Source organism: Microcaecilia unicolor, chromosome 7, assembly GCF_901765095.1.
Source record: "Microcaecilia unicolor chromosome 7, aMicUni1.1, whole genome shotgun sequence".
NCBI lineage: Eukaryota > Metazoa > Chordata > Amphibia > Gymnophiona > Siphonopidae > Microcaecilia > Microcaecilia unicolor.
Window position 1 is genome coordinate 74,421,291 of NC_044037.1, and position 288,358 is coordinate 74,709,648.

Below are 288,358 nucleotides of genomic sequence, written 5' to 3' on the forward strand. Positions count from 1 at the left end.
TCAACTAGTTGAATAGTAGCTTCATATTCCAAAACTGCCTTCATTGTCCTTATTGGTTTTGTTTACTTTTAGAGACTACACAGTCTCATGTTAGGATTGTAGTAGGTCTGGCTCCCACTCTTTATATTCAAGTCCTGCCATGTCTCTTCCTTAGTGGCTATACAGATTTCTGTCCAAGTCATTCTGGTTCATTCAACTGCTATTTCCTAGTATGCCAACTTCCTAGCTAGGCTGGAGCGAGTTCTTTTAAAATCTCTTCCTCAGTTTATTATGTGAGAGACAACCCCTTCCTTATTTTCTAATTGTAGCATGAATGCAATGTGGTGGACTTCCTCATGAGCAGGTTTTTGTCGATAGCACCAGACTTTGGATATCTCTTGAGGAAGTGGTTCTGGTTCACTGCTGTTCCAAATTACTCTATTTTCAGTTTTAGATTTTTCTCCATGTTTGATGAGGGAACTTGCCTTCAAGGGTACAGTAATATGGTTTGAGGAGCATTCATCCTTCCTCTCTCCCTTTGTGTTTCCTCTTCTTATGCATCCACGTTCTTGTCTTGATTTGCCCAGTTTTAGTTGGATCGCCAAATTATGCTGCTGCTACTGTTCTTGAGGAAGATAGCATAAACTCTGGACATAGAACGTCTGTGGGGTCCTGAAGCCAATAGTCTTCTTCTTGAAAAACAACTACATCAGGCTATGCAGCCAAGGTTCTCCTCGCTTACTGGCCTCTGAACCATAACTTACGTTCTTTAATAAGTAGACACCTACCTTTTTCTTAAGTCCCTCTGGTAGAGTGTCCAAAATGTAAGTAATGGAAGACAGGGAAATGAAAGAGCTCTTTCTAAACTCCAAATCTTTTTTTTTTTTTTTTAAACCAAAGCTCTCCAGCTCTTCTCATATGCCACAGAGGTGGAATGTTTCTTAGTGGGTAGCAGATGTGAGATTCCTTCTTCAAGTAACCCTGACATCTTGTCCTCAGCTGCCTTTAAATGATGCAATATGACAGAAGGAAAAACAATTTTTCATGAGAATGGGTACTAGGAATTTTATGTCCTTCTGTGGACCAAAGTGAAATGACTGAACAGCTAAACAAACTGGTACCACACCAGGCTTGCATTCTGAGGCCTTCTGGGGCTCTAAAACAACCTGGGATTCTACACCCTAGAGGCGGGAGTGGGCAACCTGTGACCCACCATTAAATTTTATGTAGCCCATAAGATCATGAGAAGTATATTTATTTAAATAATTTATACTCTGCTCTATCTAAAATTATAAGCCGATTGTACTATGTGTATATATATATATATATATATATATGTATATATATATATATATAATATACAATAATTTAAATAACAAAATATTAATACAATAAAACAAACAGATACAATAAAATTCAGCAGAAACAATAAAATAGGTCCATAAGTTACCAGGTAGTAAGTCTAATTCAAAGTATCAGGTTAAATCACCAAGAGGCATATTTTCAAAGCACTTAGACTTACAAAGTTCAATCTTAACTAAAGAGAAGAGGAGCCTCCTGCTCGAGTGTCTCCGACTACCTCCCTATCTGTGAATATGCTCTACTGCTGGGCCATGGTCAAGAGAATCGCCTTCCCTGCAGAAGTTCAGTAAGGGTATAAGAAGGTGATAAATACACCTCCTTGACAATGATTATACTCTTCTGTTTCATTATCAGCTTTAGGTAGGAGCGCCGTTGTTCACAGAGTATGGTGAATAGGCCTCAGCTCCAAATGATTCATTGAACATTAATCATCGGTCGGCATTCTCTTGCCTTAAGTCATGAGGGATTAGCTTTGCGCACTCCATTCAGATAATATGGCACCTGTGGTGTGCTCATCCTCCACAGTTGTTCTACTTTCTGCTACTCCTTATCACCTTTGGATAGCAGTTGCCCACAAGTGAGCTGCACTTCACATTGAGCCCAAAGTTGGCACTAGAGTTTCAAGAACTGCTGGGCAGCTTTTGCTTCACTTTGTTCCCAGTTGTAATTTCCTTCTCACTTCAGTGGGGGTTCAGTTCTGTTATGGGAGTTAGTTTCCTTTTGTGCAGGAGTTTCTTTTTCAAATAAAATATTTGACCTTTGAAGGTCAGGCAAAACTTCTTCCTAGTTGGAACTGTTGGCATACAATAAGTTTTTCAATGTTCAGCTTGAAGAAGTTATTTGATTATCCTTTTTGAGAAGACTCTTCTGCAAGAGATGGGTTGGCTTCTAGAGCATCTTAAATTCTGTAACTCCGCTTGCAGTTCTAACTGACGTCATGGTTCTTGCTAACTACTTATATGGTAAGTCTTTATGAACTGGATGTTTGAACGAGAGTTCTTGGGCTAGAAATGAGAAGACCCACCCACATTATAGACTGCTTTGTTCCATCCCACAGGTTCTGGACTGGTCTGATGAGGACACTAAGCAATGAGAAATTAGGTCTTATCTGCTAATTTTCTTTCCTGTAGTCCCATCCGACCAGTCCAGATCCCCTCCCTGATATGTCAGATGTTGCACTCTACAGGTATTGCACTGGGCTCCTAAGTCATAGGACACTAGCCGACCTTCCCCTTTCCCTTATAAAGTTAAAGGCTACAATAGTGAGTGACATGTTGGAGTATTTGGCGGACTCCAAGTCCCTTCCCTCTTATTCCTCTTTTTCCCCTATGGAGGTTTTCATTGGGTTGTGATGTTTACTTTACTATGCTAAAGAAAGAAGGCATGTAATCTATTGCTTTGTCATTCAAAAAACTGATGAGCTCACACTGCACTGTGCCTTTATAAAGCAAATCACACAGGACTTCTCACCTGTTGGCCAACAGGCACAACCCACAGGTTCTGGACTAGTCTAGTGGGACGAAAGGAAAGAAAATTAGCAGGTAAGACAAGTTAAAATTAGGTCTTTCATCTGGTTGAGCAGTAGTTTCAAATCCCAAAACAACTTCCGTTATCCCTATTGGTTTTGTTTACTTATAAAGACTACATAGTCTGGTGTTAGGATTGTAGGAGTTCGCTGGTCCTGTTCTCTGCCATGATATTCTTATCCTCAGTGCTTGGACAGACTGACAGCTCAGTAGTAGCTGCACGGGGAAGAATGCAATGAAAATCAGAATCAGGAGGTGATGCAATAGCACTGTTAGAGGAAAGTGCAGTGTGTGCTATACTCACCTCCTCCCTTTACTTACACTATAAAAATATTTTATAGGCCCCAAGGGAAGGGAGAAGAAATAGGGAGTGTTCTGTAAATTCTCCTTTGCACCTCCCACCCTCTCTGCAGACCCACTCCAGACTCCCCCTCCATTATACACCCATCCTTCCAGGCAAATCCACCCTAGATACCTTCCCAGGTTCGCTCCATTGCATCCCCACCCTTCCCAGCAGAACCACTCCAGACACCTCCTTGGGCTCCTTTCCATTGCATTCCACACTCTCATTACAGACCCACCTTGGACATTTTCCCAGGCTCCATTCCACTGCATTCCCTACTCTCCCTGCAGACTCACCTCAGACAATTTCCCTCCCCTGTACTCCTGACACTTTCCTTGCAGAATTAGATCCACCTCAAACACTGCCCCCCTTCCTTTCACATCTACACCTCAGAAGCCTCTGAAACCAGATGCTCTCCACTGTGCACCCAACACCCCTCTCTTTTGTTCCTTACACATACAGAACAGCCCCAGTAAAGGACTGCCCCAGCCACCCTGCATTGACCGTACCTCTCTTACACACACACCCATACCTCTGTGCCTTAGATATACAGAAACCCCTACTCTCCCAACTCGGATATTTCATCCACAGCAGACACACTACACACAGCTCTGCTGTCTTAGGTACTCCTCTTACATACCTTGCATGCCCAGCACACCAAAGCCATGGTCACCCACACACTCCTCCCCCTGTTCCCTTGATATCCATCCACCCACACTCTTCCCCAGACATCCTTCAATTTGTACACATATCCCCCCCCCCCCCCCCCCCCCCCCCCCACACACACACACGCGACTCCCCACTAGAAATAGATGATGTTATAGGGGCCTCTCTTAATTTTTCCACCTGGATTCAATTCAATTCTGGATATGCCACTATATTTTTTTTGTTACATTTGTACCCCGCGCTTTCCCACTCATGGCAGGCTCAATGCGGCTTACATATTGTATACAGGTACTTATTTGTACCTGGGGCAATGGAGGGTTAAGTGACTTGCCCAGAGTCACAAAGAGCTGCCTGTGCCTGAAGTGGGAATCGAACTCAGTTCCTCAGTTCTCCAGGACCAAAGTCCACCACCCTAACCACTAGGCCAATATTAAAGACTAGCATGCCTACTTTTATATTAAATTTTTCCCGATATTTCCAATTGCAAATTTTCTGCATCTATTGGTATCAATTTCTGCCATTTTCTACATTCATTTTCTGCCATACTAATATTTTGCTGTTTTAATATTCGTATAGTTTCCCTTTTTAGTTTTAAGAGTAAGGCGTAGACGGGCTATATTACCGGTGGGGGGGAAGGGATCCAATCAGCTCCACCACTTGAAATATCTGGAGGGGGTGTCTTGCCCCGATACCCCACCAAACTACACCTATGTATTCTGACCACAGATCTGGCCTGTGAAAACAAATGTTAACTGCTGATTGAGGAATCTCAAGAGTCATTTTTTTAAACCATTATCATTTTGTTTATTAACTAAGTATGAATGAGAATAAGTTTTGTTTTTTTTCTTCTTTCTATTCTGTTTTCATGGAAAATCAGGAGCCTTACTGTAGAATCTGAATCGCACGTGTCTCTGGGAAATCAGACTGCAGTTAGTTAATCATGCTAGGATAAAGGGGAATAGAGACTGACACTGCCTCTAGGCTTCTATCTCACTGTACTTTACCAGTTCAGGTTTTTATTAATAATTACAAGCAGAAATAGCCAAAATGCACAGAATTAAATTAGCTGTTTCCAACCAGCAGATATGGAGGCATATTTTCAAAGCACTTAGCCTTCCAAAGTTCCATAGAGAGTCTCATTCCCATCAACCAGGATCCCATGTCTAGTAGGGGTATGATAAACCTTTGTTTTGTTTTTTAATTCTTGGCAGGAGTTAAGGAACTGACTGAATCCAGAAACAAATATTATGTTTAGCTTAGGCAGCTACTGTTGACTAAGTATGCTTCCCGTGCATAACAGCACACCCAGCAGTAAGCTTCACACAGTAGTTATACGTTAACACCCATTCTTTTGTTCCTCATTCAAAAGATTTGTCAGATATTGATCTGTTTGGGATTATTCCTTCCCCCTACCTTAGGTGCCTCCCTCTGCTTAAACTTAAATTAAAACCTCTTAGATACAAAACTGTTATAATTGTGTAAATCATGTTATACAAGTAATGCACAGAAACAGTAAACATTAGAATTCAGAGATAGCCTTTCGAGCACTCCATAATAGAGAAGTGCATTCACAGAATACCTTTGCCTTTACCTTTGAGCACTGTAATCTCCCTCCCCCACAATCCGTGGGCATTGTCATGTGACTAGGATATTAATGTACCAACTTGAAGTAATGTACCAACTCGATCTGTCTGGCAGTCTGGTGGTAGTCTGATATCATCTGTAGTTTATGGTGGCAGTATAGGATCCAGCTCCAAAAAAAATTTTCCAATAGAGAAAACCTCTGCAGAACATAACATTTATTAAGGACCATAATTGCCCAAGGAACAGAACTAAAACTCTACTACACAATCCCTAAAACTACAGTCTTCCAGGGTGGGTCTCAACTGGTCTAGTTGGACTCAAGGAAAGGAAATTAACGTGTGAATACAATTTCCTTTCCTTATTCTCCCACTAGACCAGTCTGCACCAAAGGGATGTGCAAGAGCAATCCCATAAAAGTACTGGGAAGACAAGGCCTCCCGAATGACTGCTCTGCCAAAGGCTGCATCCTGTTTGGCCAGGACACCTATCTAGTAATGCTTTACGAAGGAAAACAGCAACAACCATGTCTTCTGATGGAATGTCCCGAGCCTTTATCTAGTATGCTGCCTGGCCTGGGTCAAGTGGGCTTGCAGCCCCACAGGAACAGACTTACACCTCACTATAGGGTCCTTTTACAAAGTGGCGGTAAACCAAATGCGGGCTTACTACTCGCTAAAAGGGAAGTACCGCTGGGCTACCACAGCAGCCTGGCGGTAGTTCCCAACCCCAGTGTATGCCATTTCAGGCAGTACAAATTTTGGAGGGAGCACCAGTGTGTACCCAGCGGTAATCTGGTTACTGCCTGGGTAGTACAGGAGCCCTTACCGCCATCTCAATGAAAGCAATGGAAGTAAAGCCCAGACTGGTTCAATATGTTCTAATTTTTCTGAAGCCATATGGTAACCCTTAGGTCTTCTTCCTATTTCCCAGCAGTGTGTTTCTAAGTCCCTTTCTGAGGAGTATCTGCCCAGATCTCTTAAGCAGGCAGTAGTACAACCAATCTTGAAAAATTCATCTCTGGATCCTCCCATTCCTCCCCATTACCATTCCATTTTTAACCTTGTCTACGATAATTGAAAATCAGTCACATCTCAAATAATCGCTTTTCTTACTCCCCCACCAGTCCAGTTTCCAGATTGGATTCAGTACGAAAACTTTTCTGACTTCCTTGTTAAGCGAGGTATACCAGAAATTGGATGAGGGATTTATTGCCCTGGCTATATCCTTAGACTTGTCAGCAGCATTTGATGCCATTGACCATACTTTAATTTTGCAGCATCTCTCTTTGATTGGACTCTGTGGTACAGTGTTGCAGTGGTTTGCTTCCTTTCTTCAGAATCTCACATTTCAAGTTCATACATCACACATCCATTCACATTCTTTTGTGCAGTCCTATGGGGTACCTCAAGGTTCGATCCTCTCTCCTATTACTACTATTTAACATTACTACTATTTAACATTTCTAAAGCGCTACTAGGGTTACGCAGCGCTGTACAGTTTAACAAAGAAGGACAGTCCCTGCTCAAAGGAGCTTACAATCTAAAGGACAAAAAACGCAGTCAATCAAATTGGGGCAATCTGGATTTCCTGGTTAGAGGTCCAATGGTTAGGTGCCGAAAGCGACATTGAAGAGGTGGGCTTTAAGCAAGGATTTGAAAATGGGCAGGGAGGGGGCTTGGCGTATGGGCTCAGGGAGTTTATTCCAAGCATAGGGTGAGGTGAGGCAGAAAGGGTGGAGCCTGGAGTTGGCGGTAATGGAGAAGGGTACTGAGAGGAGGGATTTGTCCTGAGAGCGGAGGTTACGGGTAGGGGCATAGGGGGAGATGAGGGAAGAGAGGTAATGGGGGGCTGCAGATTGAGTGCATTTGTATTCTCTTTAATATTTACTTTAGTCCACTAGCGGTCCTTATTCAGGCCTCTGGTCTTAGTACTTACTTTTATGCTGATGACATTTTGCTTATATATTATACTACTAGTTCTAATCCTGATTTTTTTCTTCTTCAAGATTGTTCCAACAAAGAATCAAACTGGCAAGCAAAATATTTTCTTGTTCTCAATCCTCAAAATACCACAACTTGCTGGCTTACTGGTAACGCAATATCCCTATGATTGTTTCTGTCTTATTTGGCATGCCAATTAAGCCGGTCATGCAATTCAAGTATCTGGGAATCATCCTGGATTCCAATTTAAAGTTTACCGCTCAAATATCCTCAGTTTTGAAATCTGGGTTTTTTTGCTCTTTGCAGATTCTGACCATGAAGTGTATTCTTGATTTTGATGCCTTGCACACAATATGTCATGCTTTGTTGGTTCAGGATTAGACTATTGTTGTTGTTTTTTTTTAACTTTTTATTTATGCATTTTCCATAACCTTGTACAACTAGGATAAGATCACAATTCCAACACATGGTAGGCTAGTTATATAAGTAATACATATTGTTAGAAAGAACCAGTGTCTGCTGCTAAAGCTTCCCCACCTCCCCCCCTCCCTCCCTACCCTCTTCCCCCTTCTTCTCACCCCCCCCCCCACCCCTGAACAGTTCGTGTGGTTTTATAAGTTCACAGATGCTGTAGACTAAGTATCATATAAGTCCCATATTTTCTGATGTTGAGCTAAACGCCCTTTATTCAGTGCTGTAAGCTTGGACATTAGCTTAATGTAGTCCAGTTTTTCCAATACCACTGCAATGTCCGACAGCCGGGGTTTTTTTCCAGGAGGCTGCCAATACCAGCTTACCCGCCACAAACATCTGTGTGGCAAATTGATGTATATGTTGCTTGACTGCCTGTGGCTTGAAATGTAGTAAACAATATTCCATTTTCATCTGATATTTAACAGTAGTCACTGAGCATATAAAATCTACAATATGTTCCCAATACCTGTATGCATATTCACATGACCACCATATGTGGCACATATCACCTTCATTTCCACATTCCCTCCAGCATTGGGCAGAGCCCGTTCCAAACATCTTAGCTAAACGACTGGGGGTGTAGTACCAGCTATATAAAATTTTATGCCCATTTTCTATTAATGCACTAGATACTGACACCCACAGCAATGATTTAAAGGCTCTTGCCCAAATTGTAGGATCATAGGCATTCCCCATCGCCAGCTCCCATTTATGCGTGTAATGTTCCACTGGTGAATGCCGGGACAGGAGAGCCCTGTATATTCGGGAAATACTCCCTCTACCTCCTCCACCCGTCATCCTTTTTCCAGTTGTGTCTCAGTAAGTTCCAATTCCTCTCTTGCTTTGCGTTTGATAAAATCTTGTACCTGATAATATTGGAAGGTCTGCAATGGAGAAAGCCCATACACCCGGCTAAGCTCTGAATATGAGGGGAGTACACCCTCCTCGCACATTTGTCCCAGTTCGCACAATCCCATATTTTCCCTTTCCACATATGTGGTGTCCAATCCACCTGATCCAAAGCGAGGGGCAAATCTGAGGTATGTATGTTTAAAATAGGTGCGCTCTGGGAAAAATTGGTCTCTGATCTTATACCAAATTGCCAGTGAGCTCTGGATAAGGAGTGGGCTTCTCCCCAACAATTCCCTGATTGTTCGTTTGGGCAGCCATGGTATTGCTCTAAGTGGGTATGGTTCAAGCCAGCTCTGATCTATACCAACCCAGGTTTTGTCCGGGTTCTGGAGCCAAATTGCTAGGATCCTTAAGTGTGCCGCGCAATAATAATCATAAAATGAGGGGACCCCCATACCCCCCCCTTTCTCAAAATTGATACATCATTTCCCGTCTCACCCGGGGCGGCCTTTTCTTCCAGATAAATGAAAACACTCTGCCCTGCAGGCCCCGGAAGAAAGCATCTGGTATTTCGATAGGCAGAGCCATGAATAGATATAACAGCCTCGGGAGTACTATCATCTTAATGGCATTAATTCTGCCCATCCAAGACAATGTCAGGCCCTCCCAACGCTCTAATTCCCTGAAAAGATCTTGTGATTTATTAGGGAAATTGTGCTCAAATAAATCTGCTACCTGGCGTGTGATATTAACCCCCAGATATTGGATATATTTATTAGCCCACCTGTAGGGAAATTGTGTTTTCAAAGTTTCTAAAGTTGTCTTAGGTAAATTTATGTCAAGTGCTTCAGACTTGTCGAAATTGATTTTAAAGCCCGACAATGCCCCATATAGTTGTATTTCATCTCCCAGAGCTGAAAAGGCTGACAGGGGATCCTTCAAGGTGAGCAAAATATCATCTGCAAAAAGAAGTATCTTAGTCTCAATGCCTCCCCCTCTTAGGCCTCTGATTTGTGGGTTTGCTCTAATCCTGGCTGCCAATGGTTCCATCACCAGAGCAAACAGTAGAGGCGATAATGCACAGCCTTGTCGGGTTCCCCTGTGTAGAGAGAACGGGCGGGTCAATGCTTCGTTAACTCATACTGCTGCTGTTGGGGTCTTGTATATGAGATGTAACCATTCTGCTCCTCCTATACCCGCCCTCTCCAGTACCGCAAAGAGAAATGGCCAGTGAACCCGGTCAAAGGCCTTCTCCGCGTCTAAAGACAGTATACACAAGGGAGACTGGATTACATGAGCCCCTTGAATTACTTGTAGTGTTCTGCGTATATTGTCAAACGTCTGGTGATTGTGGACAAAGCCTGTCTGGTCTTCGTGTATAAGTTGTGGGAGGTGCTTCTGCAATCTGGTGGCCATAATTTTCGAAAATATCTTATAATCTACTCCTAGCAAGGATATAGGTCTGTATGAGCTGCATAATTGAGGGTCTCTACCCGGCTTGGACAAGACTGTAATCGTGGCCAAGTTCCAAGTGGGTGGCAAACCAGTGGTCTTATCCAATGAGTTAAAGACCCTCAGTAACAAAGGGGCCAACAACTGTCTAAAAAGTTTATAGAATTTATTTGTATATCCATCTGGCCCTGGGGCCTTATTCAGCGCTAGGCTCTTTATCGTCTGCTCTACTTCTTCTAGTGTGATAGGTTCCCCCAGTGATTGAGCGGCCGTATCAGAAAGTCTCGGGAGGTCTATGTCTGCTAAAAGGGTCGTTATTTGTTCATCGCTACAGCTCTCCTCGGCCTCATAGAGGTGTTTGTAGTAGCATCTAAAAGCTGATTCAAGGAAGTCAGAGTCAGAGTGCACTACGCCCCCTTCGTCCCTTAGTCCACCTATCATGTTTCTACTAGTCTGTTGCGCTAACTTATGGGCCAGAAGTCTGCTAGGTTTATTACCAAATTCAAAATGCAATTGGCGAGCCTTCTGTAGTTTTTCAGCTAAATCTGCCAACTCAAGGTCGTGCAGTTGAATACGAAGCGCATGAGCTTGTCCCCTAAGTGCCAACGGATTCTGATCTTTCCCCTCCTGTAATACCTTTTCTGTTTGTGTTAATTTTTGGCGTAGGGTAGTTTCTTTGGCGTTTCTATCCTTCCAGCTCCTTGATCGTAAAGCTATTAGTTGACCGCGTATTACTGCTTTGAGACCCTCCCACAGCACTGTTGGGGAGACCTCCTCATTGTCATTAAATTGGATATATTCCTTAATATACTGTTCTATTTGAACTATTTTGGCAGGGTCTGTTAACAAGGCGTCGTCTAACCGCCACTGTCGTCGCCCTTTGGTGGGGTTAAGTCCTCTGAGTTGTACCAGCACCGGGGAATGGTCCGACCATGTGCGAGGAAGGATAGAATGTTCTCCCATTGCCCCCAGTAAAGAGGTATCCCCTAGCCACATATCTATGCGGGAAGATGATTGATGTACTGTGGAAAAGTATGTGTAGGCCCGCTGAGTGGGGTTATCCCTGCGCCAATAATCTATAAGTTGCCAGCGTGTTACAAACTCATGGAATTGTTTCCTATCTTGCTTAGCATATTTTGTGTTGTGGATTGTGTTATCCAATTGTGGATTTAGCGTAAGATTAAAGTCCACTCCCATTATCAATGATCCCTCTATGTGTCTGGTGAGTAACTGGTCTAGTTCTTTGAAGAACTCTCCCTGTCCTGTATTCGGGCCATATACATTTACCATTGTGTATGTCCGCCCCGCTAATGCAAACACTATGAGCAAATATCTGCCACCTTTGTCTTTTATTATTTTTTTCATCTCCCAGGGCTTATCGCCTCTAAATGCCATCAGGACACCTTTACTTTTTGAGTTATCATGACTAGAGGCAAAATGAATGATGGGGAACCTTTTATGATTACAAAGATATTCATACCCTGGTTTCAAATGAGTTTCCTGTATCAGCCCAATATCCACCCCCAGCCGCTGTAACTCTCGGAATAGCAATTGTCGCTTCCTGGGTACATTTAATCCCCTAACATTCAACAACAAGCATTTAATATCTCCCATCTCTCCTCTTGGAGTGCGGGGCTGCTTGTGTCTCTCTCCTAATATCCTGGTCAGAGCTCTGTTTCTCAGCCATCATTTGTATCATATAATCCTCGATCACTTCCCCCCCCCCTCCTTTCCTGAAAACCCTTCCCCCCTCCCATTCCACCCCTTTATGATTTAGGCACCACTAAAACATTCCCGTAGTTGCCTAATCAAAGAGGAAGGAGCAGAGAACCCGCTTCCGTGTGCCCCATAACAACAACATAGCTTAAACTACCTCTTATCCATGACTGGAGAGTAGCTCCATTTCTATAACTTTACAGTCAACTGTAACAGATAAATTGGTGACAGTTCCCCCTTTTGGATCACAACTCTTCAAGTGACTCGTGAAGCAGATTGTTGCCGCTGTAGTCTCTTTGGGCCTTTTCCCACTCGTTGCCACTTCGGGGGGAGAGGCTGGGCGATGGACCCGCTTCCAGCGCCGGTCTCAGGCCGATCCTCTGATTCTGCTGTTTCCGGGCATATTAATCTTGCTTCTGCAACTGATTGAATTTGATGCATTTTCCCATCTTTGTAGAACACTAAGGCAAAGGGGTGTCGCCATCGATACTGGATTTTTAATTCTCTCAGGTGCGTCGTGAAAGGCTTCAGCTCTCCTCTCCTTCTTAGGGTTGCAGCCGCTAGGTCTTGATATATTTCGATAGCATATGAGTCCCACTTGAAGTCTGGGGTCTGTCGCGCCATTTTCAACACTTGCTCTTTAAGTTTATAGCTTGAAAAACACGCTATAATATCTTTTGGCTTGTTGTTGCGTTTTGGCCCCAGCGCTTGGTGTGCTCTCTCCAGTGATATTTGTCCAGGCTCTACTGTCTCACCATTCAGTGCTAGAAGCTCACATATGATTTTTTGGACTGTCTGCTCACTGTCCTGGTAAGTGGGTACCTCAGGCAAACCTCTGAATCTTAAATTGCTTCGTCTGCCCCTATTCTCCAGATCTTCTATTTTATCAAGCAGCTGTTGTTGCTCACTTCGCAGGTCTGTGATCTGATGATCCAAGGTACCCAAGGCTTCGCTATGAGCCTCTATTTGTACCTCTGTGCTTTCTATGCGTGCGCCCAGCTCTCTGATTTCGCCCCGCAGTTCTGCTCCCATCGTCGCCACCTCTGCTCGCAGCGCCTTGAGATCTGCGCTTATGCCTTGGAGCCAGGTCTGCAGGTTGGGATGATCTTCCTCTTCAAAGTCTGCCCCCATTCGCTGTTCCAGCGAGGTTTCCTGGGGCTTAGCGTGCTAGGATTAGACTATTGTAATGTTATCTATACAGAACTACATAATTCTGAAGTTAAACACATACAGACCTCCAGAACTCTGTGGTGTGATTACGCTATTCGGCTAGTTAGGGGGATCACATCACTTCTTTAATTCAAAGACTTCATTGACTCCCAATTCGCTCTAGAATTCAGTATAAAATTCTCACTTTGGCTTTTAAGGTCATTCATACAGATTTACCAGACTGTTTAGCATCTCTCACTATTCCGTATATTTCTGTATACACTTTGCACTGATTGAATGATTAGATTGGTTCTTCCCAAACCTTGACAGGCCTATTGGGAGGTCAAAAAACAAGGTGCTTTTTATTTCATGGCCCCATTCTTGTGGAATAGTTTGCCTTTTTATATTACAATGGAACAATCTTTTAAAGAAATATAAGAATATTTTAAACACGTATTTCTCTTCTAGTGCATACTCTTTCATTTATGAAAGGTGCCTTGAAGGCAGGTTACTACCTTGCAGTCAGATGTTTCATAGCATGCTGAATTTATTCTTGATATGAGTGTGATCTTTCCTGTCAGATACTAGTGTTCTTTTCTTATCAACTATTTTATTTTTATAGTACAACACTTTGACGTATGCGTTAAAAAAGCGATTCATAAAATTTTTAATAAACATAAACATTACAGATTCCAAGACAGTAAAATGCGTGAGTATACAGTGCATGTGCAAGTCTATGCTTGTGTATGTAACCTTGAGTGCAATTCTAGGAGTCTAGGAGACTTTTTTCAGGCTTGTGATGTACATAAGTATTGCCATACTTGGAAAGACCAAAGGTCCATTGAGCCCAGCATCCTGTTTCCAACAGTGGCCAATCAAGGTCACAAATACCCGGCAAGATCCCAAAAATGTACAAAACATTTTATACTGCTTAACCCAGAAATAGTGGATTTTTCCCAAGTCCATTTAATAACGGTCTATGGACTTTTCCTTTAGGAAGTCGCCCAAACCTTTTTTAAACTCCGCTAAGCTAACCGCCTTTACCACATTCTCTGGCAACGAATTCCAGAGTTTAATTACACGTTGAGTGAAGAAAATTTTTCTCCGATTCGTTTTAAATTTACTACATTGTAGCTTCCTAGCATGCCCCCTAGTCCTAGTATTTTTGGAAAGCATGAACAGACGCTTCACATCTACCCATTCAACTCCACTCATTATTTTATAGACCTCTATCATATCTCCCCTCAGTCGCCTTTTCTCCAAGCTGAAGAGCCCTAGCCGCTTTAGCCTTTCCTCATAGGGAAGTCGTCCATCCCCTTTATCATTTTCGTCGCCCTTCTCTGCACCTTTTCTAATTCCACTATATCTTTTTTGAGATGCGGCGACCAGAATTGAACACAATATTCGAGGTGCGGTCGCATCATGGAGCGTTACAAAGGCATTATAACATCCTCATTTTTGTTTTCCATATACCTAACATTCTATTTGCTTTCTTAGCCGCAGCAGCACACTGAACAGAAGGTTTCAACGTATCATCAATGACGACACCTAGATCCCTTTCTTGGTCCGTGACTCCTAACGTGGAACCTAGCATGACATAGCTATAATTCAGGTTCCTCTTTCCCACATGCATCACTTTGCACTTGTTCACATTAAACGTCATCTGCCATTTAGACGCCCAGTCTCGTAAGGTCCTCTTGTAATTTTTCACAATCCTCCCGTGATTTAACGACTTTGAATAACTTTGTGTCATCAGCAAATTTAATTACCTCACTAGTTACTCCCATCTCTAGGTCATTTATAAATATGTTAAAAAGCAGCGGTCCCAGCACAGAGCCCTGGGGAACCCCACTAACTACCCTTCTCCATTGAGAATACTGACCATTTAAACCTACTCTATGTTTTTTTTCTTTTAACCAGTTTTTAATCCACAATAGAACACTACCTCCTATCCCATGACTCTCCAATTTCCTCTGGAGTCTTTCATGAGGTACTTTGTCAAACGCCTTCTGAAAATCCAGATACACAATATCAACCGGCTTCCCTTTATCCACATGTTTGTTCACCCCTTCAAAGAAATGTAGTAGATTGGTGAGGCAAGAGTTCCCTTCACTAAATCCATGTTGACTTTGTCTCATTAATCCATGCTTTTGAATATGCTCTGTAATTTTGTTCTTAATAATAGTCTCTACCATTTTGCCTGGCACCGACGTCAGACTCACCGGTCTATAATTTCCCAGATCTCCTCTGGAACCTTTTTTAAAAATCGGCGTTACATTGGCCACCCTCCAATCTTCCGGTACCACGCTCAATTTTAAGGATAAATTACATATTTCTAACAATAGCTCCTCAAGCTCATTTTTCAGTTCTATCAGTACTCTGGGATGAATACCATCCGGTCCAGGAGATTTGCTACTCTTCAGTTTATAGAACTGCCCCATTACATCCTCCAGGTTTACAGAGAATTCATTTTGTTTCTCCGACTCGTCAACTTCGAATACCATTTCTGGCACCGGTATCCCACCCAAATCTTCCTCGGTGAAGACCGAAGCAAAGAATTCATGTCTTTTATTGGACACAGGTGAGGTCTATGGCATACTGCGGCTCAGGACAGGAAATCTCTGCTTAGGACAGTGTTCTTCAATGCAAAGCCCAGGGGCTAATTGTGACCCCCATTGTCTTTCTTTGTTTTTTCTGTTACTCTGCCTCTCTACCCAGTCTCAAGACAGAAAGGGGAAAGCAGATTGGGGGAAGAGCTGCATGTTTGAAGGACAAGGCATTTCTCAATAGACAAAATAGAATGCATTTGGAAATGCTTATAACCTTTAGGATACCCCCAATGAAGTTTGAAGGTGAGTTGGTGGGAATGGATGTCATTGACACACACTGATCAGCAGTGTTGTGGCCCTGCATGTGAAGATATTTGACTGCTCTCTTTCAACTCATTAGAATCCAAAGTGGCCCCAGCTTAAAAATTAATGAAGACCATTGCCTTAAGGAATTCCAAGGATGGGTCTTGCACCCTTCCTCCAGGCAGCTCCTGGACAACTCCAACACAGGGACATCAACGAAATCAAAGCCATTCTGATGTATCAATGTATCCATGTGCAGTGAGAGGCAACCCAGAGGAAGCAACTGCTCAATAACCAACATCCCACCACCACCACCACTCATATGTATCTGTCTCTCTCAAACCCAACCTCCCCTCTCCCCAACTGGTAACTCTCCATTTTTCTCATACCCGTTCAAACTCAACCCAAATCACCACATCCCTGCTTTGGCATCTCTCCCTGTCTCTCAAATCCAACTCAACCTTCCCTGTCCCCAGTTTGGCACAATTCCCTCTCTTAAGCAAAACAAAACCAAACCCAACCCACCCTCCTGATTCTGTCATCTCTCCCTATCTCTCAAACCCAACCCTCCCCAGTTTGACATCTCTCTCACAAATCCAACCCTCCCCCTACTGCTATCTCTCTATCTTTCTCAAGTCCAACCCAACCCAACCCCACCCCCAGTCTGGCATCTCTCCCTCTCTCTCCAACCCAACTTCTCTCCCCCAGTTTGACATCTCTCCCTCTTTCTCCAACCCCAACCCAACCCCATTCCCTGGTCTAGTATCTTTCCCTCTCTTTCAAACCCAAACCAACCCTCTCCCAGTATGGCATCTCTCTCTCTCTCTCTCTCAAACCTCCCTCCTAGTCTGGCATCTTTCTTTCTCTCTTAAATACACCCCTCACCAACAGCGTACATCTTTCCCTCTCTTTCAAACCCAACTTAACCCAACTACCACCTGTCCTGGCTTCTTGGCATCTCTCCATGTCTCTCAAACCCAACCCTCCCCCCCCCTGCCAGTATCTGTCACTGTCAAACCAAATCCAACTCAACCCCCAACTGGTATCTCTCTGTCTTTCTTAAACCCAATTCAACTCAAACCCACCCCCCTTGATCTGGTATCTCTTTTCTCTCATACCCAACCCCCCCACCCTGATCTGGCATCTCTCGTTCTCTCTGAAACCCACCCCTGTTGTTGGCATCTTTCCCTCTCTCTCTCAAACCCAACCTGACCCCCTCCCCCTGTCTGACATCTTTCACACTCTCTGTCAAACCCAACCTGACCCCCCATCCCCCTGGTCTGACATCTTTCACACTCTCTGTCAAACCCAACCCGCCTCACGGTCCCAAACCCCTCTCCCCCATTTGGCATCTCTCTCTCTCTCTCTCTCTCTCTCTGTCAAACCCAAATTCCCCTCCCACCCCAAGTTCTGGTATATCCCACTTTCTCAAACCAAAACCCAAATTCAAATCCCCCCCCCCCCCCTGGATCTGGCATCTCTCCCTTTCTGTCAAAAACAAGCCCCCCCTCCCAGTCTGGCATTTCCTCTCCTCTCTGAACCCAACCCCCCAACCTTGCTTCTCTCCCTCTATCTGTCAAAACCTCCCCCCTGGTCTGGCATCTCCACTCTCATCTCAAATTTACCCCCCCCCCCCCCCCCCAAAATCTGGCATCTCGCCCTCTCTTTGTCAAACTCAACCTTCACCGATCTTTGTTTCTCCCCTTTCTCTAGTCTGGCACCTCTTTCCTTTTCTGTCAATATCAACCAACCCCCCCCCCCCCCCCCCCAATCTGGCATCTTCTCCCTCTCAAACCTGAATCCAACCCTCCCCCCATCTGGTATCTCTTCCTAAAGGAAAAGTCCATAGACCATTATTAAAATGGATTTAGGGAAAATCCAATGCTTATTTCTAGGATAAGCATCATAAAATTTATTGTACTTTTTTGGGATCTTGCCAGGTACTTGTGACCTGGATTGACCACTGTTGGAAACAGGATGCTGGGCTTGATGGACCTTTGGTCTGTCCCAGTATGGCAATACTTATGTACTTCCTCTCTCTCTCCCCCCCCCCCTCCCCACCTTAACACTGTCTATGAGGTCACTGGCAGCAATTCACATAGGTTGCCTGGCACCAACCTTGAAGCTTTGCTTCTCCATGGACATTCAGATATCACAGCTGCCCTTACTGTACTGCCGTTTTCCTGCTCTCTCCCATGCGTTGCCATCGGGAGATCAGGTTTAAAATAGTTGCTTACCTGTAATGGTAGTTTTCTTTGGACAACAGATCATCTAGCCACACAGCTGAAGTGACATCACGACGTTACTGACCCTGCCTTTTCAAAGCACAGAAGTCTCGAGAAGAGCTTTCTGCACATGTTCCCTTATTCTCACCCCTGACCAGATACTATACCTACTGAATACACCCCATCCCGCCTCACTTAATCCTGAAGCTAGTGGCAACCCTGGGTGGGACGGTGGGTCATTGTGTCTAGTTGATCTACTGTCCAAGGAGAACTACCGTCACAGGTAAGCAACTATTTTTTCTCTGTGGACAGTGAGATCTGGCCATACAGCTGAAAACTCCCAAGCTAGAAAAGGGAACAGTCCGAATAAGAATTGCTAATGTAATAATAGGAGGACTATTTCCTGAAACTGGAGGAGATGGTGAATTGATGCCTCAAAGCAATGAAAACAGCTATTGTAAAAACAGTCTGTTGAAGAGGCAGCATCAATGAAGTAGTGTCCTGTAAGGAAATGCAAAGATGCCCATATAGCTCCTTTAGAAATGTTAATTAGATCAGTTCTTTGGAAGAGAGCTTTTATACTAGACATAGGTCCTAGTTGATGCACCTTGACATGGGATTTGCAAAAAGGACATGATGTCCTGCTTGCTCATAACAGAAAAAGATGCAAGCCACAACCTAATGAGGTAAAGTACACTTCGTGGCTGGTTGTATGGCACAAAGTAAAAGAATTAATTGAAACAGGTGGTCAGAAGAGTTAGTACGAGCCAAATATATACGACATGATCTGAGACAGTAACTAACCTTGGATGCTTGCGAAGAAGCACGTTATCTTCAAAAATATGTGTAAATGATTCATATTGCAGTAGCACTTGAACTGCATAAATACAGCATGCTGATGCCATTGCCACTATAAATCGCTTTTTCTGAGTTACATATGTTAGATCAGGTGAATGCATGGGTTCAAAAGGAGCATCCAGAAGAGCATTCACCAGAATGAGGTCTCAAGCTATGACTAGAGGTTAAACTGGGGCCTGGAGATGTAATAGATCTCACTGAAACCACGTTGGAACCAGTTGACAAACTCTAGGAATATGAGCAGTGGAAGCATGGAACAATGAAAATGCAGTTAAATGTAGTTTTACAGATAAGAAAGGGAATCCACTAGTTGAAGACATGCAAAGAAAGAATCCAATATTTGAGGAACGTGCAAGTGGATGGGGTTAGGTGACATGCCACACACCAGAAGGAGAAGCAGTGCCATTTTGAAGTAGATAACCGCTTTGTCAAGTATGTATTTGCTACCAGAAGAAAACGACATACTTCCAGAGAAAAGACATGATTGACTGATGAGCCCTATTGTTAGGTTGATTTTTAAAAGACTCCAGTGGAGAACAGCCTATTGGGTCTGAGGAATGAGATCCAGTACTTTTGGCAAGAAAAGCAACACTGGGAACCACACTTTCTGCAGTAATGAGGTCGGCCTAGGCATCTGTGTAATAATGCACTGCAGCTCCTCAAACTGTAGTGTTGTAGCTATCAGTGGCTGACCAAATCAGATGATTCAACAACCATCACAGCTGTTGAGAAAAGATGGAAAGAAGGTGTGGACATGTCTGGCAGTTCTTCAATGGCTTGATGTAGATTATCTATGAAGGTGAAAAAATTGATTCTGAACCACCATTATGGACTACAATACAAGCATCAAATATAGAGGAGTGACATATGCGCTTATTAAAAACCATATATTTGAGGTGCTCAATAAGAGGTAAACTGCCCACTCTTTAGGAATTTATTCTGGTTAAATGCTGAATTCAAAAGCAGCACAGTATGGGATAATTACTGATTATTATGTTGCAAGATATCTAGAACACCATATGTAGTATGTACGCAGCTATTATTTATTTGGTGAACTGTCAGTATGCCATAAGCTGGCTGTGCCATAGAATTGTATCTAGATCTAGAAACTACAACACTATAAGTTGAGGATCCGCTATGTTTGATTAAGAGGCTGTAGGAAGTAATAGAGTCATTGCCTGGGAGCTAAATCGCTTGAATTGTCGACTGAATTGATATAACTAGCTTCTAAATGAGAAGAGCTTCTCGACACAGATGTTGGGATCCTAAACCCCCTTGTTTGTTTACGTAATACATAGCCACCTGATTGTCTATTTGGACTTGAATTATCTGGTTGTGGAGTAGATGTTTGAAGGGCCAACCTGACCTCCCTGAGTTCCATAAGATTGATAAAAACAGCAGCAATAAGGAGTTTTCCCGATGATAGAAACTTCACATTAGGCATCTTATTGGTGCTGGTGTAAACCTAGGATTTTTAAAATCTATATGAGCCCCCCCCCCCCCCCCCCCCAGCCAATCTTTGAAGCGTCTGTTGTCATAATTTTCATTGGACTGGGATTGTGGAACGGTACCCCCTGGGATAGGTTGTCCGGATGAGACCACCACTTTAACAAAGTCCGAATGTGATGCATGAGACAAATTCTGTTACTTAAAGGCTGAAGTGATCGTCTCGCCATAGCATCCATCCATTTGAGATCCTTCGGCAGAGGGTGATTAGTAATGTCTTTTTGAGTTTTATGTCTCCCCATTGCTGATTTCACTACAATGGACGTATGAGGTAATTGTGTCTTGTATCCATCTTTGTTTCAAGTACCACTGAAGGGATTGCATATGAAGTCTCGCAAGTGAGACAATGTGCATTGTTGATGCTATATGTCCTAGTTATATTAAGAGAGTTCTGGCTGTTGTTATTTGTAACGTCTGGACATACCGAACTAAGAGAACTATTACTGTAATCCTGGAGAGTGGTAAGTGTGCTACTGGAATCATAGTAAATATTTCTGTCCTAATTCCAAGTGTTGAGTTGGGGTCATATGTGATTTTTTTGGGAGTTTATCATGAAACCTAACTCTTTGAGAAGATTTTTTTGTGAGATTTAATGCTGCTTGATTTCCTGCGGTGAAGGAGCTGCTATCAACCAATCGTTCAGGTAAGGGAAAAGCAGTACTCCCCTGCAGTGGAGATGAGCCGCTGCCACCACTACACATTTGATGAATACTCTGGGAGCCGAGGTGAGTATTGGTAATGTTGAGAATTTACTACAAAATGGAGATATTGATGTGATGCTAGATAAACTGGGATATGTAAATAAGCATCCTGAAGGCCTAAAGAGGAGAACCACACTTGATCCCGTAGATATGGAAGAATAGTAGCTATGGTTATCATACAGTATTTCTCCTTTTGAATGAACTTGTTGAGGTATCTGAGATCTAAAATCGTCTCATACCCTACGTCTTTTTTTGGTATGAGAAAATATTTTGAATAGAACCCTCTGTTTCTCTCTTAAGGCGGTACTGGTACGATGGCATGAAGCAGAAGGAGTCTGTGTACTTCCCTTTATAACAATAAAGTGTGGACTTCTGGAATTCTTTGAACTTGTGGCAGCTATATAGTTGGATGTTCAGTGGATAGCCCCTGTGGATTATTTCTAAAATCCACCTGTCTGTGGTTATTTTTGACCAAGCAGAATCGCTGTAGCCTGGCTCCTAGTGGAGTGCATTGGTTGTGCAGAGTGTCAAAAAGTAGGCAGAGGTTTAGTCTGGGGCTGCGATGGAAGCTTATCAGTTCTTTTGTCTCCGAAATTTCAGGTTGGAAATTGAGAACGTTGATGCCCTTATTTTGGAGGATATGAAGATGTGGAGGTGCATAATCAAACGGGGCGCCCAAGTTTTCCTGAGGGCATCCCCACAGGATGGTCCCATGAAGGGGCAGGGAAACCGCTATTATCAAAACAAGATGGGCGTCTATCTTTCGTTTCGATAATACGGTTGGGGACGCCCAAATCTCAACATTTAGGTTGACCTTAGAGATGGTCAACCTTAGAGATGGTCGTCCCCGGTTTTCGATGATAATGAAAACCGAGGACGCCCATCTCAAGAACGACCAAATCCAAGGCATTTGGTCGTGGGAGGAGCCAGCATTTGTAGTGCACTGGTCCTCCTCAAATGCCAGGACACCAACCAGGCACCCTAGGGGGCACTGCAGTGGACTTCACAAATTGCTCCCAGGTGCATATCTCCCTTACCTTTGGTGCTGAGCCCCCCAACCCCCCCCCCCCAAAAACACACTCCCCACAACTGTACAACATTACCATAGCCCTAAGGGGTGAAGGGGGCACCTACATGTGGGTACAGTGGGTTTCAGGTGGGTTTTGAAGGGCTTACATTTACCAGCACAAGTGTAACAGGTAGGGGGGGATGGGCCTGGGTTCTGCACGCACTAAAACTGCTCCAGGGACCTGCATACTGCTGTCATAGTAACATAACATAGTAGATGACAGCAGAAAAAGACCTGCACGGTCCATCCAGTCTGCCCAACAAGACAAAACTCATATGTGCTACTTTTTGTGTATACCCTACCTTGATTTGTACCTGTTTTCTTCAGGGCACAGACCGTATAAGATGGGTGCCCTTCTCTTTCGAAAATGCCCCTGATAGTGTTGTTAAACTGCTTACTGGTAAAAACGAGATTTTGATGAATAATATGGCAATCTTTTATAATTGGATTGAGGTATTGGAATTTTATCTTGCTTCAATGTGTCCAACATAGTATAATCTTCACAAAGACCGTCAATAAGTTCCTTTAATTTTTCTCCAAATAAGGAATCTCCTAGACAAGGGGCGTCAGCTACTCTTCAAATACCTCCTCTCCAAAAGCTGATGCCCTTAACCAAGCTAGTCTTCTAGAAACTACTGCAGTAGCTGCTCCTTGTATGGATGTATCAAAATTGTCATGTGCTGCTCTTATCATTTGTTTGGAGCATTCTTCTAGATCTAACATAGTCTGTTGAAATAGACACATCTGATCTGCTGGTAGTACTGATTCTATCTTTGCTAAGTTGTCTATAATAGTATATAAATATTCTATATGATGTAAATTATGGAGAGAGTTGCGTGCTGATAACATAGCAGACTGAAATGGTTGTCTCACCATAATATACATCCATTTGAGATCCTTCGGCAAAGGGTGATTAGTAATGTCTTTTTGAGTTTTATGTCTCCTCATTGCTGATTTCATTACAATGGATGTGTGAGGTAATTGTCTCTTGCCAAATCCATAAAGATCTTTCACTTTGTATTTGGCTTCCAAGGTTCTTTGAGTTGGTCTTACTGAATATGGTGTCTGCCAAATTTTCTTGTGGTGGTCAAATAACACTTGTGAAACTGGTAGAATTATATGATCTTTGGATATGTTTAATACTTAGTGACAGTTCTTTTGTCAGAAGATTGTGAAGGAACATTTAGTAAGAAATTTCCTCTAATGTAGGCTATGCCTCCTTTTCAGAAGGCTGGTGAGTAAAGTTTATTTTATTATTTTATTTATTGCATTTGTATCCCACATTTTCCCACCTCTTTGCAGGCTCAATGTGGCTTACAATACATCATGAATGGTGGAAATATATAAGAAAATATACATTTAGTACTACAGAAGGATCTTGGGTAACATGATAATGATAAAACATGATAGTAGTTCAAGTTAGAGTCCTGAACATGCTGTGGAGAAGGAGATTGAGGACAGGAAACTGGTTGCAAATCTAAAGATGAAACTGCTGAATGAGGAGGTAATGGTTGCCTCTGAGGTGAAGAAGACACTGACCGAGAATGTTGTCTCTGTGAGACTTTCTGACTGCAGAAGCCTGAAGTTGAAGGTGTGGCCACCTGAGTGACATATTGTTGTTCTACTGAAATTGCCAGTGCTACATTAGAATTGACCTCTTGATTCTGTAAAAAAAAACATGCTAGCAATTGTAACAAATTTGGTGGTGCCCGAGGAGTGCGCTGAGTCAATGCGGATTCCTTATTGTAAGAATATGAATGAGAAGCACATGTTGAGCAAGATCGAGAGGAAAACATCAACTCTGAACAAATAGTAGATGAATGTCAGTGCCAATGAGATTTTCCACTTGTGCCAGAATGCTCTGATAGATGGTGTCTGTCAGCATGACAGCGTCATTTCCTTGATGGGGAAAATGAAGAAGATAATGAACTCGACTGATGCCGACTCCTTTTGTTGGAGCCCGATAACTGATCAGCTTGTCGATTCTGTGTATGGAGCAATGCAGGTGAATGGTACTGACTCTGAGATCTTGGCACCAACGGAGGAGCAACTTGTTGATTCCTGCTGGAAGAAAACACTGTACGGCACTGAAGTCAGTATCATGCGTCTTGGCGCCGTACATGGTGATGGCATCCATCAAATCCTGAGCTACTGAAAATGCAGAGTCCTGATCCCTGGGCTGAATAACGAGGGGGAGAGCAGGCAATGGCATGACCTGACCCCCAGGCTGACAAGCAAGGAGGAGAACAGGCAATTCCTCAGTAAGTTTCAATGATCGTGAAGTCTTTAATGATTTATTTTGATGAGAACTACTTGATGAGGTACTTGATAAAGATGAACGGGCATACTCTTTAATTTTTAAAGCTCTAATTTCCAGTGTCTTGTGAGACATACTTTTACAATTAGAACAATTTGTAATGTCATGTCAAATGCCAAGACACTGCAAACAAAGTTGATGTGGATCAGTAACAGATAATTTGCAATTACATTTAGAGCAATGCTTAAAGCCAGATTTAAGCGACATATTAAACAAAGTAGAAGCAAAATCGAACTCCGTTCTTGAAAATAAAAGGTAATTAAAAATGAAATAAAAATTAACTGACTAGATATGAAGGGACAAATGTCAATCCGGGTCATTCCTCAACCACGGACAAAAATAAACTGTCAGGGAGGTGGGGTTACATACATTATATAGAAGTACAGTTAGCGGGAAAGGCGTAGTAGATGTGTTAAACATTTTATTACCTTGTAGAATGATTGGATCAGTTGTGTCACTGTGATGTCACTTCAACTGTGTGGCTACCAGTTCTCCCTGGACAGAGTATCTTGCAGCCACACAAATGAAGTGACTCTCCCGCGACTTCACTGACCCGGACCAATGCCAAAGCGTTAAGCTTCTAAAGCTATCACAATACGCGTGCATGCAGATTCCCGCTCTAGTCCACACTATATACTATTGGGTAAGAACTGTCCCTTTTCAGTCTATTTCTTTCTGCGCTGACGATCAGACCCACTGACTCAATACTCCTCACAGTGCAGTTTTCTCGCAATTATTTTATTTTTAATATTTATTTAGTTTTTTCTTCTTTGCAATTTCCTCCTTCTTCAAGGAATTCAGTTTAGCAGCTGTTCTCTTCCCTGTCATGTTGGCAAAGAAACAGGGTTTCAAACGCTGCAAAGAATGTAATGGTAAAATGTCTAACTCAGACCCTCACGATCAGTGTGTTCTCTGTTTGGGAAAGGCACACTTAGATTCCAACTGTGACAAGTGTGCTAGCATGCTCCCTCCCACACGAAAAATCAGAGATCTTAAAATGAGAACCGTCATCGATGAGTTACCTCATCAGACGCCTTCTAAACAGCTTGGTAAGAAAGCTACAAGCAAAAGAAAGCACTCCGATGAACACCTGTCTGGTAAAAATTCGGAAGGTGTAGTTTCTCTCATGAATCAGCAGCCTGTTCAACAGCTGTTGATCTCTCCTCAGTCTCTGCCACCACAACTTACTACTTCAGTTGTCGGTGCTGAGATTTCACTTCAGGACACGCCCCTCATATCTCCTGCATCGGGGCTGACACAATCTCCTGCTAAACGAGCTAGAATGCTCACTGATCTTCAGCACGGCACTGAATCTCCTCACCGATCTGACTCTTCACTGCCTCATCGACACAGAGCTCATTCTCGTCAGCACCATCATTCTCAGCACCGAAGTAGCTCTTCTCCTGCTCCTCGGCACCGAGATAGCTCCTCCCACTCTCATCACTATTGAGTTAGCTCCTCCCCTTCTCATTGGAACCAACCTAGCGCCTCCCCTTCTCACCAGCACAATGCTTCCTCTCAGCAGTTTTATGGCTCCTCTTCTCCTTCTCATACTCAAACTTCTCCAAATCAGATACCATCTCTCTCTCCAGAATGCAGGCAGGACATAATCAAGCTGTGTCTCCTATGCATAAACCAGGGTTTTTAGGCACGATGCCTACCAACAATGTCTCCTCTTCTTTTCAAGTGTCACAATCTAATCAAGACATTCTCTATCTCCTTCGTGAATTTTTATTAAAAAATCAGAACCAGCAGTGTCACCAACAGCACTCTACTTCTCAGGTACCTTCGGACTCGGCAGCTGCCTTCTCACATTCTGGTCCATCTCATAGGAAATGTTCATGGTCAGTGTCTACATCAGAATCCATGGCAGCAGAAGTTTTTCGGACTATGACTCTTCTCCTATACATTCTCAGTATCACTTTACGTGTTCTCTTGATAACCCTTCTGATCACAATGCGGGCATTCCGGGTTTACCTTCAGACCCCTCTCCTCCGCAACCATCTAAATCATCTCAACCTGAGGATACATCTTATCCAAAATTTCTCCTAAAATTGGCATCAGCTTTGGAAATTCATTCAACTTCTCAACCTGATCCACATTCAAAGAAGCTACAAGCTCTTCGCTACAAGGAAGCACCAAAAGAAATAATAGCATTGCCATTACACGATGTTCTCGCATAAGTACATAAGTAGTGCCATATTGGGAAAGACCAAAGGTCCATCTAGCCCAGCATCCTGTCACCGACAGTGGCCAATCCAGGTCAAGGGCACCTGGCACGCTCCCCAAACGTAAAAACATTCCAGACAAGTTATACCTAAAAATGCGGAATTTTTCCAAGTCCATTTAATAGCGGTCTATGGACTTGTCCTTTAGGAATCTATCTAACCCCTTTTTAAACTCCGTCAAGCTAACCGCCCGTACCACGTTCTCCGGCAACGAATTCCAGAGTCTAATTGGGTGAGGAAAAATTTTCTCCGATTCGTTTTAAATTTACCACACTGTAGCTTCAACTCATGCCCTCTAGTCCTAGTATTTTTGGATAGCGTGAACAGTCGCTTCACATCCACCCGATCCATTCCACTCATTATTTTATACACTTCTATCATATCTCCCCTCAGCCGTCTCTTCTCCAAGCTGAAAAGCCCTAGCCTTCTCAGCCTCTCTTCATAGGAAAGTCGTCCCATCCCCACTATCATTTTCGTCGCCCTTCGCTGTACCTTTTCCAATTCTACTATATCTTTTTTGAGATACGGAGACCAGTACTGAACACAATACTCCAGGTGCGGTCGCACCATGGAGCGATACAACGGCATTATAACATCCGCACACCTGGACTCCATACCCTTCCTAATAACACCCAACATTCTATTCGCTTTCCTAGCCGCAGCAGCACACTGAGCAGAAGGTTTCAGCGTATCATCGACGACGACACCCAGATCCCTTTCTTGATCCGTAACTCCTAACGCGGAACCTTGCAAGACGTAGCTATAATTCGGGTTCCTCTTACCCACATGCATCACTTTGCACTTGTCAACATAAACAGATCAACATAAACTCGTTTGGTTTACACCTTTCAAGTCTACGCCAACAAAGAAAAGTCTAGATACAAAATACAAAGTTCAGGACACTTTGGGATTTGGTAAGCCTCAGTTGTCTCATCAATCCATAGTGGTTAATTCGGCCATGCGCAAGCATAAGCGCTCACAGGACCACTCTAATTTTCCATCAACTAAGGAAATGAAGCTCATGGACTTATTAGGCAAGAAAATGTATCAAAGTGCCATGCTCAATGCCCGAATAGGGCTCCATATTTTTCACTATACCAATTATCAATTCACCATATTGGTCAATTTATCTAAAGCAGTTGATTTCTCTCCCAGCTACAATGCAACCTCAACTGCGACCATTACTCCAAAACCTGGAGGAATGTGCAACTAATTTAATCAGAGCTGCCCACGACTCTTATGACACTTCAGTTAGAGGTGCTGCAGTGGGCATTTCCACAAGACGTTTGGCTTGGTTAAAAGCATCAGGTCTACGCGAAGATGTTTACAATCATGTAGCTGATGCTCCTTCTACAGGAGACAATCTCTTTGGCGACAGGGTTAAAGACATTATCGATAACATCAAACAGGATTGCACAACCCTAGATACTTTAGAAGATGACAATTTCAACCAGCCTAGATCTTCTTTTAAACGTTCATCATATTTCACTTCTAAAAAGAGATACAATTCTCATAAACCATTCCCTTTCAATAGGTACAACTCAAACTACAAGTACAACAATAAGCCAAATAGGCCTCAGCAGTCAAAGAAGTCATATAGAGAAAGGAGAACACCTAAGCCAGCACCCACTATAGTGCCTAAACCCCTATCTTCTTTTTGACCCTGCGGTCACACTAGAGCTACCAGTTGGGGGCCGTCTTCAATTTTTCACTCCTCAGTGGTCCCTCATAACATCAGACAAATAGGTCCTTTCAATTGTGCAACAGGGATACCGTCTTCACTTTGTGAATCCTCCACCTCACATGCACAATGTCACCTCATAGGTTGCTCCCTGTCACCTTCAGGAAGAAATCAACTATCTCCTGTAAATCAATACAATCGAACTGGTCCAGGAATCTCACCGGAACACAGGATTTTATTCCAGGTTCTTTCTTATCCCAAAAAGCCTATGTTCTATTCTAGATTTACGATCCCTAAACAAATTTATCAAAAAAGAAAAATTCAGAATGACAACTCTCCAAATGATTCTCCCACTTATAGATCAAAATGCCTGGCTAGTGTCTCTTGACCTTCAAGATGCATATTTACACATTCCAATTCACCATTCATCCAGAAGGTATTTTCGTTTTCAATTGGAATCTCACTATTACCAATTTCGTGTTCTCCCATTTGGCCTCTCTTCAGCGCCGAGGGTGTTCATGAAATGTGTTGTCATGATCATAGCCCATCTTCGCCAACAGGGAATAATGATCTTCCATTATCTAGATGATTGGCTCATCTCGTCACCAGCTGCTCAAGATGCTCTACAAACACTGCAGAAGATCATCTCTCTCCTCAAGATTCTCGGTTTTCTCATCAACTCAGAGAAATCTCAACTCCTTCCAGTTCAAAGACTCAAATTCATAGGAACAGTTATTCATACACCTCAGATGCTAGCGTACTTGCCTCTCAGCAGAACCACACAAATTCACATTCTCATGTCTCACCTGACACAAGTATCGTTCACCATGGCTTGACCATTATTGGTCCTTCTGGGTCATATGGCAGCTACTATACCAGTAGTACCTTTAGCAAGACTACATATGAGGCCTTTACAGTGGCACCTGAGGGACCGATGGATCCAAGCCCTTCACCCTATGTCAGCAAAAATAGGGCTTACTCACAGTCTAAAAACTTCTCTACAATGGTGGACTCACACCCCACATCTCTTTCAAGGTATGCCGTTTCATCCTGCTCTACCTTCCATTTACCTAACCACCGATGCATCCAAACAGGGTTGAGGAGCACTCATGAACTCTTACAAGACACAAGGTCTTTGGTCTCCCAAAGAAACAACATACAGTATCAATCTCCTGGAGCTGCAGGCAATCAAGTTGGCTCTTTAGGCATTTCACACTCACCTCTCTCATCAGCAGATTCACATTCAAACCAACAACCAAGTTGCGATGTACTATATTAACAAACACGGGGGTACTGGTTCCCGAAATCTGTGCATGGAAGCTCTACATATCTGGCATATGGTCTTAAGTCTCCAGTCCACAATCTCAGCATCCTACCTGCCCGGGGTGCAAAATGCCCTAGTGGATTCACTCAGCAGGAAGTTACAACCACACGAATGGTCACTCAAGACCACTGTTACGCACACTCTCTTCAGTAACCGGGGCCAGCCTTTCATCGTCCTGTTTGTGTCCCCTCTCAGTGCCAAATGTCACAAATTTTGCTCAAAGTTTCCCAGTCCAAACAGAATAGCAGAAGATGCTTTCTAGGTCCCATGGAAAGGAGGCCTTCTCTATGCCTTTCCTCCAATTCCACTCATTTCCAAAATGCGCTAGAAGGTGAAATCAGAAAGAGCGTCTCTTTTATTGATAGCTCCTTACTGGCCAAGACAAGCAGGGTTCATGTTTCTCCTAAACCTTACTTTGTGGCCCCCGCTGGAACCGGATCTTATAATACAACAACAAGTACTACTACTACTACTACTATTAAACATTTCTATAGTGCTACTAGACTTACGCAGCGCTGTACAAATTACCATGAAAAGACAGTCCCTGCTCAACAGAGCTTACAATCTAAATTGGACAGACGAACAGACAGCTAGGGGTGCGGAAATTGCAGTGGTAGGGGTGATAAGTGAGGGTGTTGAGTAAGAGAGTCATGGTTAGGAGTCGACAGTCTTCTCCACCCAGACATAGCATCTCTCTGCCTCACAGCTTGGCTGATCAGACCCAATTGAACATGATATTCTCACAGGGTGTTCTCAAAGTTCTCCTCGCCTCCAGGAAGGACTCCACTCTGAAATCTTACAAACCAAAATGGAAGCATTTCTCCAGCTGGTGTTCACATTATCATCTCCACCCTGACACTGCTCCAGTATCTCATCTCTTAGATTATCTTCTCCATCTTTCGGAATCAGGGTTATCATACTTCTCTATAAGACTTCATTTGTCAGCTCTCTCAGTGTTCCATGACCCGGTGGACGATTTGACCCTCATGCAACATCCTATTTCAAAAAGATTCCTTAAAGGACTCATGTACCTCTACCCTCCCATTCGTTCACCAACACCAGCATGGGACCTTAATTTAGTGCTCAATGCGCTTATGGCTTCTCTTTTTGAGCCACTTCACAGCACAGAACTCAAATACCTTACTTGGAAAACACTGTTTTTGGTAACTTTGACTTCAGCACGCCGTATTGGTGAGATACAGGCTCTGCTCCACTACCCGCCATATACTCAATTACTTTATGATAAGGCCATGCTTCCCACTCACTCAAAGTTCTTACCTAAGGTATTCTCAACTTCTTATTTAAATCAGATAATAGTACTTCCAACTTTTTATCCTCCTTCACATTATTCTGAGGATCATAAGAGGTTTCACACTCTAGACTGTCTGAGGGCCCTTACCATTTACCTGGATAGGACCAAATCCAAAAATAGACCTTCTCAATTATTTCTGTCACTTCGGTCTACTCTCCAACCGCAACTGGTGATGAAAGGAACTCTGTCTCAGTGGACTGCAAATTGTATCACCTTATGCTATCAATTTACAGAGCCATCTAATCCCTCGAACATTCCTCGTGTCACAGCTCATAATCTCAGGGCCATGGTGGCCACAAGGGCTCACTTGCAAAGAACTTCTTTACAGGACATTTGCAGAGCAGCTACGTGGTCAACTGTGCACACCTTTGTGAAACATTATTGCATCGATACAGCTTCATCTGCTGATGCAGCCTTTGGTCATGCTGTCCTTTTCTTCTGTAATCTGAGGCATCAACTACCACCTCCTCCTCACACAGGTATCAATTACTTTTTTCTTCTATGTTTATCTCAATAGACATAAGTATGTTTCTTAATCTGTTACCTGTGCAACTTGGGAGTCTTCATTTGTGTGGCTGCAAGGTACTCTGTCCAGAGAGAAATAAAAGTTGCTTACCTGTAACTGTAGTTTTCCTTGGACAGATGATCTTGCAGCCACACAATCCCTTCCAACCCTCCCTTAAGTTGCCGCTAGCTATTACATCAAACTGAAAAGGGACGGTTCTTACCTGATGGTATATAGTGGGTATTGTGATAGCTTTACAAGCTTAATGCTTTGGTATTGGTCCGGGTCAGTGACGTTGTGGGAGAGTCACTTCATTTGTGTGGCTGCAAGATCATCTGTCCAAGGAGAACTACCATTGCAGGTAAGCAACTTTTATGTCTTCTGATCCATGGAGAACTTGCACTAATGGGCCATGGGATCGGCATCAAGATTTCCTTCTAGACACCGATGATGCATTACTGATGTCTATGCATGTGCATGGTGCAGTCATGGTTATCGATGTGAACAATTGGTCTGGCACTGACTGTGTCCCAAATGCCACTTTGAACTTGATCCTGATCTCCCAGCAGCACAGCATGGGGGACAGCAGAAACAAATATTAAGGCACCATGGGCTTTAGCAGTGAGGTTTCCCTCTCGATTCTGTTGACTTCCTCCTGATGTCTATTCACGTCCATGTCAGAATTGTGTGTATCGACATCAACCGACCGTGCCCTGAATGCCACTGTGAACTTGAATCTGATCTCTGAGCACCAACACATAGGAGAAAAACAGAAACAAGAGCTGGCCTAGCACCAACCATGCCCCGATTGTCACCGTGAACTTGGATCTGTGAACTACTTAGATTTCAGCAAAGCTTTTGACACGGTTCCCCACAGGAGGCTCTTAAATAAACTGGATGGGCTGAAGATAGGACCTGAAGTGGTGAACTGGATTAGGAACTGGTTGACGGACAGACGCCAGAGGGTGGTGGTGAATGGAATTCGCTCGGAAGAGCGAAAGGTAAGTAGTGGAGTGCCTGAAGGATCGGTGCTGGGGCCGATTCTGTTCAATATATTTGTGAGTGACATTGCCGAAGGGTTAGAAGGTAAAGTTTGCCTATTTGCGGATGATACTAAGATCTGTAACAGAGTATGGACACCCCGGAGGGAGTGGAAAACATGAAAAAGGACCTACGGAAGCTAGAAGAATGGTCTAAGGTTTGGCAATTAAAATTCAATGCGAAGAAATGCAAAGTGATGCACTTAGGGAATAGAAATCCACGGGAGACGTATGTGTTAGGCGGGGAGAGTCTGATAGGTACGGGTGGAGAGAGGGATCTTGGGGTGATAGTATCTGAGGATTTGAAGGCGACGAAACAGTGTGACAAGGCGGTGGCCGTAGCTAGAAGGTTGTTAGGCTGTATAAAGAGAGGTGTGACCAGCAGAAGAAAGGGGGTGTTGATGCCCCTGTATAAGTCGTTGGTGAGGCCCCACCTGGAGTATTGTGTTCAGTTTTGGAAGCCGTATCTTGTTAAGGATGTAAAAAGAATTGAAGCGGTGCAAAGAAAAGCTACGAAAATGATATGGGATTTGTGTTACAAGACGTATGAGGAGAGACTTGCTGAACTAAACATGTATACTCTGGAGGAAAGGAGAAACAGGGGTGATATGATACAGACGTTCAAATATTTGAAAGGTATTAATCCGCAAATGAACTTTTTCTGGAGGTGCAAAGGCAGTAGAACGAGAGGACATGAAATGAGATTGAAGGGGGGCAGACTCAAGAAAAATGTCAGGAAGTATTTTTTCACAGAGAGAGTAGTGGATGCTTGGAATGCCCTCCCGCGGGAGGTGGTGGAAATGAAAACAGTAACAGAATTCAAACACGCGTGGGATAAACATAAAGGAATCCTGTTCAGAAGGAATGGATCCTAAGGAGCTTAGCCGAGATTGGGTGGCAGAGCCAGCTGGTGGTGGGAGGCGAGGATAGTGCTGGGCAGACTTATACGGTCTGTGCCAGAGCCAGTGGTGGGAGGCGGGGCTGGTGGTTGGGAGGCGGGGATAGTGCTGGGCAGACTTATATGGTCTGTGCCCTGAAGAGGACAGGTACAAATCAAAGTAGGGTATACACAAAAAGTAGCACATATGAGTTTGTCTTGTTGGGCAGACTGAATGGACCAAGCAGGTCTTTTTCTGCCGTCATTTACTATGTTACTATGTTACTATAACTTGAATCTGATCTCTGAGCACCAATGCATAGGAGAAAACAGAAACAAGAATTGGTTTGGCACCGGCCCTGCCCCAAATGCCACTGTGAACTTAAATCTGATCTCTGAGTGCCAACATATAGGAGAACAGAAACCGTACCTACTGTACACACCCCGTGTCCCCCGGCCCTCCTGGTTCCGTTTTCTTTAGTCCTCGGTTGTGACAAGACCTGTGTTGCCTTTAGTTACTTTAAAAAAAATCCATTACTAGATTAGTCTAGTAATAATTCCTTCTTTTTTTTCAAGCTTTTATTTCCTTATAATATTTTATTATTTTTAATTTTTGAATTCCATTTAGAGGTGGTTTTTTGTTCCCCAGTTCTGGGTCTTAAGCCTGCCCACAGAATATGGCTAGTTTAGAGCTCTCGGTCAGTGAGCTGTCTTTTGAGATAACGTCCCTACATTTAAATGATTACTCTCAACATTTTAATAACATCATGGTCTACTGAGCAATGGTGACAATCGAGGCACAGTCGGTGCTGGTCCAACTCTTGTATGGGGTCAGAGGGGGGAAATAGGGGAACCATGGGACATGCCCTTTCTGTGCTTTGAAAAGGCCGGGCCAGTAACGTCACTGTGATGTCACCAGCTGTGTGGCCAGATGAGCTCACTGTCCATGGAGAACGGTTCCAAATGGCGTGCATAGCGTGTTCGGTGCCATGACAATTCATGACGTCACCACGCAGGACTCCGGAATGGACGTTAGGAGGAAGTTCTTGAAGTCCAGTGGGAGATCTCGATTCTGAAGCCCACGGCGCAATCACTGGACAAGCGAGGTGGTAAGTCAAGTGTCTCTGCGTTTCTGCTCCTTAATTAGTTCTAGGAGCTGATCCTGATCACAGATGGAAAGAAGTTGTGGTAGAGGGAGCGTGACGTTGGAGAAGTCAAGCTCCGTGTGTTGTTGGAAACTTAGAGAAATGTTTATAGGCAGGATGTGGGAACGAGGAGTTTGAGAATGAGAGAGAGAGATATATATGTTGGACAGGGAGAGTGGAAGGAAGAGGGAGAGATGCCAGACGGCGGGAGGGGAGTTGCTGGGCTGGTATCTCTGGACTACTGTTCTTCAAGGCTTGTCTAGCTGGCAGGCAGTTAGACAGGCAAGGCTTTGGTTAATATCTGTTTGAACGTCCGTGAATTTACTTGTATCTTCCTGCTGAGGGTTTGAAACAATTAATTGAAAGTTATTGTTTTTAAAATTGGGAGTCTTTGGGATTATAACTTTAAAAATCAATTCAATTGCCTGTGCACTATATTTAGATAAATTACATCAACCACTGATTCTTCAATGGGTGCAATTAGATATGTTTCTTAATTAAGATGATCTTTTCTCGCATGGAACCAAGTAACATAACATAGTAGATGGCAGATATAAAGATAGTAAACCTTGTAAATATTAGGACAAGCTGCTTTTGCATAATTTCAAACGTTTTCCCCATTGAGTTAATGTTTTTTTCTTGTGGTTCTTTCTTTGTAATTTACTTGATTTTGATATTATTCATTGTGTTTTGTTAATGTTTATGTGACATGAAATTAAATGATGTTGGTTATATTTGTAGTTATGGGTCTAATTTTTTGTTTATGATGAGCTGTCTTCTGGATTAGCTGCTATACTTTTATTTATTCAGGCTACAGCAAATGCTCTTTCAGAAAACAGCACTTTTTTGCCCTTAGCTCTCTCTATATAATCCAGTGTAATAGACCTGGATTATTTTATTTATTTATGGTTCATTTGTACCCCACATTTTCCCACACATGCATTAGGAAGTGACTACTGTCCTTTTATGCTGATACTAGTAAAAGAGGCCCGTTTCCAACAGAAATGAAACGGGCGCTAGCAAGGTTCCATGCCCCCCTCCCTACCTCCCTCTGTCTCTCTCCTCCGAGTTCCAGCCCTCCCCCCTCCTGGAACTCGGAGGGAGGGGGATGATTCTCTACTCACTCCAAAGTTCTGTGGCTGGCTGGTGCTGGCTTCCCTTCCCTCTCACTGATCCACCCTCTGACGTCATCGCCAGGGCGGACCAATGGGAAGTGTGCGAACCCAGGCATCCAGATGGAGGTGCAAATTATTATATAGGATTTGAAATGATGGCTGCTATTAATAGCAATTACTTGCCAGCTGGTTCTCTCTCTAAATCGGGTTTATTAAATCTTAAAATTAAGTGTAAGATCTTGGAAACAGAAAGTAGTTAGCCTGCAGTTATGTAGTTGTCTACACAACCCACATATACATAATTAACTGCCTGAAGACAAGGCTCACTAATTTTCCTTTGTATTTCTGTAATTTTTAAATGATGTGGGCGTTCTGGTTGAGAGGGTAAGACATATGTGGTTCTGTTTTTCCTTCCTTCACTTTTCCTGTTTAGTAGACCAGTAACGGGGATCTTAAGCTTCTTTGTAATACAGTAGCTTTTAAAATGAATGAATTAATGCAGAATATAAATGGATGTAGAATATTATGAGGCTCATTTTCAAAGCACTTAGACTTACACACTTCCATAGGTTACTATGCAACTTTGTAAGTCTAAGTGCATTGAAAATATGCCTCTATGTAATGTAATGTGTGTGTGTGAGAGAGAGCGCGCGCTAAACCTCCATGCTATTTTGACTGCATTACATCTGCCCGCTCCCCTGCAAACTAAACAGGCAAACTATGCTTATGGGCCTGGGATAACCCCAACCCTTGGAGGAGGATAGCTTATTTCTTTGGTCTGTCTACAGACCCAGTTCCATATTGCAGTCCTCTTCCAATTCGTCAGCAGGAAAAGCATTGAATTAGATGTTATGTCCTGCAGCAGTAAGAGATGACATTTGATTCAGCACTTCTGCTGCTGGCCTGTTGGGTGCAAGGTAAGGAGTTGGTTACCTAGAGTTACATGAGACCCACTCGGTGGAAGAAGGGAAGAACTGAGGAAAGGAAAGAAGGGTAAGAAGGCGCCTGAGAGGAATAATGTGATAAGTGGAGGGAGGAAGGGGATGCCAAGAAGGGAAGAGCAGTGAGTGGGAAAACGGAGTTGTCATGCTTGGAGTGAGCGTGAAGGGAAGGTAAAGAGTACTTGGAAGGAGGGATGAACCATCTGGAGAAGCTAGGAGGAGGTAGAAAGGGAGTGGCAAGAGGCAAAGGGCCATTTAGTGGAACTGAAGAAGAATTGAAAGAAGGTGAATAGGAAGCTGTTTAGCTACTAAAGGTGAGTCCAGTTTCCTTGGGGTTTCCATTTCAAATTTATGGTCCCATACTCTGTATTAGGTGAAGGTCTGCATATATGAAGGATTTTGCTAATGTGTATTTCCTACGTTGGGATCAGTAACAGTCTAGCTTGTTCTACATTCCCAATAGCAGGTAATTATTAATTTAGGACTGGCTGTAACCTTTTATAGTGCTGTGTTTTCCTAGTTATTTGTAGTTTGAGCCTTGGGAAATAGGGCTGTTTTAGTTCGGTAAGTTTCCTATACAGGTTCTCATTATCTTTTTGCAGGGTTTTGTGTTATTTCATAAACTATCTGGCAGTGGAAGGAGATCTGTTCCTGAGATACCACAATCTAATATTTTTTTTTTTTGTATGATGAGTTGTAAGGAGAAAGGTCCTAGCTCCATTGTTGGTGAATGTGGAACGTATGCTATAGAACTGAAGGCTCAGGGTTTATAAATGAGATTATTTCCAGTCCTGTTTAGAACTGAGATTTTACTCCCATATAGTGATTTACAATGGTAGTTTACTGGGTGGTTGACAGTAGCTGTGGGTCTTCTTTATGCATAGAAGACCCTTGTGATTTTCTTGTATTGTCTGTTAGAGTTTCTTTAAAGGCAGGGGGTAGGGCTATGATGTGATGTGGGCAGAAATGTAGCTTAGCTTTCCCCGACCCCTTTTCGACCCCCAAGTATTTCTGTCTAGAGATAATACTGGACCTGGACTGGACTTTGGTCTGACTAGCCATGGCAGTTCTTATGTTCTTATAATAAATGTTCAACTTCAGAGCATGCAGTAAAGAGTGTTTTTTTTTTTTTTTTTGGGGGGGGGGGGGGGGGGTCCTTTCGACTGTCTCTTGAAGGAAAGGTTGGGATCAGAGAATGACACAATGGAGGCAGAGCCTGTGGGGACAGGGACAAACTTTGTCCCTCTAAAAGCTTGAGACTAACCTTAAACAGGCTGTTCCAACTAGATGGAACAGCATCTATAAAATGCTAATATCAAAATGTAAAAACTGAACACATCTTAGGCAACTGAAGTAAATCACCAGGACCTGATGGCATACATCCAAGGGTACTCAAATCAAGCATGAAATTGTTGATCTGCTGTTTAATAATGTAACCTGTCATTAAAATCATCTGGAGTGGAGTGGAGGAGTGGCCTAGTGGTTGGCGTGGTGGACTTTGGTCCTGGGGAACTGGGTTCGATTCCCACTGCAGGCACGGGCAACTCCTTGTGACTCTGGGCAAGTCACTTAACCCTCCATTGCCCCAGGTACAAATAAGTATCTGTATATAATATGTAAGCCGCATTGAACCTGCTATGAGTGGGAAAGCGCGGGGTACAAATGTAGCAAAAAAAAAATTGGAGGGTGGCCAATGCGACTCCGATTTTTAGTGTTCTGGGGTGATCCAGGAAATTACAGACAGGTAAGTCTGATATTGGTGCTGGGCAAAATAGTGGAAACTATTATCCTATATAATAATTCTCACCTCCAACGTTCTATGCATCTTGCTGCCTGTGTCCGTGGCTTTCTTCGGAGTTGGTCTGCTAGGCTCCGTAGATCAGGCTGACGTCACACGCAGCACTGACCAACTGCACGAAAGCAGCATGAGGCCCTGCTCCTGCCGCCGTCACCGCCACACCCCCCCCCAAGGTCAGTGCCGCTCACCCCCCAAGGTCACTGCTGCTCACCCCTCCAAAGCCCCCCCCCCCCCCCGAGGTCGCCGCCACTTCCCCCCCTCCGTCTGCCCACGTGCCAGAATGTTCTGGAGAGATTTTTGTTTTGCTTGCAAAGTTTTGCCGGTTTCCTGGGCCGCCGCGGACGTCAACCCAATCGTGAGAACAATCAACCTGCTGGCATATTTTCAAAGCACTTAGCCTTCCAAAGTTCCATAGAAACCTCTGGAACTTTGGAAGGCTAAGTGCTTTGAAAATATGCCTCATGGTGTCCTCGGAGAATACCTGCTACAGATATGTATCTTCACTTTTTCCCAAGGCTATCGGGAAAATTACCTAAGGTCAGTTGCAGCTTGATCCAAGACAACAGTTTAGCCTGAAACTCTGGATGTGCTGATTGCATAAAATAAGATGGACGAATATTTAACATGCAATAGGAAGCAACATATTTCTTGAACAGTTTGGAAGTGTCTTTTCAGCAAATAGACCCAAAATCATTCCATGTTTGATTGACTGGTATCCCCTCCCTTAAGAAACATTTAATGGATAGCTCAGGGCTTTTGCCATTAAACATGGTTCTATGGTTAATTTTCTTTTGAAAATGTTCAGCTAGTTGATTGGCTGAAAGGGAAGGCTTCAAGTCCTGGCTTTGAACAACTGAGAGTTTGATAAGTGAATTGACAATTGAAAATAATTGTTTCGAATTGGAACAATCCTTGCTAAACAATCTAATATAATTATGGACTGCCTCTCGCCAAAGAGTTCTAGAAAAATCAGTTTTTCTTTATACCATTTACATTGTAGTTTTCTACATATTAGTTTTAACATTAATAAATCTGGAGTAAACCTTTTGTTGCTCTTTTTAATAAGTTTACATTTTGAGCGGAGAAGAGCTATAGCGTCCAAAACATTAAGACTAACTTCAGGCCATTCATCTACCAAATCCAGATCACTATTTTCTCACCAGTGCCGAGAGACAGCATTAGAGAATGACATGGGGACAAAGTTTGACCCCATTCCCATGAGTTCTGTCTCTGCCCTGTCCCCACAGATTCTGTCCACATTCCCACAGACATTGTCCTCATCTGAAGAAGCCTCGAACACTTATGATTTTATATTTAAATCTTTCTATTAAAGTATAAAAAGGAACAATATGCTGTGCAACTGTTGTTTATAAATCACAAATAGAAAGCAATAATAATAATGAGCAACTATAATACCTCCCACCCCCACCACCCTCTAATCTTCCAACCTCAACGATAGCTGACTACTACTACCCCAAGGAACCCAAATCCACCCTGTTAAAATGTCCAGGGGTACAAAATACAACCCATTCTGTATGCTCTAGTGGTAGAGAAATATGCCCTATGAAGTACTGTAATGAGTTTTTTAATCTGTGGATGAGTAATAAGTCATCAACAGTATCAGAATTCAGTCTAGCTCTCTTGTCTTCCACAGTCCTTCCTGTGATAGAAAATGTCTTTTCAGAGGATGTGCTGATAGCAGGAACGTACAGGATCTCCCATGCAAATTTTTCCAGTTTTGGCCAACATTTTTGCTTGTTTTTCTAAAAAATGAAAACATCGCCTGCATCACTTGAACATAACTGTCCATTAACAGCCTTCAAAGTAGAGAATAACACGGGGGCAAAGTTTGTCCCCATCCCCGTGCCGTTCTCTACACAACATCCCATAAATCTTTAGGTTCAATTCTGCCTCTCGAAGTATAAAAACAAGCCTTTGCTTTAGAAGAGCCTTCAACATGCCTCCAATCCTACTATATAAATGAAGAAGAGTGACTGACGTGCCGCGCATGCGCAGAACAGCCCAGCTGTTCTGCGCATGCGCGGCACGTCACAAATCTCTTCCGAATTCCAACGTTGACCGGCGAGTACCGGGCAGGCGGGGATCTCCGACAGCAGCTCCGAGCGCACTCCATCTCCGACAGGTACGATGAGCTGCTGCCGCCGCTGTGACCTGGGCACTTTCCTCTGCCACCATCCCCTGGGGCGGCTTTCCTGGGCGGGGGCTCGGCTGCACCCGGCGTTGCTCCGACCGCTTTTTTGCCTGTTTTGATGGGCTCAACAGCTTAAATATAAATGAACAACGAAAATGATCAGACCATAACGTTTGTTCCCATATTATATCTTTCATGTTAATTTTAGGAGTAGTGGATCCATTATCACTAAAAGAAAGTAGATCAAGTTGGTGTCCTTTATCATGGGTTGGAGAAGAAGGTATAGGTTTGTTTCACAGTGAAGTCAGCCAAGTAAAGTAGTATTTGAGTTTGCTTATTTAAAATATAGCCCGCTCTATCCTTCCAATTTGGCAGGTTACAAAAGTAAAACATGCATAAAATAGATGACAAAAATCATCAAAAGTGACAAAACATCAAAATTAAGATAAAAATGCCTGAGTAAAATAAGTGAGCCTGAAGTTTGTTTCCTAAATTGTACTATCAAGCTAATAACATTGTACTTCAAGACTTTCCATAATCTAGCATCTTTTACATTAATAAAAATTTCAGAATGGTAATATCAAGTATAATTTGTCTAAACAATGGAATATCAAGTAACGTCCTGTGGACAGAGCATAGGCAGTGAGTGATGATAAATTGTAAGAGATATGGCAAGCACTAGAGGAAATTCATTGTTAAGTGCTTTTATTTATTAAGCTCTGTACTTTGAATTGTACATGCCATTGTAGGGGTAACCAGTGGAGACCTTTGAGTATGGGAGTAATATGGTAATTTTGAGATAAACATGTAATCAAACAGCTGGCTGCATTTTGTGCTACCTGCAAGGCATGAAACATGTAATTGGGAAGATCCAAATACCCCTCCTGGATTATTGTAATGCACTGTGTTAACAATGCTTGTACTGTTCGAAACACCAGTGTTGGTGCCTTCTATATTTACAGCAAACGTTTTGAATGTATTATAGACTGTTTGAAAGTTACAATCTGAAAGCAAACTTTTAAGATATCTAATTAGCTTCATTATGAGAAAGGTCTTCTGAATAGTACTGTTAACTTGTAACGTTAGGGACAATGAAGAGTCCACCATGATGATCAGATATTTGCATTCTGGGACAATTACAGTGTCAATGTCGTCAGTTCAAACAGCCGAAAACATCAGATGTTTTGATATATCTGATAAAGAAAGGAAAGTCAATAGAAGTGATAGCACGCTTCAGTCATACTACCCCATTATATTGGGAAGGTCAAGCTGAGCTCTTTGTAGAACAGAATCCATTGAAGGTGTTGCCTTTAGGCCTAGTTTTCCTGTATCTCTGTTGTATTGAAATTACTTTTTCTTTAGAAGAAAGTAAACAGCAGCAGCATTACAGCCACTCTGGCACTTCTTGGAAAGCAAATGAAGGGCTTCTTTTACAAAGCCATGATAGTATGCGGCAAATGAGAGGAAGCCTATAGGAATTGAATGGGCTTCCTCTCATTTGCTGCACCGGAATCACTAGTGCGGCTTTGTAAAAGAAACCCTAAATGCTAGTTGCTGTGGAAGAAACAGAACACATAATTGGAGGATATTGAATCAAGTCTTGAATTACAATTCATTCAGTACGTTTTATCATGTACTTTGGATAGATTGTGACCTTTCTTAGGCACCTGAAATGGGAGCACTCTGAAAGAATATAAATGAAGATCAAATCCTGACACAGAGCAGATTGCACACGCAGTATGAAATTGCAAACCTAAAGGTCACAAGACATGGAGGGGGGCCTTGATTGACTTATGGGAGCTGCTAAGTCTCCACTTTATCATATTACTGTTTACTTGTATAAAGTAAAGTTAGTATGCAGTAATGAAACAACTCTCGGGTAACTGAGATGTCTTCAAAAATCTACCAGTTTAGTATCTTAAAATGCTGAGGTTGGTGCGGTGTTACTTGTTATGAAGCCATGGAAAGTGGCAGACATTATATTTGTCCATAGTTTCTGAAAAATCAGGGAACGAAAGATTGCAGTTGAACAGTGTTAATTCATGAGCAAAGGCAAAGCAACTGGGAAAATTAGAGCAATCAACTTACAAATATTAATTAAAAACTAAAATCATACATAACAAACCACATAAGTAGGTACTTACAAGTCCATAAGTGTTGTAAAGAGTGAAAACAAGGAGATAAATAAGGAAAGCTTTTAATTAAAAACAGTGGTGTGTAGCAGAAACCCCATTTAGTGTGGAAATGACCTGGTCTTTTACTTTATCACCACTATTCAGAAGTAGCATACGTCATTTGCTGCATGTGGCATCCAAGCAGATAGAAATAGGTAAAAAAAAAAATTCTGAGAACAAATATATGGAAAAGATATGGAAAAACATGAAAGCCAAAGTAGGGAGTGGGGAATAAAACAGGAGAAGGGTGGAAAGAGGAAAGGGAGGGAGAAGAAGGTGGGGAAAGGGGAGAAAAATACAAAGGGTCATTTTCTAAGCTTTGCTAAAACGTGGCCTTAGTGCGCCTTTACGCAGATTTTTCCCCTGTGCTGAGGCCATTCTTACCGCAACTGGAAAATGGCTAAGTAATAATTTGTATCGATCTTTTTGAAGTATTATATACTCTTGTTGTTGAGCTTTGTGTATTTGGTGAACTGATGTTAGACAGTGGTGCATACCATCACGTCATCTGTGACGTATTCTTTTTTTTTTTTTTTTTTTTAGGGCTCATTGTACATGTGCTGTGTTTTTTTATTGTTGTTGTTTGTGTGTTTTTGTTTTTTTGCTTTGGTGGTTCTTTCAGATGTCGTTTTTGCTTCTGCAGGACTAAGGCTAATACTTTTATCTGGCGGTAAGTTTGTCATACTGGGCTTGATATAGTGACTTATCCTCGTTAGATATGCGATTTCTGATTTGGTTTATTTATCACAGTATTTCTGAGTGGACATATTGAAAATTAAAGCAGGATAACACTGTTTTCGTAAACCAATGTTGAGCACTATATTGGTCTTCTGTATTTGTATATAATATTCAGTTTATCACATTCACGCTTCCTTTTGTCACAAGATATGGTGCATTAGTATTTGTTTTCTTCATATTTAATAGCTTTCCAGTATTATATTTGTTTTTGATCACTGTGATGATTGCGAAGTATTTAGAGGTTTAATTGTAACACTGCTATTCTTTTGAATTATAGTGATGCCATTTTAAAACCATAGTTTATGATGGATTTATGTTTATTTATCTTCTTAGCACTTCTTTGTAGCATTTTGTTTTGTATTTGTGTTTTGATTTGTATGTTTGACATGGCACTCTTCTCCAGCTAAACTGAAGGTACTGATTTCATGGTGATGTTTATTTTAGATTTTATGGATTGCAGTTTTGGTAGGTTTATTAATACTATAATTTTATCCCCTTTTTAATCTAGCTCTGTTAGTGGCAGATCTGCATTGTTTTGCAAATCATTCTTGTGGTAAGCTGGGCAACTGTTTATCTTGGTAGCATGTTTGTGTTCAGTAATGTTCTGCTGTTTTAAATATGTTCTTGTTGTTTTAGATGAGGGATTTCTTTTTTTGCTTTTATTATTATTATTATTATATATTTTTATTATAAAGCATTGTTTGGCTTTAATGAATTATTTCTAACAAGCAACAAAGCCCGTTTCGTGAAAAATGAAACGGGCCCTAGGAAGGCTCTTGTGTAAGTGAGTTCTCCTCTCTCCCCTGCCCTCCCCTCCATGTCCAGCAATTCTGCCCTCCTCTCCCATCCATGTCCAGCGATTCTCCTCTGCCCTGCCCTCCTCTCCCATCCATGTCTAGCGATTCTCCCCTCCTCCCCCCTGCCCTCTTCTTCTTCCTGCCATCTTGCTTTTAAGCCATTTATGTTACCTCAGGTCGCAGCGGCGACAGGCTCAGCTCGCGTCGCCTCCAGCCTTCCCTTGCCTTCCCTCTCAGTGTCCCGCCCTCCTCTGACATCATTTCGTCTTTCTGCGAGGGCAGGACACTTGAGAGGGAAGAGAACGCTGGAGGTGAGCTGATGTCAGCTCATTTGCATGCTGTTATGAACCCAGTCAGCCATCCAGGGAAGCACAGTGACCAATTATTACATAGATTCTGTTTATTATTGACTATTACTTTTTCATACTTTTATGGTAATTGAATGTGTTTTATACTATGTGAACTTCTAGGTATGTTAAGCAGTAATGAATAGATGTTAGGAATGCATCTATATGTATTATATACGGGAATGTATTTACATGAATGAATCTGTATGTATTATGTATCTGTGTTTGGGTGGATTGTCATGTTTATTTACACTTTACACATGTTCTTAAATTAACGCTTTTGTATTTTGCTAGACCCCTGATACAGGCGAATTGTCACCGAAACACGGCCTATGTTGGGTCTTTCTAATAAAGAATTTCTCATTGTCCTGCTCCTGAAGGTCCCTTTGTGCTTTTTTTGCTTTTGTTTTTATTGGTGTACTTTGGACCCTCTCTTTTCTTCTTCTCCCAACAAGGGGCATGGCCGTGGGAGGTTGTGGGTGTGCGGGGGTGTTCCAGAAAGTTGCATGTGTAGTTATACTGGGTAAGCAGGCATAAGTTAGGCGCTGGAATCGGTGCTATGCGCTCTTTTATAAAGGGTGTGCACACCTTATAGAATAGCACTTAGTACGGATTTTTTTCAGCAGCCATTTCTGTGCGCTATTTATAGAATTCCCTCATAGCCTGTATTCTCTCAAGTTTTCTTTTTTGCTTCGTTTTTTAAAAAGTTTTAAATTTTTATTTATTTATTTATTTATTTTGCTTCGGGGTATTATAGTGAGCTGGTGTTATGTGGCTATAATCAGGTTTATTTTCCTCTCCCTTTGTTTCTACTTTTTAGTGACCATGAATTATATGCATATGTAATCTTGCTTGAGTAAGTCTTTGCTTGCATTTTCTTTCCCATTTTCCTCTTCCTCTCTCTTGCCCCTCTCCCTCCTTGCCTCCTTCCTTACCTTACTCCGCCTTTGGTTTTGGATTTCCATAGTGTGTTTTTTTGTCTAGCTGCTATTGTTTTATTTGTTCTTAGGGGCCCTTTTTACTATAGCTTAGCACACACTAACAGAATTAGCGCTTGCTAAATGCTAAGAAGCCCATTGTATACCTATGGGCTTCTTAGTAGTTATCCCTATCTTGTTAGCGTGCACTACGCCTTAGTAAAAGGGCTTAGTTTGTTACCGATCCCCTGTTTGTTTGGATGATGCATGCAGCGAATGGTTTGTGGGCCCTCTATATAGTAGTAGTAAAGTTGATTGGTTTTAATATTTAAAGGGCCAGGGGGCCTCCAACTCTAAATTGCTGTTCTTTATAAGTTTTTTTTTGTTTGTTTTGTTTTCCAATATACTGCCCTTATTGGCCTGTAGACTCTCCTATAGTTCCTGAAGATTTCTTTGCAACACTTATGGACTTGTAGCAACTCACTCATGTGATTTTGTTATGTATGGTTTTATTAACCCATTGTTCCCATAATAAGCCATATTATGGGAACATTGGGCACTATTGGGTTAATGCTTATATTTTGAATGCTCTGCTTGCCTGTTGACTGCCTAATTTTCTCATTTGCTTTATCTTTGCTCTTTTATTCTGTTTTTGGTGTACAGGTAGGCATCTCTTTTTAGTATTAATTCATGAGATCATTCTACTGAATATGTCCTTCTCCTCCTCTTCCCTGTTGTTTGGAGGCAAAACTAATTACACTCTTAATTCTCAAACATAATTCCACACCACTAGTATTACCCACACTCCAACCCCTTCCTCACATCTCTTACTATTGTCTTACTCTATATAATTATGTCATCTCTACGACACTTTGTTCCATACTTTGTTCTATACTTTGTATCATCCATGTGATACTCTGTACCATACTTTGTAAGTGGCACTGAACCTACATTGTTCCCAAACCTGTATTACCTCCGTGATACGTTGTACCACACTTTGTAAGCCGCACTGAACCTGCTATTGAGCGGGAAAGAGCGGGGTATAAATGCCACAAATAAATAAATAAAGCTGGGCAACAACCTGAAAAACAGTGGTCGCAATATTTGGTTCTGTGCACAACCCAAAACTGATGTTGAGATTTATCTTGGCGCAGCTTTTGCACTTCAGTACAAGCTTCAGTAGTGGTCCATGATGTGGGAAGGTCATATGCAGAAGATTTGATGCCATACAATAGCACAGCTATTAGCGTTTGAGTAATTTTTATGCATGTAGATTGAAGATCCATATAATAACTTTTGCAGAACTTTGAATAATGGTTTTATGCTGGGATATACCTTTGAGGTTCCTCGACTTCTGTCAGAAAATTATGTAAGTAGGTGACATTGCTTTTTGCTGTGCAAAATGATCTAAGTAGTATCGGAAAGGTCAGTCACTCGTGAGGTGAAAAGATTTGGGAGAATACACCAGAAGAAGGCAGACTTCGTAACATAAGAGCACAGTTGCTGTTTTAACATTTGAATAGTAGACTATCAAATTAAGAACTTGTAGTTACCTTCTGTAGTGGCTGCAAAAAGAAGGGCAAAGTTCTCTAAATATTTAGTCACTTGACTTACTTATTGCTAGGTTCCCATAACTTGTTGTGTCAGTATAAAGAGGTTATTGTCTGGTGGATAGAAGTTTCATGTTCTAATTGAGCAGGCATTGTGGTGGTTTGCATTTCAAACAGAAGATAGAAACCAGTGACTTTAAACCATTCCTTTTTGTGTGTGTGAGAGAGAGTTGTAATATAGGCAGCTGTGACACCCTGACTTCTAACCCTAAGGATCCCACACCACATAATAACACTCCACGCACAGGATTTTTTTCATGGTAACAACTTGGCTGCAGCTTTTATTAAAGTGCACAGGAGATTGATATCCCATATCAAAACATTAGGGTACCCGAGCCAACTTAGTGCCACCAGAGAATCAGCATTCCTAGCCTACCCCATTCCAGCAAGATGTTCAGTATGCAAGCACTGCTCACAGGATACCCTGCCGCATAGTATGGGATCCATCCCAGGCACAACTATTCCTGCTTTGCCATTGTGACAGGGTGTACGTCCCATTATGGAGGGAGGGGGAGCTCCGGAGCCAGGCAAGAGCAAAGCAGTATAAAGATGCTATATGGATCTGAGTTATTTCCACATCAACCCCTTGCATTTAAGATGAGGACTTGGGACCCCTGTGTGGGAGGAATTAGCTGGCAGGGAAGCTACAAGGAAGGTGATGGGGGAGGGGGCTATCCCTTCTTTGAGATACTGACATAATTCCCTGATAGCTGGGTACCAGCGACAGGTGCACAGGGACTGAGTAAAATAACTCTCATTTGCATGTGATCTCTGCATAGGTGGATGGACTTGGGGATTATGGGGGGGAAATTAGAAACTCACCCTAACCTCAAGAGGGGGGAGGACCAAGCTAGAACCTTGTAGTCAGCAGGGTGTCAGAATTGGGAGTTCATTCTCTCTTGTTGGTGGATTACTGGCTGACAGATTCCAGAGGACTACTTGGTTGTGGATTTTTTTTGTTTGTTACATTTGTACCCCACGCTTTCCCACTCATGGCAGGCTCAATGCGGCTTACATGGGGCAATGGAGGGTTAAGTGACTTGCCCAGTGTCACAAGGAGCTGCCTGTGCCTGAAGTGGGAATCAAACTCAGTTCCTCAGTTCCCCAGGACCAAAGTCCACCACCCTAACCACTAGGCCACTCCTCCACTCCTGACAGTTCCAGAGGACTACTCGTGGATGGACCTTTTCTGAGATCCACCTTGTTTTTTGGACCCAGGAGTGGCGGACCTACATTTACTCTGGATTACCAGGTTGCTAGAGATTTGGATGCTCGGTCCATGCCTTTGGGTGGACGGTGCAGAGATTTGGACACTCGGCCCATGCCTTCTGGTGGGCAGTGTGTGACGGCCATATAGCCAGTTTATGAAATCGGTGTTGGCTCAGTACCTTTGGTGCATGTACTCCTTCCACACCTACAGCATTTGCATCTGAAATATAGCAAATATTAGGTGGGAGAGAGGAAAGGTCTCTTGTGCTTCTGCTGCCCTAGCTCAGAAAGGGCATCCCCTAGGTGCGGCAATGGCTTTAAACTTCTGCCCCAATCACCTCCTTCACAGGAAGGTACCCAGCTTCCAGCCCAGCATTCTGCCTAAGGCCTGGGTGTGGGCTGGCCCAGGTACATGGTTCAAAACTTCACTCCTATTCTACTCTCTGTAGGTTCGTGCAGAATTGGGGACTTCAACAGTTAGTTTATATATATATAAAGTAGCCTCAATAGCCCAGGGAACCTTTAATTAGGACTCCACTGAATTGGCCAACATCATGATGTTGGCCAATTCAGTGGAGTCCTAATTAAAGGTTCCCTGGGCTATTGAGGCTACTTTATATATATATATAAACTAACTGTTGAAGTCCCCAATTCTGCACGAACCTACAGAGAGTAGAATAGGAGTGAAGTTTTGAATTTTGTTATACATTATTGCACTCCAGACAATTTAAGATTTATCTGATTATCCAGGTACATGGTGCCATGTTGCTGGGTGTTCCGTAGACCATTAGGCACTTCACCTTGTAATGTTTTGGTTTACATAAGTACAGAATAGAGACAAGTTTTATAGTACATTGAGGGCCTCTTCTGTCTCCCATAGGGTTTGGTATGCCAGTTAAAGATTATGGTTTATTAGATACTTGATATACCGCCTTTCAAAAATAAAATTGAAGCAGTTTACAATAAAAAGCCACACATATAAAAAAAGGAGCTAGAAAAGTCAAGAATGCCAAAAAAATTAAAATCTCACCCTGAACTCAGAAACTTCCTCAGCTATAAGTCGTGAACTCTGGCAAATCATTCCAAAACTGGATGTCATATGGGAAAGAATTTGTATTTCTTTGTGTGACTTTTTTCATGAGGAAGCATATTTTCTAATTACCTTTCTTAAAAGAATTAACAGTTCACCAATTCTTTCATCAGTCCGCAAAACAAATTCAATCTCAACCCATATTTTCTCCTCTTCTCCCCCCCCCCCCCCTTCAGTTTGTCAGTGTTGGCTGGTGGGGAATGTTAAGTACATTGGTTCCTGGTTAAGACCATGAACCAACCATTTGTTGGCCCTGTGAAAGAGGAATGCACGGAAACTCCAGAGGAAAGAGCTCAGAATTTAGAGAAGGGGAATGGAAGGCATGGTGTGTATATGATGGTTGGGGGGGGAGGGGTGCAGACAGGGTCCTCTCTGCTGTACATCTCCAGCAGAACTTCTGTGCAAGTCTGGCATATGTATGGAAGACCACTGCGTGAGGCCAGAACTTGTGCAAAAGCTTCCTGACTGGTTCAGCTTCATTCTTAGTGTTTATTATTTTCCCCTCCTGTGAAGTATTACAGGTGTTGTCAGGGTGTGGGTGTGAACAGACTTGAAAAGAACAAACTATTTGGCATGTTGCCCTGACAGTATTGTCCTGCTCCCTGGAATCTGGTGTTTTTTTTTTTTTTTCTCTCTTCTTTGGCGGTTTATTTGTTCACTGTGGTGCATTTGACTAAGAGAGGCCGTATGTGGTTTTCACTGCTCACATAACCAAATGTGATTTCTAACTGCTCTGAATATTGTGCTTTTCAAGGGTTCCCATTGGTATTGACACCTGTTGCAGGCGTATAGACGCTGAAACACAGCCTATGTTGGGTCCAGGTAACAAAGAACCCTTGTTTGTTCCAATCCTGAGGGCCCTTTTGTGCTTTGCTTTTTCTGCTGTTTTGTATGCTTTTGATTCTTCTATTGCACACCCTGGAATTTGGTGCTATAAGTTGTTGTTTGCAGCTACCTGGGGATTTTCTTTCCCCCGTTTCTGCTTTGTCTTGACATTTGCAGCAATTTTAGTCCTTGGCCATGTCATGTACAGGGCTTTTTCTAGAACTTTGCAATCATGGGTGCAGAATCCTAGCCACTGGATGTCAGCATGCCGTGATGTCTGTACCTATGCAGCAACCCCAGCCCTGACTAACCTGGAGCTAGAAGACTTGAACTGGGAATCAAAGACAAATCTTTATGCAGGGCAGTACACAGTACTGCTACAGAGCCTGTCCAAAGAGCAGACTTACGGTGCTAGCAGTGCATGTTCTGAATGTGCCAAGAGCTAGCATAGTAGATGACAACAGAAACTGATCAGTCTACCCAATTATTCTGCCCACTCATCCCAGAGCATGATCACCTGCAAGGTCCCCTTATGCATGATAGGGTTGTTGTCTTTTCCTTGGTACACTACTATCTTGGGTAAATGAGCATGCAAGATGCCCTTTTAGTTCCCTCTACAAAGCACCATAATCCAAAATAGCTGACAGTATGAGCATGATCATTGCCAAGACATCTGGCCTCTTAAATCTCAAGATCTTACTCTTGAGTGGAGGAGTGGCATAATGGTTAGAACAGTGGGCTGATAATCGGGAAAGCCCAACTGAAATCCCACTGTGGCTATTTGTGACCTAGGGCAAGTCACTTAATTCTCCAGTGCCTCTGGTACAAACTTGAGGGCCCTTTTACTAAAGCTTAGTGCGCACTAACAGATATTACTGCATTCTAAATGTTGCATGTCCTATTTTATACCCTTGGGCCATGTGGCACTTAAGGCTCCATGCTCAAAGCAAACCGGGCTTGCAATGTTTAACTTAGACTAGTTTTAGCCAGTCTAAATGAAATGTCTTGCTGCTCATGCACAGAGGCTTTTGGCCACTGCTTTACCATGCTCAGAACAATAGCACATGAAAACTCCCTGCCCTAATTACTAGAAACTACCAACAGCTCTTGAGCTGTCAATTAGTGTCTGGAGCTAACTTTCCTCAGGCACTGACAGGAAAGTCAGGCCACGGTCCCTTCCCCCCAAACCCTTCCCTAAGCCCATCCAACCCCTAACCAAAAAAAAGTTCCCAATGGTTCAGTGGACCGCCCTGACCCCCTCCAACCAAAAAATAGTTTCCATGGTGGTGTAGTGAAATCCAGACCCCCCCCCCCTTCACATACCTTTGTCAGAGGCAGGAGGAACACCTATACCTATTCCTTTCTGCCTTTGGGCCCACCCTCATCAAAATGGTGGCACCTGGACCCTGCCTGGTGTATTCCTTTATAAGGGGAAATCCTCCTCTGTGCATTCCAGGTGCTGCCATTTTGATGAGATGATTTCAGCTGCAGTGACTCCAAGTTCCCATGCGCCAAGCAACGAGTTGACTCTCTTGCAGGCCTCTTTCTCTGTTTCTGATCCCGTGTTATCCGAGGCCCCAGCAGACATTTCCCTCAGGGGCATGGAATCACATGCACCATTCAGCTGTGGCTTCTGTTTCTTTCAGTTCTGTATCTGAGTCTAATGTTCCCTTTTCCTTGTAGTTCATTTTATTGATGTACAGGCCTTTTTGCTTAAAAGGGGTGGCTCTGGGTTAACTCTTCCAGGGATCTTCCTGCTCCCCAGGAGAGTCTTCCTAAAAGGAGGTGCTTGGATTTTGTTTCATAGGTGCTCCCTACTTCTCCTTTCTCTGAGGGTGGCATTTCCTTGGCTTCTGTGCAGTCTGGACTGCTGGAGGGGCCGGAGGAAGGGGAAGCTGTTAGTGGATGAGGTGGATGATCTTACGGCTGTTAGAATATTTCATAGGGAAGAGCTCTCATCCTTCACACTTCTTCTCCGATTTCTGCTCTTTCCTCCTCTGCTAATCCTATGATGGCCAGCACCTAGAAACCACAAAGGTCCTTTCTGGTGCATGAGACCAAGCAGGAACTTATTTCTGCTCAGTTGGCTACTCCGGGTGCCATCCTGAGAGTGGCTAAGGCTATGAATTGCTTGCATCCGGAATCCTAGGAGGGAGAGATTGTATCCCTAAAGATGATGCCTTGGTGGAGGCAGTGACCAAGCAAACAACCCTGTCAGTGTAAGGGGGAATAGTGCTCAAGGATCCTCAGGCTAGCAAGCTGGAGTCAGTTCTGAAGCTTTCTTTTGAGGTCTTCCTTATCCCTTCAAGCCTCGGTATGCAGTTCCTATGCTGCTAGGGCTTGTTTATCATGGGTGCAAAGAGGGGTGGACTCCTTTTCATCCTCTCCTGATGCGTCTTCTCAAGAGTTTCTATCTATGGAAACTGACTTAGCATATCTGGCAGATTCTTTGTATGATCTCTTCAGGCAAATGGCTTTGGCAGTCACCGCCAGGTGTTTGCTTTGGTTCTGCCATTGGTCAGCGGATGCAGCTTCCAAGCAGTGGCTGACCAAGCTTCTATTTCACGGGATGAATCGGAGAAGCTAGGCAAGGATTTAGCAGACTAAAACACAGTGGTTGTCAGAGGATAAGCCTAGGGGTTCCTTTCCATCCTTCCAATCTCATCCTTTTCTTTGGGACACTATCAAGTATAGGTCTGTAAAGGCTCCCTCTTATCAAAGGCCGAGTTATCAGCAAAAACAGTCCTTTCGCTTGGCGAGTAGGTCTCTTCTCCACAATATTCCAGGTCCTCCCCGGCTGCAGTGATGGGGTTGAGATATACTCCTCACAGGGCATCAGCAGCAGCTGGCTATCCCGTTTTTTCAAAGAGTGGACCAGGGTTACATCAGACCAATGGGTCTTGTACGTTATTAAAGACGATTACAGATCAGCGTTCTGCTTTCTAATCATTTTTTTTCTTGCAGTACTCGTGCAAGGCCATGCAGAAGCAGCAAGCGCTTTCCATTCTGCACAAACTGCAAGCTTAGGACCATGCTTCCGGTTCCCTTGCATGAGAGGGACCAGGGCAGTTCCATTTATTTTGTAGTGCCAAAGAAAGGGGCGCTTTTTAGCCAGTTCTCAACCTCAAGCGAGTAAAGAAGTCTTTATGAGTCAGGCATTTCTACATGGAAACCTTGCGATTTGTGATAGCAGCAGTAAGTCTGGGGAAATTTCTGATGTCCCTGTTTGTCAGAGGCCTATTTTCATATTCCCATTTGGCTATCCCATCATTGTTACTTGAGGCTTTGCGGTGCTCGGTTAGCACTTTCAGTTTCAAGCCATGCCTTTCGGTCTTTTTACAGCTCCCAGGACTTTTTTCCAAGGTTATGGTAGTCATGTCAGCATTTCTACAGAAGGGAGGACATTGGGATTCATCTATATGACTGGCTAATTAGGACCTCTTCATTTCTGGGAAATATCCTTCAATCCATAGGTTGGGTGATCAGTTTTTCCAAGAGCCAGATGCATCCCTCCCACAGGTTGGAATATCTCAGACTTCTTTTTGATACTCAGCAAGGAAAAGTGTTCTTTCCGGACCACAGAAGACTCAAGCTTCAGCAGCAGAGTCTCTTGTTGCTGCTACCCAGTCCTTGTAGGTGGGATTACATGCAAGTCCTGGACTTTATGCCGGTGAAGTGATCCCTTGGACCAGGGTCATATGTGACACCACCCCAGCAGTCTCTACTGTCTCACTGGTCTCCTGTGACACAGGACTACACAGTGTGTTTTTCTCTGGACACCGCAGGTGAAGATCAGCATGTCCCGGTGGCTTCAATCCTACAATCTTCTGAGGGGCCTTCTTTGACATCTCCATGATGGATTTGGTGGTCACAGATGCAAGCCTGATAGGATAGGGGGCACATTGCCTTCATCACAATGTGCAGGACTTCTGGAGCGAGACGGAGGCTCACTGACCCATCAATCGCTCAGAGCCCAGGGCATTCGGGAAGGCTTTGGTGGCATTTCAGTCCATTTTCTGGGAACATCCAGTCCAGATTCTGTCGGACAGTGTCGCAGCGGTGGCGTACATCAACAGGTAGGGTGGCACTCGGAGCGCTGTTATTTCAGTGGGCAGAGAGGCATATTCCTCTGATAGCAGCTCACATAATAGGATCTCTGAATGTTCAAGCAGACTTTCTTAGTCGTTAGCTCCCTCGACTCAGGGAAGCGGGTGCTGGCTCCCGAAGTCTTTCAGTTGATTACGCAGATATGGGGAACCTGGTGGCATTCCACGGCAATAGGAAGGTGCTGTGCTTTTTTTCCAGATGAAAGTAGAGTTCCGAGGGGATCAACACCTTGCTACACCCCTGGCCACAGTCAGTTGCTGTACATCTTTCTTCCCTGACCAATGATAGGCTGAGTCTTGCACAGGATCTTGGACTATCTGGGCAAGGTGATTCTGGTGGCCCCAGATTGGCCCAGTCATCCCTGGTGTGCGGATCTTATCCAGCTTCTGTTGGACGAGCTGTTTCAGCTCCCAGTACTAGGCTTTCTCTCTCAGGGGCCTGTAACAATGGAAGATCCATCCTAATTTGGTCTTACGGCTGTGAAAGGTCAAGGTTAAAGGGGTATTCTGAAGACGTCATTACCACTCTTCTGCAGGCTAAGAAATGTTCAACTTCAACTGCTTTTCAAGAGCTTGGAGGGTTTTTGTAGCATGATGCTTGGAGTGATCAATTTCTCCTTTTTGGGCTTTATTGCCTCAGATTTTGGCTTTTTTTGCAAGATGGATTTAATAAAGGCTTGGCTTTGGCTTGTTTCGGGGGTGCCTGTTGAATTCTTCGATTGTGGCTCATCCTGATGTAGTTCATTTCTTGAGAGGGGTCAACCACCTTCAGCCTCCGCTCCATATGCCTTGTCCCGATTGGAGTCTCAATTTGGTCCTGTGGGCTCTTCAGAAGTTTTCATTGGAGCTGCTTAAGAAAGTGACCTTTTAAAAGGTCTTTGAAATTGATGTTTTTGGTTGCCATTTCTTTGGCTAGGCTCGTCTCTGAGCTGCAGGCACTGTTAGTAGGGATCCATTTCTGTGTTTCTCTGATGCTGGGGTCACCGTTTGTATGGTCCCATCCTTTCTGCCGAAGGTTGTTTCAACTTTCCATCTTAACCAGCATTGTTTCTTCCTTCCTTCAGTAGGGAGGAATATACTGAGGAGTTTCAGTCGCTGCGCCTTCTGAGTGTCCGTAGTGTGCTCCTTCATTATCTGGAAGTCTGTTTGTTTTGTTTGGGAGGCCCAATAAGGGCTGCCAGGCTTCCATAACTACAATTGTTTGCTGAATTAAAGAAACCATTTTGGTGGCATATTTACTTTCGGGAGAGAGAAGACACCTGTTTCAGAGTGGGCTCACTTTACTAGTCAGCTTCCTTTGCTGAATCCCACACTTGTTCTCTTGAAGAAGTTTGTAAGTCAGCTACGTGGTCCTTGTTGCACTCCTTTTCCAAGCATTATCATTTGGATGTGGAAGCCATGTCAGATGCATCCTGTGGGGCATTGTTCATATTCATGGGTGTGTCTGGTTCCTGCCCTACTTGAGGATTGCTTTGCTGCATCCCATAGGTTTTCTGAATTCATCTGTTCTGATGCTAAGGAAGGAAAAATTTTGCCTTACTAGATAATTTTATTTCCTTTAGTTATTTGTAGATGAATCCAGAATCTCACTCTCTGTGTATATATCCTTGCTGCTGTGACAGTTTCTATGTTTTGCATTGTCTTCTTCAGATGTTTGGTTTGTTGGGTTTTATATGCATTGTTCTTAGTGTGTGTTCTTCTGTGGGGAAGGAGAAGTTCTGTTTGTTATGAGACATACTGGATCACCAGGAGTCTTACTGTCCTATATAGCTGAGTTCAGTTTTGCACACTGTCTCCACCATAACTCCATAAGTTTCTGGATTCATCTGCAATGACTAAAGGAAAGAAAATTAGCAGGTAAGACACAATTTTTCCTTAGACCACTGTTTCCCAAGTCCAGTCCTGAAGTACCCCTTGCCAGTCAGATTTTCAGGATATCCATAATGAATATGCATGAAAATGCCTACTATATCTGAATGTAACTCACTTTGAGCTTCAACTGTGGAGAAAAAGGCATGAGCTAAATCCTTTCCTTTCCTTTCCATTCGGGTTTTAAAAATGTATTTTGTTCTATACCACCAAGTCCAAAAGCTCAAAGCAGTGTACATTTAGATACAGTAAACATATTCTTAATTCTCAGAAGTCACCCTTTCCCAACATGAATGCAGAGCAAATTAGGCTATAATCAATCCCAAAAGAACTGGGCAATGGAAACTTAGGTGACTTGCTTGGAGTCACAAGGAGCTGCAGTGAGAATCAAACCCGGTTCCCCTGGTTCCGGCTGCTCCTCCTCCTATATGTTCACAGTTTGACCCCTGAGCATAAACATTGGACCATCATGGTATAATTTTGTAGCCTAAGACTCTAAATAGTTTTAATTACTATGATTTTGCTGAGTATAGCCAGCAGTTGCAAAGTTTTCATTTCTTTATTGTATAGTCTGAGAACATATCTTGCATTCCTTTTTATTTTTTTTTCCCTTGAGTTAACTGCCTGGCCGGTTTACTGAGCTTAACCAGCGCACTGAGAGGGATATCCTATCCCTTGTATCAGGAAGCAGATTACCTTTAGCAGTCTGAGAGGGAGAAGGAGGGAAAGGGTGCATATAGTTGAGTTCACTTAGGTTGTTAAGATTTCCTTTGGGAAGGCTGGTCCCCATTACTTACTTCTCCCTTTTTATTCTGGACGTTTGTAAAGAAGCCCCTGAATCTATGGTTCTGCCATACTCCTTCTGTCCATCGGATACCACAGGAAACGCTCTTCATACAGTGATTCATCAGGAGTTTGTCAATTCCACATGCTTACAGAAAGATGTTAGCAGAAGCAGAGATTCAAAAATACACAAACTGCTTCCTATTCTGTGCTCCATATTATATGCAGAAACAAATCACAAATTATACAATTCTCCATATGGTAACAAGCTAGCAGAGTAGTTATGCCCATCTCTTGATTTTTATTTTTTAAATCTGTTATATTCGTTGGGAATTTTGGTAAAAGTTCGAGATTTAGAGGCGTATTTTCAAAGCACTTGTTACATAGTAACCTATGGAACTTTGCAAGTCTAAGTGCTTTGAAAATGAGCCACTTAGTTTGAGGTACCATCCAGTGGATGCAAACAAGTAATTTTTATTGGATTTTGAGCAGCCAATTACTTTGAGATCATTACTTTTTATTACACTTTGTATGTATAGGTGTGGTTGTGTGTGTATGGTTTGTCCCCTTGCTGATGTAATGAAAAAAAACGTAGGGAGGATATCCTTATCTTTAGATGCTCCCCTAGTCTTGTTTCCAGCCATTAAGGTTAGAACAGTTTTCTTTGGCACATTTACAATCCTTTGCTAACCATGCACTCTCAGCTCTGTACTTGGAAAGAGAGGCAGATTTGCTCTGAAAATAGTATGTCAGCAGTTGGAAAACCCCCAGTTATTGTTCATTACATAACCCCAGTGCTTTTAAATCAGTTGAATTTTAAACACTTAAAAATGTACCAATAGATTTGCACTTTCTCCTAGCTCTTCACTTTTTTTTTTCATTTCATTTAAGTATTTATATACCAAGCGGTTTACAATTTAATTTTACAGGTACTGAGTCTGTCTCTAGCGGGCTCAGAGTCTAAGTAGTACATTGTACTACAGTTGTACCTGGGGCAATGGAGGGTTAAGCGACTTGCCCAGGGTCACGCAGAGCTGCAGATGGAATTGAACCTGGTTCCCCAGGATCTCAACCCACTGCCGACCATCAGGAAGTAGCGGGAATCAAACCCAATTCCCCAGATTTGCAACCTGCTACTTTAACCATTAGGCCAGTCCTCCACTCCACTTTTCTTCAACCAGTGAACTTCTGTGCCTATCTCATCCCCTCAGTTTCATAATTTTATCCTCTATCCTTTCCTGAAACTGCTCCTCAGCCTTACATTTTAGATGTCCCATATGTCCCTACACTCTGGGATTTCCTTTCCCTTGAAACAGGTTTGCTTCTTGTGGCTGGTCTGTAAGCAGGTGATCATGCATTCTTGCAATAGTTGGGTGATTATAGGAAGGATTTTATTTTATTTATTTAGAACATTTGAAATATTGCTTTTCATAAATAAATCAAAGCAATTTACAAAACAGCAGGAAAAAGCAGAACATTACCACAAAGTCTAAAAGGCTGGACCAAACATAAGGACTTGCATACAAACAAAAAAAAGGTGTGTGTGTGTGTGTGTGGGGGGGGGGGGTGTGGACAGCACAACAGAGGTAACCAAAGACCTATTGAACATCAAATCAGGATACAGGAGGAATGTGGTAGAGGGGAAGGGGAAAGAACCAGGCAGCATTTTGGTAAGTTGGCCATGGGACAGACTGAGGCACATTCTCTCTATATTGTATAAATGTTAAATAGAGCTCCTTTTTAAATTTCCATTCCAGTTTTACCATCCAGATTCCTTATACACCTGCTGCCCATACTTTTCATTCCCTGGACTCAAACCAATTAGTATTTCCCCATCCTCAGCAAGCTCATTATGAATCCACAAGACTGTGCATTTTATTTTTTATCCCCCAGGCAATGGAATGATCTTCTAGTCATATTCACTATGAACAATCTTTTGCCAGGTTTAAGTCGATACTGAAGTCTCACTTCCTCTAATTAACCTTTCCTACATAAGTTTGGGGCTGAGTCTGTTGTTGAAACTGCTCCGTCTATGGGGGAAGTTGGCATTGCTATGGCTGAATGTTGTTCTTTGGTATGAATGTTTGTGCTGTTCTATCTTACAATGGCATTCTTTTGTTTTTTTTTCTGTATTTTTATAATTTTATTTAGTTATTTGTACACAACTTTGATTTGTTTGATATATATGGTCTAAAGTTTTAATAAACATAAATTGTCCAAATACAATAACTTTGTGCATGCATGCACAAGCTTTTATCAGCCTGCAGTGGACAAGCTATATTGAAGTTAATTTTTTGCTGTGATTCTTTGTACCTTGAGTATGGCTTCACCTTTGTAACAGGTCTAACATCCTGTGGGATCACATTACTACGGCCCAGTGAAGTGTCTTACCTCTTTGCACGGTTATCTGTGGGAGAATTAGGTCATTCTCGGAGCTTGCAGTGCAGGAACTGCTTTTCTGGGATTTCACAAGTAGGAAATACAGACTCCCGAGCAGCACTGCATATTTTACCACTTCTGACTTCGTTGTGGAGAGTCTTATAATGTGTGCTAGATCTAATGCCTGCTACATATTGATCGGAGCATCATAAAAAGATATCATGTATCTTCTTCGTTCCTTAATAATGCTGAAGTTTCAGATATTAACTTCAATTTCTAATCTTAGTGGACCATCATTGAAGAACATCAAATTCTCTTTTCTGCTTCTATAATTATAAGCATCGGTCTTTTTTTGTCAATCAGTCCGTTTTTTATTTACATATTCATTTTTCTTCAGATTTAGCAGCAAGTTCTTCATACCATCCTTCACATTGTGTACGCTAATTTTCCAGCATTAAAAATAAAATGATGAAAATAGCTTTTTTTTTTTTAGCTCATGTGCTTCAAATAACCTTGCTCTGTTTATCTAACATATATTTAGAATCAATTCTGCCTCGTGGATGAATAGTTTATGCAGTCCACTTAATCTTTACTTGTATTATATCCCATCAACCCTTTGTAGAAGAAAGGACAGCTGCCGCAGTTACTTCTCTTTAGTGTCTTTCATAATGCCTCCATTTTATCAATATAATAACTTAGTAATGTTGCAGGAATTAACACATGAATTTGTGATGCTTCAGGAGTCAGACAGCACACACCAGAATGAGAGAAAAATCTTCTTTATTTGCCAGCAAACAAAGCAAGACATCAGTTCTAGCTCTCTTCTCTTTCTCTCAGCTCTCTGGGTCTTTCTCTCAGCTCTCTGTGTCTTTGTCTCAGCTGCTTCTCTTCTTATGCTGTCTTCTCCTTCTTCTGTCTGTTCCTTCTGTCCTTCTCTTTCTTCTGAGCTCCTTCTGACGTAAACTGCTTCTGCTCCTACTTAAATAGGGTCCTAAGCCCTCCTCCTAGCCTAGCCCCCTTTACTCCCAATTGGTTAAGAAACTGATTGGCTACCTTACCTCAACCAATCATTACTTTTGAAATATCAGTTACATAGGTTCCAGACATCCTAAACTGACCTCTGACCTGGGGCCCCTCAAGCCAGACATTTGGTCTCCAGTCTCTTACATGTTATTATGATTGATTTCTCATATTCCTGGTACTAACTACTAACTAAACTCTGGCATTCATTAAAGAGGTCAAAAGCCAGTCTTACTTAATGGCATACATATCAGGTTATTACTTCCAGGAGGCCAGTCCTACACTTAGCTATAATTAATCAAGGAGAAGAGAGCTGACTAGTTCTGACCTTTTTCACCTATCAGCTTATACATTGAACCAGCCAGAACTATGGCTAAGTCAAACCACATGTTGATCTCCTCAACTGCAGTCTTAAACAGCAGACAAAGAGTAATACAGAATTTAACAGATATTCTACACAGACACAAACCTTATTAATTTACACAGAATCAGTATTTCTTATAAGACATATTCTAAATATCAAAAACTTGTAAATACTAATCTATTGCCTCTCTCTCTCTAAATAGTATTTTCTATCTAAGCATTTTAAACTACAATTAATCATATGTCTGGCTCATTCCTTTATTCATTCATAATAGTTTACAGCTGTGCCAGCTAGCATTGGCAATTCACAAGGGACAGAGTTTCATTTCTCACTGACCTTTCCTAACCTTAGCTCGGCCAAGCTAGACATTGAAATAATATGAAACATCTGGCATACCTTCACTTCAGTTGCAAAGTAAAAAGTTAGAATTCTAACTTCAAGCTTTTAACAGAATTAACCCTTCATATGATTTCTTATATATATAATTATGCCATGGCTGCCTCATTTCCCCCTTTGAGACTAAAATCAGCTTATGCAGAGATAAGTCTCACAACTCAAACTCTGGAGATTATAGTGATCCTAATTAGGAATAGACTTGTGAATCACCATTACCCTACTTGTTAAGGTCCGACGGCATACTGCCGAAGCACATGAGGCCAGGAAACAAAACAACAACCCTGCTAAAACTAAGACTATTAGGGAAATGAACAAGGGACGTATCCAGGAGGTCAATGACCACCACCAGGAGGTAAGATCTAATCCTCCTCGGTAATCCTCCACATTAAGGCTGGCCAACTGTAGGACTTTATCCATAGCATGCCTAACTACATGCGTCCTATTTATGACAATAGTACAGCACTCTGAAGAATTTAACACTGTGCAGAGGCCACCCTGAGCTGCAAAGAGATAATCAAGACCCATACGATTATATCTAGAAACTATACTTAATTCATTAATTTGATCCTGCAATGCATTGACTACCACGTTCAGCTCATGAACTAAAACATGGAGTAGGGACTGAAGTCTCCGAGTAGCCATACCTAGTTCAGTAATACCCGCTACCGGGCCTCCAATTGGAATCCAGGCCGTGGCAGAAAGGGCTACAAGTCTCTTTTTAGTCAGAGGATAAGTAGAATTAATATACTGGAGGGCTAATTCAATCGCCTCATCCTCTGTGGCAACGGAGGAGGGTAAGGACAAAGCCTCTCGCTTAGAGCGGTGCGGGGATAGTGGCTTAAGAGGAATAACTTTAGGAAAATAATTCAAGGTTACCAATACACAAAAATCATATGTGGGGGGGAAGAATCATGTGGAGGACATTATCACAGAGCCAGTAATGACCAAGGAGAGGGCGACGAAAGTTCCCAATAAATGTAGGCACAGGATGGAGATTAGGATGCCCATAATGCGAGCCCCTATCCCAGGGGGAACGAAGAAGAAATGGAGACTTTGTACACCATAGGTGCCAATCCCCAATTGTAACAGACCGCTCATATGATGCAACCCCTTCATACCCCGGGGACTTATGAAAGTAGAAAATGGGATGGGACACTATAGTTTTCTCAGTAGTATAGTTAGGAGCCAGGTAATCACCCTGGTCATAATCTACAGGTATGGTAATAGGGCACATAGGAGTACCTGGAGAAACTACCCACACAGGTTCCTCCTTCTCTGGGAGAACATTAGTATAGTTACAGGGAATGGGAAGAACAGTTGAGATGTCTCTTGTTAAACAAAACACTCCAGAAGCTGGATAGGGAGAGTAAAGACTGGCCTTAGAGAAGAGTCAGAGGGGGAAGTAGCATTATAAAAGGACCACCAAGTATAATCCTGGCTCCAAGGGCCTGAACTCGAAAAGTAGGGAGGTATAAGAGCTGGGAGTTGCACAGGGACAGGTACAGCTGGGACATCTGTGGTATAAGGAGAAAATCGGGAACACACAATACAAGGGGAAGTAATCTTTGCCTGGCTAATTAGTTCCTGGACTGAGTGTAACCAAAGGTTGGAGCGAGTTGGGGTATTAGGAACAAGGAGGCAAGGAGTAGAAAACAACAAAGCATCCAAACTACTAACATTTCTTTCTTCCTAATCTAAAACAAATACAGCAAACTAATTAAGCAATAATATTTCAACAGTCTGTGCTAATCACAGATTACTCTCATATAGTGTTCTCAGTCTTTGAGTTCTTATACCAGTTGGGATAGACCCTCAACTGACAAGGATCAAGCTCTCAAATTCCAAGAAAGCCAGAATCATGGCAAGAAAGAGTCTCAGTGTGAAGCCGAAGTTCAGCCGCTCCTGCAGTATGCAGTTGACCCTTCTTTTCAGCTAGTAGATTCTTTGGTTCGGGTCAAGCGCAACTTCAATGGCTCCGCTGGATCTCTTTCTGCTCTCCACTGTCTAGGCTCCGTCTGATCCGTGCTGGGCTCAGTCTGGTCAGCAGACTTAATTCGAGACCAATGGACCCATGGAGTAATCCCTGCGACCTTCACAGCTGCAGGGGTAGAAAGCAAAACAGTAAAAGGTCCTTTCCATCGGGGCCCCAAAGGCTGGAGCTTCCAGTCTTTCACCCAAACTCTATCCCCTGGCAGGAAGGAATGTACCTGAGCCTGGAAGGGGACAGGGTTTATTTCTCTCACATAAGACTGAAGCTCAGAAATTATCTTACCCAGGAGGGCTACCTGCTCCTGCACCTGGGCAGACCCTAAAATCCCTATGTCTCCCTTAATTCCCTGTAAAATGGCTGGGGGCTTCCCATACACAATTTCAAAGGGAGAAAGGGCTGTTCCTTTAGTTGGAGTGCATCGGAGGCGGAAGAGGGCTAGTGGCAATGCCTGTGGCCATTTCAATTGGGTTTCCTGACAAATCTTTGCTAGGCTATTTTTCAAGGTTCTGTTTGCCCGCTCAACCTGCCCTGAACTCTGGGGACGATAGGCACAATGCAATTTCCAGGTAATGCGCAATGCGCGGGACAGGGCCTGAAGTGTAGCTTCAACAAAGGCGGGACCATTATCTGAACCTATGGCAAGGGGCAGTCCATACCTGGGGATGACATCCCTAAGGAGGGCTCGAGCTACTTCTGTGGCTTTCTCAGTGACTGTAGGATATGCTTCCACCCACCCAGAAAAGGTACAAACCATAACTAAGAGGTATCGGAACCTACCACTCCTGGGCATTTCTGTGAAGTCTATAACTAGGGACTCAAAGGGTGTTAGTCCTCTAGACTGAACTCCTGGTGGAATACGGGGTCCCTGACGAGCATTATTCTGGGCACAGAGAGTACATCGGGCAGAGGCAGTGGCAACCAGACTATCCAATCCTTCCAGCACCACTACTCGATTGAGTAGGCGGGCTAGTGCTGTTTTCCCTAAGTGTGATAGGTCATGAGCTTGAGACACTACAGGCCAAGCTAGGTGGCGTGGCACCAGAACTCTGGTATCAGGGAGATGTAACCAGCCATCAGGTCTCCTTACTGCACCTTCTTCTTGAGCCCATTTCTCTTCCACTTGGGTATACATAGGCGTCCATTCTTGCAATCGAATTTGGAACAGAGGAGTCACAGTACTTGCTGGGGGTCCTCGAGCAGCTTCCTTGGCCACCCGATCAGCATGGCGGTTCCCTCGGGCCACTGGAGTATCTATTCTTTGGTGTCCCCTGCAGTGAATAACAGCTACCTTCTTAGGGGCCCACACAGCCTCTAGCAGCTGAAGTATTTCAGGTCCATACTTAACAGGTTGGCCTGCAGCATTTATGAGTCCCTTTTCCTTATACAAAGCTCCATGAGCATGTAGGGTTGTGAAGGCATACTTGGAATCAGTATAAATGTTGGTTACCAGTCCTGCTGCTAACTCCAGAGCTCGTATGAGGGCCACAAGTTCTGCTTTCTGGGCTGAAGTTCCTTGGGGCAGGGCTCTTGCTTCTATCACCTTGTCTTCTGTCACCACAGCATAGCCTGCCAGTCGCTTGGAGTTCTCCACATAACTGCTTCCATCTGTAAAATAAATTACATCTGGGTCCCTCCACGGAACATCTTTAAGATCTGGTCGACTGGAGTACACTTCATCCATAGTTTGGATACAGTCATGATCCGGTGGTCCCTCAGATGCTGGCAAAAGAGTAGCAGGATTGAATGTAGCCACTGTTTCCAGGTGTATCCGTGGATTCTCACACAAACTGGCTTGGTACTTAACCATACGGTTATTTGTAAACCAGTGGTTGCCCTTATACTCCATGAGGGTGAGAACTGCATGGGGGACTTTAACAACCAGTTCTTGCCCCAAGGTCAACTTATCAGCTTCCTGGACCAGTAAGGCTGTTGCTGCAATGGCCCTCATGCAGGCTGGCCATCCTTTAGCCACTCCATCCAGCTGTTTAGATAGGTATGCAACAGGCCTCTGCCAGGATCCCATCATCTGGGTCAGCACACCCAGAGCAACCCCCTGTCGCATTCTTTATGGCAATGAAGGATTGTTGAGCAGTAGGTCCCCATTCAAATGGTTCCTTTTCACCCCCCTTTGTGGCTTGGTAAAGGGGTTTCGCCATCAATGCAAAATTTGGAATCCAAATTCTGCAGAATCCAGCTGCTCCCAGAAATTCCCTAACTTCTCTTCTGGACTTGGGTTGGGGAATTGCAGCTACCGCTTGCTTCCTACTAGCATCCAGTCTCCTACTTCCCTGGGAAATGCAAAAGCCCAGATACTTCACTTCTGACTGACAAAGTTGGGCCTTTGAGCGTGAGACCTTATAGCCTGCATCCAAGAGTAGCTCCAGCAATTCTCTAGTAGCCTCAAAACACTCTTCCTGAGTCACTGCTGCAATCAGGAGGTCATCTACATACTGGAGTAAAACTCGCCTGGAAGGCTCAGATTTAAAAGTCTTAAGGTCTTGCCCTAGGGCTGTCCCAAAAATAGTGGGGGAGTTCTTGAACCCCTGTGGCAGGCGGGTCCATGTATACTGAAGCTTCCTTCCTGTTACTGGGTTTTCCCATTGAAAGGCAAAAAGCAATTGACTGGCTGGGGCCACCCGAATACAAAAGAAGGCATCTTTTAGGTCTAGTGTTGTGAAATGGGTAGCTCCAGAAGGTATCAATCCTAACAGGACATATGGATTAGGCACTACAGGGTGTAATGAAATAGTGGATTTGTTGACCACTCGTAAGTCTTGGACTGGCCGGTAGTCCTCAGTCCCTGGCTTCTGAACTGGCAATAGTGGCGTATTCCATGGAGACTGGCAAGGACGAATAATTCCATGGGATAACAGACGATTCAAATGTGCTTGAATCCCTTCCAGAGCCTTTCTGGGAATTGGGTATTGGCGAAGATGGATTGGCCGGGCACTTGGAAGTAAATCTACATGTACAGGAGGAATATTTCGGGCCAACCCTGGGGGATTATCTTCTGCCCATACCCCACTGACCTGAAAGCTGTCTGCCAGGGGTAGGTCAACTTGGCTATGTGACTGATGCAGCCGCCATTCTTCTTCAAGAGGGCAGCAGAAACTCAATATACCCTTAGGGCTGGATATCGGGGGCCGAAAGGAGACTGAAGTCTGGCCATCAGAGTCAAAGGAAATTTGGGCCCTAAGCTTGGACAGCAGGTCTCGACCTAACAAAGGGATTGGACAGTCTGGCATATACAGGAATTCATGAGTGACTATGTGTGAGCCTAATTGGCATCTACGGGTTGTCAGGAAAGGCCTCCGGTTCTGCACCCCCGTGGCTCCCACCACTCGGACAGTTTTTCCAGACACAGGCGCTAATCACTCCGTCACAACAGAATGTTCAGCTCCTGTATCAATCATGAATGGAATTGAGCGGCTCCCTATAGTTAGCGACCATAGGTTCCTGGGAGCCCAGTTTGTAGGAACCCGGTCTGTCCTATTCGTCCCATTCTGCCATCTCGGCTATCCCGATGATGTCAGATTCAGGAGGCTCATATCTTCCCTCTCGAACTCGGCCTCGGCTTCCTCGATCTCCTGGTCCCCTTCTCAGTCCCTGGCGCCTCTGGGGGCATTCATCTTTCCAGTGCCCTCTTTCCTTACAATAGGCACACTGATCCCTCTCCAATCTTGGTCTGGGATTCTCCCCCCTTGGCCGGGATTGATTGAAGGAATCTCGGGGCCTGGCTGGTGGTCCGGGGTCCCACTTTGGCTTCCCATTAGCTAGAGGTCGACCTCGGTTAAGGGTGGAATTAGTAATGGCTGCCGCTAAAAGGTCGGCCTTCTTCTGCATCTTCCGGTCAGCCTCTCGGCGCACCTCCTGATCTCTATTAATGAAAACCTTGGTTGCGATCTCAATTAGCTGGGTGGTATTCATCCCTGCGAATCCCTCCTGACGCTGCAACTTCTTCCGGATATCTGGCATACTCTGGGCCACCAATGCGCTATTCACCATTCTCTGATTTTCTTGGGCTTCAGGGTCAAATGGGGTGTATGTTCTGTAGGCTTCAATTAGTCGCTCTAGAAAGGCCCCAGGGGATTCAGTTGCCCCTTGGAGAATTTCAGAGACCTTTGCCAGATTAATGGGCCTCTTTATGCCTTTCCTCATACCTTCCAGTAAGTCCCGGCAATAGCCAGACAACAGTTCATAGTGCTGCCCATCATTTGGATCCCAATCTGGAGCTGCGCGAGGAAACCGAGCTCTAACCCATCCCTCTGGGTCCTGTGTTCCCCCGGGGACACGCTCTCGCGTGATGGCCTCAGCATTTGCAAAATCTTCCGCCTCTCCTCAGTTGTGAAGAGGGTCAGGAGAAGTTGTTGACAATCAGTCCAGGTTGGGTTATGGGTGGCCATAATGCTAGCCACTAGGTCCACCACTGCCTGAGGCTTTTCAGTATAAGAGGGGTAATGCGTCTTCCAATTCAGGAGATCGGTGGTTGTGAAGGGTACATACTGATAGGCCTGTGCCTGTATAACCTGACCCTGATTATTAGGATCTGGTCGAGTGGTAGTTACCTGACGAAGGGGCAGAACTCTCGAGGAGGTGGGAATGGAATCTGAGGTAGAGCTAGGAGCTACCCTCCTATCATGCTCAAAAGTAATTGCAGCGGGTCTAACCCATTCAGTGGAGGTATGTTGAACCCCTGAGGGATGGGGAGGGGTACTCATAGACTGAGAGGTGGTCACAGGTGATTCAGTCCATTGAAAGGGATGCCGGGCCCCTGATGAGTGGGTAGGGGTATTAGAGGGAGAGGCTGGGCTGTCAGGAGTTGAGGAGTCAGGGAGTGGAACCCAAAACGGGTCTTCAGAGGTTAACAGGAGAGGATTTGGCACAGAAGGGTAGAGGCCAGGTGAAAAGTCCAACCTAGGATGTGGTGGGGTTCGCACAGAAGAGGAACTATCCGGAGAAGCCTGTACTGGAGAGGCTTGAGCTGGGCGGCGTGGATCTCTGGGGGTAGCACGGAACCCCAACAATGGGCCATAAGGTGGTGGCTCAAGATCTGAGGGGTCATCAGAGAGTATGGGTTTCTCAGACAGGGTAGGGGCGGAAGCCACCGATTGGGTGGTAAGCTTCCTAGGGCTCTTTCCCTCTTCTAGTTTAGATTTTCTAATCTTTCTTTGAACACGGCCTAACATGAATTTTACTGGGGATCCCATATAAGTTTTCAACCACGAGGGAGGGTCAGTCACAAGGCTGTCCCAGGAATCTATATAAGGGAGTTGTTCAGAATATTCTGGTTCTCTTACAACTATGCTGTAGACCTTCCGGATTACTTCAATATCTAAGCTGCCACTAGGGGGCCACCCCACTCCCATAGATGGCCACTCAACTTCACACAAGGTTCTTAAAGTACTTGAGCTTAAAGTCTGTCCATAGTCATTAATTAAAAATCCTTTCTTGAAGTTCTTAAGCATACAATCTAGGGGGGTATCAATTTGTCTAGATGATGTCCCACCCATAATGCTTACAGTTACAACACACAAAAAGGGAGGGAATTTTTGAAAGTGCAGTAAGGGGTCCGCACTCTCGAAACACTAGGTAGACAGACAGCAATCGCTTCCTTCCGTTGCTGACCAATTGAACTCGCGTTAATTGGAAATGCAGCTATAAGAAGTCCGCACTCATTTAGCATTCAGGCATCACACATTCAGTCAGTACAGAAAATCCCACCCAACAATTTCAGATTTCTCAGATACAGATAAGCTCAAGCGTTTTCGCTTCTAATCTCCTCTAGATTAGAAGGTACTAGGGCCTTCGCTGAGAGTTGATCAGGCTCTCCTTCCTCAATTTGTTTGAGGGGCTGATTTACAATTTTCTAGCTAGAATTACAATACAAAATACAGAATACATACCCGGCGAATGTTCTCCAGTCAGTTGGGTGCTGGGATTAATGCAGGATTCATCCCACCGCTGCCACCAAGAATTGTTGCAGGAATTAACACATGAATTTGTGATGCTTCAGGAGTCAGACAGCACACACCAGAATGAGAGAAAAATCTTCTTTATTTGCCAGCAAACAAAGCAAGACATCAGTTCTAGCTCTCTTCTCTTTCTCTCAGCTCTCTGGGTCTTTCTCTCAGCTCTCTGTGTCTTTGTCTCAGCTGCTTCTCTTCTTATGCTGTCTTCTCCTTCTTCTGTCTGTTCCTTCTGTCCTTCTCTTTCTTCTGAGCTCCTTCTGACGTAAACTGCTTCTGCTCCTACTTAAATAGGGTCCTAAGCCCTCCTCCTAGCCTAGCCCCCTTTACTCCCAATTGGTTAAGAAACTGATTGGCTACCTTACCTCAACCAATCATTACTTTTGAAATATCAGTTACATAGGTTCCAGACATCCTAAACTGACCTCTGACCTGGGGCCCCTCAAGCCAGACATTTGGTCTCCAGTCTCTTACATGTTATTATGATTGATTTCTCATATTCCTGGTACTAACTACTAACTAAACTCTGGCATTCATTAAAGAGGTCAAAAGCCAGTCTTACTTAATGGCATACATATCAGGTTATTACTTCCAGGAGGCCAGTCCTACACTTAGCTATAATTAATCAAGGAGAAGAGAGCTGACTAGTTCTGACCTTTTTCACCTATCAGCTTATACATTGAACCAGCCAGAACTATGGCTAAGTCAAACCACATGTTGATCTCCTCAACTGCAGTCTTAAACAGCAGACAAAGAGTAATACAGAATTTAACAGATATTCTACACAGACACAAACCTTATTAATTTACACAGAATCAGTATTTCTTATAAGACATATTCTAAATATCAAAAACTTGTAAATACTAATCTATTGCCTCTCTCTCTCTAAATAGTATTTTCTATCTAAGCATTTTAAACTACAATTAATCATATGTCTGGCTCATTCCTTTATTCATTCATAATAGTTTACAGCTGTGCCAGCTAGCATTGGCAATTCACAAGGGACAGAGTTTCATTTCTCACTGACCTTTCCTAACCTTAGCTCGGCCAAGCTAGACATTGAAATAATATGAAACATCTGGCATACCTTCACTTCAGTTGCAAAGTAAAAAGTTAGAATTCTAACTTCAAGCTTTTAACAGAATTAACCCTTCATATGATTTCTTATATATATAATTATGCCATGGCTGCCTCAGTAAGTGATGGCAGATAAAGACCTGTATGGTTCATCCAGTCTACCCAACAAGATAAACTCATTTTACTTGATACGCGATACTTTATATGTACACCCGAGTTTGATTTGTCCTTGCCATTCTCAGGGCACAGACCGTAGAAGTCTGCCCAGCACTATTCTTATACTAAAAGGTCTGAAGCTAACGTCCAAGCCCCTTAAAATTTACACTCAAGCCCATCCGTATCTATTCAGTCACGATCAGGGCATAGACTTTAGAAGTCTGCCCAGCACCAGTTTCGCTTTCCAATTACCAGCGTTGCCACTCAATCTCCGTTAAGATTCTGTGTCACATGGCTCATTAAACCAATCACATTCCTCAGGCAGTTGGTGATTATATAAAATCGGTCATCCTCTCAGTCTCCACATTAAATCCATGGGGTGAAACATTTTAGTTTGGGGTTTCTTCCAATCACCTCCACATCAGTCCTGTTTTACATTCTGTTCTTTTTAGTCATACAGAGGAACACACACTATCACAAATCCCCCAAAATCTTCGTTTTTTAGTACGGTGCTCTACAAAGGGTGCAGATATGTTATTTAATTGGTCCAATGTTCATTTATCCACAGTGTAATAGATACTTTGTGCTTCATACATAAAGAAGTTGATATGGACAAATTAAAATGTAAATCACAAATTGAGACTCACAAGTCATAGTATTTGGCCACAAATTCCTGATCATCGTGTGTATGTGCTTCCAAGTCTTCCCTTCTACTCTCAAAGCACACCAGTTATAATGGTCACAAGCATAATGTCCCTTTTGTTCAGTTTGTTGTCCTTGAACCTTACTTAAAGATCCAAATCTGTTACATAGTCTCCAGTATCATCCCTCTCCTATGCTTACAGAGGTTGCTGAAACCTGTCATTCAAAGAACATATGCCAAGGTCTTTGTATCATGTGGCATGACACAAATTAATTTGTCCTGTGCATGATTTTTATGACTTTTTAAAAAATATATATCAGCTCATGCTGTGGTATTCTTTGTTCTCCAGTCTCTCTTCTGCCTTTTTTTTTTTTTGTTTAACACAAAGTAATGAGATGTGCAGGAAAGTACCAGATTCCTAGGGATTCAACAGGATCTGTGAGTGTGACCACACCTGTCTTGGTTCCCGGATCAAAAACTCTCCTCGTAGGCCGATGATGAAAACAAGTTATCAGCTTAAATCGTAGCCGGTTGCAACCAAGGATTGTTATCCAGTTGGTTTCTGAGGTCTCTTTCTCCTTCAAATAAATTATAGCTTTGCTTCAAGCTTGGCACTAACCTAGTGTACTTCATTGCTAGTATTGATTTACTGTAACTTTACACTAGTATTTACTGCAAGTGTGCAACATTAGTATTTTTCTCCAATGTTCAGCGGGCAGCTGGCATTAGGGTTTACAGAGCATTGGGGAGGAATGGGGAGCCCTGTCCAGCATTCATCTGCATGCTAGCAGGACCCCCCCACCCCCAACAGAAGAGGGCTTGGAGGTTCAGTGGACCTCCAGCCCCCATATTGCCCGCCCAACCTGGTGGTCTGAACCAGGCCCTGAATCCCCCCCACCCCCCCATACCTTTAGACGACACAGGAGGGAGTAGTGCTCCCTTCTCCTTTCAATGCTGTCTCCAAAATGTCAGCGCCCTGGCCAGGGCATCCTGGGATGTGCTGGGTGGGGCTTCACTATTATTTATTTATTTACAGCATTTATATCTCACAATTTCCCACCCACGGGCAGGCCCAATGTGGCTTACAACAGTCTATATAAACACACAACAAGTCAGTGAACAAACAATCAATGTCTTAGAAGTATAAGAAAGAGGGTAAAAGCAAGGAAGGGAAAAAGAGAAAGAGCAGTGGTGATCAATATGACACTGGGACAGAGACAGTTCAGAAGTTAGAGATGCTAGGCGGGAGTGGAGCGTAAGCTTTGCCAAATAAAAAGGTCTTGAGGCGCTGTTTGAAGGAGTGGAGTGGAGGAGTGGCCTAGTGGTTAGGGTGGTGGACTTTGGTCCTGGGGAACTGAGGAACTGAGTTCAATTCCCACTTCAGGCACAGGCAGCTCCTTGTGACTCTGGGCAAGTCACTTAACCCTCCATTGCCCCATGTAAGCCACATTGAGCCTGCCATGAGTGGGAAAGCGCGGGGTACAAATGTAACAAAAAAAAAAAGGTAGGGTGATCAGGAGTAAGTTTCACCAATTTAGGTAGACCATTTCACAAATGAGCACTAGTGTAGTAGACGGTGGATGCGTAGGTGGTTTTGTACTTAAGGCCATTATATACTGGGTACTTGCCGAAACTCTCTTATATGGTAGTAAAGCCTCACCCAACACATTCCAAAGATACACTGGGTAGGGCAAGGTGCTGCCATTTTGGAGGCAGCGCTGGAAGTAGGAGGGAGTACTACTCCCTCCTGTTTTGTAAAGGTTCAGGGGGGATTTGGGGCCTCTAGACCACCAGGTGGTGGGGGCTGGAGGTCCACCAGACCTACAGCCCTCTCTTCTGTCGGGGTGGGGGGAGTTGGGTCTCTTGTGGGGGTTCAGGGGGCATTAGATCACAGGGTCTCTGTCTTGGGGGGGGGGGGGGGGTGCTGGTTGGGAGGGCTACAGGTCCATCAGAACTCCATCTGCATTGGTGTTTGACTGATCCGTGTTTTGTTTTTTTTTAAGCCCAGACCTGTCAAACTTCTGCTGGAGGATTGTGCCTTGGACACATGCCTAGGTACAATCCTTCCACAGAAGTACCCTCTGATCAGAGCTAGTAGCATGCCTAAATTTGCATGCTATTAGCTCTGATCATATGGGTGCTAATTTTAGAGCGCTGTTTTGGAACAGCGTGGGGGGGGGGGGGGATTGATCATCAGGCTGTAGGAAAGCTATTGTTACACTCTGAGGGGCATAATCGAATGGGACAATCATCTCTAAGGGCGCCCATCTCTAAGGACGTCCCGGCGAAGGGGCGGGGAACCCGTATTATCGAAACAAGATGGGCGCCCATCTTTCGTTTCGATAATACGATCGGGGATGCCCAAATCTCAACATTTAGGTCGACCTTAGAGATGGTCGTCCCCTGTTTTTGGCCATAATGGAAACCGAGGACGCCCATCTCAAAAACGACCAAATCCAAGCCCTTTGGTCGTGGGAGGAGCCAGAATTCGTAGTGCACTGGTCCCCCTGACATGCCAGGACACCAACCGGGCAAGCTAGGGGGCACTGCAGTGGACTTCACAAATAGCTCCCAGGTGCATAGCTCCCTTACCTTGTGTGCTGAGCCCCCCCCCCAAAAAAAACCCCAAAACCCATTCCCCACAACTGTACACCACTACCATAGCCCTAAGAGGTGAAGGGGGCACCTACATGTGGGTACAGTGGGTTTCTGGTGGATTTTGAAGGGCTCACATTTTCCACTACAAGTGTAACAGGTGGGGGGAGGATGGGCCTGGGTCCGTCTGGCTGAAGTGCACTGCACGCACTAAAACTGCTCTAGGGACCTGCATACTGCTGTCACGGAGCTGGGTATGACATTTCAGGCTGGCAAAAAAAATTTTTTTTGTTAGGGTGGGAGGGGGTTGGTGACCACTGGGGGAGTAAGGGGAGGTCATCTCCGATTCTCTCCAGTGGTCATCTGGTCAGTTCGAGCACCTTTTTACGGCTTGGTCGCAAGAAAATTTGGACCAAGTAAAGTCTGTCAAGTGCTTGTCAGGGACGCCCTTCTTTTTTCCATTATCGGCTGAGGACGCCCATCTCCTAATCACGCCCCAGTCCCGCCTTCGCTATGGTGCCAACACGCCCCCGTGAACTTTGGTCGTCCCCGCGACGGGAAGCAGTTGAGGATGCCCAAAATTGGCTTTCGATTATGCTGATTTGGGCGACCCTGAGAGAAGGACGCCCATCTTCCGATTTGTGTCAGAAGATGGGCGCCCTTCTCTTTCGAAAATAAGCCTGAATGTGTTTCCAGCTCCACCCAATCTCTGCTGCAGAAGGGAGCTGTTTTGTGCAGCCCAAGGTGGAGCTGTGCTTCATTATGTTATCTAATGATTACAGCTGGTTCCTCCTGGCTCTGTCTTTCACATTCATCTTACCTGCAGATTAAACTCAGCAGTCAGCCAGCCTCTTTCCTTCTTTTCTAGCATCCAATTCTTCAGAATTACTGCAGGAGCAGATAAAAGGTTTGCTTGGTTCAGAAGGGGATATCTAGAGAAGAATACTCTCCCTGACCACCTAATCTGAATAGAATAAGAATAGTTTCATTTAATTTTGAATAATTTGTTTAAAATAGGTTTTTAAATGAAACTCAAATTTAACACCATCCTGGTGAGCTTGGCTTTGAGCAAGCCAGATCATGTCTTTCTGCTTCTGAGAGTTTACTGTACTTAGCTTGATGGATTTTATTTATTTTATGTATTTAGGCCATTGTAAACAGTATGCTGGACGTGATGGAACTTTGGTCTGTCCCAGTATGGCAATACTTATGTACCTTTTTGAGTAGCAGCTGGATGTGAGTTATATTCAGGTATACTAGGTATTGCCCTGCTGTGAATTGGGAACTGGTTAAAAGTAAAGAGTAGGAATATATGGCCAAACCTTTCAAAGGAGGAAGGTGATCCATATGAATCTGTACTGGGACTATGCTTCTTAACATTTATATATGATCTGAAAATGGGAACAATGAATGAGGTGATCGATGACACAATTTGTTGCCAGAGAATGTGGTAAAGGTGATTAGTTTAGCGGGGTTTAAAAAAGGTCTGGCTGGCTTCCTAAAGGAAAAGGACATAGACCATTATTAAATTGACGGGGGAAATCCAATTATTTCTGGGATAAGCAGCATAAAATGTATTGAACTTTTTTGGGATCTTGCCAGGTATCTGTGACCTGGATTGGCCACTGTTGGAAACAGGATGCTGGGTTTGATGGACCTTCTGTCTGTCCCAGTGTGGCAATACTTATGTACTTATTAAAGCACATTCGGACTGAAATTGCAGGAGGACCTTAAGAGGCTGGAAGACTGGGCAAACAAATGGCAGATGAAATTTAATGTGGACACATGCAAAGTGATGCACGTTGGGAAGAATAAACCAAATTATAGTACATGATACTAGGTTCCGCATTAGGAATCACCCCTGTGGAAAAGGATCTGGGTTACAATTTTATGAAATCTCTGCAGCGGAGACCAAAAAAACAAACAATGTTAAGAATTATTAGGAAAGGAATAAAACAAAGAATATTATAATGCATCTGTATTTGCTGTGTGGTGAGACTGCACTTTTGAGTACTGTGTGCATTTCTGGTCACCACATCTCAAAGACATAGCAGCATTGGAAACTGTACAAAGAAGGGTGACTAAAATGATTAATGGGATGAAATGATTTTCACATGAGGAAGGGCTAAAGAAGTTTGAGGTCTATAACTTAGAAAAGAGACTTCAAGCTCTGGAAGTTGTTGATGGAGGATGTGCTAAAAGCCATTGTAGCTGGATTTAAAAAGTTTGGACAAATTCCTGGAAGAAAAGGGGTATCTGGGGGGAAGCCACTGCTTATCTCTGGGGGTAAGTAACCTCAGATCTTCCTACTTTCTTGAACACTGACAGGTGCTTGTAACCTGGATTGGCCAGTGCTGGAGACGATGCTGAGCTATATGGACCTATGGTCTGACCCAGTATAGCAGTTCTTATGTTCTTAACTGGATAAGACAGAAATCTTTGACAGTATCTCAAGACTCAAGCTCAGGGCAGTGTGGGAGAGGAAGGAAAATCAGTGGTGCAAGAGTAAGCCACTGGGATCAGGTACACAGTACCAGGAAGGCTTATTGCCAGTATGGGACTCCAGCAACAACTAAGAGGCTGTAAAGCAGAGACTTCCTGTACTGTTGCTGAGGCAGGTGCATAATGAGTACAACAAGTTGGGGAGCTATCCCAGTTGCAGAGAATCTGCTTCCTGTTCATTTCTGCCATTTTTTTCTTTCTTTCTTTTTCTTGTTGGCTCTAGCCAGCTGCTGCTGCTTTCGTATTTTGCAGCTGGCTGCGCAGTAAGCACAGGGAAAGCAAATGGCAGGAGGACTGAGGGCATTTAGATAGCCAGACAACTCCCCCCCCCCCCCCTCTGTTTACAGGCACTGCTGTAGGGTATCTGCAGTCCGACCAAATCCTACCTCTCTAGGTTCAAACTCCTACCCAGGATATCAACTTTCCTTGCTAGTCTAGATGTGGCAAAATCTGTGGATGTGGATCTACTGTGAATAGGGCAAAACTGCTGCTTTCTGGGCTGGCTTCTATGAGGGGAAGAGGCTGTCAGTCCACCTGAATTTGTACTGCTACTGCAGAATGTCTTGTGTAGGACTAAAAATGGCTCCAAGCTGGCATGGGAAGGGGAAAGATGCAGAAGCTGTGGGCCAGCCTGTGTAGGTACAAATAGTCTGGTAGGGAGGGATGGGAGGTGAGAAGATTTATTTATTTTAGTTACATTTGTACCCCGCGCTTTCCCACTCATGGCAGGCTCAATGCGGCTTACATGGAGCAATGGAGGGTTAAGTGACTTGCCCAGAGTCACAAGGAGCTGCCTGTGCCTGAAGTGGGAATTGAACTCAGTTCCTCAGTTCCCCAGGACCAAAGTCCACCACCCTAAGATGCTGCTACCCTTTGAGTTTGTGTGCAATAGTGGAGAATCTAGAGAACAGCTGATGCTATTCTTCTTCCTCCAGGTCAATCTCGGAGGGGAGAACCAGTTGCTCTGAGGTGGTTTCTTCTTCCACCATGGGTTACATAGCATCAAGCCTCAACTATTACTGCTTCTCTTCTTTCTCCAAATACAAAACTCTCCCCCCCCCCCCACCACCAAAGAAATAAGAGCAGCTCTAGTCATGGGGAAAACTCATCTTGGTTATCCCAAACTGGGCATTGTGTTTAACAAAAAGGGCCAAAGCAGGCTGTGTGCCAAAACCAGGCAATTGTTTCCCTCTAGTTTGTTTGGCACTAGCCTTATGAAGACTCTTGTGCTCCCTCCCAACTCCCTGCAGGCTTAAAACATTTAGGTCAACTTAAATAGGCATGCATGGGAGGAATGGTCCCTGGTGTTTTTTTAGATGTCCTCATAACTAGGGCAAAACCAGAACTGGATGAGGCAACAATATTGAGAGGAGTGGAGAGGGGGGGGGGGGGGGGGGAGGCAGATATTTCTTAGACTTGTTTATCACTGTCTTTTTAAATTGCCTGGCTACTGTGGCCTAAAGGGCAGGGTTACCACAGGACTACCATGTCAGTTCTATGACTGTTCTTCAAGTGGCCTATATAGCTGTGTTTCAGTGGAGCTGCTTTGCTGCTGCCAGTTAAGCATTCGAACGAGGTCAGTAGGGTAGGGCTGGGGGATGACAGTGCTGGAGAATGGTGGTAATTTTCATTTTTCCAGCGCTCAGCTTCTTGAGGCATCCGTATCAGGTTTTGCATTTTTTATTTCTAATTTTATCCTATGTTGTGGGCCTTTTTTTGTGTGACCACAGTGAGATCCCTCTAAAGCAGGCATCTTTTTTTTCCTGAGACCACATTTTATGGCCCTTGCCTCTTCCAGGGGCTGGGAGAGTTGAGGTCCCTCAAGAAAATAGTGAAGGGGGAAAGGGTAAAAGAATCCACATTTTCAAGTTTATTTCGCACTTTTTACCCTGCTCTACGGCATTGCCATCTAGGCAGTTTACATTGTAAATGAATATAAAAAACAGAGGGCAAGTGTCTGAATTACACATCACACTGAAGGAAAGGTGAGTAGAACTACAGTATTTAATAGAAAAACAAGGGGAGAAATACACACAAGGGAACTTGTCCCTGCAGGACTTGCGTAGCTAATGCTGGCCTAGTGGTTAGGGTGGTGGACTTTGGTCCTGGAGAACTGAGGAACTGAGTTTGATTCCCACTTCAGGCACAGGCAGCTCCTTGTGACTCTGGGCAAGTCACTTAACCAGTGGCGTAGCCAAGGGTGGGCCCAGGCCCACCCAGTAGCAGCACACCTATGATGTGGCTGGCAGGGATCCCTAAGCCTCACCAACCGAAAACTCCCGACTATCCCTCCTGAATACCTTGTAAATAGCAGATCTTCACCTGCAGTGAGCAGAAACTGATACATACTGCTCACACCAGCCCCACAGCCTTCCTTCTGATGTATTCCCACCTATGCGGAAACAGGAAGTTGTATCAGAGGGAAGGCTGTGGGGCCAACATGAGCAGTGTGTATTAGTTGCTGCTCGCTGCCGGTGAAAGTCTGCTATTTTAAAGGTTATGGGGATGTCTGAGAGACCATATGGTATAAAGGCGAGAGAGGGAAAGACCAAAGCACTTGTGGGATAGGGCAGAGTACTTCTGCCCACCCATCTTGGGCCCAGGCCCACCCAAAATTGGGTGTCTGGCTACGCCCCTGCACTTAACCCTCCATTGCCCCATGTAAGCCGCATTGAGCCTGCCATGAGTGAGAAAGCACGGGGTACAAATGTAACTAAAATAAAAAATAAATAATGCCTTATATATATGCGTCTAAAAAAAATTACATATGGGTTCTTAAGTCTATTTTGAATTGAGTTAAAGATGTCCTGAGACGGAAGTTGGCTGAAAAAATACATTCTCTGATATGTTCATGAAGTATTTATGACTGGGTTGTATATAAATAGTTTTGATTTGATCAAAGAGTGCAGGTGGGGACATAAATTAAATGGTGATAGAATCCTTCCTTGAGAAGAGAGAGCTTATGGTATGTAGGTTATGCCGTGTTCTTTCTGTTTCTCAACAGTCCTAATCACATGAGCAAACAAGATTGCATTCATAGGTCCATCCCTCCCCCACTATATCACTACACTTATGTAATCCAAATAGCTGCCAAAGGCTATTGCTCTGTCTGACATTCTAGGATCCCCTGGACTTATTGGACAGTACTGAGGGCATGGCAAGGCAACAGGAGAAAGCCACCTATGCACCATTATGGAAATGTTTTTCATTTTAGTAAGTTTGCTTTCATACATTTTTTAAAACTACTTTATTGAATTGACTGACAGCTATTTGGAATGGTTCTGAATTGATAGTTGTTAATGTAGTCAGGTAGCTACTAAGACCGAGGATTTTGTTTAAATGTTATGGCACATTTTGTGAAGATGCAGGGTTGGGGTAAGAGGCGTTGCCGTACCAGTAAGAATTAAAATATACTTGCACCCTTGGATTGGGGCTGGGTTGTGGTTGGGTGCTGTTTTAGGATGACACTTTTGTTCTTACAGATACTGCAACCTGAATCTGCAAAGAATTGGCTCTATCCAGGATCAGTGTGGCTACTAGACTTCTGCAGAATAAATCTGAATACAAGATGGTAACCGCACGAATAGGACTGCATAAAAAGTCAGTCTTTTCTTTATGCGGTTCTCCATATCCGGTTAAGTACTGAATATCACACTTAGCCAGCTTTGGTTTTGCCAGCTCCATAAACCTGGAAATTCAGTGCTAGAGCCCAGACATGGCCTGGCATTGGGTGTGTGGGTATAACGCTGGCAGCAAACAGCAAAATGCTAAGCTCCACCGGTTGAACATCAGCCCTTTAATTTTCATATTCTGTGGCTTTGAGCAAGGCTGGCTCTCTCTAAAGACTATTCCTCTCTATTTGTAATATTTCTGGATCACAAGTTAGCCCTTGCTTTACCTATGAAAACTAAGCTTAAATTTATATTTACAATACCCTCCTCTTAACCAAAGATTTTTTTTTTTTTTAAAGAATCCACATGGTCAAAGTTGTCTGAGTGAGAGTGTAATGACATATGACATCTTGTTCTTACACACATACCATTCTTTAGTGAACATTGTTACATTTGTTTCCCATTTTGTCAAGAGCTTGCTGCTACTAAGGTAGCAAATATATACACTTCCGTTTCCAAAAGCTCCGGGAGTTTAGATGGCCATGATAGAACCTGTCATGCTTTCAAGTTCATGGTTCTACCCCCATTCCAGAAACGTCAGTCTCTGGGTGAGGAAAGTGATTAGGTTTTATTCATGAGGCAGTATCTGTTGCATTAGCTGTAACTCCCATCCCAGATCAGCAGATGGTATCTTCTTTTCTTCATTGCATTCTTGCTAGATCTCACTTTTTAAATGGACAGGATGGAGAGCAAGGTAAAAGTCTCTCTTGAAGTGAGTAAAAGTACAGTACAGATATAAGGTTCAAGGCAGGATGGATATAGTATTTCTTTAAAATTCTACATTTATTAAAACATTTCTTGCAACTGTCACATTAAGGGGGGGGGAGGGAGGAGCAGATCCTTACCTCTGTGTGGGGCTGGGTAGCTGCGGAGGCCTTAGGCGCAGGGACTAGTTGCCCAGGCTGGTGTAAAAGACAAGTTGAGGGGGGGAGGCACACAAGCCGCGACAAGGAGAATGCCACTCATTGGAGGCGTCATTCAAAAAATGTGACGCAAAGAATTACCCAATGGAAATTCTTCTTTTGACCCTGGGGAAGGGGGTAAGACCAAGGGCTTAAAGGGAGGATGGCCTCCTCGGAGCTGATCCTTGCTGCTCCTCAGAGGTGTTCCATTTGTCCACCCTTTTGTAGGTGGGTTCTATTGTTGCAGCTTCAGAGGAGGAGTAACCGAGCTAGGAGCACCTTCAAAGGAGGCCCTTTGAAGTAGGCCTTAACATTCACCAGGTGGTCAGTGTTAGGCCTTTGCTTGCAAGTGTGGACCTGTCTTGCTGTTGTGGCAGAGCAAGGTACTAGGATACTTGGATTATTTATTGGTTTCCTCTTGCTGGGGTGGCAGGGCAAGGTATTTGCCCTTGCTGTTGTGATGGGGCAATGAATGTTGACTAATTCTTGTTTATTGTCTTATGGCTTGGGTAACAGGTTATAACCACTAGAAAATGAAGCTGTGGCCTTGTATTTTACCAATAAATGTTTTGTTAAACTTAAGAATATGGTATGGTCAAATTACTGTGTGAATTATTCTCAGGTACAGGAGATGTCTCTCATCCCCTGTTAATCTCACACTGTTTCAACTTTTAACTTTTACAGACTTGGGGCAGTAATTCAAACAATTCATGTAAGACAATACTTAAGAGTTTATCACTTCCCTTAGTGTTTATTAACATAACAATGAAAAAAACAAACTAGAAAAATTTTAGTTTCAAGAAAGGTGAAACTGTGATGCTTCATTGTTCAGTCTATAAAGCTGTTTTGTAGTTGTAGACTGGTGACCATTTCCAGCAATGATGTCCTCAGAATTGTCACTCTTAAATCTACTTTCGTGGTAAGGTGAATGAGGGAGGGCCCGAATCCTGGATAAAACAGAGCCACACAGCAGGTTAAGGTGAATGAAAATAATATTTATCAAAGGTGTTAGGTGGGGGGCGGGGGGAGTCCTGTTTGGTTAGGTGGGGGAGAAAGTAAACTCAAAGCTTGTGCTTAGATGTGCACCGTCTCTCAGCTTAACCCTGGTCTGGTTCCCCAATCCCCAGAGTTAGCAGTACAATCTTTAGCAATTAATATACGCTGGCCTGTGTCCAGCCATGTTAGAGATACAAGTCTGCAAAGTTCTAAGCTGAACAAGGCCTACCTAACTGTCCTGGTTGCAGCACACACATACATGGTGGAGGTATTTGCAGTTGGGCATCGCTGTTTCCCTCTGGGTATTCTTAATTTAGCTGTGCTCCTAGCTTTTATATATCCTGGATCACACCCTTCTGGCTCTGCCCCTCCCATGTCAGCTACCCCCCCCCCCCCCCCCCCCCCCCCCGGGGCAGGGCTGTGGGTTTTTTTAAGATGGTTCTTGCACTGTGAGGGGGTGTCATTAAGGGGAAGCAGTAGTGTCCTGTAGACTCCGTCACAGAAGTACATGGGTGCAAATTTAACAGTCAGTCTGATTCAAATGTTTGGCATATTGATATAAGGTTCTAATTAGCTGTAGTTGCTCTCTTGTAGTGTACCCCCTACAAAGGAACATTTTAACTGAACTTCCTCATTTCCAAAAGTACATAATATCATAATTCAATGCAGTTCAGTGTAGAAAGATACTTAAGTGAGAAAAGGAGTCCTGGATTAAGTAAGCTGTTGCTTAGCTTGCCAGAGAGCTATCATCCCTTTTAGTGACGTCCTGGTAGACATCAGGAGTTCAGATGTGCTTAACCTCCATTGTCTCAGGTACAAAATAAGTACCTGTATATAATATGTAAACCACTTTGATTGTAACCCACAGAAAGGCGGTATATCAAGCCCCATCCCCTTTCCTTAACCTATAATGAAAACCCCAAATTTGTTCATGTTGGAATGCATAACATAAGGTGGATAAAGTGCTTTTCTGAAATGAGGCTTAGCTAAGAAAGGGAAGAAGAACTCCATTGTGGAGGTATGTTGTGCTTAAGTGCTTTTTCATCTCTTGAGTTCTGCTCATGGTGCATGGAGTCATCAGCTCTTGGGTAACATAACATTGTGATTTGCCAACTTGGCTGTTGCCAAGAGCCTGCTTTAAAGAGAACATCTGACTGGTTAAGTGTACGGAGCTATACAACCCAGACTGAGACACTGTTAGTATGTTTGTGGTATGTGGGTATTTTTCTCAGTAACTTTGAGGTCCTGTTATTTTTTCCCCTTAGATGCTATCTTATCCTCTACAGATGCTATTGGAAGAGCACATGGACCTTTAAGGAGCACTGACAAGGAGGAAGCTTGATCTCTGGAGCACACCCAGCTCAGAATCGTTGCAGAAGAGGTAATGCTTTATTTCGCTTTACATTTCTGTAACTATTTAGCACAAGGTAAATATACGTGGGGACAGGGTTGGCTTAACCATTAGGCAGACAAGACAGCCACCTAGACCAGCTTTGGGGAGAGACAGCAAAGAGCAATTGCAGTCGAAGCAAAACTGTAGCTCTGATAGTCTTACTGACTTGAAGACTTATCAGCATGTACTCTTACCTGCAGAGAGGTTGTACAGTTCTCAAATAGTACTTCTACCATGGCAAATGGCTTTTGGAAAAATTGCCCCAAGTAAAAGTATGGTGTCCAATTATGAATTTTTTATAGGATCATTTTGTGATTGATTGTGTTGAACAATCATGGCTTTGGCTCTCACTGTTAATAGGCTTTGATGATTAAAATTCAAAGTCTTGCAATAAGAGCCATGATCTCGCAGCTCATATTGTGAGACTTTGGCTCTGTGGCTGCCCAAGATGAAGCACTCAAGTTCCTTAATGGTTGCCCCATCTCATGGGGGAGGGAGGGGAAATGGGAGACCAAGATTGGGATCAAGAGGCACACAACAGCAGCACTGCTAGAGGTAAGGGCAGTGTGTGCCAGTGCACATCTTTTTCACATTTCCAAGATGTGTTGTGTTATAGGCCCTGAGGGTAGGAGGGAGAGGCAGGGATGCTTTCCCAAACACTTCATTGCATCCCAATCTTCCCCTGCAGACCCAGCTCAGACTGTTCAGGCCTCTCATAAACTGTCCTCTAAGTTTAGATATCCTGATGTTTGACCTTGGCACCCCAATTCACACCTGAAGACTCTATATTTCTGAAGTTCCTTTATTGAATTACACAAAGATTACTCACAGTCAGATGTAATTCAGAAGCACTGCCCCATGGCTTAGAGACTCCGTAATTCTGAGAAGACAGTAGCTCAGAGCTGGGTGACTGGAGTGCAATATCTCTTCAGTAAGATATACACAAGGTAAAAAACCAAGTACATTAACAAGGGATATGGCAGGAAAAGGTGCTATTTAACAAGATGGAGACTACCTCATGGTGAGAGGGACAAAGAAGCGCACACTCTGACCCAGGGAGCAGGGGGAAACCCACCAATAGGAACAGAGCCTGCCATCTAGCAACAGCACAACCAATAATAACCGTTTTATGCAGACAGGCAAGTGAAGCTGCATTGCCTGAGAACCACACCACCCACAATGCATCGTTCATGTGACTCTGAAGTGAGAATGACAGCAAAGGTATCAAACTCATCCCAGAGCCACATTATAAATCAGGGCAAGACTGTCAGAGGACAGAACATGGACACCTTGCCACCACCTTGGAAGTCATCCGCAGACCAGGCCCACTTCATGTCCTCACTGTGCATCCAACATCCCTCTCCATGGTTCCTTACAAAGGCATACACATTACCCCCACTGCCTACCCCCCCCCCCTTCAAATTGACAACACCTCACCTGTACATGCTTCCACACATCACACCACTGACATACACAAGCTCCTACTCCACATCTTGGACATTTCACTCACAGCAGATGCACACCAAAACCCCATCCCTGCACACAAACTCCTATCCTCACTATCCACCTGTACGCATGCTACCTCAGATTGAGGCAGCCTGGACAAGATAACCCTCAATTTGTACACATATCACCTCCTACCCCATTCTGCTTCCTGACTGGATCTCTGAAAGGAATTCTGCCTCCCTATTCCCAGTACCTTGGGAGAAGATGGTGTATTAGGGTCCCATCTTAATCTGCTTGGGGCCCCATTCCTTCCTAGCTATGCCACTGTAGAGGGTAGAAATGGGAGGGGTGTGGGCTAGAATGTTGATGAAAGATGTGGTTGGGGGATAGGAGGCTGGGGAAGGAAAAAGAGGACTACAGAAGAGTAGGAAGTGGAAAGCTGGTAAGTAGGTTAAAGATGAAAAGGGGGAGAAAGAATGAAATCTAGCTAAAGGCAGACAAGAAAGGTGAAACAGAGGGATAAACATCTGATAGATGGAGGAAGGCAAAAAGAAAGGGAAAGTGAAACAGAAAATGGAAATGAGATTCTGGAAAGCACTTTAAAGCAAATCAACAAGAGGAAGTGGTAAAGAGAGACTGGGACCAACCCAACTGGAAAAACAAAATAATCAGACTAAAGTACAACCCCCCCCCCTCCCCCCAGTTTTCTTAGGGTCAGCTCCACTGTTCTGAGCCAATGGGTTCTCTCCCTTCCTACCAGCAGGTGGAGGTAGAGAAACCTGAATCTTGCCAGTGACATTACCAGCATAAGCTATGGTGCTCCCTGGAACAATCCAGTATTTTTCTCTACCTTCAGCAGGTGGTAGTTTGTGCTGACTGTGTTCCTGTCCTTTGCCTACGTTCTCGCTCTGCTGGCCACAGCCATACAGTATGGTCGAGCTAACGCCCACTCTCAGGTCATAGTGTCAGATCGTACCTGGTTGAGCTCGGGACTTGGCTCCAAAGCCCACAGTTACACTTCTTAGTGCCACTGTGTGAATCTTTGGTTTGTTGCTGCGGAGCCTCTTGCCCAAGAGGTGTGGGTCCCCATTCCTCCACCCCTCTTGCTCATTCACCCTGTTTTGTTGTAGTCCCCCCCCCCCAATGAGCTCCCCCTGCAGCTCCAATGCGTTTCAAAAGTGCTTTGTTTGGCAGCACATATACCCCCCCCCCCCCCAAAAAAAAAAAAAAAAAAAAAAAAATTCCTGGCTAGCTTTATGACCTTTGTCAGGGGCAAATGCTATGGTAGAGATCTAAGTAGTTTATTTCCCTTTAGGCGCATCCTGAGAGAGCCCGGGACAGTAGAGATGGTAGACCCCTGGGCTGAGGTAGGCCAGGACAGTCAAACAGGCCTACGTGCATCTGCTGTACGATAGAGCATGCTGGCGGCACACACTGCGTAGCCTTCGGAGCCAGTAGCTGAGCAGGGATAATAGATTATTTTTATAGTCTGTAAACATGGACTCATTCAATATGTTTGTCTTTTCTCTCAGTGAGCATTTTACATGTGCTGTTCCCTTCCCCACCCTTCAGCTCAAATGGATACATTTCTCTCTCACAGTGTGCCTGCCAAGGCACATTGGCAGTTAGAATCCTCTTCTCTTTCAATTTACTCAGACTGGGAGGCTAAATCCCTGGTCAGGTGACTGTTATTTTTCATTCGTATTCACCCTGGGTCCCTCGTAGCCTGATACTTCCAAGACATAGGAAGTATCTTCGGTTTTGGCTGGGGACTTCCAGTATCGTATATTGTCTTTTGGCCTTGCATTGGCTCTCAGGGTCTTTACCCAATGTCTTGCTGGGTCGCCATGCAGACTGGGAGTCCATGTTCCCCTATCTTGACAATTGGCTGAAGAGCAAGTCAAGGTACGGTGCTCAGGAGTCCATGAGGAAAACCGGGTGTTAGAGCTACTAGGGTCCATTTTAAACTACCCTAAATCCCATTTGCTCCCTGTCCAGCAATTGGAGTTCATTGGAGCCCTGCTAGATAGGCAGCAGGCATGAGCTTTCCTTCCTATGCCGAGGGCGGGCACTCTTGTTGCTCTTGCCACTCAAGTTCAAGCCTGTCAGCAGGTCTCAGCTCGGCAGATGTTGAGATTGCTAAGCCACATGGCCTCCACCATCCATGTAACTCTACTGTCCATGTGACGCCTATGGCACGTCTTCACATGAGAATTGCCCAGTGGACCCTAGCTTCCCATGGTGCCAAGCCTTGGGGAACTAGCAGATGTCATCTGAGTAACACCAGAGTTGATTTAGTCTCTCCTTTGGTGGACAATTCGGTCCAATTTGACTGTGGGACTTCCATTCCATCAGCCCCAAAAGGTGTTGATGATAGATGCATCCCGCCTGGGGTGGAGGGCTCATGTGGATGGGCTTCATACCTGGGGTGCTTGTTCTGCTCAGGAATCAGATCTTCAGATCAACCTCCTGAAGCTCCGGGCAATCTGGAATGTTTTAAAAGCTTTCAGAGATTGGCTGATCAACCAAATTGTACTCATTCAAACAGATAATCAGGTTGCAATGCACTACACCAACAAGCAGGGGGGGCACCAGATCACTCCCTCTGTGTCAAAAGGCCGTTCAGATGTGGCATTGAGCAACCCAGCATGGGATGCTCCTCAAAGCCATTTATCTGATCGGCCAATTTAACAGCCTGGCCAACAGACTGAGCAGGGTTATGCAACCGCATGAGTGGTCTTTGAACATAGGTGTTGCCCGTGAGATCTTCCGAGTGTGAGGCACCGTCTCGGTGGACCTCTTTGCCACTCAGTTCAATCAAAAAGTCCCCCAGTGCTGTTCTAGGCCTACGACAGACTAGCGTCGGATGCATGCCTCCTTTATTGGGGGAACGGTCTCTTGTATGCGTATCCTCCCATTCCTTTTGTGGGGAAGACTTTACTGACACACAAGCAAGACCGCAGCACCATGATCTTGATTGCCCTGCACTGGTCCAGGCAGGTCTGGTTCGCTCTTCTTTTGGAGTTGTCCTCCAAAGAACCTTGGAGATTGATGAGGGATGGAAAACACTTCAAACAGAATGAGGGATCTTTTCTACATCCCAACCTCCAGTCTCTAGCCCTCACAACTTAGATTTTGAGAGCTTAGAATTTACTTCCTTGCGTCATCTTAAGGGTGTCTCCAAGGTCTTGCTGGCTTCCAAGAAAGATTCCACAAAGAGGTGTTACTCTTTCAAATGGAGGAGGTTTGCTGTCTGCTGTGAAGGCAAGGCCCTAGATCCCTTTTCATGCCCTGTTTGAATACCTTATGCACCTCTCTTTGAATCTGGTGTCAAGGTCAACTGTAAGGGTTCACCTCGGTGCAATTAGTGCTTATCGTGTACAGAGTAAGCCCATCTCTGGACAGCCTCTAATTGTTTGATTCATGAGAGGTTTGCTGTTGACAAAGCCACCTGTCAAACCTGTGTCATTGGACCTCAGTGTTATCCTCATCCAGCTGATGAAAGCTCCTTTTGAGCTACTTGATTCCTGTCATCTGAAGTACTTGACCTGGAAGGTCATATTTTTGGTGGCTGTTACTTCAGCTTGCAGGTTCAGTGTGTTTCAGGCCTTAGTAGTGGATGCACCTTATACTAAGTTTCTTCACAACAAAGTACTTCTCTGCATGCACCCTAAGTTCCTGCCTAAGGTTGTGTCAGAGTTCCATCTGAACCAGTCAATTGTCTTGCCAACATTCCTTCCCAGACATCATGGTCATCTGCGTGGGAGTACACTGCACATCTTGGTCTGCAAGCGAGCATTGGCCTTTTACTTGGAGCGCACTAGTTCCTACAGTCCACCCAATTTTTTGTTTCATTTCACCCAAATGGGGGGGGGGGGGGGGGTCACCATCGGGAAACGCACCATTTCCAGTTGGCTGGCAGATTGCATTTCCTTCACTTATGGCTGGGCTGACCCTTGAGGATCGTGTCAAGGCTCACAATGTCAGAACAATGGCTGCATCGGAAGCCCACTTGAGGTCAACTTTCATTGAAGAAACTTGCAAAGCTGCAATGTGGTCTTTGGTCAACGCATTCACATCTCATTACTGCCTTGAGCAGGATACCCGACGTGATAATTGGTTTGGACAGATAGTGCTGCAGAATTTGTTTGGGGTCTAGAATCCATCTCCACCCCCCTCCCCCCCCCCAGGCCCATTTTGTTCTGTTCAGGTTGCACTCTCACACAGTTTGTACATAGTGTTCAGGTTAATCTGTGTTTTGACCTCGCCATTGCAAGGTTCCATTGACCAATGGTGGCTGGTTTTGGTGAGCCTGGTAGCTAGGGATTCCCACATGTGAGAATTATTGGCCTGCTTGTCCTCGGAGAAAGCAAAAATACTTACCTTTAGCAGGAATTCTCCAACGACAGCAGGCCATATATTCTCACATACCCTCTCTCCTCCCCTTGGAGTTGTTTCTCTTTGCTTTATTATTGTACTGGAGGTCTCGTGCTCTTGTGACGGGCGAGAAGGCACTCGCACATGCGCAGTGGGAGCACTGCATGCGCGCTTAGTTATACAAAACTTTTTCAAGCTCTGGACCAGGCAACGCAGGATGCATTACCCACATATGAGAATATATAGCCTGCTGTCCTCGGTAAATTTCTTCACTTTTTTACTGCTTCCACCTTTTGGTAGGAAGGGAATAACACCCATTAGTTCAGAACAGTGTCACTGACTAAAGAAAATAAAATTATCAGATAAGACATAATGAGGCGTATTTTCAAAGCACTTAACCTTACAAGGTTCCATAGGCTACTAAGGAACTTTGTAAGGCTAAGTGTTTTGAAAATGAGCCCCAATGTCTCCTTGTCAATTGTCAGATTTTAGAGATTTCTTTATATTTTGGTTCAGTACAGGAGGAAATGGATTTATTTTTCTTCAGTGCCTTTAGTTGCCTTATTTGGCAGATTGACACGGTACGGTATGCCCTGGGATGCACCCCTTGGGATCAGGTACCACCATTTTCTAATATGGTGGTGCAAAGGCAGGAGCAACTGGGCATCACTCCTGCCTCCCAATGTTAAAGGTGTATGAGGTGGTTCTGGGGAAGAGGGGCACTTAGGGTCACCTAGCATACTTGAAGGGGGAAGAGGGTGTATAGGGTCACCAGAGAAATCTTTGGGATAGGGGATGAATGGTCAGGGGATAAGGGGCCAAGCGCCACAAGGAACATTTTTTAAACCTTTTTTTTTTTTTTTTAAATTATTTCTTTTTCAGTTTTATCCAGTACTTCACAATCAACAGGTTTTATTTTTTTATACAATTTATTGTTAATTGTCACAGTGCATTTTCAATTCCACAGCTATTTCTTCATTTTGTCCCTCCTGACTGCCCTATCTTCCACATCTCTTTGCCATGCTAGATAATCTTCATACCTTTCCCATTCTTCTGCTTTCTTACAATACTTTTTAATTCCGTATGCCTATAAGCTTTTCCAGCAGCCCAATTAGATTAAAATAAATTTTCCATCACTCCATTGTTGGATCCTCCATCCCTTTTCAAGTTATCTGCTATTTCACATCTCGCTGCTACTATCCCTGTTTTCATTGATCTCCAACATTCTTTCCCTATGATTTCAGGTATCTTTTGCAATAATGAAACTTTGTGTTTAGCCTCAGATCTGTTCCTGCTAGTAACTTCATATCTGTTACTACAACCTTTCAGTATTTGATTACCCTGCAGAAGGGTTCCCTGCTCCATAAACCAGGCTCAATTTTTGAGGTGGGGAGAGAGGGATTAAGGGCCCTGTTTACTACGCAGCGTTATAGGCACATTAATGTTTGTAACAAGTGTTAACCATGTACGCACGTTAACCACATATGTGACTACAGTATCCCTATAGGCGCCTACATGGTTAGAGCATGCGCTAAAAACACTAACGCACCTTTGTAAACAGGGCCCTGAGTGTGCAAGACATTCTTCTGTTGCTGCTGCTAGTGGAGACCTTGATGTGCATGCATCCAATTTGCTGTCCCATGTTAAGCATAAGTTTTTTGCATTCAGCATACGTGTATGCTATTTGGTTACTCCTTCATGAAGCAACACTTTTGCATTAGGAAACTGTGCTGAGCTTTAGCACACAGTTCTAATGTAAGGTTATTGCACCGGCCCCTCAATAACTAGTACACCTTCAAAACCACTTGTATGATCAATGCTAACCAAGAAGATTGTTGTATTTCTGACCAGACAGCCACACCTTTTATTCTATTTTTATTATTCCCTGTCCTATATGGATTTGTTTATTTGTTTTTGTAGCTGTTGGATTTTGCATTAATACCTGACGAGCCTTGTGCATTTCAGCATATACTTGAAATGATTGGACTTACGTGCTCATATTTACAATTTAAATTTGCAAACACACCACCCAAGTCTTCCTGCTTGGAAGCTAGCCAAATGTGTATTCCGTCACTAACTAGCCATTCTACTTCCTGCAATCTGTATTTTGCATGGAATTTCACAGAGGTAGCCATGGCGACAGTGTATGTTGTATAAATAAGGGAGGTGGCAGGGCCAAGGAGGAAGGTCCTGTTTGCTCATGTTTAAGATACTGCAGAGATGATGTGCATTTTGTTGCATAATATGCTATGTGTCAGTCCTTTTTCTGTCCTTTTGTGTGAAAGGAAAATTGATAACCTGGAGCACAACGTTTCATATGTTTAGTAAGTCTGGAGATGTGAGACGAGCTGCTAATAATATTTACTATTAGAACATTTTCAGTTTCTCAAAGGTAAAGATTTGGGGGTGGGGTGGTGGGGGGCTCTTTCTTTCCTTTTTTTTTTTTAATTTTTACTTTTAGAAGTATACTCTGGAACCTCACCCTGAAACATTATACTTAACTAATTTATGCTAATTATGATCTGTTGAGCACATGATGCTTCTGAGCTGAGGCTGGAGTTTTTGCGTCGGATAAGAATATCTCTGACTCCATTATCTTTTCATTGCATTGTGTCATTCTTTCATGCTTTTGATATCTGGGTGTCTTCTCAGTTCTTGCATAGGGAATAGGCCAGTAGCTGAAGATGTCTCAAGGGTCAGAGCTTGTGAATTTGAGCTTCCTGTCGGAAACAGAAAGAGATCTGATCCTGCAGGTCTTGCAACGAGATGAAGAGCTCCGAAAAGCAGAGGAGAAAAGAGTTCGGTAAGATGGTGCTGGGTAGCAAGGAAGAGCTTAGGCAGACTGGTTTCCCAACATTTTCTTACAGGGATGCATCTGTAGTCGCCCTAACAGATCTTTTCCATTGTATTAGGGCAGGGGTGTCGGACATGGCCTGTGGGCTGCTTAAGCTCAACAAGCCCTTTCATCCAACCTAATGTGGTCAGAGCCCAGGGTTGAAGGCTGGAGGAACTGCAGAAGTAGCAGAAGTGGCAGTGGTCCTTTCTATCACTTGTCAATGCCACTGGTGATGAGAGATTAGCAGCAGTGCGGTTCCCAGGGCTGTAGCCTTTGCTGCAAGACTCGGTTGTACTTTGAACTACGCAAAACTTTGGTGTCCTGCACAGGTCAAAGTTAATGCCAGCCCCTGGGCAGTAGCGAAGGAGGATGCAGCTGGAAGTACCACATAGCCAGTGTTGTCATCCTCTTACCAAGTAGGATGGCCATGGGAGCATGTCTGAGAGAGATGGAGGGTGGGAGAGAGGGAGCCTGAGCTGGTCAGAGAGGATAGAGGAGGGTATGGAGAGAGTGAGGGATTAGAGTGGGTATGAATGAATCCCTCCTCCCAATTTTAGGACCAGAGGAAAAGAAGAGATCCCGATTTTCCCCCTCTCCTGCCTTGACGTATCTTCCCCTACACTGCATTCTCCTGATCCTTCCCGCCCCTAAAAATTAACCAGATATAACTGAACACACAAGTAATATCAGACTTTAAAACAAGAATTCAAACTTATGATTTAATATGCAAATATATGAACCCCTCCCTGTTCAACCTGTTTTAAAATATACAGGGTGACACAAAAAAAGTAACCCCCTAGAGTTTTTTGCTGTTTTCTCAGCAACCGCTTTGAATTTCAACGAGAAATTTTATGGACTTATTTAGTCATCATATTTGTGTTACTATTAAACAATATTTAATTATCCTAAACTATGTTGATGTTACATTTTAGCATTACTACCTAGCGATTTTTGTGCGTTAAAAAACCCCACAGTAAATTACATCTTTCAAACGATAAAATTAAGTGTGTCAGATTTTCGTGGTCACTGTGAATGCTCAAAGTGTTCACCCCCAGCTTTAACACAGGCCTTCAGTCACTTTGAGAACTTCTTAACAGCCTTGTCGATTGGTCCCTGTGGCAGGTTGCCCCAGATCATCTGCAGTGCTTCCTTGAGTTAGCGATTGTTTGCATCTTTGGGTGGAGCTTGTGATAGGCCTCCAACATTGCTCCCCAGACAAAAGTTGGTCACTGTGAAGTCAGTTACAGTACGTTGATACCCTGGGGTTTTTTTTTTCCAAATAATGGTAGTTTTAGAGTGTAGACATTTTTGAGCGTGTGAAAATCACTGGGTTGTCATATTAAAAAGACTGTAACTTTGCTGTATTTCAAGATAATCTCATTCCACTCAGCACATAAAAATAGATAGAAACAACAAATAAAGCTGTAAAATTTCATGTTGTTTTCTCAGTAACTGCTTGGAATTTCAACCTCTCCGGAGTTCCTTTTTCTTTTTCTTTTTTTTTGCTTCACCCTACATATTTCATTTTTCAGTCAGCATAGTATTAACATGGTATGGGAGCACCTGTATTCTTGCAGATCTCCTTTGACCAACCTCCTGCTCCACAACTCATGGCAGTAGAGTTTGTTACTTTTATTTTGAAGATGACTGCAGATGGCATCTTAATGTTTTTATTTTGTTCCTTGGGATAGGCGTTTGAAAAATGAGCTCCTGGAGATCCGAAGGAAAGGGGCAAAGAGGGGCAGCCAACGTTATGGTGAGCGGACCTGTGCACGTTGCCAGCAGAGCCTAGGCAGACTTGGCCCAAGAGCTAACACCTGCCGGAGTTGCAATCACCTGGTGTGCAAAGACTGCCGCCTGGTGAGCACCAGTGGCAGCTGGAAATGCAACGTCTGCATAAAGGAAGCGTAAGTCTAACCTTTATGAGTGTTTGATGCTAGCTAATTGGCCAGAAGGAGGGTTGATATAGTATGGTGGGCTCTTTAGCTATTTTCTTTTCCATGTTTTATTTTGTTTGATTTATATTGATAACCTTAGCTAGTGCTGAAAGAGGGTGAAGATAATGTTGAGGGACATCTGAAGGTGTGGAACAAAACCTATATTCTCAGTCTTTCAAAGCATTTTTTGAGCCATTTTTTGCTTGCAGAGATTTAAAGAAGACCACTGGTGACTGGTTCTATGACCAAAGAGTGAATCGTTTTGCCAACAAACTTGGGAGTGATTTGGTCAGAATGTCCCTTCGACGTAGGCCTTTAGGTAGGTGTAAGCTGGAAGTCTTATAAATTCAAAAGCAGTTTCAAGGAATTGGGGCCTTCTGAGCTATTAATTGTGCTTTCAGTTCATGATCAAGGTGTGCATGGGGATGGGGACTGGGAATCTGCGCAGTCCCCCTTTTTCTGCAGCTTAGTAAAAGGACCCCTGAATGCAGTATTGCTGGTGAGAGCGTTTTGATGAGAACTGGTAACAGATCACTGACAGTGCTCTGCCTTTCATGAGCTAGATTGTAAGCCCTCTCAGAGCAGGGAAATAACTACTCACCTTGAGCTTCCACTGAAAAGACATGAACTAAATCAAAAATTTAAAAATTACATATGTTTACTAATAGGAAATGCAAGTTCCTTTCTGAGTCTGAAAGTGGTATTGGTAGGGTCAGTATCTGACCCTGTACCTCAGAAGTAGAGTTGCACAGGGACAGAAATTTCACCCATCCCCACTCAGATCTAACCCATACCTACTAACATACGTTCCATCCCCACAGCTGCAGTCCCCGTCCATGTTCTCTCCACGTAGCCAGATTTAAACTGCCTACCATATATCCCAGTAAGGCCACTCCTGTCCCAGGTCTTCCTGTAGGAGCCAACGCCGTTACTTAACCTGACACTGTTACCTGTTGGCTCACAGTCCAGTTTCCTCCCAACCACTGAGTGTTCTAAGCCTCAATCTGGTGTTCTGGCTGCCTCTTTGGGCATTCCCAGCCTCAGTCTGGTATTCCAATAGGCGCTCTCTCAGTGCACTCCAAGCTTCCCCTGAGATTTCAACTGTACCTTCTGCCATCCTTATGGGAATTCTGCATACCCGGAAGTCATGCCTGCAGGATTTCTGTAATCCTCATTCGTGTGCAGTTCTCTACTCAGATTCTTGTCTGTTGTAACTCTTGAGGCAGTACCTCTAACTTCAGAACTTTATTATTTATTATTTATTTTTACATTTATATCCCACATTTTCCCACCTAATGGTAGATTCAATGTGGCTTACAGTCGTCCAGGATGCATTGGTTGTAAATTGCGTAGAACAGTGATTGTAAATTATATAGAACAATGAAGTTTACATCTGTTTTTGGGTATGACAGCTGCATGTTTCTTGCAAATGGTTTACCATATAGAAGTCAAGGTTAAGGCGTGTAGGGCCTTTTGGAGTACCAGAAGTTTAGTTCTGTCCATTGTCAAATATAAGTATTGATTTCCGGTGGTCTGCTTTGGTTACGTTGGATCGGTGGGAAGGAATTTTCTGAGTAGATAGGCTTTTAGATGTTTTCAGAAAGTTAGGTAAGCGTCTAGAAAAATTTAGGTAAGCGTTTATAAATTTTAGGTCTTTTGGTAGTGTGATCCAGAGTTTGGTGCAGATGTATGGGAAACCTGTAGCGTATGCTGATTTGTATTTGAGGCCTTGCCGTCTAGGGAAATGGAAGGTAAGGTAGGAGCTTGCAAACCTAGTTGCATTACGGATTGGTAGGTCTATTAAGCTGGTCATGTAGCCCAGTGAGAGGCTGAAGATTTTTCTGTAGGCTATAGAACAGATCTTGAAGGATATGCATGCTTTGAGAGCTGGTGTGGTTTTTGGAGTAGGGGTCGAGCACTTTCGAATCAAGTTGTTCTAACTACATGCTCTTACATTTGCTGTGAGCTTTGTAGTTTGTGATGAACCAAAGGTTTGAGACCAGACATGAGCGTAAACAGTTTGGAACTAGTATACAAATATTCACACTCCTGTCTCCAAAATATCTATGTGGCTCCATTCTTAACAAGCAGCTTTGGAAACTGACAGCCAGATGCACTAATTCCACGGAAAGACCCCTTCCCTTACTGAATCGGTAAAAAACGGGCATGTATGAAGGAAATCGCATGCAAATGAGGTGCTTTCTGTTACCTCATTTGCACGCAATTTCCTTCCTAAGGAGGGCAAGCCAGTCGGCCAGCTGAGCATGCGCAGAGCAGCCAATCGTTATGCTGGCTGCTCTGCACATGCCAAAGACAGCTTCATACACGTCACAAAAAAAAGGACGTCCCTGACGAGCACTGGACGGTTTTTTTCTTTAGATTTTGTGATGGGCGTCCTTTTTGGACGTGTTTTTCTTAACTTGCCCAAAATGACCACCGCCGGAGAGAATCGGGGATCGGGACGTACGAGGACGTCCAAATCAAAACTATTTGGACGTCCCTTTCGATTATGCCCCTCCAGGTCTCTCTCAGCCAATCACAGCGCATTTAGCTGACACCAGTGGGATATAAATGTCATAAGAAAGTAAATAGATGTTGAGCACCTGATTCTCATAACATGGTGTCTGTTTTAGTAACCCTTTACCAAGAGAAAAAAAAATCTCTGCACGAATATAACAGTGCTAGGGTGTTCTATAACCAGCCCTTCCAAATGACAAACTGATTACGATTTATAACAAATTACTACTCTATCTATGAAAAGGTATTCCATTATTATACTTTCTCTGTGTACACCCGTATGCTGCACAAGCTAGCATGTTTGAAAATATAAGTGAGATTAAATAAAAATGCCACCAACAATAAAGAACGACAGCGTAGATGCAGCAGCTGATAGGTTTGCTTGCTTTGTTTTGAGTGTACGGTGATGATGGCTGCGCGAGGAAGGGGAAACAGAGGTACACCCAGATGGCTTCAACTTTTTATCATTCCGACTGCATCCATCCACCTCCGCTCCGGCCCTGGGTGCCCTCCTGGAACATACCTCAAGGCAAAGTCTAGTGGCTTCTGCGGTGCAGGAAAGATCCCCACTGTTTCCTGCCCATTGCCACTGACCCTCTCGCTGTCTCTGCTTTTTTAAAATGACTGCCGAGACTTCCAGCGGTGGCCTCGCAAGACTTCCGTGGAAGTCTTGGCAGCCATTTTTAAAAATGGAGAGGATCGGTGCTGCAGCAGAAGGCAGGAAAGGTTGTAATTAAACTCTGGAATTCGTTGCCAGAGAACGTAGTAAAAGCAGTTAGCTTAGAGGGGTTTAAACAAGGTTTGGATAGTTTCCTAAAAGAAATGTCTATAAGCCATTATTAAAATGGACTTGGGGGAAAATCCACTGCTTATTTCTAGAATAAGTAGCATAAATTGTATCGTACTGTTTTGGGATCTTGCCAGGTACTTGTGACCTGGATTGGCCACTGTTGGAAACAGGATACTGGGCTTGATGGACCTTTGGTCTGTCCCAGTGTGGCAATACTTGTGTACTGAAGAAGCACTAGACCACCAGGGTACCTTGAGGTATGTGCTGAGAGGGCACCCTGCACTCAGGGGATGGAAGGCACTTCTGCGGGGGTCCCAAAGGACCTGGGTCCATCCCCATGGGATTTCCCGCATACCTGGAAGGGATCCCCATGGGAATCTCGCTAGCCTTCTCCCGTGCAGCTCTCTTCTCTGAATGCTTAGCTTATCCTTGCCAGTCTCTTCTCAGTCACTCTCAATAAACCAGTTCCCATTCAGTCAGCTGGCCAGCCATCTAGTTAGTTAGTTCCAAGCAGATAAGTGCTTAGTGCTTGTACTAACACAAAGTGCTCATTCTCACTCACAAGAATAGCACAAGAGTTCAAACTGGAATGATGTGTAAGCAGATCTGTGGTGCTCTGAATGGAAAATGACGCATGGACAAAGTTCGTCTCTGCAAGCTCTGACCATAGTGGCCAAACTTATTAAATATATATATAGATACGAGAGTCTGTGTGTGTGTATAGAGAGAGATATAAAATCAGGGGTGGACTGACCATAGAGGCAACTGGGCAGTGCCTGAGGGGCCCAGTGCTGCCTAACCACATATCTGATATCTCTCACCCCCTTCTCCAAACATATCCAATGTCTCTCACCCCTCTCCCATTTATCCCCAAATTCCCTTTCTCTTTACAGGGCCCTGGCTGTCTGCTGTGGCCTGCCATTTCTGATGTAACTTCCTGCTTACGCAAGGGGGGCCATAGCAGAGAGGTTGTAGTCAGCAGCAGACAGTCGGGGCCCTGTATGGAGAAAGGGACTTTTGAGATAAATGCAAGGGGGAGAGAGCCAGATCCAGGGACAGAGAGGGGGAAATATGTTGGACCTGGGGAATGGTGGGAGAGGGCAGAGATGGTGCATCGAGGGGAGGGAGAAAGAATGAAATGGAGAGATGTTGGATCTGGGGAGGTGGGAGAGACATGGGACCCGGGGGGGGGGGAGGGATATTTCCTGGGGGCCCAGATCCCTGTCAGTCCACCTCGATAGAGAAAGTGTGTGTGTGGCCGGCTGAGATCAGGCTGGGAAAGAGAGAATGAGGGATCAGACTGAGGAGGAGGGAGGAGAGTATGCTGAGAGTGGGCTGGCAAATAGGGGATAAGGGTGTGCTGGGCTGGGGTTAAGCTGAAGAAGACTTAACATTGAAGGCCTCCACCACCCCACTGGCAATCCAGCATCTCTTTTTCCCTCGACCTCCCCCACCCATTATACGTTTTAAAAGTTGTATTTCCTTGCACTGCTCTTGCCAACCTCACATTCTTCTATCTGCTTCCCACCTGAGCAATGAGCAGAAATAGGAAGTTGTGTCGGACAGAAGGCTCTTGTGTCAGCAAGACAGCGCAAGTGAATTGCTGCTGGCTGCCGGGGACCTTTGCAAGGAAATGCAACTTTAAAAGGTACACAGATGGGGGGGGGGGGGGTAAGTTGAGAGGCAAAAGGAGATGTTGGATCTTTGACTGAGAAGGGGAGGACATGGAACAGGAGGAATTAGGGATGCACAGTATTCGGCAGTAAACACTTTTGCTTACTGCTGGAAAAATGCTTTTTACCATTCCCGCAGGGGGGTAAGCAGTTTTTCTTCTGCATCAGTGGTAATCCCTTCAAAATGTTCACAGTTACCCTGCCTCCTCATCCCCATGTCATTCTGTGACTGCAAGGAAGACTGTAGCCATAGAGCAAAATAGAAGAGCCCTGCAGCTTTTGCTTTCTTCAATCCAGGTGTCCAGCCAATTTCTGTGGGGAAGGAGAATTTGGCATAAATTCTACATATGAAGTCACACAGTTCCTCCCCTTCCCCCCAGGAGTAAAGTTGAGAGCCAGTTGGAAAGGGGCAACGTGACTTGAACAGTCATTCTTCCTCTGAATATATGCAGTTTTTATGCTGGGGCTGAAAATGACCTACCAGTCAGCATAAAGTAATACCACAGCATTAGAAAAGCAGGTGCATCTGTCTGTTTAAGCTTTAATTGTTTTAAAATGTATGTGCATGGTGCTCTGGGTTTGAAGTTATACCAACTTGCTTCCCTGATCTCACTATACCCTTAAAGTGTAAATATTTTATTTTTTCACAAGGCCACAAACGAGAGACCATTGGACATGCTCTTCTCCAGCAAGGACAGCTGAATGAGCCTAAAACCACAGCCAGATTGGGGCAGCGGGGCTCTCAGGAGCAGCAAAAAGGTGTCAGGTAATTAGGAATTAATGCAATGAAGAACAAAGGATCATTGAAGTGGAGGAGTGACCTGGTGGTTATAGCAGCTGAGAACCAGAGAAGATATGTTCAAATCCCACTGCTGCTGTTTGTGATCTTGGGCAAGCCTCTTAACCCTCCATTGCCTCAAGTACAAACTTAGGGCCCTGTTTACTAAGCTGTGTTATAGGCGTATTAGCATTTTGAACGCGCATTAACTGTGTACGTGCCTATAATATCCCTATAGGCGCCTACACGCTTAGCGTGCGTGCTGATTGTAGGCACGTTAAAAATACTAACACGCCTTAGTAAACAGGGCCCTTAGATTGTGAGTTATTTGGGGACAGGAAAATACCTGAATATAACCTGCCATTAGTTACAACTGAAAAAGGCATGGTCTAAATCTATAAATCTCTTCCCCTTTCCTTTTGGCAGCCATATGATTTATTTACTTGGGATGAAATGTGAAAGAGAGGAATTATTTATGAGAGCTGTCCTAAGTTTGGAGTCCTCTGCTGTACCCAAAATGGGTTGTGCAAGGAGTATGCATCGATGTGTTCTCTCCTTCTCTGAGGATGGATGGGGAAGCAGAAAAATGTTTGGGTTTTTTTTTTTAATATCTGGTGCTGGAAACGGGTGATCTTTTTCTTGCTACAAAATCTGTCACTGATCATAATGGTACTTAAGGTTTCCATCTCTGACCAGTGTAAACCATTTTAGCTTTTACTAATTAGCCCCACTTGGGCAGGGAAATACCTGTATCTCCTTGAATAAATGGTTAATGCTGGAATGGCTCAACTTACTGTGAACTATTAAACCTTGCTTAATCCATTAGTCAGTGAATGCTGTAAGACTAAGGGAAAAAAGTTACTGTGTGTAACACTAGACAGTGGATGGTTTGTTAGAACTACAAAGCATACTACCAGTGCAGATCATAAGAATTACTTGAGTTCAGTTGCAAACACTATCCCCCTTCTCCTCCACTTGGAAATCTCAGAAGTGAACACCGATTAATGAAATCTCAGATGAAACTGTCTCCTTTAATGTTTTTGTCTGTACCCTTACTTCTCTGTTGCACCTTATCACTGTATGCAATTTTAAACTGAACAATATTTAATCAACTATTCCCCGTTACAGTAGTGGAACCATAGAACCCAAGGACCAGAGGAGTGACACTGAATCCATGGAACAAATGAGTCTGAGCAGTTACAAATCTGATTCCAAAAGAAGCACGCCAGTCAATTCAAGGTGATAAACTTGCTTTCCTTTGTACCTGGCTAAATCTGATCTGTCAATGTGTCCATTAACTTGATCAAAGAATTATGGGCAGAATTCATCCCCCTTTTTTAAGTTTAGGACCTCCCCTTTCTCAACAGACTGAGTCCAGATTAAGATCTCCTGCATAAGGGGAAAGGGAATGGAACTTGATATACTGCCTTTCTGTGGTTTTTACAACTAAATTAAAAGTGGTTTACATAGTATATGTAGGTACTTATTTTTACCTGGGGCAATGGAAAGGGAATGGGGCTTGATATACCGCCTTTCTGTAGTTTTTGCAACTACACTCAAAGCGGTTTATATAGTATATACAGGTACTTATTTGTATCTGGAGAAGTGGAGGGTTAAGTGACTTGCCCAGAGTCACAAGGAGCTGCAGTGGGAATCAAACCCAGTTTTCCAGGATCAAAGTCCGCTGCACTAACCACTAGGCTACTCCCATGTAGGGAGTTTCTGGATAAGTGAACTTGGAGGTTTCTGTATAAACAGACTGAATTGAGAGCCTTGGGCATGCCTGTCTGTTTTCCAGAACATCTGTTGAACATGTCTGGACAGTGTTCCAGCATTGAAGTGATACATGAATACTGTTCATTTTGGTTTTTTTTTTTTTTACAAAATCTTTTTTAGATCACAAGCTTATCGTACAACAATACCAAAACTTCTCAGTATAACCATATACATAAAATAATCCCTAAACAATTCAGTATTGTTCATTTTGTGATGCAAAATTTAATCTTCACAGCACGCTGAAGTGAATATAATGGGCTGATATTGGAAAAAACACTTTGGGTTCAGTGCTTTTTTAATAACTAGCATTATACATACAAGGCCTACCATTTTGTCAGTGGCTAGTGGAGGCAGGAGTGATCCCACTCACTCCTGCCCATGCTGGCTCCAATCTGTAAATGGCTGCCATGACCTCCAGGGGTAGTCTGATGAGACTGCTGCTGGAAGTCCCAGAAGCCATTCTGAAAGTTATGGGCTGGAGTGAATAGGGATTGCTCCTGCCCCCACCAGCCACCAATTACATGGTAGGCCCAGGAGAGGGGTCTGCCACCAGGGGAGGTGCCGGTTCGCAAGGGGGCCTGCTGCCGGTAGGTGGATCTGGAAGGGGGCACATTTTGATCTGGGGGGGAGGGGGCAAGGCCAGTTTCGTTTTCAGCTTCAGCTGAAACCAATCATCCAGTTTTGGTCTCAGACTCTGTTTTGGCAGAAACCGAAGATCCTGGTTTTTGTCGGGCTCTAACTAGCACACTTCTAAAATCTTTCTAGATGACGCATGAGATCTGCCACTGTCGTACCAGGCAGGCAAGTTACCAAGTGATCCTCATGTTCACCAGGCACCTTGATATTTAGATTCCTAATAATCAAATTGCCAACCACAATGGTGATGCTAATACTTGGGCACATAACCTTGGAGAGGCATCCTTCGTTCAAGAGGGTAACATAATTGCCTGGAGGGCAGGTTCTGGCTATAGGATTGCTTTAATTTTTAGAGCTCTTTTTATTAGACGCTCAGGGCAATATGCATCAAACATAAGAAGTAAAATATACACTATGTAAAACAAATTGTTTCTCAAACATAAAGGCCCAAACAGGAACCTCCTAATTTTTAGAGAGATTATATAGATAAACCCTCCCTACACTTGTTCCTTAACATCCATCCCCTCCCTCCTCCACCAGACTATGCAACAAAACAAATGAGCAGTGAATGTCCATAAACAAATTCTATGAGCAGTGGGTAAGAAAGAGTTCCCAATTGCTTCTAGCCCCCTCCTCTCCCATGGTAATGCTTTCCTTTTCAGCACCCTTGCTTGCAGCACCAGTACAGCCAGATTAGAGGTAGGACTGCTGTCTTATGTCCTCAAAGACCTTGGCCATAGATGTCCCTCTTAAGACTTTCAAAAGAGCCATACACAGAATTAAACTTTTTTTTTTTCTCCTACTTTTAAAGCACAATTTAAATGCTCCTTGCCCACCAGCAGTGGCAGCTTCTATCAGCTCTCCCTTAGGAATGTTTCTGCACGCTTGCCTCTTTTCTATATTTGTTTTTCAAAGTAATTGTTTCCAGCAAAGGCCATTCAATTCACACTGGAAATAGAATGGGGAAAAAGATGAGGGTCACTGTCAATCTCTACTAATACTTTGATTTGATAAGGTGTTAGCTGAACAGGGCCACCGAGAGACTGAACGGGCCCGGGGCAGGGCTGCCTCCCCCCCCAATGATCGTTGCTGCTGTGCCCCCCCTCCACAATTTTCATCCACGATCGTCGCTGCTGCTGCCCCCCCCCCCCCAAGATTGCTGCCACTAACTGCCCCGCCAGCAGAAGAGGTCTTCCTCCAGTGCTGACTCTTCAATCTGCTGATTGGCAGCCCCTGCAGCTGCTTTTTCTCTCAGGCCATGCTCGGTTTCAAAACCGAGCATGCGTGCCTGAGAGGAAAAGTGGCCGCTTAGCAATCAATGGGCAGAGTGAATAGCAGCACTGGAGTGTCTGTTCCTCCAGGTCCTCCCCAACCTCCAAGGGGGGCGCAGCACTAGAGTTTTTTTCCTCTCTCCCGCTCCTGTCGGGATGCGATCACTTGGGTCCCGTCAGGAGCAGGAGAGAGAGAGAGACCTTGGTACCAGGCCCTCCTTGGAGGCCCAGGGAATTTTGTCCCCCTGCCCCCACCTCTTGGTGGCCCTGTAGCTGAATACCACAGCACTCTAACTCATCTTGAGTTACCACTGAAATGGCATGAGAAATGTAACTTCTAAACTACAAACAATGCAGCCCTGAACAAAATACATTTTAATGCTTTATTATGAGAAAGCTTATAAGAACTAGAATTTAAGCTGGCCTGGTGACAACTGCTGTGCCCGGTCATGTTCCTAGCTGGATCCCAGAGTCAGCTCTGTTTTCTTAATAGGTGGGGGAGGGATGTCTGATCCTAAGTCAAGGGTGATGACTGGTGCCTAGATCCGGAGCCCATGATTGCATGGCTCTGGAAGGAGTCCTGGTACATGGCCTACAGGTGGGGGGGGGGGGGGGGGAGGATATACATTGAGAGAAAAATCCCTGGGTACTTATGAATGAAAGCTTGTAGTGACAGATGCCAACAGAGTTGGAAGTTTAAAGGAGCAAGAAGAAATTTCCACACCAAAACAAAAATAAACAGAATAGAGGTTGTCCCATGTTTAAAATAAAAGCATTCTGTTCTTATAGAACATTTCTAAACAAATGGGGCACTGTTTTTTTAAGAGTATAAGCAGAGACAGTCTTTTATGCTCCTGTAAAGCATTGTATGCAGCTTAGTGGTTAGCTTAATACAATGGTTCTCAACCCAGTCCTCGGAACACACCTAGCCAGTCAGGTTTTCAGAATGTCCACGATATGCAGGAGATAAATTTGTATGCACTACCTCCATTCCGTGTAAATCTGTCACATGCATATTCATTGTGGGTATCCTGAAAATCTGAGTGTCTAGGAGTGTCCCTGGCTTAACGGTTAGTGTAGCAGCCTGAGACCCTGGAGAATCAGGTTTGATTCCCATTTCTGCTCCCTGTGACTCTGGGCAAGTAACTTAACCCTCCCTTGCCCTAGGTACAAAATAAGTACCTGTATATAATATATAAATCACTTTGAAAGACAGTATATTGAATCCCTTCTCGTAGCTCCTCTCCCCTCCTCCACCAAACTGCCACAAGTATCAATTAGGAAAAATCAGAAGTGTTCTGATCCATATGCCATAATCATGAGTGCTTCCTTTTTTAGCATGAAACTTCAACTTCTAGAATACTTATTTCAGATTTTGTTAAATGTATTTTTTGGTTTTGTTTTGTTATACTTTTTTTTTTTTTTTTACTTCAACATACTTTCTTGCACCTGTTTTGGACTACAGGTGGGTGTTTTCTTACCCTGACCTGTTGGTGGTTGTTTTGAGGTACTCAGATGACACAGAAATCTTTCCTGAGTTTGAGGGTTTGGATGTTAGCTTGGGGGAGAGCTTTTTTTCTTCAGTTTCTCTATAAATGTTGAAATACATATCAGGGGAACCAGTATGTTTTTTTTGATCCATTACTATGTTACTATTGAAGACGTTTTACTGGGCCACCGGTATGTCACTAAGTCTCAATTGTGGGTAGTGGGAGGGGAGGGCAGGATTAGTTGAGAATTTAGTATTCCTTGTTTATGTGATATTTATTGAACTTGATGATATTACCCTTAGACATGGGCTTAATGCGTGTTCTTTTTTTTATTTATTTATAATTGTTTTACAACACTTTTTACAAGCCATACACTTGTTAAACAGAAACACAGCAGATGCTAACATACTAATGAGGAAAACATCATATCATGAAATTAGTCAGCTTTCTTAGACCACTTTAATTGGGAGGCGTGTCTTGTTATTTTCTTAGTGGTAGCAGCTGTGCAAGTTGTCTGGCTGTTATTGGATTTGCTACTTTTTCTGCTTGATCCAGGGTGTAAATCTCAAAAAGCAGAATAATAGTATAAAAAATACTGCTGTGAACCTTTCTGAACTGAGTTAGTAGTGTTGCCTAAACAACATGCATCAGGCCAAGGCATGGGAATTTCCATAGTAATGGCAACTTTGAGGTATGCTGGCACGTCGAATTTCCAAAATCCTAGCATATCCAACAACTCAAAACATATGCCTTAACCGTGCTTGGAAGCATTGAATTTAAAGTGAATATTAAAAGTTGCTGATTTATCAGTAAATTAGCTAAATCAGTCAACATCACTCGGCCATTCAGCAAACTAATTTAAATCATCCCATATGGTCTACATCTCTCATCAGAATAAGGAAATATTAAGAAATTTATCTTTCATCAACATTGTTTCAGCATAGCCAGCAATATCCTTTCTAGCCTCCTTCATTCATCAACTGTCTTGTTGGCCAGTATTTACTCTCCTGCCTCTAGCTTTTCTTGTGCTAATTTTTGCAAGGGAGTGATTTTTTTTTTTTCAAAGTTCTTCCGTTCACTGCTCTGGTGGGCTTTATTTCCTGCCTCCCCCATTTCATAGCAGTAGACACGGAAGATACTAATGTATAATTTAAGTTGAATTGTGGAAAGACCTGCTTCCGCCAGTCCATTAAAATCACTTTTCATAGTGAGTGATTTATAGGGTGTATAAATATTTTTTGTGATTTAATTGCTTGTATCAATTTTGAATTCATGTTAACTATAGAACTATATCATATCATGATTTTGATTCTTGAGATAAATTGTGTTTATATGTCTAGTTTGTTTTAAAATTATGGATGTGATTATGTAATCCGCTGAGAACTATGAATCAAGCAAAATAAAAGATTTTTAAATAAATAAATGTGCTCCACATCCCTAACTTGGGGGCCCTTTTACTAAGCGGCGTAGGCACCTACATGTGCTCAGCGCATGTCAGTTTTCAGTTACCGCCAGCTACCCTTGCGGAAATTTCATTTTTGATGCGCGTCTGCTACGCACGCCGGAAAATATTTTTATTTTCTGGCGCGCGGGTGATAATCGGCATTTAGACCATTACCGCCCGGTTACTGTGCAAGAACTTACCACTAGGTCAATGGCTGGCAGTAAGGTCTCAGATCCAAAATGGACACGCGGCAATTTTCATTTTGCCGCACGTCCATTTTTGGTAAAAATAAAAAAGGCATTTTTTACAGATGCGCTGAAAATGGATTCTGCGCACGCCCAAAATATGCATCTACAGTACCACATGCCATTTTTCAGCATGTCTTTGTAAAAGGGCCCCTTAAACATTTTACGTTTGTAACATATGGAAGACACCTGAGAATATCTTTGACATTCGTACAAGTGTATACATTCTACGTAACAGACATTTTAGAATAAGTACTCCTTGGTTTTACCAAAATAATGGTAGTTTTCAGACTCCAAAATCACAATCTGATTATTTTTATAAAAATTATATCCAATTTATAGCTTCCCTCTTTTTTTCATTGCTTGAGTATTGTTACAAGCAAAAGAACTGAGTTGTCTTTGCCTGTATTGAACAGTGATTTCTCCATTATATTGTCATGCAAAATAAGTTTGTGCATTGTATTAGTATCTCAAATTTGAAGTTTGAAACTATCTAATATCCTCTTTTCAATAAACTAGGACTTATGTTAAAGCCAATAATGTAAATTAGAGAAGATTAAAATAATGTATCAAATGGGCAAGGAAGAAATGCTGAATCGTAGTTAGTGGTGTTTTTGCAGTGTGTGTGTGTTGCTAGTTGCCCATAGCATATGCCACAATTACTAAAATGAATTTGTTTAACTTTTTCTCATTTTCAGGAGAAATTCCTTGGAGAAAGCTATCACCCCTCAGGGTGGAAGAAGAAATCTTGGGCCTTCTGGTGCAAATGTTGGAACACTTACAGTTCCCGTCCGTTCTAGAGATTACTTATCTGACTCAGAAGGGGTAGGTTCTTTATGCATAGAAAGAGGTCATTGTTTAATAAATATGCTTGCTAACGTGTTTATGGATCTGAGTTGTAGGTCTAATGCATAATTTAGGGGACTAAAGCATGTAAATCGTATAGGGAAGGTCAAGATGCTAGGGGACCAGGAGTGTAAACATTTTTCTTTCTCTACCCAGTAATTTGGGTTTGATATAAATTTGGCAGGGGTAGCATATTTCATTCCCCCCCCCCCTCAATGAATGCTTTTTCTCTCTGCCAACTTCCAGTATTCTTCCTTCCCTCCCCACCTCTTAAAACTGCAGACTTGTCCCTGTCATCTTCTGGCTGTGACTTCTTGTAACCTGTGGGGCTATGCAGCCACATTTTCTTGCAGACACCTTTGTGGCTGTACTTGGTCCAGCCCATGCATGGACTACCGAGCCTGAATCCAAAATGAAGGAGTTACTTACAGCCGACTCTTTTTTACCCAATCTAAGTCACGTGGGCTGGCATAGACGCCTCTTGAGGACCACTGCCTCCCCGTCTGTAACCTCCATGTAAGTTTTTAATTCACTTCTATTTTTATATTTTTGTTGTTTTTACTTCTAGGAGTTTCGCCTTGGGAGTCTGAGTGCAGGATCAGCAGATGAAAGTGAAGCTATATTTCAGAGAAATCCCAAACGTACCCTAATACCTTCAGGTAGGTGAGAGTAATATTTAAACTTTCATTTCCTGGATTATTTATTGTGTGGGCTTGGAAGAATATATCTTTCAGTGTAAGCAACTCAGTTTAGCAGTTTTTTCTTTTTCCTCCCTTAAGATTATAGTAAGTCTGTGATGGATCTGCGTCCAGGAGAACCAGAGACTGAGGGAATCTCTATAGGAGATCGAAGCAAATCTGTTCCAAGACTCAGTGCTGAAATGGTTTGTACACTGAGCTCAAATTTAGTCATATTTAAAGAAATAAGGAAATGTAAATCCAAGCCCTAAACTATACAGCTATTTTGCAAGAGGTATAGTTTCCTGACATCTGAGATATAGGGCCCTGTTTACTAAGCAGCGTTATAGGCGCGTTAACATTTTTAATGCGTGTTAACTATGTACGCACGTTAACCATGTACGTGCCTACAATATCCCTATAGGCGCCTACATGGTTAGCGCGTGCACTAAGTGTAGGCATGCTAAAAACACTAACGCACCTTAGTAAACAGGGCCCATAGTGATGAGTGTTTTTAGAAGAAGTTTTTATTATAGATTTCCTCCCCCCCCCCCCCCCCCCCGAACTTTTTTAATTTCCAAACTTTTTGTTTTTTGTTAACTGCCAGTGCACACTGAGCTGTGAGTCTTTCACTTTATCCAAGATCTTTTCTTTTGGGTAAGGACTCTCTTGATATGGAACCCAGTGTTTCATATTTATTTCCTCACTTATATTCTGCATTTATCTAATACAGATCACAATAAAACTATAAAAGAAGCATTCAGCATAACTTAATTCATTAAACAGTGACTGCCAGTAACCTTAAACACACATAGGGGCGAATTCATCAAGCAGTATGTAAGTCCTAATGCTCGCATGAAGGCTCTAATGCTGCTTGATGAATTCCCCTCTTAGTCACTTTACCAGATTTGTTTTCTAAAAGGCTGAACATAAATAGATGTCCTTTCAAAGATTTTTAAAAAATTTCTCTAGCTCAGTTTGCAATCTATATAAATTGGCAATGCATTCTATTCCTTGGAATCTTCTAAAGAAAAAGCACATTTTCTTGTTTCTTCATAATGAACCATACAGAATTAGGTAATTCGAAAATCCTAATCCCGCCAGTCTCAGGGACCTAACTGTTTGGTAAGTCTTCAAAACGGACACAAGTAAAAAGGGGCAATCAACTACACCACCTTAAAAATGATTAACAAAATTTTAAATTGCACTCAAAAAAACAATTGGTAACCAGTGCCAACTCTTTTTTATACAGGAATTATATGTTCAGAGCGCAAAATACAAGTTTAGTCGTGCAGCTGCATTTTGCACTTGCAGCGGTTTCAGAACTGAAGTGGAGAGGCCTAAATAAAGGTCATTGCTATAATCTAATTTTGACAGGATTAAAGACTGAACAGTAGTAGTATGAAAATCTTCAATTGGTATCATTTGATTTTACCCTATACAGTAAGCAAATCTTGAAAAAGGACTCTTTAACCACATTCTTTGTGTAACTTCATTGATAAGTCCTTCTCAAGAATAACACCTAGACTTTTGACTTGTGATCAGGTAATTTCATCTCATCAAACTTCCCTACAAACATCACCTCAATTTTATTCAAACTTAAAACTAACCTATTCTGCTTTCCATTACGTTCTATCCCACTATTCCAGGACAAGTGGGTAGTTATGTCCATCGACCAGCAGGTGGATGGACATATTTTGTTTCTCTCTGTGTTCCAGTTGGTTTCTCCTGGTCTGGTTGGTGACTGGTTCCCAGTTGAGTCACACCTGAGGAAATCTAGACATACCTGGTGGTGCTGGGTCCCTGTCTTGCTCCCGCCTGGAAGCTTTCTTCCCTTATTTCCCTCCTTAGCCTCTCTTGTGGCAGTGTCTGTGCAGCAACCAACAACAAAAAAGAAAATAAAGAGAGAGCCACGTTTCTTCTGGTCGTATCAGAAAGGCTCCAGTCCAGTGGTGTCGGTTCTGGCTGGGGAGGTGAGGAGGTTGGAGAGGGGGGGCACACCCTGTTTCAGGATCCAGGTGGTGAGTTGGGGATCTGTTAGTGGGCCGTGGTAATGGTTGCGTGGTTCCCGCGGCGCGCCTTTTTTCCTATTAAACACTAGTGCCAAAATAAAAAATAAGAAGATGGCGCAAGTTAGCGGGCTTGCAGTGCGCTCTTGCGAGTCGGGCCTTTGACTGGGTGTTTTTTTGGCACAGAGGCATGTCGGTCCCCGCTGAGGTGGTGAAGCGCTGCTCCTCCTGTGGGGGTAGACGCTCCTCGGGCCGCTGCACGGTGTGCAGACCGGTGTCCCCGAGTGGAGGTGGAGATCCTGGTGGCCTTTCTCTGGGGTTAACGGGCCTGGATCAGCGCTCCGGGTCCCTGGGGGGGATCTCTTGGTGACTCCTCTCTGGCGGAGGCGGGAACTTCGGCCACTTTGTCCTCCGCGGTCAGGGAAGTGCTCTGCCGGTGGCAGAGAAAGGGGCATTCTCAGCAGGGGGCTTACCTGACAAGGGTATGCCTTTTTGCCTTGAATTTGTCTTGTTAATGCACCAGGCATTTTTATTGAAGCAGGGTGGTGCTGCTCTGCCTATTCTAGGGGTCCCAGGGGTGCAGAGTCGGACTCAGCCCCTCCTCCTCCTCCCAAGAGACTTCGGCCTATCCTGTTGGACGACCCTTTGGAGGGTTGTTCACCCACTTCTCCAGGGTCAGATGTGGAGTCCGCTTCATCGGGGGGCCCTTCGGTCTTGGAGCCTTTAGAGGAGGGGGAGCTCCCCTCGGGAGAAGCGGAGGAGTGGCCTAGTGGTTAGGGTGGTGGACTTTGGTCCTGAGGAACTGAGTTCGAGTCCCACCTCAGGCACAGGCATCTCCTTGTGACTCTGGGCAAGTCACTTAACCCTCCATTGCCCCAGGTACAAATAAGTACCTGTATTACAATATGTAAGCCACATTGAGCCTGCCATGAGTGGGAAAGCGCGGGGTACAAATGTAACAAAAAAAAAAAAAGATGAATTGGGTCCGTTGATTTCGGAGTCCTTATCTGCTGTCTCCATATCTGAACCTGGGGGGGGGGGGGAATTCTTCAGGTTCCCAGCAGTCTGGTCCCATGCGGGGGCTTAGGGGTCTCTCTAAGGCGTTCCCGATACATCCAGATATTCAGGATTTAATCTCTGCAGAGTGGAATACCTCCGAGATGGGTCTGCGAGGGGGGAGAGCCATGGCCTGTCTCTACCCTTTGGTTCCGGAGGAAAGGGAGAACTTGGGCTTTCCTATGGTGGATTCTTTGGTGACATCGGTCACCAAGAAGGCGACCTTGCCCATGGAAGGTGGGGTGGCCTTAAAGGACCTTCAGGATAGAAAATTGGAGCAGGCCCTGAAACAGGCCTTTGAGGTAGCTGCCTTGGGCTTGCAGGCTGCGATTTGCATGGCATCAAAGGCTGCGATTTGCAATGGCATCAAAGGTCGGGGGCCAGGAATGGCTTGCAGGCGGCTAGGATGGAGGCAGGTCTCACTTATCTAGCAAACGCTGTGTACGACATGCTTAGTGCTTCGGCCAAGGGTATGTCATTGGCGGTCTCCGCAAGGCGACAGTTGTGGTTCCGGGCATGGTCTGCAGATGCGGCGTCCAAAGCCCGATTGGTCAAGCTGTCCTTTCGGGGGAAGTTACTGTTTGATGAGGACTTGAGTAATCTGGTGACAGAGACTGGCCTAGGTCATCTGGTCGGCAGTCTGGGTTCTCTCATCCTTGGTTTCAGGACAGTAAGACATACAGACCAAGTCGCCCTTCCTTTGGGCAACGGCCTAAGTTTCAGCCCGTCAGTCTCTTCAGGCCATTGTGCCTGTGCTGCTTGACGAGCGCGGACAGGGGAGGTACTCCATCTATTTCGTGGTCCCCAAGAAGGGAGGCACAGTCTGACCCATTCTGGACCTCAAGAGTGTCAACAAGTGCCTGCGGGTTACGCACTTTCGGATGGAAACCCTCAGGTCCGTCATTGTCTCCGTGCGGGAGGGAGAGATTCTCACCTCGCTCGATCTCGAAGCGTACCTTCATATTCCAATTTGGGGCCTCCATTGGCAGTTCCTTCGTGTCGCGGTACTGGGTCAACACTTCCAGTTTTGAGCGCTCCATTTGGCCTTGCTACGGCCCCATGGACCGTCTCCAAAGTGATGGTAGTGGTGGCAGCCTTCCTCCGGAAGCAGGGTGTTCGAGTGCACCCTTACCTGGACGACTGGCTAATTCGCGCGTCGTCCTACCAGGACAGCTTGGAAGCGACTTCCACGGTTGTCAGGCTGCTTCAGTCCTTGGGATGGATGATCAATTTCGAGAAGAAATGTTAAGTAGTAGTAGTAGAAGAGCTGCCTGATCTCCTCAACACCTGGAATACTTAGGTGTTCTATTCGATATCCAGTGGGCTCGGGTCTTTTTGACCGACCCGCAGCGGGTGAAGCTGGTGAGGCAGGTACATTCTCTTCTGTTGGCCACCAGGCCACGGGTTTGGAACTACGTCCAGCTTCTAGGGTCCATGACAGCGGCCATGGAAGTAGTCCCTTGGGCGCGAGCTAACATTCACTTCAAAGGTGTCTCTGCTCTTCTGCTGGTCTCCGGTGTCGGAGGCTTACCAAGTCAGAACTGCCTTGGATGTTGGAGGCCAGACAGAGCATGAGATGGTGGCTCTGCCCCCAGTCTCTAGCTTGGGGAATGTCTTTTCCCATTCTGCAGTGGGAGGTAGTGACAACGGATGCCAGCCTGTCGGGCTGGGGGGCCCATTTAGCTCATGGTATGTGGTCACCGCAGGAGTCCCGCTGGACCATCAGTTTTCTGGAGCTTCAGGTAGTGCGGCTAGCTCTGAAGTCGTTTCTCCCGTTCCTGAAGGGGACGGCGGTCCGAGTCTTCTCCGACAATGCGAAGACTGTAGCTTATATCAACAGGCAAGGGGGGGACCTGCAGCAGCCATCTGGCCAGGGAATCCGACCTCTTGATGGTCTGGGCGGAGCAGCACCTATCTTACCTCTCAGCCGCCCACATTGCCAGGGTCCGCAACGTAGAAGCTGACTTTCTCAGTCGTCATGTTTTGGAATCCGGCGAGTGGGAGCTGTCTGCCACAGCATTCCAACTAGTGGTGCGGCATTGGGGCCTTCCTTGCATGGACCTGATGGCCATGAAGGACAATGCCAAGGTTCCACAGTTCTTCAGTCGTCGCAGGGAGCAGGATTCGTTGGGTCTGGATGCCCTACTTCAACCGTGGCCGGTTGAGGGAGGTCCTGTATGTCTTTCCTCCTTGGCCGATGTTGGGCCGTCTTCTAAGAAGAGTAGCGATTCATCGCGGCAGAGTGATTTTGGTGGCTCCGGACTGGCCCAGGCGTCCTTGGTATGCCGACCTCATCAGTCTTCTGAATGGCCAGCCGCTGTGGCTTCCGCAGGAGAGGGGTCTTCTCCGGCAGGGACCGGTAGCCATGGAAGATACCTCCCACTTTGGTCTTACGGCCTGGCCCTTGAGAAGTCTCGTTTGAGGAAGAAGGGCTATTCGAATTTGGCTATTACTATCCTGCTTCAGGCTCGCAAGTGGTCTACTTCTTCGGTCTATGCCCACATCTGGCATATATTTGAAGATTGGTGCGCGGAAAGCGGTTTGGATCCCTTTAGCGCTTCGGTGGGCAGCATCCTTGATTTTCTGCAGCAGGGGGTGCACAAGGGCTTAGCGCTGGGGCCCTTGAAGGTCCAGGTGGCGGCCTTGGCCTGCTTCCGAGGGCGCTTGTGCAATTCTTCGCTGGCGGCTCACCCGGATTTGGTCCATTTTCTGAAAGGAGTGGGTCGTCTTCGACCACCCTTCTGGGCTCCCTGACCTGACCAGGATCTCAATCTGGTGCTTGCTTCAGCGTCCTCCCTTTGAGCCTCTTCATCAGGCTTCCCTGAAGGATCTTACTCTGAAGGCGGTATTTTTGGTGGCTATTGCTTCGGCCCATTTTGTTTCTGAGCTCCAGGCACTCTCTTTCAGGGACCCCTTTCTCCGTTTTTCGGAGCGGGGGGGTGTCTCTACGAACAGTGCTGTCTTTTCTGCCCAAGGTGGTCTCGGAATTTCATCTTAATCAGTCAGAGCTGCCTTCCTTTCATCGGCAGGACGTGGGGAGCCAGTATGCGTCCTTGCGGCGTCTGGATGTTCGAAGAGTTCTTATCCGGTATCTGGAGGCAACTAATGAGTTTCGTCGCTCGGATGGATTGTATATTTTGTTCGGTAAAAAGAAATTGGGCCTAATGGCCTCCAAAGCGTCCATTGCCCGCTGGTTGAAGGAGGCGGTGTCGTCCAGCTACCTTCTGGCAGGGAAGGCTTTGCCTTTGGGTTTGAAGGCCCACTCGACTAGGCGTGTGGCGACGTCGTGGGCAGAGACGACTTTGTCTTCCGGTAGACATTTGCAGGGCGGCGACGTGGTCGTTGTTGCATTCTTTCAGCAAGCATTATAGGGTGGATGTTGCTGCACGGTCAGATGCGTCCTTTGGGGCGGCGGTCTTAAGAGCAGCAGGGCCAATGGCCCACCCTCGCAGGGATTGCTTTTGAACATCCCACTTGTCCTGTAATAGTGGGATAGAACATAATGGAAGGAGAAACGAGGTCTTACCTGATGATTTTCTTTCCATTAGTTCTTTACACTATTCCAGGAGCCCTCCCAGTGTGTTCGGCCTATTTTGCTTCTGTCTGCCCTGCTCACTGTTCTGGATCCTGTTGTTGTTTTTGGTTTTGTTTTGGGTTTTTTGCCTTGTTTGTTGGTTGGTTGCTGTTCATGCATTTAGGTTGGTTTTCTGCTGGCTTATGTACAATACTGAGGAACTGGGCGGCTAGCACGTGGCTAGGTAGTAGTGCTCAGTTCTGGATTTTCTATCTCCACCTGCTAGTCGATGGACATACCTACCCACTTGTCCTGGAATAGTGTGAAGAACTAATGTAAAGAAAATTATCAGGTAAGACCTAATTTCTCCTTAATCAGTCATCCGCTTCAGATAAGACCTCTAATTTTTCCAAGGTCCGTCTCGCTGATTCTTCTACTGGGATAAAAAAAAATGTACATCAGCGTACTCTGTATTGAACCTGTAACTCGGCCAATTTAATACATAATGGAATCAAGTAGATATTAAATAAAACCACTGATGGCAATGAACCTTAAAGATTAGGGGAATATATGGGGGACTGGCCATCATTTAGACACCCAGTTCTCTAGTCTTACAAGGTCCTTCTGCATTTATTTTCGGTCTGCTTGTGCAACGGAAACCTGAAGAGCATTATACCAAATTATGATGGCAAAGATCCCTCCTAAAGGACAGGCTTGTGTTAAAAAAAAAAAAATTATTGTTGTACTCTTATGGCATTTATGCAGAGGTGTCTGTCCTGTTTGATCTACCACAGAGGATTCATAGTTTTCCTTGTGTTCCAGGAGGAAGAAGAGGAAGATATTGATAACCTGGTGGCAATTCATCGAATGACAACTGCAAGGAGCAGCCTACGAAGTGGTGCCTCCACAGTGAGTGACCCATTTTTCCTAATTATAATCAAAATGGCACACACTGTTACATAGTAACCATAATAGACAACAGTTTTATACTATGATCCTGGAACAGGATGAAACTTCTGTTAAGAAGTGGATCTTTGACATATAAAGGGCAGTTCTATATCAGGGTGCCAACAGTAAGGTGCCCAGAGGGCACCTGGCAGGAGCTTACTCTATGCATAACTGGGTACATACAGTACATGCCTTCAGTTTAAGCGTAAGTACCTACTCTAGCTGTAGACCTGGTTTACTGTGGGCTCTTAATGCGGAAGATGCATGCATACTTTCTAGTATTATATTAAGTGAGCAATCTGCCTATTTGTACACCCCCTTGAAAATATAGGCACATGCTTGGAGAATAGCAATTAAGCACAAATTTAGCTTATACATACATATATGTGCTAGTATTGTAAACATTTACCCACATAATGCACACATAAATGTTAACACCTATTTTAGAGAATTGTCCTCAAAGAATGTAAACTTTAGAACAGGTTGCCTAGGCATGAAGTGCAAGTAGTTGCCTATCTTGGGGCTATTTTATAACGACAACCTAGGTGTCTATGTATTTTATCTTTAGGTAGTCGCATAAATTGTCGTGTTTGGGAGGTGGTATAAGCTTGTGTGTAAAGTACATGCAAACTTGCTTGTTGTATAATATATGTACATACATGCAGCTTCTGAACATGCCTACACTCTGTTCTCTCCTACTTTGTGATCTTTCTCCACACTTTATACATGCATAACCTCTCGGGTAACTTTTAGAAAAGCCATTTTCTACAGGAATAGTTTTAAAAAATTATCCCAATAGTATCTCAAGGCATTGATAACCTTGGCATGTTTAAAATGGACATATGAAACACACATGTATACCTTTTCGATCATCCCTTAACCCAGTGGTTCCCAAACTTTCTCGGATCATGGAACCCCTAGGCTACACACTTCCTCTCAAGTCCCTCCACCCCCCCCACCCTGTCGCCGCCGATGGTATTGTCCTTCCTTCCATCCAGCTTCTGCCCACTTTCTTTCCCCTTCCACCTAGCTTCAGCCCCACCTTCTCGCTTCTGCCCACCTTCTCTTCCCACTTCCATCTAGCATCTGCCTCCTCTATACCCCCTCACACCCCTGCAGCTGCTGCTTCTGTAGACCAGCACCACTGGCAAAGCAAACTTAAGCGTCCCACCCCCTTCTCCTTAATAGGGAACTAACCTTCTTGTTCTAAGTTGCAGGGTGTTTTGTTACGCTGTCAGCCTTATTTTCAAAAGAGAAAGACGCCCATATTTCAACCCAAATCGGAAGATGGACGCCTTTCTCCCGTGGGCGTCCAAATCGGTATAATCGAAAGCCGATTTTGGTCATCTTCAACTGCACTCCATCGCAGGAACGACCAAAGTTGACGGGGGCGTGTCAGAGGCGTGGTGAAGGTGGGACTGGGGCGTGGTTATCGGCCGACGAGAGATGGCCGCCTTCGGCTGATAATCGAAAAAAAAAAAACGGTTTTACCGCGATTTTGGGTCACCTTTTTTTTGGACCCTTTTTTTTTCACGAACAAGTCCCAAAAAAGTGCCCCAACTGCCCAGATGACCACCGGAGGGAATTGGGGATGACCACCCCTGACTCCCCCAGTGGTCACTTACCCCCCCCCCCCCCACCAAAAAAAAAGAACTTTAAAAACCTTTTTTTCCAGCCTGTATGGCAGCCTCAAATGTCATACCCAGCTCCATGACAGCAGTATGCAGGTCCCTGGAGCAGTGGGTGCAGTGGACTTCACCCAGGTGGGCCCAGGCCCATCCCCCCCTACCTGTTACACTTGTGCTGGTAAATGGGAGCCCTCCAAACCACCCCCAAAACCCACTATACCCACATGTAGGTGTCCCCCTTCACCCCTTAGGGCTATGGTAATGGTATAGAGTTGTGGGCAGTGGGTTTTGGGGGGGATTTGATGGGCTCAGCTCCCAAAGGAAGGGAGCTATGGACTTGGGAGGTATTTTACTTTTTTTTTTTTTTTTTTTTAAATTGTTACAGTGCCCCCTAGGGTGCCCAGTTGGTGTTCTGGCATGTGAGGGGGACCAGTGCACTACAAATCCTGGCCCCTCCCACGACCCAATGCTTTGGATTTGTTCGTTTTTGAGCTGGGCGCCTTCGGTTTCCGTTATCGCTGAAAAACGATACCGCCCAGCTCAAATCCACACAAATCCGATGCATTTGGCCGGCACAAACCGTACTATCGAAAAAAAAGATGGATGCCCATTTTTTTTGAAAATACGGTCTGTGCCGCCTCGTCACATACCCGTTTTTGGATATAGATGCCCATGGAGATGGGCATTCGATTATGCCCCTTCATGTCTCCTGCTCTCAGTAGCGGTCTAAGGCAGCAGTTTCCAAACTGTGCACCACAGTTAGACTGCTACTGAGAGCTGGAGCCACAGCATAACAAACCACCCTGCAACCTTGAACAAGGTTAGTTCCCTATTAAGGCGAGCTTGTTTTGCTTGTACGGTTCATTATGAAGATCATGATATGACAAAGTGTGCTAAATTTAAGAAATGAGCCAAAGTTCCATAATGCTTCTTAACCAACTTGTATTGCCAACTGTTTCTAGAACTAGCACTCATTCTCCTTGGTATCTAATATCTGATCAATGAATTGGTCTTGCTTTTATTTCAGAGCACTTTAGGCAGCATGATGAGTATTTACAGCGAGGCTGGGGATTTTGGAAACGTTATTGTAACTGGCGATATCATCTTCACCCTGAAATACGACCGCAAAACACAGACCCTGAACATCCACGTCAAGGAGTGCCGCAACCTGGCCTATGGCGATGATGCAAAGAGACGCTCCAACCCGTGGGTGACTAGTACCAGTTGTCAACTCTGCAATTAACTCTTAAATCACTGCTAGAATTTTCTCCATGATGAATGAAGTGGATTCGAGGTTTTGTTTTAGGCGTTCAGGAAGTTGTCTCCTGTCAGAAAGCTGTGAATCTTAATGCTACATAACATTAATTAGAGGCCTATACTTTTTTTCTAATCTTTTTTTTATTTTAAAAAGTAATACCAGAGGATGAGGCATCTACCATTTAAAGTATTAAACTAGTGAGTTCAGCCTGGGCTGTAGTGAAGTTAGTTTTAAGGTTTGTGGGATTCAGGTATGCTTTGAACATGTGGAAAATGGGAAGAGCAGTGCTAAACAACGTGGAAAGTACCTATGCTTTCAAGAGTAAAGCTCTAAGGAACTCCCTAATTTTCTGTGCTAATATTCTTGATGCTGTAAGAATTTTTTAGCATAGGAAAATCAGCATTAAAGGCATGTGATGGGGAAAACAACATTTTGGTGCGTGTTTAATTTTTTTTTTCACTTCAGCCTTTCGATGTGGGAGCAAATGAGTTATCGAAGGTGAAGTGCAGCACTTCTGATCTTTTCCGGCAAGCTTCCCTAGTGGTCCAGTGAGCCCCTGAACTCCTTGACTCCCTACCCCCACCCTTTGTAGTTGAGAGGCATGAGTGATGCCTACCTATTACAGTCTCTGGTGCCACTATCTTCTAAAATGGTAGCACCTAACCCCTAGTGATGCATCAGGATGTACTCCTTGGGGGTCAGGCACCACCATGTTGTAAAATAGTAGTGAAGGAGCAGGACACCACTGGATGCTTCCCTGGACCATTAAGTATTATTGGTCTATGGGGGATGGGGTGCTCTGGACAGATAGCCCTGGGGAGGGAGGGATATCCAGTGGGCCAACACAGTCTTTTCCAGTGTGGGGTTTGGAGATAGGGGTCAGGACACATTATGCCACATGGTAGTTTGAATGTGTGAGAAAGTAAACCCTGTCCCGTTCCCCCCCACCCCCCAAGCATGTGCATTAGAACACTAAGCACTGGAACTCGGCACACTATTCTAACACACGGATCTACCTGTAATAGGAGCCTCCTTTCCAGGCTTCTGCAGCATGGGACTGGAATCATCCAGGCACGATGGTTGGCATGTTGGGAATGAGATAAAACAGGGTAAACCTTTTAGTGATGAGTGGTATGGGATGCAGTTAAAGCAGTGAGCACATGGCGGCATGTGCTGACATTCACCTTAAGGAGTTCTGCTTTCCTCTCATGCGTTCTCCTTGTACTAGATTTCCACTCGGCTTCTACCCCTCCCATACAGTCATTTTTACACTCCATCTCTCACTATCACTCCTACCCTCAACCATCCACTTTCACCAGAGCATCGTCCCCATTCTCTGTATCATAGCACTCTACTACCCCCTCATTTACTGTGTTCACCTTCATCTAATCAGACTTGCACAAGGAATGGAAGCAGGTTGGGTGCTGTGGAGACAGGATTAAAGACATTTTTGGTTAGTCACTTGGGTCACCTCTTCTCTTCAGCAGCTGGTAAGCTAGATATCTTGGGAGATCGGCCTTGATCACATGCTACTGGACACACAGTGCCCAATGTTTAGCAACATTAGGAATTTTCATGCTGATTATAAAGTACAAGTGTATGGGGACTCCTTGTCAAACGATTGCATTTAATTTGGTTATTTGTGAAAACAATGCAGCTTACAGAGGATAACTGCTGAAAGGGGCAATGTAGTTAGCTATGGATGGTTTTCATTTTTAGTCTGTTTTTAGTTTATAAAAATGTATATGGGACAGCCTTTATTGAAGTAGATAAATTGTGTCGTGTCATAGAAAATGATGCATTTTATCAGAAGCTGTCCACATTAGCAGATTGAATTCATTACAGTTGTTCCTTATTTGAGAAGGAAGAACATGTAATATACTGAATGATAAGTTTGTGGCTAAATATGTCCTGTGTAGGTCACAGACAGTCCAGTAAGATGTTGCTAGCAAAGAACTATCAACCATTTTGCTAAACACACCTACTGTTCTGTCACTCAGTATGTGTTGTTAGGTACAGAAAATGAAAAGAGAAAACTCCAGTTTTATGTGATGTGACATGGTCCCTCTCTTTTATTTGCAGATATGTTAAGGCTTACCTCCTGCCTGATAAATCCCGCCAAGGAAAGCGTAAAACCACAATCAAACGTAACACAATCAACCCATTGTACAATGAGGTCTTAAAGGTAAGCAGCATATGGGGTTTTTTTATATTGAGGTTTCTAATGGTAACTAATGTAAGATGCAGCCTTCTGTACTACAGGGTTCTAAAGGTGAGCAGCACATCCCATGCATGTAAAGTCTGCTATAACATGAGCTCTTGAATATTGGTGACACAATACAGCCTGAATGCTATTCTTTCTCATCCTTATTTTCACTGTGCAGGGGGTAAAGCTCCACACTTGGACACACATTCTTTGTTTTATCTACAGTCTCAGGATAAGTTTTTACAAAAAGGAAGCTTAAAAAAAAAGGTAGCAAAAGAATTTCTTCTTTCTTGGATAATACAATAAAACAATGTCAATCTTCACAAATTATAAAACAATGCTATGTTCTCATCTGCTAATCTCTGTGCAGCCTTGCATCATAGAATAGCTTTGTGCTCAAACTTGTATCAAACCTCAAAATAGCAGGAGAAAAAATAAGCTTTAGCTACATTTTGAAATATTAACACCCTCCTGATAAACTAGTGCAAATGAAATTTTTCAAAACACAAAAACCCTGTGAAGTCACCCGAAATCTCCCATTTGTTACACCCAATACACTTCCCTGCACATATCTAACCACCAAGCTTTGTAAGAATCCGAATAGCTGCCAGAATTAGTGTGACCACTGACTGAACATCCAGGTTACAAGATCCACTGCACAGTCTGCCAGATAGATTTGGCTGTGACCGTCTGTTTTTCTACTAGGCCTTCTAAAAAAAAAAGTACTGTACCTGCAGCCTGCCAGATGGACCCAGCTGCTAGTTTAATCCTACCATACTGAACACAGAGGCCATTATGGAAACATCTACTGGTCTTGACAGAGATTGACAACATAGTTGGAGCACCTGCAAAAATGTTAGACAGTTGATCTATCATCGTAGCCCACCGTATTCAGGACAGATTTTGTGTGCTGTTTTGTATGCTGTCTTTTAAATGGTCATATTCTATAGCTGGAATTTATAGCTGGGATATATCCTTACAGAATAACAAACACAAAAGTGGAAGGAAATGATGTATCAAAGACTCTCCAATTTGCTTTAAAACGTGGTTTTAATGAAGTATGTCCCAGACATTAAACTTTACACAGAAGAGAAGAAAAGTGGGAACAGGGAACCACGGATTCCAGAGACTGGAGCACACAATATCTTGGTTAAAACAAAGTTTATTAAGAAATCAAAGATTTCTTAAACTTTGTTTTAACCAAGATATTGTGTGCTCCAGTCTCTGGAATCCGCGATTCCCTGTTCCCATTTTTCTTCTCTTCTTGAGTTACTCCGTGGGACCTTTTGAGTTGTGGATTCTCTTTGAACTCAACACAGCCTTTCATCACGTGCACATTATTTTGGAAGGCAGAAAGAAAAGAATGACTTCATCGATATTCTAATTCTCTGTTTTTACATATTTTGTCAAGACTCAGCAGTGGACTCCTGAAGAAGGCTTGTTGAGCCAAAACACAGTCTGTGTTGAATTTACGTGTCTGAGACTTGCTTCATTAAAACCATGTTTTAAAGCCCATTGGAGTGTCTTGATAAATCTTTTCCTTCCATTTTTGTGTTTGTTCCATTGGACTACTGGAAGATTTTTTGTTTTTTTTTCTTTGGGATTTGGACTTCTAGTATTTGAAGGTATATCTTTGCAGTACATGTAGGAACAACTGAAGACTGGATGGGCTGGTTGATCGATCTACTGTGTTTGAAAACCTGGTTCATACATGCTATCTTTTAATCAGAAGATGCTGTATTGGATTTACAAAGTCAGGCTTGCAATGTAAATGGCATACAAGCTAGCTGGATTGATTTGCATGTTGCCTAGAATCAGAATATTTTTTTTCTTTCGGGTAGTGATAATGATATGATCATTGGAGCCGACTCTGTGGGTGCTGTGGGTGCTTGAGCACCCCCAATATTGAGAAAATTGCTTGTAGGGGTCCAGTGAGGGGTTATTTCCATTGGGCTTAGCACCCCCAATAATTTTGAAAAGTTGGCTCCTATGGATATGATCCATCTGCTTGAGACTAGTACCTGAGCCTTTTCTCTAACAAGTTCACAGGAATGAAATAGGCTACCGGTTGAATTAAATGCCTCAGTTTTAGGAGGCACAGTGCAGGATTAAGGCATAAACAGACTAGGCATGTGCCCAATTTAGGAGGAGGAGACCTTTTGGATGTAACATAGTAACATAGATGACGGCAGAAAAAGACCTGCACTGTCCATCCAGTCTGCCCAACAAGATAAACTCATATGTGCTACTTTTTGTGTATACCTTACCTTGATTTGTATCTGTCATTTTCAGGGCACAGACCGTAGAAGTCTGCCCAACAGTAGCCTCGTCTCCCAACCACCAGCCCTGCCTCCCACCACCGGCTCCGCCACCCAATCTCGGCTAAGCTTCTGAGGATCCATTCCTTCTGAACAGAATTCCTTTGTTTATCTCACGCATGTTTGAATTCCGTTACTGTTTTCATCTCCACCACCTCCCGCGGGAGGGCATTCCAAGCATCCACCACTCTCTCTGTGAAAAAATACTTCCTGACATTTTTCTTGAGTCTGCCCCCCTTCAATCTCATTTCATGTCCTCTAGTTCTACCGCCTTCCCATCTCCGGAAAAGGTTCGTTTGCGGATTAATACCTTTCAAATATTTGAACGTCAGTATCATATCATCCCTGTTTCTCCTTGCCTCCGGGGTATACATGTTCAGGTCAGCAAGTCTCTCCTCATATGTCTTGTTACGCAAATCCCATACCATTCTCGTAGCTTTTCTTTGCACTGCTTCAATTCTTTTTACATCCTTAGCAAGATATGGCCTCCAAAACTAACACAGTACTCCAGGTGGGGCCTCACCAACGACTTGTACAGGGGCATCAACACCACCTTTCTTCTGCTGGTCACACCTCTCTCTATACAGCCTAGCAACCTTCTAGCTACGGCCACCGCCTTGTCACACTGTTTCGTTGCCTTCAGATACTCAGATACTATCACCCCAAGATCCCTCTACCCGTCCGTACATACCAGACTCACCGCCTAACACATACGTCTCTCGTGGATTTCTACTCCCTAAGTGCATCACTTTGCATTTCTTCGTATTGAATTCGCATTGGATGTGCTAATTCTCTTGTCCCATTAATTCAGTTACTGGCAAAAAGAAGAGCTGGGTGGTGCGGAGGGGAGTGCAGAACCACCACTTTCCCCACAGGTCTCTGTTAATTCTTCTCACTCCCTGTGTGTTGTCCTCCAATCAGCAGAAGGAGTCGGTGAGCCGCTCTCCTTATCTTCTGCTTTCTCCTCTGCTGTTTTTCCTCGGCAGTCAGAACCTTGTGGGACCCTATTTGTGGGAGTTTTAAATTATACACACTAGTTTGCCTAGGGCCCCGCCCTAAACAGTAAATTCTGTCCTGAGGAGCCAGTCTTAAGAAAAGCCTGAGGCATTTTTTTTCTCGCAGGCCTTCCCAGCAGCTTAAACCTATGTGTTGCTTTACATGGCAGCTTTGTTCAATTTTTATGTCTCCTGTGTTTTAAATGTATGGTTTAATTTTATCTGGTTTTATTTAATTATACTATATGTATATTTGTAATCTGTATAGGAAGGTAGGCAGAATATAAATCTGGTAAATAAATCTGTGTTTTTTGCCAGAGGTTCTGTTCCCTGTGATGGGTGCCATGCTTTCATAGTACTTGTTTTTCTTTCTCTCCGCAGTATGGGATCCCGGAGTCTCAGCTAGCCACGAGGACTGTACAGCTGTCTGTCTGGCATCATGATCGGTTTGGCCGAAACATTTTCCTGGGAGAAGTGGAGCTGCCCTTGGATTCCTGGAACTTTGATAGCCAGGCAGAAGAGTGTCTGCCCCTGAATCCAAGGGTGTGTACACCTCACTGGGGCTGGCATCTCTTCTTTGTCACCATTCTGTAAAGTGGCTTATCAGGGAAGGGAACCTTTTCCTCTTCAAATGCTTATATCCTGCTTTTACTGCTTCTTAAAGAAACAAGGCCTACAGTATTGGTGTCTTCCCCCCGCCCCCCCTCTAGAGAACATTCCTAACAGGAATTGCTTAAGGTGAACTTTTTTTTTTCTTTTTTAAATTTATTTAAAGGAGGTCTTTGTGGAAACAGAATACAAAATAACTGTGACAACATTTAGCAATTAAGAACAATTAGAAAGTCACAAATTGAAACAGCTTCATAAATTCAAAAGTCACAAAGCCTATACAACTGTACCAAGACATTCAGAAACAAACCCACAATTCCCCCCCACCCCACCCCCAGGATAAAGCAAGGGTGACGGGGGTTATTTGGAAAAAAAGAAAGAGAAAAGAGGTAGTGAGACCAGAAGAAAAAATTTATACAAACCATAACAAAAATTTAAGAATCCTAGCAAACATCACCTCCGACTGTCATGAGCCTCATTCATCAAAGTTAAGCTAGGGCGTACTTCTCAGATGAACTCCATATCTGCTCCCATTTACCCAGAGTTTTCTGCCTAAAGGGTGACTGTCACAGAAAAAGAAGGACAAGGTCTGTCATGAAACGCCTAGCACCCGCCTGGGGTAACTCTGCGGCCACCTAGAGGGTCTGTCCCCAGCACTGCTCAGGCCCACCTGCACCTGGGCAAGTGCTCTGTAGTACCACCCTCCTCCCACCAACTGAGTCCCGCTTGCCTCTGGGCTAGTCTCTCAGGTTATTCCCCAGTGATTTCTAGTACACTGGGACTACACCCCAGGGGTCCCACAGTTCCTAGAAAGCACCCATAGACCCAAAAACACAAACCAGGATTCTTAGTCAGTCCAGGACAGCAGATTTAATAAGCTAATGTTTATTGTCACAGAACTTTAACAGTGAACAGAAAAAGGTGAAATCAGCAAACAATAACAGGTACCTGAATATGGATCAATTATAAAAACTATCTTCACATTTGTTTACTACCCAGATAGTACCTGGGGAGTTCAGGAAATACAGCTGCTCACAGTTTATAAAATATAACTGCTCACAGGGTCTCAGTAAAGAGATATTTCTCTCTCTGCTCCCTGGCTGAGACTAAAAAATAAATCCAGTACCTCCTCATTAGATTTGAACTCCAGGCCAATCAAAAGCCCAGAGCATCAACTTTGAAAGTATCTGGCCAATGGTACTGCAAATTGCCTTCCCCCAAGCTTAAACTGGAAAAGGAGAGAGTTTTTCTACAACAGCTTTAAAACTCAAAACAAGCGCCATCTGTTGGCCAATTAGAAGAAGTGCATGTCACTAGTAAAAATAATAATGGTTCACAGGCTTAGAAAACCCACTGTTTTGTCACAGTGACCTTCTTTTTCTTTTCAATATTTGGTTCTCCTATATCATTTGTTAGAAATGGTGACTAAAGATCTTTGCAGTAGATGAGTGCATGTATGGAGTCTTTAGCGGAGTTTCCCTCTTTGATCAGTCAATGTTTTTGCTTTTGTTTTTTCTTTTCTTTCTTTTTTTTTAATTCCAGACAATGGGCTTTTTGCTCTGAAAAAGTGTGTGATTCCTCCATAGCCTACCCATTGCCTGCAAACACTGCTAGAACCTTTGACACCAGTTGTGATCTCCTTGTACCCAGGCTGTAGATTAGTGGTTCCCAAACCTGTACTGGTGAACTCCCAGCCAGTCAGTTTTTTAGGAAATAGCATAGTAACATAGTAGATGACGGCAGAAAAAGACCTGCATTGTCCATCCAATCTGCCCAACAAGATACTCGTATGTGCTACTTTTTGTGTATACCTTACCTTGATTTGTATCTGCCATTTTCAGGGCACAGACCTTAGAAGTCTGCCCAGCACTAGCCCCCCCTCCCAACCACCAGCCCCACCTCCTACCACCGGCACGAATATCCTGAAACCCTTCTACTCTAGGGTTATCCATTGGGACAAACATTATTTCAGCTTTTGAAAGGAGTTCCTTAAAAAAAGGACACTTAAAAAAGGAACGCCTTTCAAAAGCTAAAATAATGTTTTCTGCATGAGCTTTCATTTGTGTATTCCAGGTGTTGATTTCCCCAAACTAGCCTTAATAAAGGTTATACAATGCCTTGACTTCAGGTCATAAATATCAGGGGGGGGGGTAGGGAGTTCAGTCCTATTATTCAATGGTATTTCCCCCCCCCCCCCCCCCCCGTCCCAATGGATAACATTCCCAGAACTGTGAAACCAGAAGTCACTCCCCTATTTTTACACCCTAGAGTAGAAGGGTTTCAGGATATTCACAATGAATATTCTTGATATAGATTTGCATGCACTGCCTCTACTACATACAAATCTCCTGCATGCCAGTGGTAGGAGGTGGGGCTGGTGGTTGGGAGGGTTAATCTCTGTTAATCTATTCTTTTTGTATGTTGCAGGGTACTGCAGATGCCAGCAGCCTTTCATCATACAAGGGAGAGCTAGTTGTTTCTCTAAAATACATTCCACCTTCAAAAGCTCCAGGCCCTGCTGACAGGAGGAAGAGTAAGTGGTTTTTTTCTTTTGTTCCCGCATCTCATATGCCTTGGTATTTACTGCTGAGCAGGGAAAGAGATCAGTGTGGCTGTTTTCACCTCGCAGAAACAGATGTTATGCAGAATTGAGCCTGAGGGGGGGTACAGGTTCATTCTGTACTGTCCTCAGCCAAGGACTTAGCTGCTCTAGTTTAGCACAGCCAGTGCAGGAAGAGAGAGTTAAAAATGGAGGGAACGTTTTTAACTTCAGTTATAGAAATTACATCAAGAAACATTTTTATTGTGTTGTAAACCGCCATGGATGATTTGTATTGCATTGGTGGCTTATAAGCCTTTTTTTTTTAACTTAAGGCATGTATGTATAAACTACAAATTTGAAAATCAGCTTCAGAAAGGAGGAGACAACTGGCATCTTTTGAATTTTTCTGTGTTGTGCACAGTACTGGTTTGGGTTTAGTGCCTGACCGAATTTCAGTTTTGGCAACGAAACTGATCTGAAATCCAAGTTTGGGTTTCGGTTGAAAATGTAAGTGCATTTTCTGCTGAAACTGAAGCTCCCTCCCTCTTCGATCACTCTCCGCCTCATGTCCCCACCCACTACCCAAAGGTCCTTCCTAGGCCTACCTTTAAACTTCCTGGTGGTGTAGTGGGTCATCAGGGCGAGAGAGCCCCCCCCCCCCCCCCCCCCGGTTTTCAGTCGCTCTTGTCCCCACCAGAATGGGTGGCAGAGCTGGTGGTTGGGAGGCGGGGCTAGTGTGGGCAGATATATACGGTCTGTGCTGGGGCTGGTGGTTGGGAGGTGGGACTAGTGCTGGGCAGACTTATACGGTCTGTGCCGGGGCTGGTGGTTGGGAGCCGGGGATAGTGCTGGGCAGACTTATAAGGTCTGTGCCAGAGCCGGTGGTGGGTGGCAGGGATAGTGCTGGGCAGACTTATACGGTCTGTGCCAGAGCTGGTGGTTGGGAGGCGGGGATAGTGCTGGGCAGACTTATACGGTCTGTGCACTGAAGAGGACAGTACAAATAAAAAAGTAGCACATATGAATTTATCTTCTTGGGCAGACTGGATGGACCGTGCAGGTCTTTTTCTGCCGTCATCTACTATGTTACTATGTATAAGTAATCGCATTTGTGCTCTTCATAGGTAAGGGAGAAGAAGCAGGAGAGCTTCAAGTCTGGATCAAAGAAGCCAAGAAGTTGACTGCAGTCAAACAGGGAGGAACATCAGACAGCTTTGTGAAAGGGTAAGTGCAGGAGGTTTGCTGGCTTATACATAGGGCAGCTGGTGACCCATTGTGTTTGGGGAGGCTGAAAAAGGCATGGGAATGAGATTGGAAGACTGCTCGGACTCTCTTTTCCTCCTCAACCAGTAGTTTCAAATCCTGACACGAGATCTGATGGTGGCTGCTGCAGGACATGCTTCCATCTGTGCTCACTGCCACCTGCCCTATTCCTGCTCTTGTAGATAATGGATGCCTGAAACAGGAGACTTTAGCCCATGCAGAACACTTGGCAGGTGTGTAACTCCAGATGAAACCAGTTTTCCCCCTTGCCTGAACACACACATGGCAGAGTGCTGCTGCTCCTGCCTGCCAGCCTGGGCTTTGGAAGTCTTAACATCGATTTTCTTATAGTAGCTGCTAAGGGTGGGGGGTCATCTGGAAGGAGGAAATTCTGGGTCTAACTAGATAAATCCCAGGGAGTGTCTGAGGCATTTCAGCAATACCAACATCTTTCTGTTCCTTTAGTCCTGGGGAATTTTATACAGCAAACTACAGTTTGGAAGTTGTCCATCTCTTTGGTAAATTAAAAATTCCACATCCATATACTTCCAAGAAACTATTTTTGTCTCTATTCCTTCATCTGCGCTCTTTCAAATATATATTTAGGGAATAAGTAGTGATTATTGACTGTGGTGGTGGTTGCCCAGGAAATAACTGTCGGATCTCCCTTTTCGATAACACAAGGGGAGGTGGCGACAATGGATGCCAGCAAGGCGGGCTGGTAAGCTTATTACAAGTTCCATCTGGCACTGGGCACCTGGTTGGAACAGGACTCTTGGTGGTCAATAAATTGCTTGGTGCTCTGTGCAATGCGGAATGCCTTACACGGCTTTGTTCCATTTCTGGCAGGGGGCTTCAGTCCAAGTTTTCTCCGACAATGCAATGGTGGTGGCTTATATCAACAAACAAGATGGGACCTGCAATCATCTGATGGCGGTGGAGGCAGCCTCCCTCATGAGTTGAGCAGAGAAAAATATTCTCTACTTGTCTGGGTCTTTTGAATGTGGAGGCAGACTTTCTCAGCAGGCAATCCTTGGGACCCAGGAGAATGGGAACTATCCAGCCAGGGATTTCAGCTGACAGTGGACTGATGTGGCTTTCTGCTTCTGGACTTAATGGCTATGAAAAGGAATGCCAAAGTGCCCAAGTTCTTCAGCCATTGGAAAGATCTGGGCTCGATGGGATTGATGCCATACTGCAGCCCTGGCTGGAGACACATCTACTGTATGTCTTCCCTCCTTGGACCATGGTAGGCTGGGCGTTGAAAAGGATCGCATTGCACTGGAGTCTCATAATTCTCGTAGCCCCAGCTTGGCTGCAGAGACCATGGTACACAGATCTGATTCCGCTCCGTCTTCTGCAGGTACGCAGCCTGCTTGAAGCAAGGTCCAGTGCTTATGGAAAAACCATGTTCTTTGGTCTTATGGCTTGGCCATTGAAAGGGCTCATTTGAGTTAAAAATGTTATTCTGGTTCAGTCATTGCTATCTTGCTTCAGGCTCAGAAATGCTCTACATCCACTGTGTATGCGAGGGTGTGGAGGACTGGTGTTCTGAGCACAGACTAGATTGTGCACACACTGGCATTTCTTCAAGCAGGTCTTCAGAAAGGATTGGCATTAGGTTCTCTAAATGTTCAGGTTGCAGCTTTGGCCTGTTTCAGGGCCTAACTACAAAAGATGTCTCGTGGCTCACCCAGATGTCATTCAATTCTTGTAGGGAGTGGTCCGCTTGTGGCCTCCCTTTCGTACACCAGGTCCAGAGTGGAACCTTAGTTTAGTCCTTTGGGCTCTTCAGAAGCCTCCTTTTGAGCCATTCCAGAAGGCTCTTGGAAAGATCGTAAAAGATAGTGTTCCTGGTGGCTTTTGTGTTGGCACTTAGGGTTTCGGATCTTACTACTACTACTATTTAGCATTTCTATAGCGCTACAAGGCGTACGCAGCGCTGCACAAACATAGAAGAAAGACAGTCCCTGCTCAAAGAGCTTACAATCTAATAGACAAAAAATAAAGTAATCAAATCAATTAATGTGTACAGGAAGGAGGAGAGGAGGGTAGGTGGAGGCGAGTGGTTACAAGTGGTTACGAGTCAAAAGCAATGTTAAAGAGGTGGGCTTTCAGTCTAGATTTAAAGGTGGCCAAGGATGGGGTAAGACGTAGGGGCTCAGGAAGTTTATTCCAGGCGTAGGGTGCAGCGAGACAGAAGGCGCGAAGTCTGGAGTTGGCAGTAGTGGAGAAGGGAGCAGATAAGAAGGATTTATCCATGGAGCGGAGTGCACGGGAAGGGGTGTAGGGAAGGACGAGTGTGGAGAGATACTGGGGAGCAGCAGAGTGAGTACATTTATAGATTAGTAGAAGAAGTTTGAACAGGATGCGAAAACGGATAGGGAGCCAGTGAAGCGACTTGAGGAGAGGGGTAGTATGAGTAAAGCGACCCTGACGGAAGACGAGACGGGCAGCAGAGTTCTGAACCGATTGGAGAGGGGAGAGGTGACTAAGTGGGAGGCCAGCAAGAAGCAGATTGTAGTAGTCTAAACGAGAGGTGACAAGGGTGTGGATGAGGGTTTTGGTAGAGTGCTCGGAAAGAAAGGGGCGGATTTTCAGGCTCTCTTGTAGGGATCCCTTTCTTTGCTTTTTGGAGGTAGGGGTCTCCCTGCATGCATGGTTCCTTCCTTTCTTCCAAAAGTGGTATCAGCATTTCATCGCAACTAATCTGTGGAGTTTCTGTCCCTTTGCAGAGAGGAAGCTTCTTAATGCATGTAGAGTCCTCCTGAGATATCTGGAAATTACGAATGAGTTTCACAAATTGGACAGACTGTGTTTTTTTGGTAAACAGAGGCTTAGCCTCTTGGCTTCCAAGCTCACAGTTGCTAGGTGGCTGAAGGAGACTATCATGTTGGCTTATTTGCTTGCGGGGAAAGCAGACTCCTCAGGCCTTGCTGGCTCATTCTACAAGATGTACAGTGATATCCTGGGTGGAGTCTACCTTACTGTTTCCGGCAGATATTTGCAAGGCAGCAATGTGGTCAATGCTGCATACCTTTGCCTAGCACTACAGGGTGGACACTGCAGCATGCTCAGAAGTCAGTTTGTGGCTTCAGTCCTCAGGGTGGCAACACCAGGCTCCCACAGACTCTAGGGATTGCTTTTGAACATCCCATAGGTTCTGGAATAGTGGGAAGCTATGTAATGGAAAGAGAAATTAGATCTTATTTGATCATTTTCTTTCCATTAGTCCTTCCCAGTATTCCATTGGCCTGCCTGAGGTTTGTGAGATGTTTAGTTGTTGCAAAGTAATGGGTCAAGTAACGACTTGTCATCTTGCATTGTGCTTTCTGCATATCTCTTGTTCTCTACAAGTTGTCCAGAGATGAGAGGACCTCACATGTTTGCTTATCTGGTTAGTGTTAGGTTAGCAAGTTGTTTAAGGTGGTTGTGTTTATTCTGAGTTTCTCCTTACTGCTTGTCTACGTAAATACTGAGGAGCTGGACTGGATGCCAAGAAAGATATGTCTCAGCTCAGTTCTTAGTTCTCTATCTCCACCTGCTGGTTGATGGACACAAGTATCCCACAGGCTGTGGAATAGTGTGAAGGACTAATGAAAAGAAAATTATAAGGTAAGACCTAATATTTCCTTTCCGAGGGTATCTATCACATCTTTTGAAAATGGGAAAATACATTTAATTGTTGTCTTTCAACTCAACAAGCTCCAAACCAAAAGTACCTTTACTTCTTATAAACACTGGTTTCCTCCAAATGGCAGCCATCTTGGAGGTGGTGTATTGTATCAGGTTTTACATTTTTACACCAGTAGTGGTGGTAATTAAAAGAAATATTGGTGGAAGCTTGATTGGTAATGAATGTAGTTTCTTCTTTCTCTAGTTATCTGCTGCCTATACGAAACAAAGCCACCAAAAGGAAGACACCAGTGGTAAAGAAGACACTGAACCCACACTACAACCATACTTTTGTGTACAATGGTGTAAAGCCAGAAGATCTCCAGCATGTATGCCTGGAATTGACAGTCTGGGACCGTGAGCCATTGGCCAGCAATGACTTCTTGGGAGGAGTGCGGCTGGGTGTTGGCAATGGTAAGGGTATCATCTAGTCAGATACTTATCAGTACATGTCCTCTCTTAGTCATCTGCTTTCCTCTTTTTGATGTTAGTGGTTCCCTTTTCCTAGGTGCCAGATTTGTAATGAACTACCTACACAAAGGTATGAAGAGGGTGGCCTGAACAGAGTAGCAGTTACAACCCTACCGCCTTACTAGGAAGACAGAGCATTTTGATCTTTATCTGCCATACTGTATTATGGGCCCATTAAAAAAAAAAAAAAAGCCGAGCTCCCTAATTATGTGACCTGCCTGGGGAAAGGTGACTACAGTGGCGTTCCTAGGGGGGGCTGACACCCGTGACGGATCGCCGATGCGCCCCGCCCCCCCCTGGATGCAGCGCAACACCCCCCACGAAAGAACCCCCCCCCCCGGGTGCATGCCGCTGGGGGGTGCCGCGCACGCCTGTCCTCCGTTCATTCCATGCTTCTTCTCTGCCCCGGAACAGGAAGTAACCTGTTCCGGGGCAGAGAAGAAGCATGGAACGAACGGAGGACAGGCACGCGCGGCACCCCCCCCCCCCCCCCCCCCAGCGTCATGCACCTGGGGCGGACTGCACCCACCCCCCCCCCCCCCCCCCCCCCCCGAGGAACGCCACTGGGTGACCAAAGTAGTGGATCCAAAATGTTGAGAGTGGCTGATTTTTCATGTCATGGGTTCTTACATGTTTGAACTTTTTTATATAAAAGGATGGAATTTAGACTGTTGTATTACAAGTTATTTGCTGTAACAAAATTCGTTAAAATCTTATTTTTTTTCTGATAACTTTAGTCACCGTTTCCCAGAGATGGTCATATGGATTAGGATAGAAGCTCGAATATATAGTGGTGGAAATAAGTATTTGATCCCTTGCTGATTTTGTAAGTGTGCCCACTGACAAAGACATGAGCAGCCCATAATTGAAGGGTAGGTTATTGGTAACAGTGAGAGATAGCACATCACAAATTAAATCCGGAAAATCACATTGTGGAAAGTATATGAATTTATTTGCATTCTGCAGAGGGAAATAAGTATTTAATCCCTCTGGCAAACAAGACCTAATACTTGGTGGCAAAACCCTTGTTGGCAAGCACAGCGGTCAGACGTCTTCTGTAGTTGATGATGAGGTTTGCACACATGTCAGGAGGAATTTTGGTCCACTCCTCTTTGCAGATCATCTCTAAATCATTAAGAGTTCTGGGCTGTCGCTTGGCAACTCGCAGCTTCAGCTCCCTCCATAAGTTTTCAATGGGATTAAGGTCTGGTGACTGGCTAGGCCACTCCATGACCCTAATGTGCTTCTTCCTGAGCCACTCCTTTGTTGCCTTGGCTGTATGTTTTGGGTCATTGTCGTGCTGGAAGACCCAGCCACGACCCATTTTTAAGGCCCTGGCGGAGGGAAGGAGGTTGTCACTCAGAATTGTACGGTACATGGCCCCATCCATTCTCCCATTGATGCGGTGAAGTAGTCCTGTGCCCTTAGCAGAGAAACACCCCCAAAACATAACATTTTCACCTCCATGCTTGACAGTGGGGACGGTGTTCTTTGGGTCATAGGCAGCATTTCTCTTCCTCCAAACACGGCGAGTTGAGTTCATGCCAAAGAGCTCAATTTTTGTCTCATCTGACCACAGCACCTTCTCCCAATCACTCTCGGCATCATCCAGGTGTTCACTGGCAAACTTCAGACGGGCCGTCACATGTGCCTTCCGGAGCAGGGGGACCTTGCGGGCACTGCAGGATTGCAATCCGTTATGTCGTAATGTGTTACCAATGGTTTTCGTGGTGACAGTGGTCCCAGCTGCCTTGAGATCATTGACAAGTTCCCCCCTTGTAGTTGTAGGCTGATTTCTAACCTTCCTCATGATCAAGGATACCCCACGAGGTGAGATTTTGCGTGGAGCCCCAGATCTTTGTCGATTGACAGTCATTTTGTACTTCTTCCATTTTCTTATTATGGCACCAACAGTTGTCTCCTTCTCGCCCAGCGTCTTACTGATGGTTTTGTAGCCCATTCCAGCCTTGTGCAGGTGTATGATCTTGTCCCTGACATCCTTAGACAGCTCCTTGCTCTTGGCCATTTTGTAGAGGTTAGAGTCTGACTGATTCACTGAGTCTGTGGACAGGTGTCTTTCATACAGGTGACCATTGCCGACAGCTGTCTGTCATGCAGGTAACGAGTTGATTTGGAGCATCTACCTGGTCTGTAGGGGCCAGATCTCTTACTGGTTGGTGGGGGATCAAATACTTATTTCCCTCTGCAGAATGCAAATAAATTCATATACTTTCCACAATGTGATTTTCCGGATTTAATTTGTGATGTGCTATCTCTCACTGTTACCAATAACCTACCCTTCAATTATGGGCTGCTCATGTCTTTGTCAGTGGGCAAACTTACAAAATCAGCAAGGGATCAAATACTTATTTCCACCACTGTATGCAAATAAGTGCCTTTTATTTTTTCTTCCAATTTTTGGAATCGCTACTGGCTCTGTTAAGTGCTTGCAATAAGACAACACCGAACTGTTGCTATTGAAAAGAGGTTTTAAATGCTTTAAAGAAAAAAAAATTCTGGAGAGTTTTTTGGACCAGCGAATGATGAATGATAAGACCCTTTAAACAGCTACTTTGCAGCAATGAAGAGTGTCTGAAGTCCTTTTCCTTCAAAATAAACACAATTAATAAATATATGGAGGAAGCAATTCTGAAAAATATTGAAGTAACCTAGATGTGAATTTTATTATTGATCACATGTTCTTTTGTATGTTGTGCACAGTACTGGTTGGGTTTGATTTCTTTTATGAGATATTTTATAAATTTAGAACTGCTATTTATTTGTCTGGATTTTATGAGCCTAGTGCTGAAAATCGGTACTGAGCTCCTAACATTTTTTCCCTGCCACTTTTTATGCTCCTAATTTAGGAGGTCAGTGAAACTGAGTATAAAGGTAGGCACTCCGCCCTAGTAAATTTTCAAAGATGTTAATTTAGCAGTATAAATCCTTTTGAATATCAGGCCCTTTTTTTAGTATACATATACACTATGTAGAATAAGGAAATGTTCTGTCTCATGCTGAGCTGAATCTTCAGTAGAGGTAGAAAACTCCCCAGGGTATAAGCTGCAGAAAAGGCTGCTCATTATGCCTTTTTATACTGATAGTTATTGGGGCCTTGCTAGTGTTAATCTTTAGGTGCTTTGAACATCCATTTGGGAAAGGTGAGTATTTAAATAGGGATATGGATTTATTTGAAATACACGGGGAGTGTCAATGACCTGAAAAGACAGAAAAATCAAAAGTTTTTTTTTTCCTGTCATCAATAGGATGCGCTATTGGTAATTTTGCTCTCTGAAATAGAAACTTTTGTTTAAACACCTGAATAAAATGAACAAACAAAAATCCCATAACTTACACATACTAAACAAAAATCAATAATTTTGGTCTGCACACCCAAGTAATCAAATTTAAACCTTGCCTCACATTGCCATTCAGGTATCACAGATTGTTGTTAAGAGTACATGTACTGTACATGGGCATCAAACTGTCTACTTTCTTAGTGGTTTATTGTTTTGGAGGCTTTGTTCCACTCTGAGATACTTATCGCTTATGTCTTCTTGTTTTAGGTGGTTGTCATGTTGGTCCACTTGTCTTCCTTTCTTGGGTTAGTCTTTAGATTGTAAGCTCCTTTGAGCAGGGACCGTCCTTCTTTGTTAATTTGTACAGCGCTGCGTAACCCTAGTAGCGCTCTAGAAATGTTAAGTAGTAGTAGTAGGGATGACTTGTGTTAACCAGAGGTGGCACCATTGGGTAGAGGGTCCCTCCATGCTATAGCAGAGTACTGTAGCCTGAGATGCAAGGCCAGCATTAAGTTAATATATTTGAGTAGCGTTTTGAGAACTGTTCTGACATCAAGTCCAAGCAAAATGAGCCAAGATGCCTGAATATATATGTCAATGGTTGTATTAAAACCTTTCTGTCCGTGAAATAAAAGAATGAGGGGGCAGGAGAGATAGTGGAGACCTTTATTATTATTATTTTTTTTTCTCTGTACTGACTTGGTGAAGGCAATATAGATCTCTAAAAAGTAGTCAAAATGTATTTTATCCGGGTTTGCTAGCTCTGTTGCACTGCTTTGCTCTGCCATGAGATCCAGATTTGATTGCCAAGTCAGGTCTGCTGCCTAGGCTAGAGGCTGTTGCAGCAGTATCTGTAGCCCTGCACAAGGAGGAGAAGACCCAGTCATTGCATGTTGGTGATGCACAGTGCTTTTTTTGTGCCGGTACGCGCTGGTACGGCGTACCGGCACCTTTTTTTGAGGTCCGGCTCACCTGCCCACTCCCTTCTGCTTGTGCACCCATGCTCCCTGCTTTGAAATCTTTAGTTTACCCGAAGATACAGCAAACCGGCTCCTTGTCCTTCTTGCCTACAAAGAAGAATTCCGCTCTGACAGGAGATGTGGAAGGCCGGATGAACCCCTTTTGTAAGTTATCTTCAATGTAAGCTGACATTGCCTCGGTTTTGGAGCATGACAGGATAGACGATACCCCTCGGAGGCGTCTTTCCCGGGTACCAAATCAATGGGGCATTCGTAGTCCTGGTGTGGCGGCAGAGTTTCAGCCTGTTTATTGGAGAATATATCAGCATAATCGTGGTAGACTCGGTATAGAAGCTCCCCCACTCTCTGGTTTACTAGCTGCCATCGGAATGAAGGGAAACACAGAAACCAGATGATATAGACAAGGTGTACTCTAGGCTGAGGCCTCTCCTTGCTCCCAGTCAATTTGGGAGTGTGCTTCTGTAGCCAAGATAGACCCAGTATGATGGTGTTAACTGCCATCTGGAGCACTTATAGAACTATGGCTTTCTTATGAAGGACCCCAATCCTCAGATGTAGGGAAGCTGTTTCTGCCTTGATATGTCCTTGCATGTTCCCCTAAACAAATGAAACTGGTAGAGGCTTTGGTAGTTCCTGGATAGGAATTTTGTGGTGCCGGACGAGGGCCTCGTCAGTGAGGCTCCCGCCAGCCCCCCGAGTCGATAAAAGCTTCAATGGAAAACTTGTGGTCTAACTCCTACAGTAGCAGGAACCAACAGTTTTGTTCAGGGAATTTGTATGGAAGGACCTAGGCCTGCTTCCCCTGCCAGGACTAGGCATGAAAGTTTCCTGGTTTCTTGGGGCATCTGAGGGCGTAATGGCCTTTTTCACCACAGTACAGGCAGAGATTTTGGGTCCACATAGAGTATACATTGTCTATATCATTTTTCTTTTTTTTTTTTTTTTTTACAAAAAATGTCACATGGGGCTCAAGTGATAATGTAGCATCCAGCATGACTCATAAAATTTTCAAAGATGTTACTAATGGAAAACTAACACCTTTAATAAGAGCAGGAACAAATAAAGGACCTTGTGTGTACCTGCAAATGCTGACAGAAGCTAGTTCTAAATAAGTTAGAAGCCTAATGGACAGAATAAAACTGCTGAGGCTTAAAATCACTGATTAAGACACACTGGGGGGGAGGGGTTGTTTGTTTTTTTATTCAATCAGACTTTTATTCTATCCTGAGAAGATTAGTGATCAATGTTTCAGAAAGGTCCTTCCTGCTTTTGTGAGTAAGCAGATCTGAGCCCTGTGCAGACACTAGAGATCTGTCTTTTGCAAATGTGCTAAAATGCACAGTTGTGCTTGAAATCCTTTTTGTGATGTTATACAAATTTGTTCATGTGTTTTGTAAGCTGGTGGGGTCTAATTGAACTATATGGAGAATGTCGGTTTTTTTAATCCCCTCTCTCATCCTTGGTGACTTTAATATTCCTGCTAATGATCCTTCCAACTCTTATATTTCCAAGTTACTCGCTTTAACGTCCTCCTTTAATCTCCAACTATGCTCCACCTCCCCCACTCATCAAAATGGTCACTGTCTTGATCTCATCTTCTCCTCCAACTGTTCACCTTCTAGTTTCCTTGTCTCTGATCATCCCTCCTCTGATCATCATCTTATAACTTTCACACTTAAATCTCCTCCCTCCCAGTCCCGTCCTATCCTATCTAATTTATCTAGGAATCTTCACGATATTGACCCTTTATCTCTATCCTCCCATGTTTCAAACCTCCTCTCTACTGTGGCACCATCCACGTCTGTCAACGAGGCTGTTTCTTCTTACAACAATACTCTATCCTCTGCCTTAGACACTCTTGCACCTTTGATGACCCGCCCTGTAAGGCGTACAAAACCCCAACCTTGGCTGACTTCTAATATCCGCTACCTACGTTCCTGTACCCGCTCCGCCGAACGCCTCTGGCGGAAATCTCGGGCCCTTGCTGATTTCTTACACTTTAAGTTCATGCTGTCCTCCTTCCAATCTGCTCTTTTACGTGCCAAACAGGATTATTATATCCAACTGACCAACTCTCTTGGCTCTAATCCTCGACTTCTCTTCACCACATTGAACTCTCTCCTCAAGGTGCCCCCTCCCCCAACTCCCCCTTCATTATCTCCTCAGACCCTTGCTGAATTCTTTCACAACAAGGTTCAAAAGATAAACCTTGCTTTCTCTACCTCACCAGCTCTCCCTCCACTAGTCCGTTCCCCTCTCTCTCCTTCCCCTCATTCCCTTTCCTCCTTTCCTGAAGTTACTATTGAGGAAACTACACTTCTCCTTTCTTCCTCAAAATGTACCACCTGTTCCTCTGATCCCATTCCCACCTACCTTCTTAATGCCATCTCTCCTACTCTTATTCCTTTTATCTGTCACATTCTCAACCTCTCACTTTCCACTGCGACTGTCCCTGCTGCCTTTAAACATGCTGTGGTCACACCTCTCCTTAAGAAGCCTTCACTTGACCCTACTTGTCCCTCTAATTACCGACCCATCTCCCTCCTTCCTTTTCTCTCCAAATTACTTGAGCGTGCTGCCTTGAGTTTCTCTCCTCACATGCTATTCTTGACCCATTACAATCTGGTTTTCGCCCTCTCCACTCAACCGAAACTGCACTTACTAAAGTCTCCAATGACCTATTACTGGCTAAATCCAGAGGTCAATATTCCATCCTCATTCTTCTTGATCTTTCCGCTGCTTTTGACACTGTCGATCACAGCATACTTCTCGATACCCTGTCCTCACTTGGATTCCAGGGCTCTGTCCTTTCCTGGTTCTCTTCCTACCTCTCCCTCTGCACCTTTAGTGTTCACTCTGGTGGATCCTCTTCTACTTCTATCCCTCTGCCTGTCGGCGTACCTCAAGGTTCTGTTCTTGGTCCCCTCCTCTTTTCTATCTACACTTCTTCCCTTGGTTCATTAATCTCATCCCATGGCTTTTCCTACCATCTCTGTGCTGATGACTCCCAAATCTACCTTTCTACCCCTGATATCTCACCTTGCATCCAAACCAAAGTTTCAGCGTGCTTATCTGACCTTGCTATCTGGATGTCTCAACGCCACCTGAAATTAAATATGACCAAAACCGAGCTTCTCATTTTCCCCCCCAAACCCACCTCCCCGCTCCCCCCGTTTTCTATTTCTGTTGATGGCTCTCTCATTCTCCCTGTCTCCTCAGCTCAAAACCTTGGGGTCAACTTTGACTCTTCTCTCTCCTTCTCTGCTCATATCCAGCAGACCGCCAAGACCTGTCGTTTCTTTCTTTACAACATCCGTAAGATCCGCCCCTTTCTTTCCGAGCACTCTACCAAAACCCTCATCCACACCCTTGTCACCTCTCATTTAGACTACTGCAATCTGCTTCTTGCTGGCCTCCCACTTAGTCACCTCTCCCCTCTCCAGTCGGTTCAAAACTCTGCTGCCCGTCTCATCTTCCGCCAGGGTCGCTTTACTCATACTACCCCTCTCCTCCAGACCCTTCACTGGCTCCCTATCTGTTTTCGCATCCTGTTCAAACTTCTTCTACTAACCTATAAATGTATTCACTCTGCTGCTCCCCAGTATCTCTCCACACTCGTCCTTCCCTACACCCCTTCCCGTGCACTCCGCTCCATGGATAAATCCTTCTTATCTGTTCCCTTCTCCACTACTGCCAACTCCAGACTTCGCGCCTTCTGTCTCGCTGCACCCTACGCCTGGAATAAACTTCCTGAGCCCCTACGTCTTGCCCCATCCTTGGCCACCTTTAAATCTAGACTGAAAGCCCACCTCTTTAACATTGCTTTTGACTCGTAACCACTTGTAACCACTCGCCTCCACCTACCCTCCTCTCTTCCTTCCCGTTCACATTAATTGATTTGATTTGCTTACTTTATTTATTTTTTGTCTATTAGATTGTAAGCTCTTTGAGCAGGGACTGTCTTTCTTCTATGTTTGTGCAGCGCTGCGTATGCCTTGTAGCGCTATAGAAATGCTAAATAGTAGTAGTAGTAGTAGTAGGTACGAGTCCTCTTTGTATAGTGCTAGTCACTTATCTTTGTATGGCTGTGACTTGATTTTACATTCAGATGGTGATTATGACTGTTTTATCCTTTGATTCTGCACTGTATGATCTCACACTGGATAGAACTAAGCACATATTTATATTGAGATTTTTGTCATGTTTGTCTTTTTCTTTTTTGCTTTATTGCTTTTACATGTCATAATTTAAAAGTAAATTGAGTGATATATATCTCTATCTATCTATATCTACTATAATAAAACTCACCCTCAACGTTCTGAAGACAATGTTCTGAAGTCACTCAATCACTCCCTGAAGGGTTCGTGGATTCATGGTGGTGAAGCCACTCCACTGACCCGTGCCCCGCCCACGCGTCAAACGTCAGAACGTTGTCTTCAGAACAGTAAACTAAAGGAAGGGAATGGGGATCGCAACCAAGCAGGTGGAGGAGTAGGGAACCTACTCCTCCCCCTGCCTAGGAAACGCAGCCGACCAACCTCCCAACCCACCCGCGGAAAAAATCTGGAGGAAAACCACCTCCAAAGCTCCGGAGTCCAAATGACTCCGGACACCAGTGTTTGAGGTCCAAACCCCCCCCCCCCCCAAGCCACCCACCAAAGCTGCAGTTGAAAAGAAGCCCCGCCCACAGAATGCAGGAGGTGCAACACCCCCCCCCCCCCCCGCAACACCTCCCCCCCAAAACCCCCCCCCCCCCCAAGCCACCCACCGTTGCGTTGCTTTGCCGGCGGGGGACCCGAAACCCTGCCAGCAGAAGTCCTGTGTTGTCTGCTGAGTCTCACTCCAGCGATCTTCGGCATTGCTAGCCTGTGCAGGCAGGGCTTCTGTGCGTCTGACATCCTGCACGTCCAGGATATCAGCCGCACAGAACCCCGCCCTGCACAGACTAGCAAGCAATGCCGAAGATCGCTGGAGTGAGACTTAGCAGACAACACAGTACTTCTGCTGGCAGGATTTTGGGTCACCCGCCAGCAAAACTACGCGACGGTGGGTGGGATGGCAGCGGGCGGGTGCATCGTGGTGGGTGGGATGGCAGCGGGGGGGGGAGGGCATCGCGCTGAGGAGGCGCTTCCTTCCTTCTTCAAAGCAGGATCCCCCCCCCCCCCCAAAACTGAACTATACAACACACACACACACTCATCTGGCAGCGCTTCCTGAACCCCCCACCCACCCCCCACACACACACACACACTTACTCACTCACTCTCATTTGGCCACACTTCCTCAACGCCCACCCACTTAGGGCTCAAGCCCACCCAACAGTAGCATATAGCCCACCCACTTAGGGCTCATGCCCACCCAACAGTAGCAGTAGCTGTGGGGATCCCAAGCTCTGCCAGCTGAAGACTTTCCCCTGATCGTAATGAAAATGCTGCTCTCCACGATACTGACACCTGTGCATGCTCAGTTTTCAGTGCATGCCTGCTGCATACTACCAAGGTGGAGAGAAGCATTTTCCACATCAGCTGAGATATTATTTGGGGGGGGGGGATCATTTGGTGCCCACCCGCTTCTTGCTTAGGCCCACCCAATATCTGCTGTCTGGCTACGCCCCTGATATGATTTTAATTTATTAATGTATTGTAAGCCACATTACCGACAAGGAACGCCAAAAGATCAGCCCGCTCATTCCTCAATCTTCATCTCCCAAGCTGCAAAGGTCTAAAATACAATTTTACGCATGCAGCAAACTTCACCTACTTGAGTGCCAAGCTATGGAACGCATTGCCGCACAACCTGAGAAGGATCTACGAACTAACAAACTTTCGAACATCACTGAAGACCCATCTTTTTAAAAAGGCATACCACATAGAATAACAAATATAAATGTATACATCTCCCACGCCTTTACTCAGAACTATTTTTATAATATCTGCTTGCTTTAAACTTCTAATATGTTATTCAATATCTCTATGTAACAATAAGTGATTACGTTCTAATCTATTACCACCAAGAACGATACATTGTAAGCCACATTGAGCCTGCAAAGAGGTGGGAAAATGTGGGATACAATAAATAAATAAATAAATTAGTTATTACCCCTGACGTAGCCTGAGGGTGAAACATGGCCATGTTGGGTTTTATTTGAATAAATAATCCAGCATTTCTGATCTTTTGGTCTGCTTGTTCTGTGACATCTATTTCTGTTTGTGGACCATTGCCTTTGTTTCTGTTTGCACTTATTCACCACAGTACAGGCAGAGATTTTGGGTCAGCCTACACTGCTTCTCTTGATCTGAGGAGTGGCCTAGTGGTTAGCGTGGTTGACTTTGGTCCTGGGGAACTGGGGACCAGGGTTCGATTCCCACTGCAGGCACAGGCAGCCCCTTGTGACTCTGGGCAAGTCACTCAACCCTTCATTGCCCCAGGTACAAATAAGTACCTGTATATAATATGTAAGCCACATTGAACCTGCTATGAGTGGGAAAGTGCGGGGTACAAATGTAACAAAAAAAAAATTTACCTGCATAAGCTCCCCACCCTCGGCCAAGGCAAAGGACTGTGCTGCGACCCTCGGCTGGCTTGTTGCTCCTGTGCTCACTCTTGGAATCGGATGTCGGGTGCAGAGGAGGATGAGGTTATCTAGGGTCGGTAGGAGGTCTCACCCTGCTGATTTGATCTGAGAGACCAAACCCGGCCAGAAGAAGGCCACCAAGGTCTCATTATTCGACTCCAGCTCAGAGGAACAGTAGGTTACTTACGTCAGAGGAGGGCGGGCCCAGGAAGAACGGAGGGACGTTGGAGGAGGCATCACTGATCGCCGATCAGCTGTTCTTGCCCGTACAGCGCCTTCACACACAGAGGTGTGAGGCGCTGCACGGGCCCGGTAATGCGGAGGGGAGGCCCGGCGGCAATGACCTCTGGGGGGGCGGGGGGCGGAGGATGGCGGGAGGCGGAGCTGTGGGAGAGTAGAGAGAAAGGAACAGGAAGGGAGGGGGGCCGGGGTTGCTAAAATTTGGATTTTTCGTGCAGGGAGAAGCGGGGGGGGGGGGGGGGGGGGGGCAAGGCCGTCCATACAGGACGCTCCTGACAAGCGCCTTTGCCCCCTCCTGATCCATTTTTTATTTATGTTTTTAGTTTAGCGGGGAGCCACGTGTTTGTGGTTTTTTTGTTGTTGTTTTGACGTTTGTGGCATGCGCAGAGCAGCCAGCAAAACGCTTGGCTGCTCTGCGCATGCTTTAGGGGCTGATTACCGACAGGGATTACACCACTTTAACGAATGTTTAATACATTGTACTTTTCAATACCGCACCGAACATGTGCAACTTGTTTTTTTGGTGCATTCTTCGTTTTTTTTCAAATTCGTTAAGGACTTTTACGTTTTAGATTTTTTATGTTTGGTTGGTGCATCTGGGCCTCAGTGAGATGGGGCGGAGGCAGGAACCCTGAACAAGCAGTGAGTCAAGGGGCCTGAGTCCTAGCCATGACTGTGACATGGGATCTGAAGGGTTCCAGAAGTTGTTCTTATACTTGGCCTCCAACTGAGGATAGTTATTGCAGTGATTAGGTCTAAGTGGGTTTGAATAGGATATAAAATGGGGAGAAGGAATTTCCCATGTAATTGTAATAAATAGGAAGAAAAGAAAAGAAGATGACACCTTTTTTTAGTGGACTAACATAATACATTTTTGATGAGCTTTCGAAGGTAACCCTCCTTCAGATCAGAAATGAGATCTCATCATTGCTCATTTCTGAATTTCTGATCTGAAGAAGGGTTACCTTCGAAAGCTCATCAAAAAATGTAGTGTTAGTCCAATAAAAAAAAGGAGGTATCTTATTTTCTTTATATTTATTACCTTTAAAAGTGGACTAACAAGGCTACTCTACCACTTTATCCATGTCATTGCAAATAGGCTCAGGGTGCCAGGAGTTCTGATTAAGAACTGTTGGGGAGGGGGGGAAGCAGGAGGAAGCTGCCTGACCCATAAAGTGTTTAGTGCCCACCCCCCACCACCACCACCATTCAAAAAAAAAAAAAAAAAAGTATTTCTCACCTCACAGCCCATTTGACTTTTGTTTGTTCTACAGAAAACAGAACCTTGTGTCTGGTTTGCCAGTCCTCCTGCTTTAAAGGTGGTGATGTCAGTACATCTAGGCCAGGAGCTGTGTGTGACAGATCTTCTCCTTAACAATGTTGCTAGTAACACACTGCTTTCCCTTCTTCCTTTTTGACTAGGCCTGAGTGATGGAGAGCCTGTGGACTGGATGGATTCTGCAGGAGAAGAAGTGAGCCTTTGGCAGAAGATGAGGCAATTTCCAGGATCCTGGGCAGAGGGAACACTCCCACTCCGGGCAACTATGGCTAAACCAAAGCCAAACTAATCGGGCTAGTACCAAAGCAAGAAACTGAATTGCCAGTTTTCTCTTTAAAAAAAACCAACAACACACTGTGTGTACATATATATTCAAATATAAAAATCAGATACCTTTTTTAATTTTAAAGCAGGCTAAAGGGTGTTTATGCTCAGCATTTTTATTCCTTTTTTTTTAAATTTTTTGTCTAGTATGATTATGAGAAATAAATTCCTTCATCAATCTTTGCACATTGTGCTGAAGCTCTTCATTGAATATTCTGGTTGTTACTATCCATTCATCCTAAACCCAGGAGGGAAAGGGATTTGTTTCCCACCCTCTTCCTTTTTTAGACTAGTGGCCATTCACATCCCTGTTCTGCCACTGCTCTGTGTTTAGTTACAGCCCATACGCTGGGGTAGGAGAAGGTTGTACAAAGTGACATCTACTACTGCATTTATATAGTGCTGCTAGGCTTAAGCAATCATTTAAAGAGAGAGGTACTAGTCAGGGGACACTGGTATCCCACAATGGGATGCATCTAGGTGCTCAGAGGGCACCTGACTGTCACATATTCGGTAAAGGCACCATTTTGAGATTCATTGACTTAATTTATTTGGACATTCCATTAATAATAAAATTATTGCAGATTTCTGGGGAGGGGGGAGCTCTGGAATGTGGGCTTGACCAAGGGTTAGTACTGTAATTGCTAAGATAATACCAATACAATACATCGACACATCACCACTTATAGCCCGCATATATCATTTAAAGTTCAATACAGATAACAATATTAAATTAAAATACCTATACCTAGGAAAAATACAAAAATAATGTAATATCCTTTCCATAAACCAAATCATAACAAATATTTTTGAAACAGCCAAGATTTAAGACACTTATGAAATTGTAGTAACTTGTTCTAATATCTAAAGGAAGTTCATTCCATATCTTAGAAGCTACAAAAGGAAGATTAAGCTCAAAAATATGTTTTTATTTAACCCCTTTGATGGAAAACACAATTTAATTGGGTCTCTGGCTATGGTCACCCTAGTAGAAGACAGTAAAGATATTAAAGAAATCATGTATTGTGGAGCATGACTATATAAGATCTTAAATACCATGGTGCATACTTTAAAAATAACATGAGCCTGCACTGGCAACCAATGCACCTTAATCATCAAAAGTGTAATATTTTGCCAGTAAATTTGAAAGAATATCAAACGCAGTGCTACATTCTGTAATGTCTAATTTCTTCCTTGTACTCTTCAAGCATCCTGAATACAACAGAATACAATAGTCCAACTGACTAACTATTAATGATTGCATTGTTATCTTAAACTGATATAGTTCAAACAGATTCTCATGCGTCTTAAGACGTCTCATACACCAAAAGACCTTTTTTTTTTTTTTTTTTTACTAAAAATGTCACATGGGGCTCAAATGATAATGTAGCATCCAGTGTGACTCCTAAAATTTTCATAGATGTTACTAATGGAAAGCGGACTCCTTTAATAAGAGTATGAGCGAATAAAGCCCCCTGTTCAGCTTCAAATGCTGAGTCGTGTGGCTACAGCACAACAGAAGCTAGTTTTAAGTAAGTTGGAAACCTAAGGGACAGAATAGAACCGCTGAGGCTTAAAATCGCTGATTAAAACACAGACCCGCTGCTTTTTTTTTGTCAGTCAGACTTTATTCCATCCTGAGAAGATCAGTGTTTCAGAAGGGTTCTCTTGCTCAGTCCTTCCCACTTTTGTGAGTAAGCAGATCTTAGCCCTGTGCAGACATCACCATGATGCATACAGGGGAGAGTCCTTAAATGGTGCCTGAAAAATCGGCGTGGAAATCAGTGCCAACTAAGTGTATTCTATAAGTGGCACCTAGATTTAGGCTTAGTTTATATCCCAGTGCCTAAAACTACGTGCATCCATTTACACCAGTGAAAATGTGGCATAAATCCTGGTGCATTGATTTAGGCAGACTGGGCCATATTCTATAACAATGCACGTAAATTTTGGAGCGCCCACGAAACGCCCATTTCCCTGCCTATAACCACACTCCTTTTTTGCCTGCATGCATTACAAGTTAGGTGCACTGCATTACAGAATGCGCTTAGTGAATTGTGAGCGTAAATTCTAATTAGCAATTAGTGCTCATTATTGCTTAGGAGCTGTTATCAAGGCTGATTAGCTTGTTAAGCCAATTATGTTACATACATTGTTATAGAATAGGCTTGGATTTTGGCGCGGATCTCTTGGTGCCCTATATGGGACAATGTGTGCTCACTGACAAGCAGAGAAGGAGATACTGAGAAAGCAAAATGTCAGAGACCATCGTATACACCGCACCCATTCTGTTTCAATAAGCCACACCAAGAAGCCACAGAAACAAGGGTGCAAGAAAAGCAGCAGGCTTTAAATTGAATGATGGAGTGTCTGCTGTTGCTTCGTTTCATTCCCTTTCTGGACTAGTTCTCATAGCTGTTAGTGACGCAGAACCGTTCCTGCTGGTAACAGTCCAGACTCTAGGCCTTAGCACCTGATTGCTGGAAACGTATTGCACAGATTCTGTCCTGGAAAGAAAACTCACATCTGCTTTGGAGTTTGCGGCTGCTTCATTTACAGCTGTTGCCCTCTGCTGATTCACACGCTCCCTTTCTTCCCAGCAAGAGAATGACAAATAGTTTCTCAGCCAAGCCTTTGCTTGGAACAATTTCATCCTCTTAAGTTAATCTTACATTTACAAGTAGGACACTAGTGACTCCTTTACATAAATAAAATCCAAAAAAACAATGACCCTTTCTAAGTGCAGTGCAGATTGCAGAATAGTGGATTATGGGTAAGATGGTTCACAGTTAATACAAAAAAAAAACCTGGTAAAACAGACAAAATGCATATTTTGTAGCACTGAACTTGAAATGGTCTAATGTTTTACCACCAAATGTAATGTCCAAAATAATGTATGCCGAAAGGCACAATAAGGTAGCATATCTCATCCACTGGAAACAATGTAAATACGTAGTACATCAATGTGTAGACAAACGTCTGATAAAATTGTAGAAAACAGACATTTTGATCCACCTCTGGCCATGCCCATTGCCAACAATAAAAAGTTTGATGGAAGGAAAACGGACATTGTAATAAAAGAGAGAACTAGACAAGCAGCATTACTACTAGAAATACTGAGCTAAGTTAGTTTTGTATTATGTGTGGTGAAAGAAAATTCTTGGGTACCAATAAACGCAAACAGAGATCATGAGACTATCCCATTTCTATTGGGTGCCACTGGTCTGAGCATATCTTAATTTGTTACCCATATTACAGTTTATGAACTGCAGAAGGAAGGCTCGCTTTAGCATTATGCAAATGTTTAGATGAGAATTTGGCGGCTCCTCTCCAGCATAACCTGTCATGTTATGTGCAAAACTAATCATTTAGAGACAATACTCTGAATTTAGAATCTTTTTAGACAGTGAAGGGAAAGCAAGTATGAAAGGAGGTTGTGTGTTTAAGACTCCCAAAGGGAAGGTATCATTGGAGAAGTCTTTCATAATCACATTCACTTTCTGAGTTTGCTCTCATCCTAGATGTGTGCTGAGGCTTTTAAGAGGTGCACTCAGGCACCGAGGAGTGGTTCCCTAAAGATCCAGCGGGACTTAGGGACTTGGAGGGAGAGAAGACCAAGGCTGAAGCTGATAGTGAAGTTGGTGGGGATTATTGGAAGATGGCCTGCCTGGACCAGGGTGTATAACAGTTGATCTGAAAAATCAGCAGGTGCACCCAAAGTGTTGGATAGAGGAAGCAAGTTTTTGCCTTCAAGCAGAAACAGTAAGTGTACACCTGTGAAATCTGGAAGTGGAGTAGCAAGCCTAATGGTTGTGGGTGGGGAACTGGGTTTGATTCCCACTGCAACTTCTTGTGACCCTGGGCAAGTCACAAAGAAATGACTTCACAGCCATATAGGAAACAAAACTATGAACTCATTCCACCCCAGACTGATGACCTCAGCACTGAGTATGGAATACAAGCAATGGTGAATGATCTCATTTCCTCTCCCTTCCCCCTTTGTGTAATAAGAGAAAGTACTAAGCACCTCCATTTCATTGCTTTCTTGCATCTTTATCCTTACAATCTGTTTCTTTCACTCCCCACTGCCTGTTCTGAATGCAGCCCTGATTAACCATTAAGCAAAATGAGTGTGTGCTTAGAGCACCAAGGGTAGGGGTATACCACAGAGTTTTTCCCCCTAGCTATCATGCCCTTAACTCTTTCACGACTGTCTGCCACACCCATTATCCAACATAAATTTCAGTATTTTTCTAAGCATTATTTATGATATATTTTGTACAATATTTCTCAGCACTTATTGAGTCTTAATGTCTAGTCAGTTAAGCAATGAAAAGGCTGAATGACACCATTGTTGGGCTGTGCTTAGGGCATTAATCTGACCCTGTCTGGATGCATACACTGATCTTTCAGCTTCCTGTTTTGTGGCTGCTGTTCTCTCAGTACAATTGTACAGCTTTGTGTAAACCTTGGAAACTGTGCAAAGAGAGGAAGAGAATATATATTTCAATTATTGATCAGATTTGAGGAATTATAGTGGGAAACTATAGTTCAAAGGAAGAAAATGTGATAGACAGAGGTCAGTATATACACCAGTATATGGCTGATGATTTTGAATCTTTGAACTCTATCTGGATTGACAGACCGGTATCCTGAAGTCTTCAGGATCATTCACAGGGGTCTGTGCTCGTAGCCCGCAAGGCAGCCTCTTGATGGCTCAACAGATAATTATCTATAAAGGTAAAGAGTTCATCTGAGCTCACTGGCTCTCTGTATCGTTCTCGGTCCATCCCGTACTTGTCGATGAGCACGACACTAAAATATGAGCGGGAGAGATGGAGGGCTTGCCTGTGAAGGAGAAACAGAATACAGAAGAGTTGGAGATTTAGCCCAGTTTTAAAACAATATTTTCTGGATTGATAAGTGAATCCTGGCATTGTGTGAGGAACCAATTTTAAACTTATCTTTTCTAATGAGCAAAAAACAAATGTGCATACAGAGGGAAGGTGCATTGCTTTTAACCTTGCTTATCTGTTGGACCAGATGTAGTGAAGTTTGTACTTTTCTATGAGCTGATAACAGCCCCTGATGCAACCGTTTCAAGGCAAAACGTGGCCATCTCAGTGTAAATCTCTGGGAGCCTTTGGCATTTAAATAAATACTGGTTATCTTCTAATTATGTTTGCCTTTTGCTTTTATCGCCAGGTTGGATTTGGTGGAATGGTTGCCTTGTTTTCTCACCCCTGAATGGGCCCCAGGCAGAAATAATTAAGATGGACTCCTATAACACCATCTATCCCTGGGAGGGGAGAGGGACAGAAGGGAAACCCTTGAAGAGCTTCAGTAAACAAATCCTGCATAAAACAACTCACATTCCAGACTTATATAGAAAACCTGACATCATAATAGAAATTGAAATACAAGGTATCAGAGATGCACATTTCCCAAAGCTGACATATTATAATTAATACATTCAGAAAAATAGATTTTTCTACCTTTTTTGTCCTAGTGTCTCTTTTCTGCCTGTTTGACATTTCTTCTCTCTCTGTGTCCATCTTCCCTCTGCATCCCTTATCCATCCTATCCAGCATCTTCCCTCTGTTTCCCTGTCCCTATTCTCCTCCTCTGAGCAGCACTGCCCCTCTGTGTCCCTGTGCCTATGCTCTCTCCATGCCCAATATCTCTTCTCTCTGTCCCTGTCCCTTTTCCATGTCTAACTTCTCCCTTTCCCCCCAACCCCAGGACAGACTCTCTCTCTCAATTTTCCTTCCCACACTTCACCCCACCCCTAAGCCAGAATCTCTCCCTCTCCCCCCCCCCCCCCCCACCCCTTCAGGTTTAGTCTGGGTCTCTCTCTTTCTTGTTTCCTCTGGCATTCCTGTTCCCTCCTCCCCTCATGTGGTTCTGGCATCTCTCTCTCTGTCCCCATCCACTCTATGTGTGGCTCTGACATCTCTTTCTGTCTTCCACCCCCCCCCCCCCCCCAATTGCACAGATCCAGAATCTCTCTCAGCTCTACCCCCCAGCAGTCCTCCAAAGTTGTAGGATGGCAGAGGCAGCAATGTAAACAAGTTGCCTGTAGCTGATCCCTTCACAGCCTTTCCTCTGCTCTGTCCCACCTCCTGTGCTGAAGGACACGGCAGAGAAAAGCCAGGCTACACCCCTGCTTGTGCCTTAAAGTAAGAAATTATGATTCAGATTCTCAGCCTTGGAGGATCCATGTACCAGTTCCTTAACAGGGGCGTAGCCAGACACCTACATTTGGGTGGGCCTGGGCCCAAGATGGGTGGGCAGAAGAACTCCGCCCTGTCCTACAAGTGATTTGGTCTCTCACTCTCTTGCCTGCACGCCATATGGTCTCTCAAACATCCCCCCTACTCTGCATACCTTTTAAATAGCAGATTTTCACCGGCAGCGAGCAGCAACTAATACACAGTGCTCATGTTGGCCCCACAGTCTTCCCTCTGCTGCAACTTCCTGTTTCTACATAGGCGGGAATACATCAGAGGGAAGGCTGGTATGCAGGAGGGACGGGAGTTTTCGGCTGGTGGGGCTTGGGGATCCCTGCCAGACACCATAGGTGTGCTGCTACTGGGTGGGCTTGAGCCCAAAGTGGGTGGGCCTAGGCCCATCCAGGCCCACCCTTGGCTACGCCACTGCCTTAATATACAGAATAAGAATTCAGTCTCATGGGTTCTTACTCCTGTGAAGTGTACAACAGACCAGTTCCTAGGTTCTACATGCTTATTCCTCACTATGGTCTCATTTGGTATCAAATAGCAAGTAAACGGGCATCAAAAACCTTCACCTGCACCTCTCCCCAGCCTTTGTACCTGAGTTTCTCAATAATCTCAGCTGACAGCTGGAGCTCTTGGATTCGTCCCACCTCATGTGGGGGCTGTCCCACTAGCTCTACCACAGTTACATGACGCAGTTCTAGGCCACAAGTGGCTTGCTGTAGAGAAAAGACAGAAGGTGTCAACCTTTCATGAAGAAACAGCTTTATCAAGTAACTGGGGCACCCAAAGGCTTCATCCCTCTGCAATTCACAATGATATAAAAACATGATGAGATGTGATATGATTTGTATTAGTTACCAAATGCTCTCATCAGTTCCTTTGCTCTCTGGGTCTTAGCTCCACTATGGCTTGGTGGTTTAAAAGGAAGTTGGAATCTCACAGCATTACACAATGTTTTTGAAAGCATAACACACAAACTATTTATTTGCCATGTGTTTTTTAGTTTCTAGTGGTAGTGTCAAAGGATGTAGCAAAGTTCAGTTTGATAAAGATGTCTGTGTAAAAAAAACTTATCCTCTGGCAACTGTCATGACTGACATGCATAGTCACCCTATATCTTGCCTACAGGTATCTTAATATCAACCCTATGCCAGAGCCCATTCAATAAAAAGATGCCAAGCAAACTGAAGATCACAAGTCGCATGAGTGATCACTTCACAGGCATCACTCAGACATAAGGTGGTGTTATAAAAACAAGTATTTAACCCATGTCCTAATTACTCATTATCAAGTACTGTTATACCATCATTCTTATTAGCAACACTGAATCTTGATTAGACTGGAGGGAGACAACATTTCTGCTAGGTGACCACCAGTGTCTACCACCACAGTCCCTAGAGATTACAGGTAGGCTGACAAGGCCAATGTAAGGGTTTCTGGCACCCCCCCCCCCCCCCCCCTTGCAACTTATAAATCAGCACCCTCTTCCCAAGTTTCAAGTGTATTAAGTAGCTTAATATACCATCCTAGGGACAAGCCATCAGAGCAGTTTACATTACAAAACTATAAGGAATAATAAAAACAGAAAAGAATTCCTTATACAAGAGAAGAGAGAGAAGAGGACATCTAGGGTAGCAGAAAAGAAAATCTGGTGGTAACCACAGAATCGGCGGTCCACGAAGTGTAGCTAAGGCCAAAGGCAGCAACAAACAAATAGGTCTTAAGTTGAGCCTTAAACGCAGGCAAAGAAGTTTCCAAGCGGAGTGCTATAAGAGCAACGTTGTAGAGCTGTGGACACATAACACTAAATAGTCACTTATGCATAGAGGGAAGACACAGATATTAATATTATTAGCAGGTCATACACACCCCTTTTCCCAAAACTCCTATGCCAACTCTGTTTGTTCATATGATGCTACTATTGAATTAAAGATTTTACAAAAGGTTACAGCCACTTAGCTTTTTGTGCTTTCTTGTTTACGAAATTAGCAGTTAATTCATTGATGTCTCGCACTGGGCACATATATCGTTCTCAAGTGTCAGTAATAGTCTTAGAATGATATTCATCACATCATGCACCTCACACAAAAACATCTCCATCTCCATGCTTTCCATACTCACACTACACCAGGGCCGCACAGAGACTGAGCTGGGCCTGGGGAAGTGCTGCCGCTGCCCCCCCCCCCAAGATACCACCCCACCCCAGGATGCCATATAGCTAGGCCAAATTGAGAGACGGGCTTGAGCCCAAAGTGGGGGGGGGGCACATTTTGCCCCACCTCTCTGCCCCTCACCACAACTGCACATATCTTGGGTGGTGGGGTCCCCAAGCCCTGCCAGCAGAAGCTTTCCTCCAGTGTTGTTCTCCGCATTGCCTGCCTTGTGGCTGCTTTTCCCCTCAAGTCGCACATGCTCAATTTCATCAAAACCGAGCATGTGCAACGTGAGTGGAAGCAGGACAGGCAATGCGGCAAACAGTGTTGGAGGGAAGACTTCTGCTGGCAGGGCTTGGGGAACCCCACCAGCCAAACGAGGGGCCCTGAATCCAACTGTGTCTGCTCCTCCCCAGCCTCTGAGGGCCTGGCACCGGGGTCTGTCTCTCTCCTGCTCCTGTCAGGACCCGGGTGATTGTATTAATGTGATCACATGGGTCCTGTCAGAAGCAGAAGAGAGATAGATCCCAGGGCCGGGCCCCCCTTGGAGGCCAGGCACGGGGGAATTTCCCCACCACCCCCTCTCGGCGATCCTGCTGCAAACACTCCCCCCCCCCCCCCCCCCACACACACACACACACACACTCACTCTCTCTCTCACACTCTCACTCTCTCACTCTCTCTCTCTAAAATCACTCGTACAAATATGTTTCTATACAGGGTCACAACACCACCCAATGCGTGCTGACATTCATCTCCTCCATAGTCCCTCTTCAAATACAACAAAAGTAACCACAAACTAAAAGTACTAATGCAGGCAAAAATTAAACTGAATCTTAAGTCCCAGACTCTGCATGCAGCACAACACAAAAGAAATAGAAATGCATTTCCTCCTATATAGAGCAAAATATAAAGACAGCAGATGTAAATTCTCAAAACTGACATATAAAAATAAAATTATTTTTCTACCTTTGTAGTTTGGTGATTTTATTTTTCTAGTCATCCTGTTCCTGGTCTCTGGTTCTCCTCCCTGCCTGTGCTCTTAACTCTGATTCCAAGGCCTCCTGTCCATTTGCTATTTCTTTTCTCGCCTCCTTTCTTCTTCAGTTCACATTCATCTCTGTCATGGATCTTTCATGTTGGAAAACTAAACAGATTTGAGAAGGAAGCTCATCTTTTCCCAGCCCCTCCATCCATACACAGCATCTCCTCCTTCTCTTTTCCCTTCCCCTCTATGTGCATCTCCTCCCTCTCTTCCCTTCTCCTCCTTTCCTTCCATGTATAGCATTTCCCCCTTTTTTCTTCTCTTCACTTCCATCTGTAGTATTTCTTCTCCTTCTCCCCTCCATCCATGTGCAGCATTTCCCCCTTCCTCTTCTCCTCCCTTCCTCTCCATCCAACAATGCCCCTCTGTGCCCCTATTCCTCCCCCTGTGGCCAGAATTGCCCCTCTGTATCCCTGTTCCTATGATCCCTGCTTCTATAGCAACTCTTTATTGTCTGTGTCTATGCCCCTTCTCATGTCCAGCTTGTCCCTCTTTCCTTCCTTCCCAATCCTGCACTGGCATTCCTCACCCCAGGTCCTTCTGTACTCTTCCCCCCCCCCCCCCTTTGGTCCTTTGCATTACACCTGAAATTGGTGCTACTGCTACCTGCCACTGCCAGAACCAGAACCTTCATTTCAGCTCCGGGTCGCTGACAGAGGGAGCAATCAAAACGCTTCACGCCCTGTGCTCTCATTTCCCCAAAGCCTTCTTGGTCCCACCTCCTCATAACAGGAAGTTTGTGTCAGTGGGGGGCGGGTCCAGAGAGGGCCTTTGAGAAATGAGAGCACAGGGCGTGAAATGTTTTGATTGTTGCTGCTGCTGGTGGACCCAGCACTCGAGTGGAGGTACCAGTTCTGGCAGCAGCCGCCAGCTGCAGCAACATGAAGGGAGATCATTGTGGGCCAGTGCAACAGGTAAGGTGGTGCTTGGTTTCTGGCAGCTCTGGAGCCCTGCAAACGTCAGCTCCCCCCTTCCACTGTGTTGCGCCAGCCCTGTAGGCTGATATGTAGTTAAAGATAACCAGATTCAGGGCTGGTCTTAGACAGGGGCAGCCGAACAGGTCCTTGCACTCCCAAGGGACCACAGCAACAGTATGTCCCACTGCAGACCTGCCGCTGAAGGGCAGAGCAAAGTTCTGCACATCTTTTCTCTCCCCCCTCCCCCCCTTCATGAGATTCTCTATCTCCCCTTCCCGATACCCATCTGCGAACCTCCCCTCAAACCTTCCTTTTGCGGTGCTTTCATAGTTTTTGCAGCAACATCATTGGTACATTGAAAAAGAGCAAGACACTGTGGAGCCTCGTGTTTGAGTGCCAGGAAGTCGCTGCCAGGTCCTGCCTACGTGCAACAGGAGTCATGCATCAAAGAAGTAGAACTGGCAGTGACCTCCTAGTGCTCAAATGAGAGGTTCTATAGTGCCTGGCTCTTTTTCAATGTACCGACGCCGTTGCTGCAAAAACTATTAAAGAACCTTGAGGGAAGGGTGCAGGTCACAAAGGGGTGTCAAGAAGGGAAGATGCTGGACCTTGTGATGGGTGGGGGAGAGGGAGGAGGAGGAGGAGAGAAAAGGTAGTGTTGGTCCATTTGGGGTGTGTAAGGAAAAATGAAGGGCAATGCTTGATAAGAGGTGGGAGACGGAGATGGGCAGGATGAGGAGAGAGAAAGAGAGGCAGAGATGGACAATGGTTGGGGGATTGCTAGACCATTTGTTGGGGGAGGGGGGTTCTATAGGAGATTTGCTTGATTTCTCTTTATCTGAAATTTCATAAATAAAAAGTTTTAAAAAAATAAGTAAAAAAAAATCTTGTCAATGGGGGTGGGGCTAGGTGGCAGCAGGGCCGCCGAGAGACTGAGCTGGCCCTGGGGCAAGGCCGTGCCCCCCCCCTGGATCGCCACCGCCCTGCCCCCCCCACTCCTCAATCGCTACTGCTGTCGCCGCCCTCTCCTGCTCTCAGGCCGCCGGTGCAGCAGTTCCCAGTCTCCACCTACCTACCCTCTGCTCCCTTCTGCCTGCCATCCGACCACCTTCATTTAAATTAAAGAAAAGTCTCTAAAGCAGCAGCACAGCACCTTCTCTGCGAAAGTGGCAGACCGCCTCAGGCGGGTCTTCCCTCACTGTGTCCCGCCCTTGCGGAAATAGGAAGTTACATCAGAGGAGGGTGGGACACAGTGAGGGAAGGCCCGCCCGAGGCAATCTGCCGCTTTCGCAGAGAAGGTGCTGCACTGATGCTTTAGAGATTAAATGCAGGGGGTCAGACAACAGACAGAAGGGAGCTGAGGGTAGGCAGGTGAAAACGGGACTACGGCGCCAGTGACCTGGGAGCAAGAGAGGGTGAGAGACTCTGGCGCTGGGCCCTCCTTGGTGGCCCGGGCGCAGGGAATTTTTTCCCCCATCCCTTTCCCTCTAGGCAGCCCTGGGTGGCAGGAGCCAAGGACCGGGAGCCCCACCAAACCGGTCTGTACAGGGCCCCTCAGTTGCTAAGACCAGCCCTGACCAGATTTCTGGTTAAGTTGGTTTCGTTGAATATTGCTAGTTAAACTTAACTGGATATCTTTATTCTGTGAAGTTTGATGTGCAGTCTGACTAAAACCAGAAAAAGATAAGTGGATGGCACTCTATCTGGTTTACTTTTGACACATCATCCCTAATTAAGAAAACCAAATATATTTTAAGCAGAGAACTTGTAGTCTGGTTGAGGTGACCCAGAAAATAAAAAAATTAAAAAACCACAATTTATCTGGTTAACTCCCAAAATTCACTGGATAAATTGTCTGAGTATCAACCTCACAGAGAGAGGTGTATGGCTGTGTTTAATGAAACAAAAAAGAAAAAAAGCTATTTGTCATATATGAAGACACATGTGTTAGATCTGGCAGCCTGTGGAAAACAAATTTAGGTCCTGCTGTTTGAGTGTGGAGAAATAAGGATAATGTCAACACAGCAGGATGGAGCTCTGCAGTTTCCAGGCATGCTGCGGGGAGTCAGGAGATGCTCTCACCTGCAGAATTGTGTTTTGAAGCTTATAGAAGCGGTCTGAGGATTCAGGAGCAGAAACAAAGACAAGTCGACGTTTCTCAAAGAACTGATCCATAAACGCCTCAGCTGAGTTCACGCCAACATTTATTTGCATAGCTGGAGAATGGAGGGAAAAGCAGAGAGTACTGAAGACAAGAGCAAATGAGGAAAAGGTCATCAGGTGTTCAATGTTCATACACACAAACCCTATCAAAGGACTGTGCCTAAGTGATTCAAGCTCTGAAGTGAGATGTTAATCCAGTCATAATTTTGTTATTCAGAATGCTGATTTCACATGTAAGAACTACTGTGCAATAGAATTTAAATTGCATAATTTAGCAATGGCCAGATGATGTTGGTGAGCTGAGCTCTACCCTAGAAATACATTCTGCAGTGCATGCTGGGATCAGTGCTGCTCTAGTGTCATGTTACCTCCAGACAGAAGTCGCCACACAGAAATGTAGTGCTATGCAACATCACTTTTTCAGCTCTTACTAAATTATAAACAAATGTATCCTGTTCAACTTTGGCCTGTAAGGAAACCAGGAATTCTGGAATCGTAACTAAAAGCCCTCCAGCAGCAAGCCCCCTTGCTTCTGCATAGGATTAGGGAAAACAAAAAGGAAAAAACATGGATGTTGTTATTATTCTTAATATGACTGGGTACATGTTGACAACCAGCCTGATAGCTCTGGCTGGATCTATTCCTACTGCAGAAGATAGTATCCCATACTATACAGCTTAGGGCTGAGCACATTAGCATATTATAAAGTAAAGTGGTAGGGTAGCTGTGTTAGTCCACTTTTAACTTTTAAAGGTAATAAATAGAAATAAAAGAAAAGAAAATATGATACATTTTTATTGGGCTAAATATATTTTTGATGAGCTTTTGAAGGTAACCCTTTTTCTTCAGATCAGAAATCCAGAAAAGAACAAATGATGACATATATCAGAATATATCTGAGAAACATAAAAGCATTCCAATGTCAGTCTCATGGGGAAGGTGGCGGTGGGTGGGTGGGGAGGAAGTGAGAAACAGGGAGAGATGGATGGGTGATCAGAGGGTGATAAAGCAGTATAATTTTATGGTTTATAATGTGACAGGAAACCCAGATCTTTGTTACCCTCTGATCACCCATCCATCTCTCCCTGTTTCAGATTGTCTCAGAAAATGGATGAATTGGGATCAGCTCTTATTTTAAGGAAGGGGGTGGCATTAGGATAGAATTTAATCTGTTTACATTGAAGAGAGTAAGATATCTGATTCAATTGCTTGATGGTACTTGATTCTACTTAGGTCGAGTTCCATTGAAGGTTCAGAAGGAATGTTGTGTTGGATTCTTGGGGGGCCCTTTTACTAAAGCTTAGCACACATAAATGGAATTAGCATGTGCTAAATGCTAAGAAGCCCATTTTATACATATGGGCGTTATTTTGTGTACACTACTCCCATTACTGTGCGCTAAGCTTTAGTAAAAGGGCCCTTTGATTTGATTATTGTCTTTTTACAACAAGGTGTGATGCCTACATATTTGAAAGAAGTGATGGTATCTCCCACCTTGAAGAAGGAAGGACCAGATAGAAAAGGCTGTACAAATTTTAAATCAATTTCAAATGTCCCCATGTTGGTTTAATTGATAGAAATATATGTTGTTAGCCAATTAGAGGGATATTTTTAAAGAGGATAACAGGTTGTTCAATGATGTACAGGCAGGATTTTGAACTGAGAGTGGTACAGAGACTTTATTGATGGCAATGTTGGATCAAATTTATTTCAACTGGATAAAGGTTCTGGAGTTTTGCTTTTATTACTGAATTTATCTGTATTGTTTAATTTAGAAGAACCTATTTTATTGGAGAGGTGTCAAAGTTTTGGAATTGATGGTATTGTACTAAAGTAGGATGTTTGAAAGTGTGGACTAGTTATAAACTTTTCAAAGTCTACTTGTTTGAAGTTAGGTTCAGCTATTAGAAAGTCACTTTCTTCCTTCCCTACATGCGATTTTACCAGTTTGGTATGGGTGAATTTGGATAGCATATAGGATATTAGGTATGAATAAATTGCTAGTGTAATATATGCTGCATTTCTCAAATTAAGACCACAGATTTAGCATCAGGAACATCTTTGAAATTTGACACTAAATCAAGGGTATTGGGGGATAATTTTAGGTTCCAGACTGACATATGAAAATCATTGAGCCCATTGAGTTTTAGAACAATAGCCCATGCAATCCTGTTACCAAATCTAAATTATTGTAATTCCTTGTACTGTTCAATCAGTTAAAGAAGAGACTCCAATTAATATTAAATTCTTCTGCAAGATTAATTTATAATTTAGGAAAATTTAATGAAGCTAGTCCTCTTTTGAACAGGCTACATTGGCTAAAATTGGAATCTTGAATTCATTTTAAAATTGAATGTTTAGTATATGAAAGTTTTTATATACTATATATAAAAGTGGAGGAATAGCCTAGTGGTTAGTGAAGTGGACTTTGATCTTGGGGACCTGAGTTCAATTCCCACTGCAGCTCCTTGTGACTCTGGGCAAGTCACTTAACCTTCCATTGCCCCTGGTACAAAATAAGTACCTGAATATTTTTATTTATTTATTTGTAGCATTTGTATCCCACATTTTCCCACCAATTTGCAGGCTCAATGTGGCTTACATTTGCCGTAATGGCGGTTGCCATTTCCGGTTGACAGAATTACAAATGCTATTGTGTTTGGTGCAAATATATATAGTAATATACATGGAACATAATATACATGGAACAGATCATAGTGTGTGTATATATATATATATATATATCTCATGTGTATACATATATGGTAAAGGAATACATTATTGTATTGCATGAAGGTTCATGAGTGTTAAGTTAATTGTAACATACATTAGGTCATCGGCTATAGAGAGACTATTCAGCATAAGGTTTAAGAGGTAATGCTTCATCATTAATAGCAAAGAGGTTATACAGTCATGCGATAAAAGTTTGGCTTTGTATGGATCGTGTATAATGTTCTTATTTGATAATTAGGATGGATATTTCTGGTATGCCTTCTTGAAAAGATTTGTTTTCAGTAGCCTTCGGATAATGGTTAGGTCTTGCGTTGTTTTTATGATCTTTGGTAGTGCGTTCCACAGCTGCGTGCAGATGTATGAGAAGTTGGTCGCGTAAATGGATTTATATTTTAGCCCTTTACAGTTAGGATAGTGCGTGAAGATCTTTTTGCGTTCCTAATAGGCAGGTCTATAAGGTCTGACATGTAGGTCGGAGCTTCTCTGTAAATAATTTTGTGGACGAGGGTGCAGACTTTGAATGCAATTCGTTCTCTTAGGGGTTTGGCGCTTTCGTATTTTGCTTTCCCAAATATGAGTCTGGCTGCTGTGTTTTGGACAGTTTGAAGTTTCTTTATGATTTGTTCTTTGCATCCGGCAAAAATGGCATTGCAGTAGTCTAGATGGCTTAGCAGGACCGTGCCAACACGGTAAGTGAGGTAAGCAACGCAGGGGGCGCCGACCTCTAGAGGGCGCCATTCACTTGCAAAATCTTTTACCTGAAGTTGTGATTCTCCTCTCTCCCCTGCCCTTCCCGCGCATCAGGAAGTGAAGGTAGCCCAGCAGTGCTGAGACAGACACGCTGCTCTGCTAAAGCTGCTTCAAAGAGTACAACCAGCAGCTATTTATGGCTTTGGTGTGTGAACAACTTTCATTCAGGGTGAGCTGGAACAACATTCAAATTAAAGACAACAGGTTTGGAGGCAGGTGTGCAAGTGAGACTGGGGAGAAATAAAAAATAAATAGTGTAATTGTTATCTGTAAGTGGTTCAAAGTTTTTGTTTTTTGAGCATGTACACTGAGAGGAGGGCATGACTGCAATGATGTGTACATAATTATCATAGCTACAGCTAAAATCCATTTAATTGGCTGAGCTTCAAAGAGGAAGTTTACCTGACGTATAGTGTAGAATAGCTGGTAAGTAAAAATCTGCTTTTTTTGTGTGTTTGTTTTTATATAAAACATTCTGCTTGGATAGGGAGAGTTTGTGATATTTGAAAATACATTTTGCTTTAATTAAATTGCTAAACTTTAGAGTCAGAGACTTATCAATGAGGGATACGTACAGTGGAAAGGAAGCCCTGGAAACAGAGTTAAGAGGACAGATACCAGCAACAGAATCAGATACTAGGCCAGCATGATCAGAAAAAGAAAGTCACCAGCCAACAAAGGTAGAAAAAAATCGTTTTATTTTCATTTTAGTGTTTGGAATATGTCCACTTTGAGAATTTACATCTGCTATCTTATTTTGCAATGTATAGCAGTCTCCAAGAGACTGGGCTCCCAGTGAGCCAGGGAGGTCAGACTGTGTAAATGAGATGAAGAGACCCCCCCCCCCCCCCCCCCCCCCCCCCACACTGTAGCAAAGACAGGAACATGCATAATCAAAGCTTAGGTCTCTGCAGTTACAAGGGCTGGCCATTCCTAATTATGCTAATAGTTTTTAATAGGCTAAGTCCCACTGAAAAGCCTCTGTATAAAGGCAGTGCTTTCTCTGGAGAGCAGTGTTAAGAAACAGCAGGAATTGTGTTTATTTTTTTAAACTGCTTTCCTGTGTAAGCTAATTTACAGTTTTCTAGTATATGCTTGACATTGAAGGGTGTGGTAGACCCTTTTGTCAGGTCTGGCTGGGCCTGTAGTTTTCAGTCTAAAGGAAAGACAGGTAGCAATGGAGAAACATCTAATGAAGAAGCGAGATGGGGGGGGGGGGGCACCAACTGATAGTCTGCAGGGGGGCACCAGAGACCCTTGGCACGGCCCTGTGGCTTGGTACCTTTGATTGAACTAGGCTGCGGAATACTTCCCTTGGGAAGAAAGGTTTGATTCTTTTAAGTTTCCACATTGCGTAGAACATTTTCTTTGCTGTATTTTTGGCATGTTCTTCGAGTGTGAGATTTCGGTCAATTGGGACTCCCAGAATTTTCAGGCTGTCTGAAACCGGAAGTGTGTAGTCTGGGGTGTTTATGGTATTGGGTTTGTTTGTGTTGTATTGTGAGGACACGATGAGACATTGTGTTTTTTTCTGCATTCAATTTTAGTTTGTTTTTTTTGTTGTTGTTGTTACATTTGTACCCCGCACTTTCCCACTCATGGCAGGCTCAATGCGGCTTACATGGGGCAATGGAGGGTTAAGTGACTTGCCCAGAGTCACAAGGAGCTGCCTGTGCATGAAGTGGGAATCGAACTCAGTTCCTCAGTTCCCCAGGACCAAAGTCCACCACCCTAGTTGATCCGGTGGGTCTCCACCCCCCCCCCCAAACCCCCAGAAAACTTTGTGGCCGCCGCCAGCCAAACCTTTTCCCACCTCCCACCCAGCAACGGGGAGGGGGGGGCTGGAGGTCCGGTGGACCTCCGGTCCCCCCGACGATCCCACCCCCTCCATGTTCAGGGAGGGCTGGAGATCCGGTGGGTCTCCAGCCCCCCCCAAACCCCCAGAAATTGTGAAGTGGCCGGCTCCGGCCAAACGCTCTCCCACCCTCCCACCCAGCGACGGGGGGGGGGGGGGGGGTGCTGGAGGTGCGGTGGGTCTCCAGCCCCCCCAAACCCCCAGAAATTGTGAAGTGCCTGCCTCCGGCCAAACGCTCTCCCACCCAGCGATGGGGATGTGGGGGCTGGAGGTCCGGTGGACCTCCAGCCCACCCCAACTCCTCCCCCCCCAGCGTTCTCCTTTTAATCCCTGGTGGTCCGTGGTGACAACCCCCCTCCCAGCCTCCCTACCTTTCATTGGAGGAGGGACGCAGCCTGCCTCCCTCCTCTTCCAGTCGACGCTGCCGCAAAATGGTGGCGCCCAGCCCCGCCCATTGCATCCTGGGATGCGCTGGGCAGGGCTACAGACCATGTAGCGTCGACTGGAAGAGGAGGGAGGCAGGCCCACCAGACCTCCAGTCCCCGTTGATCGGCTGTTTGACAGGCAGGCTGTTTGACAGGTTTGGGCTTTTGACAGCCCAGACCTGTCAAACAAGTGCGGGAGGATTGTGCTGAGCGCATGCTCGGCACAATTTGCCCACACTTCTACATGATAATCAAAGATAATTGCGCTGCTTAGATTTGCATGCATTATCTTTGATCATCTATGCAGTAAAGCCCTCTGCTGTTCCAGCGCTATTTTTAGAGCACTGTTCGGAACAGCGCGGGGCTTTGGATCATGAGGGCCTAAGTTTGTAACTGAGGCAATGGAGGGTTAAGTGACTTGCCCAAGATCACAAGGAGCAGCAGTGGAATTTGAACTGGCCACCTCTGGCTTGCAAGACTGGTGCTCTAACCACTAGGCCACTTGCTAAGTGGCAATTATCAGTGCTGATTGGCTTGTTAACTAATTAAGTTGCATGTGCATATCCAGAATATGACTGGATTTGCGTGCACAACTTAAATCGCGCTGTATAGTATCTGAGGGTATATGGCTAAAGGCAGAATAGAAACATCCTAATAGAATGGAATAGATTTATTGGGTGTATAAAGCCCAATTGGACAAAAGAGTTTTAGCTATTGTGATACTTTGGATTATTGAAATGCTATATGACTGTTAAGCACCCTCGAAGGCTTCAGTTAATCCTGAATGTACTAGGTTTTAGCCATTTGAGTGCACATCCATTGTTACACCAACTTCACTGACTTCCAATTAAGAAACAATGTTTATTTTAATTGTGAACTGCTTCAATTGTGTTCATTAAAAACTTGTATAAATAAATAAGTCACTTGTTATTTTATTTGTGTTTTATTTGCAAAAACCATTATACTTGAAGAGTAAGATTACGAATTTATGTTCCAACATGTAATTTAAGATTTTGCCATTCCACTTTATTGGAGATTGCTCCTGTTCATAAGGAAGTTTGGAGGTAAAAGGCATTTAGTTGTGTGGGTCCTTTTATATTGGAATAAACTGCTTTTGGAATTGAGATTGTCCCTTTTACCTTTTGCAAAAGGCTTGAAAATATTTTTGTTCTCTAATATTTAATTTTTGTACTTGTTTGATCTCTGTTTTTCTTCTTTGATTGTTTTTATTATTGATGTAAACCATTTTGAATGATTTTATTCTAACAGTGATACAAATCTTATATACATCTATAATTAGATATACTTATTTATTTAGATTTTGCTCACACTCTTTCAGTGGTAGCTTAAAGTGAGTTACATTCAGGTACACTGGGTATTTACCTGTTGGGTTCAAAATCTAACTTTGTACCTGAGGCGATAAAGGGTTAAGGTACTTGCCAAAGACCACAAGGAGCAGCTGTGGGATTTGAACCAGCCACCTCTGGATGTCAAGACCTTAACCACTAGGCCACTCCTCCACTCTGCAACTTAGAAGAAACAATGTGCAGAAATAGGTGTGGTTATCACCTATAGAGATGGGTGTGATTATAGAAATTGGTATCGTATTCCGTACTATGCAAGTGCTGGTGATTCTATGGTATAACTCAGGCTAGAGTTTCTGCAAGGCAATACCACTTCAGCGCATTCCAACATGCATTAATGCATATTATTTACTGCAGGTCCCATTTTATTCAGTGAGATCTATTTACTAATAACATGCACTAACAGCGTTAGTGCATGTTCACATGGTAGCTCACTAATAAATCTAGCCCTTTGGCATCCTGGAAAAGGACATGCACTATCCTCAGTACCCCCTGGAAGAGGGAATAAGAATCCGGCACTTACGCACACAGGTGGGCTGCGTCCCTGCCCACATTTGGTTGGACAGACACACCCGGGAGGGGAGTCCTTGGCGATCGTAGCCTCCATCGCAGAAATAATTGCAGGTGGCCCCATAGTTATTGCCTGCCGAGGTGCAAGTGATGTAGCCATGGAGAGGTGGTTTCAGAACAGGGCATCTGCTCACTGTAAAAAGAGGGAAAAGCACATGGTAGGTGTATTGTACACATAGGCTGACCATGACATGTGGTTGTCCTAGTTCTGTTACCTTTTCCAGCTTCCACTGGAACCTAGAGCAAGTCGTTTAACTCTTCAGTGTTCAGACTTCTGTGCTAAGCACCATGGGATAATACAGTTCTTTCTATATCAAAGAAATTCTGATAATTAACGTGAGGGGTAAAATTAGCATGGAACTGTACTTAGTGGGAGGGAAGGAATGCTGGAATTTGGGTGGGATTAGGGGTTCATGTGCAGGTTTTATAGAGATGTCGAGTAATAGAGACACCAGCTTTCATCTTTAAGGATTGACAACCTAGCAATTTAGGGATTATATAATAGTAAAGCGGTTGCAAATTCTGCAGGTGCTTTTATCTTTGGAATCTGCACCAGTAATCAAAGCAAAGTATACTGGGAGTTTTGTTTTGGTTCTTGCCTAAGGAACAATTATGCACAGAGATCTGTGTCGGATTTTTGGAACAAAATTACACTTGTCAATCAGAAGTGCATGTGAGATTTCATTGTTCATGCTGCCTCTTCTCCAGGAAACGCTTCAGTACACATGTTGTTGGGCAAGGCATATACCTGTGCCCCGCACAGAAGGTGGGCAATAATCAGAGTCCATTTGTGTAGATAAAACAGTATTTTATCTATAGATAAAGCTTTCATTATTGCCAGTCCTAGGAATATTCTTTCATTATGCCCTTCAAAGTTCAACCAGTTCAAAGCATATGTTATATAGACAACTTTAGCTTGCCCCCTACATAGAATCAAGGAGGGAGCAGAGAACATCTGGAAATACTGAGAACAGGTAAAACATGGCCTCCAGCACTGAATATCAAGGTTAGTGCGGCAACCCCGAAGTTAAACGAGCACCGGCCGATATTCAGAGACAGTTAACTCAACGGATAAAGCCAGGGTAGCCTTTTTGCTGTCCTAAATGTATTTGCGTACTAAAGGTTCCTTTTACAAAGCTGCGGTAGAAAGTGACCTTAGCATGCCCTCCATTAGGCTCATTTTTACCGCAGCTGGAAAATGGCTGATTTTCCAAATTAATAGCCATGCGTTAATGTTGCCATTAGCACATGACCATTAACAAAAATTAGTGCATGAGCCCTTACTGCCACCTACTTTGTAGGTGATAAGGGCTCATATGCTAATCCTGTGCTAATCAGTTAGTGCACAGCAATGCCAATGTGCTGATTAGCGCAGAAACAGCCACTCTATGCCTCCAGACACACCCCCCTCTAGGTGTGGATAGCGTGCACACATTTGAAATGTACTGCGAGATGCCTCAATGCCCCGTGGTAAGCCCTTATCAGCTGTGCTAAGCATGCATTATTGCTTACCGCAGCTTAGTAAAAGGACGCCTTAGCCAGTTGGCGGACTGAATATTGCCACTAAGGGCCAGATTCTATATATGGTGCCTAGAAAATCCATGCAGAAAACATTTCTGCTAAGCCTATTCTATAAGGGGTGCCTATATTTAGGTGCTGTATATAGAATACACTTAATTGATACCCAAGTGCCTAAAACTACGCATCTCCATTTACACAAATGAAAACATGAAATAAATCCTGGCGCATAGATTTATTTATTTGTTACATTTGTATCCCAAATTTTCGCACCTATTTGCAGGCTCAGTGTGGCTTACATAGTACCGTAAAGGCATTTGCCAAGCTGGTATGAACAAATACAGTAATGTTGTGGTAGAATAAGGTTCGTGTGTACAGACACATTAGGGAATCGTAGAGAGGAAGAGTTATTATATGTCCATTACGAGCTTTGGTTTAGTTGTGTTGCAGGGTCCAGGCATTTAAGTTGGGTTGGTAGGGTATGCCTTTTTGAACAGGTTAGTTTTTAAAGATTTCCGGAAGTTTAGGTGATCATAAGTTGTTTTCATGTCTTTTGGTAATGCGTTCCACATGGGACCATATTCTATAACTACAAGTGTAAATTTTGGAACACCGACAATACATCCATTTCCCTGCCCACAACCATGTCTCTTTTTACCTGCACACATTAGAATGTAGGTGCAGTGCGTTACAGAATATGCGTAGCAAGTTATGCGCATAAATTCTAATTATTGCCAATTAATGCTCATTATTTATTGCTTAAGACTGTTAACAATACTGATTGGTTTGTTAAGTCAATTAAGTTACATGCATTGTTACAGAATATGCTTGGATTTTGGCGTGGAACACTAGGCGTGTTATAGAGAATCTGGGGTAAACGACTAAGCAGTGGCTACGCCCAAACTCCACCCCTGGACCATCCCTAACCTAGCTGGTCAGAGAATGTCTGGTTTAGCAATATTCAGCAGCAGAACTACATGGTTAAATGTCACTGCATATCAGCAGCCAGCCAGCTCAGCGGGATTTAACCATGCAGGGGCCTCTCCTCCCTTTGAATATTGACCCCTTTATAATCTGCATCAATATGGAACCACCATTATGTAGAAAGAGCAGTATGATAGAATAAAGCCACAGTTTCAGAACAGCTCAGCCTTCCTAAAGAAAAGGCCACAAGGGGAAAGAAAAGGACACAGGAGGGAGAGGGAGAAGTTGTAATGGTGGTGTTCTTCGGCCAGCTGCCCCCTATTTACTACAGCAAGTTAATACAGACAGAAAACCAAAAACTAGCTGATCTGGCCTTAATGGCTATTGGCTATCTTTGTGAAATTCAGACTTCTATCCAGGGGAGGCAGGAGGCCCAGAAGGAGCTGAGTACGCATATTTTCATTCATTCATTTAGATTTCACTCATGCCTTTTCAGTATTTGTTCAAGGTAAATTATAGTCATGTAGAGAAGTTATTTCCCTGTCCCCAGAGGGTTTAAGAGTTTACAGTCAAGTTTGTGACTGAACCCCAGCTTCCCTGGTCCTAATGGTCCCTACCTTGTACCTTGACAGTGAACTTGCAGCTGGCTTTGTTGTAAGCTCGATCGTAGGCAGTGTAGCGGATAATATGTTCCCCTTCTGGGAGTTCTGAACCAGGTTCTGGACCTTGTAGTTTCACTCTGGAGAACATACAAATATACAAACCCAAATATTAAAAAGCATGAATGCAATGGCAAATTGTCCCTCTTTCTCTCTTCTTCTCTTTCCTGAGAATAATATCCTGAACCGCCCCCCCCCCCACACAAAAAAAACAGACTATTGATAAGGAACATAAGCCCAATTTCATTTATGCTCCAGTACCAATGATCACAGTTGCTCTCTTTCTCCTCACATCTCCACAACTAGATTTCCTCTCTACTTGTCCCATGCTTTCTTGAATTCCATTATTGCTTTTCTCTCCAGCACCTCCAACAGGAGGCTGTTCCATGCATCCACCACCTTTCTGTGAAGAAATGTTTTGTGATGTTGCTCCTAAGTCTAACTCCTTAGGGTGGGGAATGGAGCAGAAGCCTTTTGTGATTCTTGTGCAGAATTTATTCTCATGTCGCCCTCACAGTACTGACAGCTTACACATAGAAGGGAGGCGCTCCTTTCTGTGCATTGCATGGAATGCTCATTATAATACTAACTAGGAAAAAAGGCCCGTTTCTGACACAAATGAAATGGGCGCTAGCAAGGTTTTCCTCGGAGTGTGTGTGTTTTACAGAGTGTGTGTGAGAGTGAGTGTGTGATAGAGAGAGAGTGAATGTGTGAGTGTGTGTGACAGAGAGAGAGAGTGAATGTGTGAGTGTGTGTGACAGAGAGTGAGACTGTGTGCGAGAGTGTGTGTGTGTGTGTGTGTGTGTGTGAGAATGAGAGTGTGTGCCAGGGGCCCCCTCCCTCCCTCCCAGTTTCAGGGTCCGGCTGCCCCCCTCCAAGTTCCAGGGTCATTGCCCCCCTCCCCCTCCCTCCCAGTTTCAGGGTCACCCCCCTCCCTCCCTCCCAGTTTCAGGGTCCGGCTGCCCCCTCCAAGTTCCAGGGTCGTTGCCCCCCCCTCTCTCCCTCCCTCCCAGTTCCAGGGTAGTTGCCTCCCTCTTCCCCCCCCCCTCCAGCCACCCTGTGATGTTTAAGTGAAAAATTAGGGAGCTGTGAGTGTGTGTGTGTGTGTGTGTGTGTGAGAATGAGAATGAGAGTGTGTGCCAGGGGCCCCCTCCCTCCTGGTTTCAGGGTCCGCCCTCCCACCCACCCAGTTCCAGGGTCGTTGCCCCCCTCTCTCCCTCCCTCCCAGTTCCAGGCTAGTTGCCCCCCCTCCAGCCACCCTGCGATGTTTAATTGAAAAATTAGGCAGCTGTGTAGTGTAACAAAACGCACCTGCAACGTTGTGAAGCTGACTCCGTGGCTTCATTGAAGTGAAGGGTTGGTAAGGTTCATCTGATTCGTGAGTTTGCAACCATCTCTCTCGGCCCCGCCCTCGAGCCTCTGATAGGTCCGCCGCCCTCAACGTCAAAACATGATGATGTCGCGGACGTTAAAACGTGATGACGTCGAGGGCGGCGGACCTATCAGAGGCGGGAGGGTGGAGCCGAGAGAGATGGTTACAGATTCACGAATCTGATGAACCTTATGAACCCTTCACTTCAGTGAAGCCACGGAGTCAGCTTCAGAACGTTGGAGGTGCTTTTTATTATAGTAGAGATTAGCTCATTTTAATACATTTGCATTGGGTTCTCGGTAGCTGCTATGGCATGCAGTTAAAGCCATGCAAAACCCCTTTGGTACAAAATAAGTACCTGTATATATGTAAACCACTTTGAATGTAGTTGCAAAATACCACAGAAAGGCAGTATATCAAGTCCCATTTCCCTTTCCCCTTTGTGTATTAGACGTTACATAACATTTGCTTTAGACCAGCTCCAACAGTTCTACAGCAAACGTTGCAATCACGGTAAGCTTTGTGCATTGGCCCCATAGTAACATAAAGAACATTCTTTCCTTTAAAAGAAAGTTTTTCTTGTGAATGTACTTACTTTACTTTACACTGTTTGATTTTTTTGCCACCAAAACAGCCTGAGGCAAATTACAAATTAAATTTACACATAATCTAACCCTTCATAAAAAAAATACCAATAATCCTTAAGGATCTAATTCCTCTTAATCCTTTCCTGAAAACTTATCTTATAAAACCATGCTTTCAGGCATTTAAAAAATTTTTTGTGGCATTGAATTTGTCAGAGAAATATTTGAATGTTTCTATCTTATCTCCCCTGTCTCCTCTAGACTATAAATTTTTAAGCCTCATTTCACATGGCTTTCAATGTAAGTGTGAACCATTTTGTAGCCATTTTCTGGATTCCATCTTTACCCTATTTACTCCTGCTGGAATTCTGCGCAACTGTGGAGCTCAAATTCCCCAGCCATATAGAATTCAACATTTTTGTGCAGCCCCCTGCCGCCACCCCCAAGCTTTTGGTGCTGGTTGGCTGGCTGGTTCCCCTGCCACCCCTGAGCCTCAGTAGGTCCTCCCTGGGCCTATCTGAGCATGCCCTGGTGGTCTAGTGGCTTCTTCAGAGGCAGGAAAGAACCCCACTCTTTCCTGCCTGCTGTCGCTGCTCTTTGGCTGGGGCCCTTGCTTCTTCAAATTGGCCACAAGACTTCAAGCGGTAATCTCATGAGACTGCTGCAGGAAGTCTTGGTGGCCATTTGGCAAAAGCAGCGGCACTTGCCCAGAGAAGCAGCAGTGGGAAAGAAAGAGTGGGGTTCTTTCCTGCCCTGAAAGAGGTACTACCAGTGCAGCTCCTCCTCCTCTTACTTCACAGGTGAATGCAGAGGCAGCTGAAAAAAATACAGATGATGTGTAGGTGCTGGGAAGGAGGGGGCTGCAAAAAAAAAAAAAAGGTGGAGGGAGGGATTGTAAAAAAGGTGGAGGGGTGGAAGGAGGGCTGTAAAAAAATAATGTGGAGAAAGGGAAGGAGCTGTAAAAAAGGGTGGATGCTATTTGTGGGTGCAGAGAGGGAGGGTACTGTAAAGTAAGGTGGAAGCTGTGGAGGGAGGGGGCTGTAAAAAAAGGTGGAAGCTGTGGAGGGAGGGGGCTGTAAAAAAAGGTAGATGCTGTGGATGGAGGGAGGGAAGGAAGTGGGTTGTAAAAAAGCTATGTATGGGTGCATGGAGGGAGGGGGTTGTAAAAAAAGGTAGATGCTCTATGTGTGGGGGGACGGTAGGAGGGGCAGTTAAAAAAAAAGGGTGGATGCTGTAAGTGAGTGGTGGGAGGGAAGGGAAGGAGACAGTGAAAAAGGTAGCTGCTATGTGTGGGGGAAGAGAGGGGGCTGTAAAAAAGGTGAATGCTATGTGTGGGTGTGGGGAGGGAGGGAGGGGTCTGTAAAAAAGGTGGATGCTATGGGTGCTGGGATGCAGGCTGGGAAAAATATCGATGGTATCTGTGTACAGGGAGGAGGGCTGCAATATTGGTTAAATTATGACAAATAAACTTGCAGAATTTTTAATTTTTTGCACAGAATTTAGATTTTTGTGGTGCAGAATTCTGGCAGGAGTACCTTTTTATATCCTTTCAAAGCTACAAGCTCCAGCACTGGACACAGTATTCTAGATGTTGTCTCATCAATGACTTTATTATATAGAAGGCTGCTAAAAAACCGTTTGTCTCTCACCTTGTAATGATGCCATCAGCAGAGTCTTTTACTTGTGGTGGGTTCCAGTTCACCAGCGCCGTCAGCTTATTGGGCTCAGCCAGCTTCTCTCGGGAGGGAGGGCACCGAATCTTTGGAGGCTCAAGGTCTTCAAAAATACAACAACATATCCAGAATAAACTCCAGGAAATCACAGATAAAAACCAGTGCAAATATCTCTGATTAAATCCCAAGGGAAACTGTGATATTTTCAAAGCAGAAAAACCTGAGGCCAATCGTCCCTGCTCCTTATGGATTGCTTCCTCAGATGGACTCTCAGGCCTCATTGTTTCTAACTTAACCTCTTCTTCCAGGGTTTTGTTTGTGTTTCTTTTCTATCTGCCTGTATGTCTTATTAGAATGTAAGCTTCGTAAAGCAAGGACTGCTTATTAAGGTGCACAGCCAAAATAATTTCAATTTGTTTAGTTTCCTTGTTTATTGGAATTTTCATTTTGCTACTTTTTTTCATTTGGGGTAATATCATAACTAATGCACACTCTTTGGAAAGAGGGCATATTCCCTGGGATTCTATGTAGCATACCAGTATTTCCGCATGGAAATCGAAGCGTATTCTATAACAATGCACAGAAGCTAATTGGTTAAAAAGCTAATTAGAGCTGATAACTGCATGTTAACAACAAATTATCAGCACTAGTTGGCATTAATTAGAATTTACACGCACTACTAGCTAAGTATATTCTGTAACGTGATGCGTGTAAATTCTAAGTCGTGTAGTTGAAAATGGGGTGTGGCCATGGGTGTGGAATGGGCAGGTTGTGGGCATATCTAAAATCTATGCACGTTGTTATAGAATCCATCTGCTCTGCGCCTAATTTAGGTGTCGGGATTTACACCAGGTTTTACTTGGCATAATTGGCCACAACTAAATTTTTCCACGTGGACTGGTGTTGGTGTATTTTATAAACAGCGCAGAAATTTAGCTTATTCTATACAGTATGCCTAAATTAAGGTGTACTTTATAGAATATACTTAACCAAATTTCTAGGTGTGATATATAGAATCTGTCCATTAAAGGTTTTTCCTTTTCTGTCAGGCAAAAAACAACATGAAATGACATCTGGGAAATGTTGTTGCCTTGTTCCATATCATTTCAAATGAATGCATTACCTTTAAGGATTGTTTTAATATCATGCATGTTTTATTGTGATCTGCTGTGGATAAAGGAAGAATATAAATTGTTGAAATAAATAAATTATGTGAGTCTGTAAAGTGCGGTATACAACTGGTAGCACAAAGCAAATAATAATAGTAATAACCCCCCCCCCCCCCCCCCCAAGGAAACAGTGCTGCAAAGGAGACAATGATCTAAACTAGAGCAGTGGTTCTCACACCTGTCCTGGGGAACCTTCAGCCAGACAGGTTTTCAGGATAACCACAATGAATATGCATGCGAGAGACTTGCAGGCCTACGTCCTCCATTACAGGCAAATCTCTCTCATGCATATTCATTATTACTAACCCCAGTAATCACTTATATCCATATATATACAATATATATGGATATAAGTGATTACTAGGGTTAGTAATAATAATATGTAATCAGATTGAAATTTGGGAACTCAATAAAGATTTTATGCATATTCATTAGGGATATCCAGAAAATCCAACTGGCTGGTAGGCCCCCTGTACAGGTCTGAGAACCACTGTACTAGAACATATATCCTGGATAAACTCAAGGGGACAGTGATACACACCAGAACAGACATCCAGGTAGATCCCAGGTAAACTGTGAGGTCCTGCACCAGCTCCAGTTGATTCAGAATGCAGCAAGCAGCAAGACTCATAGAAGGTTGCAAGCGACGTGACCACATCACACCATTTTTGCAAAACCTTCATTGGCTACCAGGGCTACATTTAAAACCCTATGTCTGATCTTCAAGGCCCTGAAAGGAAATGGCCCCAAGTATATGAAGAATAGGATGATCCTCCACACACCGCCAAGGACACTAAGGTCCTCCCAAGGACTTTCACTAACTACACCCTCTCCAAAAGACATTAAATGATGTGATACCTGCAAGCGAGCCTTCTCCGGAGTAGCCCCCATACTCTGGAATGCATTGCCTGAAAGGCTCCGCTTAACACAAGACTACCTCTACTTCAGGAAGCAGGTGAAAGCTTGGCTCTTCAACCAAGCCTTTAACGGAAGAAGTAACTAACTTGTTAGTCTCACTCACACACACAAGGATTGACTCGGGCTGCACATACTGCAGCGGGACATGTTTATCCACTCCTAACCTAGCTGAGATAATATTTAACCATCTCTGACCTCACGTGTAACTTTCTTCAAATCAATTACCTTACTTTCTAATTCTTCCTACTTTCTTACTCATCTATATGTTACAACTTTGCCTTACCCCTCACTACCAATTATAATGTTCTAGCACAAATTGTGTTGTCATTGCAAGTAGTACACCATGCCATACTTTGTATTGTTGTTCGAATATTTTTACTGCTCTAATTGCCTCCTGGCTCATGTTTGATCTATTCTTACTGTATACCGCCTTGAGTGAATTCCTTCAAAAAGGCGGTAAATAAATCCTAATAAATAAATATATATATATACACCATGACAGACTCCAGGCAGTAGTAAGACTTGTATATGTGGAATTTACCTACACATATTGGCTCAGTGCCACTCCACTTTCCATCCTCCGTGCAGGTTCGACTACGATCCCCCTCTATGACATACCCAGGAGCACATGTGTAATCACAGCGAGAGTCCACATGAACTCCGATAGAGCAGTAGTAGGAGCCATTCGGCAGTGCCGGCAGCACATAGCAGCGGATTCCTAGACGAGAAATAATATCAGCAACGCAGAAGACGCTAATATGATTCACAAACATCAAGCAGTAGCTCCTTGTGACTCTGGGCAAGTCACTTAACCCTCCATTGCCCCATATAAGACGCATTGAGCCTGCCATGAGTGGGAAAGCACAGGGTACAAATGTAACAAAAACAAAAAAAAGACAAAGGAAGTGGATCATACAGGAACAGTGAAGCCTAAAAGAAGTCCTATTCTGGGAAAATTTTAGTGAATCAGGCCATAACGTTTTGAATGCTGATCGTTTTTAACATGTGTTAGGACTGTGTGTATGTATGTGGGGTTTTTTTTTTTTTTTTTTAAGAAGTATCTGTGGCAAACTTCTCCTGAAACAATGGACCGTTCTTATGAAATCCATCAGTTTCAGATTTCTTTATCTGTCACTGTTCTGTTCAGTGTTCAATTCTTGTCACCGTATCTTAAAAAAGATATAATGGAATTAGAAAAGTTTCAAAGAAGATTGACCAAAATGATAAACGGGATGAAACTCCTCCCATATGAGGAAAGGCTAAAGAGGTTAGGGCTCTTCAGCTTAGAAAAGCTTAGGGCTGAGGGGGAATACGATTGAGGTCTACAAAATCCTGAGTGGGTGCAGAACAGGTAGAAGTTAATCGATTTTTCACTCTTTCAAAAAGCACAAAGCCTAGGGGACACTCAATGAAATTACATGTAAATACTTTTAAAACAAAAAGGAGGAAATATTTTTTCACTCAAAGAATAGTTAAGCTCTGGAACTTGCTGCCGGAGGATGTAGGTAACAGTGGTTATCACATCTGGGTTTAAAAAAAAGATTTGGACAAGTTCCTGGAGGAAAGGTCCATAGTCTGTTATTGAGATGGACATGGGGGGAGCCACTGCTTGCCCCAGGATTACTAGCATGGAATGTTGCTACTAATTGGGTTTCTGCCAGGTACTTGTGACCTGGATTAGCCACTGTTGGAAGCAGGATACTAGGCTAGATGGACCATTGGTCTGATCCAGTATGGCTATTCTTATGTTCTTATATACACTATTAGCAAAGAGTTTACATTCTTTACCAAAAATGTGTACTCTATTGGCAGAGTACACACTGTTTCAGAAGAGTAACTATTAACCACACACACACACACACACACACACACACACACACACACACACACACACACACACACACACACACACACACACACACACACACACACACACACACACACACACACACACACACACACACACACACACACACACACACACACACACACACACACACACACACACACACACACACACACACACACACACACACACACACACACACACACACACACACACACACACACACACACACACACACACACACACACACACACACACACACACACACACACACACACACACACACACACACACACACACACACACACACACACACACACACACACACACACACACACACACACACACACACACACACAAAAAATTTGTTTTATTCTTGTCATTTTGGGCTAAAAAACAACATGAGAAACTTCACTGATATTTCTCATGTCAATTCACACAAATGTATAGTAGTCCAAACAAAGGAGTAGTGTGACCAGCAAGGCCTTTGTTTGGAATTGACACAAATGCACATCCATAATAAATGCTGTTAGACATGCAGTGGGTGGGGTGAGCAGCATCTAAGGCTCATGCTGATAAGGATGCAGCTTGTGAGGCACCCACGAGATACACGCTGCTAGGGGTATAGCTTGTGAGCTCCACACACGTTGGGAGGAAATCAATAAATGGCACCCAAAGGTAGGTACCGAGATGATCTGCGTCAATCTAGTTTTCTGTAAGGGGCACTCTGCATGGAACGACACTTACAGAATACTAGTTTAGCACACATTTCATGTCTAACCCTGGGCTGAGCATTTAGGCCTGCCAAAGGCTGGTGTAAATACTCACACCCAACTAATGGCAGTTAGACGTACAAATGCAGGTATTCTATAACATCGAGCCTAAATTCTGGGAATGCCCCTGACCTCCCAAGCCCCACCCATGGCCACGCCCCCTTTGAAATTGTGTGCTATGAAATTTAGGCACACATGTTTATAGAATAGGGTGCAGGGCAGATCCTAAATATTGACAATTAAGTGCTTGTTAATACAAATAATTGATTATTAGCATCTAATTAGCTAATTAGTTTACCCACAGATCTATAACCCATGCCCAAACTTGCACAACCAACTTCGGGCAACCTATACAGAATTCGGTGGATGGTATATGCTGTTTTGGCATATATCATGTGAGCAGTACATAGACTGGGTGAATCTCTTCATAAAGGCAGTTAATAAATCCCAATAAATAAATAAATAAAGTACACACTGTTTGGGATTCAGTCTATGTGGATTTACACACAGTGCCCTTTTAATGATGGTTTTGTTATTTCACACCAGGACAGTCATGCTGTCCCTCACACACACTTACTTCGACAGTAGGTGATCCCTGACCAGCGGCGGCTTGCCAGGCACTGCACAGACCTGGATCCTATCAGCCGGAATCCATAGTCACATGACAGTAGGCAGCGAGTCCCCAGGGTGCTGTGGTAGGTCCCTCCCTGTGGAGAGTAACAAGCTACCTCACCATCAGGGAGGTTTAAAGTGTAACACCATCGAGGGGCTAAAGACAGGGGGAAAGAAGAGTGATCAATACTCTGTTATACATAAGGCTGTTTTCGAGGATGTGGGGGGGGGGGGGTCAAGGGGTTAGGGGAGTGTTATCTTTACATAGGCCAGACAGGTTTCACCCTTCCACATATCTGAAAGTGAATCACAGGAGATAAGGATACACTCCCTAGATTTAAATTACTCCTATGGAAAAGCAGGACAGACAGACAGAAAGAAAGAAAGAAAGAGAGAGTAGCTTTTTAACCCTTCCAACAGCCTCAAGAGACACAATTCCAGGGCATTTGCAGAACACAAAGTACAAAGAAACTTGGTATGTATTTCAGTATGTGACAAAGGTTTCCATTGGTGATGTCCTGGGATTTGATCATCATTTTTTATGGGAACTGAACTGAAAAAGATTAGGAACCGCTCTTTGTAAAACTCTCCTAATCTCGTCCACCTTCCTAAAGGCACTGCTCCAACTCAAGCATGGCTGGTCAGGAACTGCAGGGCCAGTACCTCAAGCAATGACCATCATGACTGCTTTTATTGACTTTAACCAAACTGCTTGATACCCTCAGAGGACAGGGCCTCAGACCTACATGCTTTCTTCTGTCAACCTCTATGAAATGTCAGCATTGTAAATTGCAGTTGGGTCTGACACAGCTGGAGATACGGCCCGGTAAGTGGGACTGTCATTAGAATAGGGGGCTGCTTGACTATCTTACCTCGGTAGTCCAGGAAAGGAGTGCGGGGAACCTCTTCAACATGTACCTCATTGTGAAGGCTTTCATCAGGGGAATACCCAGAACCTAAGAAGAGGGAGAAGATGGCAGATAAGACCCAACCTCTAGACTGTGGTTAGCAATTATGCTCATCATTTAATTTTTGAGTGTTTGTGCATTGCTCCATGATCAGGAAGGTCACAGAGAAAGGGTTCAAGTGGCATCATATATCATAACTCCTAGGAGTTATTTGCACCACATTGAAAGTCATCCACCTACTCCATTTTATAATCACTCAGTACACAAGCTGGGCATGTGAAAGGGCAGTTAGGCAGGTAGAGTACTGAGTAGTGTATTGCAGGAGTCCATGGTAGCCAGCAAAATATTTATAACCCTCACTGCCCTTAGGCAGGTGGACAACTGGATGACTTGTCCACCTCCAAAAAAGATGGGGCAGTGTAACAGCTGATGAAGTAAAATTAGTGACTCACACAGCGAGGTGGCTACCCAAAGGTACTTGTTACTCTGCTTATTGGCAAATCCACCCCTGTGGCAGGGGCTCAGTAGCCCAGGCCTTCTGTTGTAGCCTCAGTCATGCAGTAAAAGCTGTAGGGGTGATTGGAGGTCTGATGCTGCCAAAAATCTTTCCAGTTAGGTGCAGACTGACATCACTGTGTCCCTCAATGGATTTTTTTTAGCCTGCATTTCCAAATCATGCTCAAGGTAGCTTACAGCGCTATTAGAATTTAGGTACAATAAGTTCCTGCTCATAAGAGTTTACAATCTGCATGAGACATACAATGACTTTCTTAAGGTCATAAAGAATGTCTATGAGAGAAATCGAATTTGAATCCTGGTTTCCCTGATTCTCATCCTGTTGCTTTAACTAGTAGCCCACACCTTCTTTGGATCCAATGCAATCCAGGCCTGTGAAAGTAAGGCTGCTGAGCCAGCTGGTATTTGGGTGTCCTCAAGGGAGGCCAGCAGCCAGTTTTCTGGTGACCACTGGCCTCTGGAGTGAAATGGGTTTCCCACTTCCGCTCCCCACCCACTGACCTCTTTCTTTTTAAAAAGCATTCACTGTGAGATTAGCTTGATCTTGGCATTTTGCAGCAGAATAAGCTGTGGAAGGGATACAGGGCCAGGAACTGAGTCTGTGCATGCTCCGTCACCTCCTGCTAAGAGTGTGAGAATTGCAGAGCTTGAGAAAGGAGCATATGCAGACTCTGTTCCCAGTATCATATGCTTTCTTAAGCATGGTGGTAACAGCAGGGGCACTCTGTGTGGTCCAAGAGTAGTGGTAGAGTAGCAGTGGAAGCAGGAACAAACTAGGAGCAGCAGCAACATGGTGAAAGGATGCAAGAATACATTTAAGGGTCGGATTAAGGCCAATTGATGACGTAAACTCAGCCCAACAAGGGTGCCCCTGACTAGACATTAACTCAATAAGTGCTGAGGAATATCATTATTGTACAAAACAAATCATATATATTTATAATGATTAGAAAAATACTGAAATTTATGTTCGCTAATGGGTGTGGCAGATGGCAATGAAAGAGTTAAGGGCATGATAGCTAGGGGAAAAACTCTGTGGTGCCCCAAGCATGCTTATTTTGCTTAATGGTTAATCCTGGGCTGACACCATGTTTGAATGATACTGTAACCTCTCAAGAAGAGGCACGTTAAAAATGGCAGGACACATAGGGGTGATTCAAGTAGACACCTACATTTGTATGCCAGTTACATGCATAAATACTGGTATTTATTTATTTACTTTTACATTTATAGCCCACTTTAATCTCAAAGTGGGTTACATAAAATATCACAAAACAACAGATTATAATCCAAAAAAGCAATATTGTATGCTGCAAGAAGGGCTGTAGGACAGTCCAAGGACTAAATTTCCATAAAAGGCAAGAAAAAGATCTAGGTGTCATTGTAGACAATACGCTGAAATTTTCTGCCCAGTGTGTGGCAGTGGCCAAAATAGGATGGTAATTAAGACCAAGAATACTATAATACCTCTGCATCACTCCATGATGCGACCTCACCTTGAATATTGCATTCATTTCTGGTCACCGTATCTCAGAGGGTAGGGTTAAATGGCCATTTTTCTCCATGGGGGAAGGTGAATAGTGGAGTGTTGCAGGGATCTGTACTGGGACCGGTGCTATTTAACGCGATGAGTGAGGTGATTAAATTTGCAGATGACATGAAACTATTCAAAGTTGTCAAAATGCATGCAGATTGTGAAAAACTTGCAGACTGGGCATGCATATGGCAGATGAAATTTAATATAGACAAATATAAAGTGAGGGACGTTGGGAAGAATAATCCAAATCATAGTTATCTGATACTAGGGTCCAGTTTAGAAGTCAGCACTCAAGAAAAAGACCTAGGTGTCATTGTAAACAATACGCTGAAATCTTCTGCCCAGTGTGTGGAGAAAAAGTCCACAAAGCAATACTAGTCATGTAATCTTGGAAAAGCCATCCCTTGAACTCTGGGTTTGAGCAATATGTCATGGTTCTACACCTTGAGATCCTGATGGGTACTTGTGACCTGGATTGGCCATTGTTTGAAAAAGGATGCTGAACTTGGTAAACCTTTGATCAATACCCAGTGTGAAACATCTTTTGAGTGGCATTTTAGAAATGATGTACAAGTTAGAACTGAGATGTACAGGCCAGGATTTCTCAAGTTCTGCTAGTATTTTAGTGAATAGGATCTGCTGACGTAGAGCTTGTTCTAAAATACACGATGAAATGGACATTTACCTTTGGATTCTATATAAGGCGTGGTGAGTAGCGTGCATTAAATTTTGTGCATGGCCAATTTACATGCACTACTCAATTGAATAACGAGCCAATCAATGATGATAATTAGTCGATAACCAATTATCATTACAAATTGGCAATAATTGGAATTTATACATACTTTTTAAGGCATGGGCACTTGTAAATTCTAATGTGTGTAGCTGAAAAGGGGCAGTGGACATATTGGGTGTGTTACTCGAATTTACGCACATTGTTATAGAATTTGGGGGAACACACCTACATTTAGGTGCGGGTATTTAGTCCAGGTTTTCAGTGGCATGAATGGCCGTGCCTAAATGTAGGTGCATTTCCCGGTCCTATGCACTATTCTATACACCTCACCTAACTTTAGGCGCATTATATAGTGGTAGGCTTGTTAATCAGTTGCGTCTAGTTTAGACATCATTTACAGAATCTGGCCCTTATTGTTTATCATTTATTATTTAATAATAACATTTTCTATACCAGCTGGATGTATGTGATCATGGTGGTTTACAAAGTACAATAAAAACAATGTAAAAAGTCTAGACCTATACCAATCACTCAAGACGCCATACATTATACCATTAAAAAACATCTCACGGCTACCCTACACTCAGTTTTCTCCCCAACCTTAAAAATCAGATGTATCAAATGAGTACATGAAAAAATGTGTTTTTAGCCGTTTAAAAAAAAACCATTTGGTAAAGATTCCATGGTGCAAGTCTCTACAGGAAGCTGGTTCCAAAGAGCAGGTACCAGCCCAAAAAAATGCACACTCCAAACGGGCTGAATTAGGTGAAGGAATAACCAACCTGTGAAGGAGTATAGGAGATAGCTAGGGGTCTCAAATAAGGAGATGTGATATCGGAATAAGCTTTACGAACTAATATCAACAATTTATGTGTTGGTTACATACGGCAGGAGCATTCATTTTACAAGCATAAATGTCTAAAATATCAATGGGTCGAAACAGCCACATATGAAACATTAACATAATTCTGTTTAACTTTTAGTCTTAACAAGGTTCAAGAACTCTAATTACCTTTATTATTTTTATATATTGTGGTTTTAGAGGATATTTACTACATTACTATCTACTGTATAATTGTACCTTATGCACTGTAGCCTTCCTACAGACTAGTGTAAGCCACATTGAGCCTGCAATTAGTGGGAAAATGCGGGATATAAATGTATTAAATAAATAAATAAAATAAATAAATGTGTCAGAACATAAATGTTTATACCAGCTATTTTAGAAATATAAATATTTATTCTCCCTGAAGCTCTCACACAGTCAGTTATTCATTGCCAGTTTTGCTTTCCAGGGAGGCATCAACCACCTGGGGACTAAAGTAGCGACCTTCCCTACTCCCTCCATAAGTTCCTATGGGCGTGGTAATCATTAGCGTGCACTAAAAACGCTAGCATACCCTTAGCGCTGCTTATTAAACAGGGCCCTATATGTCTTGGGTAGCAAGTGTAAATCCTGATGTCAATCTGTATGGATATACACATGCCTGAAATGAGGAATACATGTTTATTTTCTAGGCCTGCCCTAGTTCCACCCAAAACACGCCCAGATCACACACTCTATCTGGATTCATATTCGTCTGTCTTAGACATGCACAGTGCCGTAGCGAGGGCAGCTGACACCCAGGGTGGATCGCTGCTGCGCACCCTCCCCCTTTGGAGCACCCCCCCCCCCCCCCCTGAGCACGTACTTACATAGGAAAGCGGCGAGGGACGGGCGGGAGGGCCGAACTGCCCCGAGTGCATGTTGCTGGGAGCTGTGTCAGCTCCGCTGGTTCCCTGCTCTCTCTGCCCCAGAACAGGAAGTAACCTGTTCCGGGGCAGAGGGAGCAGGGAACCAGTGGAGCCGACACCCCCCCCCCCCCCAGTGGCGTGCACCCGGGGCAGACCGCCCCACTGCCCCCCCTTCCTACGCCACTGGACATGCATATCCTAGCATTGTAAAATTGAAATTTAGGGGGGGGGGATATTCAGCCAGTGGCAGTCAGTGATCTTTTCACCACTGACAGGAATATGCCTAGATATTCAATGCTGGGACATGTCCGGTACCGACAGTGAATACCTGGGTATGTGCAGATAGCCAGTGCTTCTCTGGTTAAGAGTCAATATTCAGCCTTTAGCTGGATAAGTTTAACCAGATAAATATAGGGCTGCTAGTTATGTGGTCCTATTTGTCTATCTAACTTATCCAGTTAAGGGCCTGGAGTGGAGGAGTGGCCTAATGGCTAGTGCAGCGAGCTTTGATCCTGGCAACTTGGGTTTGATTCCCACTGCAGCTCCTTGTGATCTTGGGCAAGTCACTTAACCCTCTATTGCCCCAGGTACAAAAACTTAGATTGTGAGCCCTCTAGGGACAGAGAAAGTATCTGTATATAATGTGTACAGTGCTACAAATGTCTAGTAGCAAGAAATGGTTAGTAGTAGGGAAATGGGACTTGATATACTGCCTTTCTGAGGTTTTTGCAACTACATTCAAAGTGGTTTATATATATTCAGGTACTTATTTTGTACCAGGGACAATGGAGGGTTAAGTGATTTGCCCACAGTCACAAGGAGCTGCAGTGGGAAATGAACTCACTTCCCCAGGATCAATGTCCACTGCACTAATCACTAGGCTACTCCTCCACTAGCAACATTCCATGTAGAAGCCTGCCCTTGCAGATCAGCAATGCGGCCGTGTTGCTGATCTGCAAGGGCAGGCTTCTACATGGAATGTTGCTAGTGGAATAGCAACATTCCATGTAGAATCTCCAATAGTAGCAACAAAATCTCAACATTCCATGTAGAATCTCATATAGGGAAAGGGAAATGGAACTTGATATACCACCTTTCTGAGGTTTTTGCAACTACATTCAAAGCGGATTGCATATATTCAGGTACTTATTTTAGACCAGGGGCAATGTAGGGTTAAGTGACTTGCCCACAGTCACAAGGAGCTGCAGTGGGAAATGAGCTCAGTTCCCCAGGATCAAAGCCTACAGCACTAACCACTAAGCTACTCCTCCACTCCTCCAGGCTGAATACTGGCACTTAACCAGATAAGTGTCAACTGTGCCCTCAGACTGTCCACAAGAAAGCCTGCTGACCACTTAGAGGGGATATGAGGTGGCACTATCTGGGTAAATGCCACTGAATATCCCCAGATAGCCAGCTGAGCACCATTTAACCAGGTAGGAGCCTCTGCCATGGTTTTGAATATTAGTCCCTAGCCCCCAGCTTCTATATATTGCGCCTAGATTTCTGCATGGGAATCCAAGTGGATCCCATATCAATGCGCATAACCTAATTGGTTGACAAGCCAATCAGCACTGTTAATTGGATGTTAACAAGCAACTTACGCATCCAGTTTTTCCTACATAAGCACACAACTGTGGAACGCATTACCAAAAGCCTTGAAAACTATGAACGACCACCTAAACTTCCGGAAAACACTAAAAACTAACCTGTTTAAAAAGGCATACCCTACCAATCCAACTTAAATGCCTGATCTCTGCAACACAACAAAACTAAAGAACGTAATGGACATAACACAACTCTTCCGTTGTACGATTCCCTAGTGTGGCTGTGCCACATGAACTTTATCTTACCACAACATCACTTTGTATTTGTTTACACCGGAGTCTGTAACACCTCTCCAGTACTATGTAAGCCACATTGAGCCTACAAATAGGTAGGAAAATGTGGGCTATAAATGTAACAGGACCAATGGGGATCACTCCGCTGGATTATAAAACATAACAACAAAAGTACAGCGGGTATTCCATATCGATTGTGGATAAGTGACAGAGGGGGAGAGGACCTCAGACCAGTGACACTTTTTTAATCAATAAGATTATATTCATGTGGTCACAAACATGTAATCACTGGCGAAACGGGACCATTGGGGAGCCCCTGGTTGGCGCAGCAATAAGCTAAGTAGCAGTGGCGATTGATATCTATTGAATATGTTTGTGATATTTAGCACTGAATAGATATTAGAAACACACTAATGAATTTTGAGGGAGGAGGCTGGTGATTACATGTTTGTGACCACATGAATATAATCTTATTGATTAAAAAAGTGTCACTGGTCTGAGGTCCTCTCCCCCTCTGTCACTTATCCACAATCGATATGGAATACCCGCTGTACTTTTGTTGTTATGGCTATAAATGTTACAAATAAATAAATAAACTAGGAACACTAATTGGCATTAATTAGAACTTACGCGAAAACTCACTAAGAGGGTCTTTTACAAAGGTGCACTAGCATTTTTAGCACGCATTAATGATTAGCATGCGCTAAACACTAGAGACACCCACAAGACTATATGGACACCTCTAGCATTTGGTGCACACTTATTTTCAGCGTGCGCTAAAAATGATAGTGCGCCTTTGTAAAAGAACCCCTAAGCGCATTCTAAAATGTGGTGCGCATAAATTGTAATGCATGCTGTCAAAATGGGGGCGTGGCCATGGACGTGGAATGGGCAGGTTGTAGGCATTCTGACAATTTACGTGCAGTGTTATAGAAAGAATATACCTGCTCTGTGCCCAATTTGACATCGGGATTTACACCAGGTTCTACTTTGCGTAATTTCCTCGTGACAGGACCACCATCAGCGTATTCTATAATACGTGTGGAAAGTTTGTAGAATACACGTAGGCGAAAATGATTTCCTCGTGGATTTTCCAGGTGCCATGTATTGAATCTAGCCCTAGATGACTATGCAATATAAAGATCTAAATGCTGGTTTATGCACATCTAAAACCCCAAATAGCACTTTGAAAATAAGCACCCTATTGTTGTTATGTTTTATTTATTTATTTATTTTTGTTACATTAGTACCCCGCGCTTTCCCACTCATGGCAGGCTCAATGCGGCTTACATGGGGCAATGGAGGGTTAAGTGATTTGCCCAGAGTCACAAGGAGCTGCCTGTGCCTGAAGTGGGAATTGAACTCAGTTCCCCAGGACCAAAGTCCACCACCCTAACCACTAGGCCAAAATGCAATTACAAAGATCTTGACAGAATTACTGCTATGGCAAACCCCCACCATGGTCCCAAAGCAGAACTGGGAGGTTCTGGACGCCACTGTTTGCAAACAAGGACACAGACAAGGAACTGACTGATGACATTCCAGAGGAATAAAGTCACATTTCCACTCTCCACAAATTCCAACAACATGTTTCAGCTGTCTCCCCCTTTCATTATTCTTTTACAATTATGGTTTCCAGCAGTAGATACATTAATTTTTTCCTATATATCATATTAATACCAGATGTTCCTATCGGATTGGATGAGTGCTTAATGTCTCCTTACACACAAGATATTCCTCTCACTGTTTCCAGAGCAGAGCAGCAACGGGGGGGGGGGGGGGGGGGGGGGGGGGAAAGCCACTGTATGAAATATGCAGATGGGACTTCTTGGTTTTATTCTGTGAGATGAGTTCCTGACACACATGAATTCACAAATGAATGACTGAGCAGACAGGACTCTTCAGGGCACTGGCATAGCCACAGGTGGGCCTGGGTGGGCCGGGGCCCACCCACTTAGGGCTCAGGCCCACCTAACAGTAGCACACGTTTAGCAGTAGCTAGTGGGGATCCCAAGCTCTGCCAGCTGAAGTCTTCCCCCTGATGGTAACGAAAACGCTACTCTCCACGATACCGGGCATCTGCGCATGTTCATTTTTCAGCGCATGCCTGCTGCAGACTGCCACGGCAGAAAGAAGCGGTTTCCCGCCAGCTGAGATATTTTTTGGTGGTTGGGGGGGGGGGGGGGGGGGGAGAACACTCGGTGCCCAGCCACTTCTTGCCTAGGCCCACCCAAAATCTGTTGTCTGGCTACGCCCCTGCTTCGGGGTGCCCAGCCCTGGTTCACATAAATTAATATAGGCCAGAATTTAGGGGTGTAGGTATCCACATGGGCTACCATTTAGACTAACTGGTACTATTTTAGCACAGGTCGCACTTTATGCAATGAGATTTAGTTACTAGTAACTGCGGTTAACAGCAAAATAACACACCATAGCAATAACTCAAATTGATATCTACGCCCCTTAAAGATAAAAATAAACTTACACAGACACAAAATTACGCATTCTAAAACGGAACAAAGTAAAAATCTCCATGGGGAGGGAGGAGCATATTTCAGGACCAGGCAACAACATCAATAACCTTATGATCAGGATACTGAAAGGTAAATTCAGAACAATGCAGCTATGTAAGTCATTTGAACTGAAACTAATCAAACACTTCCAAACTTAGAAAAAGGATTTAAGGGAAAGGGAAATGGGACTTGATATAGTGCCTTTCTGAGGTTTTTGCAACTACATTCAAGGTGGTTTACATATATTCAGGTACTTATTTTGTACCAGGGGCAATGGAGGGTTGGGTGACTTGCCCAGAGTCACAAGGAGCTGCAGTGGGAATTGAGCTCAGTTCCCCAGGATCAAGGTCCACTGCACTAACCACTAGGCTACTCCTCCACTTGCAGATCAGCAATGCAGCCACGCAGGCTTCTGTTTCTGTACGTACAGGACGTCAGACTCACAGAAACAGAAGCCTGCGCGGCCTCGTTGCTAATCTGCAAGGGCAAGCTTCTACATGGAATGTTGTTAGTGGAATAGCAACATTAACAATCCATGTAGAATCTCAAATAGTAGCAACGGAATCTCAAATGTTCCACTGCACTAACCACTAGGCTACTCCTCCACTAGTAACATTCCATGTAGAAGCCTGCCCTTGCAGATCAGCAATGCGGCCGCACAGGCTTCTGTTTCTGTGAGTCTGATGTCCTGCACGTACGTGCAGGACATCAGACTCACAGAAACAGAAGCCTGTGCGGCTGATCTGCAAGGGCAGGCTTCTACATGGAATGTTGCTAGTGGAATAGCAACATTAACATTCCATGTAGAATCTCAAATAGTAGCAACATTCCATGTAGAATCTCAAATAGTAGCAATGGAATCTCAAATAGTAGCAATGTTCGATGTTCCACTGCACTAACCACTAGGCTACTCCTCCACTAGCAACATTCCATGTTGAATGCGGCTGCGCAGGCTTCTGTTTCTGTGAGTCTGACGTACGTGCAGGACGTCAGATTCACAGAAACAGAAGCCTGCGTGGCTGATCTGCAAGGGCAGGCTTCTACATGGAATGTTGCTAGTGGAATAGCAACATTAACATTCCATGTAGAATCTCAAATAGTAGCAACAGAATCTCAAATAGTAGCAACATTCCATGTAGAATCTCAAATAGGGAAAGGGAACTGGGACTTGATATACCGCTTTTCCAACTACATTCAAAGTGGTTTACATATATTCAGGTACTTATTTTGTACCAGGGACAATGGAGGGTTAAGTGACTTGCCCAGAATCACAGGGAGCTGCAGTGGGAATTAAGCTCAGTTCCCCAGGATCAAGGTCCACTGCACTAACCACTAGGCTACTCCTCCATTGGGGGCCCTTTTACTAAGCCATGCAGGCGCCTATGCACACCCAACGCGTGTCAATTTTGAGTTACTGCCTGGCTACCGAGTGGTCCTTGCGGTAATTTCATTCTTGGGGCACATCTGCTACGCATGCTGGAAAATAATTTTATTTTCTGGCGTGCGGCAAAAACCAGGCGGTAATTGTCATTCTACGCCTGTAGACTATTACCGCACAGTTACCGTGTGAGACCTTACTGCTAAGTCAAAGGCTGGTGTTAAAGTGTCAGACCCAAAATTGACATGCGGCAATTTTCATTTTGCTGCACGTCCATTTTCAGCATAAATGTTAAAAAAGGCATTTTTTTACAGATGCGCTGAAAAATTCTGCGTGCACCCAAAACACGCGTCTACACTACCGCAGGCCATTTTTCAGTGCACCTTAGTAAAAGGGCCCCTCGGACTTTTAACTTATTTCTGGGAAAAAAATCTCCTGCCTTTCGGTCAGCTTCTTATCACTTTAATCACCTCCACCCTTCCCTTCACACCATCACTGCAATCGTAGACAGCAGAATATCTGCATGTGGGAGTGTGGGGGGGGAGGAAGGGGGCGCAATGGTTCCATGGTCCTACCAATATTATGCTCTACAGCATCAGCAACCAGAGCGCTTGGGGTGGGGCCAGGGATTGCTTTGTTTGGCTCTTCCAACCACAAAGGTGTTCTGCTGCCCCTAACTGCAATGTTTTTTAAGATTAATTTATATTTCATTTACCTATCTAGCCCACCTAAAAACTATGCAGATTACAATTCACATACATAAAAAACACATAAAACTATATAATAAGAAAAAGACTATGAAACAACACAAATACAGGTACATCCCCAGACTCATCACTGTTTCCCAGCCATCATTATTTTATTTATTTTCTGGCCATGCCATCTTCTGCTTACAATAAAGGACTGGTAACATCCTCTATTTATATGAATTAAAGAATGACCAATCAGGCAGGACTCCTCTGATTGGTTCTTTGAACAGGATGAGCCCTGGAGGTCCAGGGGGGAGACTAGACAGGGATGAAAAACAAATACTGTTTCACTGCAGATCTTTCCTTTCTTTGTTTGTTTTTATGTGTTTTTGTTAATTTCATATTAGGTATAGATGCTATAAAACCATAAAACATTTCAAAAACATTAGGATTACTCAATTTTGGGCAGAATTGTGGAATCATTTAGAATGCTTGTTGGGCCACCACTGCATTCCTAAAAGTGCTAAGTTACGCTTGCTGGATTTGGAAGATGACTTGAAATTGGAGGGGACAGAACAGTGTTTATTTGTATGAAAAACATGTTTAATTTTTACTACGATGGATCCAGACAGAAACAACCCCCCCCTCCTTTGACATTGTGGAGAAATCAGATGCATCATTTGCTCCATATGGAGAAATTGTCAGTTTTGGGTGGAAGGGACAAAGAAGATCAATGCATTTATCAAAGTTTGAATTTTTTTTTTACGGACTCATAGTCATCTTGATTGTGAAGCAGACTGTTCAATAACTTATGGAGCTGAATAGATAACAAGTTTCTTTCTATGGGTCCTGTTTACTAAGCCGTGTTATAGGTGCGTTAGCATTTTTAATGCGCGTACATGTTAACCATGTACGCGCCTACAATATTTATGTGGGTGCCTTCATGGTTAGTGCATGCGCTAATTGTAAGTGTGCTAAAAACGCTAACGCGCCTTAGTAAACAAGGCCCTATGTTTTTACACTGGTTCTTTTGAGTGGAGAACTTATAAAAGGTTTTCGTTGCTTTGGGAGGGGGATTTCTAGGTATTGAGATTGTTAACACATGGATAATTGTGGTAAAGTGCTTGTTTCTTTTGGCTGATTGCTCTTTTGGTAAAATCTTAATAAAACTTATCTTTGAAAACAAAAACATTTTAAGAACACGTATGGAGAGAGAGAGAGAGATTGAGATGTCCTGGACCATTTATCATCTCACACACTGGTTAATGAAGGGACTCAGGCAGGGCAGTAACAGAGCAAGAGCTCTTTAATCACAGCCTCCCCTATCTTTGTCATCAGCTGCAAATTATAGGACCAAGGGGATGGAGGTTGGTAAAATGTTAGTCTGGCAGGGTATGCTCTTGCTTCTTTAGGCAGTGTGCCAGTGAGTGACTTGAGCTGGGACTGACAACTCCTCTCCCTTCACCTTTTGTTAATGCTCTACTGTAATGCCTAGCAGGGGTGTAGCCAGTATGGGGCCACGGGGGCCTGGGTCCCCATAGATTTGCCCCTGGACCCCCCTTCCGACAACCTGATGAACCCCCCCCCCCCGGCCGCCGCCTACCTTTGCTGGCGGGGGACCCCAACCCCCGCCAGCCGAGCCGAGGTCCTCTTCTTCCCAATCCCGTGCAAGGCTTCGTTCTAGTCTGATGCCCTGCACGTTGTACGTGCAGGACATCACTCACAGAAACATAACAAAGGATGTCAGACTAGAATGAAGCCTTGCGCGGGATTGAGAAGAAGAGGACCTCGGCTTGGCTGGCGGGGGTTGGGGTCCCCAGCCAGCAAAGGTAGGCGGCGGCGGGAGGGGGGTTGGCAATGGCGGGGGGGTCAAAGATGGGGCGGGGGGGGTCAAAGATGGGGGTGGTTCAGCAATGGTGGGGTGGGGGTCGGCGACACCGGGGGGGGGGCTAAAATGTGCCCCCTCACCTCGGGCTCTGGACCCCCTCCCGCCGAAGTCTGGCTACGCCCCTGATGCCTAGTAGAACAACAGTGTAGCATTATAAAGCACATTCCCTACAGCAGTGATTTTCAACTGATGTGCTGCAAAAGGTCCCCAGGGGAGGGGTTATTCAAAATCCATTGCTTATTTCTGGGCATCTCTCCTGCCTACGCCCAGGTATGGCATCTCTCCCCCCAGCTCCTCACCTGCCCACCAGGTCCTCCAAAGGCTGCAGTGGGTCACCACAGAGACAGCACTGAAAGCTGCCTCACTGGCTGGCGGGACCTTTCCTCTTCTGCGTCCCACCCACTGAAAGTTGCATCAGAATGGTGGGATGTGGCAGAGAAAAGCTCCTGCTGACCAGATAGGCAGCTTTCAGCATTGTCTCTGCAGTGACCTGCTGCAGTTTTTTGATGACCCGGTGGGCAGTTGAGGAGCTGGGGGAGGGCGGGGGGAAGATGGTGGACCTGGACCCAGCTTTCGTCTCTTCTTGCCTTCGTTGCCATTTTAACCAGGGAGACATGGAGGGGCATAATCAAACGCGAACGCCTATCTCCATGGGCATCTATGTCCGAAAATGGGTACGTGAAGAGGAGGGACAGACCGTATTTTCAATGGACGTCTTTGTTTTGTTTCAAAAATACGGTTTGTATGGACCAAATGCCATGGATTTGTTCATTTCTGAGCTGGGTGTTTTTGTTTTTTTTTGCGATAATGGAAACTAAAACGGGCCAGCTCAAAAACGTCCTAATCCGAGCCATTTGGTCGTGGGAGGGGCCAGGATTCGTAGTACACTGGCCCCCCTGACATGCCAGGACACCAACTGGGCACCCTAGAGGTCAGTGCGGTGGACTTCCGAAACAGCTCCCACATGCATAGCTCCCTTACCACGGGTGCTGAGCCCCCAACCCCAAAACCCACTACCCACAAATGTACAACACTACCATAGCTCTTAGGGGTGAAGGGGGCACCTACATGTGGGTACAATGGGTTTTGGAGGCCTCCCATTTACCAGAACAAGTGTTACAGGTAGGGGGGATGGGCCTGGGTCCGCCTGCCTGAAGTGCACTTCGGTACCCTCTAAAAGTGCTCCAGGCCTCTAGGACTTGTTGCTGCTGTAGAACCTTGGCACACCAGTTGACACCTGAAGACTAATGTCTCCGAAAACGTCCTTTATTGGAATAAGCACGTTTACTCACAGTTAACTGCAGATCAGAGGTTGTGCCCCACTGGCAAAGAGTCTCCCTGGTCCTGAGATTAGCAGTAGGTCAGAGCTGGCAGAATGCTGTACAATGCCCACTTTCAGTAACATGGGTAACACGTGAAAGGGAGCTAAAACTGGCTTACAAAAATGGCCACTACCTCATGGACTACCGGAAACAAAACAGGAAACACTCTGACCCAGTAAGCAGAGGGAAAAGCACCATGGAAGTAGAGCCTACCAACTACCAACATCGTGAGCATTTAACACAAGCTAGTGGAATCACGGAGCCCAATACCCTACACCCACCACAATGCATTGCTGATGTGACTCTGCAGTGCGCATAACAGAAAAGGTGTCACACTCACCCGAGAGCCACATCAGAACCAGGGAAAGGCTGTCAGAGGATAGAACATATTCTGCTGTCATGGAGGTGGGTACGGCATTTGAGGCTGGCATACAGGCTGGCAAAAAAAAGTTTGTAAAGTGGGGTTTTTTTTGGTGGGAGGGGGTTAGTGACCACTGGGGGAGTCAGGGGAGGTGATCCCTGATTCCCTCCAGTGGTCATCTGGTCAGTTGGGGCACTTTTTGGGGACTTGGACCTGAAAAAAAAAGGGTCCAAATAAAGCGGACCAAATTCTCGTCCTAAACGCCCTTCTTGTTTCGATTATCAGCTAATGACGCCCATCTCTCCTCGGCCGATAACCACGCCCCAGTCCCGCCTTCACCATGCCTCCGACACCCCCCCCCCCCCCGTCCACTTTGTTCATTCCTGCGATGGAGTGCAGTTGAAGACGACCAAAATCAGCTTTCGATTATACCGATTTGTTCGCCCACGGGAGAAAGACGCACATCTCCCGATTTGGGTCGAAATATGGGCATCTTTCTCTTTCGAAAATAAGCTGGACAGTGTGCTGTTCTGCTCTGTGGATCATCAAACAAACCGTAAGTCAGAATGGTCCTATGACCCATGGTCCGTATGAAAACGCACAAAATATATATTTTTAGAAATGTGAATTATTTAACAGTGAGCATCTTTGATTGTTTTATCTAAGATGTAAATTTGTGAGACTGGGGGTTGGAGGTTGTGAGCCTACCTGATGTAACTTGAGAAAGAGACCCAGGTTACACCAAGCCTGCAGTGGCTGCAAGCTTAGGCCCTGTGCCCTATTTGAGTCTCCATACAGTCGCTTTGTCACCCCCTTATCACCATGCATCTCTCCTTGTCTCTCATCCACCCAGCTCCCAAGTTTCTCACCATCCCACCCCAGCTTCTTCCTGTGAGACTATGATTGGAATGCTTTGATGTTGCACTTATATATACTATTATTTATCAACATTTGCTAATTTCTGATCTGAAGAAGAAGGATTACCTCCGAAAGATAATCAAAAAATGTATTAAGTTAGTCCAATAAAAAAGGTATCATCTTATTTTCTTTTCTATGCTTTATTTTATTTCTATTTATTTACTCAAGGCAAGAGAATAGTGGAAATTGCAGACTTCTGGATTTGCCAGATAATGTTTTGTCTTTTTTTAAAAGTATGTTCTAGCAGTGAATAATTTTTGGAACCATGGAGTAGATATCTTTGTGTATATATGGTAGGGGCAGGCCTGCCATAGCAGTTTGTAATAAAAAGGATTTTAGAGATTACTTTTCAACTCTATCTGCCTTGACTAACAAGTGCACTTGGGGTCTGTATTGTTGATTAGAAGTAATTCTGTTTAAAAATTATTGTTTAACTTTGTGTGAAAATAAGTTGGAATGCAGAAGATAAGACACAGCTCTAATTAATTTGGTATGTGAAGAGGAGGATGGCGCTTGTTTTCAAAGTTCAGACTGGCCACCTGCACTTGGAAACATGTGACCATATTCCCGCAGTATGGCTTGTTTACCTATTCTCAAGCATTCTGTAATTTTCCTTGGCTCTGAAAAGAAGCTTTAGCTTAATAAAAAGGGAGGCTTGTTGCAGCAGAGCTTTGAGGCTCATCTGTGGGTGGATGCATCCTGCAGAAAAGACTTGTTCCTGGTCATAAGGAGACTTCGGGCTTTCCCTGCAACAGGCCTCCCAGCTGATGAGATAAGGGCCTGAAATTCCTGACCAGTGATGTTCTATGTATAGTGTATTATTGCTTCTTTACTTGGTCTAAGAACTCTTAGCATTGCTTAGATGTAGAGACCAGTGATGTAATGATTGTTTATAGATAGGTATTGTTTCTTTTTAGTTATATAGCTAATCATTGAGTGTATATAGCTTAATCATTGTATATATCTTAATCTATTTCAGAACCAACCAATATTGATGCCTTCTGATTTGATTATTTTATCATATTATCATTATTGAACATTACATTTTTTTCCTACTGTCACTTGTATGTTATGTATTATCATTTTATTTACCCTACCTACCAGTTATTCTTGTACATTAATTGTAACAATATGCTGAACCTCTTACTCTGTTAATGGTGATGCCATTGCTATATAATGTAAGCCACATTGAGCCTGCAAATAGGTGGGAAAATGTGGGATACAAATGCAGCAAATCTATATAAATAAAAATGTAAATGTTCGTTTGTTCAAAATCTTAAATCTCTGAAAGTTCTTCACCGATTGCTTTCAAATTTGGACACAACGTTGCCTTCAAATACGCGCATGTTTTTATATACCAACTATTATATAGATGTCACAGCTGTCGTACTCGTGGAGCGGAAGCAGTGCGACGAGTAATTGCAAATCAAACTGAGGAAGAACGGCCATCACCGAACGAGCGAAACAGACAAAGAATGGCTCAAATACATGCCGAGGAAGCAGCAGAGTGACGTGCAGCCAGACTTGACGATGCACGTTTGCGAGCACGGCGATCGCATTCTGCAGCTTCAGATCTGCTTCATTCTCAACAGAATCAATGCGACAGGCTGAGAGTGGCTTAAATCTCCGAAAGTTCTTCACCGATTGCTTTGAAATTACGCGCATGTTTTTATATACCTACTATTATATAGATGTCACAGCTGTCGTACTCGCGGAGCGGAAGCAGTGTGATGAGTAATTGCAAATCAAACTGAGGAAGAACAGCCATCAGCGAACGAGCGAAACACACAAAGAATGGCTCAAATACATGCCGAGAAAGCAGCAGAGCGACGTGCAGCCAGACTTGACGATGCATGGTTGCGAGCACGGCAATCGCGTTCTGCAGCTTCAGATCTACTTTGTTCTCAACAGAATCAACACGACAGGCTGAGAGTGGCTTACATCTCTGAAAGTTCTTCACTGATTGCTTTGAAATTTCGACACAACGTTGCATTCGAATACGCGTGTGTTTTTATATACCTACAATTGCAAATCAAACTGAGGAAGAACGGGCATCAGCGAACGAGCGAAACAGACAAAGAATGGCTCAGATATGTGCTGAGGAAACAGCACAGCAAAAAACATCGCTCGAGGCTCTTGATCGATCATTGCAAGATTTGCGTGGAAACATCAGACCATTTGGGAACACATTAATATTGCTTGCAGGACATTTCAGGCAAACATTACCTGTAATTCCTCAATCGACACCAGCGGATGAAATAAATGCTTGCCTAAAATACTCTACTTTGTGGCAACATGTAAAGACATTAAACTTAACTACAAATATGCGTGTCCAGCTGCAAAACCATCAATCAGCTCAGATATTCTCACATCAATTGCTGAAAATTGGGAACGGAAAGGTGCTGGTTGATCTGACCTCAGGACGAATTTCATTGCCTCATAACTTCTGCAATTTTCTGACCTCAAAATAACAATTGGTTGAAAAAGTATTTCCCAATATTCAAACCAATTATAAGAATCACGATTCGCTGAGTGAACGAGCTATTCTTGCGGCCAAGAACAAAGATGTCTACAAACTGAACAAAATTATTCAGTCTAACATTCAAAGCGAGCCACTCACATACAAGTCCGTCGATACTGTTCTGGAAGCAGATGAAGCGCTTAATTTTTGTGTACATTTGGCTTAAATATACATAGGGGTCCTTTTACTAAGCCGCATAAGCATCTACGCGCGCCCAACGCACACCAAAATGGAGTTACCGCCTGACTACCGCATGGCTCTTGCAGTAATTTCATTTTTGGCACGTATCCGATACGCGCATCTGAAAAATATTTTTGATTTTTGGATGCACAGAATGGACGTGTGCCAAGTGGCATTTGACGTGTGTAGGTCATTACCACCTGGATTCTTTACCGCTAGGTCAATGGCTGGTGGTAAGGTCTCAGACCCAAAATGGACGTGCGGCAATTTTGATTTTGCCGCACATCCATTTTCGGTCAAAAAAAAAAAAAAAGAGGCCTTTTTCACAGGCACGCTGAAAAATGGATTGGCGCATGCCCAAAACCCACGCTTACACTACCGCAAGCCATTTTTCAGCGCATCTTTGTAAAAGGACCCCATAGTTTGTAAAACTGGACCGGTACAATAAAATAAATATGGTACAAAGTGAGCAAACTGTGTTTTGTGCTTGCCCATCTCCAGCAGCTGCTCCAGTGTTTATGAGATTTAGCAAGCTCACAGGGCTTGTTACATTTTCTGACAAATTTTAAGGGAGAGGTTATTTTTTCCTGACATATAGCAGACCCCTGACACAGCTGGAGGAAACAGGTCATGCTGTTTTCAAATTTTGTGCTGCAATCTTTATCTCATAAATCTTCAATCATACTTTTTTAGTCATTTAAGATCAGTACACAGATTTTCAAAATAATCGTTTTTCTATATTTTTGCATGTATTGTGCTAAATGTTAAGGTGGCTAAACTTATTATAATTTTAATGTGAGGGTGTGTGAAAAGGTGTGATTTATTAAAATTTAGCAAACATTACATTTTGGCAAGATATTGGATAGAAGGAAAAGACAATTTGACAAAATATATATGATCAAATTGTTTAAATCAGAGAAGTTTTAGGGGTATTTTTTTTACTTTGTGAAACTCAAAGGGTTTATAACTGCAGTAATCCCAGTCTCAGGCATTCCAGTTGATTAATGCCATTGAACCGGTCTGACCTAGCGTGGCTACGAAGATGGTCTTTGCAGGACACACTGTTAGATGTTGCAACTCAGAGGAATATAAGCATCCAAAATATATTTTTTCATTTTTTCTTTTTCGAAGGTAATAAATAATAAATCAAAACACAGAACAGAAAATAAGATGATACCTTTTTTTTTGTTAGACTAACAATACATTTTTAATTAGCTTTCAAAGGTAACCCTTCTTCTTCTGAAGAGAAATAAGCAAATGTTGACAAATATCAGAATATATAAGTGAAACACAAAAGCATTCCAATGACAGTCTCACAGGAAGATGGTGGGGTGGGTTAGGTGAGAAACAGGGAGAGATGATAAATGGCATCAAGGATTCTTCACAGGCTCTGCTGATGGAATCCATTCTGTTTTGTGCTCTCTTTGCAGTAATTTTCCATATTTCTCAAGCATAGATCACTGTTGGCAGAATAGCTTTAGAGCTTCATTTTCATCATCATGTTGATTGTTGCTATATTCAATGCATCCACTGAAATATTGCTGTTGCCTTGCCAAGCCTATAATTGACATCTCTCTCGATACTACCATTTATTTATTTATTTTTGTTACATTAGTACCCCGTGCTTTCCCACTCATGGCAGGCTCAATGCGGCAGGCAATGGAGGGTTAAGTGACTTGCCCAGAGTCACAAGGAGCTGCCTGTACTGAGAATCGAACTCAGTTCCTCAGGACCAAAGTCCACCACCCTAACCACTAGGCCACTCCTCCACTCCACTAGGCCACTTGTTGTCCATCACTGGACAACAAGAAGGCAGAGCTCCAATTGTCAGTGGGGTTTGCTTGATGACTAAGACTCATACCAAATGAAAAGAGGAGAATCTGAGTGCCTCCCAAGCCTCAGTGTTAAAGCAGAGAAGTTGTCTTCAGGGAAGTCAAGGCTTAAGATAAGATAACTGGAGAGGAGAATGTGGAGACAGGTGGAGTTTCTACCTAGCAAGAAACAAGTAGAGGCTGGAAGAATAGAATTCAAGGATCCTATGAGTGGATAGAGAAACCCAAGATGTTGTGTTTATGGGAGAGTGATGTAAAAAAGGAAGTATTACTACTACTACTTATCATTTTTAAAGCGCTACTAGACGTACACAACGCTGTACACTTGAACATGAAGAGACAGTCCCTGCTCGACAGAGCTTACAATCTAATTAGGACAAACAAGAGATAAGGGAATGTTAAAGTGAGGATGATAAAATAAGGGTTCTGAACAAGTGAATAAGGGTTAGGAGTTAAAAGCAGCATCAAAAAGGTGGGCTTTTAGCTTAGATTTGAAGACGGCCAGAGATGGAGCTTGACGTACCGGCTCAGGAAGTCTAGTCCAGGGTCCTTCATGCTTTCCACCCTTGTGCCCACGAAAACTTTGTAAGTGTGTGGAACTGCATGGGATTTTGAATCAGACGAGAGAGATTATTAAGACTATAAGATAGGAGAACCTTACTGTTTAGGAGACCTGGGCCGAAGCCTGTGTCCCAAGGGAAGAAAGGATCTCATCACTGTGAGAAAGTGAGAAGACTGCAGAGGGTCTTCCAGTAACAGACAGGAAAAGGAGACTTTCTATCACGGGACAGAGTACGAAGAAAAGGAGAAATTCGGGGTGGGTAGGAGGGGGAATATACAAGAAAGAGTTCCAGAGACTACAGTGAAGTACAGCGAAGAGGTTTAACCTACAAGTATGGATTTCCAACATCTGTTGACTGTTTCTTTTCACTAGTGCTGTCTCCCACTTGATTGTCTTTCAATTAACAGATAAATTTAAGATTTTTACTCATACAGTAAATTATGGGGGTAATAATTATCCTGCAGCGGGTCAGTGGGTTCCCCCCCCCCCCAAGTTTCAGCTTTGCCTTCATCAGGGGTCACCAAATTCTTTCAGACAGACCCTGAACGGTTCAGTATAAAAACCTATCATACGGCATGCAGTTCCCATATAAGAGCAGACGCTGCAAAAACCAATCATAGCAACACGCTGTGATGATAGACAACAGGATGCATTAGCATCTTCTTCATATCACATTCATCCAACAGTGTAACTTGCCCAGACAGCTATCTGGGTACCAGCTCTGAATATCAGTGATACTCGGAAAACTTCCAGCTCTGTCTCCAGACTGCCCCGCACTGCCCGGATAGTGCTGAGGTGGCCTGATCTAATTTCAGTGGCACCATCCTAGTAAGCGCTGCTGATTATTTGGGTGTGACCTGGTGAACAGGACTTACCCGGGTAGGAACCACTGAATAAATCCCACTGAATTTCTAGCCCTATATTTTACTCCATAACTAGTCTTTTTTTGATGGTCAGTGGTGATTCAGAAGAAGGTGAAAAACTAAGCCTTCAACAGTAATTCTTACCCCTGACCCTCAGAATTCATAAGAAATAAACTCTCTGTAGTCTCTGAAGCTGTCACAAACCATGATCCACCAAGGTATCACCTCTCTATGTGCATATGCTCTTGTGAGTGGAAGGTGGCAGTCTACAGTACTGCAGCCTTCCCTTGGGCCCCTTTTACTAAGCTGCGTAGATGCCTATGAGCACCCAGTACGCGCCGAATTGGAGTTACCGCTTGACCCTTGTGGTAATTTTGAATTTTGGCGCGCATCCGCTACGCATGTCTGAAAAATATTTTTTATTTTCTGGCGTGTGTAGCGGACACACGACAAGTGGCATCTGACGCACATAGGTCATTACTGCCCAAATTCTTTACCGCTAGGTCTATGGCTGGCGGTAAGGTCTCAGACCCAAAATGGACGTGTAGTAATTTTGATTTTGCCGCACATCCATTTTTGGCAAAAAAAGAGGCATTTTTTTGCAGGCGCGCTGAAAAATGGATCTGCACGCACCCAAAACCCGCGCCTACACTACCGCAAGCCATTTTTCAGCGCACCTTTATAAAAGGAACCCCTTGTTCCTACCACTGTCCTCTATATCTGTCCAAGCATGCTTGAATCTGCCGCAATTTTGGTTATCACTATATCCGCCAGTAGGCTATTCCAGGCATATATCACCCTCTCAGTGTCAACAGAGGTAGTGGCAGAATGACAGCCAGACCCTTCTTCCAGGAAAGGCATAATTTTGTGGTGATTGTGATGGAAGGTTAGTTTTGCATTTATTCTGCATGTCTTCAGAATGGCTAACCTCACTGATTGTGTCTCCTCTTGGTTTCTATCCCTGGACAGACATTGCCACCCTCACTTTATTCTGGAAACCACAGTGGTTAACTGCTTGGGAGCCAGAGACAATATCTAAACAAATACCCCCTCTGCCTGTTTGTTTTTTGTCTTCCTTCTCATCTCACTCATGACCTCTTCTTTGCCTCTTTTCAGCCTGCTCTTCAAGATTCAACAATTTCGTTACACTCAGAAGAAAGCTGATCTCCTTTGGAAAGGAGCTCCCCTTTTTACTGTGTGTGTAACAATCTTTACAAAACACATTTCATAGACAACTTCTGAAAGTTGTAAACTGGTTCAGAATTGCAGGTAATTTAATGTAATTTATTAATCTATACACTGCCTTTCCAGAAAGAACTGCTCAAGGTGAACTACAATGTCAGAGAACCAGTGAGTGCAATAATCATCAAAATATAAAGCACACCATAAAACGTACAAAAATACAGGAAAAAGTAACCAGAATAAAAACAACAAATAACAGAAATTAGAAATTAAGGGGCTCATTTTCAAAAGAGAAAAACACCTGAAAATGGCATTAAGTGCCATTTGGAAGATTTCTCCGACAAATGTCCAAATAGCAATTTTCAAAACTCGAATTTGAGACATTTTTCTCTGCAGTGCATACAAATTACAAGGAGGCATGTTGGGGGCGGAATCTGGGCATCCCCTAAACTTGGATGTTTTTCTGCCATAATGGAACAAAGCAAAAACGTTTGATGTTTTGTTCTGGATCTGTTTCAATCATGACTAAGTCACAAAAAAGTGCCCTAAATAACCAGTTGACCACTGGAGGGATTAAGGCATGACCCCCCCCCTTACTCCCCCAGTGGTCACTGACCCTCCCCTCCCCACCTCTATGACAGCTTCAGATGTTATGGACATTCCTATTAGAGCAGCAAGCAAGTCCCTGGAGTAGCCCAGTGATTGGTGTAGTGCACTGTAGAGAAGGAGACTCAGGCCCATATGCCACTGTAACTGGTACACTTGTGGCAGAACATGTGAACCCTCCAAAACCCATCAAACACCTACTGTACCTACATATAGGTGACACTTGCAGACCTGAGGGTTATTGTAGTGGTGTACAGTTGGGTACAGTAGGTTTTTGGTGGGTTTTAGAGAGCTCACCATACAATATACAGGGGTAATAGTGAGATGTGTACCTGGGGCCGTTTTATGTGAAGCCCCCGCTTTTCCTTGGAATTTTTTTTGTAAATGGTCCTAAAAGACTGATGCACTGAGCACAAAAACATCTAGCAAATGGCCATTTTTGAAACAAAAAGTTGGACCTTTTTCTGGTTTGAAAATGGCCATGTTTGCTACTGGAGTTTTGGATATTTTTCCCAAATGTCCAATATTGGATTTAGAAGTCATATTGACAATGCCCCTCTACATGTCATAAATAATTTAAAAGCACAATGGTATAAACTTGCCTGGCTGTGTGTTAATTTTCCATCTAAATGCTGAACAATCCAATTTTCCATAAGTAGCCCTGAGGAAAGAGTTCAGAATTGTGGCAAAATAGATGCCTGACCAATCTCAATTTCTCATATGGAAGGACAACACAAATGGGTTTTCTGAGCACTCAAGTTGTGACAGAATATACCAGGCAAAGTGTGAGCTTCAGCCACTAAGCTGCAGGGGATTGAGCATCCAGGTGAGCCCTGCCTAGAGGAACTTCTGATATTCAGCCAGCAGGAGTCAGCAGGCTCAAACTGGCTGCTTGACTACCTGGGCTCACTCTATGTCTGCTACTTCCTCTTGGAGGCCATCTTGTACCTGTTGCATTTGTACTTAAACTCAGTCTTTGTTTGGCCTTTTTGCCAGAGCTCTTTTAGTGTTGCCTCATGTTAGGACTTCATATTGCTCTTTTCTATACACTGATTCTCAAATCTACTTCATGGAAGTCACCTTGTTCCAATGCCAGTACAACTGCTGGAATCCCTCCATAGCTCTGTTGCTAGCTCCTTTTTACTTTTAGAGTTTTTGGTATCCTGTACTCCTCTCTATGCCCTGGGTTTCATCTAGCTAAGTACTGGCACCCGCCACCATAGGAGGGCTCAACCTAAAGGGAAGGTGGCTGCAACAGGCAGAAGATCATGTCAACTATTCCTGAGTTTGGGGGTGTGTAGGAGTATTTCCCTATGTGTCTCACCTTGCGGGCCTTGGCCTGTATAATCCTATGACAGCAAAATGGAGGCTGTAAACCCTGACCCGCACATCTCTGTGTCAGCAAGTAACAGCTTTGCAGCTTGTGGAAAATTATAGCAGAAGCTCAACACCAAGGACATGCTGTGGGCAAAGCAGGCCCCCTTATCTCCCTGAGAGGCTGGCTCCAGCAAGGCAGGTGAGAAACAGAAAATGCATACCAAAATGTAACAACTTGAAGGTCAAGAACAACGAATTGTTCTTACCAGGCAGTGAGCTGAGAAAGAGCCAGATTGGTTCCTGCAGCCACCGGACCAAGAGGTACGGGGAGAGCGGGAACAAAGAAAGAGTTAGTAAGAAGCCTTGGAAGAAGGTGGAAGTGTAAAGAAGACCAGTGAGATCCTGCTTGATACTCCTGGTCTTTTTAATTAATGAGATTCATCAGACAAGGCATTCTTTTCCATATTTCAGACCACTCTCTCTCTCTCTCTCTCAGCTAATGCTAAAATTTTAAGATGTACTCAAGAAGAAAATGGCAGCTTATATAATTCCTTAAGTAACAATGAGATTGGCCTTATCTTGGACTCTTCTTCCCAGTTCCACAATGCTTTCTGCTCTGCTTGGTATGTGAATAGACTTATCTGGTAGTCCAACATATAGGGGTAGATTTAGTAAATAGCACCCATAGTTGGGCATCGGGATGATGCACAGTAACTGTGAATTCAGTTCTGCGTGGAACATTTTTTAATAGAATACTACCTTAAGTAATTTTTGTACCTAACTTTAGGCATGACTATTTACACTTATTTAAGGCATGAAAATAGAAGTATTTTATAATTCTGCATCTAACTCCTGGGAATGCCCATGATCCGTCCACGCCCCCCTTTGGAGTTGTGCATGAGAGAAGTTAGGTGCTCAGTTTACAAAATAGGGGTGGAAGTCAGTTACACACACAACTGCTAAACAGTGAGAATTAGTACTTGTTAAGGCCAATTATTGGTACTTATCTCAAATTAAGTGTTGATTTAGTGCCAATTAGCTAATTATGTTATGTACATAACCGACCCTATTCTATAACTGAGTGTGCATTTGCACACCCACCTTTGGGCACCATTTATAGAATTTGGGGGATAGTGTGTCATGGTAATCCCAATGGCAAATAACCAAAATATTCATGATTGCCTTAACATTAGACTTCTCCAAATAACATGCAATTTAGCAAAAGATCTCTTGGAAGTGGTTAAAATATAAGCGTCCACTTTTAGAAATAAATTTAATATGGCTCCTAGGTTACAAACCTGAGCTTTCAGGGTTAAAGAGGTCCCTACAGTCACAGGTGACACCCTTAATTTTGATACCTCCAAGTTTCCTACCTAGGGTTCTCAGACTACTGTTCAGTTCTTTCTAAATAAATATAAAACACTCAATTTAATATTAATTTAAGAAGATCAAAAACTTTAATAAAGATTATATATAGTATAATCAAATTTCAGTGATCTAAAAAAAACCCTGCCAAATAATCACATTACTATAGTCACAATTTCTAACATAGCATTGCTATGTGGCAGCTGCTTGTGTGGCTTATGGCTTAGTAATCAGGGGGTTGAGTTTGTGTACTCTCAAAGACCCAAATTACCTGGAAAATTTTGTGTCCTTCTCCCAATCCCTTATTAAGCAGAATTGTAACCTAGTGCTCCTCCTGTGTTTCTCCTTTCTTTTACTCAAAAAGAACAAACCTATAGAACAAATCCAAAAATCATCAATCAACCCAACTTAATCATTAATGGTCTAAGAACAAAACTCCCTTGATGCTCATAAATGGGTAGACCCCTTTGAATTGCTCCTTTGGCCCTGACTTGTAAGCCTTACGAAGGGGTCTTGCAGTTCATCCAGAAATGTTTCTGAACCTAGCAGTGATGTAACTTTTCCATCCTGTATCTGGCTCTACTTCTTCATGTTGGCTTTACTGGTCCTGGGTTCACTGCTGAACAGCGAGAGGGGAGTGGGAGGACCAAGAAGATAGCCTTGGGGAGGGAGAAGAAGAATCTAGCTTACTGGACTCCAGTAATGGTCAAGGGGAGGAAGAATCCAGTTTATTGGACTCCAGTAATGGTCACAGACTGTCATCTCTTTTCATGGGTAGTCCAATAGTTTCTTCCTGTTTTTTTGGACTTTCAGCAAAGTTGGGCCTAACCCTCTGGGCACTGGCACCACTAGCCTTCCTGCACAATTATATGAAGGTTTTCTCTATTTTTAACCACTCCATCTAGTCCAGCCATTGCACCATCAACCCTCTGCCATGGACCACAGACCAGTGGTTCCCAAACCTGGTTCTGGAGGCACCCCAACCAGTCAGGTTTTCAGGATATCCACAATTAATATCTTTGGTATACTAATCTCTCTCATGAATATTCATTGTGGATATCCTGAAACTCTGACTGGCTTGGGGGCCTCCAGGACCAGGTTTGAGAACCACTGCCATAGACCATGCCTCCTTCCAGAGCCTGGCACCTTGAGTCTAGTCAGTAGATGCTGTTATTGAGTACAGTGCTTGGATTTTCCCTACCATTACCACAACCAACCAGTGGCTGGGATCTCTGATTCTACAGACTCCCTGGACATCACGGGTTGAATAACTAGGACAAGCAAATCAAAACGGTAAGAACAGGCCTAAATCGCACAACCTTTTTCAATGCCATCATTTCTATGTGATTCTCATTTAGCTCACCAGCTGTCCACAGGGCAAGGTCAGTGTTCTGATTTGGTGGGCCACATGTACAGTTTTTTCCGTTTGTGTTTACGGGAAACATGCTTAGCGCATCTTGTTCAGTGTGTCCCAGATATGCACAGTTAGCAAGGATGTTTATTTCCTGCAACATAGAAGGTCAGTGTGGAAAAACCAAGCAAAGAGCTCACCTTCGTAGTGCTGAGGTGCCACCAGTCTCACAACAAACAGCAAAACAAGTTTCAAATGTACCATTCTGGAACACAGATGGTGGAAGGGGATCCCAGATCCTAGAATTCTGTCTTTTGAAGAAATGCCTCCAAAACGTCAGAGACAAAGCTGAAATCTCAAAATCAACAGGAATGATGGAGCAGGACCTAAAAAGGAAGAAATTAATTTTACATCTGGGAACTTTATTGTCCATAGCACTGATATGTTTCTGTCAGTAGATACAAATATTTATAGTTCACGTTGGCCCTGTGAAACCTAGGTTCCTTGCAGAGTGTGACTAGAGAATGACATGGGGACAGGGACACGAAGTAACTGCAGGGGGCGGGGATGGGGACAAAGCCCACGGGGATGAGGACAAACTTTGTCCCCGTCCCTATGTCATTCTCTAATGCAGACAATGATGTTTTGATGTTTCGGAAAAACAAGGAAAAATTCTGGCCAAAACTGGCAACACTTGCACGGAGGCTCCTGGGCATTCCTGCTACCAGGAAATCTTCTGAGAGGCCATTTTCTATTGTGGGAAGAACTATGGAAGGCAGGAGAGCTAGACTGAATCCTGAGATTGTTTATGACTTATCCATCTACACATTAAAAAATCACAACAGTGCTGCATAGGGCATATTTCTCTCCCACTAGGGCATACAGATTGGGTTGTATTTTGTACCCTTGGGTGGATTAGGGTCCGTTGGGGTAGTAGAAGTTAACTATTGTTGGGGTTGGAAGGGTAGAAGGGGTGTGTGTGTGTGTGTGTGGAGGGGGGTATTTCAGTTGCTCGTTATTATTATTATTATTTTCTATTTGTGATTTATAGACAACAGTTGTACAGAATATTGTTCCTTTGTGCCTGATCCACTAATGGTTTTGGGGAAAAAAGGTAAGAAAGGATACTGGTACTTCCTGCGTCTTAGGAGCCACAGTTCATATGTAGGAAGTGCACACTCCCCATTACTTGTGTAATTATATGTGTTTGTTTATTGGGATTTATGCTAATCTGTTGCTTAGGACTTTGGGGGCTTTAGGTGGCTGTATGTGGGAGAAGTGCAAGTGATTGAGGAGATCCTGGCTTTCAATTGGTGAAACACTGGTACAGGCTGAACCAACTCTTTGATATATTGGCAGCAGCACTGTTCTAGGAGTACTGTTGCGTTTGTCCAGAATATCCTTGAAGAGTTAATATTTAAAAACTGCAGTTCAATTGATGTAAATTGACATTGAAGAGTGTTTAAGCGTATGATTAAACTTCACAGTATGTTAAAAAATTGGCCTTATTTTGGGGCTTGTTTTTGAACTGATATCTCTTCTTATGGGTTTGGTTGTTTTTTAAGGAAAATATGCTTGTTTTTCCACGACTACCTGGCAACACTGGTTTGGAATTGTATGGGGAAGGAGAGATGTGAAAACTGAGGAAGGAAGAGAGAAGGTAAGGCAAGAGGGAGATGAGGCCCCTTCTATGCAGAGCTTACAAACTAAAATGGCAGTCAGGGATGCTGAGTGATCTGCTGGTGGTCACACGGTGATTACTGGCACTGATAAAACTGGAGCTCTGTACTCTACTCCTGCACCCAGACATATAACTTTATTTTTGCCTGAAAGCCTGGTACCTGGGAAGCTGACAATTGACAACCAGCCTGAAATAACGGGCAGTTTGTGCACTGTGAAAGAAAATCCAGGCCAAGGGGACAAGGGTTTTCCTGCCTGTTGAAGGACGGATCAGTATCCTGTCCAGAAAGCATTACAATAACCCTCATGTTTAGCTTTGGTTTTTTCCTAGTACTGCTTTTGGGCTGGATTTCATTTCGAATACAGCACTGCCTCATAGTTGTTAAAAAAGCAGGAACTATCAGCCTGGGGAGATATTGAGGTTTACACGTTTTCAGTTCTTGTAACCTAGCAGCTCTGAAACTAAGTAAATCAGAAGGTACTGCTGTGCTGTTTGTGATCAGAAAAATCCCTCTGTACAGTGAATAGAGCATGGATAGCTGAAGCTGCATGACCTTAGGAACAGTGAGACCAGATCACATAAGAGCCAATTTTCAAATGGTTTCCATGCCTAACTTTGTGAGATCCTAAATTTACACAGCTGCTATGTTATGTGGTTTCAGAAGGGAGACTATTTGGCCAGTCCTGGATCTGAACCTACATCCCGAAAGCAGTGTGGCATTTGTAGTGCCTGATTCTACCCATTGATATCAACGTTGTAGATTTTCTACACAGGTGGAAAATGTGGAGGCTCCCCTGGTTACAGAACTTTCTTCTGATAGCTTAGATGTGTGTGATATTTTGGAAAGATCCCAGGATGAGGTAGCTTTTAGAGTTACGCTGTTTGTATGTTTTGAGTTTTTTGTTTTTTGGGTTTGTTTTTTACAGGATAGGGATGCTTTAAGGCTTTACCTGAGACAGGCTTCTATTTTATATTTGGGAGACAGAGTTTGGATATTTCCTGACCTTTCTAGCTGGAAACAAGAGAGAAGAAAACATTTTCTGCATGTGAGACAAGTGACGTTGGCTTTAGGTGCCAGAATACCAATTAAGATTTCTAATGTACAGTGACTTTAACTAATGTTACATATCATTTCTTTGATCCAGAGCAGTAGTGTTGCTTTTTGGATGGTATATCTGCTGGGCCTTAGTTCTGATGTTACTGGGGTAAAATCATGGGCTGTAGTTTGGGGGGCAAGGGGGGCAGTGCCCCCCCAAAATGAGCTGCCATCCCATCCTCCAATCCCCAAGCTGCCAGCAGCCACTGTGAGAAAGCAGCACACATGCTGCTTTAGACCTGCCCCTGGAAGCCTTTCTTTCTCCCCTGTTCCCGTGCAGGCAGGAAGCTGTAGGAGAGAGAAGAGCCTCCGGGGCAGGTCTAAAGCAGCATGCTTCTTTTGCTGAGGCTGCCGGTGGCTTGGGGAATTGGAAGACGGGGGAGGGTGATAACAGGCACCACTGGAAGACTCTGGGGGGCGGAGGCGGGAGAGAGACACGCCCCACCCTTTGCCCCCCCCAAATGAAACTGTCAAATTATGCCCATGGTTAAAATAGATATTGGTGTCTGGCTATTAGTTGCTCTTTTTCTTTTTATATATTTCCTATTTCAACCTCTCATGATTGGACTGTTCACGTCTCCCTTTCTTATGGACTAAAATATATTATGGTCATTGAGATTTAATATTACCTGTTATTGTATTTTGATATAGTAATGGCTGTTTTTGTGTACGAAACTTTTGTTCTTTGTGTTTAAATTTGAAATTTCATAAATTAAAATAAAAAAAATACTCATAACACTTTATGCCAATGACGTCACAATCTACATCCTGTTTAAGAGTGACTTAAACGAAATAACCAATGAGATCAACCAGAGCTTCCAGATCATGCACTCATGGGCGGACTCATTCCGGTTAAAGCTCAACGCAGAAAAAACCCAATGCCTAGTTCTCACCTCCCAATACAACACAAACAACTACTCCACTATAACCACACCTTACTGCACACTTCCTATCTCAGAAAACCTGAAAATTCTTGGAGTCACCATTAATTGAAACCTCACACTCGATACCCACATGAAGAACACAACGAAAAAAATGTTCCATTCGATGTGGAAACTCAAAAAAATTAAACCTTTTTTCCCAAGAAACGTCTTTCGCACCCTGGTACAGTCACTAGTAATAAGCCACTTGGACTACTGCAACGTTCTGTACGCAGGCTGTAAAGAACAAACCATTAAAAAACTCCAAACAACCCAAAACACGGCAGCCAGACTCATCTTTGGAAAACCTAAATATGAAAGTGCGAAGCCCATAAGAGAGAAACTACATTGGCTTCCGCTCAAGGAACATATTGAGTTCAAGATCTGCACAACTGTGCACAAGATCATTCACGCAGACGCCCCACTCTATATGCTAAACCTAGTGGACTTACCGCCCAGAAACGCCAAAAGATCAGCCCGCAAATTCCTCAATCTGAATTTCCCCAGCTGCAAAGGAGTGTAATACAAACAGGCTTATGCTACGACCTTTGCATACAAGAGCACACAGTTTTGGAATGCGTTACCCAAGGCCCTGAAAACCATGAACAATCTAACCAGCTTCCCCAAAGCTCTGAAAAGACACCTCTTTAACAAAGCTTACAAAAGTCACCCTCAATGATACAAATCATCCCCCAAACCACCCAAATACACCTAAAACACTTCTCACACAACCCACCCAACATCTGCCCATCTAAATCCTCTTTTACCTCAGTTTATGATCAACTGTATTTAAACCATGTACTGATTTTATCATAACCTCACTCTGTAAGCCACATTGAGCCTGCAAAAAGGTGGGATAATGTGGGGTACAAGTGCTATAAATAAATAAAATATAAATAAATTTTCCTACATTTCAAATGTTGAAGTCTGTGACAGTTTTTCACTTCTCTATCATATCAGATGGTGGCAGTTTGGAATTCTTTACCTTCTGTTTTAAGATCTGATAGAAATTATTTAGTTTCGGAAAATGTTAAAAACCCATCTGTTTTATAAATTTGGTCTATCTAGTCTATTTGATCATTTTAATTATTTGCTCAATAGTATTGTTCTTCCTAGACAAGTGGATCTCAATGCTGTAATCCACCTTGAACTGATAAGGTATTGGTGGAATACAAGACCAGAACGTTATGTAATGTTACTGATCTTTTTTAGATGAGATTCTACTTACTCCTCGTCTCAAGCTATAACTAAAGGAAAAACTCAAATATTCAATGAAGTCCTGTTTCCAATTTCTGAAAGAGCTTGTTCTTGAATGTGCTACAACAAGCTTATTCTGTACAAACCGGCACACAGAAGGAGATGAATGTGTTGAGGTATTTGTGTGAAAGGTATGAGCACCATAATAGTGAGATTCTGAACCGAGTATGACACTCAGAGGGCAATGTCTCCAAATACAACCATTTCTACCTCCATTGTTGAGGTTGTCTGGATCTTGCCATGTCCAAGTAAGTGAAACCGACATTTCAGCCATCATCCTGTGGCTTTTTTCAAGATGTCTGTCCTGGTGGACCGGGGACAGGGTTAGGGCGGAGAGGCAACTTAGCTGATTAGTGGCAATATTCAGTCCACTAACCAGCTAAGTAAGCACTGAGCTAACTGGGCACCAGTCTGAATATCAGCCAGTGCCTCGTTAACGTCTAGGTCAGTGGACATAATACTACTACTACTTATTATTTCTATAGCGCTACTAGACGTATGCAGCGCTGTATACTTGAACACAAAGAGACAGTCCCTGTTCAACAGAGCTTACAATCTAATCAGGACAGACAAACAGGACAAATAAGGGAAATATTTAAAGTGGGAATGTTAAAACAGACATGGGTACTGAACAAGTAAATAGGGGTTAGGAGTTAAAAGCAGCTTCAAAAAAGTGGGCTTTTATCCTAGATTTGAATATGGTCAGAGATGGAGCTTGACCTGGATATCCAATGCCAAACGCTGAACATGCCCCAGCATTGAATATCTGGGGTTAGGTCAACCCACGACTGGAAGCAGTTTACTGCCATGGGCTGAATATTGCCAACAAAATCTCTTCTATCTCTGTCTTTATTCCTCATTGTACTTTAATCAGTTTCTTCTCTTACCATATGGACACTGCAGTCATGAACTGCACCTGTACTTCCCCGTTTTTGCGACAACCCCTGAAGCTATAAAGTTCCTTATGCCAGAGAAGGCTGAATTAATCTTTGAGGCAAACATTGCTAAGGAGTAGAGGCTTTCTTCACTCCCCCTTCTTCACAAGCAGGTGCAGAATTTGTATTCGAAATTCTTCTTCTAGCAAGTGCAAAACATGCCAAGCCTCTTAATAGCCTTGTCATTAGCAGTTATAATGACAGTAATCCACCACTGAAATGTGATATTGGACATTTGTTTACATTAAACTAGGCTTGTAAACACTCCTTTTCCCCAGAAAGGTACTCAAAGTGGTTCATATAAATCAGATACAACAATGAAGTGGTTTATAATCTACAGTACTCAGAAACCAACTACAGACCAGCATCATCCCTATTCTCATTAAGAATAGATCAGGCCACATCAGATGTCTACCACAAGTTAGATGAATACATATTTTTTTTTTTAAATCGATACATAATACAAGCCCAAAGCATAAAGCAACAACAAGATTAGGTTACAAACTGCAGTAGCAAATATTTAAACCTATCATCTTCTCCTGCCACAAGTGGTGTACAAATAAGTACATACATAAGTAAATAAGTAGTGCCATATTGGGACAGACCGAAGGTCCATCAAGCCCAGCATCCTGTTTCCAACAGTGGCCAAACCAGAATATAAGTACCCGGCAAGATCCATAAACAGTACATTTTATGCTCCTTATCCTAGAAATAAGCAGTGGATTTTTCCCAAGACCATTTTAATAATTGTCTATGGAATTTTCCTTTAGGAAGCCATTCAAACCTTCTTTTAAACCCTGCTAAGTTAACTGCTTTTACTACATTCTCTGGCAACAAATTCCAGAGTTTCTGATTTGTTTTAAATGTACTACTTTGTAGCTTCATTGTGTGCTCCTTAGTCTTAGTATTTTTCGAAAGAGTAAACAAGCGATTCACGTCTACCTGTTCCATTCCACTTATTATTTTATAGACCTCTATCATATCTCCCCTCAGCCGTCTTTTCTCCAAGGTGAAGATCCCTAGCCACTTTAGCCTTTCCTCATAGAGAAGTCTTCCCAACCCCTTTATCATTTTTGTCACCCTTCTCTGTACCTTTTCTAATTCCACTATATCATTTTTGAGATACGGTGACCAGAATTGAACACAATATTTGAGATGTGGTCTGTGAGAATCAGAGAAACCACAGATCCCAGAAGGCATTGCGGGAGAGGTAAAACCCAGAGCACAAAAACTATAGATCCCAGAATGCATTGCGGGAGAGGGAATGACAAGACCAGAACAACTACAGAACCCAGAATGCATTGCGGGAGGGGAGGAGCCAGGAGCATAGAGAACACAAATTCCAGACTGCCTGGAAGAATAAGAGAGGTCGGGACAAACGAGAACCTGAGAGGCAGGAGAAGGAAACAGATGGGGCTGATTGGGAAATCAAATGGAGTCAGCTGGGGAGGGTGTGGAACATATGAGTGGGGGTGTGGAGAATGAGGGGATGGAATGGGAGGAGTTGGGGGAGACAAAAGAGGAAGTAGGAGAGGAAAGGATGGAGGTGTTGGAGGGAGAGATGGAAGGGGGGGAGTAACTTCTGGATGAGCTGAAGTATAGGAGGAGGCAGTGAAGTCAGGAGGATCCGGTGGGTGGATGTCAAGAGATAAGTTGTTGACATTTGTGGGTGGTGGATCATTTCTAGCCTGACTTGTTTAACTGTGTGTAAAGCTGGGCTGGCTGAAGTGAATTTTGAGGCCTTGCTGATTTCTGAGGCCTTACTGAGAAGCTTTGTTGAAAAGCCTGACTAGCTGAACTGTGTAGAAAAGCTGAGCTAGCGGAACTGTGTAGATGTGAGCGAACAGCACTGACGAGTGTGGCGTCGGAAGCAGACAGCACGGATAAGTGTGGGAGCGAGAGCCGATAATTCGGACGAGAGGAGTAGTTGGCAGGTGACACAAAGGCATTATAACATCTTCATTTTTGTTTTCCCTTCCTTTCCTAATAATACCTAACATTCTATTTGCTTTCTTAGCCGCCGTTGCACACTGAGCAGAGGGTTTCAATGTACCATCAATGATGACGCCTAGATCTCTTTCCTGGTCAGTAACTCCTAATGTGGAACCTTGCATTATGTAACTATAATTTGGGTTTCTCTTTCCCACATGCATCACTTTAAATGTTATCTGCCATTTAAATTCCCAGTCGCTTCTTCCTCTTTAACATCAGCAAAATTCACCCTTTCCTCTCTGAACACACCACCCGAACTCTCGTCCACGCTCTCATTACCTCTCGCCTGGACTACTGCAACTTACTCCTCACCGGCCTCCCACTTAGCCATCTATCCCCCCTTCAATCTGTTCAGAACTCTGCTGCACGTCTCATATTCCGCCAGAACCGATATACTCATATCACCCCTCTCCTCAGGTCACTTCACTGGCTTCCGATCAGATACCACATTCAATTCAAGCTTCTCCTTCTTACCTACAAATGCACTCAGTCTGCTGCCCCTCACTACCTTTCTACCCTCATCTCCCCTTACGTTCCCGCCCATAACCTCCGTTCACAGGATAAATCCCTCCTCTCAGTACCCTTCTCCACCACCGCCAACTCCAGGCTCCGCTCATTCTGCCTCGCCTCACTCTATGCTTGGAACAACCTTCCTGAGCCCTTACGCCAAGCCCCCCCCCCTGCCCGTCTTCAAGTCTTTGCTTAAAGCCCACCTCTTCAATGCTGCGTTCTGCACCTAACCCTTACCGTTCAGTGAATCCAGACTGCCCCAATTTGACTGCCCCTATCGGACCGACCGTTCACTTGTCTATTAGATTGTAAGCTCTTTGAGCAGGGACTGTCTCTCTTTGTTAAATTGTACAGCGCTGTGTAACCCTAGTAGCGCTCTAGAAATGTTAAATAGTAGTAAGGTCCTCTTGTAATTTTTCACAATCCTCTTGCAATTTAACAACTTTGAATAACTTTGTGTCATCAGCAAATTTAATTACCTCACTAGTTACTCCTATCTCTAGATCATTTATAAATGTGTTAAAAAGCAACAGTCCCAGCACAGACCCCTGGGGAACCCCACTATCTATCCTTTTCCATTGAGAATACTGACCATCTCTGTTTGTTTTCTATCTTTTAACTAGTTTTTAATCTGCAATAGGACACTACCTCCTATCCCATGACTCTCCAATTTCCTCTGGAGTCTTCCATGAGTTAGGTACTTTGTCAAACGCCTTTTGAAAATCTAGATACATAATATCGATCGGCTCACCTTTATCCTCATGTTTGTTCACCCCTCCAAAGAAATGTAATAGATTGGTGAGGCAAGATTTCCCTTCACTAAATCCATGTTGACTTTGTCTCATGAATCCATGCTTTTGAATATGCTCTGTAATTTTGTTCTTTCTAATAGTCTCTACCATTTTGCCCAGCATTGACGCCAGGCTCCGTGGTCTATTTGTAAGTATGTTAAATAGCACCGGTCCCAGTACAGATCCCTGTAGCACTCCACTATTAACCCTCCTCCATTAAGAAGAATGGCCATTTAACCCTAACCTCTGTTTTCCGTCCAATAACCAATTCTTAATCCACAGAAGGACATTGCCTCCTATCCCATGATTTTATAATTTTCTCAGGAGTCTTTCATAAGGAACTTTGTCAAAAGCTTTCTGAAAATCCAGATACACTACATTAATCGGCTCACTTTTATCCAAATGTTCATTACTCCTTCAAAGAAATGAAGCTAATTGGTGAGGCAAGACTTCCCTTGGCTGAACCCATGCTGACTCTGTCCCACTGAACCATGTTTATTTATGTGTTCTATAATGTTATTCTTTATAATTTTCCTCTATTTTCCCTAGAATTGCAGTCAGGCTTATCGGTCTGTAATCTCCCAGATCACCCCTGGAAATCGGCACTACATTCTTGCAGCTGTCCAATATCACCCCACGTTATGCTGGGTCAGGTCATGGTTCAAGCATCGACCATTGAGAAAAATATCAAGGTCTTGCTTCAAGTTTGTCAATAGGGTTTTCTGAATATATAAGGATCCAGCAGAGTTGTATATGCTGCTGTAGATCGTTGCCTCTGCTTTTCCTGTACATAAGGATCTATTCACAGTGCTCTGTACACAGAAGTGTGGTGACTGATCCTTGCAGCAAACAGACAGGCTGCTTTCAAGCTGTGCTTGCCTGCTGCCGGTCACAGGAAAGCCAAGAGAGCAAAACTGCACCTTTCATTAGTCAGGGAAGGGCCTGCAGCTGGGTCCCAGCAGTTGAATTCAAGTCAGCTGACTTCTGATCCCAAATCAAGGAGACGATCAATAATTTCAATGCTGAAATGTTAGAAATGATGCTGCAGCCAGACAGGGCACTCTGTTTCCCCTTCATGTATCGCATGCTTTTAAATAACACCTTTCATTCAGACTTGATACTAGTGAACTTTGTCATCCAGTATTTCAAAACCACACACACTACCTTCCAAAGGAGAAAAAAAGAAGAGTGGACAATGATACTATTATAAATACCTAATTGCAGATGAGTACAAAAAGGGGTCTGAAACCAGCTATCAGTAGTACACTGAGGTTTGATATGCTCTGTCTATGAGCATAAATTAAAACCCAACTTACAGAGCTGCCAAGTTACCCATTCCAGGAGGGAGACTTTTTGGACGGTCCTGGATTTCTGCCAACTTCATCCTGGTGCATTATGGGACCTGCAACACTGATTTCAATGGATAGAATTATGGACTACAAATACTACACTGCTTTGGGACGTAAGTTTAAATTCAGGACTGGCCAAAAAGTCTCCCTCCTGGAATGGATAACTTGGCAGCTCTGCAAACTTAACATATTTTTAATCGGAGAACACAGGCCCTACAGTAACATTTATTTATTTATTATTTAGATTTTGCTCACACCTTTTTCAGTAGTAGCTCAAGGTGAATTACATTCAGGTACACTGGATATTTCTCTGTCCCAGGAGGGCTCACAATCTAAGTTTGTACCTGTGGCAATGGAGGGTTAAGTGACTTGCCCAAGATCACAAGGAGCAGCAGTAGGATTTGAACTGGCCACCTCTGGTTTGTAAGACTAGTGCTCTAACCACTAGGCCAAACTTGCTCATAATTGGACATAGAGTCGGTGGCAGACTGGGATTTAAACTCACAAAGTCCGTGAATTATTATTTTTTTAACTAGTTCACTGCCATAACCACAAGAGCTCAGTTTTGCACTCTTTTCTTTCCTAAGATAAAAAGATTGTAGACCAGCAGGGGAGACCACCAGTACAGCTTCACAGGGCACTGAATTAGACAGGTGTAGATAAAGTAGAGTGAAGGAATAGCGTAGTGGTGAGAGCAGTGGGCTGAGAACTGGGAAAGTCAGGATTCAAATCCTACTGTGGTCTTGGACAAGCCACTTAACCCTCTGATATAAACTTAGGGGCCCTTTTATTAAGCTGCGTTACAAAGTGGCCTGTGCTATGACTAGCGTGTGGGTTTCCCATGTACTGAGGCCACTTTTAGGGGGTCTTTTACCAAGCCATGGTAGCATTTTTAGCTGGCGGTAAAAGCCAAGACACCCATTATATTCCTATGGGCATCTCAGCATTTACCGCTTGCTGATTTCTACCACTAGCTAAAAATGCTACCGCAGCTTAGTAAAAAAAAAAAAAACCCCTTAGTGCAGCTGTAAAATGGCTGCACTTTCTTCTTCCTCAATTAATGGCCATGCAGTAATTTCCCAATTAGTGAGTGGCCATTAGCGTGGGAGCCCTTATTGACGTATTTTCTAGGCAGAAAAAGCTCCTGTGCTAACCATGTACTAATGAGTTAGCATGCAGCGATGTAGCTGCGCTAACCAATTAGCAGTAGGCATGCCTACTCTCCACCCCCAAACATGCCCCCAGTGCTAAAAATAAAATGGGAAGCGCGGGATGCCTGAGCGCACCCTGCGGCAGTGGATTTTAACCTGTGGAAAGCATGAGTTAGTGCTTACTGCAGCTTAGTAAAAGGGCCCCTTAGATTGTGGACCCTCCAAGGACAAGAATATACCTACTGTACCTGAATAGAACCCACCTTCAAAGAGGTGTGAGCTAAATCCAATCTCTTCCCTTCCATTGCCTCAGTGTAATCCCACTTGGCAGGGAATAACTTGTGTTCCTGAATGTAACTCACCTTGACCTTGGACTTGGAAACGGTGAGGAATTAAATCTGATATTCAAGTCCAAAGGTTACTGGAAAAGGCATGACAGAAAACAGGCTAGATTAGAGGCGTACTTTAAAAGGGGTAGCTGTGTTAGTCTGGTGTAACAAAACTAGCAGAAGCGGGTGGTATCTTATATACCAATCAATTTATTAAGGCATGAGCTTCTGAGAATAGTTACTACAAACGTACTCTAAATTTATACCAAGCACATTTTTTATTTGTCAATACATATACATATAACAACGTTCCCTTCCCAGATTTCCAGTGCACACACATTCAGTCTACCTGCCACACGATCACACAATCATCAAATTTTCACGAGACAATACTCCTTGCTAATTCACTAGATGATAAATAGACATTATAATAAATAATATCTAATCCAACTTCTCGCTGTTGTTACCACTATATAGAACTTCATAGTTCAGAGTCCACTTTCAACGTGGTTTCTTTTTCCATAACGTTACATCGTTACATCGTAATGACTGCTTCTCCGGAAGTTATGGAAAAAGAAACCACGTTGAAAGTGGACTCTGAACTATGAAGTTCTATATAGTGGTAACAACAGCGAGAAGTTGGATTAGATATTATTTATTATAATGTCTATTTATCATCTAGTGAATTAGCAAGGAGTATTGTCTCGTGAAAATTTGATGATTGTGTGATCGTGTGGCAGGTAGACTGAATGTGTGTGCACTGGAAATCTGGGAAGGGAACGTTGTTATATGTATATGTATTAACAAATAAAAAATGTGCTTGGTATAAATTTAGAGTACGTTTGTAGTAATTAATTTAAGTTTTTGTACTTTTTTTTTTTTTTTGTTCAATCATTTTTATTAATTTGGATATAACAATAAAAAAGGAAATTAAGTTCCATTGACTTAATAACAGTTTAACAAGTTAGAACTTAAAAGTTTTTGTACTGTAATCAAAGCTAATATTCCCCTATGGTAGTTGTATGAGTTTCTGAGAACCAGAACTATGCATCTGACAAAGTGGACTCTGGTCCTCAAAAGTACATAAAAGTTGGTAAATTGGTCAGTATATAAGGTACCACCTGTCTCTGTCAATTTAGAAATGTTCTGCATCCTAAGTTTGGGTTCCCTAGCCTCAGGCAACCTGCCCTGAAAAAAGAAGGAAAGGGGAGGAAAAAGAGCAGAAGAGGGAAAGAGTGAGAGCACCGTGCTAGAGAAACACGAGAAAGCAGAGGGTGTGGAACCAGGGCCAGGAACAGGAAAGATGTATATGTTCAAGCCTGAAAAGAAATGAGAAATAGGTTACTGGAGAGACTAACAGCCTTCCTAATGACCCTGTACAGATAGCATACAGCAGATTTTCACAGTGCATTTTTTTCTAGCAAAAAGGTGCCGGTACTCAAACCTTAGGCCACCCTTCAGGGGTGGGGTGATCTCTGAGGGACCCACCCCACAATAGCCTGGCCCCCTGCAACCTGTCAGAGAATCTTTGACAAGGAAGAATTGGTGTGTGGAGCCTGAGCTCTTTCATTGAAACTTGGGGTCCATGGGGTGCACATCACCAACACCACGATTACAGCCTAATTGCACAAAAGGAAAGAGGGGCAGTGCTACTAAGTTTAGTACTTGCCTAGAGTTGGCTGAACACCAGCAGAGGCACAAGAAGTAAAAGGGCAGAGAGGGTGACAGGTAAATACGAGGATAAAGGCTTTTTGCCAAAGGCAACACAGGCAGCCAGAATTCTGTGCCTCAGCCATGCCACCATATCCTCAGTACTATGCATAACCAAACTGGATGTCACACTTGAGGAAACGTGAGCTGAGGACAGCCAACAAGGTCTACATAGAGTAGTTCTTTAAAAACGATATCAAATGGTAGCAGAGCAGGGATTAGGGCCCACAAGCACTACAAATTTCCTAACTAGTAAAGCACTCCTACAGTCTGGAGAGGAGAAAGAATAGAATTTGAAAATGTTAACTTTGCCAAAGAAGAGCTGGCAACGGTGGCCATGGCTCGTTCCTCGAAATCAAGCCCAGTTTATAAGCAGAGGAGCAGGAGGAGGTACGAGAGAGAAAATCTAACTAACAGAGCCTCATGATCCATTCCTTTCAGACTTCTGGGAGATCATCTCACCTGTTCGGGCACTCCTTGCCTTTTCCTCAGCCTGGGCAGGGAGTCCTTCTTCCACAGAGCAGCTTCCCTTAGTGCTGGGCTCTGCTGCCGTCCTACAGATGTTCTGAATATATGAAGGCTGCCAGAAATTCTCCTACAGTGAAACTATGGCTGGGAGCAGGAGGCGGGGAAGCAGCTGAGGAAGCCAACCAGGGGACCTCTCTACTGCAGACCACAAGTGGGATGCTGCTGGCCTGTTTGGAAGGGGAAAATATCCTCCTGTTTACACATAGGGGGACCGCTGCCCCCCTCCTCCAAATTTGGAGCAACCTCCTAATTAAAAACACAAGCACACTGAGAACTGTGATGTGGAAGGGGCTAATGTCTTTAGCAGAAGCCTGAATGTGGAGGTCAGCAAATTACAGCTCTTATTCAGACAGGCTTTATTCAATAGCAACCCTTGGAGAGATGAAGGGGGTGAGGCCTGCTCTGCATTAACAGGGACTTCCTGACCAGACCACAGAACCAAAGCTTTGCTGTTCTGCCACTTACAAGTCGGATGATTTTAAGTTTACTTAAATGCCTGCCATGAGGTTGACTATGATACCTTTAATTTCTTCAACATATGTGTGTTTTGTTACAGAAGTTTCTCTGCGACCTTCAGGAAGGATGACAAATTTCCAGGGACTGCAGGGAGAAACTATATTCATATTTTGCTGGCTTGTTTAGAAAATTATTAAACACTAGGTAAAAAGGCAAATTAAGGGGCCTCTTTATCAAGGCGCAGTAGGGCTACTGCATGGCAGGGGCGTAGCCAGACCTCACGGTGAGAGGGGCCAGAGCTCGAGGTTGGGGGCACATTTTGAGTGCCGCCCCGCCCCCCCTGCCATGCCTCGCCTCCTTGCCCCCCCTCCACTGCCTCGCCCGCTCACAAACAAATACCTTTGCTGGCGGGGTCCCCAACCCCTGCCAGCCAAACCAGGGGTCCGGACGAAATTTGCGGGAGCCCAGGCCCCCCGTAGCTACGCCCCTACTGCATGGGTAGAGCAGGTCAAAACAGCAGTCCTGCCGGGTGCACTCAGGCACCCTGTGGTAGTTTTGGTTTTGCCGTGTGCCACTTCCCTTGTTTATTTTCTAGGGTGGGGGGCAGGATAAAGGCATTCCTGGAGGTAATCAGCATATTGCACTGGATGAGTAGCGGTAATGGCCACACGCTAATTTGAAAATTATTGTGTGGCCATTAATAGGAAAAAATGAAATTCAGTCATTTTTTTGCGCTGCGCTAAAAAGTAGCTGGAGTGTGCGGGAAACCCACACACTATAACAACCTTCGGCCACTTTTTAGTGAGGCTTAGTAAAAGGACCCCTAAGCTTTTTGCAAGGAGGGAAGGTAAGGGTGGGGGTGGGGAGGTCTAGCAATATCCCCTGAAAATCTGTATACATGTAAGGGCTTGATTTTATAACAGAACAGCTATCGTGAGAAGTCCAAAATATTTTAAGCCTATATTATAAAAGCAAACAATCCATCTAAAAAGTGAGGAAATATCAAAAATCAATAACCAAAAAAACCCCACTCTCAAACTCTAGAAAATATTTTAAGGTTCATCATATAGTAAAGGGTGTTAAGTCCTTTTAACACTTGGTTAAGACGCACCAACCGGCTACTGCAGAAACATGTTAAAGCATTTTGCAGTTTTTGGCCTGCTTGCACATGCTAACCCATGTGTTACCAAATTTTGAAAAATATCTTTTCAGGTGGCATGTCATGGGCAGAGAGCGGGCTTTATCCGGCTAGTGCAGTGGTTCCCAAACACGATCCTGGAGGCACCCCAGCCAGTCAGGTTTTTGGGATATCCACAATGAATATTCATGAGATATATTTGCATGTACTGCCTCCACTACATGCAAATCTCTCATGAATATTCATGGTGGATGTCTCAAAAACCTGACTGGCTGGGGAGCCTCCAGAATCAGATTTGGGAACCACTGGGGCTAGTGCATTATGATTAGTGTGCGCTAATCGGATAACGCAGAGTTAATGTGGGAGCATTTAGCACCTCCTAAACAGAAGGTGGTAAGTTCTCCTGCATTCATTTTTTGCAGGTATCATGCACTAATAGAAACATTGGCGCACAACCTGAAATTAAAACAAGAAAAAGCCCTAAAAAAGTTCTGCATTAAATCTAGGCTTAGCATGCAGGAAAGTCCAGCGTTGCAATGCATTAAGCCCAGATTTTACTGCACTTTAATAAAAAGGGCCCCTCATTGTTTTACTATCAAAAATACTTATAATTGTCCATATAGGGCTAGATTCTATATATCATGCCAAAAAACGTTGGTGCCGAAAAAATATATGCCTGGTGTATTTTATAAACTATACCTAAATTTTGGTCTGGTTTAAAGAATATGCCTAACAACCATCCACACAAATAAATGTAGTTGCAGGCAGTTATGCAAAGTAAAATTAGGTGTAAATGCCTACACCTAAGTTAGGTGCAGACCGGGTGTATTCTATAGCAATGCACATAGGTCTGAATGATCAATTCTCTGCTCTGTTCCAAAACAGTGCCCTAAAAATAGTGCTGGAACAGCATGGGAAACTAACCCCCCCCCCCCCCCCCCAATAATCAACACTAATAACATGCAAATTTAGGCGCATTATCATTGGGAGAAAGTGTGGGAGGATTGTGCCTGAGTGCATGTCCTCCTGCACTTGTTTGGGAATGGGAAAGGGACTTGACATACTGCCTTTCTGTGTTTTTTTTGCAACTACATTCAAAGCAGTTTCCATAGTACATACAGGTACTTATTTATACCTGGGGCAATGGAGGGTTAAGTGACTTGCCAAGGAGCTGCAGTGGGAATCGAACCCAGTTTCCCAGGATCAAAGTTCGCTGCACTAGCCCAGACCTGTCAAGCACAGGAGCTGGAGGTCCGTGGGACCCCCCGGACCCCCTCCAAAGGCAAGGTCCTGGTGGTCTATTGCCCCCCAAGCCCCCACACCCTCCAGGACAGCGATACAGAGGGGCTGGAGGTCCAGCGGACCTTCATTCCCCCAACACCCCTGACATAAAAAGTAATTCCCTGGTGGCCCAGTGGGCTACATACTCCCACCCACCCTGGTGGTCTAGTGGTGCCCCCCCTCCCCGTACCTTGTAGTAAGTAGTGATGAAGAGGAAGTAGCACTCCCTCCTCCTTCCAGCGCTGCCTCCAAAATGGTGCTGCTCTGCCCAGTGCATCCTGGGATGCGCTGGGTGAGGCTTCCCTACCATTTTGGAGGCGGTACTGGAAAGAGGAGAGAGTGCTACTCCCTCCTTCATCACTACTTACTACAAGGTACAGTGGGGGTGTGGGGTCACCAGACCACCAGGGGGATGGGGGGATGTAGACCACTGGACCACCAGGGGATTACTTTTTGTGTTGGAGGTTAGGGAACCTAGAGGATCCCCTGTGGTCTCTCTCTCTCATTTTTCATCTCCCCTCCTCCACAGCACTCACCCCTCTCCTCTTTAGCTTCCCCTCCAGTGTTTGGTACCTTCCTCTTTTATGTTGCCCTGTAATATATGTTCCCCTTCTTCTACTGACTGCCTACTCCTTCCTTCTGCTGGTAGCGCATAGTCTAAGGCACAGAAACCAACTTTTCAAAGTTATTGCTAAACCCATCACAAATTACCCTTCCTTGGACAAAGTGAAGGAATCTGCTTAATGCTTGGAGTGCTTGCCTTGAGCACAGCACCCACAAAATACTATCCTAAATGCAGTAACTCAGAGATCCCTAATAAATTAATATTTTGTGTATAAAAGATTATTTAAAGAGAAAGGGGAGAATCTCAGCAATCCAACTAGTGTGTTGCTGTCTGACAGAGCACCCTAGAAAGCTTTTGTACATTATCTACATTGATTCTGCTGTCCTTAGAACAGGGTGCTTATTTATAGAAGTGGTTTCTACCTCCTGTCCAAGGCAGTGGTTCCCAACCTGTCCTAGGGGAACCCCAGCCAGTCAGGCTTTCAGGATATCTACAATGAATATTCATAAGATTGATTTGCATACCTTGCTTCCTTGATATGCAAAGCTATGTCATACATATTCATTGCGGGTATCCTGAAAACCTGTCTGGGAATCCCTGGTCTAAGGGCAGAAAGAGCTGCTGGGCTGTCTCTGCTTCATCCTCCTAGCCTCATGGCAGTAGGTAGCCCATATGTGGCCTAGTGGTTAGGGTGGTGGACTCTGGTCCTGGGAAACTGGGTTCAATTCCCACTGCAGGCACAGGCAGCTCCTTGTGACTCTGGGCAGGTCACTTAACCCTCCATTGCCCCAGGTACAAATAAGTACCTGTATATAATATGTAAGCCGCATTGAGCCTGCCATGAGTGGGAAAACGCGGGGTACAAATGTAACAAAAATAAAAGTATGAGGGGACAGTGGGAACAGGAGGTTTCTTAACAGAAAGAGCTGAGCAGTCCTTCTGTGATCTATGCTACAATACCTGCAGCACTGCTCCTCTTGGTTGCCGCTCTTCTAATCTGCTCCTCTGTGCAGCTATTAAGGTTGCTACAGGCCTGGCAGATAAAGGAACAGAACTAAGAGACAAGTCCAATAGTCTCCCAGAAGATCCAGGAGACTCAAGTTGAATTTTGATCCTCCTATTAATCCCAACACATTCCACTGTGCCCCCTGCAGACAGGATCTTTCAGATCCCCTAATGTATTTTGGAGCCCCTATGGCCCCAGTACAGGTTTTATTACTGCTGCTGTAATCCCAGCATGTTTGATCTCCATCCTATTACTACACCTTCCCTCTTGTGATTGGTCCTATTTAACCCCCATTCTTTCCTTCTTTTTCTAAATTCTTCATTTTGCTTTATCCTTGAGTCTCTGCTAATATGCATTACAAGTCATTATGTGATGCACTAGGCCACGTGTCTGTAAGCTGAAACTCTTAGTGAAATCTTTCAGTCTCCAGCACCAGTTCATATTGGGGTTTACAGATGGCAGTCCTGCTGGTGAACCTCAGGTTGCTTGCAGTGTCTTAGAATGGAGTGGAGACATAGTGTAGTGGATGGACCAGGGGGCTGAGAACCAGGGAAGCCAGGATGCAAATTCCACGGGATGTTACTTGTGACCTTACACATAGTAACATAACATAGTAAATGATGGCAGATAAAGACCAGCATGCAAATCACGTAACCCTCCATTGTTACAGGTACAAATAGATTATGAGCCCTTCAACAACAGGAAAATTCCTAGTGTACTTGAATGTAACACACCATGAGCTACTTCTGAAAAGACATGAGATAATGTCAAATAAATAATATAAATAAAGAAACCAGAAACTCTTACTGCAGGACTTTTGGGAATTTGTATCTCTTGAAATAAACCCCATCTAGTGGTACAAAGTAATAACTACAGCTGAGAAAGTACTGTAGATACATCATCAAGGTACATAAATCAAGCATTGCAGAATTTTTGTAAGGTCAAAAATAAAACCCATCTTGATTAGTGTCCATCTTCACTTCATTCTCTGTTAATGCAACACCACTTTGAATTTTTCATTACGGAAATGGCGATCGCCATTACGGAATAATGTAAGCCACATTGAGCCTGCAAATAGATGGGAAAATGTGGGATACAAATGCACACTTTCTCGGCAGCTTTACTGGTGTACCGGGTGCCCACCACAGTTTGGCGCTGCAGGGTGCTCTTCCCTTGACGAAGCCCCAAGTGGCGAAACGGGACCGTTGGGGAGCCCCGAGTTGGAGCAGCGATAAGCTAATTAGCTGTGGAGTTTGACACTTTTTGATAATGTTTGCGATAGCCAGCATTAAGACAGATTACAAGCACACGAATGTAGATTGAGGGAGGAGGATGGTAAAGGACCTATGATTATATAATTGTGACCACACCAATATCATCTAAGTGATTGAAAAGGTGGTTCTTGTCTGAGGTCCTCTCCTCCTCTGTTATTTTCTCATTGTTTCACAATTGTTATATGATATCCGCTGTTTGTTGGTTGTTATTGGATACAAATGCAATAAATAAATATTGTGTTTAATGGCACAAAAAACCATTGCAGAGTGATCCCCTCACTGAGCTGCCTTTATCGTACCTTTCCCCTATGATGCAGTGTTACCTACAGATGTGTGCACTGAATGGAGTTGTAATCATTATATATTCTGAGGCCATTTTTCAAAGCCATTTATCAAAGTAAAATGGCTTAGCTATGAATTTTCCTCCTCTACCTAGTTAAAAGTGGAGGAGTAGCTAGTGCAGTGGGAACTGGGTTTGATTCCCACTGTGACTCTGGGCAAGTCACTTGGGGCTTCCCAAGTGGCAAATGAGAGGAAGCCCATAGAAACTGAATGGTTCAAAACTACTATATATAGGAAACCTACAGATAAGAATAACTATTTACATTTCACTAGTTTTCACAACAGATCATTAAAAGAAAACTTACCTTATTCACAGTTCTTGAGGTTGCGTAGGCTTTGTACAGATTTTGACGATTTTCAAACTAAATCTGTTGATATGGCCAACAGGTTCAGCTCCAGAGGATATCCCCGTGCATGTGTTAATAATAGTCTAAAGAGGGCTATTGACAAAAACAGGAATGATCTCCTGATTGCCAAGCCAGACAAACTAAGCCCAGATTTGGTTTGCACATTAAAATATTCACATTTATCAGGAGGCATTAGAAACATCATTAAAAAGCATTGGCATATTTTGGAGACACATACCTGCTTTACAAAACAAGTTCCAGTCATTGCACACGCCCGCAACCACAACATTAGAGAGTTTTTGGTTCCCTCTACCCTTCCAGAGCCCCATTCCACAAGAGGAGATTCCTTTGGCCATATACCATGTGGGAGATGCTCAGTGTGCAAACACTCACTTACTATCACTTCATTTCACAGTAAACATAATAACAAAAACTACATTCTCAGACATTTTTCTGATTGTAATACTACTGGAGTTATTTACATCATAATATGTCCTTGTGACTTACTCTATGTAGGCAAAACTAAGAGAGCCATAAAAACAAGAATTATAGAACATAGGAGTTGCCTCACAAGGCAGATACATAGCGCCCCCCTGGTGACTCATTGGGTTGAAAAAAATCATACAATTGAACATTTAAGATTTTTTGTATTCAAAAAAATATCTATGTCCTGGAGAGGTGGTAATATGGATGAGAAACTGCTAAGGGAAGAACAGAGAACTATATATACATTAGGTACAGCCACACCGCATGGACTCAATATGGACATGGATTTCAGTCCTTTTTTATGATCATCCTTGTTATTTTCATTTTTGCTTTTATTTTTATTTTTGTTCAGTGTTCCCAGTCGCCTGTCTTTTTTCTATTACATATGTTTTGGTTTTTCATATTCATTTTTCCCATTTCCATTATTATTATTTTGTTTTATTGTTTTGGTGTAGTGTCATCATTCAGGATTACTACCATTTTTATTTTTATTTTTATAGCATATACATTGTATACGAGGACCTATATATATGTCAAAAATTTTTTTACAAAATTATTTGTCCATGTCGAACAATTGAATCGCTATTTTTGTTTTTTTCTTTTTATTTTTCATTTGTATTCTGCAGTTAGCTGGAACTACATATGGGATCACATGGTTTATATAGTCCAATCTTTTGTTTTATTGTTGTCAGATTCCACCTATAGCTTTATGTGTGCCCCATTGTTTTCACTAACCCTTTTAGCAGTGGAGTCTTTTATATCGATCATACCATTAAGTTTCGACCCCACCACTCGCATGTGCTATATTTCCCTAGTAATGGTTCGTTCCAATCACAGGGGAAGTGATGTCATCTTTACTTCCGGTATAATTCCTTCCCTTGAAGGTGGTTTCATGTTTTGCCATACATTTCGTTTTACAAAGCAGCACAGCGTTTTCTTGTGTACGGTAAGCATTTTAATTGGTTTTTTCATTAGTCATGTTAGCTTTTATTTAACCAGTGCTAATTCAATGCAGTTATAGCGGTTTGCATTGTGCCTCACACAAACGAATTTGCTTCACAGTACTCAGCAGTCATTTAGGCGCTTTTAAGGTTTGTTCTTGTGCAATGCCGACAGCTATGCAGTCTGTTTTAGTAGTTTATAGCATGCCCCACACCGACTATTCCATTCATTTTCATTGTTATATTTTATCTGCAATAATCCCCCCCTTTTTTATTTGCTGATAGCTATGCTGGCTGCTGTAATAGCTTATAGTATGCCCCACACCCATTATTTTTTCTTATTTATTTTTTCTCATTTTGATTGGCATTTACCTCTTATTTGTAATTTTGCCTCCCTTTTGATGTGGTTCCTTTTGCACTTTTGCAAAGGTAATATTATTTTTCAGTTAGGTGGTTCCCCTATGTTATGGTTCATTTTTCTTAGTAGTTTATGGTCTTCTTTTTTAATATATGCTATTTTTAATATATGCTATTTTTCACAGTAATATCAGTTATTTCTTTTTTCTGTTTCTCCTATCCTTATCATTTTATGGTTCACCACTTTTGACATTTGCTGATTCATTTGGCAGCCGTGCCTTGTTTTCATTTTCATTTTTTTATTTTTATTTTCATACCCATGTGGTCTTCTTCATTATTCTCCATCATCAATACACACCTTTTTTTGGGATCCCTGTCCATATATTCTATGTTTCACTTTTTTCAGTATCATTTCATTTTGTTGTATATGTATGTATGGAGAGGATGTAGTGATTTATGCCTTCGTTTACATATTTATTATAGATATCGTTGTTAGCAGCTTTAGTGCTATTTTGTTCATCTGATCTACAAGGTACTTTTTTCTACAGATAATACTAGGTATGTCCTCTATATTTATACTTCATCATGTTGTGTATTTTATTTCATGCCTTGTCCTCATTATCTCTATGTGGTATAATTTCATATTTTTATATAATTCAATATTCTCTATTCTTTTAAAGTCATATACTCTTATATTTTTATCATATTTTTTATTATATATATTTTGCATCTTTCATTCTGATGTTTTATTTGTCTAAATTTGTACAAGAAATTGTATATGTATGCTCAAGTTTTTATTCATGGTTTTAATTATAATTGTATTTTTATGCATGTCTTTGTATATTATATTATTTTATAGACCCCTGACGCAGGCCTCACGGCCGAAACACGTCACGTGTCGGGTCATTTCTGCTACTGTTAATAAAGACCTTGTTCAGGAAGACACTCATTGTGAGAGGACTTTTTTGGATCCACTGTGTGTTTTGTCACTCTAGGAATAATCAGTTGATTTTCTCAAGCCCACCTTAATAATGGCTTATGGACTTTCTTGTAGGAACTTGTCCAAACCTTTTTTAAACCCTGCTAAACTAACTGTTTTTATATAGTAGGTGCAACATACACAGCTTCTTTAAGTGTGCACAATGTATTCTAATTTTCAAAGAGAAACAACATGGCTATTTTACACTTGCTCCCTATATAAGTTCAGTTGATAAATGTAATGCGCAAGTGATGAGCAATTTATATACAAATGATCATCTATTACAAATAGCTAGGAAGATGAATCTCTGCCCACTTGGTGTAAGTCTAGAGTTAAGTGACAAGAACATGGGTAAATGCCGATATTCTAGTCATTTACAAGCAGATATGAAGTGAACATATGCACATACACCCATTCTGCACCTGGACTAGCTTGCTACACACACTACAGCTTAAACCAGTTCCTTATATCTTTGATTAACTGTACAAAGAACTTGCCTTTAGTTTAGCCACCCATTTATTTATCCCAGCTGACTCTGTACCAGTCATCTTGTCCCCCTCTATATATCTGCATTGGGCCCCTAAGCTATATGGTAAGCTGTATTGTATAAAAGCATTAGTATCATAGCAATGCTATTTGAATGTTCTAATTATTTGCTTATTAGATATTCCATCACTATTATGCTTACATCATATTATATTTCTGTAATTTGAATTTCAGTGCTGTTAAATGTGTATATTTTGATCCTGTTTGAGGGGGAGAGGGATCTTGGGGTGATAGTATCCGAGGATCTGAAGGCGACGAAACAGTGTGACAAGGCAGTGGCCGTAGCGAGAAGGTTGCTAGGCTGTATAGAGAAAGGTGTGACCAGCAGAAGAAAGGAAGTGTTGATGCCCCTGTACAAGTCATTGGTGAGGCCCCACCTGGAGTATTGTGTTCAGTTTTGGAGGCCATACCTTGCTAAGGATGTAAAAAAAATGGAAGCGGTGCAAAGAAAAGCTACGAGAATGGTATGGGATTTGCGTTCCAAGACGTATGAGGAGAGACTTGCTGACCTGACCATGTATACCCTGGAGGAAAGGAGGAACAGGGGTGATATGATACAGAAGTTCAAATATTTGAAAGGTATTAATCCGCAAACAAATCTTTTCCGGAGATGGGAAGGCGGTAGAACGAGAGGACATGAAATTAGATTGAAGGGGGGCATGCTCAAGAAAAATGTCAGGAAGTATTTTTTCACAGAGAGAATGGTGGATGCTTGGAATGCCTTCCCACGGGAGGTGGTGGAGAAAAAAACGGTAACGGAATTCAAACATATGTGGGATATACATAAAGGAATCCTGTGCAGAAGGAATGGATCCTCAGAAGCTTAGCCGAAATTGGGTGGTGGAGCCGGTGGGGGGAAGAGGGGTTGGTGGTGGGGAGGCGAAGATAGTGGTGGGCAGACTTATACGGTCTGTGCCAGATCCGGTGGTGGGAGGCGGGACTGGTGGTTGGGAGGCGGGGAATAGTGCTGGGCAGACTTATACGGTCTGTGCCAGAGCTGGTGGTGGGAGGCGGGCCTGGTGGATGGGAGGAGGGGATAGTGCTGGCCAGACTTATACGGTCTGTGCCCTGAAAAAGACAGGTACAAATCAAGGTAAGGTATACACGAGTTTATCTTGTTGGGCAGACTGGATGGACCGTGTGGGTCTTTTTCTGCCGTCATCTACTATGTTACTATATTAGGTTTCAATTTGCTGTTTTCAAGTTTTCCTCTTCATTGTATTTATGTTTATACTTGTTTGTTTTACAGGAGTAGCCTAGTGGTTAGTGCAGCAGACTTTGATCCTGAGGAACTGGGTTGAATTCTCACTGCAGCTCCTTGTGACTATGGGCAAGTCACTTAACCCTTTGTTGCCCCAGGTACAAAATATGTAAACCACTTTAATTGTAACCACAGAAAGGTGGTATATCAAGTCCCATCCCCTTTCCCTTATTGTTATGCTGTTAACAAAATTGTACGTTTGATGTTAAACTGTATCTACTGTACACTGCCTTAGGTGAATCTCTTCATAAAAGTGGTTAATAAATCCCAATAATCTAATATAATTCGCACCTCCAACGTTCTGAAGCTGACTCCATGGCAGTGAAGCCATGTAGTGTTCCTGGGGTTCGTAATTGCCCCGCCCTCGAAGGAACTCTTTATAGTTGCCAGCCCCCGCGCCTCCCTCTCTCTCTCTCTCTCTCTGCCCTCCAAGTACGACCTGTCCTCCGGCAGCCCCTCGCCTTCCTAAATGCTGGCTGTATTTTAAAAATTCTTACCTTGGGGTGCGGCATCCACAGTGAAGGCGAGCAGCGCTTCACACTGCCTTCGCATGTGTCTCAGCTCTGCCTCTGGTCCCGCCCTCATTTCCTGTTTCCGGAAGGGCGGGACCAGAGGCAGAGCTGAGACACATGCGAAGGCAGTCTGAAGCGCCGCTCACCTTCACTGTGGACGCCACACCCCAAGGTAAGAATTTTTAAAATACAGCCAGCACTTAGGAAGGCGAGGGGCTGCCGGAGGACAGGTCGTGCTTGGAGGGCAGAGAGAGAGAGAGGGAGGGAAGCGCGGGGGCATGGACATCAGAGGAGGGGGCGTGGACCTTGGAGGGAGGGAGGGGGCGTCCAAGTCGAAGGGGAGGGGAGGGAGGGGGTCCTGGAACTCAAAGGGGAGAGGGTCCTGGAAGTCAAAGGGGGGAGGGGGAGGGGGCCTGGAATGCGGAGGGCTCACAGAGAGGTAGGTAGGGGGCCTGGAACTCAGAGGGGAGAGAGATGGAGGGAGGGGGGCCCTGGATATGGGTGGATGGAAGAGAGGCCAGGGGAGAATGCAGAGTTGATGCACATGTAGGGGGGGAGGGCAAGGGACAGAGGAGAATTGCTGCACCACAATGGATGGAGGGGGCAGGGGAGAGATGCTGCACATGGATGGATGAAGGGGGCAGGGCACAGAGGACGTTTGCTGCATATGGATGAATGCAGGGGAGAGAGCATAATTGCTGCACACGGGACACAAACTACACTCTCTGACTCACTCACACAGACACACACATTCTGTCTCTCTCAATCACACACTCTCTCTCTGACACACACTCTTTCTCTCTCACACATAATCACTCTCTGACATATACTCATTCATTCTCTCGCACATACTCACTCACTCTCTCTCACACATACTCTCTCCTAACAGTTCCCTTAAAAACATAATTGCCATTAGAGGACAACCTTGCTAGTGCCTGTTTCATTTCTTTCAGAAACGGGCCTTTTTGTACTAGTATATAAATAAACATGTAAATGAGCAGTTTCTGGCTATGTGCTGTTCTGTTCTTTGCAGGTGGGTGTTCACATGGGCGCAGCATGGGCAAGACACACATTTACACATATAGACAATAAAATATTGTAATCTATGCAAATTCTTTCACAATCTAGGCACTAGCAGCTAGTGTAAGTGAATGTGCCTAGAATATAGGCATGTATCCGGCCTATTACCCTGGTATTCTACAGGATGAGGCAAAAATAAGTAACCCCCTAGAGGTTTTTTTGCTGTTTCCTCAGCAACTGCTTGGAATTTCATCATGAAATGTGTTTATGTGCTTATGTGCTAAGTGGAATGAGATTATCTTTAAAAATGGCAAAGTTATGGACTTTTAAGCGTGACCATGCAGTGCTTTTCTCACGTTCAAAAATGTTTGCACTGTAAAACTATCATTATTTGAAGAAAAAGAAAATGGGGCACCAGCTTACTGTTAATGATGTCACAGTGACAAAGACTTTTGTCTGGGGAGCATTGTTGGTGGCCTATCACAAGCTCCACCCAAAGGCACAAACAGTCGCTGAACTCAAGGAAGTGCTGCAGATGATTTGGGACAGCCTGCCACAGGGACCAATGGACCTCACACACATCTGTGTCCTCCTCCCTTCCCTCCTCTTTCCATCATTCTAAGCCCCTCCCTCTTTCAATTAAAGCTGAGGGTGGTGGTCACTTTGAGCATTCACAGTGACTGCAAAATTCAGACACATTGTTAATTGTATCATTTGAGTGACATTATTTTACTGTTTTAGGTCAATGCAACAACAGCAGAAGAGTAGCGTGATCAACAAGACTCTTCCAAAAAGCCAAGGAGACGGAGTGTGGAAAAATATTCTTTAATTGTAGATAAGATAGGACTGTTTTAGGTCAAACATTTTTAACACTTAAAAATCGCTACATAACACTAAAATGTCAGTAACATCAACATAGCTTAAGACAAATAAATGTTTTTTAATAGTACTATGTAAGTTTGATGACTTAATAAGTACATTACATTTTTCATTGAAATTCAAAGTGGTTGCTGAGAAAATTGGCAAAAAACTGAAAGAGATTACTTTTTTTTTTTGTTTCACCCTGTATGGGGAAAAGTAGGCATTTATTTATAGAAAAGCCTCCAAATAGGCCCGTTCTTGGTGTATAAAACTACAGGCCCCTTAATAGAAATACCCTAATAGACTCAAGTCTAGAAACCCCATAATGGTACGTTTAAAAGGGGAAAATAAGCTTGTGAAAAAATAGCAGCACGGTTATGGATCAAGGGATGTTGTTAAAGGTGAAGGCTGACCAAACTAACAAACAAGACTGTAGTTAGAATGGTATGTGCACAGGAGTTCAGGAAATAGAACATGAGGTAATAGACAAAGTAGCAGGGAGTTTTTTGGCTGTAGAACACAAAAGAAAAAGATGATAAGTGAAAAGAATGAAGTAATGTCTTTTATGAAAAGGCTTTGTGTAGAAACAGTATATAAGTAGCAGCATGATTAGTAAATGTTTGAGACAGTCTCAGCCAATACTTTTGTATAAGCAGAACTGTACTCCTATGAGAACATTTATTTTAATTCTGTATACTCTATTGGTAAGTTAATAAGTTACTTTTCTCATACGTTACGTGGCCTTGGTCTTTTATCATTCCAATCTTTTCCCGGGATATGTATGAATATTGGGATGGTGGTAAAAAGACCCAAATCTTAATTACACTTGCTAATTTTTTCTGCTTTATTTTTCACCTAATTGAAGGCAGAGGAATAGGGCAGAATTAAAAAAATTATGATCAGAGTCAGATTTGGGGGTTTCTGAATACTAAAGATATAAACTAAAGCCAAGGTTCTTAAGTTTCTTTTTATTCCCACACCCCTTTTAACTGATCAATGAAACCCTTGCACCCTCTTCCTAAACCATGTGACTCCTGACAGCTACATATTGCTGTTAGCTAGATTCTATAAATTGGGCTGAAAAATGTAAACTCTGAGCGCTATTCTATAAAGGATCCGCGCCCTTTATATAATAGCGATAAGCACATAAATGATGCTTAATTTTAGGTGCTAGAAATTAAGCCTGCTGAAAGCAGTGTAAATGCCAGCACCTAAGTTAGGCACTGATCAAGTCTATTCTGTAGCAATGCACATAAATTCTGAGAACGTCCCCCCAAAACCCCTTGAAATTACACACTATAGGAGCTCCTCGCACAGCATTAAAGAATACGATATGCACATAACTCCCACTTAAGGCCAACAATTGGGTGTTAGCAGCCGATTATTGGTGCTGATTGGCTCATTAATCAATTAAGTTGCACACGCAAATCAGCTATGAGCCCTGTTTACTAAGCCGCGTTATGGGCGCGTTAGCATTTTTAACATGTGTTAACCATGTATGCGTGTTAACCGTGTATGTGCCTAAAATATCCCTATAGGCGCCTACACGGTTAGCGCGTGCGCTAATCGTAGGCGCGTTAAAAATGCTAACACACCTTAGTAAACAGGGCCCTATGTGTGTTGAATAACGCACGCAACTTTAGCTGCCGTATATAGAATCCGAGGGTAACAGTACTAACTGCTAACATGTTGCTAAAATGACACAGTTACATTATCAATAACTGTCCTAATAACTGCCTTCACTCTGTCTAGAAAATTTCAATAAATTGCCTCAGATTTCAAGACACTTCTCTACACCCCATTTGGTCTCTTCGCACCACTGGTTAAGAACTGTACTAAAGGGAAATGGGACTTGATATACCGCCTTTCTGTGGTACTTTGCAACTACATTCAAAGCGGTTTACATATACACAGGTACTTATTTTGTACCTGGGGCAATGGAGGGTTAAGTGACTTAGGATATTGAGGGAGTTAAGAGAGGTTCTGGCAGTTAATCTTAAAGATTTAATAGATTCTTGGAGGCGGGAGAGGTTCCATGGGATTGGAGAAGAGCAGATGTGGTCCCTCTTCACAGAAATGATGGCAGAGAAGAAGTGGGAAACTACAGGCCGGTAAGCCTCACTTTGGTGGCTGGACATGGAGAAGCTAATGCTTGCCCTGGGATTGGTAGAATTGGAATGTTGCCACTATTACTTGTGACCTTGCTTGGCCACTGTTAGAAACAAGTGATTCACATCTACCCATGCCATTCCACTCAGTATTTTTTAGACCTCTATCATATCTCCCCTCAGCTATCTCTTTTCCAAACTGAAGAGCCCTAGCCACTTTAGCCTTTCCGTATAGGGAAGTCATCCAATCCCCTTTATCATGGAGCAATACAAAGGCATTATAACATACACATTTTTGTTTTCCATTCCTCTCCTAATAACTCCTAACATTCTATTTGCTTTCTTAGCCGCCGTTGCACACTGAGCAGAGGGTTTCAACGTATCATCAATGATGACACCTAGATCCTTTTCCTGGGTAGTTTCTGCTAATGTGGAACATTGCATCATGTAGCTATAATTTGGGTTTCTCTTTCCCACATGCATCACTTTGCACTTGCTCACATTAAACGTCATCTGACATTTCGATGCCCAGTTTCCCAGTCTTGTAAGATCCTCTTGCAATTTTTCAAAACCCTCTTGCAATTTAACAAGTTTGAATAACTTTGTGTCATCAGCAAATTTAATTACCTCACTAGTTATTCACATCTCTAGATCATTTATAAATATGTTAAAAAGCAGCAGTCCCAGCATAGACCCCTGGGGAACCCCACTATCTACCCTTTTCCATTGAGAATAATGAACATTTAACCCTACTCTCTGCTTTCTATCTTTTAACCAATTCTTAATCTACAATAGGTCAGATCCCACAGCTTTCTAATTTTCTCAGGAATCATTCATGAGGTACTTTGTCAAATGCCTTTTGAAAATCCAGATACACAATATTGATCGGTTCACCTTTATCCACATGTTTATTCATCTCTTCAAAGAAATGTAGTATATTGGTGAGGCACGATTTCCCTTGACCAAATCCATGTTGACATGGAGGTGTATTTTCAAAGCACTTAGACTGACAATTTACATAGTAACCTATGGAACTCTGTAAATCTAGGTGCTTTGAAAATGAGCCCCTTTGTCTCATTAATCCATGCCTATGTATATGCTCCTTAATTTTGTTCTTTATAATCTGTACCATTTTACCTGATGTCAGGCTCAATGGTCTATAATTTCCCATATCACCTCTGGCACCTTTTTAAAAATTGGCTTTACATTGGCCACTTTCCAATCTTCCGGTACCATGCTTGATTTTAAAGATAAATTACATATTACTAACAATAGTTCTGCAAGTTTATTTTTCAGTTCTGTCAGTACTCTGGAATGTATACAATCCAGTCCAGGTGATTTGCTACTCTTTAATTTGTCAAATTGCCCCATTACAACTTCCAGGTTTACAGAGATTTGTTTCAGTTTCTCTGACTCATCAGCAATGAATACCATTTCCGGCACTGGTATCTCCCTTTACATCTTACTCGATGAAAGCCAAAGCAAAGAATTAATTTAACCTCTCCACTATGGCCTTGTCTTTCCTGAGTGTCCCTTCTACCCTTCGGTCAAATCTAGCTGTCCAACCAATTTTTTACCAGCTTCTTATATACCTAAAAAGGTTTTTACTATGTTTTTGCCTCCAATGCAATCTTCTTTTCAAAGTCTCTCTTTGCCTTCCTTAGGGATCTCAGTTTCTCAAATGTACAGCTAACACTCAAGCTAAAGATAGTGTAATTCTGGAGTTCATAAAATGTAACATGTATAGGCATTCTATGAAGGTGTGCTTGAACATTCATTTTAATCAACATCCAAAACAATGGGAAATATTTCTGTATCTTTCTGTCACATTTTCTGTCTCCAACTGTATTTCTTGGTATGTGAAGAATTTCTCTCTCCACATCATTCACAGAATAATCACTTGGCACTGACACCTGTGTTATCAATGTTTTTTCCTTCACCACCCTGTCCATTTTTTTTTGTATCGGCTTTGTATCAGTTGGAATAGGAATGTCCCACGTGATCATAACCTGTTTGGGTTGTGATCCCAGTGCATTTGTAGTATAGCAATGTTGTAATGTTTACAGAGTTTCTAATGGATGGGATGTGCCACCTTATTGTGCTTTTACATAAGAATAGCCATACTGGGTCAGAGCAGTGGTCCATCTAGCCCAGTATCCTGCTTCCAACCATTGCCAATCCAGGTCACAAGCACCTGGCAGAAACCCAAATCATGGCAACATTCCATGCTACAAATCCCAGGGCAAGCAGTGGCTTCCCCAATGTCCATCTCAAGTACAGACTATGGACTTTTCCTCCTGGAACTTGTTCAAACCTTTTTTAAACCCAGATACGCTAACCGAAGTTACCACATACTCTGGCAATGAGTTCCAGCGCATAAGTATTCTTTGAGTGAAAAAAATATTTCCTCCTATTTGTTTTAAAAGTATTTCCATTCAATTTCATTGAGTTTCCCCTGATCTTTGTATTTTTTGAATGAGTGAAAAATCGATTCACCTCAACCCTACTATCAGAACTTTGCAGCTGTCTCCAGCACTTGCTTAAAGAATCTATTCTATTATTATTATTATTATTATTATTACTAGTAAAAAAGGCCCGTTTCGGAAACAAATGAAACGGGCACTAGCAAGGTTTTCTTCGGAGTGTGTATGTTTGAGAGTGACTCTGTGGGAGAGTGACTGCGCGAGTGTGTGTCTGTGACAGAGAGAGTTCTTTTATTATTATTATTATTATCTTGTCCCTAATCTACGGACCAGCTGCAACTACCAATCCTTCATCTTTAGGTTCAATTCATCTCTCTCAGATCATTACTACTACTACTACTTGACATTTCTAAAGCGCTACTAGGGTTACGCAGCGCTGTACAATTTAACATAGGACAGTCCCTGCTCAAAGGAGCTTACAATCTAAAGGACAAATGTACAGTCAGTCAAATAGGGGCAGTCTAGATTTCCTGAAAGGTATAAAGGTTAGGTGCCGAAAGCAACATTGAAGAGATGGGCTTTGAGCAAGGATTTGAAGATGGGTAGGGAGGGGGCTTGGCGTAAGGGCTCAGGAAGTTATTCCAAGCATAGGGTGAGGCGAGGCAGAATGAGCGGAGCCATACTGGGAAAAGACCAAGGGTCCATTGAGTCCAGCATCCTGTCCACGACAGCGGCCAATCCAGGCCAAGGGCACCTGGCAAGTTTCCCAAATGTACAAACATTCTATACATGTTATTCCTGGAATTGTGGATTTTTCCCAAGTCCATTTAGTAGTGGTTTATGGACTTGTCCTTTAGGAAACCGTTTAACCCTTTTAAAACTTTGCCAAGCTAACCGCCTTCACCACGTTCTCCGGCAATGAATTCCAGTTTAATTATGCGTTGGGTGAAGGAACGTTTTCTCCGATTTGTTTTAAATTTACTACACTGTAGTTTCATCGCATACCCCCTAGTCCTAATATTTTTGGAAAGCGTGAACAGACGCTTCACATCCACCTGTTCCACTCCACTCATTATTTTATATACCTCTATCATGTCTCCCCTCTGCCGTCTCTTCTCCAAGCTGAAAAGCCCTAGCCTCCTTAGTCATTCTTCATAGGGAAGTCGTCCCATCCCCGCTATCATTTTAGTCGCCCTTCTCTGCACCTTTATCAATTCTACTATAACTTTCTTGAGATGGGGCGACCAGAATTCCTGTATCTTGTTTTGATTATTCAGTGGTTCCTGGGGTGTGTTAACTTTGTATTCCCCGCCGTTCTTACGATTTGAAATGTGGTACGGTTTGGCTCCTTTTCCTTGCTTGAACAAGATACAATTTCCTTAAAAACGGGCCCTTTCTTTCTGGAAGGACACCTGAGCGTGATACCACAGAGTCGATCGCAGGAGCAGGCGCGCGCCGGGAAGCCACACATCCCGCATCTGATCTCCTGTGCAGCTGTTTCCGGTGCGGCCAGCGTTCGGCTATTTCCGGTAGGGCTCGGAAAGCGCTCGGTTACTTTTGGTACGAGAGGCGCTCTACTATTTCCGGAAGCGTTCGAGTGAACGCAAGGAACGGCTGGGAGCGGTGCGTGCTGCTGCTTGCTTACTTGCTGATTTTTAAGGATTGTGCGTGTCTCTGGAGACATGGCGTCGCCTTCGCGGAGGCTGCAGACGAAACCTGTCATCACCTGTCTGAAGAGTGTCCTGTTGATCTTCAGCTTCATCTTCTGGGTAAGAGACGAGAGGCGGAAAGAGCGGAGCGCTGTGCGTGTGCAGGGGGAAGAGCTGGGAAAGACCGATCTGCCTGAAAAGTCAGACAAAGGAGAATGGATCTGAGCTGGGAGAATAGAAAAGGGCTCAGTTGCTTGTGGCTAAGAAGAGAAGGATTAAACGGGCCACTGTAGCTGCCGTGTTGGGTCAGCTGAATAGCTGAAAATGAGAGTTGTTTTTGATTGCTTTTTATTGCACTAGCTTTCCAGTTACGGTGGTTAGCCAAATGAAAATAGATTACCTGCAGCTCGTTTGTCTCCTGTTATGCATATAGGTGGGGAGAAAAAGGGCTACAGACTGTGAATGGACTGACAGACAGATTGTTTATAAATGGGTGAAGAGCAAAGGATACACTTTGTGTACACACGCATCACTGATTACTTATAGTCCATTGGAAGGAAGGGCTTTCAGTGGCTTGTACGAACTGGGTTGAAGCTTTTGTACGACTTTTCGTGGAGAAAAAAAAAGCCTTGTTACGTAGATTTTGCTAGACTGTTTGCCCTTTTGTGGTTGACCCTCTAAAACACATTGGTAACTTGGTAGGAGTGTGTGTGGGATTAGGTTGCGTTTGTAGTCTGTGGCTTGGTCACGACCTTTAAGGGTGAATTAAGTTGTAAACTGATCAAGGTGATTTGATGAATGCACACAGAACATTTTTTTAAAAAAGCATGACTCTTGATTTGTGCCCCATGGGTAAGGAGATAATTATTCAAATGAACAGTATTTTATTTACAGAAAATACTTTAGTTTTGTTTATGCTTTTATTAAAGATTTTGATAAGTCCAGATGATATTTCTGAAGTAGTGCAGCAGATAAGATACTGTATGTGCTTTGTAAGCAGCATGACTGGAGAAATGCAGTTGTCTGATTCAGAAATGGTTCAGTGCAATCTTAAGAGCTCTTTCTGTTCTTCTGTATCTACATAGCCAAAGGGATTCTGTAGCACAACAGAGAAGCAGAATGGCTGCCCTGTATACGGGAGAAGTTGGGGAAAGTCAAACATCAAAGTTATGGAATGTCCTGAAATAAGAGTTGAAAAGCAGATTAAAAAGAACCTTAAACTGGAAGAGGCCTGCCCCAGATGGGAGTCAGCCAGTTTTTAGCTAAAAATGCCATGTACTGCAAAAATTGATCAGGCATCCAAACTTAACAGGAAGAACCTTTCACTCAAAGGGAGATTAAAGTAATGTTCCCAAAAATTACAGAAGAAAAGGAAGTAGGGGGGACCAACAAAAAGTAGAAAAAGTAAATCTTGGAGTCAAACAAAGTTTATAATAATAATGAAAAAAAAAAAGCAAGCCACCAGGCCTACCTAATACAAATCCCCAAAAGCAGTAGGAGCTCAGAAGGAGGACTCGACCTCCCCCCCCTCGCCGCCTCAGTGCAGCCACCAGCATCAGAAGTCCCAACAATCTGAATGGCTCTAAACACAAGTGTTTGTTGTTGGGGGGTTAAATAATCCTCAAAAGGAGATTATTGGTGTAAGTGATTTCTCAGCTAAACGCTCCAAAGAAGTTTAGCACTGTGTTGAATCCTTAATTAAACTCCTACTGTTTTGGGGGATTTGTTTTATGTAGACCTGTCAGTTTACTTTTTAATTGTTTTTTTTTTTTATTATAATAAACTTTGACTCCAAGGTTTTCTTTTTCCTATTTTGTTGGTCGTCTCCTTTTCTTCTGCTTTTTTTTAGTAGGGGATTTTTTTTCTCCTTTTTGGTGTTTGTTCTAAAAATTACAGACACATAACTTATCTACCTACAATCTATATAAGCTGCCCACTACTATATTTACATATATGATCATATTGACTCTAAATACCTCATGGCAAGAGCACAGAAGGGCAATAAGAGGAGAGCTTATGGAACCAAATACTAGTTAATGCCAAATAAAATGCCATCATGGCCAATGCTAAGAAAAACAGAAATCTGTCTAGCATGGATTAACTGTAGGAAAGCCTTGGATAACATCCTATATTACTAGATAATAAAGTGAAGGGTCATGGTTTTTATATACTGCCTTTGTGGTACAACCAAAGCCATTTATATTTATTATATGCAGGTACTTTCTTTGTCGCTAGTAGGCTCACAATCTAAACATACAAAATAAACCCTGAATTGATAGAGTACATCAAGTTCACCATGAAAGCATGTCAAACCACATTCCATCTGAAGTGTGGACAGTTTTGATTCCTAACATCAAGATCTAGTAAGAAATATTTCAAGAAGGTTCCCTGATACCATTCTTGTTTTATATGACACTTAGGGCCAGATTCAGTAAATGGTGCCAAAAATTAGGTGCTGGGAAAAATTGGAGCTCGGCAGTGTTCTGTAAAGGTTGCTCAGGGATGAGTGCTCTTTACAGAATAGTGTGTAGTGCTGATTCCCGTGATTTAATACCAACTGATATAAATCCTGGCACGTAAGTTGAGCACGCATTCTTGAAATTCTTCAAGGCTGCACACAACTTTTTGGATCACTTCTGACCCTCCCATGGCCGTGCCCCCATTTGTGATGTGCACTATGGGATTTGGGTGTGCCGTGTTATAATAGTGAACAGCCAGATGTGGTCACAAATCTTGATTTATTGTTAGCATCCACTTATTGACTATTAATGACTCGTTAACCAATTAAGTTGCTTGTGTATCTCGGGACCACACTCGAATTTTGGCACACAAATTTGAGTGGAACAAGCAGACCAGAGGGAATCGGCAACACAAATAGTGGTGAAGCAGTAAAAGTGTAGAGGGCTACAGATTTTACTGAGGACCCGACACTGCCTGTGTTTCGGCTGTTGCCTGCATCAGGGGTCGTAGATTTGACAGCTGTATGAAACTCTTGGGTCAATCACATAGTCACAGTGGTGATGCATCCACATACACGGTAATGCTTCCTGCAGTACGAACATCAGCGAAAAAAAATTTGAGCAGCCTTTATAGAATTCGGAGGTTAATTCATTGATTAACTCCTTCGGCTGTTGATTTCATCGTAGTCCTAATTATGATAATGGTGTAGAAGCTACATCACACTTACTGTTTCAAGATGACTTGATGCTGTATAGTTCTAGTGACCATAAATTAACAGAACAACTCTGTGTAGTGAAGAGCTTCTCAGATGCCATCAGAATGACTCTTGGCTTGGATAAATGTCCTAAGGCAACCTTAACATGGAGAGCAGCGACTGCCCTTACTTGGCGTGCCACAATTTATACCAAGCCCTCTATCCTTATAGCCAATTTTCCCCACACAATTTAACCTATTCGGTCCCACACCTATAGTTTAATTAGCTTGACTCTCTATTATGCAAGTAACAACATTAGCAATCCATGACAAAAACAAGACAACAATATGGAGATAAACAGACCGTAGCTTCTTTTATTTACAAGGAACGTAAATCGAACATAATTACGCTCACCGGAGTGTGATAAAAGTAGCATGGAACAAAATAATATGAACAATCAAAATTGCTACCCACCATGGAAGCTAAGCAGCTTGTACTTTCATCAGGTTTGCATTGTTTTCAGCCTTGCCATTGCAGCTAAGTCTTCTGGAAAACCATTAAGGACCTCCTTACTGCTAAGTCATCGGACCCAAAATAATATCTTAATTTCACCGCCAAATGAAATTAAGGAGGGCTATTTGTTACTCCACAAATAGCCAACTCTGCTGAGGTTCCCACCAGCGGCAACAATGAAAACCTGAAAGTAACAAGTGCACACAGAGAACAGGAAAGAAAAAACGAAACAGTGACTGAACCACAACCCCGTGTCCCCTTAACGGCAAAGGGAGGGGTAGGACACTGCTTCTGAGGAGAGAGGGAACTGGCCATTGCACCTCAGGGCGCAGCTAATAATCCTTTCAATACCTAGATATAATACTGGACTCACAACTTTCATTTTCTATTCAAATTTCTCATTTTTGCAAGACAGAATTTTGTACTTGGACAACTACGTTCAATCCGGCGGTTTCTCGATCATGATTCTTTCCACACAGTCATTCTATCCTTATTTACTACAAGACTCAACTACTGTAACATAGTCTACCTAAGCTTGGAGCTTGTAAATCATTCCTTTCATAAAAAACTACAGTCCCTCTAGAATACAGCAATGAGATTCCTGTGCCACACTCGTTGTTCTGACCATATCTCTTCACTGCTTAAGTTGTACCACTGGCTTACAGTTAAGCAGCGTATTCTTTTCAAAGTCCTTATGCTTAATTTCGAAGCTTATAGGTCTGGCACTCCGCCTTATCTAGAATCCCCCACTATCCCCTCAACCTGCTGTGTCCTCCGCTCTTTAAATGACTACCGGTTAGTTCTTCCCAGCCCAAAAAACAATGCCACCCTCGAATCTACTAGACATTGAGCTTTCTATTTTGCTGCACCTGCTCTGTGGATCTCTTTACCCTTTTTCATATGATCTGAACTTTCTTTACAGAAACTTAAACCTCTGGTTAAAGTCTGGCTGTTTCTTCAAGCCTTTTCTGTTCCTTAGGGTTGGGTTCACTGGAGTTTTGCTCCAGATTAACTATAACCCTTCCCCTGAGTGTTTTCCCCTTCCTTCCTTCCTTCCTTCCTTCCCTCCCTCCCCCCACCATTTAGGTGTGTATTTGGTCTTTCTTAGTTAGCAAAGGTGGTATAGAAAGTCTGAATGAATAGTTAAATATTCCTCCTCCAGCCAGTAAAAGCCACGCACAGGATGGGCTTTCCTTGCCAAACAGAGTTTCAACAATTACAGCCCAACTGGGGCTAAGGAATTGACCAGCAGGACAGCACAAAGTTCCCCCCCCCCCCTCTGAATGAGCCACCCAGCATACAGCCAACCTGGGCAGCGCTACCCCTTGTTAAGGTGGGGGCTCATGATGTGGCTCTCGCCCTGGAGTCTTCTTACAAGTAAAGCAATCAAAACTTGAAAACATCCCTCTCTGATTGAATTTGAATAGGAAGATGTATATAAATGCATAGGAGTAAAAGAAGGAGCCCCAATATAACGTAAAAGCTGAAAAAAAAAAGATTAGCAAAGAATATTACAGGTCATTCAAATCAATATGGAAAAGTGCATTAACATCCCAGAACAAAATACAAGCCAGCAATTCCCATATTCTGATTCAGCTTTGAATTGTAAACTGGCCTCTTAAAAGATCTTGGAAAAACTCCTCCATGCCCATTTAAACTCTTTATTGGTCAAAGTACATTACATTGTACCAGCTCAATAAAAAAAACGTATAATGAACCAAACAGAAAACAGATCCAAGATAAATTACAACACCTTCACCAGATTTTTTAATGTTGGCAACTGAATTCTTTCCTTCCCAAAGATATAGTGGAATTAGAAAACGTTCAAAGAAAAGCGACTAAAATGATAAAGGGGATGGAATTCCTGTCATTTGAGAAAAGGAAGAGGTTAGACCTCCAGCTTGGAAAAGAGACAGCTGAGAGGAGATATGATTGAGGTCTACAAAATCCTGAATGGTGTAGAAAGAGTAAAAGTAAATCGATTTTTTTAACGCGTTCCAAAAGTACAAAGACTAGGGGACATTCAAGGAAGTTACATGGAAAATACATTTAAAACAAATAGGAGGAAATATTTTTTCACTCAATGAATAGTTAAGCTCTGGAACTCTTTGCCAGAGGAGGTGGTAACAGCGGTTAGCGTATCTGGGTTTAAAAAAGGTTTGGACAAATTCCTGGAGGAAAAGTCCATAGTCTGCTATTGAGACAGACATGGGAAGCAACTGCTTGCCTTGGGATTTGTAGTATGGAGTGTTGCCACAATTTGGGTTTCTGCCAAGTACTTGTGACTTGGCTTGGCCACTGTTTGGAAAACAGGATACTGGGCTAAATGGACCATTGGTCTGGCCCCTCTTATGTTCTTATAATAGTCATTTGCCCCTTCCTCTTCCTCTTAACTCCCTCTGCTCTACCCACCCAAATCCATGAGTGAACATCGTGCCATCTAAAGCTAGCCAACAAAACTTTCCTTCACGTTCGAATAATGTAACCAAGTAATATTCCATGCCAAGACGGTGCATTCCCTGAGCGGAAGGAGGACTGGGCCTTGGAAATTCATTTAACATCTTATATATCCCCTACAAGCCCCAAAACTATCAAAAGTGGTGTAATTCAAGTACATATAAATAGGCTTGGAAGCATATGATAGTAACCCTAAAGGTGTAATCTAACAGTGTCCTCAGATCCAAATATGCAAAAAGTGTATTTCCATCGTTAAAGTTTGGCAAACATTCCAACAAGTAGAATGATTAATTGAGAATCCACCAGTATATATAGGGAAGGAAGCAACAGTTTACCAAACAAGAGGAAAAGGGGGAAATGGGACTTGATATACCGCCTTTCTGAGTTTTTTTGCAACTACATTCAAAGTAGTTTACATATATTCAGCTACTTATTTTGTACCGGGGCAATGGAGGGTTAAGTGACATGCCCAGAGTCACAAGGAGCTGCATTGGGAATCGAACTCAGTTCCCCAGGATCAAAGTCCACTGCACTAACCAACAAATGGCAAATGCATAAATATCACCAAAAAATGGGAAGAAAAATATAAGTGGTAGATGAGAAAGGTAAAGAACCTACATAGTATTAAATTCCCATCTGATTGTCAACATATAATGATATTTCATTGAGTCTCTTTTAATTTTATTCCCCCCCTTATGCGCTTAAAAATATATGCATAGGGACGTGCTGATATGTTTTCTTAGGACAATCACTGATTCGAGGATTCAAAAATCTATTAAAAAAAAACTGTCCAGGTATATAATCACGGCATGTTTCCCATGAAGTGTAGTAAATGCCTCCAAGTGCCACTTTTTATAACATTTTCTGTGGGAAAACCTTTTTGAATTTTTAGAAAAGGCTTTCACTTAGCTTGCCCAGGCACAGTCCTCCCGCAGGAGTACACCGATGCATAAATTTGCATGCTATTAGTTTTGATCATTGGTGTGTTGTTTCCCTGTGCTGTTTCATACATATATGCAGACGATGTCATGATCTACATCCCATTCAAACATGACCTAAAAGAAATCACCAACGAAATCAACCAAAGCTTCCAAATCATGCACTCATGGGCGGATGCATTCCAACTAAAACTCAAATGTCTTATAATCACTTTGCAACACAAATAAATTCTCCACCATAACCACCCCAAACATCTCTCTCCCCGTCTCAAACAATTTGAAAATTCTGGGTGTCACCATTGACCGAAATCTTACACTTGAAAATCATGTGAAGAATACAACTAAGAAAATGTTCCACTCTATGTGGAAACTCAAAAGAGTAAAACCTTACTTCCCAAGAGCCATCTTCCGGAATCTGGTACAGTCAATGGTATTAAGTCACCTGGATTATTGCAATGCACTTTGTGCTGGATGTAAAGAACAGACCATCAAAAAACTTCAAACAGCCCAGAATACCGCAGCTAGACTCATATTTGGGATAACAAAATATGAAAGTGCAAAACCCTTGAGAAAGAAATTACACTGGCTCCCACTTAAAGAACGTACCACGTTCAAGATCTGCACGATTGTTCATAAAATCATTTACGGAGTTGCCCCGACCTACATGCTAGACCTAGTGGATCTACCACCCAGAAACGCAGAAAAATCTTCCCGCAGCTTTCGCAACCTACACTTCCCAGTTGTAAGGGACTAAAATACAAACTAACTCACGCGACCAGCTTTTCTTATATGGCCACACAGCTATGGAACGCACTTCCAACCCACCTGAGAACGATCAACGAATTAACTAACTTCCGCAAATCTCTGAAGACTTACCTCTTTGACAAAGCCTACACGCGAACCCATAACTAACCATAACACAACACCCTTCCAACTTTAGGCAGAATGTTTCTCTCTACAACTTCTTGATCAAATTCTCTTGTCTTCCTTGACTTCTTTGTAACACCAAATGTATACTTCATCCTGTATGGCGATGCCACATTGAGCCTGCAAATAGGTGGGAAAATGTGGGATACAAGTGAAAATAAATAAATAATTTTACAGTGATGTTCAGAACAGTGCAAGGGAAACTGATCATTGGGTGGGGGGGGGGGCATAGCTGCTGAGGGCCAGAATGTGCCAGCTAGTCTGAGCCTGCTGAAGCAAGAGGCATTTAAGCTATATGCGCTACTTAAGTGCTGAGTTGTGTACAACTTAACAACTGTATTGTTTTTGTAAGAATGGGTGCTCACCTTACCACACTGTTAATGAAATGCTATGTTCACATTAAAGGCCTTAGCTATTACCCCTCAGTGCCAGGCCCTGGTGGCTTAATGCTGGATATTTAATTTGCTATTCTGAGGGCAGAGTAAGGTGCTAGCTTTAGTGAGGTTGCCCTGCCAGTATGATGTATCTATGACTCTTCCTTCTCCTGGGTGAAGTAGGTGAGCATAAAGAGGACCTCCCTCCTGACCCCTTATATATATTTTTAAAAAGTGTCTGAGTGAAAGGATTGTAGGACAAATTCCTACGCACATCCTGGAACCCCCCAGAACTGCCCACCTTTATATAATTTTGTTCAAGCATCAACTTTTTTCTTTCTTTCTTTCTTTCTTTTGGGAAAAATCACTGCTTGGATTTTAAATGCTTAACAGAATTGTATTGAAAAATGTACTTAGTACCTTGATGTGGGGTGTTAATGCACTTTAGTCTTAATACTAATGAATGTTCCCCGGTGTACGTCTTTTTATAAAGGAAATATACAAAAGTATTTTCTTTCTTTAAAGGAATCCAGTTGGACTGGAAGGAGGAAAGGCTTTTTACATCCTTTCAGGGCTGAATGTTAAGTGTTACTACAGCTGGCATGTATATGTTCATTTATATACTGTACCTCTGCACTAGTTGGTCCGTTGTCAGGGAAGGGGCCAGTCATTACTGGGGTGCCTTGAACAAATTTAAAACTTTTGCAGAGAAAGTATTCATATTACCATGTCTTTCTGCGTGCATTTTTCTGTCTGTATGCTTTTTTACACACTCTGATCATTTGCATGGTTAGTTTACTGCATTGGGAGTACAGTGTGTTTTAGTATCCATTAAGTTGTGCTGATTTTTCGTTGAATTATTCATGCACCGCTTATTACAACTGCATATGGGGGGAGGGGGAGAAAGAGGCTGTCCATTGTCACTTGAACACAAAGTAAAACATATCATCCAAAGGAAGGGCAGTGACTGAGCTAGTTCCCGAGATCAGCTGAAATACTGAATGCATTTGAAACTCTTCTGTATGAATGGTGGATTAAGCAGGTAATCTGTTCTGTTCTCTTTTCTTCTTCTGCTTCCTAAGCCAGGGATAGTTCCCAGGTAGGTACGTTTGGTGCTTGCATTTGATTCTGTGAACAAGGTGACTCCGCTTTTCTGTACTACGTTTGGGGTTCAGATAAGTCTGTTCTGTACCAGCCAACCACACCCCCACAAGATCACCAGGTGGTAAACACATAGGAGAGACTTGCCGGAATTGTGAGCAGCTCCTTAAAATTGTAAGCAGATTTTTGGAGCTTGTTGTCCTTAGCTGAATGAGATTCCCGCAGTGGGGTGACAGGTGTGTGCTCTTGTCACTGTGACCTTGTTCATGTGTTTGAGAAATCTCATTGTGCTGTATCTGATCTGGGCTAAAAAGGCTAAAGTCCAGAGTTATAGCAGTGTTTAGTCCTCCTATCCTAGAACAGATGAGATGTATCTCAGTAGCTGTGCCTAGAGAATGAGGGGGGGGGGGGGGGGGGGGGGACAAAGTTTGTCTCCGCCCCACCCCATCCCCGCAGGTTCTGTCTCCGTCCTGTCCCTGTGGGCTCTGTCCTCATCTGCAGAAGCCTCAAACACATGATTTTATATTTAAATCTTTTTATTTTAATATATAGAAAGGAACAATATGCTGTGCAACAGTTGTGTATAAATTACAAATAGAGAACAATAATAACAATGAGCAGCTATAATAACCCTCCTTCCCATCACCACCCTCTACCCTTCCAACCCCAACAATAGGTGATTTCTACTACACCAAGGAATCCTAATTCACACTGTTAAAATGTCCAAGGGTATAAAATACAACCCGTTCTATATGCCCTAGAGGGGAAAAATATGCCCTATAAAGTACTGTTGTTTTTTAAATCTGTGGATAAATAAGAAATCATCAACAATCTCAGGATTCAATCTAGCTCTCCTGTCTTCCACAGTCCTTCCTGGAATAGAAGTTGTCTTCTTAAAAGATGTGCAGGTAGCAGGATGTACAGGATCTCCCATGCAAATTTTGCTAGTTGTGGCCAGTATGTTTGCTTGTTTTTCCAAAAAATCTAAATATCTTTGTAGGCATCACTTAAACATAAATAACAGTCCAGTTCATTAACAGGCTTCAAAGTAGAAAATGACACTGGGACAAAGTTTGTCCCCTGTCCCTGCCCTGTCCCCGCGAGCTCTGTCCCTGTCCCCATCCCCACGGTTACTGCGGTTCCCTGTCCCCGTGTCATTTTCTAGCTGTGCCCTTTCCTCTTTTATGCCACTGTCGCCATGACTCTGTTCTCCCCCCTCCCCCCAACTATGCCTTCCAGGCCCCGTCTTACAGTTCATACCTTCTGATGAAGGTCACATGATGTCCTCTAGCTTTCTCTTGTCCTTTATAACTCAGAAAATGTCTGAATGTAAACTGTTATTTGTCTAGGTGCTGAGAAAATAGTGGATAGGTGTGACATGCTGTAAGGCTGAACATTAGTGTTGCATAAGCTGTGTGGGACAGGGTGTAACAAAGTGTTGGCGTTAGATGAGGCTCTGAGGGACAGGACATAACTAATTACTTTGGACGAATGTGTAACAGTCTTTATTTAACTCACACCTTTTTCATTGGTAGCTCAAGGTGAGTTACATGCAGGTTCCCCTGTCCCTGGAAGACTTTTATAATCTAAGATTTTGCTTGAAGTATTAGATGATTAAGTGACTTGCCTAAGGCCACAAGAACTGGCTATGGGATTTGAACCTGGGCATCCTTGGTTCTCAGCCCACTGCTAACCACTGGGCCCCTTTTCCCCTCCCCGAGTGCACACTGGTGTGAGGAGAGCTCTTGAGTGATGGGATCTTAACTGTTGGTGGGTGTGTAAGTGCTGATGGTACTAAGCTGTGACTGGTTCTTATCTGTGCTTTTAGTTCACAGGTGTTATCCTGCTGGTTGTCGGCGTGTGGGGGAAGGTGAGCCTTGAGGTGTATTTCTCACTATTGAATGAACAAGGCACCAAAGTCCCCTTCGTGCTCATTGGCACTGGTACTGTTATCGTCCTCCTGGGGACTTTTGGCTGCTTTGCTACCTGTCGTGGAAGCACATGGATGTTAAAACTGGTAAGTGGGTGAGGTCTGACAAAGAGCTGAGCTCAGTTTACTGTTTCCTTGCCCATATGCTGGGGGTATCTTGTAGATGTCTATACTGTACACAGGTTAATGACCTGAGCGTGACAATTCTTAATGTTCTTATGAGCACACTGGGATCCTTGGAGGGAATTCTGGATACAGTGAGTCTGTCCTGGGTTCTTCCTGCATATTTCAGTGGAAGTAAACTCATGTTTTTACAAAACATTGACTGCAGGTTGCTTTTAGGAAGAGGTTTCACAGTAGGTACAGAACCTTCTTCAGCTGTATCGCATCAAAGTGAGACAGAACAATACACCTATAACTCTCTTTTTTGTTAAATAATTCCCATAGGATTGTGAAACTGCAATCTTGAAGGGCTGCGGAGTGATAACCTGTAATGAATATGCATGAGCGAGATTTCCATGTGCTGCCTCAGTTGCGTGCAGATACGAGCACTTGGCTAGTTTTCAGGATATCCTTGTGTTGCAACCCTTTGGTTTGTAGTTTGAACACCCTGATTATTTGTTTGTATTATGTTTCTGATGGAGTGTGAAAACAGCTTTCTCCTCATATAATGGATATTTTTGGTTTCTGGACATCAGAAGTATGCCAGAATGAAGCGTCCGCTTTACATGTTTGTTAATGTGAATGCTCACTGTGCTTGCAATAGGTGTGACGCTGTATTACCTTTTGCTGTGCTTTGGCATGCAGTAAATAATATATCGGCTGTGTTCAGCTCCACACCATGCAGTATGTACATTAACGCATTAAGGGCCCTGTTTACTATGGTGCGTGTTTTTAACGTGCCTACACTCAGCACACGCGCTAACCATGTAGGCGCCTGTAGGGATATTGTAGGCACGTACATGGTTAACGCATGTTAAAAATGTTAACACACCTATAAGGCTGCTTAGTAAACGGGGCCCTAAAGCTGGCACTGTCTTAATATCAGAGTCATATGCATTGTACAACAGTTCATGGAAATTGTGATACAGAGATCTCCGTAGCCATATGGATCTTGGAGCAGCAAAGACTGGTGTCAGGTTGTGGTTTTTTAAAAATTTTTATTACACACAGCACAGAAGCAAGTACAAGGAAACAGAACTTAAAATCCAAGAATTACATAGAATATTATAAACCACAGAAAATAAAAATGAGCAACGAATTGTCGTCATGCAGGAAAAGAGGTGATTTTAAATTAATACCCGTGTCCCCCCACCACCACCATGGTTGTTGTCTCTTATCCAGAACAGGACTAGGTGGTACATAAGTATATAAGCATAAGTACATAAGCACCGCCATACTGGGAAAAGACCAAGGGTCCATCAAGCCCAGCATCCTATCTCTGACAGCGGCCAATCCAGGCTTCAAGAACCTGGCAACTCCCCCCCCCCCCCCCCCCCCCCCCAAAAAAAAAAATTTTTTTTCTTTAATAATGTTCAATGGATTTTTCCCTCAGGAATCTGTCCAAACCCCCTTTAAATTCCGTACGGCCAGCTGCTGTCACTACATTCTCCGGCAACGAGTTCCAGAGTCTAACTACACGCTGAGTAAAGAAAACCTTTCTCCTATTTGTTTTAAATCTACCATATTCTAGCTTCATCTTGTGTCCCCTGGTTTTGTTGTTGTTTGAAAGTGTAAACAAACGATTCACATCTGCCTGCTCTAATCCGCTCATTATCTTGTAGACTTCTATCATATCACCCCTCAGCCACCTTTTCTCCAAGCTGAAGAGCCCTAACCTTCTCAGCCTTTCCTCATAGGGAAGTCGTTCCATTCCCTTTATCATTTTCGTCGCCCTTCTCTGCACCTTCTCTAATTCCTTTATATCTTTTTTGGGATGCAGCGACCAGAATTGGACACAATACTACATTCCCTTTGTGCATATGCGTTAAAAAAAAAATGTTACTACCATATGGTCCCCACACTTACACCCTGTTAGATTGGTGGCAGGTTGTAATACTGTTAAACTAAAATAACACTTATTTATGGTACTTCAGGACCATAAAGTCAGAGCCACCCAGAAGCAGTGTACAAATTTTAAAATGTAATACAGAGGAGAGAGAATGAACAAACTCAAAAATAATTATCTAAGGAGGAGGCTGTATACGAAGGCCAGAGATTATATGAGTGGTGGTTTCAGGTGTGAACATTCCAAGGATTCATCAAGATGCTTCTCTGGATTATCTTGGTTTCTGGGCCAAAGACATCTTGTCCCTTTCTGATTTGGGATTTCACTTGAACCAATTTTGTATTTTTTTAGATTTGGAAAAACGGTTTGGACTTTTAACACGATGTGTACAGAATGAGACTTCTATTCAGAAAAACTGCAGTAAAAATGTATTTATTTATTGCATTTGTATCCTGCATTTTCCCACATATTTGCAGGCTCAATGTGGCTCACATTGCTCCATCATGGTATCATCATGACTGAATAAACATATGCAATTAGTAATTAGGAAACAAGGGAAATATAGTGTATAACGTAACATCTATAGAGAGAACATTTATGGAATAGCAGATGAGACGGTGCTTTAGTAAAGTTCAAATGATGGATCATTATGGTATGTTCTGTTAAAGAGGTGGGTCTTCAAGGATTTCCGAAAGTTGATTAGGTCATGTATTTTTTTCATGGCATTTGGCAGTGCATTCCATAGCTGCGTGCCTATATAAGAAAAACTGGATGCATGTGTCAGTTTATATTTTAGTCCTTTGCAGCTTGGGAAGTGGAGATTCAGGAGTGTACGAGATGATTTTTTGGAGTTCCTGAGTGGTAGATCTATGAGGTCTGACATATAGACCGGAGCATCTCCATGAATGAAAAATTAAGGGCCCTGTTTACTAAGCTACGCTTGAGTTAGTGTTAGCATGCATGAACCGTGCAGATGCCCATAATATTCCTGTGGGCATCTACATGGTTAGTGCACTCTAAAAATGCTAGCACACCTTAGTAAATGGGGCCCTTAATGAGAGGAGCAAAATCAAAACCAAGATTGGAAAAGTGTTCACTATGAAATACCTACAGTTTCTAATGGTGTCTTTTACCCCCAGTGGAGTGTGTATGTGTGTCCTTATTCTGCAGCTCATCCTACTGGTTTCTTTTAGGACAGCGAGAAGTTACATGCATTTTTTTCCCAGCGACCACTGCATATATGCATACATTCTCTCACGGCCAGAGGTTTATGTGCACAAACTGCCTGTGCAGGTGGAGGAGGACACAGATGCACATCCATTAGCAGAAGCCCAACACATTTCATAGCACTTCACTCTAAATTAGGGATTCCCAACCTTTCGAGTCCAAAGCACAGCCTGTGGATCAGGTAGCAGGAACATTGAAGAGGACTCTTGTGGTAAAATATGCTGGGGAGCCACTGAAAGCCCCTCCAGAGGCTGCAAGGATGCAGAGAAGGTGCTGTGTCAGCTGCAGAAACCAGAGCACTTCTGGTTCTGCCTTTTAATTTCCACACTCCAGGTCCACATTTGGTCAGAAGAGAAATATGCGAGTGTACACCTGCTCGGAGGGGAGCTTGTGCACATTTTACAAGCCACCACTTTTGTTCTGTAAGATGCTGGTCTGGGTCTAGAGTCCTTCCCAACCCAGTCCTCGGAACAACTCTAGGCCTATCGGGTTTCCAGGATATCCACAATGAATATTCATGAGTTAGATTTGGTCATGCATAATCATTGTACATATCCTGAGATTCCGATGGGGCTAGGTATGCCCCGAGGACTGGGTTAGGAATGGTCAACGCACCACCTCACTTATTCTAGTGGTAATACAGTTTGTCAAAAAAAGAAAACCACTTATCTTGCAAACAGCTGACCACTTACCTTGCAAACAGCTATCCGGCACTATATAAGCCACATTGAGCCTACAAATAGGTGGGAAAATGTGGGATACAAATGTAACAAATAAATAAATGCTCAATCATTTGGTTACGGTGGTTCTTCAAACCGCATATACATGGGTAGATACAGCGCGAAATAATGTTTCTTTTAAACCCTGACGTGGATCCAGGTTTCACCCATTACGGCTTCTTCAGGGGTACCTAAACAAAATAAGTTTGTATTCATGTTGCAAAAAAAAAGAAAAAAATATTTTAACTAACTACTCTGAGTCGCTGGTGTGACAGGACAACTCCTGTTTCGTGGCATCTTGGAGAGCTAGCAACGCCAAGCCTCCTTTTGAACTTGCACATACTCAAAATCACAGTAATGATGACCAGTCAGCTTCTGTGTTGAGTCCATTAGGGTGAACAGTAGCCCAGTGATTGATAAATCAATTCTCCGTTTGGAATTAACGCTTGGGATACATTTTCACCTCTTAAAAATCGAATCACCTGCAATGAATATGTATGAGAGAGATTTGCCTATAATGGAGGTAGTAGGCCTGCAGTTCTCTCTTATGTATATTCATTAGGGATATTCTGAAACCCTGACTGGCTGGTGTCCTCCAGGACAGGTTTGAGAGCCACTGTAGATCTCAACAACACCTAAGAAGGAGAAATGGTCCATATCAGAAAATTGCAGGGAAGCCTGAAAATGGTTGCATTTGCTGCTTTCTGGTGGCAGGGCCGCAGAGAGGGGGGGAGGGGGCAAAATTCCCTGGGCCTGGGCCTCCAAGGGGGGGGGGCCGGGGTCAGGCCGCCGGCGCTGCAGTCCGCGGTCTCACCTGCCTGCCTCCACGGCTCCGGGCCCCCTTCCTTCAAAGCAGCAGTCGCAGATTGCGTCTCTTCTGGCCTTCCCTCCCTGTGTCCCGCCCTCGCAGAAACTGGAAGTTACATCAGATGAGGGCGGGACACAGGGAGGGAAGGCCAGAAGAGACACGATCTGCGACTGCCGTTTTGAATGAAGGGGGCCCGGAGCCGTGGATTGCCCAAGGCCCTGCCTAGTCTCTTGGCAGCCCTGTCTGGTGGCCATATTTTTTCCAGCAACTCAGATTATAAATGATGCCCTCTCGCACAGTTTATCTGTCTTGGGGAACTTTGATCCTAATCAAATATGATATCTTAGAGGCATACCCTGCCAGTGGCAGGCTGCCACACCTGTAAACCTATTTTTAAGCAGCTGAGAATTTCCTCCCCTTTTCACTATGTGCCAAGGCTGGGATTTGCTCAGTAAAAAAAAAAAAAAAAAGGTAGGAGCAGAAGCCAGCTCCATTGTGACATCTGCTGTCCAATATCAAGCTTGGAAAGGCAAACACAGTCTGTGGTGATTGCAGCAGGACTGTGTACATTTTAGTGTGCATCTGTTAGCCTGCAGGATGTGTTCATCACAGGAATTACTCAGAGTTTGTGAAGGACTTGACCAGATTCTGGCTTGTAGAAAGAAATATGGCCCAGTCACTGAAGCGGCTTAATCTCTCCAGGCACAGTGCTATATTGTTCAAAGTTCTCCAGGCACTTATCTGCTCATGGTTTAGGGACCATCCTGTAAATTGAAACTTTGAGTGAGACAGAAACTCTCCTTTCCCTGCTATTAGGACTTTTCTGTCATGTTACATGATGTAAAGCTGCGATGCACACAGATATGAATTGTACCACTGCTCTGCTTCCATTGCATATAGAGATCTGCCTGTATGGACACCTGTGTGTATGTGCTGTCTCTCCTGTGTGCATGGACAGGACATTGCCAAGCAGATGCCTCTGCCTGCACCCCTTAGACATTCCTTCCTTCTTCCTGCAGTGGAACGGGTAGATGTGAAATGTCTGTTTACGCTTTCCAAAAATACTTGGACTAGGGGGCATGCAATGAAGCTACAAAGTAGCAAATTTAAAACAAATTGGAGAAAGTTTTTCTTCACTCAACATTGTAATTAAACTCTGGAATTCGTTGCCAGAGAATGTGGTAAAGGCAGTTAGCAGAGTTTAAAAAAGGTTTGGACGGCTTCCTAAAGGAAAAGTCCATAGACCATTATTAAATTGGACTTGGGGAAAATCCACTATTTCTGGGATAAGCAGTATAAAATGTTTTGTACTTTTTTGGGATCTTGCCAGGTATTTGTGACCTGGATTGGCCACTGTTGGAAACAGGATGCTGGGCTTGATGGACCTTTAGTCTGTCCCAGTATTGTAATACTTATGTACTTATATGTGTACATCTCTAGAATGCTCAGCTGGGTCCCTCTTCCAAGAGCCTGTGTTCCTTGTCATCAAGCAGATGAAGCCATTACGTATGGGTTGTGTCCATCAACCAGCAGGGGGAGATAGAGAGCACTCAACTTTTCACAGTGCCTCATGGCCAGCCAGCTCCACTGCCTCTTCAGTATTCTCTATCTCCCCAAGCAGGGTGGCTGCAGCTTCTTCGAGCTCCATCAAAAATCTGCCTGGGGGTGGCTCCTGGCTTGCCAGTTGTTAGCCAGGGTGTTAGAGGCTATAGCAGCTTCACTTTGAAGGCACATAGGTTAGCCCTTTCCCTGCCTTACCCATGCCCCCGTGGACGTGGACATATTAGCTTGCTTTTCCCTGTCCTTTCCCACTCAGTGGATGCAGGCACATTGGTTCGCCTTTCCCTGCCTTTCCCACTCATGTGAGCCTCCGTAGTTCTTATTACCTCTGCTTTCCTCACCTCCTTTGATTCTTCTATGGGACCGGAGCTGTGATACTCGGTCCGATGAGATAAGAGTGTTTTCTAACTCCTCCGGGGTGGGCCCGCGATCGGGGCGTTTTTGGCGCGAAACCGCCATTTTGAATTTTCCCGCTGTTTTCGGCGATGGCTGCAGAGAATGTAAAGCGCTGTTCCCGGTGTGGCAAGCGCAAATCAGCAGCGGGGCTCTGTAAATCGTGCTATACAGGTGTAAGAGCCGGCCCGAGCATGGCGAGCGATGATTCTTCCCGCTCAGAGCTGGCAGCGGACGACATTTTGAATTCTCCACATGGCGCGGCCTCCGTAGAGACGGAGAGCCCTGAGCCCGGGGGGGGGGGGGGGGGGACCTCGAATTCAGGCTATTCAGGGAGCGGCTAGCCCCGGACAGGATCTGGGTGCCCAGGGCGAGTTTTTCTCCCCTGATTTTGTGTTATTATTCCATAAAGCATACATGCTGAAAAGAGCTCTCCCTCAAGGGTCGTCTGAGGCCCCTTCTATTGTCCCCCCCCCCCCCCCCCCCCCCCGGTGGATTCTGGCCTGGGACTGCTTGCTAAGGCTATTTTCCCTGATAATTGGCATAAAGAAAAGTGTAGAAGGGCTAATTCCCCTTCAGATTGTGATGCACCTCCTCCTCCCCTCCCCCCCCCCCCCCCCCCCCCCCCCCCCCCCCCCCCGTGGTCAGGCTGTGAGGATTCGGAGAGTTCTGGCAGGCATCGTGGTCTGAGGAGCCAGAGTCAGGTGCTGAATTACCACAGAATCTGGATGATCCCTCCGCGGTGAGGATTTTCCACCGTAATGAGCTGCCAGCGCTTATTTCAGATGCCCTACAGGTCCTTTCTATTGAAGAGCCTGACAGTGGCACGGCCTCTTCTGTGAATCCTAGGATGGCTAGTACCAAAAAGCCTGCTCGAGCCTTTCCTTTGCATGACTTTATCCAAGAGCTTATTTCCGCTCAGTGGGCTGACCCCGAGGGACCTTTGAAAGTTTCCAGGGCTATGGGGCAATTATACCCTCTGCGTGATGAGCATTTGGCTCGCTTTGCAATGCCTAAAGTAGATGCCCTAGTCACTGCGGTGACAAAGAGAACTACCCTCCCTGTGGAAGGAGGAGTTGCCCTGAAGGATATACAAGACCGTAGGCTGGAAGCAGCACTTAAACGGTCCTTTGAAATTGCAGGTCTTACTGTTCGGGCGTCTGCCTGCAGTTGTTATGCTGCTAGAGCCTGCCTGGCGTGGTTGCAACAGGCAGTGGAACAGCCCGGAGATGGAGCGGAGCCCTTCTCGGATGAGGCTCCACGGCTGGAGTCGGCCTTGTCCTTTTTGGCTGATGCCCTTTATGATATTGTCAGAGCTTCGGCTAAACAAATGGCAGTAGCAGTGGCGGCTCGCCGTCTTATTTGGCTACGACATTGGGCAGCGGACATGGCCTCTAAGCAAAGGTTGGTGAAGTTGCCCTTTCAAGGCCTTCTCCTATTTGGTGAGGAGTTGGAAAAAAAATTGTTAAAGGCCTGGGAGATCCTAAACCCCAGCACTTGCCTGAAGATAAGCCGAGGCCTTCCTCCAAGGGCCAGGCGGTGCACTCCTCTTATAGACCTCGCTTCCGTGAAGCTAGAAGGTACCGCCCGGGGCATTCTGCTGGGTTCACTTCTCGTGCCCGTTTTTCAGCAGAGGAACTCCTTTCGCTCAGACAAGCGTTCCGCAGCCACCGGCTCTAGGCCTGGAGTTCAGGGGCGACCCTCTCAATGATGGTGCGCCGGCCCCCTCCTCGCTTCCTGTCATCGAAGGACGTCTTTCCCTCTTTGCCGAGGAGTGGGCCAATATTTCCTCAGATCAGTGGGTTCTGGACCTGATCAGAGATGGCTACAGAATAGAATTCAACGCCCCAGTAAGAGACGTGTTTGTGGAGTCCCAATGCGGTTCTGCCGCCAAACGGGTGGCGGTAGAGGAGACTTTGCAAGGTCTGATTCAGTTAGGGGCCGTGTCCCCAGTACCTCCCGCCGAACACGGCTACGGCCGATACTCCATCTGCTTTGTGGTGCCGCGAAAAGGTGGGTCTTTTCGCCCTATTCTGGACTTAAAAGAATTAAACAAGTCCCTGAGAGTACAGCATTTCCACATGGAAACCCTGCGCTCTGTCATTGCTGCGGTACAGCCAGGAGAGTTTCTCACGTCTCTAGACCTGAAAGAAGCTTACTTGCACATACCAATTTGGCCCCCGCACCAGAAGTTTCTGAGGTTTGTGGTGTTGGGAAAACATTTCCAGTTCCGGGCCTTGCCTTTTGGCTTCGCCACAGCTCCCTGAACCTTTTCGAAGGTAATGGTGGTGGTAGCTGCTTTGCTCAGGCGAGAAGGTATCAGGGTTCACCCGTACCTAGACGACTGGCTCATCAGAGCAGTCTCTGTAACAGAGAGCTATCAAGCTACAGTTAGAGTGGTCTCAGTACTTCAATCTCTAGGCTGGGTCGTCAATATGGCCAAAAGTCACCTGACCCCCTCGCAATCTCTAGAATATTTGGGGGCCAGATTCGACACAGACTCGGGCTATGTATATCTACCCGAGCTAAGGCGGTGCAAGCTTCAGAATCAGGTCCGTCTGCTCCTGAGGATGCCCCGCCCGCGAGCTTGGGACATTGTCCAGCTGCTGGGATCGATGACAGCCACATTGGAAGTGGTGCCCTGGGCAAGAGCGCACCTGAAACCTCTACAGTATTCCCTACTTCAAAGATGGTCTCCAGTTTCTCAGGATTATCAATGCAGACTTTCTTGGCTCCCTGCGGCCTGACTCAGCATGGAGTGGTGGCTCTCAGACAGCATGCTGCGGCGAGGAATGCCCCTGGTGCTCCCCGATTGGTGTCTAGTAGTGACAGAATAAAAAAGTAGCACATATTTATCTTCTTGGGCAGACTGGATGGACCGTGCAGGTCTTTTTTTGCCGTCATCTACTATGTTACTATGTTAGATGCCAGCCTGAAGGGCTGGGGTGCACATTGCAAGGGGAAGCATGCCCAGGGTCTATGGACACCCGAGGAGTCAGAGTGGTCCATCAACCGCCTGGAGTTGAAAGCAGTGTTTCAGGCACTTCTGGCCTTTCAAGTGACCCTGGAAGGATTGGCTGTCAGAGTGATGTCGGACAACACGACAGCAGTGGCCTACATAAATCGACAAGGCAGCGCTCAGTGCAGAGCACTGGCCGCGCAGGCCGAACAGATTTGCCACTGGGTCGAGCTACATCTTCAGTTTCTGTCGGCAGCTCACATTGCAGGTCAGAGCAACGTGCAAGCCGATTATCTAAGCAGGCATCAGATCGATCCAGCAGAATGGGAACTAGCAGACGAAGTATTCCTGCAGATATGTGCCAAATGGGGCAAGCCCCTGATGAATCTTATGGCGATAAGTTCAAATGCCAAAGTCCCATGCTTCTTCAGCAGACGGAGAGATCCTCGCTCGGCAGGGTTGGATGCCTTGACTCAGCCCTGGCCTCCGGGCCTATTATATGTGTTCCCTCCATGGCCCTTGATAGGGTGCGTGCTCCTGCAGATTTGGCTGCACCCAGGAGAAGTGGTCCTCATCGCCCCGGATTGGCCCAGGAGGCCTTGGTATGCGGACCTCTGACAGATGCTAGTGGAGGCTCCCCTTCCTTTACCTCTGGTACCGAACCTGTTGTCACAGGGCCCGGTAGCCATGGAGGACGCCTGCCGCTTTGGTCTTATGGCATGGCGATTGAGAGGGCGCAATTGAGGGACAAAGGCTATTCAAACACAGTCATTTCCACTCTCCTGCAGGCCCGCAAGCGTTCCACTTCCGTGGCTTATGCCAGGATTTGGCACCAGTTTGAGTCTTGGTGTGCTTCAAAAGCGATCACACCCATGTGGGCTCCTGTCTCGCCGATTCTGGACTTTTTGCAGGATGGTGTACAAATACGCTTGGCCTATAATTCCCTGCGGGTGCAAGTGGCAGCGTTGGCCTCCCTTTGTGGTAAGGTTAAAGGTGTGTCTTTAGCTGCTCATCCAGATGTGGCACGGTTTCTTAGTGGGGTGCTTTGGCTCTGGCCTTCCGTGCGAGCACCCTGTCCAGCTTGGAACCTGGGGCTAGTTTTGAAGGCTCTGCAGGCTTCTCCTTTTGAGCCGCTTCGGCGAGCATCGGAGAAAGATTTGACACTAAAGGCCGTTTTTCTTGTGGCCATTACTTCAGCGAGACGGGTGTCAGAGCTCCAGGCGCTGTCCTGTAGAGACCCATTTCTGCAATTCTCAGAGTCCAGGGTCACGGGGGTCATGCCTAAGGTGGTTTCAGCGTTTCACCTAAACCAGCCTATTTTCTTGCCCTCCTTTGATAAGGAGGAGTTTCCAGAATCTTTTGGGCAGTTGCACCTGTTGGATGTGTGCAGGACTCTGCTGCAGTATCTGCGAGTTACTATCTCTTTCAGGATCTATGATCATCTGTTTGTTTTGCTATCAGGTCCTCACAGAGGGTCTCCAGCGTCTAAAGCCACTGTTGCCCGCTGGCTCAAAGAAACTATCTTTTCAGCTTATCTGCTTGCCGGCCGGTCTCCGCCTGTAGCCTTTAAGGCGCATTCTACCAGAGCGATTTCTCCCTCTTGGGCTGAAACTGGAGCACTCTCTCGTCAAGAGATATGCAGTGCAGCAACATGGGCTTCTAAGCTCTCTTTTGCCCGACATTACAGGCTGGATGTGGCTGCTAGGAGGGATGCGCATTTTGGAGCACAAGTGCTAGCGCGTGGTGTGACCTGTTCCCACCCTATATAGGGATTGCTTTGTTACATCCCATACGTAATGGCTTCATCTGCTTGATGACAAGGAAGGGAAAATTAGGTTCTTACCTTGGTAATTTTCTTTCCTTTAGTCATAGCAGATGAAGCCATGAGCCCTCCCTGTATGATTGTCTGTATGCTGTGAATCTGTTTCAGGTTCTGTTCTTGTTTCCTGAAGTTCCTTCCTTGGGAGAAAGTTGGAAAACAGTCTTCAGGATTCATGTTCACTTATAGGAGGATGAGTCCATTCCCTCCAGTTTGTTTTGGAGGATGAGTTTATTCCCTCCAGGAGGATGTGTTCATTCCCTCCTTTTGAGTTCATGCCCTTGTTAAGGGGTCATCGTTCGCTGTGAGGAAAGTTCATGTTATTCCCATTGCGGTTTGCCATACTGCTTTGGAAGCTTCAAATACTGAAGAGGCAGTGGAGCTGGCTGGCCATGAGGCACTGTGAAAAGTTGAGTGCTCTCTATCTCCCCCTGCTGGTTGATAGACACAACCCATATGTAATGGCTTCATCTGCTATGACTAAAGGAAAGAAAATTACCAAGGTAAGAACCTAATTTTCCCTTTTTTGTTTCTTTGGAATTCTTCCTTCTATCACTACACGGGGATTTTTTTTTTCAGTGAAGTGACTTCCCAGGTCTTCCTTGAATGAAATGCCATCTCTAGCTCCCACCCCTAACAGCTGAAAAGGTAGCTTAGATTGTTAGTGAGGACATATATAAAATCAAAACACATTCGGCCCGATACTCAGACTGCCTCCCACGGTCAGTGCTGAGCCCAGATATTCAATGCTGGGCTGTTCTGGTGACCAGCATTGAATATCTAATTTATTTTTTGCAGCTAAGAACATAGCCGGCGAAGCTGATATTCAGCACTGGCCAGCTAAGTTCATAGCAGCCAAAGATAGACCTGCTATTGACATGGCCAGATTTGGCCGCCAAACATAGCCAGCGAAGTTCTAAAAATTGGTGGGTAGCCAGTTATATTATGCGATATAACCAGATATCTGTTAAGTGGGAGACAGCTGGCTAGTGCTGTTCCTGACTGGTTAAATGGTTTTTAATATCAGCCAAATTGTATAAAGTACTGATTTTTAAGGAGTGTTTGCTTCACGCACCTTTTTCTTTGGTTGTCAGGGCCAGATGTACTAAACTTAATGAGCCATTAACGAGCAAGTAGTAAACCCCAGCATGCACTAAAGGCCATTTTCCAACGACGGTAGCAGCTAAGGAAACGGAATGCAGATGAGCAAATTGTGTAGAAACCCCATTGTAATGAGATACACTAACTTTTTCCGATTGCCTTAACGCTGGAAAATCTAGCGAGAGGTCTGTACCTGTCGTTAGGGCTGCGTGGGATTGAAATGTTACAAAAAAAAAATTGGGGGAAAAAGTGCTCGACCTGGAAGTCTCACAGCGCGTTTAGCTCAGCCCCCCCCCCCCCCCTCGAGGTCGTCCTTCACTATATGTATAAAAAAAAAAGACGAGCTGTGCCTATAGATGTCCTTTATGGACGTCCTTCGTCCCCCCGAGATCGCCGCCGCTCAAGATCGCCACCCATCCGCCCTTCCCCCCTGCATTGAAATGACAGCTTCCTGCAGCCCCGGCCTCCCTGCCATCCGAGGCACCGACCCCGCTGCCCCCCTCCGTCTGCCACTAGGCCGGGCCCTCACAGCGCCTCTCACCTCCATGTGAAGGCGACACAGCAGGCAACAGCTGATCGCCTCCCTTCAGACTTCCCTCCTTTCCTCCATGGCCTGCCCTCATCTAAGACAAGGGCGGGCCAGGGAGGAAAGGAGGGAAGTCCGAAGGGAGGCGATCAGCTGTTGCCTGCTGCAGCGCCTTCACATGAAGGTGAGAGGCGCTGTGAGGGCCCTGCCCGGTGGCAGATGGAGGGAGGAGCGGCGACGACGACCTCAAGGGGGGCCTTGGGGGTGCCTCAGATGGCGGGGAGGCCAGGGCTGCGAGAAGCTGTCATTTCAATGCAGGGGGATGGGCGGCGATCTCGAGTGGTGGCGATCATGGGAGGGGGGGGGGGGGGGGAGAAGGACGTCCATAAGTCCATAAAGGACATTCTTGGCATGGGCACATCAGCCAGCATAACGCTTGGCTGCTCTGCGCATGCTCGACCGGCCGACTGGCTGACTGTTTAATGATGGAATAGAGAATGCAAGTGAGCTACAACGAGCAGCTCATTTGCATTCCTATTCCTTGATGCATGCCTATTCCTTACCGATTCGCTAAGGGAAACAGTAAGGGAAGGGCTCTAACAATAGTTTAGTGCATCTGGCCCTTAGTCCCTGAAACTTGGTGTCCATCCTGTTGCCACAGTTCCTGTCTCCACTCCACAGGTGATGGGCGTTTGCAGTTCAGCTCTTCCAGCTTAGTGCCGCTCTGACTGAGCTATGCCCTTTAATGCTATTTTGTGTCTGCACCAAGCAGCAGTTTCTTTTAAAACTTTTCTTCCCTTCCTTCTGTAGTATGCCATGTTCCTGACCATCATCTTCCTAGTTGAGCTGGTAGCAGCCATTGTGGGTTTTGTCTTCAGACATGAGGTGAGTGTGGGCAGCCAGGAGCTGGGCTTCACTTCCCTGGTTTATCCAGGGCCTACATTCAAGGCTTTGTCATGATCAGAGGGGTGTGTAACAAACATGCCAGAGAATACTGCAGAGCTTATTTAAATTACTAGTAAATAAGGCCGGTTTCTGACACAAATGAAACGGGCACTAGCAAAGTTTTCCTCGGAGTGTGTGTGTGAGAGTGAATGTGCGAGAGAGAGTGAATGTGCGGGTGTGTGTGTGTGACAGAGAGAGAGAGTGAGTCTGGGTGCGATTGTGTCTGTGTGAGAATGAGTGTGTGTGTGTGTAAGAATGAGAGAGTGTGCGAGTGCGTATGTGAGACACTGTGATTATGAGAGAGAGTGTGTTTCACACAGATACACTGTGAGAGAGTATGGGTGCGATACACAGACTTTCTGTGAGACCGAGAGTGTGTGAGAGTGACTGTGTGACACATAGAGAGTGAATGTGATACAGTGTGAGACATAGTGTGAGAGAGAGAAAGACACTGACAGAGAGTGTGTGTGAGAGAGAGAGTGTGTGTGTGTGACAGAGATACCTCCCCCTCCCCCTGTGGTCTCAGGACCCCATGCCTCTCCCCCCCCCCCCCCCCCCCCCCGCGTGGTTGGCAGCACCGTGCAAGTGTGTTGTGTGAGAGAGAGAGTGAGACTGGGTGTGAGTGTGTCTGTGAAAGAGAGAGTGTGTGTGATTGTCCTCTCTCCCCTGGCCCCCCCTCGAGCCACCCAGCGATTCTCGTGTCCCCTGCCCCCCCTCCAACCACCCAGCGATTCTCCTGTAACCCCTGCCCCCCCTCGAGCCATACAGCGATTCTCTTGTAACCCCTGCCCCCCTTGAGCCATGCAGCGATTCTCCTCTCTCCCATGCCCCCCTCCAGCCACCCAGTGATTCTCCTGTAACCCCTGCCCCCCCTCGAGCCATGCAGCGATTTTCCTCTCTCCCCTGCCCCCCCCCTCAGCCACCCAGCGATTCTGCTCTGTCCCCTGCCCCCCCTCCAGCCACCCTGCGATTCTCTTCTGTCCCCTGCCCCTCCAGCCACCCAGTGATTGTACTGTGTCCCCAGATTAGCTCCGTCGAAGTGGCGGCGTTATTGAAAGCCCTGGCCGTCCACGGAGTCAGCTTCAGAACGTTGGAGGTGAGTTTGTTCCCTCCTGCCTTCTGATTACCCGCCCTCAACGTCATCACGTTTTGACGCGAGGGCGGGTAAGAGAGAGATGTGACACCGTTACGAACTTACGAACCCTGAAGCCATGGAGTCAGCTTCAGAACGTTGGAGGTGCGTTTTATTATAGTAGATATTTAAAATGTAGCTGTTTGGTATTCCGCCCATATGATCAGAGCACTGCGCTTTGATCTTACGGGCAGAATAGCACCTTAACCCTATGCCAGCTCTGAGCTGCTGTTAGCGTTAAGACGCTGTTCCTCCCCCTCCCCCAATCCATGCCATACAGCCTGGGCTGTCACTGCCAGCCCTGAGGGTCCAGTCACCCCCCCTAGACACCAACACAGCATGAAACTCCGTAATATGGTATGGAAGTCCTGGGCAGGGCGCTGCCATTTCGGAGGTGGCGCTGGAAGGAGCAAGAAGTGCTACTGCCTCCTGCAGCATCTGAAGGTATGGGGTGGAAGGGTTCGGAGCCACTAGACCAGCAGGGGGGAGTGCGCTAGATTACTAGGTGTGGGCTGGAGGTCTCTTCTGTTGGGGGGGGGGGTGTTAGGAGGGCTGGAAGTCCACTGAACCTCCAGCCCTGCCCCCCATCAGTGTCTGGGGGGTGGGGAGTTGAGGGGCACAAGGCTCTGTTCCAGCTCTGTTTTTACAGCACTGTTTTGGAACAGCGCAGGGAAGTGATCTAAGCCTTAATGAACTGGAGACAGTAGAACCTGCAAATGAGTCTGAGAATGAGTTTGATGGTGTGATTTCTCACTATGTCTCATTTCGCACTTCTTCACCTGCAGCTTAAGAGCAGCTTTAAGAACAGCTACAAGAAGGCTCAGAATGATTACAAACATCCTCAGGATGCCAGCAGCCGGGCTGTAGACACCATCCAGAAAAATGTAAGCAGACCTGCCTGAGGCAGAGGATTGCAAGCTGCCTGGCCTGTTGCTCTTCTGTATAGGATCCCAACCCCACCCTTCTTTCTTAGGAGGCGAATGCAGTAACTGAGCAAAGGGATAGGGGAGGTGATTTTTTTTCCATCCTTGAAGTTGGTTGTGTGCTTGTGCTTCCCTGTATTTATTCAGCACCTTTCTTCCAAAAAGGACAGCAAGTATGCTTTAGAATTTGTAATAGTTTGGGAAATAAGCAGCCACCTCCTTGGATTGCCTGGCTGCAGATCTTGGGCATCTGGAGGAGGAAAGAAGTCATTATTCTTCCTTTATTACCATTAAGCAATCTTGAAGCACAGAAGCATAGGACTTGCAGTGGTTCACACAAAGCTGCTGACATGAATCAAGTCTATAACTCATAGTAACTTACATAACATAGTAGATGACAGCAGATAAAGACCTGTACAATCCATTCAGTCTGCCCAACAAGATAAACTCATTACACACCTGACCTTGATTTGTCCTTGCCATTTCAGGGCACAGACCATGTCTGGAATGAGAACATAACTTGCTGAGAAGGTGGTGGACATCTGGAACACACTTTGAGCAGAAGCTAGAATCAAAACAGTGGTAGATTCAAGCATGCATAGGTTAGAGAAAGAGGGCCTTAGTAGATGGAGGAAGGAAACCACTGATCAAGAAGACCCTTGACATAGTAAATGATAACAGATATACCAAAATGCTCCATTCAGTCTTTCCAACTGAGATTCATCCACTTTGGGTACATGTGCATACAAGCTTTTTTACGTAATCCTACACCAACTTGTCTATCTTCTATTCAACTTTGAATATAAACCACCACCCTCATCCCTTGCTGTTGCATTCCATGTCTATCCAAAGCATACCTAAAATCTATAACAGTAATGGCCTCTAGGAGGAGGTTGCCTGAGTTCTGCCATTCTCCAATCCTACTTTTAAGATTATCCAGGCCCTCTTTCATGTCTTATTACATTTTGTTACAATCCCATCCTCACCAAAGTTAATAGGAAGCCATATTTCTTACATCAGTCTTAATTGCTCATGAAAGCCCTGGTAGGCAGGTACAAATGGACAGACTAGGAGGACCAAAGTGCACCTTTCTGTTAAATGATAAAGCACTGAAGCACACAATGCTATTACACCAGACCTTGCCCCAATCTCTTACCCTCTAACCCAAGGGTGGGTTGCCTCGGTCCTCGAGGGCTGCAACCCAGTCAGATTTGCAGGATTTCCCCAATGAATATGCATGAGATCTATTTGCATATAATGGAGGCAGTACATGCAAATAGATCTCATTCATATTCATTGAATATCTTACCCACGTGAGAAATTTCTTCAAATAGTTACAATGATCATTCACTTCGCCCAGTAACTTATCCTTTACTCTTTCAGCTTTTTAAGAAATCTTTATTCATTTATTACCTTGATAAACATAAATTCACAATATCTATAAAAAAACACACCCTTATCCTCACTGCTTCACTCACATTGCATTCATTCACCACACTACATTCATACCATAATCATATTCACAACACAGTGCGAGTATTACAGTCTATTTTCTAGCTGAAATCGAACCTTTACAAAAATAATCCCATCTCTTTTTGTTCTGTTCAATGCGTTACCCTATGACCACCTCTATCGCTGTAATTACTCTTTTCGTTCGTAATTACAGCGATAGAGGTGGTCATAGGGTAACACATTCATTGGGGAAATCCTGAAAACACTACTGGGTGCAGCCCTCAAGGGCCAAGGTTGTCCACCCCCTGCTCTAATCAAAAGCCTCTGGTTTAATATCTTTGTGTTAAGAGATCCTTTGCACTATAATGCCAGCAAGCAATTTTAGTGAAATGTTTTCACAGTTAGGATAGTATATCATCTGTCACAGGACTAAGCTCTGCACCTCAGGTTTTTATTTCATCACACACATGAACTTCTAGGTCTGATTTCCCAAAGAAAATGAGGGCGACAAGATGCGTTCAATAGGGTAAAATCCGAACTGGATCTGCCTGACCTGCAGAATTGGAGCCAGCTAGCAATCTTTTTCAAGAGTTTGAACTCTTTATTTTGCCTATCCCTTCTATCTTTATGCTCATTCCACTCTCCTCTCTTTCCCTTATCTTTCAAAGTCCACTTCATGAGGCTGCCTGTAGATGTTGCCAGAAAGTATAGCTCCTACAGACTTTACAGAATGAGTATTTATAGCTTGACCTAGGCTCTACATTCATTGCAAGAGGTGTTTCTATCTGTTCAACCTTTTATTTACCATCATTGCATCCAGATTGTGGAATATCCTTCTCCTGAAACTAGTCTATGTAAAGATATTTTGAGTTTTAGAAAAATCATTATAAATGACTTTAAAAAGATGTTTAATATCTAGTAGGCTTATGTTATGAGCCCATATCAGAAACTATGCAATTGTGGACAGAGTTGATTTATTTAAGCCTAAAAAGTGGTTTTATACATTGATTTTAAGAACATGAGAATTTGTGTTTAATATCTATTTTTTCATTTCTTTTAATTTCTAATGACCATGTTCAAATTATGAATTCCCATCATTGGTATGATGTATGTAAATGGAGATTAGGCCCAAAACCTTTTTTTTGGTGACTGATACAGTGGAGTCTGGTGGTTACGGCTGCCCATCTTCTTTAATCTGGCTGGGGCAGAAAGAAATGCTGGAACAGCTTAATTGGAGCTGTGTGCAGGGCACAGGCCCAGTGGAGGAGGGTCTGTGGCTGTGAGTGGATGGCAGGGAAAGGTTTGTAAGAGGTATAGTAATTCAAAAGGAGAGGGGAGATGCATGTTTAACTAATGCTAAATGAAGTAATCATTATTTCTGTCTACTTGTAAAGCTTCATTGCTGTGGAGTCTTCAACTTCACAGATTGGGCAAGCAGTGCTTACTTTGAGAAGAATGGTCTGCCCCAAAGCTGCTGTAATTTGACCAGTGGCAGCTGTACAGAGGATGAACTGAAGAACATGACTGTAGCTCAAGGGAAGGTATTTAACAAGGTGAGTGAGCACGGGCATATGGGAGAAACAAAAACACTATAGCAGTGCTTCCCAGGTTTGTTTGTTTTTTTTTGTGGCTGTGATTCCTTGATTATGGCCAAATAAAATTTTGTGACACCGCTCCGGAGGTGCAGAATGATGATTCACCTACTGAGAGGTATCTGGGTCATGACCCCAAAGGCAGGTTTTGTGACTGCAGTTTGGGGTCCCAACCCAAAGTTTGGGAAGCTCTGCATTACAGCCTTGTGCATAAGAAGGGGCTTTATTTAATGTCTCGGTACCGTCCAGTAGGGTGGGATGATGGGATAGTTCCACTGGGTCCTGCTGCAACCATGGCAGCTGTAACGTGATTCTGTCCTAGGCAGTCACTGTGCTGATACTTTTTTGTTTGCCTAGGGTTGCTTTGCTAGCGTGACATTGGTCATGGAGTCGAATATGAGTGTTGTGGCTGGAATTTCTTTTGGAATCGCCTGTTTCCAGGTAAAACGCTTCTCTCTTTTTTTTTTTTTTTTTTCTTCTTTGAGAATTCTGTGTGCTCTTTCTATGGTGGTGCAAAAGATGTTATATATATATATATTTGTTCAGTATCTTTTTTTTTTTTAATCTCCCTGTAGTTGATTGGAATCTTCCTGGCCTGCTGTCTCTCCCACTACATCACAAACAATCAATATGAGATGGTCTAACTGGACACTAAACATGGCAGCCATCAAGGTATGTGAAAGACTGATAAAGAGTCAGTGGTGTGGACTGGTGTACGCGTACACTTTATGTGCAAAAAATGGCTGTACTAATGAGAGAAAACTGCTCCATGGATGCACCCTGAGGAAGCAGCCCTCCCCAGTTAGCAGAGGGCAAGAGGCTGTCAATAAAATCTTCAGAGATGAGGTCAATGTCAGAGAGTCTAGAGTGGCAAGAATTTGTCTCTATGTGTAGCAGTGAAACGGTGAATGACCATAGATCCAGGGCAGGGGTCAGACTAGGTATGTTGGCAGCCAGGTGGAGAAAGGGTAGAGTCCTGATTATCTGACATAAATGAGACAGTTGGATAACCAAAAATGTTGGGTAATCCACAAACATTGATGAGGGACTTTGAGCGCCACTTCCACACTCAGAGCAACGCCCCCCCCCCCCCCCTCCAAAAAAAAAAAAAAAAGTGCTGTTGGCCATTTTAAAAGCAGGGCTGGTATGAGCAGGCGCAACTAAGGATTGCTGCTGCCCAGATTTCACCACTAGACCACCATGAACTGCAAGGTAGACCTTGGAGGTGGGGGAGCCCGAAATATTATCAACTATCAGATAATCTGGAAAGTTGGATAATTGGGACTCTAAGTGAAAAAGCCCCCTTTGGTTATAAATGAAGGGTTACATGCTAGATGCCAGCCCAAACTGAATGAACTGGAAGTGAAAAGGAGCAAGAAAAAAAAGGTTAACTACATTACTTCTGTAATATCATAATGTTTATGCAACGGTGCCACAAAATCTCAGACTTGCTGAATTCACTTATAAGCTGCTGCATGAAATCTGAGGCTCTGGGTTATAGATGTTCTCAGCTGAATTGGCAACTTTATAGTTTTTATGCTGAACCTTGAGGTTTGTATATAAATGTTTTTCCTGGAATACTGGCATAGTTCTTCTAATGCTGACACTGGTATTATGGTCACATCTTCTGCTATGCCACAAACATCTATCTTTTAGCATTTATATATATTTTTCTAAAGGTCAGTTACTCATTCTTAGCTGTTTTTGTTAGTTCATATGTAGCTTTTGGACTTTCAGGTCAGACTGCCCAGATTTTATTCATACTCCATTAAGAACTCTTTAAATGCCATTTGGTTAGTGGTTGTAGCCTGTACTGCACCTCCTGCCCATTTGTGGATGCACACCTCCCAATTAGATGCTGTGTTCTCTACTTTCCTTTGAGTTCCATGGATGCAGTTCTCTCCTGTTTCTGCCTGGGCCATGAATGTACTCCTCACTTGAAGATGTCATGGGACTGGTTTTTTTTTTCTAGGACATTCTCTTTATTCCTTTACTCTAAAGCTTTTACAATCAGTTACAGAAAGAACAGCAGTCCTGTCTTGTGTGTGTTTTCAGCCCATATATTAAACTGACCCTTGCTCTCTGAAGGCTGACGAGTGATGTAGAGTTGGATGGATGAGTTGCAGTGTTTTCCAATTTAAGTAGCAAAACTTCAAGAAACACTAGATTAAAACTGCATGTTTATCTGATTTCCTTGCCTTTTCTGCAGGGCATTTGATTTGCAACGGTTAGCATTTGTGGCAGACTTACATTGGAAGAAAGTTATGGTCTTCAAGCCTGCTAAGTCCTTTTATTGACAACAATTTACATACAAGAAATGTTTTGTGAATTTTCAGTTTTTATAAAGCACTAAGTTCGGGGGATCTTGTGGTGCCATGGGCTGGTGAAGACGTGCGTTTAGCTAGCTTTGAGATTCTCCAGTCTAGCTACGCTTTTTGCCTTTTATATACACCTTTCTCCACTCCTCAGTGCATGGGAGAATGCATAGACAAATACTTAATCTGCACAGGAGCACTGATGGCAGGCAAATCCCTTCGCAAAGAGAAGGATCGGCTGAAAACTGTAGACGGCAACATGACGGATGACGCAGGAACCCCAATTTCCCAGTTCACAGCTACTGTGCTCGCGGAGCTTACAGTAACGATGACAAAAATTCTAGAGCCGAAAATCTCGGAGCAGATGTTGCACCTTGAGATGCTTCTGTCAGAGGTTGTTGGTTGCACCTCAGATCTAGAAGTCGAGTCCACCGTAGAAGATGACACCACTGCCTTGAAAGCAGAGGTGGAGGCTTTGCGGTCGCAGGTCCTCAAAACACCATGATCAGATCAAGCAACTAGAAAACAGGTCCCGCAGAGAAACTCTGAGATTTCTGGGCTTCCCAGAAACTATCCCAGACTCCCAGATATTGCCTGCACTGGAAGAATGGATCATGGACCAGTTCTCGATGCGTGATGGTGTGGGCCCAGTTCGACTTGACAGAGCCCACCGCATGGGATGTCGAAAAGAAGATACCACTAGACCTCCACATTATGATAGCAAATTTTCACAGCCATCAACATCGCCTGTAGGTGCTGAGACAATATCGAGCAAAGTAGGATACTTTCAGTTATCACAACAGGTCCTTCTCACCACAGATGGAGTGCATACTTAATCGCACAGATGCACCTCAAGCGGCAAGGGGTTCATGTTCTCACAAATTCTCTAGAGCGAGGTTTTCAAGCTACATGTGAACACCTTTGGTTCACACTGTCATCACTTGCCCATAGTAGAATCTTAAATTTTTAGATTCTTGACCATGGGAGAGGACTACTTGGAGTACCTGTCATGACTGTTCCTGATGCGAGCATGATTTGGGTGTGGGGGGGATACGATGTTGCTTATGTTTTCTTTCAGAAATTGTTTTCCTTGAAAGTGACATTGTAATGTTTCTGATTGTTCAATAATAAAAGATTTCAACATGAGAGTCACGTGATGCTAGGCGAGGGGAAGGTCGCCGCTTGAGAGAGCTCCAAGACCCCTCGTAAAACAACTTCCCCTAGCGCTGACCACAGCGGCAGAGAGCCCACAAAATCGAGCTGGAAAAGCGTGGGAAACTCCCTTGGTGCAAACGACGGCGAGTAAACAGCGATTCGGGTCGGAATGGCCACAAAAATTAGCCGGAAAGACAGCACAAGGAGCCGCACGGGTGAAAACAAAATGGCGGAGGTCGGCGCGTCGAGCGAGGCGGTGAGTTCCGCCTGGGCGGCAGAGATAGCCGCGGAGGTTTCCGCTTTGCTGGAGGCATCTGTCGACAAAAAACTACAGAAAATCTCAGATCAAATAGTGCAAATGGACGGCAAATTAGAAAGCTTACGCACAGATTTGACTGGGTTTCAGCAGAGACTGTCGGACGTGGAAGATCAGTGCCAGCAGAGAGATAAGAAACAAGAACAAATGAGGGAGCAATTGAATAAACTGGAAGCCAAAATAGAAGATCTCGAAAACAGATCGCGCCGGAACAACCTCAGACTGGTGGGGCTCCCGGAGTCAATACGCGAGGTAGAGTTGAGGGACTTTCTCGAAACATGGCTGCCTAAGGTCCTGAACCTACCAGAATTGGAGAAGGAGTTCAAAATTGAGCGAGCGCACCGGTTGGGCCGTGCGGGACAGAACTTGGAAAGACCTCGTGTGATAATATGTAAAATCCTCAACTACACTCACAAGCAAGAAATATTGCGGGCATGGAGAGGGAGAGGCAAGGTGCAGTACGAGGCCCGCAATGTCCTATGTTTTCAAGACTTCTCAACAGCAGTAGCAGCCCAGCGCAGGCAATTTGTAGAAGTGTGCAAGAGCCTGCATGAAAAGAGAGCGAATTTCGCTCTAATGTACCCTGCCAAACTAAGAGTTCAGTATAAGGGCAAACAACACCTTTTCAGTTCACATGTGGAAGCCCTGCATTTTGCCAACAAAATGGAGCAGAGACCGGAGGAAGGGAGTGAGGCCGCAAGGAACAACAGCCCAGGAGATTAGGGATAAGGCGGTGATAAAGGCTTGATTGGAGTAAGCCCGGACACTAAATCTCTGCTAAGCTGACAGGACTGTAAGGTCTGTGCAGAAAGGTAGAATGCTTGAATAACTGCAGGTATTATCTAGGCCTTAGCAGGGACATACACCGTAGATTTTTGTATTAAAGGCTGTGTCTAAGTTCACATAGGATGTAAATCTAAGGCTAATACTATGTATAAGAAAATGCAGGTCTGCATAAAAGTTAGAAGTTTATAATTAACAAAGGGTGAAATATAACATTTGGGGGTCAGCGCTGGGGGGAAAAGGGGGGGGCGTGACTCGTTCTCTAGCGAGAACAACAGGACAGGAAAGAAGGAAGACAGAGGAGGGGGGAGGGAGGGTTAAGGGGCAGATGGGGAGGGGGAAAGGGAAACTACGGAAAGGAGCAATGAGTGTAAAGGGTTTTTTTTTTATTTTTTTTTTATTATTGGTTTGGACAGCCGTACATGGATACAATTGCAGGTCAAAGAAAGGAGGGTGCCCTGGGGCTGGGGGGGTGCTCTTCAGAATACGAAAGTTATCAGATATAGTAATGATTGTAAAACAAGAAGATGACCCCAATTAGGTTAATATCCTGGAATGTGGGGGGGATCTCCTCTCCGGTGAAACGTTCTAAAGTACTGCAGGCGCTGCAGAGACACAGAGCTGACATAGCATTCCTTCAGGAGACCCATCTCTCAACTACAGAGCATAAAAAATTTCAGAAGGGCTGGGTAGAACAGGCAGAAGGATCACCAGCACAAGGGAAAAAAGGAGGAGTGTTGATACTAATAAGGAGGGGCCTGCAAATGCGAACAAAAAGAATAAGACGAGATGAGGAAGGCCGAATAGTGATAATGGAAATAGAAATAGGCACGACTTCATATATTCTGTGTAACATATACGCACCCAATGTGTATGACAAGAAATTCTATAGCAAATTATTGGAACTGTTGGGCCCCTATCAGGGGGGCAATGTAATACTCGGAGGGGACTTTAATATGGTGTTGGACCCTGAAATGGATAGAAGTGGTACACTGGGACTACTGCATAGATTTCAATCAAGGGGTGTGCCTTTCCTCTGCTCCGCCCTCAACCTGATAGATGTGTGGAGGATATTACACCCTTCGCAGAGGGACTATACACATACCTCTAGGGCGCACTTGACCCAGTCCCGTATAGACTACTTTCTCATATCCCCAACATTGTTTTCCCAAGTGCCAAAAGCAGAGATAGGCCCATGCGAGATATCGGATCACGCGATGGTATGGTTTGAATTACAAGTTACGGGAAGGGGGCATGGGAGGGGAGGATGGAGATTTCCGTTTGAATTGTATAGAGACCCAAATTTCAAGCCCTTTATTAGTGAAAAATGGCAGGACTTCCAGCAATTTAACGAGGGCCATAGGCAGGAGGTGGCACTATACTGGGAAACAGCCAAAGCTGTAATGAGGGGGGAGGTGATAGCCTACAGAGCCAGAGCTAGGAGACTGAGGGATAAAGAGATTCTCCGCTTGGAAAGGGAGGTTCGGACAAGAAGGAAGAGACTAGGGGAGGAAGTAACGGACGAGAACAAGAAGGAACTGCTCATAACTCAGAAAAACCTAAACGAGCTCCTCCATCAAAGAGCACAAAAAACGCAAATGTACTATAAATATCAATTATTTCAATACGGAAATAAAGCAGGTACACTTTTAGGCAGGTTAGTGCAAGGGAAGAAAGGGCCCTCAAGGATCTTGCAAGTGAAGGATGGAGGAGGGAACCTTATAAAAGAAACTGGAGGTATTATAGGGAGGTTTAGGGACTATTTTAGGGCCCTATATGCAAAACCTACTGATATTATAGAAGACAGTAACCTATATTTAATAAACCAAAATTTGCCCAAGATTACTGAGGTGCAGAGGGAGACTTTGAACAAACCTATTGAGGAAGGGGAATTGATGCTGGCCTTACAACAAAGTGATTTGCACAAAGCGCCAGGGCCAGACGGGTTTAGTGTAGCATTTTACAAGATCCTACAAGAACAGGTTACACCTCCTCTGCTAGATTTATATAATCACATGATCACAACTGGGACAACGCCAGACTCCATTAACATAGCAAAAATCATACTATTACGAAAGCCAGGGAAGGATGATACTGACGTAAGTTCATATAGACCAATCTCCCTTTTAAATAGTGATCTAAAACTATATGCAAAGATCCTAGCCAATCGACTGGCAAAGCTTTTGCCTGGGTTAATAGCATCCCCTCAAGCTGGGTTTGTGCGAGGGAGAACAGTGGCAAAAAATGTGCGGGCCCTGTTGGCATCCTTGGAGACAGTGGATAGACAGAAAAGGCCTTCTCTGGTGGTCAGTTTTGATGCAGAGAAGGCCTTTGATAAGGTGGTGTGGGGCTTTCTGTTTGCGGTGCTGACAAAGATGGGCATTGAAGGGGCTTTCCAGGACGCGATAGGAGCACTATATGTAAACCCTCAGGCATATTTATGGATCAATGGGGAACAATCGCCCTTGTTTCCGATAGAGAGGGGCACGAGACAGGGGTGTCCTCTCTCGCCCCTGCTATTTGTCTTGGCCTTAGACCCGCTGATTAGGGAAATTATGGACCATCCAGAAATAGAGGGGGTAAAATGGGGACCTGAAGGGTTTAAGATATCCGCATTTGCGGACGACCTGTTGGTTCATTTAACGCAACCAAAGAGCTCATTGGAGGCCCTATTAGAACTCTTTAGGGAATATGGGGATTTCGCCGGCTTTAAAATAAATTTTTCAAAATCATTAGCACTGGCCACAGATAATAAGGTAAGGCAGCTGTGGGGAACAGAGTTCCCGCTGCGATGGGCATCAGAGTCACTTAAATACTTGGGAGTACAGATTCCTAAAAAAACATCGGAAATACATCTGATGAATATTGGTCATAGGATTGCAGCTTTGAAGGATCGATTAGACGGATGGGGAGCCCTGCCACTTAATCTGCATGGGAGAGTGCATCTATTTCGTATGGTGGAATTTCCACGATGGTTATATCTATTTCAGGTACTCCCTATACGATTACGGGCTAAAGACATAAATCAAATCGGTAAACATGTCAGGAAATTTATCTGGAGAGGAGCAAAGCCAAAACTCCCCTTGAAGTTAATGATGGGGTCATGGAGAGAGGGAGGCATTGGGCTACCAAACCTCCGCCGTTACAATCAGGCAAGTTTACTAAGGCACCTGGGTGATTGGTTACTAGACAGGCAAGACTACACTCCCCGTAACTTGGAGCAGGAATGTTTTAAACCATACCATTTATATTTCATGTTACAATGCCCAAGCCGACAACTCCCGCCATGGGCAAGCAATAGCATATTGGTAAGACCTCTGAGACAAATGTGGAGAGAGTTAAATGAGATCTGGGGGCTAGCAGCGGATGGGACAGACCTTCTACCGCTGCAGGGCAACCCACAGTTTTTACCAGGTACGGAGAACAAAGTAATATGTAGGTGGGCAAGGATGGGGATCACCAGATTAGAACATGTACTGGATTCTAAGGGACGTCTATTGGAGCTTGGAGCCTTGGGGGTGGGTATAACTCAAAGCCATCAATTTGCGTATTACCAGATAGCACATTATGTCAGATCTCTAGAACAAGGGAAATTGAGTAGTGGGCATGGGCGCCAGATAAGGGCATTCTTTAGTTCTATACGAGGGGAGCGTTTATCGGTCTCTGGTTTACAAAAAGCATTGGGAGAGACGAACAGGAGTAAAGATACAGGCTATATTCTAGGGAAATGGGCCCAAGATCTAAAGCGTCCAAACCTGAAACTAGACTTTCAGAAACTATCTGCTAGGATTCCCACCATATCGAGAAATGCGGCTATGAGGGAATGTCAATACAGGATCTTACATAGGGCTTACATGTCCAAGCAGCAACTATCCAAATTCGGAGGAGGAGCTGATCCTTTGTGCACTAAGTGTGGGCAGAGGGAAGGCACATTATATCATTACCTTTGGGAGTGTTACAAGATCCAGAATTATTGGAGGCAAATTGTGGGATTTTTAGAGCGGATATTAAAGAATAAGATTCCACTTACTCCGCAGGGTCTCCTTTTGGATCAGTATGAGCTCTTTGTCTCGCACAGGGGGGGAACCCGGCAATTCATCAGGAAAGCCAGCCTGGTAGGCAAGAAACTGATCATGCAGGCCTGGGTACACTCTGATCCGCCGGAGTATTGGCATTGGAGAAATAGATTGTATGAATTACTGTTGATGGAGAGAAGAGAGGTGGGATCCTCCCCCAAGGGGAAGAAGGCATTCTTGAGGATCTGGGAACCCTATATCCAGTCCCTGGCACCCAGGGCGAGGAGTTATATTCTGAATCGACTATAAGCGGCTATGTCCTCCTTTTTTTTTTTTTTTTTTTTTATTTGGCATCAAGTCGTATCATAAGGTTGTAACAGAGTTTTCTTTAATATGCTGTAGTGCTGTATAAGCACTAGAGGAACATTGTTTGCTTCGCAGGATCACCAAGAAAATCTGTTGATCTTTATAATTATAAGGACGGGAGGGTGGGGGGAGGGGGGGGTCTAGGGATAAAAGAAGAAAATGAGTTGAAGTATGCGGAAGGATCACAAGTGTCCGTGGTATCAGAAAGGCCATCTGTCGAACATTAAGTAACAGGTTTCATACAATGAGACAATGAATAGATGAAACTTAATGACTTTCAAAGGAGACAAGATATGTGATCGTATATAACATGTTTATTGAGAATTCAACATTTGTAGCATATATTGTGTTTTTCAAATGTCATTGGTTCTTTGTTGTATTCTTTATACACTTCAATAAAAAAGATTTAAAAATAAAAGATTTCAACATAAAGCACTAAGCTCTGAAAACCCTGTGAAACACACTTTGCACTGGCCTCTTAAACCCAAATTTCACATCACAAGTTGGGGTTTAAGACTCAAAATCTGAACTTAAAAACAAGGGGAAAAAAAGTCTAAAAAATATTCAAGGTGACTATTTTAGGATTATGCCCTGCTCTATCTTAAAACCATGCACTTGTTTTTCTGAAATATGGCCCACTGGTGTGGGGCTTGAGACCTGTGTTGTATATTTTGAGCTATCTTTCAGGGTTAAAATGCATTTGTGCCTGCCTTATATACAAGCTGCATATGGGAAGACAAAGTACCCTGAGATGCTGCTGTGCCTTTGTGATATAGGAATCCACAGTCTCCAGCTTCTTATCCCTTTTCTTTCCTTCTGACTGCTCATACCTCTAATCACCTGTTTCTGATCAAAGTGTTGCTTCTGTAGTTAGCGGTCAGTAGTGCTCTTCTGCCCCTCTTGACGGTGAGGGCAATCAGGGTTTGTGGACCTTTCAAGGATGAGAAATTAAAGCTGAGGTCTTCCTCTATTTCAAGATCTGAGGAGGAAGCAGACGCTAGAGCTTTTTCCCTGACTTAGTATGTGTATTAATAAGCGACAAAAATTTTGAACTGGAGGTAAACCATGCTGACTCTCCCCATAGTCCATTGAGCCCAGCATCCTTTCTCAGATAGGGGCTAGTTCAAGTCACATGTACCCCACAAATCCCAAAATTAGATCGAATCTGTCGGTTCATTTTAAGGGATGCGTCTGAAATATAGCTGGCCAGTTTTGGGTTTTTTTTTTTTTTCTAGACGTCTTCGGAGGTCTTTTGAATCCTGCTACGTTAGCTGCTTTAACCAAGTCCTCCAGCAGCAGATTTGACAACTTAATTGGACACCCTCCAGACCCGCTTTTCTTTTGTGTACAGAAGAGCCGGTGGTGGGAGGCGGGGATAGTGCTGGGCAGACTTATACGGTCTGTGCCAGAGCCGGTGGTTGGGAGGCGGGGCTGGTGGTTGGGAGGCAGGGATAGTGCTGGGCAGACTTATACGGTCTGTGCCCTGAAGGGCATAGGTACAAATCAAAGTAGGGTATACACAAAAAGTAGCACACATGAGTTGTCTTGTTGGACAGACTGGATGGACCGTGCAGGTCTTTTTCTGCCGTCATCTACTATGTTACTATGTTTCACTGTTATACTGTTGCTTTGAGTTTTTGCAGCTTAAATCTGTGATCCTGCTTTTTTTAGCATTAAATTTTAGCTGCCAAATTCTAGATTGTTCAAGCTTTACCAGCTCCTCCTCCACGTTATCGCTACCAATCAGGGTGTCTACCCTATTTCAGATTTTGGTTTCATCCTGTTAGGGTCTGCACCCACGTTTTCCAATCCCCTACTGGTTACTGCTAGAACACCCACGTTCTTGGGTTTGTTTCATGGGTGCAGACCCTAACAATCCACAAAGAGGCAAACCTTACCAGACAGCCCTTCCTCAGTATCGCTTATAAAAATATTATGTTTGGTATGCACATGAACTGTTCCTCAACTGAGAAGGAAAACAGAGTTGGTCATGGAAAGCATGGAAGAACCCCAGAAAGCATTTTGAAAAGATCAAGCAACTGTTTTATTGACTTGACACACACACTGTTTCTTTTGGCTTCATTAGGGTTACTATATGTCCGGTTTTACCCGGATATGTCCTGTTTTTGAGGACAATGGGGGATGTCCAGGCAGGTTTTGCCAACTTGCCCGTTTGTCTGGGTTTGTGGGCAGGCTGGCTTGTGGGCGAGTGAGCGTGCCTCAGGGGGTCCTGTCCTCCCTTCTCCTCCTGTACTTTATTGTCATGCCCTTGTGGTCTATTGGCTTCTTCAGGGCAGGAAAGAGCCCCTTCTTTCCTGCCCGGTGCTGCTGCAGACCTCTCACACCCGGCGCCGTATCAGAATGGCTGCTGAGAGTTAAAGCAGCGGCCTTGCGAGACTTCCGCAGAAGCAACTAGATCAAGGGAGGGGAGGGGAGGGGCGGGGATGTGGATGGAGGGACCTATGTGTGTAAAAAAAAAAAAAAAAAAAAAAGTGTAGGGAGGCTGGAAAAAAGATTGGGGAGGAGGTCAAGATGACACTGCGGTGTGGGGGTGTGACGGGGCATGGCAGAATGTGATGGGTGTTCTCTCTTATCACGGCAAATATGGTAACCCTGTGCTCCATCTGCATCACTAGAGCATTTTGCTGAAAACTCTGAACTGTTCTTCAGGAAGAAAACCTATATGGCTTCTACAATACAGTTTGGAATATTAAACATTTACCTGTTACCTTTTTTTACCCTTGATTTGACTGCAACTGACGCCGGTCAGCCGCCCCCCCCCCCCCCCCCCCGCCCTCCCAGCGAGCGACAGGGGTGGGCGGACCTCCAGCCCACCCCAACTCCCAGAGTTGTCTGCCGCCGAATCCCTGGTAAAAATAACCCCGAACCCCCTCCCGGCCCCCCTACCTTAGTTGGAGGAGGATGCACTGGGCAGGGCTGGGCGCCGCCATTTTGCAGATTCAAAGGAAGAGGAGGGAGGCAGGCTGCGTCCCTCCTCCAACTAAGGTAGGGGGGCCGGGAGGGGGTTCGGTGTTATTTTTACCAGGGATTCAGCGGCAGACAACTCTGGGAGTTTGGGTGGGCTGGAAGTCCGCCCACCCCTGTCGCTCGCTGGGAGGGGGTTGACCGGCGGCCACTGGACCACCAGGGAGTCTTTCTTGGGGTTTGGGGGGCTGGAGACCCACCGGTTCTCCAGCCCTCCCTGAACCTGGGGGGGGGGGGGGGGGTGAGATCGTCGGGGGGGACCGGAGGTCTGCTGGACTTCCAGTCCCCTGTCGTTGGGGGGGGTGCTTTGCGTTGTTGGGGGGAATGGGGGCCTGCCAGCATGCAAATGCATGCTGGACAGGGCTCACCATTCCTCCCCAATGATCTGCAAACCCTAACGCCAGCTTGGAGCTGGCATAGGGTTTGTCGCAGCCAGCGACCCAATCTTTGACGCGCTGGTCGCTGATCATTGGGGATGAATGCATTAAGCCCCGTTTAGCATGCATTTGCATGCTACTTGCAGTAAGAGCCCTCGAGCGCATTGTTTCACACGCTCGAGGGCTCTGATCATGGGACAATAGCAAACGCCGGCGCTAGTACGGTGCTAACAGCCTCTAGCGCCAGCGTTTGCTTTAGCACATCTGCCTGTAGGTGCACACATACCAGTCTCTCACCAGCTGGTAGCTAATTATACATGTGGCACTTGTGTAAAAGACTGGAGAGCCCCCAACTTGCCATTAGACTGATGCCTGCATCTTAATTTTATTTGAAACCTTATAAGAAAAGGTGATGCCTAGTTAAATTTTAATCCCTTAAATATATGTGGCGTACTTTGTGTTGTGTTAATCTAATGCTAAAGATGGGGTTAGTGTGAATTCCTAATTGACTCTCATTGTGAAAAAACTGTTTTCCTGACTTAATTGAGGTAACAGTCCATTTATCAGAGAATGAGCCTGGGTGGAAATCCAAACACTGCAGCTCTCACACACCTTTCAGATGAACGCTACACTTTTACAAACTGGTTTTTTTTTTCCTCAGAACCCTATTTTTCCTCAAACACGTAACAAAATCTGTGTCTGAATGATTAAGTTTCATGGGTGGATCATTGTTTTACTTCTAATTAAAGTCTTTAGCTTTATGTTTTACTAGGGTTACCATATGTCCGGGTTTACCCGGACATGTCCTCTTTTTGAGGACATGTCTGGGCAACCGAGCGGGTTTTGCCAATCTGCCCGTTTGTCCGGATTTCTGGACAAACGGGCAGGCTAGTGGGCGGGCTGTCCTATAGGACGGCCAACCTGCCCGTTTGCCCAGAAATCCGGACAAACGGGCAGATTGCTAGCCTCCCCTCTCCTTGCTTACTACTGCCCTGGTGGTCTAGCGACCTCTTCTGCCTTTGGGGCAGGAAAGAGCCCCCTCTTTCCTGCCTGGAGCGCTGCCCTGCATGCATCCTTCCTTTTGCTGATGTCGGCGCTGATTCAAAATGGCCGCCGAGAGTTGAAGTGACCTCAAGAGACTTCAACTCTCGGCGGGCATTTTGAATCGGCGCCGAGATCAGAAAACAAGAAGGATGCATGCAGGGCTGCGCTCCGGGCAGGAAAGAGGGGGCTCTTTCCTGCCCCGAAGAGGTAACTAGACCACCAGGGCAGTAGTAAGGGGAGGGGGGGGTGACGGGGTGTGTGACGGGAGAGGGGAAAATGTGACGGGGCGGATGGGGTGTGAAAGGGGGCGGGGCATGTGTCCTCCTTTTTGGGGGACAAAATATGGTAACCCTATGTTTTACTAAAAGCCCTGCATAATAAAAGTCCCTTTAATGGGTATTTAAAGGTAACAGCATTCAGAATAATACTGTTTTGTTTCTCTGTCTTCATATTTTTGATGTTTTATTACTTAGTAAAAGTTGTGTTTTTAAGGATTTCTTTTGTTATGGGAGGAGTAGTCTAATGATTAGAGCTCTGGCCTGTGAACAAAGGAAGCCTGCTTCAAATCCCACTGGGACTCCTTGTTCTCCTGGACAAGTCACTTAACCCCTCCATTGCCTTAGGTATCAGCTTAGAATGTGAACCCTCCCAGGACTGAGATATACATGCCGTACCTGAATGTAAATTACTTTGAGCTAATCTGTCCCACCCCCTCTCGGTTTTTTTTTTAATTTGGTAATTAAAATCCCAGTGGCATGCTGTCCTGTTGCAAAGCTGCGCAAGCCACGGTATCTTTGAAGGAGAGAGCCAGTTAACTGTTTTTCCTTTTTTCTTAGTAAGCCATGTGACTGAAAGACTTTTCTCTTTTTATTTCATGTGATTTTAGGGATGATGCTCTTTTTCTCTGGATTGCCATTTGTGGCCCTGACCCTGCGCTGATGCGATGCTCTCTGAAGGGAACAGACTAGCACAGGTGTGACTCTGAAGATGGGGTTTGGGCAGCCCCCATGCCATCATTCTTACTTCACAAATGGATGTGATTTTTGAATTAAAAACACTATGTGCCTTCTGCCTGTATGTCCTTAGTTTGAAGAGCCTGTTTTTACCCTGTCAGGTATTATATATTTTTTTTCCTTTCATTTAGCTTTAGTTTTTTATTATTGTCTTTGGGCCTTTACTTCTTCCGGAGTCTCACAGGGCACCTTCATTTCATTTAAATTGCCTGCGCTTGTTCAAGAATAAAAAGGGAACTATAGAAGTTTTAGATAGGGAGAGGAGAAGATGGTTGTGTTAGTAGTGGCCCTCTCTTGATATAATTTTGTTTTACCTTTGTTGCAACCCTGACTCTGTTCATTGTTAACAGCCATGTCCATGGTTTCTTGTTGAGATACTAGTCCATTCCCTCTTTTACCATACTCTCCCTATCATCATCTGAGCTGTTCTCTTTTTTTTGTGTGTCTATAAGATTGTAACACTAATTCTTTCCTATCCTCTGCTGTGCAAAGGACCTTTGAAAAACCATGGCTGTGGACTGACCTTCACTGCAGGTCCTGGTTCTGTGGCCCTGCTGGAGTGGACAGATTCCCTCAGCTCAGTGCTTGGCTGCCTTTCATAGGCTTGCAAAACTATCCTGCCGTGATGTGCTTCTCCCTCATCTCCACCAGTCATGCTTTTCTTATCCTTTTCATATTTCTGTACCTCAGTTTTTGAGCTCATGTAGCTTTTATTAGGTGGTAGCTGTCTTCTTGACTCATGGATTTGCTGCTCAGGAGGTGTAGCTCAATACCCTGGCCCTTCCGGAGAAGTGGCAGTTCTGATGGGTATTGCTGTGCCTTGGTTGTCAGTATTATGTGCCAATTTAACTTGTGATTTAAATTTTATTTGTAATAAAATTCAGTCTTTGTCCTGAAGCCTGAAGTGTGTTTTGTTGTGGTTATGAGGGTCTTTTAGAACCCCCCCCCCCCAATCCCTTAAGACTTGTTTGTGACATCTGTGGTCTCCCTTCTTATTTTCCAGCATAAACTCTTTATCTTCTTGAGCCGGCCTGGTGCCTCAGTGGTAGTGATCTGCATCCCTGAGGCATGGGATGTTGTAAAGGCAGAGTTCACAGCTCCTGGGATCGTGGGAGTTGTGGTCATCAACAAAGATGGCACCAAAGTGGACGGATTTAGGGCCTATAATTAATTTATTGAGGGGGAATACAAAATGCCTGGGTGGGTATGAAGGTGCATGGTTCCATATCACAATTCTTAATCTGACAGCTGGAAGTACAGAGGAGGAGGAAGCTGCTGGCTCAAAAGGAAAACAAAATATCCATTGCAGAATTCATCTTGCAGCAAGAGGATTTCACTTAGATTGTGAGCCCACTAGGGCCAAGGAAAATTATCTACTGTACTTGTATGGAGGCCGGCCGGGGGGGGGGGGGGGGGCCGTATTCCTTGAGCCTGACCTTGAAGGGGGGCCTGGCTTACCCAGTGGCATGAGAGCGTCTAGATCTGCCAACGTTGGACTCTGGCCCGCCCAACTGCAGTACCTTGAACGACTGGCGGGGTGTCCAAGCCCCACCAGCCAAATAGCTTTGAAGCCTGAACCTTCCCTGGTGTAAGGAAGTCGGCAGCATGCTTTCTAGCAGCTGACACTGACACTCCGCACATGCTCAGTTCACATGCAAAGAGTTCTTTTGTTTGTAGTTAGTAAGCATGCTTCTGACTTCCTTACACTAGGGGAATTTTGGCTGGTGGGGGCTTGGGCATCCCTTCCAGCAAAGGTAACAGTTTTAATGTGGGGGGGGGGGAGGGAATGGGTGGTATATCAAGAAGTGCATAAAAGTGTGACATTAACCTTTTCCTTTCCTGTTGCTCCTTGTGACTGGGCAAGTCGCTTAACCCTCCATTGCCCCAGGTACAAAATAAGTACCTGTAAATAATATGTAAACAGCTTTGAATGTAACCACAGAAAAGGTGGTATATCATATTCCATCCCCTTTCCCTTAAAGCTCCATAGCATAGAGTCATAGTGCCATCAATGCTCTCTGCTTAACCCCAACCTTTATATTTCATGCCTCTGTGATCCCTGCTAGCATAACTTTCTTTTGGGTGATGGGCAAAAGTATGGATTCCGTAACATAAATATACTTTTACTGCTGAACTATATTAGGCTCTTTCTTTTTGTTTAATCCTTGCTAACATAGGATCCAAAGAAGTCGTGAGATAGAGAAGTTACTCATTCATACACAGGTATAAACTACTGAGGTATATGCAACAAAGTAGGGGAAATGTATTTCATTTGAGTTATGCAAGTATTGAAACCACCTAGAACTTGCAGTTGTACGTAAGCTGGAGGCAGGCTCTTGTGAGTTTGTCATGTTCCATTCTGTAATGCAAATTTTTAGCCTGCAGTGGAACATGGGGACTGTCCATCTGGGTCCTGGGCTGGTGCTATCTGCCAGTTACACTTTAATCAGAGTGCAAATAAACAGGCTGTGGTGAATTACTGTGGGCACAGTGATTGGAAATTACCATCTCTCCTATAAGAGATGGTTCTGAGCACAGTTACCACCATCACTTTAAAGAAATGATAAGAAACCATAAAGGTTTCTCTGCCCTTTGGCACCTGTAGTGGGATCTGTACTTAGATGATGCCTGACTTTATTAAAACTATGCCATAAACTTTCATGCAGGAACCTGCAAAAACAAAACTCATATTAACTTAATCCATTTCCACTTCTCTCCCTCTTTAAAGGGTACTGTTTTCTCCATTTTCCTTCCCTATCACAAGAGTAGATTGACAACTCATGCCCAACTTACCTATCCCCCCAACTTTCTTCTTATGAAGAGATTAACCCAAGTTTGTGTACACCAAGTATAGCTTGACATTAAAAAGCTACATTGTAGTAAGAGCGTAGCAATAGTAAAATGACTAAATGTCAATATAATACACAAAGGGAAGTGATCTTGGAAATGGTTAACCCAACAATACTGTGATACAGTCAGTAATGTACACATTAAAACAGCACAGTAGAACATTCATAGAACGGAAATAGGATATGTTAGCAGCATACAACTTGTGCACCCCAAGAGGCAGCACAGTAGAGCATTCATATAATAACTCAACATCTTAATATACAGCAGAGGGGACATGCAGTTGGGACACATAGACGAAAGTTGGGTAAGACAGACAGTGGGATAAATAAAAGTAGTACAATTGAATAAGATGTGGGACAAGCTTCCATACGTTGCTAACTATTGTTCTTTAATACATCCATGGTTGCTACCAAGCTAACAGCTAGTTGAGAACTCCTTAGTCATGCCTTTTATTAATTTTGATGATTTTGCTCATACCTTTCAGTTGGTAGCTCAAAGGTGAGTTACATTCAGGTACACTAGATTGTGCGTCCTCCAAGAAAAGGGAAAGGGGACTTGATATACCGCTTTTCTGAGGTTTTTGCAACTACATTCAAAGCGGTTTACATATATTCAGGTACTTATTTTATACCAGGGGCAACGGAGGCTTACGTGAGTTGCCCAGAGTCGCAAGGAGCTGCAGTGGAAATTGAACTCAATTCCCCAGGATCAAAGTCCACTACACTAACCACTAGGCTACTCCTCCACTCCTGGAACTATCTTAATTTTGTACTGGAGGCAATAGAGGGTTAAGTGACTTACCCAAGATCATAAGAAACAACAGTGGGATTTAAACTGGGCACCCCTGGATGTCAAACCCAGAGTACTAACCACTAGGCTACTTTTCCATTCCATGCCTTGCCTCTCCACTTCTTTTTTTTTTTTTTATCTGACATTTGTTTCCTCTTGACCTGGGGCATAAGCATGTTTCTGGTGATTCCAATGCAGTGGTGAGGGTCACAGAATCTAACGCTTGGCATGGAATTAGCCAATCAGCCTGGGAGACCAGGGACCAAGTTGAAGAGGCACAGGCACATCCCTCCCCTTTTTGGCTGCAGTGATCTCTGGCTTTGGGCCAGGAGGAGGACAGTAGCAGCATGGCATCTTGGTCTATATCCTCCTCTGCTGATCAGGGTTAGTAGTATGCTTTCAACCACTAGGGAGAAGCACTATAGGACTGTGCAGTTCATAATGTGTCAGTTGGGTCCGGCAGCAGGGTGTGAGTCA

General features: G+C 44.0%; 3 protein-coding genes across 7 annotated transcripts; 2 read left to right on the forward strand and 1 right to left on the reverse strand.

Annotated features, from left to right (window-relative positions):
- The first annotated feature begins 34,553 nt into the window (after positions 1 to 34,553).
- On the forward strand, positions 34,554 to 145,207 carry SYTL4 (synaptotagmin like 4). 4 transcript variants are annotated; one of them, XM_030208883.1, is made up of 18 exons: positions 34,554 to 34,647; positions 83,077 to 83,192; positions 91,680 to 91,830; positions 93,555 to 93,770; positions 94,010 to 94,119; positions 99,432 to 99,546; positions 100,687 to 100,797; positions 107,119 to 107,245; positions 107,835 to 107,925; positions 108,046 to 108,149; positions 115,345 to 115,431; positions 118,126 to 118,304; positions 120,439 to 120,541; positions 124,257 to 124,418; positions 126,912 to 127,017; positions 128,151 to 128,250; positions 132,170 to 132,378; positions 144,951 to 145,207. In XM_030208883.1, exons 3-18 carry the CDS (start codon positions 91,712 to 91,714, stop codon positions 145,094 to 145,096), a joined length of 2,085 nt encoding a protein of 694 aa, XP_030064743.1. In that variant the 5' UTR covers positions 34,554 to 34,647; positions 83,077 to 83,192; positions 91,680 to 91,711; the 3' UTR covers positions 145,097 to 145,207. The 4 variants fall into 4 exon arrangements, with proteins under 4 accessions (XP_030064743.1, XP_030064745.1, XP_030064744.1 ...); XM_030208885.1 differs by having other exon boundaries at positions 34,567 to 34,647; positions 83,098 to 83,192; XM_030208884.1 differs by lacking the exon at positions 34,554 to 34,647 and adding an exon at positions 40,624 to 40,680.
- A 2,036-nt stretch (positions 145,208 to 147,243) lies between these two features.
- Positions 147,244 to 219,783, reverse strand: SRPX2 (sushi repeat containing protein X-linked 2). 2 transcript variants are annotated; one of them, XM_030208887.1, is made up of 11 exons: positions 219,697 to 219,783; positions 205,714 to 205,899; positions 178,266 to 178,349; positions 177,359 to 177,550; positions 174,704 to 174,880; positions 172,052 to 172,178; positions 168,405 to 168,526; positions 165,299 to 165,478; positions 157,568 to 157,701; positions 151,965 to 152,086; positions 147,244 to 149,979 (listed from the first exon to the last, which is right to left on the reverse strand). In XM_030208887.1, exons 2-11 carry the CDS (start codon positions 205,775 to 205,777, stop codon positions 149,799 to 149,801), a joined length of 1,383 nt encoding a protein of 460 aa, XP_030064747.1. In that variant the 5' UTR covers positions 205,778 to 205,899; positions 219,697 to 219,783; the 3' UTR covers positions 147,244 to 149,798. The 2 variants fall into 2 exon arrangements, with proteins under 2 accessions (XP_030064747.1, XP_030064748.1); XM_030208888.1 differs by lacking the exon at positions 219,697 to 219,783 and adding an exon at positions 217,558 to 217,593.
- Positions 219,784 to 239,238: 19,455 nt separating this feature from the next.
- On the forward strand, positions 239,239 to 285,139 carry TSPAN6 (tetraspanin 6). The gene is made up of 8 exons (XM_030209783.1): positions 239,239 to 239,434; positions 250,607 to 250,795; positions 264,639 to 264,713; positions 266,691 to 266,789; positions 269,675 to 269,833; positions 270,230 to 270,313; positions 270,448 to 270,544; positions 284,116 to 285,139. Exons 1-7 carry the CDS (start codon positions 239,348 to 239,350, stop codon positions 270,514 to 270,516), a joined length of 762 nt encoding a protein of 253 aa, XP_030065643.1. The 5' UTR covers positions 239,239 to 239,347; the 3' UTR covers positions 270,517 to 270,544; positions 284,116 to 285,139.
- The last annotated feature ends 3,219 nt before the right edge of the window (positions 285,140 to 288,358 follow it).

What these genes read in the sequence shown, in the direction of transcription:
- TSPAN6 (XM_030209783.1), top strand. Translation starts at nt 239,348, where the DNA reads ATGGCGTCGCCTTCGCGGAGGCTGCAGACGAAACCTGTCATCACCTGT. An exon ending in GTTTTGTCTTCAGACATGAG is followed by an intron (nt 264,714 to 266,690) that starts GTGAGTGTGGGC and finishes CTTCACCTGCAG; the next exon opens with CTTAAGAGCAGCTTTAAGAA. An exon ending in AAGGGAAGGTATTTAACAAG is followed by an intron (nt 269,834 to 270,229) that starts GTGAGTGAGCAC and finishes TTGTTTGCCTAG; the next exon opens with GGTTGCTTTGCTAGCGTGAC.
- SYTL4 (XM_030208883.1), top strand. Translation starts at nt 91,712, where the DNA reads ATGTCTCAAGGGTCAGAGCTTGTGAATTTGAGCTTCCTGTCGGAAACA. An exon ending in CCTTCGACGTAGGCCTTTAG is followed by an intron (nt 94,120 to 99,431) that starts GTAGGTGTAAGC and finishes TTTTTTCACAAG; the next exon opens with GCCACAAACGAGAGACCATT. An exon ending in AGCACGCCAGTCAATTCAAG is followed by an intron (nt 100,798 to 107,118) that starts GTGATAAACTTG and finishes TCTCATTTTCAG; the next exon opens with GAGAAATTCCTTGGAGAAAG.
- SRPX2 (XM_030208887.1), bottom strand. Translation starts at nt 205,777, where the DNA reads ATGGTACATTTGAAACTTGTTTTGCTGTTTGTTGTGAGACTGGTGGCA. An exon ending in CACTGAGCCAATATGTGTAG is followed by an intron (nt 172,179 to 174,703) that starts GTAAATTCCACA and finishes GTATTTTTGAAG; the next exon opens with ACCTTGAGCCTCCAAAGATT. An exon ending in GACGCAGCCCACCTGTGTGC is followed by an intron (nt 157,702 to 165,298) that starts GTAAGTGCCGGA and finishes TCCATTCTCCAG; the next exon opens with CTATGCAAATAAATGTTGGC.